The sequence below is a fragment of the Bombus huntii genome, unplaced genomic scaffold (assembly GCF_024542735.1).
Source record: "Bombus huntii isolate Logan2020A unplaced genomic scaffold, iyBomHunt1.1 ctg00000060.1, whole genome shotgun sequence".
Taxonomy (NCBI): domain Eukaryota; kingdom Metazoa; phylum Arthropoda; class Insecta; order Hymenoptera; family Apidae; genus Bombus; species Bombus huntii.
In genome coordinates this window covers 432234-655312 of record NW_026099321.1, presented here as the reverse complement: position 1 = coordinate 655312, position 223079 = coordinate 432234, and the positions used below count along the sequence as shown (strand labels likewise).

At 36.8% G+C, this 223079-nt stretch overlaps 7 protein-coding genes, 1 long non-coding RNA gene and 2 pseudogenes across 43 annotated transcripts; 7 read left to right on the top strand and 3 right to left on the bottom strand.

Moving 5' to 3' along the window:
• Window positions 1-11362: 11362 nt before the first annotated feature.
• LOC126875920 (carcinine transporter-like) lies at window positions 11363-23916 on the top strand. Of its 5 annotated transcripts, none has more exons than XM_050638823.1 (7): window positions 11424-12812; window positions 17427-17687; window positions 19805-19910; window positions 20643-20746; window positions 20812-21026; window positions 21422-21597; window positions 22056-23916. In XM_050638823.1, the coding sequence occupies exons 1-7, from the start codon at window positions 12757-12759 to the stop codon at window positions 22272-22274; spliced, it is 1137 nt and encodes a 378-aa protein (XP_050494780.1). In that variant the 5' UTR covers window positions 11424-12756; the 3' UTR covers window positions 22275-23916. The 5 variants fall into 5 exon arrangements, with proteins under 5 accessions (XP_050494784.1, XP_050494780.1, XP_050494783.1 ...); XM_050638826.1 differs by lacking the exon at window positions 11424-12812 and adding an exon at window positions 13636-14672; XM_050638824.1 differs by lacking the exon at window positions 11424-12812 and adding an exon at window positions 17020-17226.
• LOC126875944 (organic cation transporter protein-like) lies at window positions 22113-81716 on the bottom strand (annotated as a pseudogene).
• On the top strand, window positions 79453-117038 carry LOC126875925 (uncharacterized). 3 transcript variants are annotated; one of them, XM_050638843.1, is made up of 2 exons: window positions 79453-79987; window positions 115722-117038. In XM_050638843.1, exon 2 carries the CDS (start codon window positions 115913-115915, stop codon window positions 116681-116683), a length of 771 nt encoding a protein of 256 aa, XP_050494800.1. In that variant the 5' UTR covers window positions 79453-79987; window positions 115722-115912; the 3' UTR covers window positions 116684-117038. The 3 variants fall into 3 exon arrangements, with proteins under 3 accessions (XP_050494800.1, XP_050494799.1, XP_050494801.1); XM_050638842.1 differs by lacking the exon at window positions 79453-79987 and adding an exon at window positions 90490-91224; XM_050638844.1 differs by lacking the exon at window positions 79453-79987 and adding an exon at window positions 94645-95061 and having other exon boundaries at window positions 115793-117038.
• On the top strand, window positions 95057-100326 carry LOC126875912 (hematopoietic prostaglandin D synthase-like). Its single transcript, XM_050638794.1, has 4 exons — window positions 95057-95810; window positions 96768-96941; window positions 98880-99022; window positions 100008-100326. The coding sequence occupies exons 1-4, from the start codon at window positions 95669-95671 to the stop codon at window positions 100206-100208; spliced, it is 660 nt and encodes a 219-aa protein (XP_050494751.1). The 5' UTR covers window positions 95057-95668; the 3' UTR covers window positions 100209-100326.
• Window positions 97804-100024, bottom strand: LOC126875950 (uncharacterized). Its single transcript, XR_007693803.1, has 4 exons — window positions 99427-100024; window positions 98614-98909; window positions 98327-98531; window positions 97804-98209 (listed from the first exon to the last, which is right to left on the bottom strand). It is a non-coding gene; the product is annotated as an uncharacterized LOC126875950 (long non-coding RNA).
• On the top strand, window positions 111225-112526 carry LOC126875932 (glutathione S-transferase-like; annotated as a pseudogene).
• Window positions 117039-123908: 6870 nt separating the features above from the next.
• LOC126875915 (myosin-2 heavy chain-like) lies at window positions 123909-173360 on the top strand. Of its 20 annotated transcripts, none has more exons than XM_050638800.1 (9): window positions 156570-157572; window positions 157821-158162; window positions 158448-158530; window positions 158801-159075; window positions 159876-159998; window positions 160489-160577; window positions 160681-160902; window positions 167468-167868; window positions 167988-173360. In XM_050638800.1, exon 9 carries the CDS (start codon window positions 169427-169429, stop codon window positions 172415-172417), a length of 2991 nt encoding a protein of 996 aa, XP_050494757.1. In that variant the 5' UTR covers window positions 156570-157572; window positions 157821-158162; window positions 158448-158530; window positions 158801-159075; window positions 159876-159998; window positions 160489-160577; window positions 160681-160902; window positions 167468-167868; window positions 167988-169426; the 3' UTR covers window positions 172418-173360. The 20 variants fall into 20 exon arrangements, 18 of the variants coding, with proteins under 18 accessions (XP_050494768.1, XP_050494767.1, XP_050494757.1 ...); XM_050638805.1 differs by having other exon boundaries at window positions 157821-158209; XM_050638803.1 differs by lacking the exon at window positions 156570-157572 and adding an exon at window positions 157573-157620.
• LOC126875924 (venom serine protease Bi-VSP-like) lies at window positions 139905-199664 on the top strand. Of its 8 annotated transcripts, XM_050638837.1 has the most exons (10): window positions 193326-193728; window positions 193787-193971; window positions 194356-194407; window positions 194479-194676; window positions 194959-195054; window positions 195126-195280; window positions 197318-197413; window positions 197490-197768; window positions 197844-198112; window positions 198196-199664. In XM_050638837.1, exons 2-8 carry the CDS (start codon window positions 193951-193953, stop codon window positions 197619-197621), a joined length of 750 nt encoding a protein of 249 aa, XP_050494794.1. In that variant the 5' UTR covers window positions 193326-193728; window positions 193787-193950; the 3' UTR covers window positions 197622-197768; window positions 197844-198112; window positions 198196-199664. The 8 variants fall into 8 exon arrangements, with proteins under 8 accessions (XP_050494792.1, XP_050494797.1, XP_050494795.1 ...); XM_050638835.1 differs by lacking the exons at window positions 193326-193728; window positions 193787-193971; window positions 194356-194407 and adding an exon at window positions 139905-140009; XM_050638840.1 differs by lacking the exons at window positions 193326-193728; window positions 193787-193971; window positions 194356-194407; window positions 197844-198112; window positions 198196-199664 and adding exons at window positions 192026-193058; window positions 195609-195663; window positions 196361-197054 and having other exon boundaries at window positions 197490-197523.
• Window positions 174671-182272, bottom strand: LOC126875928 (venom serine protease Bi-VSP-like). Of its 4 annotated transcripts, XM_050638850.1 has the most exons (10): window positions 181239-182272; window positions 179621-179818; window positions 179281-179376; window positions 179055-179209; window positions 178672-178726; window positions 177230-177974; window positions 176922-177017; window positions 176567-176845; window positions 176223-176491; window positions 174671-176139 (listed from the first exon to the last, which is right to left on the bottom strand). In XM_050638850.1, the coding sequence occupies exons 1-6, from the start codon at window positions 181339-181341 to the stop codon at window positions 177946-177948; spliced, it is 636 nt and encodes a 211-aa protein (XP_050494807.1). In that variant the 5' UTR covers window positions 181342-182272; the 3' UTR covers window positions 174671-176139; window positions 176223-176491; window positions 176567-176845; window positions 176922-177017; window positions 177230-177945. The 4 variants fall into 4 exon arrangements, with proteins under 4 accessions (XP_050494807.1, XP_050494808.1, XP_050494805.1 ...); XM_050638851.1 differs by lacking the exon at window positions 177230-177974 and having other exon boundaries at window positions 181239-182269; XM_050638848.1 differs by lacking the exon at window positions 177230-177974 and having other exon boundaries at window positions 178385-178726; window positions 181239-182257.
• LOC126875911 (uncharacterized) lies at window positions 177954-216090 on the top strand. The gene is made up of 5 exons (XM_050638793.1): window positions 177954-177976; window positions 182714-182898; window positions 183293-183461; window positions 183736-184349; window positions 214122-216090. The coding sequence occupies exon 5, from the start codon at window positions 214855-214857 to the stop codon at window positions 216088-216090; it is 1236 nt and encodes a 411-aa protein (XP_050494750.1). The 5' UTR covers window positions 177954-177976; window positions 182714-182898; window positions 183293-183461; window positions 183736-184349; window positions 214122-214854.
• Window positions 216091-223079: the final 6989 nt, after the last annotated feature.

The following is a 223079-nucleotide window of genomic DNA, read 5'->3' as shown; positions in this document are numbered from 1 at the left end:
CTCACTTTGGCAAAAACAGTTGAATAAATATTGGGAAACAGCTCACAAAACACTTATTCAGAATAAGCAACGATACAAGCGAGACCAAGAAAGAAAGATTGTTAAAACTCAGACTGTGTTTAGGAAAGGAGACTTTGTTTTAATTCACAACGACCATAAAAGAGATAAGTTGGACATTGAATGGTTAGGACCCTACAGGATTAACGATGTGAAAACTCCTTATTACATTATTTCTATCGACAATGCTAAGAAAAAGATACATGGTAACCGATTGAAAGCGTACTTTTTTCAGGATAATGCTGACCCTAGCACTAGTAACAATACCCTTAATTAGTTGCCTTAAATTCACGGGATAGGAATTACGCTTTGTATACAAACCCAACCAATTCACGATCGAAAACTACAACATGATTACGCCTCTGAAATTATTAGCTTCTCGAACACTAACAAATATTGTAAAATTGCTATATTTAAGATTAACGAAATAACTTTTGTACCATCACATACAGAAAATCAATTCATAGCAATCCCTGAAAAAAAAGCGTAAACATATCCTTTGATCTACATTTAAATAATTCCATTCTACTACGATCTTAGAGGACCAAGATCAATCTAACCAGGGGGGTATGTCACGACCGGCATACTTCAAATCCGACGGACTGACGATAGAGATAAAGATGTGGCGGCACTCGGCGACAATGTATATCGCTGAAGTGCCTAATGAACCATCAACATCCCAACGGTCCTTCCACCGAAGGTTCTAGAAGAAAGAGCACGTGGCAACGATCGCGGACGCCTAGCAAATGCATGGACGGTGGGGTTGTTGAGGGATGACAAAAGAAAGTAATCGGATCCGATCGAAAGTAAAATCATAAGAGTCAGTCTTAGAAAGTCACGCCTAGAGTTCGGAAGTAGATTGTAAAGTGTATTGATGTTAGAAAAAAAATAAAGTTTTCTTTTTTATTTTTACCTCAAATTCCTTTTTTTATTTTGTTATTTTACGTGACAAGAGCGTCGCTTCGCGGTGAACCTTTAAGGAGTAGCATGCTACGGAGATCGAGTATAAAATCGAGGAAAAGCGAAAACTCGATCACAGAGGTCGAAAGGCTGTAGCGAAACGTTCACCACGAAGTACAATATTTGTCGCGTTGATCTCGAGCAAAGAATCTTTAGTCTTCCAAAAACGTGCAATACATGTATTAGAGTAAGACAAGTTACTGAATCCAGGAATCTTAAATTCCACCGTCATTAATATTCATTATCACAAAACAGCGGATTTTTATGCAATTATGGGTGATTCGAAGATACGAAAATTTATAGAATGCGTATGACGCAAAATTTTGTAAAATATCCAAAAGTACAGCACTATCGATGATATTTAATGGATAGAAACATACTTTTGCCCAAGTCCTTTCGATTGTATCAAATCTTTCAATTGTATTATTGTATCCACGAAAATATGCATTTGCATAAAGATCCGCAATGCAATTATCATCGCAATTTTTCATCAACAATGATTGATTAAAAATTCAATCATTAGGCGAGCGAATAAAAATTAGAGTAAGAACGTAGGTTAAAATAATTGTCGTAAATTGTCGTGGGTAGTTAATGTTAAAAATTAGTACTTTCCTTTGTTATAAAAGTTCCTGAAATTGTTCGTACAAAAGCTCCATCTTATAGAATATAGTGCAATAATCGTTATACTAGTAAAATAATAACATCATAAATATACAAAATATATTAACGAGATGAAAATAATATGGACAACGTGGTGTATGGCCACGAGTTTTGTACATATGTACGTGTAAGTATTTGTAGATCGATTAGCAGTCGCAGAGACCTCGTGCGCATGTCACGCGACGAGATAGCGCGATTATTTTTATTATGATGTAAATCGTTCTTAGATGTTTTGTAATAAAACTTGCCAGTAAAACCTTCCCTGGATTCTGCTAATAGTTCTTCACCACTTGTTCCTTAGTCGATTGAATTAACGATACAAATAAGTATGAGATTATCTTAGGAAATCTCATTAATATTTTTGTCGACATCTGCGACGTAAAAGCGGGGTAATAATATTTTGAAGTTTTGACGACGCGTTGCTTACTATAGATATTGTCTGTACAGGATTCATCAATTTTTAGAGAGCCTAGTCTCGCCGAGATGGAGATAATCCTCTTTAAAGCTGAACGTTTTAACACGTAATCCCACTAGCAAGCCATTGCAAAAATGATATTTCGATTAATGATGGAAAATCGCTTTTGAAGACAGAAAAATCTTCTTCGAAGGAAAAATTTGACCTAAATCTTTCGAATAAAATTAACGTAAAATCTGTGTTACGCCACGAGGCTTACCACAGGCTGTATTTTCTAACCGTCGCTCGCGGCCCTACAGTGTCGCAGGCAGATCGCCCTATCTGCCCGTCGGATCATATACAATGTATCGACGAGAGCATAGTTGTTGCCAAGCAGCGAGCTCTAGAAACGTCGATTTTTGACCGTTACGTTTTTCACGCAAGAAGAGGCATACGTGATCATAGGCGCGAGCGGTGGCGTGACCCGAGCATAGTGGGGGTCATCTTCCAAATGAGACAAAGGAATAATCGAAGGGGATCAGTTCCTTCTGACGAGTCAAACGTGACACTTCGACAAATCTGACGAGCAAACGAATTTATCTAGAGATATCGTAAAGTCGAGTCAAATTTCTGTAACATATTCATCATATTATTGTAAAATATATCATTCTATGTTAACCTGTTAATACAGTGTTACATTCATTAAACCACCTCTGTTGTCTTAACCGAAACAGGGGAACGACTATTTCGCGGCGTCGATTAACATAGTCGTCGCGAGAATTTACGCCTCTCGCTGACGCGTCCTCGCGACCGCATCTCTCCGCGAACGGTCGTACCAACTGTAACAAAGCATTTATTGACAAATTTAATATCTTTCTCCATAATCTCCATAAATCTGCAATACCCTTCCTTTGTATTTGTGTGCGTTATTGAATTGAATAAGACACCGATATAACAAGTTATAAATCACAGTTTATTCCAACAACGTCTCTCCGCGAACGGTCGTAACAATCTGTATATAAAATCGATAATTTCAGCATTCAACATGCTGTATATTATAATGCCAAGTTCACGTTATGTTCATAAAGAGTACAGAGATAATCTTCCAAGAAATTTCTCCCTAGAAGTGCTTGAAATCTCTTCTTGAAGAATCTTAGAAATGCGCGAAGAATATTCCAATTTCAGAGTGTTTCGAGAAATATCGTCGAGCTGCAAATACCTGGAATTCGAATCGCAGCGAGTATTCGACGTATGCGTGGGAGTCGTTCGTGCTGTTACAGTGGAGAAACATGTTTTTGTTTTTACGGAGGTACAATTCAAGACTAATTGTAGATGTAACGCGATTTAAAGCTATAATAAGCGTGGAAAAACCATTCGCGATCGGCCAATTACTTTTTCCACTGTCAATTTATTAATTACGATTGCTTCTGAAAGTTTTCCTACGCGTAACTGCTAAACGAGAATTTTCCCATAGATCCCAGAAATTTCGTACACTTACTTTGCCATACCAGCTACCACAAGCAACCAAGAAAATATCGATGTCTTAATTTTCGCAACTTTCAGACATTCTTGAAATTTAGATAAATACAAATACAAATGCAAAACAATGCCGTTATAGATAAATACAAAAATTTCGAAGTTTTCCGCTTCTCAGAGAAATTTTGCTTGCATGTGTACGCAGTGCTCAGAAACTCGGCAGATTTAAGCCTAAAAGGATTAAAATTCGATGAAAAGATTACGAGATAATAAACTTCAAAGTCGATTACCACGGAAGTTTACATCGTGTGAAAGATTAAAAGGAATATTCTGACGAGCAGCTCTTAATAGTTTCAGCGTCTAATCCTCTAAAAACGTGACATTAATTGTTCGTGCCAAAGAGGCAGCTACGAATTGCAAAATATCGCGAGAATTCGATCTCGACGGGCGTAGAAAAGGCAGGGGCGGGAGAACAAAGGAGGATAACGTCTCAGATTTAAAAATGCGCTTGTCACATGATTTTTAAAACTTGTTTTTTTCGGTATCTAAAGCACACTTACAAACACGATTTTTTTTTTTAATTCGGTGAGCCGCGGAGAGCTGAATACGACTTTCGTATGGAAAGTCACGAAGGTACGATACGTTATATTTTTGCGAACTACTTACTTCATCTAGTCGGTTTTTTTCTTCTTTTTTCTTGAAGGAACGCATGGTTCTATATCGCTCTCTTTCTCTTCTTCTTCTTCAATGTAATTTTCACGTAGGAGACTTATCCGCCTCAAGTACGTATTATAATCTTTTATTGTAGACCATCGACGAAATGATTCTTCTCGATACCGTTTAGTAGCATCGTTATGGAAAATTCTTCTCTCTTCTCATTTTAATTCCCTTAACAGTCAATGGAATCCGATGCTATGCGCACAGCTACGTACGTGCAGTGCTATATCATCTCTACTCCATAAATATCGTTCACTGCCCCAATATTAAGGTTCAACATACGAGAGTTCGCGACCTTTATCGTAGTTTCTGTCGCTAATTAATATTAACGTGATGCAATCTGAAGCGACGAGTAATGAATATGCCCCTCTAGCGTGACGAGTTATCAATCATACATGTTACGAGACGATTGTACCATTATTCGGTGCCAACTAGTAAGGTTGCGGAGAAGCATGATGTCGACGACAGACGAGATTAATCTTACTGATTGCAGTCTTGACACAGACACGCACATATGTAAATGGGACACTTGTAAAGTTTCTATCACGATCATTGTATTCTTTTTTTGCTTACGTAAAATGTGAAAGGCATTGTGACTCGTTTGCGATCATTGATAGTTTGTTTGGTGAGTGTGCTGTTATGAGTGGGATTAGTAGATGAAAAGATGATTTAACGTGGCGATTTTTATGATTGTAAATATTGACATCTTTTGACGCCGATTTGTATGTTTTTTTAATACTAATGGAATATCGTGATATAATGTGTTTACAAAGAGTGGACAATAGAGATGTTAATCAGACAGAAAAAGACGATTGTTGTTCAACCTGAACTATTCACGCCAAACGCACAGAAAACAGCGTAATCCACACTCTCTCGGCAACGCCACTCGCAACCTCTGTCTCCGCTCAGCTCGCACTCGGCTCCTCGACTCGCACTCTGCTTTTCGACTAACGCTCTGGCCGTTGCCGCATTCTGTTGTCTTTTTCCTAGGCCCACCGCACACGTGTTCTGCAGGCGCTCGTGGCCAGGGTCACGTAGGTCTTTTCCACGAAACTATGCACTTGAAAAGACCGATGACACATTGATGGGTCCGACGACGCCTCGGCTCTCGCGACATTGTTCATAGTTCGCCCGATATTTCTTAGGCCTTTCGTCCACGATACTACACTCGGCCATCCTGCAATAACATCTGCCCTCAGATGTTGCGCTCGCTCTCGCTATCGTCTGATGCGTCATCTTCGGCGTTCAGGACCCAGGGTTTCATGAAATCTGCAGTCGTCGAGGTGTGCGCGGGCCCCTCATGCTCCCCTACATTCTCCACAGTGTAGCGGTCATTTCGCATGGCTCGCGCGACCCGGTACGGACCTAAAAATCTGCCCCCGAGTTTTAACCCTGCGCCGAACTGCGTTCTCTTTATGGCGACAAGGTCCCCCCTTCGATACTGCTTCGCGCTCTTTCTTCTTTTATTGTAACTTCGACGATTCTCCTCTTGAGTTGCGGCGATCTTCCTCTTCGCGTCCTCACGTAGCTCGCGACGTTGTTCTTCAAACCTCGAGGCCCACTCTTCGTCGATCAGCTTTCTAACCTTCGCCTCTTCCCTGACTTGCATTTCGACCCCGACCAGTAGCTGGAAAGGAGTCTTCCCTGTGCTTCTGTTTACGGTGGAATTTAGGTGTTTCTGAACCTGATCGACATGCTTATACCAGTCATCGGGTTTAGGGGCAGTCAGTTTAGTTAGTAATGGTATGAGGGTCCTGTTTATCCTCTCCACCTGCCCGTTCCCCCTCGGCGCCCCCGTCGTGATTAATGAATGCTTTATGTTTTCTCCTTCGCAATACTCTCGGAAAGCGTTGGACGTGAACGCTGTTCCCCGATCGGAGATGATTCGCCGTGAATTCCCAAAAATAGCCGCTTGCTTCTTCAGTCGGTCGACAACATCAGCGGTATTAGTAGACCTGGTGGGATAAAGCCACGTGAACTTCGTGAACGCATCCACCACTACAAAGATGTGCGCGTATCTCTTCTTTGTAGCTGTCATGGGGCCCACATGATCAATATGGTAAGTATCTAACGGCGTGTCGCCTTTGTCCAGCGGATTAAGATATCCCTCTTGCCTGCCTGACTTCCGTTCGGCTAGGATACAGTCGAGACAGTTGGATACCACGCGTTCGACCTTTTCGCGCAACCCCTTGAACCAGAAGTCCTTCTTGACCATAGCTTCGGTTTTGGTAACCCCGAAATGCCCACGCTCGTGCGCTTGCCTGACTACTTGCGTCTGCATCGCCTTCGGTACTACTATTAGCACATCGTCCTTACACTCCTTATACAAAATATCGTTTCTTATCACGTACCCATCGGCCTGACTGCACGTTGCGGCGTCCAAAATCCTACGGACTTCAATGTCCTCGTTCTGTGCCCTTCTCAACCGTGCAATCAGCCCGTCTTCACTCTCCGTTACATACATAGTGCTCGGCAGGGGGTTCCTACTCAGAGCATCTACATGCTGCATACTTTTTCCCGGCCGATGACATACTTGATACTTAAACTCGCCTAGCAACAAGGCCCATCTAGCCACACGCACACACAAGTCTTTCTTTCTCATCGTCATGGCGAACGCTCGACAATCCGTAACAATAGTAAACGGCACACCTAACAGATATACCCTGAACTTCTTCAACGCTTTTACTATTGCTAGCACCTCTAGTTCGTAGCTGGTGTACTTCGCTTCTGCGGGAGTTGTTTTTCCGCTGGCAAAGTAGACTGGATGGAATTTACCGTCGTTCAGATCCAGTTGCATTAATATTGCTCCGTAACCCTCTGCGGACGCGTCAGTATGCAACTCGGTCTCTGCGCCTATTCTATAGAGTGTTAAAACAGGCCCGCTGGTAAGCGCTGCTTTCAAAGTTTCGAAAGCTTCTGATTCCCGATCCCCGAACTTGAAGTCTATCCCCTTTTCCAACAGATCGGTTAAGGGTTTGGCAATCTTCGCGTAACCTCTGATGAATTTTCGGAAATATCCTGTAAGCCCCAAAAAACTCTGGACTTTTCTAACCGATGTTGGCTTGGGAAAGTTTGCAACGGCCTTAGTTTTATGAGCGGACGGCTTTATGGTGTTTCCCGAGACCATGTGTCCCAAATACTCGATTTCCCTCTGCATAAAACGACATTTTTTCCAATTTATGACTAGCCCATACTGCCCAGTTAATTTTACGACCATTTGCAGGCGCTCCCATGCCTTCTCTAAATTCTTCGCAAGGATAATGATATCGTCCATGTACACGATGACAATACCCTTATCCATCAGTTCTTTGTAGATCTTCGATATGTACTTTTGGAAGACAATAGGGGAAATTTTCAGACCAAACGGCAACTTCAGAAATTCGTATTGCCCCGTGGGCGTAACAAAAGAGGTGTACTTCTGGCTATCCTTGTCTAGACTTACGTGGAAAAACCCATTTTTTAGATCTATTGTTGTAAAAAGCTGGGCGCCCTGCAACGCGTCTAAAACGTCTTCAATTAACGGCAACGGAAAATGCGGACACTCAATGAGTTCGTTAAGCTCACGAAAATCGACGCAAACCCTGATGGAGCCATCTTTCTTTCGGACTACCGCTATCGGGCTCGCATACTCCGAGTCTGACGGTTTGATGACACCCTCGTTTGTCCACGCTTCCATCAGATCATCTACTTCCTTTCTTTCCGACGGCGCCAGTCTTCGCGGTCTTCGCGCTACCGGTTTGTCGCTTTTCAGAACTATTTTCGCGGTTATCCCGACGTCTCTCTTCTTCTCCGGCCTATACCCTTTAATAATATCTCGAATCGCTTCACGATAATGCGGTTCTCGTACATGCGACAAGTCGATCTCGTCGGATTGTTCTATCGCGTTTATCCTCAGTACATCCGGCGCGTCCTCGTGACCGTCGGTCTGATCGTCGAGTCGTAAAAATGTCACCTCGCCCCGTTTGACTCGCAACTCTACCTGGTCTAAAAAATCGGTACCTAAGAGTAGACTGTGTCTTGTCATTACCTTATTCGAGACAACATGCAGGGTGACAGTAAAGTCGTACCCGTCGACCGTCATTACCCTTGTAAACTCGCCCCAGGTACTATTGCCAGCGGAACCAAAACCATCGAACCTAAGTTTGCAGTTTCCTAACCTCGCATACTCATCCGCTCGTATGAACGTAAGGTCACTACCTGTATCCACTAACGAGACAAACCTGCAGCCATCTATCGACACGTCCTTCACGTACTTCTTCCTCCCCGGTCTTGAGATTACGTAAGTCTTTACTTGTCGCGCTGTACAATTCGCCGCCACATGTCCAAACTCGTTGCATTTGAAACACTTCATACCTTTTCCTTTCTCCGGGCACTTAACCCTTAGATGATCCTCACTACCGCAAATGGAGCATCTTCTTTTCTTCATTGCGTCTACAAATTGACTGGGCTTCCCGTTCTTCTGGGTTTTAGCCGGCTTCACAATCGACTTTGCTCTGCGATTCTTCTGCTCTTCGTACATCACTAACCTCTTCCTCAACTCTTTGATTGACGTAGCGCCGTACAATACAGCCTTATTGTTCTCGCCGTCTATTATTCCATCCACTATGTATTCCACCTTTGCTTCCTCCTCCATGTCCACATGGCTGGCTATTTCGAGCATGCGGTACATGTAAGCCAAACATGCTTCATCACTCTCCTTTTTCGTTTCTTCAAGTTTCTGATGAACTTGCCTACTGTTGACTTTCCTCGAAAATTCTTTCACTAGCCCCCTCTTCAACTCATGCCAAGTCCTGGCATGACACTCGAAGCTCGCGAATATTTTCGCTGATCCCTTCAGCAGCTTCCTGGCGTAGACTGCCTTCTGCCCATCCGACCACATGCACGTATCAGCGACTTCCTCGAACGACTCGAACCATCGTTCGACATTTTCACCTCTGTTGCCACTAAACGACTCTAATGCATCTTCGACGTCTCTAAAACTCAGTGTCGAACCAACACATGCCCTTCGACAACATTCGTCACGGTCCTGATGCACCCTTCGCGTATCTCTCTTGTATCCTCTTGCGTTTTTCTTGTCATCTTCATCCTCACTTTCGTCGTCGCTTTCTTCTTCCGACGATATGTCGTTACCATCCATAGCCGCTTGTAGCCGTGCGCGTAATTCTACTTTTCTTCCCGTCGTTTTTAAACCCAAACTAGCGAGGCGCTCCTTCGACTCCTTCGTATTCATTTTCTCAACATCTTCATCTTCGTTACAATCACGCTCAGCTCTCTGTACATTTTCTAAATCTCGTTGACCGGTTAGCTCTTCACCGCCCGTCGATCCCTTACGATACGATTGTCCAGCCCTACACGCCCGATTCAGCCTTGCAATCAGCACTGACCTCGCACCCGATATAGGGAGGTCCATTCGCGCGAGCTTACTCCTCAGCTCCTCCAGCGTCGAACCCTCTTCACCCGACAATCGCTCGTCCCCGACGTTTGCCATTTTTCACACTACACAAACTTAAACCGTCAACGATATCGTCTTTTACCGCACCGGTAAATTCACAACTAGCTCGAATAGCTCTGTTAAATCGTTTCGTTTTGTCTGTCTTGTCCAATCCCGGCTGCGCCCCCAAAAATATGTAATATCGTGATATAATGTGTTTACAAAGAGTGGACAATAGAGACGTTAATCAGACAGAAAAAGACGATTGTTGTTCAACCTGAACTATTCACGCCAAACGCACAGAAAACAGCGCAATCCACACTCTCTCGGCAACGCCACTCGCAACCTCTGTCTCCGCTCAGCTCGCACTCGGCTCCTCGACTCGCACTCTGCTTTTCGACTAACGCTCTGGCCGTTGCCGCATTCTGTTGTCTTTTTCCTAGGCCCACCGCACACGTGTTCTGCAGGCGCACGTGGCCAGGGTCACGTAGGTCTTTTCCACGAAACTATGCACTTGAAAAGACCGATGACACATTGATGGGTCCGACGACGCCTCGGCTCTCGCGACATTGTTCATAGTTCGCCCGATATTTCTTAGGCCTTTCGTCCACGATACTACATTAATATAGAGTGGAATAGATACACCATTGAGGATTAAATGTTTTTAATCTTTCGTTTCTAAGCTTTAATTAATTACGTTTCAGAGTTACTCGAATGAACTATATCTTAAAGAATAAAATTCGAGTTTGATTATGTGTTCGTAAAAATTGGATTAAATTTGAGTTATTGCCACTTCAAGACACTTCGTTACAATAATCATTGTAAATAAAATTAAGAAGTTAAGTAAAACTAGGAACATTATATTTGTCTACGATTTTTTACATTTCTGCGAGACGCACATGTTTCATTGCTAACGAAATAATTAAGTTTATTATAAAATATGAAGGTAAATACGCTTCGTATTAGCAAGTTAATTTTCGAAAGCTAAATGTAGATATTATTATTTGAATGTCATAAATACCCGATACAACAAGTACATACATGAAGTGACACACACTTGTGTATTCATGAGTTTTTAATTGCCTTCTACGAGTTTACGAATTATAAAATTTTATAATTACAAATTACACACTCGAATGATAGATTATTTAAATATTTAAATACGTGTAATAAAATTTCGATTTATTCGATAAATATTATGTTCAGATAAACTCTCCGTTTTGTCTACTTTTCATATCTTTTGGAATCTTGTTAAAAAATAATGAAAAATGGGGTTCGTTATAAATTCATGATTTAGTTAACGATGTTCAAGGACGTTTAATCTGAAGGATCAGAAGGAAAATCACGATCGTTACGAGACAACGTGAGAAAATTTAATGCCGCAGATTGTCTGAAATCAGCCATAATCGCATTGTTACTTACTGAGCGATTCTTAGATCCTTTAGTTCTGTTTGTTTTGCCGACGAAACACGTATAACATAATCTGTTACCGATACTAGGTGATAAATGAACAATAAGGAAGTGAAACTGGTAAATTCCATGAAGGAATACATTATCAGTTTGGAAAAGATAGATGATCAAGATAGATCACGATCATTATGTATTAGTATGGCAAAATGAAGACTGAAATATTTGCACGATATTACAGTAAATAATTAATAACAGATTTCGTGTTAATAAAATGATAAAAAATATTAAATTTAGGTTTAATATTTTAAGCATTTAAGAAAGATGGAACAGAAAACTGTGATAGGCTTTGATCTTTGAGTATTAGATGGTACGATAAGTATCGTTTTCGAAAAAAGAGTATTAATAAATGTAAAGCATTTTAAAAATGAAAATTTTCCATTAGCAAATTTCTCGTCTCTTCTAGTCAGAAATTAAAATTGAATGAACTGTTTTTGGGTAATATTATGGAATTCTCTTTAGTTACGTGTTTATAATACATAACAGAAATGTATCTATTATTCAAGATCCATCGTTCTACTGTTATGGAAACCAGAAGCGAACACAGATTTCCCTCAGTCCGACCTCTACACAGTCAGTGAAAGCATTTTCATACAACAAAGTAAAGATAAAAAATTTTCCTTCGACGACGCAATGCGATTCCAGTCACGTTGCTTAATGATCTATCAAGGTAGACAGGATTCTTGAGGAACCAATGTAATTACGTGACTACGATCATAATTTTTCTAAGGTCTCTGTACCCATAAACAATATTGTGATCCCGTTTGTTATTTAATATAATTACTTATATCTAGTTATATTTAGTTATTAAATATTAGCATGATTTACTATATGTAATTCAGTAAATCGGTACAAGATCTAAAGAAAATATTTCTTACGTATGATTTTGACGAACTTTGTGTAAAAATCTATAAAACTAGAAGTTGCTTAGTTTATATACAGATAAAGAAAAGCATCGTTTATATCGTCGAGATATCACATTTATATCATTTTAAAAATAAAAATTCTTTATCAAAGCGAAGAACATTTTCATAAAAAATTACGAACAGAATATCTCGATTCTGCAATCTACTGTAAACAAGATAAGTATCGATAATGAATAAATCTTGACATTGAATTTTATTCAAAAAGTTACAGTGATATCAAATAATCCGTAATGACATTTATTACTCCAATCATATCAGTCAACTACTACCTACCGCGTAATACGCGATCGATTTTCAAACGCACCCCCCTCCCTCCCCCCACCAAATAGAGTTTCCAGTGTAATTCTGTTATTCTTGAATCTTCGGCTTGTTTTTCATTTTTTAGCTCACTTTAAAATTTCTTCTGGCTTCAATTGTGCTACGATTTAAAGTTTTCCGTGTATACGTTTAGGACGTTACTGCGTGCGGAAATAGTACAGAAGGCCTCTAATTATACCGTCTACAATATTATTTATAGACTTTGAACCATATAGTACGTAAGTATGTAATTGTATATCTGTCGTGGTTCATTTTATCCTTCTCTGTTGCGTGAACCAGCGGTTAGGAGCGACACTAAATCAAGTGGGAATGAAACTCGTTGAAACAACGCTAAACATGGTAACGGATCCATGACTGTGCTTCTGTTATTATCAACGCCAGTAACGGTTAAACCTATTGCATGTGTGTAAGTTGGAAGTTACGTACATAACTTATGCACACCCGTTGTGTGTTTCGCGATCCCATATTTCTTTTAATTTGAATTTTATGAAACTTTTTGTTCGATAATTGATGTGCCATATTACATCCGTCACATTCAATGTTATATGGTGTAATTTCTTCAGTTGTGGTGTTATGTAAGTTACGAGGTCATTCCTGTGTTTGGACATGTGTTTGGAATGTAGTGTGTATCTTTCTCTTCGTATGTACATAGTGAGTAGAGACTGTCTGTCTTTCGCTAGAAGAATATTCTGCATATAGTTATTTACTGTTCTTGATATTTGATTTTGGAAATTTAATTTTCGCTTTGCTTGTATCTTCGAGCGTAAGGTGAAATTTGTACAGACATATCTAGTAATTTGTTAATCGTACTGTTCGAAATTATTGTGTGTGTGAATATTTCGGTGAATATAAACTACGAAAACCTGTCCTTGATTTTTTATGGTAACAAAGCAGTCTTTTCAGAAGAAACAATATTCATAAATCAGTCCCTTCGCAAAAAGCTAATTCTACGAATCTTGTTAGAAGAAACCGGTTGACGAAACTACGTGTCCCTTCAGGAGAGGTCTAATTTATAGAGGTAGCTTGCAAGAAAAAACCAATCTCACAAAAAGCTTGAGCATTCTTAATTAATCCTCTTTAGAATTCAATTACATTTATGCCTTTTGTAAATATTAATTCTAAAATAACGATGCTAACATTTCTAACCTACGGAGTATCAACAAATAACATAACGCAATTCCCCATTTCAATTAAATATGAAAAATATACTAAAGTCGATCAAAGATCAAACCCGGCAAAACAAACGACAAATTTACCTGAAAAATCCACTGAATTCGTTTCAATACATCCGTTATTTAAATTGCAAAAATCAGTTGTGTTTCAACGTCAATTTTTAACACCGTCCATATATCGCAATTTTAGTACGCGACAAGACGACAATACAATTCATTTCAACACCATTGAAAAGTATGGCTGGCTTCGGACAACCGGTTTCCGGCGTGGCGCCACTATGCTTTGGAGAAACAAGGAAATACATATGTATGCACCTTGCTTTTTGTGAGACAGAAGAACTCTGTGTCTCTGTTCTACCAACGTCGCTGTTGCGACGATTTGCCGCAAACCTAAATGGAGTTCGATCAATGGCAACGCGAGCACGTGGTCCTCGATGTTCGCGATCGGAAAATCGTGTTTTCCAAACTATTTCTAGTTTCGCCGGTTCCACTGTCAATCAACGTTTCTTCCTTTGGTTCCGTTTCTCTTCGATTCTCTCCTTTTTTATTGGCAAACACGTGTCACCGAGTATCGTGTTCGTCTTCGCTAAGCAAGCTTCTATATCAGCGATACGCGAGCCGGTTTCCCCTTCATATTTGTACAAGACTTCGTGAACATCGGACATTTTTCTCCTCTCTTTTCGAATAAGAAAATCCTATCGTTGTTTAACTAACAATTGCATTTCTTTAAATGGAAATGTGGTCGTGTCTCCTTTATATTTTCAATTAGCCAGGGAATTTAGGTTTATTGCCGTGGAAACTTGATCGGTCGTTTACGTAAGGATCTGCGACTCTGCTTCATCTTCGAGGAAAATTTCATCGAATACAATCGTTTCACTCAATGATTGGATCAGTCGAAAGGGAGATTCCGTGACTGCCTGTATAAATATTGATCATAGTGTCTCTTGAAGGGAAGCTGTACCAATCTTGTTGATTTAACTACTGATCCTACTTTATCCTCGAGAAAAATTACTTACTTTGATTGTTTGACCATTAATTTTAGCGTTTCTTCGAGGGAAACAGTGTTGATCGCTCGAGTCTGCTTCTTTCTCAAGGTAAATTGTATTTACTATTTACTCGATCAGCTATTTTATTTTCTTTTCCCGGAGAAACCTTGTTTCTCGCCTGTTTGACCATCCGCGCTATTTCTTCTTTGAGATAAACTGCAGCGATTATTCGTGTAATCAACAAATCTACTTTTTCTTTCTTTACGAAGGAAATCGTGTGTTTAACGAAATCTCGCTTGTTTAGTCATTGATTCCGCTAACTTTTCCAAATAAATCGTCAATCATTCGCTCGATTGCCAATTCTAATTTTGCTTCGAAGCAAACTGCGTTGATTATTCGTATAACCTTTTTAATAGAAACTGTTTTTCGCCTATTTTATCGCCAATTTCCTTTTCAAAATAACATGTATTAATTATTCGTTTAATCGCAGATTTTATTTTATTTTATTTCTATTTCTATTTCGTTTTATCATCGATTTTCCGCCGTCTTCAAAGAAACCCACGTGAATTACTTTAATTGCTTTTTCAAACTAATTTTATTTCTTTACTTTTAAATTAAGAAGCAGCAACGAAAATGCTACAATAACGGAAAAATTCTTCGGTTATCTCCAGAAAGAACACGAAGGTATCGAACTTAGTGTATTGAGACATTTTGTTCGTTGGAAGTTAGTCGACGACATTTGGAACGGAAAGATACATTTGACATGATTTAGTGTGACGTTGAGAGAGAAAAATGGTTTGATCGAGGGTGCCCTTAATTACTAATTTCATAACTTGCTGTTAATCGATCTGACAGTGATATTAGTGGATGTGGTTGGTAGTGCCTGATTAATCGTGATCGATATTTTGAACAAAGAGCAACGAGAAACGATCAGTTTGGAGTTTCACTTTGACGTCGTGAGACTATCGTTAATTAGACATAGAAGAATCATTCGGTGACAGGTAAGGGTTTCAACTTCTGTATTCATTTTCTTCTATAGACTGAATTTAATTTTTCGCTTTGATAATCGTTTATGAAAGAGAAGCGATAATTATTAGTTCTACCTAAGAATGTTACTAATAAATTAGGAAAAAGAAATTTTGATTGGATTCTTGATAACGAGTGAAAATTAATTTAAAAGATTGTATTTGGAATTTTGAGAATCGATCGAGTCCTCAGTTTCAGTGCAATGTAACGTTATCAGTCGCGTGAGTTTGGCTCATATGTAATTTATGTGCAAGCTAAATGTTTCCAACAAATTGTAGCATATTGATTTCTCAAAGTACTGTATCAAATGTCTTGTAATTATAAGCAATTGTTTCGTTTGGACGATCAAGGGTAATATACTCTATTTTTTATTTTAAAAATGCCGCCATTTGTGTAGACGTACACACGCAAGTATTTATTATGTAGACACGATGGCTCGTAGACACGAACGTTTCTCGTTGTCGTATTTTCCAAACAGGTCAGTTATTTCGAGCACTCGACCACTTTCTCGCTCCTGACAATGACATTAGTGATTCTAATCGATGTCTCGAAATCGATGGTTCTTCTGTCAGCTATTTCGTTTCCGTGTTTATTCCATATGATAATATTGTTTCACGTATTCGCTTAAATTTAATTGGCAAATGATTAATTTCCCTGAATCCATTTTCAAGTAAACATATCAGTTTAACCTTTTGCTCTATCTGATACGAAAATGAACAATTTGATATAAAAATTTTGCGAAAGATCGATATATTATTTTACTTTTAACTTGGAAATCGTTCTCTTAATTTTTCAATATCTAATTAACCACCTCAGTCCCTAAGACCGTCTGTTTTAACGAATGGTAAATAATCAAATAATTGCGTTGATACATCAGAAGTACCATCTTCTTATATCCCTGATATTAGTGTTAAAACAGGTTTGAAAAACCTTCAATTATTTCATTTATTCTTAGCCTTCGATGGCTTAAAATTTTCTCGGTTATTTTCCAATAGAGTTCAATATATTGATCGAAAACTTAGTTTAGCTAAGCACTGTAACCGGAAGTCACCCTTAAGTCGCCGGGTAAGAGGATTACGAGTAATAAACAAACAATATTAATCAGAAAATTATTCCATTCAATTTTTCTCCTGCATTTAATTAAATATGACAGAGTCGACAAACTTTCCTTCGGTTCTTCTATCTCATTTGCAAATCTATAATATCGATATCCAAACGATAACTCGAACACCATTAACCAGCACTCGAGGCTATTTCTTTCGTCGAAACTTTCCTCAGATATGTAGATATCACGTTGACATCGCCGCGTATACCGAATCAGCCCTTTTTAAAGATGATCTCGCGAGCGTGGTTCGTATGCAATTCAATTTGAACGAGTCGCGTGTCACGATTCACTTGACTCCCGGCACAGTAATTGACCGGCACTCGAGCAAACACTTACGCTTAATTTAACGTTTAACCGAATCGAAAACAAAGCGAACAGTTGCCGGACTTCGCTCGTTCTTTCAGTTCATTTCCGAACGTCTTTCGATCAGCATATCGGGTCTCCTCTTTCATCTCCGTTGCCTTTCAAAATCTAAAATCATAATTGAGACTTTGCTGCTCGAACTATGGAAGGGGAAAACGTGAATGACGGGTAAGATTGTTCCTGCGTTCTGTCAGAAAATAATTTCCTGTTTGTGGGAGAGGAAAGGAGCATTGTAATTGGAATTACAGAATGTGAAACATCAAAGGAACTGCCGAATGACATTTATTTCAAAGACTAGAAGACTGAAAACTTTGTTATACGACTTTTATACTGCTACGCCTGGAAATCAAGGATGGATTCTGTTTCAGCGAAATGAAGGACGAGAAGAGTAACTCTATATTGCCCACTGAAGCGACTCGATTGAGACCAAGATTGGAAAGTTTCGATGATGTTCTGCCGTATGTCGGTGACTACGGGAGATATCAATGGCTGTTGTTATTGTCGTTACTACCTTATGGCGCGACGTACGCGTTTCTGTATTTCTCGCAATTTTTCATTACGATTATTCCCACGGAACACTGGTGCAGGATAGACGAATTAGTAAACTCGAATTTCACCGAAGAAGAGAGGTAAGTATGTATAATGAAGGAAAGAAAGAAAAGGAGATATACGTAGCAACGAAAGCTCCTTTAAACTTTGAACGATATTTTTGATTGTTCGTAGAAAGTGACTTTAAAATATTGTGAAAAATATGCGAGATATCGCGATTTCTGGAATTTCTCGAATTTTCGAACATTTCGAAAATTATTAGAAAATATTGTAGAAAAATTTCACGATAAGATACAAGATATTTTTGGATTACTCTGTCTGGACTTTGGTTCTTATTTTAATAATTAAAATGATCAATCATCTATCGTATGGGATGTTTAGGATTAAGATAGCGATTCCAGTGACGAACGTTTATCCTTATTACGAACAATGTCAACGGAAGGACGTAAACTTCACAGAGCTGTTGAAGAGCGATAAGAGCCTGAGCTCATCGGGCTTCCAAACAAACAAAACGATAAAATGTACTCAATGGGAGTATAATTTTACGCAGATTCCATATCCTAGTATAGGAACTGAGGTGAAGTATTCACATCGTTGTCTGAATCGCATGCTTCGAAATTCTTACACTTCTGCTGCGTTCTTTGGGTCATTTCCGATCTAATCTAACCTTGTTATAGTAAATTTCATAAGTTTAAAGAAAGTATAAGACGATAATTGTTAGTACGGATAATTCCTCGTTCCGATTTTACGCGAACGTTTTTTTCAGAGCATAAAGAACTCTTTCATTCATCGAACTGCGAGCAGAATCGAGATATAAAAATTCGAAGACCGCAGCAGGATTAAAATTATATTCTGAAAAATATGAATCTGGTTTTTCGCTGACTAACTCTTAACCTTGGTGATTAGCTAGAATGGGTATGCGACCGAGAATACCTCGTATCAACGGCGCAGGCCATCTTCTTCTGCGGATCCATCATCGGTGGTTTCCTAGTCGGTTGGATCGCCGATCACAAGGGTCGTACCCCAGCTTTAATGTTCTGCAATGGTATCGCCCTTTTTGCCTCCATTTTCACTGCCAGCGCAAATAGTTTTTGGTCATTCGCCGTCTGTAGGTTTCTCACTGGACTGGCGTTCGATAACTGTATCAACATTCCTCTGATTATCGGTAAGCCTTCTACGAAGTAGAAAGTGCGAGAGGTTCGACCGATAAGCCAATGTTTCAGTCACGCGAGAGATAACGTTAGTATGAAGTCAATGTTTCTATTACGTGAAAGATGATGTTGCGTGAGAAATTTTTGATGAATTGTTCCTCGAAGATAATTTTGACGTTGCTGTACTCGATTGAACTATACGGTTCGAGTTCTTGATTCAAGAGCTTTTGCCACCACCAGAGATGAATATATTGATTTTGTTATTGTTAAAGATCGTTTCATCGATTTTCATGTCGTCGAGGATAGTTATATCTTGATATTCTTAAATCGAGTTATACAAGGTGGTTGGTAATTGGTGGTACAAGCGGAAAGAAGTCGAAAATATAGAATACAAATTTTTTTTTTTAATTCTTCCATCGAGACAACGATCTACAGTGAGATCCGTTATAACGAGACGCGATAAAGTGCACGCGTATCGAGCGAAAATTCAAAGTCGATTTTCTCGAAAACAAAGCCTCGAACGAAAAACGTTTATTCTATATTTTCGACTTCTTTTTTCGCGTAGAATCACCCCCTTTCCGCTTGTACCATCAGTTACCAACCACTCTGTATATTCGTTCGAAATGAAAATTATCACAAAATTTTCAACACGTAATTCGTTTAAATACGTTAGAAGCAAAACACGTGTATTATGTAGCGCTTTTTGTTATACGGACCAGCTCAAACTCGGAAAATTCACGTTTGCAGAGTAAACGGATTAATTTAAAATCGGAATTATATTTATAATCTTACAATTATCCTACAACTACATCGCAGTGGCCAGTACAATTTTACCATGGATAGCCTATTATATCGCGAACCGGAGATATTTTACTTACGTTACTGCCATACCGCTGTTATCTGTCGCTATCACACCGTGGATTCTTCCCGAGAACGCCCGGTAAGTAAACTCCTAATCGTTCGATTATTCGAATTCTCAACTTGCGCTTTGAGATTTATGCAAATTTACTTATCGATCCATATCACTCGTATTTGCTCTGTTCAAGCTGGTACGTTTCCAACGGGATGATGGACAAGGTTGTTGAGAAACTACGGAGAATAGCTAGGATCAATCGTAGAAATCCAGACTCGCGTATTTACGATATATTAGTTGTAAGTTCGATCAAATAGAATTCTAGAAAGCTTACGCGAAATCATACGGTACAGTAATTGAATCTGTGCTGACAGATATATTTGATTCACGTCGAAAACACACAGACTCGCGAATGTATTTTAACATGCATAGACAGGTTTTAAAAATGAAACGCGATGAAAAATGAAATATGAAATGAAACTTGACTGTCGCGATTCCATTGTGGTATTATATCGATCTCGTACAAAATTTGAAGTAAATCTGGGAATTTATATAGAAATTATAAAATATTTACAATTTACAAGTACAATCGGGGATAAAAATAAGCTGCTATAGTTAATGGAAATAGATGTGAAGAAAGTATAATCAAATTAGTATCAGCCTCATATACTTGAGTTTTATTTATTATATTTCCTTCTAATAATATGCAGATAGTTCAGCAAATGATTGAAATGAATTTTTACATTTTCTCCACTAATCCACTTAGTTTTGTTCCCGACTGTATTTCGGATCAGAAAAGTATTTAATCAACCAACCACCCATTATATTAATAAATCTCGATATCAAAAGCCATGCCGACTAATTCCATAAAACAGAATGCAAAGTGCCACTGTTCGTGCTATCTATTAATGACGAATACAATGAAAATAAAATTTCTTTTCAGTGTGTTATGAATTTTGAACTGTGTAAGGGCTAAAGGCACGACTCGTATTATATCTTTCGTTAATTATTCTCGAAATAAATTCTTGCAGAGTAACATGGAGGCACCGGACAAAATTCAAGAATCAGCGACGCTGCTCGATCTGTTCAAAACGCCACGGTTGGCGAGAAACACTATTCTTCTAGTTGCATTCTGGCAAGTATAAGATACGAGTTCATGTTGCGATAAAACCTTCATAAATAACCGATACAATCTTGTAGGTGTTTTACCCTGATCTCGTTCGACGATCACGTGTATTCATTAAAACTTATCCAGAGCTCGGTGTTCGTGTCGTTCTCGATCGCCTGTGCCACAGAACTTCCAGCTGGGTTATTACTCGCCCTGTTGCTCGACCGATGGGGTCGTAGACTCTGCGGATTTCTCACGATGGCAATGACCTGTGTACTCAGTATCGCTGAACTTATGCTGCATTCCAGTAAATATATCGATCTGTTTATTAAAGTAAAATTAAAACGATTATAATGACGTATTATTGAGAAAAATCTGAAATTAAGTTGATGATGAATGTAAAAGAATTTTGGCAACTTCGAAGGTATTAATCTTGGAAAATAATTATTTTGATGGAACTAGAATTTAGGAATTATTAGGAATTAATTTAGTGGCGAAATTGAAAGAGGTGTGCACATTTTAGAAGCAATAATTTTCTATATGTTGGTTTTCTAGAATTTGGAGATTTATAGAAGTTTAAAGTTTGTGTGAAATTTTAATTTGATTTTGATTAAGCTTCGATCGGACTATATTTTTAATTAAACTTACAATCAAGTATTGTGTATCCAGGATTAATTTTGTATTTTTTAATTTATTCCCCAGTGCTCGCGAAATTAGTAATGTCAATATTGTCGCGATTCTGTCTGAACATGGCAGCCAATGTTGGTCTTCAGTATGCAGCAGAACTTCTGCCCACGCCAGTCAGATCGCAGGGCGTATCTTTCATTCATATTTTCGGAATAGTTGCACACTCTTTGGCGCCATATATCACTGACTCGGTAAATAAATATTTATACTACTATTGTTGTTACAACATTTTTGAAACACCGCTAAGCACATCCACGTTCAACTTCTCTTTAATTTATTCCAAAAGATACAATAAGCGCTATTAGAAATTATGAAAAAGCTCTCATGTAAATTTTCTCATGATAATGTAAAATAGTTTTTTTCTTACCTTAAAACAAGTTGTTTCCTGAAGAAGTTAAATATTATAAAAATCTGATCAAAATATTTCTCACTTTCTAGAAAGCCCGTTTTGGAAGTTGCAACCAACGCTTTTCTTTAACTGATCTTTAATCAAAAAATTGAAATTTAAAATAAAAAATGATGGAATAACTTAAGATATGAAACTATATTGGTTGAAACTTTCTAATGAAACTTTTTAAATGAGAAATACTTTGACCAGATTTTCATGGTATTTAACCTTTGCTCATATAAATTAATATTTGTTCATTAGGCTGCAATTTGGGAGGGATTTCCAATGCTCATTATCAGCACGGTGTCCTTTTTTGGCGCTGCACTGGTTTTGTTCTTGCCGGAAACTGTCGGCCAGAATCTTCCTCAGACTATCAAGCAAGGCGAAGAATTCGGAAGGGACCAACATTTCTGGTCGTTGCCTTGCTACCATAAGACACACTTCAATGGACATCAACACTATCACTCCTGTGAACGATAATTATCTGATTTTTAATAATAATTCAATTAAAAAACACGAAGGAGGATTCGTGTTTTTTTAGAAGTAACAATATTACAAGCGGATCAGTCTGACGATTTTTGTACGAGAAAAAATCGGAACATATTATTTTTCTATTCTCCTACATTAATTTTTATTTTTATCGTTTACGTTTAAGAATTTGTAAGCCTTAATTCTAAAAAGAGCGAGCTTAGAAATCGTGTTCCTATATAATTTTTATTATTATCTTTTAAGAGCTTTTATAATTTTAATGCTAATTTTCACTTGCGTTACGCACGTTCGAATCGTTCAGCGGTTGGTGCTAATTTGATATTCAAAGATATTACGTAGAATAATATCGAAAATGTTACGTAAATTAATAATTACGTAATTTATTAATTACGTAAATAATAAATTAGGGAGATTTAAATTTTTGATTCCTTTAATGTTTTTAACATTTTTTACTGGAATATATTGGACAAAATCTTATTTAAAAAAATAGTACGTTTAGATAATTTTTCTCTGTGAAAAGAAACAGTTTTATATCTTTTGAACGATTATCCACGTATTTTTAACGATTATTTATCTATTCGTTATATTTTTTGTACGATTTTAAATAACGTACAATATTAATAAAATCCAAGCTTGAAGACTTTTTAAATTATTGTTATAATTTCTTCAGCACCAACTGCTGGACTTTTATCTATCTAAAACGAGTTGTACGTACATTTAAAAAAAATAACTCTAATTGACTGTTTCTATGGTTTAGGAAGAAGAAAAAAAGAAAGGAAAGAATATTGTAAGCAAATCGTGCCATCGTATGACGATCAGTGTTCGTCGTTGTGCCAATAACAACGCAATCAATCTGAAGAAACCTATTCATAGTATTCATAATCATCACTCACGTATATATTCGCGTATACACTCACGTCCATAAGATTGATTCACCGAATAAAACTTCCATAAACCTTAATATAAGAAACAATTCTACTTTTTATTTGCACACACATCGACGAATCCCCCGAACAAAAATAAACTGCTAAATATCTCTATAATTAAATACATTAATGCTCGATGATCCTCGTTCATCGTTATACGTCTAATCTAACTCCATCCTATAATTAGGAGATAACGATCACTTATGTTACAATGTATTAACCCTTAACAGCCGAACTTAATTATAATTAATTATAGAAAATGAAATGCTTCATTATACGGATATTTGAAGTAATATTCTGTATTATACAGGGTGTCTGGTAATTGATACTGTGATAACCAGTGGTTAGTTAATATGGTTAATAACCAGTGGTACAGAATAATACTATGTGAAAGGATCTGTTGAAAATATAGAACGAGAGATTTTCGTACGACGTTCGAGAGAATGAAATTCTGAAGCTTTGTCAACTCGTGTTCACACGACATTCACGAAACATATTCAAAATTTATTTTCTCGCAAATACGAAGAATCATCAGTTACGAAACACTCTGTACTATATCACATTATTATATCACTATCGTATTGATAAGAAATGTCGATATTATAACTCCTTAAGACTCCCTTAATATTTATTTGCGATTCAGCTTAATATGTATTGGCCCTGTGTAATTTCAAGATTAAAAATATAAAAGAATTCATTCCTGATTACGATATCGTACATGATTTACAAAATCATCGACCGTCAAGGATTAAATGAGAATTCTTTCGTCCAGAATTATTTTCCAGACGATCGAATTATTATCCATTGCATCACGAGGATCGAACTAACTTGTAGCCTTGAACAATTATGTACAGTTGAATCTCTAGCGTAGGAATATTTCAAAGAATCTCAGGTTTTGAGGAACGATAGCTGATATTTGCAACGAACAATAGTATGTCTTTTTAATCGGTAACTGAAAGCAGGGGCTAGTCTCATAAGTACGCGAATGATTCTAACGATCGAATGATTCTAGTTGCTAGAATCATTGTTTAAAGGTGGTATAACGGAGATTGTGCGCTTAAGACGAACAGGTCGGAGGATCGAAAGGAACGAGATTGGAAATATTCGCGTCTCTTCGCGAATCAGAATTTTACTATTTCTAATTGAACACGTGACGGAGTTTCGATCTGTTTCAAGTAACATTTAAACCTGAATGTTACGCCGGGCGACTCTCTGCCTGGCCCAGGTCACACACCGCGGGCCAGACGGACACCAGATGTCCGCTCTTCCGTACGGCGTACCCTCAATAGCCTTAAGCATCCGTCATAAACCCGAGTCACTTGCCTGCTAAGGTCCTTCAAACAAACATCTGTTTCCGAGGAATTTCTCGAGACTATTGTCTACCACGGCTTAACTAAGGAAAGTTGGTTTTTCGCACGTACGCCGCAACTGTCCTCCCACTAACCACTTTCTCTCGAGGGCGGTTGAGACCCTTCGTTTAACCAATTAGAAACAAAGCCTATTCCCTCACTCTCCTAAATAACATCGGCACCAACAAATCCGATGGTCCCGTGCGCTAGACACACCCACCCTTAGCTTTCCTCCGAGACAGCATCGTCTCCCAAGACGGTACTGATTTTACATCCTTCGAGCGGGTAGACACACCCGCAGATCAGTCACTCATTCATCTGGTACATACGCACCAGTGTAACTGCCTTCGTTATAAGTTGTGGAATAAACGGTGAAATATAACTTACTATACTGTGTCATATTCATTCAACCACCTTTGTTATCTTAACCGAAACAGAGGAACGACTACTTCGCGGCGTCGATTCACCGAATCGTAGCGAGAATTTACGCCTCTCGCTGACGCGTTTTCCTCGCGACCGCGTCTCTCCGCGAACGGTCGTAACACTGAGCATTTTCAAAATTAACTCATTATCTATCAATTTTTCTTCTAAAATTTGTATATAATTCTATAAATTATTTACTGCTTTTTCCATTGGATTTAAACAGAACAATTTCGGAAGAATGTCGAACATTATGTTAATATCCTTTGTATTAAAAAAAATTCCTGCTTAAAAAGATCCTACAACTTTCATTTTTTAATCTCAATTGGGTATGATGGTAGCTAATGAACGCTTAGCAATTAATTGTTTTAATGCATTCCATTTTATGAATGATCAGTAATTACGGATTCAAGGATACTTATTAGAAGTAATATTCTTATTATATCTAAATATATCAAATAGAGATATTTCTCGTATTAATACTGAAAGATCATAAAAAAGAAAATATCATAAAAGAATTTCAATTTTGATGTTTCATTAGAATAATATATATATATATGTATGTATATATTTAAATTAAATAACAGAGATCTCAGAGTTTTCAAAACATTCAACGTGTTGATGCATAAATGGATGATGAAAAAAAGCCACGTTGATCGAGCGAACGCAAAATACACTTCGGTTTAAAAGTCGATCGAAACTCTCATTTCAAGTGTCGGCGATTTATGAATCACCTATATTGATACAAAGGCGATTCGTAATAAAGCAGACAAGTTGAAAGCTTGACAATGCGCGAAGACAGCTCTCTTTTTGTGTTTCGAGTCTCGTGGCAATCCTTTGTTATTCACGGTATTTCATAGTTAAATCAATTCAACTAGAGTATTCCTTCAACGAGAAAAGAAAAAAAAGAGCAAGAAGAAAAAGATATAGATCTTTCTTTTCGATTTTTAAAGCGAAAGATGCATAAATACTATGGTATATTATTTCCTTATATATCGTTTCCTTTAATACGTATATCCAATACTGAATTTAATTGTACATTTACATAAGATACTTCAATCGTTTCTCATTTCCAACACTTTACCGACGTTATAGTACGCGAAATAATTACATCGCAATATGTGAACGCAACGTACTTTAAATGCCGCGTTCTTAATTCTTTAAATTTCTTCACATTTTTATACAGTCATTCCAATTAAAAAAAGATACACTTTATCTTGTGTGCAACAAAGCTACTTCGTCGATGAAGCGTCAATTAATTGCTTAAACGTATACCTTGTGTAATTTGACGATTCTTGTCTCTTTCACTGCAATAATCGATACTTCCTCCTAGTTTCTTTCAATAGCTCTCCAATCTCAATACGTTCGTAATATCTTAACATCTAACATCACACGCATATGTTTAATAACTATATTTACAAAGAATTTGGCAAGTTTCGCGCCACTGGCAAGTTTCGCGCCACTGGCAAGTTTCGCGCCACTGGCAAGTTTCGCGCCGTCGCCAAATCTAACCGCTATAACCTAGTACAATCCATTTTTTGAACACTGCCAGTAAACGCTGGATTTGAAAGGCCTTTCTTCTTTCTATAAGATTTTTTCAGCATTTTGCTCCTGTCAAATTGAAATAAACGATTATTAGTAAATTTATATTGACATAAGACGGAGGAAGAATATTATAGAATCTATACTTACGAGGATATACACGGAACCCACCAGAAACTTTGTTCCTTGCCGAAGTCGTTACCCTCCTGTAGGGTTTCTGGTAATTCCTGGTTCAACGTTTCTGGCTAGCCAAGGGTCAGGAAGGCGTGTCCAAAAGACAGCAAACCGAGGGCAACCAGCAGTAAAGATGGATCAATGTCAGCCTAAATTAAATGAAAAATATTCTCCCTTTTATACGCTTCTCTTTATACCTCTTTTAGAAGTAATAGCGATTAATTCCGCTTTCCGCTAATTCCTTAATTTCCCTTCGATTTTCGGGAAATAAATGAATACTTCCATAAGTTCATTTTCGGTAATAACATTACACAAATAATAGTATACTTTGAGGTAAATTTATAATTCAAAATAGAATAACTTACACAATAATCGAGAGTGTCCTCGCAAATATTCCTCTTCGTATTTTCTGTATACTTAATATTCTTTTAAATATTAATAAAGAATATTGGTTGAAGACAGAATTTGAAGAAGTTGTCAGTATACAAAGGATCATTGGTGTTACCTGTATAACGAGATTTTGTAAACATTCGTTTCATTTAGAAACGAAGCTATAGTGTAGTATCGCAAACCTGTAAATAATTACAGACAATAGAAAAGTTACATTTCCTTCGCAAAAAAACGAAACGGAGGAAAATATATCGAAAATCTATCTTGTTTCCGTGATTCGTAAGATCACAAGAAGAATCCATGGCCGACAAGGAACATAATTTTTCTACAAATTAAACCAACTTAAAAAAACGTATTTCAATAACAGATAATATTAGTCGTAAATTAAAAAAGAGGTTGAGTAATTTTCGGATCGTAGAAATACGATGTCGTTAACAGAAATTTCGATTCACTTATCAGATAAATAATGTAAGGTCCCAAAATGTGGGCGATATAACCGATGATATGGATCAAAGACACGCCCTGAGCTCTCACCACAGTCGGCGGCATTTCCGCTGCATATTGGAAACCAATATTCGCGGCGATATTCACCCCAAGACGCGCTATAATCGCCATGGCAACCATTGTCGAACCTTGAATAAGTTGAGAAATATGTAAATGCCACGATCGCCGCATTCCACGCACGATACATACACCCGATGCGCGCATGGTCCAATTAAAAATTAAATGTCATTCCTGTCGAGTATGTGACGTTGAGAAATAAATGTCAATCGTTAATGGAATAGGATTTAAAGGCGAAAAAGAAAAAGAAAAGAAGAGAAGAAGAATATTTGTATAAAAAAATTTTATAAGATTCGATTATTATTAATACTAAGTAAAATGACCGGATTGTATAATTGTAAATTCTCTATAATACGATTTTACATAATACGGGTCTATATTATTATGTCGTTCAAGTCTGTTGTCTATAAACGATAAAAGAGAATTCGAAGGAAAGTTTTGTTGCAAGATGAGGAAATAAAAATAGTAAATTGTTTTATAACTACAACGTTCTATTCTAAATACGGATTAAAAAATGTCTATTTTCCACTCCTTAATGTCCTTGAAAACACGGATATCCCCTAACGCTATCGCTTATCTCCTTACTATCTAACAAAAACATTATTCTTGCATCAAGCACGAGCTTTCATTTCTCAATCTCCCAAAGCTTTCACTGGAGAAGCTTCAGAAAAGCGCTTTTTAAAACGACCGTCGATCGATAAAACCGGATTTTTTCTATAAAATTCACCCCCGCTTTCTCACTGCTATTCACACGTTCCTGCTATTTTATTGAATAATATCGATTGACAAGTCATTTATCAAGAAATAAAAAAAAAAAAAAGAAAAAATGTTACCAGAAGGGATAGCGATGGCAACGAAGGAGAAAATGCCACAGAGGAACACCGATGCGAAACCCATCCATCGTCTGCCCCATCTGTCAAGGAAAAGGGCGAGTAGAACAGCGGCCGGAAGTTCCGTGAGGGACGCTAAAGAGAACGACGTGAAAACGTCGGGGTCCAGAAGTTTCATGTTCCAAACGTGGCCGTCGAACACCCACACCATCAGCAACCTAGAAAAAAATCAGCCGAGTCATACATAAATCACGCTGGACTTCAAGATCGTTTATTAATCCTTCGCATACTCGTTCCCTCGCGTTTGACGTTTATCGATGCTAATTATATACTTAAGCAGATTCTTAATGACCCACATAAAATGCCCCATATACTCTCTTAATGTTCATTCGAGTAGTTTGTATCTAGTTTATGGTAATTTGTGTCTATTTTAATACTGGTTTTATAAAGACAGGGAAGTAGCGTCGAGGCTGATTGGTAACTTGGTTGAATTAACGGTATAATATAATTGGAATATCGTGAGGCTGAGAGTTAAGAACATATTCTTAGTTAATTTTATTTTAGGAAATGCAGGAAGATTCAGAATTATCATAGTATTAAAAACAAAGAAAATATAAGAAACGTAAAGGAAGTATAAAATTGAATACCTTTCCTATCTACAGGGTGGTTGGTAACTGGTGATACAAGCGGAAAGCGGGTGTCGTACGCGAAAAAAGAAGTCGAAAATATATGTCGGGTTATGGTTAGAATTTTGTAACAACTCTTCACGTGAATTAGCCATTGTTTCACAAAGCCGAGATTATATTTACACGTATATACAGGACTATCACAAAGCTTAACAAATAATAAGTCTAATGAATAATAAGTTTAACGAATGATAAAATTAGTGAATAATAAATTGTATGAATAATAAGTTTAATGAACACTATTTGTTACGACCGTTCGCGGAGAGACGCGGTCGCGAGGAAAACGCGTCAGCGAGAGGCGTAAATTCTCGCTACGATTCGGTGAATCGACGCCGCGAAGTAGTCGTTCCCCTGTTTCGTTTAGGATAACAGAGGTGGTTGATATGAATATGACACAGTAGTAAGTTATATTTCACCGTTTATTCCACAACTTATAACGAGGATAGTTACACTGGTGCGTATGTACGAGATGAGCGAGTGACTGAGTGATCTGCGGGTGTGTATACCCGCTCGAAGGATGTTGACCGTTCGAAGGATGCAAAAACAGTACTCTTGGAAAACGATGCTGTCTCGGAGGAGAGCTAAGGATGAGTGTGTCTAGCGCACGGGACCATCGGATTGGTTGGTGCCGATGTTATTTAGGAGAGTGAGGGAATAGGCTTCGTTTTTAATTGGTTAAACGAAGGGTCTTAACCGCCCTGGAGAGAAAGTGGTTAGTGGGAGGAAAGTTGCAGCGTGCGTGACAAAAACTGACTTTCCCTTGTTAAGCCGTGGTAGACAATAGTCTCTAGAAATTCCTCCGAACCAGATGTTTGTTTCGTTTGAAGGACCTTTTCTAGGAAATCTATGTGATTTATGGAAGGTCCTTGACATCATGGAAGATACGCTGCGAGTATCCGAAGACATCTGGTTGCCATATTGCCTGCGGTGTGTGGCCTCGGCTAGGTAGAGTGTTACGCGACGTAACACTATTAACAATGTCTTTGGGTTCAAACGAATCCACAGTCAACGGGATAACTCTTCACTAAACGTAAACTAATCTTAGGCGCAAAATACGATTGTTGAAAATGCTCGATGTATCACTCTCCAAAGCAATCACACGAATGCCAGCCTCGTGGAATTTTTCTCGCTGTACGATTGCATTTGTTTTCTATACCCGTTTGGAAGCATCGAGAAGGTTCCAAACGCCGTTGCTAGGCAGTTTCTGCCTGAAGTTTGATTATTAATACAACGTATGTCCTATTGTATCGACACCTCCGAGGCAACATCACACGTGGCTAGGCCCGACATATAGAATAGAATTTTTTTTTAATTTTTCCGAGCGAAAATTCAAAGTCGATTTTCTCGAAAACAAAACCTCAAACGAAAAATTTTTATTCTATATCTTCGACTTCTTTTTTCGCGTAGAATCACCCCCTTTCCGCTTGTACCATCAGTTACCAACCACCCTGTATATCTTTTCGTATATGATTGTAAATTTCTCTGGTGTCTTAGTTTTTTCTAAAATAATATTGTAATCATTGCTGAGAATTTACAAGTAAAAAGTTCTAGCTGTGTAGTTTGTTCGATTGATGTTGGAAAGGTTAACTTACCAATAAATGATGAGCATGATAGTGATACGACCAAGTCGTGGCAGCTTGAAGAGATGTAGGACAGTGTATTGATTATGCGATTGATCCTTCTCATTCATCGCCTTGCAACTTTTCTCAAATTCGTCGAATATTTCTTGCTTCACCTCTTTACCGTTCACTTTAGCGAAGTTTTTCAGCATCTCGATCGCTTTGTCCACCCTGCCACTGGTTATGTACCAACTACGGAAGTATATGAAATACGCAAACGTTATAAAAGCCTGTAAGAAATTTTCAAAATTATCACTTTCACCAACCTTTTGTATCGACAAACTTTTTGTGCAAATTTGAATAGAGCTGTCTAGTTACGCATCAATCATTTATTTTGCACAGCTAAAAATGTGATGGCTTATCGAGAGAAAGATGTTGACCTTGAGATGTTTTATTTACGAGACAGAGGAATCGATGTAATAACCGATCCCAAGATAGTATGTATTGTTGGATAAAATATTACCCAATTTAATTCAGCTATAATTTTGGAATTTTTATGGTCCGGTCTCAAAGGACTTTTGATGTTTTAAGAGAAACTTTAACGTAAAAGAAATTTCTTATATTTCTTTGAGGATTATTTTTAAAGAATTTTCCGATGATACGAAGATACAAAAATAATCCAAAGGACGAGGTAAGATTAAATGTCTACTATACTATCGTATACTAATTTACTTACGAAATTTCTTTGTATTATATTTTTATAATGAAAAAGAAATTGGAATTAAACTACCGTGCACTTTCAGGAACAATCCATGGTCCTACAAACGCAACCACCATAGGACACGCGGTGACCATGCTGAGAATCCTCCAATTTGAGATCCAATATGCGATCCAAGGCAGAAGACTCGAGGCTGCCGCGAAATAAAGTCCAAACGACATGTTCGCTACCAGAGTTCGATATTTCGGACCGACATATTCGATCACTGAAAGAATAATTCGTGATATCGTTATTGTATTACATCGTTATAGAAATCTTCCCAAATGTTTCGTCAATTTCGTTTCTTCATTTGATATAATAATATTGTTTCCTTATTTCCTTTAGGTTTGTCCTTTCTTCGTTTTTTACCAATCTAATTTCAAATATTCAGACTTATTTGTAGATTTTATAAATCATTAACATCGACAATGTAAGATCGTTTTGAATTAAAAAGAATTTTAAAAGGAACACTGCTTTCATCTCAATATCGAACGGAGAGTGCCTCAGTAATCGTGGTATAACCGAAGATTATTCTCCATAGGGAAATAGGTCACTCGAAAGATACAATTTCATACCAGAAAAGTATACAGAATTAAGTATCCTGTCGTTTAAAATAAAATATCTTAAAGTATCCCTAGACACATGTAATTTTAATACCAAACTAGATATACAATTACACAACAAATTTCAAATTACGAGATATAATTCCAAAATATAAAGTTTCAGTAAAATCATTTACCATTAAATATCTTAAAATTGATATCGTAAAATTCGAATAAAAATTTGACTTAAGAAAAAACAAACCGACATAGGGCAATAAACATTTATTCAAACACGTCATAAATAGTTAATCGTTACGTAAAACGGGACCGATACCGGTGCCTCATTATTAGGTCATAAATTATAGTTTTCCTATTCTCAACAGCTTTTTCTCTCTTATAATTTTCTCGATGACTCACCGATAATGAAAAGCACGTTGAAGCAGTTATCGAACGAGGTACCGACGACTAATCTCGCCAGACAGAAGCTCCAGAAGCTGTTGCAAAACGCAGTGCCGACAGACGTGATGAAACCAACCGCGTTACACGCAACCAACGCCGGAATTCTGCCACAATGGTCGGCTATGTAACCGAATATTAAGCCTCCAAGAATGCTGCCGACGAAGAAGGCCGATTGTGCTGCTGAGCCGAGGAATGCGTGGTCGCATACCCATTCCAGCTGAAACAGAAAAGGGGGATGCTTTATGATTGCGGCTAGTTATGAAAAAACACCGCGTGGTTGGAAAATCGATAGAAGGTGAAGAGAATAAGGAAGACGACGAAAGGACGAGTAATAAATTCCGTAGTTTTTTAATATCATCAGAATTGAGAACCTGAGTCGTAGGTTAGTTAATTGTAGTCTTTTGGTAATATTTTTAGTAATAAAATAGTAGAGGTTGTTTGCATAATTCTTGGATATGATTAGAGAATTTGTCATAGTGGAAGGAATATAAATTTGTTAAGTAGAAGATAGTATCTCCCGATTTAAGCAGGACTTTTTAGTAATAAAATAGCAGAAATAGAAATTAGAAATAATAATAATAACAATAAATATTCGATAAAAATTTCTTGAGTCGTAAGAAGTTACCAAATGCGTATTTATACGTTCAATTCGAAATATCTGTCTATTGTACAGTTGTAACTTTCACTTTCCGATTTATGCGATATTATATAAACGGATTCATGTTCGTGATTTCATACGCCGAGACGTACAAATAATTAAGGATGACAAGGTTAATTTTATGTTCCGCTATAAACGAGCTCTGTTAAGATGCAAACAGCATAACAAGTAATTACACCTACGTCTAAGTTCGTGCAACCAACAAGGACTTCTTTTATAATGACTGCATTATATGCTATCGTCAGCAGCTTTACGAAAGACCGTAAATATTTATAGAACGACGGCATGGTTTTATTGGCCAGGATGGGTCTGCCTCTCTGATACCACTCTCCAATATGTCGGTATAGTTCACATTGTACATGTTACATCGCGAAAACGAAGTCGCACCTTCCGCCAGCAATTCCTCACTCGACGCTGGAGGGATCGATAGTGCAATCCTACATAAAACAAGAATACGTTACATTAACGGTGATGAAATTTGCAAGAAGTATTTTTAAGAATACTAATTTTCGTTTGATTTTCTTATCTTTTTTTAAATAACCAAGGAAAAATGACAGCAAATGGTAGAGAGAGGGAGAGAAATGGGAAAAATAAGATGAAAATTCTACTCAAAAGTGCATAGTTTTTAATCCTAATCTTAAATTAGTCCAATTCCTTGAAACTTAATTCGAATCCTGTTTAAATAAAAAAAGTGACAAAAGTAATATACATAACAATATAAAAATCTATAATAATTTCTCTAATAAAGAATAACGACGATATCAGTAACAGTAATAACACATTATCTTTAATAGTGTTTACATTTCTGCATTTTAAAATTTTCTGTAAAAGTAAAATTCGCATAAAAATCCGCGGCCTACTTATTATTTATAAATCTGCTGCTTCAAAAAAAAAAAAAAAAAAAAAAATCAAAAATGGGAAAAGTGAAAGAATAAAGTAACAGGAAAACAAAAGCACAAAATACAAAAGAGGAAAAGAGACAATGACCGTACAAATAGGAACAAAGGCAAGAGCTGGAAGGACGATCGTCCCGTATCTATTGCACTCCGAGGCATTCGAATTGTGTTGGGATTTAATTACCGATCGCTGCACGTATCGGTGAGTCTATTTCCAGACAAATAAACGGTACGCGGGGAGATTCGAAAAATTGTGCGAAACGAACGATTTTCCTCGTTGACGGATCGTAGAAAACCAGATCTCGCATGCGTCGTCAAGAATGGTAACACGATTCGTTGGAATCGTGCCATCCAGACATCCTATCCTTTCGCCGGTAATTCCTTACGTTCTTGAAATAGAACACGTGAAAAAGACGTTGATAATAGTATAACTATGGAATCGCGATTTCCAACTATTTTTATCTCGTCGCAAACTGGTTACAGGTATTGTTACGTCGCGTAACATTCTACCTAGCCGAGGCCACACACCGCAGGCAATATGGCAACCAGATGTCTTCGGATACTCGCAGCGTATCCTCCATAGTTTCAAGGACCTTCCATAAATTTCATAGATTTCCTAGAAAAGGTCCTTCAAACGAAACAATCATCTGTTTCCGAGGAATTTCTAGAGACTATTGTCTACCACGGCTTAACAAGGGAAAGTTAGTTTTTCTCACGTACGCTGCAACTTTCCTCCCACTAACCACTTTCTCTCGAGGGCGGTTAAGACCCTTCGTCTAACCAATTAACGACGAAGCCTACTCCCTCACTCTCCTAACTCAAATCGTCACGAACAAATCCGATGGTCCCGTGCGCTAGACACACCCATCCTTAGCGTTCCTCCGACACATCATCGTCTCCCAAGACAGTACTGATTTTACATCCTTCGAACGGTCAACACCCGCAGATCAGTCACTCACTCATCTCGTACACACTCACCAGCGTAACTGCCTTTGTTATAAGTTATTGGAATAAACGGTGAAATATAACTTACTACTGTGTCATATTCATTCAAACACCTCTGTTATCCTAACCGAAACAGGGGAACGACTACTTCGAAGCGTCGATTCACCGAATCGTAGCGAGAATTTACGCCTCTCGCTGACGCGTTTTCCTCGCGACCGCGTCTCTCCGCGAACGGTCGTAACAGGTATCTCCCCCACTCCCGTACGACACGATATTTACATATGCATTTACATATACAACGCAATACCTGGGTTTTCCTGATTCAATAAACACAGTTGTTTCGTGCAAGTTATCAGATATTATATTGTGGTTTTAAAGAAACAAATTGTCGCAATGCGATACGTTATCACAGCTGAGAAAATGGAAATCTCCGTGCAAGTGGAAGATTCTGTCGTCGAGAATATTTATTGCGACCTGCATGGAAAACAAACAGGCTTTCGAGAAGCCTGGTTTAAACTACGTGCACGTGACTTGAACAGATATGTACATGTTGGAATACAACGATATCAGTCGCATGCGGATAGAGTGTTTGATCGTACAGATTCTTCCATTCGTTGCCAGCGCCATCCCCACCAGCGTGCGTTCGTGAGATGCACCACGGCAGTTGGCACGTGCATGCTTTTTCAAAAAGACGCCGGAAGAAGCGTGAGGATATGAATGGAACATTCTAGACGGGCACGTCGAGAAGCTACTAGAAGGTTCTGTGCCACATGTGACGCCACACAGACACCCACACAGGTCACACTCATTACTGCATAGAGAGTGGGGCTCTAAACCTTTTCAAGGGCCATGGGTCACTAAGCCAGTCTGTGAATAACTAGCCAACTGTCTACATTCCAGAACGCACATTTATAACTCTCGAAATAATTGTTTAATAAATATCACATTGTATTATTTCAACATAAACATTGTGTCTTCCACAGAATATTAATCCTAATTCCAAGATTAAATTCTAACAGGTTATGGGCCCAGACCCAATGTGCTAGTGTTGAAATAAGTTAATATTGAACAATTAACATAAAGTATTACAGTGAGATATAAGTGTATAAGTGTATAAGTGCGGACTAAAGCAAAATAACAATGGCAGGTAGTGCACGTTTCGAGATTCAAAGACTTAACGGCAGCAATTACGAGACGTGGAGAGATAAACTCGAATTGTTATTAATTAAAGATAAAGTTTGGACAGTGATCAGAGATCCAACTCCAGCGCCCGACAAGATGGATCAAAATTGGCTAGATAAAGACGATCAGGCTCGTGCGACAATAGGGTTACTTGTCGAGGATAGTCAGCTTATTCACATTCGGGGCGCAAGATCGGCGAAGCAAGCATGGGAGGCCCTGAAGAACTATCATCAGAAAGCATCATTATCGAATAAAGTATTTCTGCTCAAGGATATATGTCGAATGAACTTAGCTGAAGGCGGAAATTTGGAAGAACACTTAACAGAAATGTTGAACATGTTCGATCGGCTAACAGCATTAGGAAAACCCTTGGATGAGGAGATATCGGTAGCAATGATTCTACGTAGTCTACCAGAGTCATACAGTCCCCTAATTAGCAGCCTGGAAAGTAGACCGGAATCAGATCTCACTATGGAATTCATCAAAGGAAAGCTCATCGACGAATATAAGCGGCGCAGAGGTTCAGGATGGACAACAGACCAAAATGAAACAGTAATGAAAGCAAGTGATGGTAGAAATAATAATACGAAATGTTTCTTTTGTAAAAAACCCGGGCACATGAAGAAGGATTGCCGTAAATACGCCACATGGAAAACAAAGAAGGATAAAGTGAATAAGGTAATGGAATATAGATCCGATGAAGAACAGCAAGCTTTCGTGAGTACAGAACATAGAGCATCTGAGAAAATTTCCCAAGAACTTTGCCTCGGAATGAGTGATAAAGATACAAGACGTACGCATGTATGGATTATTGACTCAGGGGCCACGAGCCACATGACGGCAGACAGAAACTTTTTCAGCAGCTTCAATCCATATGAAAAGGGTTTTGTACTACTAGCAGACGAAGTCAAGGCAGTCCAAATAAAGGGCAAAGGATCAGGTATCATAAAGCACCCAAGTAACGGTAAGATAACAAACATGCATGTTGACAATGTGTTGCACATACCTGAGCTAAGCTCAAACCTACTCTCGGTGAAAAAACTAACGAGTGACGGCTATAAAGTAAGCTTCGAGAATGACGGTTGTCGTATTGTAAAAGATGGAGTAGTAGAAATATTCGCTAAAGCCTCAAGCAATTCATACCTACTGCCGACCATCGAAAGCGCATGTACAACGAAAGAAAAGCAACACAACGAAAGCTGTCAACATACCTGGCACAAGCGTTTCGGGCATAGAAATATAAACGCGATAAAGCAATTAGAAAACGGCCTTGCGACCGGGATAAAGATAAAGGACTGCGGAATAAGGGAAATTTGCGAGTACTGTATAAAAGGGAAAATGACGAAAAAACCTTTCCCTAAAGAATCAACGACAAGGACGAGTAGCATTCTGGATCTCATACATACAGATGTTTGTGGCCCAATGCAGACTGAAACTCCAGGTAAGAAACGGTATGCTTTAACCATAATTGATGATTTCAGTAGATTCACAAAAATATATCTGATGGAAACAAAACATGAAACCACGAAATATATTAAAGAATTTGTGCAATCAATGAAAAATCAATTAAATAAGGTACCTAAAGCAATAAGATCAGATCGAGGAAGGGAATACGTCAACAACAACCTGAGGAATTACTTGCATAATGAAGGTATAAAGATTCAATATACAGCAGGATACTCACCGCAGCAAAATGGAGTCGCTGAAAGGAAGAATCGCTCTCTAATAGAAATGGCTAAATGTATGCTTATTGACGCCGACATGGACAAGAAGTACTGGGGTGAGGCAATACACACAGCCAACTACCTGCAAAATGTCCTACCCACAAAACACACAGGTAAGACGCCGTATGAATTATGGTATTCTAAACTACCTGACGTCAAAAATCTTCGTCCTTTTGGTACTATGGCATATGCACATATACCTCAAGAGTGTCGAAGAAAATTAGACGAGAAAGCAGAAAAATTAAGGTTTGCCGGATATCCGGAAGAATCAAAGGCATACAGACTACTCGATACAGCTACAGATAGAGTAAAGATAAGCCGTAATGTGATCTTTCTTGAAACTCATAAGGAACCCGGGACAGAAGAAATTATTTTTGAAGAACAGACCGTTACTGAAGGTACAGCAAATAAAACAGGAGATAACAATAAGGAAATTATTGAAGAAAAAGGACCCAAAGATGAATCCGAAGATATTCAAGGTTCAGAGCCAAGGCGATCAAAAAGACTAAATAAAGGAATTCCTCCTGATAGGTACATGGGAGCACTAAACATGACAGTTAGCCTAGAAGAGCCAAAGGATCGAAAGGAGGCACTATCAAGGCCAGATGCAGAACTGTGGATAAAGGCGATGGATGAGGAAATGGATTCTCTGAAGAATAACAAGACTTGGGACCTCATGATTCCACCTAAAGAGCGAAAGGTTTAAGTGCAACTAAATTGAATTTTCTGTTACAGAAGTGCAATTTGCAGAATCAATGATCAAGCGACTAATATCGTTGAGGAAGGGTGTTGGAATACAACGATATCAGTCGCATGCGGATGGAGTGTTTGATCGTACAGATTCTTCCATTCGTTGCCAGCGCCATCCCCACCAGCGTGCGTTCGTGAGATGCACCACGGCAGTTAGCACGTGCATGCTTTTTCAAAAAGACGCTGGAAGAAGCGTGAGGATATGAATGGAACATTCTGGACGGGCACGTCGAGAAGCTACTAGAAGGTTCTGTGCCACATGTGACGCCACACAGACACCCACACAGGTCACACTCATTACTGCATAGAGAGTGGGGCTCTAAACCTTTTCAAGGGCCATGGGTCACTAAGCCAGTCTGTGAATAACTAGCCAACTGTCTACATTCCAGAACGCACATTTATAACTCTCGAAATAATTGTTTAATAAATATCACATTGTATTATTTCAACATAAACATTGTGTCTTCCACAGAATATTAATCCTAATTCCAAGATTAAATTCTAACAGTACATATGCATATAAATTGTCTCCTATAGAAGGTGGTTAATTCTAGACATCGAAAGGAACGTCTTTAATGAAAACATGTATTGATTTGTTATACGATCAACATGATTATTGACCATTTCGATCTGCCGGAGCTGAAAATGTCTATCGCGTAACAGGGTAAATTCGAACATAAAGAAACTATGTAGGATCGTTCGTTACGTATAACTCAATAATTCAAATAAGACAAATTGCACATAAAGTGTCACTTACTTTTGTTTGTCTGTGAGGTTCCATCGTTCGAGTTCCGGAACGGTATACCAGTGTTCAGCTGGCAATAGCGTGATGAAGAACTGCGTGAAGTAGAGGAACGCGTAGACGAAGGTGAAGGAGCATGATGAAAAGGAACCATTGGTAGCGGCTGGCCTCGCCAACGTACGGTAGTATGTCGTCGAAGGTTTCGATCTTCGGACGTTCGCCCTCCTCGGCTTTTACGGACTCCGTCATGACTGTCATTATCTCGATATCTGCGAATCAATGATCCTCGATCACCTACTTAACTCGAATTACACGTTACGAGGAAACTAAGTTCAAGGTGAATGGGGTATTATTAGGTCGTCGAATAAATTCGTGTTGCAATGCGTTCATACCTTTTTATGTGTTTTACGAATACAGATCGATAAACGATCAAGGTGATCGATCTTATGATATACAGTGGCTCACGGAAGTACTCGAACACTTTCATATCACGAAACGTTCTATAATTTCGTTAGCACTCTAACGAGATACGATTATCGAGATTATAATCGTAAAATTTGGAATCAATCTGAGATTGTATATTGAAGATATATATACATGAGACAATGTATATATATTTCGCAAATATATATGTTAAATGAAAAATTAATATGTATATAACACATGATGATGATTTTACTACGTACATCGTGGCTTATTATTCTTATTAATTTAGCGAATAATTGACTGCTCAAATACTCTGGTAATTTTTATATATAAAATAACAATAATATATGTTTCCAATAAATATATGAAATTTCTATATACACGTTTAGATCTGTTTCAAATTTTCTCAATGTAATTACGACGATCGTGTCTCACTTCAGTGTCAATGAAATCTCAAAGTGTCTCGTATAAAAATCACCAAAGGTTTGTTTAAGTGCCCGAGTACTTTCACGTGAGCGACTGTTGTTTTAGTAGCAAGTTCTCTTATGTCTATCTCTTCGTTACATTTAGCCGGATAATTTCTCATGTTTATCAACGTGTTATGATCTTTCTCTTATTAAGCGGAGGAATCTCTTCTTCGCTAAATTTTCTTAAACGGGTTCAAGGTGAGGTGAACCACATTGTTGAAATCAAGATGAAGAAGATGAAATCTAAAGTCGAGATGAAAGGAAGTAGATGTTTGTATTGTCTAGATATATTGCCATGCTACTTTTTGACACGATATAATCTTAGGTAAAGGCTAATTCAAGGTGATACAGAGTGTACTGGAAAAAGTGATTTGAATTTGCTAGAGAGGAAGAGAAAAGGAAAGATCCTTGAACATTTTTGCAAGGTTATTGCAAAATGGAGGATACTATCGAAGGCTTATTGCTGTCACTTGTACGTTCTAACTGGAGTGTCCTTTAAATAATTTGCTTCTTATTAGATCCTTTTTGCAAATAGGAAGATAATATTTTTGGGACGTGAGGATTGTTAAATAAAAATGTAATGTAATCAGATGTAAATTGTCATTGGAATAGAAGAGTTTGTTTAGAAGAAATGATCATGAAATACACAAAATGTATCGTGCGTAATGTGTAAATAATAATTAATTCTAAAGACAATTAATAAAAATTTTAAATAATAGAGCACCATACCTCCGGTTCCTGCTTATTTTGACACTGTGCAGAATGTCACACGATTGTTGCCTTTTTTTTTTTAAAGATTATTCAGTTAAGAAACAAGCACCAATAAAAAAGCAATTATAGTTAATTATTAAAAAATCCAAGTAGGTATTACATAAATAAAATTATCAAGGAAGATATTTATCGTAAAGATTGTGTGCTTATGAAAGAAGTAAACGAAATTATTGTAGCGCCATAGTAATTTGTATGAATCTTTGAATCTTGTTTAAATAAAATTTTCGATAAAAATTTGATTCTATCAGTGAACGATTACTACAGTTAATTACTGGATAATTAAAACAAGTAAGTAAAATTATTGTTACAATAATCCCGACAAATTCGTGATATTATTCAACTAGAATCGTTAAGAAAAAATTCGACACCGTTAGCGAACGCCATTTTACTTTTACTTCACGAAGGCCAACGTTATAAACGTTGAATCAAGAGCAATCATTTTCAATATAAAATATACGCGCGAAAGCTTTTGCTCCCTTTGATAATTGAATCCTTAATTTGCCGCCAATTAAACTCTTTCCCAACCACCTTCGTCTTCTAAGAAACCTTTTATACCCCAAAGAGAAATCCCCTTTTGCACAAACTCGCTTTTTTTCAACCATCGTACAACACGATATGATATTTACACCGTGCAATTTACACGATTCAGATCTCAATCTTGCAAATCATTTCGAAAATAGATCGATGATTAAATCGATTATAAAATCGTCCCTGCAAGTTTTAATTGATTAATTATTTCTTTATTTGATGAAATATTATTTATTATTTAAATATCGTTAATTTACTGGCGTTCAATGAAATTTCTCGTAGAATTAAGTTCGTTTAAAATATTATTAATTTAATGACATTTTTTGTAAGATAATTGCGGTTAGATTTGATCTTTCACGAAATCTACGAGATGATCGCGTTCGATTAATCACCGATGTAGCGCATATGTAAAACATTTAAAACAGTCCATACATAGATGTTTCATAAGTGTAGATGATTATTTATTACGGTTCTGTGTAATTAATGTTCGTTGCGATTACCACGAACTTAGATAAAAAAAAGAGTATTAATGATGAGAGAACCGGAAGTGACCAGTCCGTGACATAACTGTTATTTTCTAGGGGCTTGGTAACATTTGCATAAATTATTTCGCGTATACTGTAACGCACTTTACGTTACAACGGTATGCCGATGGACACGAGAAAAGAATTTTTCTGCCACAAATTGAATGGCATTTTTGGCGATAATGATTGTGTGGAATGATGAATGCTTTAATTGAGATTCTAATCGAGATTCAAGTGATATATGAAGTTTGTACTTTCCAATAGGATACATTGAGAAAAATGTCTTCGAAAGAGAATATGCTATTTTTTAATAAGTCTAACAAATTCTGGATCTTTTAATTCACAAGGTTGCAAATCTCCAAATTCTTCAGTCTGAATTTTCGAATCTTCTAATCTCACGATCTTCGAATTTTCTAATCTTCGAATCATTAAAAATTCTAATTTTCATAGAATTTTCAAGGAAGCTATAAAATAAAAATATAAAATATAAAATAAGAAAATTTGAAAAAGATACATAATGCGTTCGATCCAACACCATTTGCTCATAGTAAAAAAAAAAAAAAGATAAAAGAAATTGTATGCAAAATAGGTAAACGTATTATAGTAAGTATTAGTCAATTATAGCAGATTGCTATCATTAATCAGTAATTATCCGAGTCGTAGCTGCATCTGTATATACATGAAGTATACAACACTAAAAATACATTTTCCTTAACAAAAATACTGAATAAACACATTCCTACGTAGCAACTAGTCAGCTGTGATAAATTGTTCGCTTTGAACAACGATCGACTAAGTTAGCATTGATTTCCGGATTGTGCGTAAAGCGTGCAATAAAACGAACACGTGTTTATCCCTAACGTTAAGCCAGGACCACCTAAATTAATACGAATTTTCCCATCAGGTACCGTCCTTATTCTGACAAAAAAATGCAAGCGATATTTGTGCATGTAAATAATTTGTCTGTGTGTATATATAATAACTTATATGAAACAAGTATTGCGATATTTCTCGTACATTGCTAGATATAATGATTTTAAATAATTCTGGCTCAAAAATTCGATTAAGAATTACATTGCAATTTCTAGAAAATTGTTACAACATTAAAAAAGCGAGATCCCTTAGAATATGGTATATCAAAAAAATCTTACAACCAATAATTTTACGATTAAAAAATGTAAGAAACCTCCCCAAAGTAATCGATCCGTGAAATTAATGAGAAACGTATGCTCCAGCAAAAGCTACGCGCGAATATTGAACACAGCTTCAAAACCGACCTTTTCCGATTGAAAACGCATAGCAGAGTAGCAATAACTCGTCCACCGACGCACCAATGAAAATGGAGGCTCGTAACGATCGTCATAACTCGAGTGACTTAACGATCTCAGGACGATCGTTATCGACCGATCGCTTCCGTTCCGGCCTGGACGTTTAACAACGAGGACAAGCGTGTGTCAAACGTTCTCGGTAACCGGTTATACAAAAGTGCGCACCTTGAACAACTATTACATCCCAGAACTAATTAATAAGAGCGATCATGGCTAGCATGGATACATATAGTTTGCATACGTGATTTTTCCCTGCGGGGCCAGTTTTCTCGCCTTCGAATCGATCAGGGAAGGCGATCGTGATCGCGATCGAGCCATTGAAATTCATTCGATGCACACGAGATACAGCATAGCGTTTTGATCTCGCGGAACTCGCACAAACTACAAAGTCAAACTTACAGACTCGTAACAATACAAAGTGGAACGATCGTTTGGTTTCACTTCCAACCGTAAGTCTTCCTATTGATTGGTGTTCTTCTTGGTCGTAAGGGAAAACGAAGAAAAGAAAGGAAAGAAATCTGTTATTAATATTGGAATACCATCGTTTTCGAGGAATTATCGTTCTATTTATTTATTTATAATGGCGTTATCGAGTTAATTGTTTCTTAATATGATACATTAAAACACTTATTGTAGTCGATAGAAACAGAAATTTTATTTAAGATTGCAATCCCAATTATCTGATTTTCCTGACGGACAATTTATATGGATCGATTGGAATTCATATAACAAGAGTTCACCAATTTTCTTCGCTACTCATCATTTTTCGTTCGCGTGATACGAGCTCACGTTCAAGTGAGTGCTTCAAATCGGTAAAAGTTCGATTAATTAATCGAGTTCTACCATATTTAACGCGAATAAGCTTTTGCATAATAAGCAACGAATGAAATAAAAATTTGTTGTAATACACAATGAGTAAGTTAGATTAATTATCGCTTTATATGATAAAAGTCCATGGTCCAGCGACAACATTGGAATTATTTTTTTCTTATTCATCTTGGAATTTATGATTGTTTACGGCGTTCTTTTTTGCGACAAATTGAGCTTATGGAAGTAATTTCTCTTCTAGAAAAATTGAACGCTAACGCCGTGTGCCAAGATAATGTGCAAGAACTAGTGTACAAAGAGTTAATCATTTTGGCTTCTGAAAGACTATATGAGTCACGGTTGTCCTATTCTTGTTGCTTAATTGCAGTGTTTGACCACCTGTTCTAGAATAGTGAGTTTACCTCTCACTGATCGGCATCGATTGGTATTTTGTAGTACAGTGCTTTGTTAGTCGATCGTGGCATTTAAACATACCAAGTTCATGGAGAAGAAGGCAGTTTTCTAAGTTTACGTTCTTTAGAAAAACATAATTTTATCATTAAAACGTCCGACCTTTTGATACCCATCTAAATATGTTATACATAGTCTCGATAAATATCACGATAATGGATAAGTATATATAGTCGCGTTTCTGTTCCAATAAAAGTGAACACTGATGCTATCGAAAACACTTGTATATTTTTAGAAATTCCAAAAACAACAAATCCGATGTCAGTGATTTTGTCTGATTTGCTAGTTTCTAGCGTTAAGATTGAATACACAGCTGGCAAATTTTCTATTTCAAAGATCTATTTAACTTTGTGATTAAACAGCTTTCTACAAAGTTTTGCGGATTTGTTAGTTATCTTCGAAAGAATAAGCAAGCTTTAAAGGACTTTGATCTAGTAAGTTTATTCCTCTTCAACCTTATACTTAATCATAAAGTAACGCTATAATTAGAAAATCAACATAAATGGATTTCTTCTGTCTAACCTTCTTTAAAATAATTAGCTGTTAAATGAGCCAGAGTTCTAGGAAATCTCTGATGCTGTTGATCTTCAACGAGATACAGATATCTGACAGATACTATCAAAATTCTATAGACGTCTATCCTTCAACTCTCAGCATACCAATGTTTATGCCATCATCGACGTTTCTTCACAAAGGGTCCTTAAAGAACTTTATGATTCTGTTACTCCTAAGTTACTTTGTACTGTTATTTTTTTGTCATAATAGTGCCTACTAGAAATGTTTACCTAGTATATAAGTTTCACTATTATTACCATTCTATCGTATGTTGTACTCGGAGTTAGTCACAGTTTCTCACAAACGTCTAACTTACTCTTAGTTATTCTGGCACAGACGCTGTGTTTCACTTACTGAAAAAATAAACAAAAAAAGCAAAATGATGTACGTAATATACTAAAACATTCTAAGATACCGTGGTAATTTTTCTATTTCTTGTGTAAATCATTTCAACTTGTTTTTTTAATGTTTTTATTCCTAATTGGTACACCGAAATGGATGTAGCAAATGTATATCACGGTATTATCCAAATAGCCTAATATCCGAACGTTCTATTATCCAAACACAATATTTCTTCGTAACGAATGCCCTTTTTCGTTTCAAATATGTACATACGTATGTCGTCAGTGTTCATACACAATGTACTCTTTCCTTGATTTGATTCATTGAATTGTGATTATACGAATTTGGTATGAAACTAGGAAGCGGTCTAACTATCGCAGGAAAATACGATGTAAACGAGAAAACTGGAAAGTGATGTAAGCGCAACAAAATTAGCAAAAATACACGATATTGGAGAAGCCAGAGTCACAGACATTAAAGGAAGAAAAACATAATTGAAAATTCTTCAAAGCACGTAGATTCCTCGAATGTTGGCAACGGTAGAAAGCCGCAAGTATTCTGATGTAATGAAATGTTTCACGTAGACGATAATAATGGCGATTTTATATAAATGAAAACAGCAGACGAAAACTCTAATAAAAAGATATCTTCTCATGCCGAAGCACTCGTGGCACTCGTAGAAGAACTCCGATAATTCGAAGTACGATAAAGAACGTAACTCTGTGTAGTTATTTACGTTGAAAAAATTATCTGATTATGGATTCATAAATATTTAAAGAATCTGTCGATTACTCTTAAACTGTATTTGGATAAATGAAATTTCGTCTTCCTATTATTTCAGAAAAGAGAGGCTCTACTACATTGTCTGCAGTATGTTTCTAATAATTAGTAAAATATCTGAACTAAATAAATGTAGACGTGAAAGTCACTGCACATCAGTATATTAAAGGTCAACACAAATACACTGACTGTCACATCACGAAGACATTTTAAAGAACTAATAAGGACAAAATTGTTTATTTAACAAGTCAAAATCTCGATCAATTAACGGACCACCATTATATCGTGATATTTAACGAAACTTCCAATCTTAAGAGCCATATATTATTATATTATAGCAGTGTTATAACAGTCATTGGCTCGGATTTTAATTAAATTGGTCGTGAAAGTGAGAAGAAGTAAAGAGACCGAGTAATCACGAAGAAAAGGTATGTATGTAACTTGATCGAAGCAAATACCAAACTTTTAGTTGTTATCTTCAACGATGGAAATTTGGTCATCTAAGTAGGTTATCGACGCAAGTGTTAATGAGAGATAAAACACGATTGGAGCAATGAAAGAACTTCATTTTCTTCCTTCTTCGCAAAATAGCAAATATACAGTAGCTCACATGAAAATATCTGAATATTTGTGCAAACATTTTGTAAATATATCATGTGTATTATGTTCGCGATCAATGAATATCGCAGTAGCTCCTATATGAGTTTTCAGATTGACTAAAAATTTGACTGACCTACAATAGTCATGTCTCATTCCGATACTAAAAAAATTTTTAAATATTTTATGTAACGCATACAATAAAGATACGTAAGTTATCTATGCTAAATGCTGAAATACTTATAGAAGTCCTTTATGGATATAGTAGATATTATAATATGTGTGTTAGGCGAAACATTTTGAAGTTTAATTATCACCGTAATGAGACACGGCTAAGATAACACAGGTACGGTTATATCGAACAAGTTTTTCCCGATATACTTCATAATGTTCCGTGTAACAGATAACATACATTATACACCAAAGCCTTTTACGACCAGCGTTCAAATACTTTCACGACGAACCACTGTACCAAAATTCAAGTCTCACGCGACACATCGATACGAATGATCGGTGCAAACAAACGTTTACCTTTTCCACGATCGTCCGAGAGCAACGCGAAACTTCACTAGGCGTATCACAAATCTCGTCGTGGTTTTGTTTCTAAAACGAGAAACTCTCTGCAGAAGTCACAGAAATAAAATGAAATCTAGCTTCTTCACTTTTGTCCGACTCGATAAGTCGATTTCGAACAAACTTTACTCTTTTCTTCTTCTTCTTCTTCCGGATGTCTTTTCACTGTTTCAACAGGATAAAACGGAAATGGGAAAAATAACAAAAGAAATCGCGGATCGCAACGACTCTCGTGATCCTGTGATCCAAGTCCAGGACACGTGCTCGATCTCGATCGTCACAATGATCTTGGGTGCACGGATCCTCGATTTTTCGGACGCCGCGCTACATCGTCGTTTAAAAGGGGGCACGCACCGACTGTTCGCCGCGTGGACAATTAGCGGGGCTTTATAGCGCGTGCAAACGAAAGCGGAGCCCCACCAGCGTCGTGTGTGCGGCTATTGGACGATGACTTTGGTCCCCGTGGATCGTCCTGTCGACAGCAACGCCGAAGTCGAAGACGTCACTGGAGAACTGCGGGGATTTTACGATTCCAAAGAGCCGCTTCTCCTGTTGCACCGCGACCGTTGGGTTTTCTCGTGACTCGTTTGCACGCTTTTTTCCCTTCTCGCTCTTCTCACTACCACCGCAATCTTCTTTCTCTCTCGTCGCTTTGTCGCGACACGTATACGCGACCGGAAAGCGAGAAACATAAACTGGTGACGCGCAGGTGAGTGTACCTTCCGAGAACGTTGCGACGTTGTTGCATGGTTTGATATGTTTCCTCAAACTGTGTTTGGTTAACTAACTTAATTCGCCTGTTGGTGACTCATGGAAATTTGAGTGATATTACGAGGTGAAGTTGCGGAGTATTTGGAGTGAGAATTTGTGAATTTCCTGTGTTTCACCATGTTACGTATGGTAATTTACAGTGTTGTTTGTATAGTATAGTACAGATTGGAAGAGATACAATAATAAGCAGACAGCTAGGCTGGTTAATTGATCAGGAATATTAATTGAGTATGAATTGTTTAGCAAGAAAGAGAAAAAGGTATAATTCTAAGTTGCTTTGCTGCGTACATTGGGATTTATGATATACGAAAGATCGATTTCTTTCAGGTAGGAAAGAATGATTATAAAATAGAAATTATTACGTAATTTTTAGTATCGCAGGTTTACCGTGGTATTGAATTCGGCTAATGATATGTGAACTGGAAAAACAATGATCATGTGAATCAAACGTTGATTATCCATCCGTCGAAGCGTTAGTCAGATATCGTGTAACTGATAGTTCCTTGAGTGGTTTCAAAGTCGAACGATGAAACAATTTGAAATAATCGTTCCATTATCGACGAAATGAACGAATTTATCTAATGGGGCTCGTTAATTTATTCGACTTTTAATATTAATTACTAATTGTTATAGAAATTGATTTAACAAATTTGATATAAATTGATTTACCATTAATTAATCGATGGTAGAAAAGAAACGTTGGAAAATGAGTAATATGTAGCTTTAGTTTTACAGATTTTACAAAATCAATGTTACTATTTAAGAAAAAATGAATTTGATGGGGTAAAAGCTATATGGAAATATACTAACGACTTAACGAATTTAAATTTAAAGGACTTTAGAAACAAAGAAACAGAGACAAACTTTAGTTCTCGATGATACTTGACACGTGAATTGATTAACAGCTTGTCTTGCGTGATTAAATTTAATAGGATTAATTGAAAAGTATATCGTATACCGTGTGTGAATCATGATAAAGTTGGTTTCATCGTAATTCACACGGTACTCGCAATGATCATTCAATCGGCAATTTTATTGTTCCAACATCACATCATTTACTTATCTTCGACTTGTACAATTCTCTGTGTTTTACGCAATTCTCTTTTTTATCCATCATTTTCTCGCATAGCACTCGAGTAAAAGCGAATCAACCGTTCAGTGAACCATACTTTGTTTCACTATGTTTCTTCACATGGTAAATGTTTTTTGATATCTTTTTCAAATTAAAATTCTACGGTTCTTCGGTTTGTTACATTGTGAACGAAAAAATCAACAGATATATAGAAAAATATCGAGGTTAATCGCATCGACATTTTCAAATTTTTTAACACTCAATTTTAACTTTCTAATAATAACTTTCAAATTTTCAAATTGTCGAACTTCTAAATTTCCGAATTTCCAAATATTCCAGTTTCGATGCGCTCGAAGTTCTAAATATCCTAATTTTGAAATATTTTCAAATCGTCCAAGTTCCAAATTTCCAAACTTCGATATCGCCGGAGTTCTAATTTTTTGACCTTCTATGTTTACCCGAGAGATAAAAAAATTATGATCGGATAGTGTCGATTATGCCAATCGAGGATTACAAATTTTCTATTCGTGCGACCTTCGACACCGAAAATAAATGAGCGCGATATTTTCCGTTTTTATCTTCCTCGAGCCGCAGTTAATTAAATCAATTGTCACGAAAGAACACGGTAGTTTTTCTGATTCCCGAAACAAAATAGCCCGATTGATAGCTTCAGGAAAATTCGCTGAGTAATGAAATCTACTCGCGAAACACGGAGACGCAGGGACTTAACCGTCAAAGATATTTGCTTCAGAAACCCGATACCCTTGAAAAAGAAAAAAAAGAAGAGAATTACATGTTATATACGCGAGATGCAAGATCGCTCTTACGATCTTTCTTACGCAACGGAACAGTTTGAAAACGAAGTTTGAATTTCGCGCGTATTCCAGTAAAGGGTTCCTCCTTGAAAATTCGCCAATAGAAATCGAACGTGAAAGATTTCGTGAACGCGAAAAGCTATTCGAATTATTCGTCGTTTTAATTCTCGAAATTCGTTGATAAATATTAATTATATTTTATCGCAGTGGAGGATAGATTTCGTAATAGACGCGTGAAGAAAGACGTTTTATCGATATTTATAAGAATTATAAGTCATCGTCTTGCGTTGATCTAAGAGGAAATCTAAAACAGAGGTATTTTCCTGCGAGCGGTTTGAACAACGTTCATAAAACGTTCTTTTTCGTTGGTTACAACGATCTTCTGCAAATTCGAAGATTGTCTCGGTTGCTGCAGTATATGTTGTTTCTAAGATTTGTCGATAAAAGCGCTAAATCATCGGGATTACTTATAAGTAATATACCTGTATCATTCCGTTTGATAGGTCTGTTCAACGTGTGTCGCGAGATGTTATTATTACCATAAACAGATAACGATTTTTGCTGATATTTTTTCAAAATTACGTCATCTTGTAGAGCATAGAAGATTGGAACAATCGGTATATCACGCTGATTGATCTTGTCATTTTTGTTCGTCTGTATCATAAATTAACGTTAGAAGGCATATAGTATCTTTTTTCTTTCGCCTTTTTTTTTCTTTTTCTTTTTTTTTTAGGAAGGAGGTTTCTCTTTTCTGTTGCAGGATAGTGCATAATTAATACTTTTAATAAATCCATTTTTATGCATACAATAGCTTTTGCCTGACTTTATAAAGACGTTATGAAAGTATGCACTGTGATTTTCACAGAAGACAATAACGTTCCTTTAATTACTCGATCGACAAGGTGATTATTAGCATGTTGTTATTCAGGGTCGTCAATTCTACGTTGCGAATATATAGGTATTTCTGATATCAATTACTCGTTATACTCGTTATGATTTGTATCCAATTTTCGTTTCATTATTTCCTCGTTATGTACAGTTTGTTTATAATTACTATGCATATCTACAGATTATCTTCTGTAATTGCTTGATATTGATTTCAAATTTTTATCGAAGTACAGTCATTCTTTATTTAATTTTGTAAATATTTATTATTTTGTAAATAAATAATTATTTTGTAAATATTTTAATCCAACTCGGAAGAAAAATATTCTGTTCTGATGCTGCACGATGAATAAATTATTTCAGCAACTCTAGTGCGTTTTGTTATTTAACAAAATCCAAAAGGTGCATCACGGAAAGATACATCGTCGTTGATCGTTCTTATAAAATTTGCGTGCATGATAGCACCGATAACGTTGCGACATGACAACGCAACATGCCCGGGGATTCGTCTACATGTCGTATGTCCACACATAGGACGACAACATTTGCATTCGTAATCGCAGCTATAAACGGTGCTTCACACATATCGCAAACTTCCTTATCAGCTCCTCTGAATAAAATCGAAAAGAAGATTTGATGATTCACGATAAATATAAAGTTTAAGTCGGAAGCTTGTCGTTGAAGAATTGAAACACGTAAAATACTGCTGTTTAATTTCGATATCATTTCTTTTTAATTATTGCTGCCTCGACTATTTGGACAAGCTACAGATCATTAAGAAATAGACTTATACCGCTTTCAAAATTATTATGATTACGCGATTATGCTATTCCATTTATTAACGATGTTTCGATTGATTCAAACGAACGAAATATAAGAGTGAAATTATAATTCGTTTATAAATAAAAGTTTTACGTTAAAGTACACGTAAGTCTCTCGTTTTATCAATTTTTGTCGAAAAATATACTTACATCACTTTTAAAATAAACGCTTCAGTTAAAAGTGGAAAGAATTCTGTTAAATACGAAGATACGTGTAACTGAGGAAATTTTGTCGAAGTAAAATGTGCATATCTGTTAAAATGAATAATACTTTGATATTTTTGAAGTTACAATAATATACGAAAAGATTCCTAAAATCAAATAAAACAACAACTTTGGTGTGATGTTATTAAATCGAACACCGCGGGTAGAAAGATAAGATTAGTTTTATGGATTTTATATAATATAAGCGTATTAATATTTTCAAAATATCCAAAAGTATGGCAAGAACACATATTCAATTCCAAAATCAAATAATTTCTATCGTGTATAATGAAAAAAAAAAGAAAAAAAAAACAAAAATTGTGACTTATTACAGTCTTACTGTACAGTATTCAATTTTAAAATTGCTCCGTAAAAAATATAAAACGTAATTTATCCTGCTTTTTCCCTATAATTTTCATAGGTAATATTCGTGGAAATCAGAAACTGGTTAGACATCGCGATGATGCATAAATTAACGATCCATGATATGAAAGATTGATTTTAGATAGAGAAGTTATTAAGAGAACATGTTGCTTGCCAGCTAGGAGGAGCACCTCGAGGAAAAGCGATAATATTTAAAATTAGATTAGATTCAATTAATGTTTAATGATCTTCGAGTAAATAAAATATAGTTCAGGCGAATTTTCCGACGTTAAAATGTATGTTTGATGTTGATTGCGGAAGATAAAGTTTTATTGTCTAATAGCTGTTTGGAAAGCAATTATGCCTGCAAAACACGAAATTACTATTTCGTGTAGACGATTGCACAATTTGCCATTCCTGCAAATTATTTCATCATGTGTATTAATTTCTATTTCGGGATCTCTTTCTTCGAAGATTTTTATAAATGCAAGAGCGAAGCTCGATGATTTTTAAGAAAGAAAAAAAAACAGCTTATATCAACGTTATCAACAGTATAATCTAATATTAATAATTTTCATAATTCAATATTCAATATTTAATATTGTTCTCTCTCTGTCAGCTCTTAGATACATTTCCAGATACGTCACAAACATTAGCGATATAATTTAATGAAATTTCAAAATATCTTCAATAGTACAAATAATATATTCGTAAAAAAAATTCGAATACTTTTTTGTAAGTCTGTTTTTGTGTGTAGGCCTATTCGTTTATAATTTAGATTAAAATTTCAAATTAATTATAATTCTCTATGTGTGATATATTTTATTGTAGTTTCGTCTCTAACGTGTTGGAGATCATTTCTCAAATATCAATATCGATCAAAGCAAAGACGAATACGAAGACGAGATTGAATTGCAAAACACAAATTTGGGATAGCAATATCATTGAGATTAATGAGAGAATAATGTGTGGCAACAGCTTAAGCGCTATACAATAAAGGACTACGATGAAGCTACAGCAGCATGCGTCTGTGGAAAAAGAGCGAAAGATAGCACGTGCACATAAGTTTTGCAATTTTGAATCGATTTCTTCTGAAACGCGGCGGCCTTCGGCCGCGTGAATTAATTTATGAATAAAGGAAGCAAGATATCTGGAAGTGCGTAAAGCGTTACTACATTCCCACGGATGAATGCAACATGCTTGTAACACGTGTTTGTATTCCGTATGTTTAAATACCATTCGGCGTTCGTTTTTAAAGAGTAGAAAATCAAACAATCGTATAATGGAAAAGGCGATTTTATTTGTAATTCTTAAATCAAATTCTTCAAATTTATATTCTTTACTATTTCTAGGCTCTAGTAAACATCGTTTATCCTTGCATAGTCGTATTTTGGAAATTTGTATTTTATTGATATCGTTGCATTTTGAAAATTATTGCTCTATTAGCATCGTTATATTTTATCTATAGATTAGAAGTTGTTAATTGTCCATTTTCACGAGTAATTAGAAAGATAATAACTTTGTAAAATGTTTTATATTTTTACGAATTCCTTGTGTTTGAGAACTCGATTTTACTTTGCGTGTCTCATTTTATGAGTTTAGTTTATTTACGAAAATATCTATTTTTCTCTTGTCCAATAAGTGTCAATTACAATGATCGATGTTACGCGGAACTTCCTAAACCTTGCACCACTATCAAACCAATGTTTCAAAGTCCAACTTTCGTCCCAAGTTGTGGCAGAATTTTTATTTACCAAGGCCCATTAATGTCGAAATGAGTAGAAAGGTTGGATCTATTGTGGAGTTCAATTCGGAGGACCTTGAGATTTTTAAGGCACCTGCGTTTAATAAAAGCGAATCGTTTTATTTGACATCTGAGTTAGCGAATTTAGGTGTTAACGTTTTATGAGAGCAACCATATAGCGTCGAGGGTTCGATAATCAACACGGTAAATACGAAAAATGAAATTTTGACTATTAGTTGAATCAGAATTTTAAAAGGAAATAGCTATCATTTTACATATCAATTATAAAATTATTTAAATATTTAGAACTCTCAGATTAATTTTTTACAATTACCACGAATTACCGATAGCTATGAAGCTATGCTTTCTCATTGCGTGATATGAGACATTATTTTATTGGAAAAGCAGAATCGACTTGACTTTAGGTTTAAAAAGCAACATTAAATTAACATTCGTTCGTGTATAAATTAAAGGTGTTCTCAATAATTCGATGTTTCAACTTGAACACACAGAACTTACTCATTGTCAGTTTTAGGTATGTTCAGTTTTCAGCGATTTTTCTGGCAACACCATTATCTATCCATTTTCTTTATGTCTTCAGGCAACACTGTTATTTATCTATCTTTTATGTCTACAAAAATTGCAGTCTCTTTACATTTTCGATATACTTCATCTCTTTTTTTATCGCATTTCCGTTATTTCTGAACATAAATCCTTCTTTTCGTCGTCGTGTTACGCGACACGCTGTAATATCGCACGATAATATCGCCGACCAATTTTTGTTGCAGATTATTAGAAAGTCCTAATATAAACGATATCCTGACAAATTCCTTGATTTGTTTTTTTTTGTAGATAATAATACATTCTAGATAAAGCTTACTAAAAAAAATTATTTAAAATTATTTAATTTCATAAAACATTACTCACGTGTAAAAATCTGCGACAAATTTTCGAAACATGGACATCATTCGGTAATCTTCCGTGGATAGATGTTTCCATAGATCAGAATCTTAATGCAGACATCATGCAAAGAAATAAACACACATGTGTAAACTACATACATAAACATGTGTAAACTACAAGAGAGTTCTGGCTAATGACAAGGAAAATTGAACTTTCTAGGAAAAATAAGATATTTGCTTTACGTATGTAAGCGTAAAGTATGTTATTAATAAATTATAGCCTAAATAGCGACCATTCTTTCCCAGTTGACTTTAGAGGAAAATAATGTTATTACCTGCCATTTACACTCTTCTATAAACGGATAAATGGTATGGATAATGTTTTCTACTTAAAATTCCAATTTTTTGTTACGCCTTGGAATAACCCAACGAAAATACGTAAGACCTTTTCCGTTACATTTCTCGGCAATTAAGGAATTTTAGATAAGTCAGCTATAAGAACTGAAATGTTATTTCTGGAGTAATTTGAAACAGCGCGTAAATAGAATTGACTGTAATTTGAAAAAAACAAAATTTCAACCGGTTAACGCCTAAAAATAGAAAAATTAGTGGCTATGAACATGGCTGAAAGAACAATGTTGAGAAAGTTAAACGCGAATAACTAACTATATAGTTATACGAATAATATGACCAACTAACGAAGAATTAATAGATGCAGCATCAACGAAGAGGATGAGACTATACAGACATCTATTAAAAAAAGGGTAATTTCATGCTTGAAGATTAACGAGAGAACAATGTTGGAGAAATTAAAAACGAACGACGTGTAAAATCAGAAGAATTAAAAGATCAATGAGAAGTAGAATGCATCGGAGAAGATCAAACGATACAGCGTTAATATTATCCCGAAGCACGAATAAAAGAACGGTATTAAAATTGTCTGGAGTTCCAATTTCAAACAAGATCTCGGATTATCTGCAGGAAATCAAGCACAATGCAATTACTTTGCTTATCGGTTGAGAAATTTCTGTATCGCGTCATTCGCCCTTCTCTTGTGACGCAAATCGTGGTATTACGCATGATTGCTAATAAAATAAAAATCAGAAAGAAAGACAGCAAGCAAAAATGTAACGATGACGGTGATTATCAGCGCGATAGATCATTCGTTCTACTTCCTGATGTCCTTCTCTACACGATGATAGGCTCGATTTCTATATTTAAAGAAACGCATAGACGTAAGCAGAAGAATACCATATTAGTAAACTGGAAGCTGTAGCAGCCTTTAGAATGGCCAGAAAAGAAGGAAATATACGAGGGACACCGTTCAGTTCCTATGTTGCGGTTTCGTAATCTGTCGTTAATGTTAGAGATAATGTTTATGCTGGTCGTTATCGAATTGTTCGCTTTTGAAACAGACATGACCGTCACTACGAAACAGATATTCCGATTGGCTTGCATAATATGTGTCAGCTCTTACAGCTGCGCGTAATATTTGCCTCTCAGCGTGTCCTTCTTCCTTCGAGTTTCGTATCCATCTGATTTCTCCTGCCGCTTCTATATTTTCTCCTGTTTTTTGGTCATTCGTTCTTCATTTACACGTAGTATTATTCGATCGGTTCTACGACATCTTTCCATTCTTTTCAATCTTCCTTGTTCGTAGTATTTTACGATATCGAGTTTGCTTATTTGGGAAATATAAAATATCTTGACTTTCGTAAATCGATAATTTACAATTTCTCTTTGGTTCGCGAGCTCACGCTAAAAACTGTGACTTGAGAGAAATTGTAAATTAATAGAAAAATGGTAACTTTCCCTCTTTCGAAGTAACTTTATAATTTTCTTCTCTTTGTTCGTCTTTCTGAATTGTTAAATTTCAAGATATTAGCGATTTCCTTGACTCGAAAAGTATTGACAAATTTTCATAGAATTATTTCAACGTCGTGTTCTCCAGGATGGAGCGAAGAAACGTGCAATTTCGAAGGTTTAGATGCGAGACGGTTAACTGTATATCAAGGTAAGAGCCGAAAAGCAATTTGTACGATCGTTTCTTTATATAAAGACGAGAGAAGTGACTCCCATGAATGGATGAAACTACCGCAAGCAAGGCCATCCTGGCTGCCTGGTTCCATTCGCTTTTTACGAATACACATTTAAGTTCAAGTTCACCGGCGTAAACGATCTTGAACGAGTTCGACGAAAAGACACGGTTAAATGTTATCTAATCGTCCTTCAATTTCGCTTCGGTCCTACTTGGCAGGTATATCATTTTCTTAAGTAACTTCCTTACTTAACTCTTACTTAACTAGCTGATTAAACAATTTTTTCAACAGACTTTTTCCATTTCGAGATGTGTAATAAACCTTAGGTTGTTTTACTTATCTCGCGCTCTGTATCTTTTGCTTTTTAACGGCCACTTTCATTTAACGCCATTTTGCTAGCTATGCTTCCTTTAATTACACTTTAGTTATATTGTTTAGTAACTATACAGTATTGCGTGTATAGCTTATGGTTAAATAGTTCAATCATCTAAATAGGGAACAATCGGAATGTTTTTTTTTCTATTATTTATTTATTTATATCTTACAATTTGTCCAGTAGGACATTTGGTAAAATATTATAGTTTAGTGATATAGCAATATAGCATGTGGATGGCTACCACCAGTGGGATACCATCTTCGAATTTGATTGATTTATTTCTTTAGGGTGGTGAGTGTTTGTATGTTAGGTTACGTCCTTTGTGAAATCTGTTTGGTGTTTCCTTTTTAATCTTCTTTTTATGTTTGATGCGCCGACCGTGGAATGTTTTTAGAAAAAAGAAAAAAATCGTGTAAGGCAAAAGGTCGAAACAAGTTAATTATATTGGAAGTTTTAATTTTTTAAATATAAATTACGTGTAAGTTGGTAATTATAATGGCTTTAAAGAACTTTGTTTCAATTTCTAACAATTTTAACAATTTTAATAATTATTTGACTGGAGAATACACTTGCCACTTATGTATATTTATATATTCATTATGACCTTTTCATTAATAGAATTTTTCAAAAAACTTTTTAGTTTATCCGTATCGGCTTTGTTTTCAAGGGGATTTATCGTTTCTTTGAAGCACGCTTTCATCCATTTTCTTTCCTCTCACATGCACGCGTGTCCTTTCGTTTATCGTTACATTTATTGCGATAAAAATATTCTCTCCCTTTGTTTCTAGATTCTCATTTCAATCGAATATTAATACACCGTTAAGAGCAAACAGAGCTCAGAACTCCCTTTTCAAGTCATTGCAGCGTGCACGTTAAAAATGATAAATATTGTCCATTTACGAAGCAATGCGCAGAATCGTTCGACTTGGAATATTTTAATTAAGGACATCTCTCTACGTCAGAGAAATAATAGGAAGAGACAGAGTTCTTGAATCGATATATCCTTGATACTTCCGTTTTATCGTTTATAAATTATGCACCAAATTGACACAGTTTCCCTATCGATCGTTTCAATCCTGTAAAAAAGTACCAACAGTTTATAAAGGAAAATATTTGAAAATTGCAATTTTCTTTTAAACATGTCTCTTGTATTTTCTAGCAAGTACATTCCTTTTTTTTTCGATCGAGTTACAGTATATTTTTCTTCGATTTCCGACAAGGAACCGAGACCTTTTTTTCTATAATTCGACCTTCCATTTAGCTCCATGGCCACAGGGAGTCTAATGGGTTCGACGAAAGGGCTAGTGCGTGACGAAAAAATGATCTTGCGAGATTGTGCTTTACCGGAAACTGCCATCATGTTTTTGCCAACTTTTCCTTTGATGTTCACCACCTTTTCGTTGAAAGAACTTTGGTTAGTGGCTTCTTAATCAAATCGCTCGGAGGTATGTTGCTTCCCTTTGGGGAAAATATATCCTACTTTGATAAAATTTTAATACACTCTTGCATTAATTTTGATACTTCTCTACCCTAATTTTATTTGTAGTACTTTTCCTGGATCCGACTCTCTATTCTTTTTATTCCTTTCTATTTTATAATTCTGTTCTCGTTTATTTGGAGAATATAAAATGCCACACAGCTTTTATTCAATTATTCTAAATCTATATTATCTAATTTACCATTATTCTTTCATTCGTCGAGTAAAATCATACTTTGAAGAATGGCATTTTAACAAAGTGAAACTTTCCTCCCTTAAAGACAAGTTTCATAATCTCCTGTTGCTTTTCATGGCCTATGTTATACAAACTACAATTCTCTTATATTGTTCTTAAATCAATCGCAATATTTCCCATAATCTTGATTAGTCAGTATTACTAATTTATAAATAAAATCGACGGAAGGAACTACGTCTCTTAGAAAGATAATTCCGTTTCAGTTTCTAGGATATTATCATATAAACGATCAGTGTTCATAGCGTTATAAACATGAATTAAAGATATGAACGATAGAACACCAGAACATCGTTAGCAACACGTTAGAAATGTAGATACGATATATATTATAATACCATCAGTTGATTTGACCGATTCCTTCACCATGGCGTAAGAAATACTATTTTCGACCTCCATTTGCTGGATTTTTTATTCGAACGCGAACACCTGTCCGAGAAAATCAATCTTCTGGAAACTATAAAATGAAATACTCCACTCGAACAATAATTGTATTGTGTTCTCTCTTAACATATTATTCCCGGATTATTCTCGCGTTATCTGCCATTGATAAACATTTATCTTCGCGCTTTGCTAAATATTCCATATTCATAAAAATGTCCATAATTCTAGAATATACATTTGGTCTACCAGGTGACAATTTTATCACGAACGTTCTGTTTTTCCCACGCGATCATTGACATTTGTAAATAATTTGTGATATTGTTTTTCAATTATATTTATGAAGATATAAAAACAAATAAACTTCAGCAGTAAATATATATGTACTGACAAATTAACACGTTTCAGTGCGAAATCGATGCACGTATCAACATCATTTATTTACTTTTTTTTCAATACTTCTCAACAATAACGAATTAATATTTGTGAAATAAAAATCAAGCGAGAAAATTGTTTCCACCTTTTTCTTTTTTTCTCCTGAGCGGAAAGCAGGAATCGTAGAAATCCTCCCGACTTGAACATGTTAAACGAGAAAAAAATTCGCCATGTCATCGCAGTACGGCATTTGGGCGAGCACTCGCGACGAAGATAAAAGACGCATATAACGTGCAGTCTCTCTGCAGCTTGATATCAGGAGATCTGACGAGTAAAAGCCTGTTTATAAAATTTTTGTTGGTATCTCCCTGACTCGAAACATTTTGAATATTTGCTTTTTTGTTTATCACCACACATCAGTGTGAGAAGTGTTGCTTAAGTAAATAAATCCTACCACTTTATCGTGAGCGTCATGCAGAAATCATTTATCTTCCCTTCCGTGCCTTCAGATATTGCGCTGACATTCGGCGAAGAACAGACTTTTCGTGTAACTTTAATTTTAACTAAAGATCCAACTAAAAAAATAATGAACATCGAATGTAGCAGTTTGTAACGAAAGTTATATAGCATGTAACTTTGTGATACGATACCTTCTTGACACAGAACGATCAAAATTAATGTAAGGTGGTTTGAACGATATTTTTCAAATTGCTCTTTGAAGGGGGGAAGAAATTTTCTAATTAGAAATTAAAATTGCACGTATCTTTGCTCAAATTCTTCATATTTAAGTCGTAACAAACGCTATTTAACAAGAGCTAACAAACAAGAACGTACAGTGAACGAGCTAATTTTCAAGTGATTAGACTTTGATGTGCTAACGATTTTACTAATCCTCCCTTTTTACCAATCCTCCATTGCTTCCGCGGACGATTATTGTTTACAATTATAATATTACTTACTTACGCGCTGACGATATCATATCGGCGTAATGAGATCAAAACGACTATTTCTATTTTTGTCCATCGCACACCGTACTGCGATGGTAACTTGATAATTGCGAAACAAATTCAGGAAACGTTTGCTACGAAGTAAGAAGTAATAACAAGCAAGAGTAGTAATAATAAGCGAAGGTATCTTCGGTCCGTAATTGAGTTGTATCGATCATCTTCAATGCCAGTCAGACGAATCTCGTCGATAAACGCAAAGAAGCTCGTGTTCATGGTGATACATTTTTCTGTCGCATGGCTGAACGTTGCGTTACTGCGACGCTACGTTGATACTACACCGGCGTTCTCGATAAAAAATCCCCTCGAGCCAGCTTGGATTTTTCAAATGATTCGATCAGTTTTATGTAGTATGCGTATGAATCGTTTTCCTTTACTTCTTGTTCCTTTCTTTCTTCTTCTTTTTTTCTCGAAAATCTCGAGAAATCGTGCAATTAACGAACAAGGTAGAATCAGTAATTAGTTACCAGGATGACGGAAACGACGTTCTTACGCGTGTCCTTCTTATCCGTAGAATCTGGAATTTCTGATGGAATAATTTTTGTCCTGGCAAAGTCACGTGTCGAAGACAATTGCCAAGTCTCCGTGACGAGTAATTAAAGGATCGTTGATTGGTCCAATTTTAGAACGTTAGAACGCAACAATTACGTGAGTCGTCGGTAAAAAAGGGAAGACGTAGAAATGTACAGCTATGGCGTGCGCGTATGACCCTCTTTTCCGTATACGAAGGAATTCTTGATTGTATCGTTTCTTGTCCCGGCAAAGAGGGGTGTCGAAAACAATCGCGACGTTTTCACGGCGAGTAATTAAAATTTCATCGACGCTAAATACGATTTTAAAATGGATGGTTTGTTTGTAAAAGGAAATAATTTATTGTGGATGAAAGAGATTCGGAGAAGCCGTGCGCGCGAGGAGGACAGTGCAATTCCTCGCGTATGAAGCAATTCCTTGTATAGCAGCGTGCATGTGTGGTCGAAATGTCAACATTCTATAACTGCTTCAAATTGTTCTGAACAAGTTGCATTGTAATTAATCTGTCTTGAAGGCGAATAACAACTCATACGGTGTTAATTACTTGTATCTGCGGCATAAAAACAGGTGACTGTACCGTTGAACGGTACACGTGCATACATGTACGGTACTTACACGTACATACATGCATGCACATAAGCATATGTCTCTTTGTATGTATGTTTATATTCATGTTTCTTCGTACGCATATCGAATCGTCAAAATAAGGTGATTTAGAATGCAATAAAATTCGATGATCTTAATCTGTGACTAACTTTTAGTAGGACTAACTTTACCTTAAGCACATTTTTAGCTAGTAAAATTAAGTTTGCTTTTATTCGATCGAAATGTACGTTGATATCATGTTAAACGTGTATTAATCGCAATTTATTTACTTAATTATAGAACATTTGAATTTTTTATGAAATCTATATAAACAATGATTAAATGGTTAAAGCTTTTCTGTCAATTACGAAAAATATTTCCCCATATTGCCATCACATTTTTAACAGTTAGACGTTAATCATGACGTATGTAATTTTAATACATTGTATATGGACTGGATATATTGTACATTAATTATTTCCCCTTCGTCCATGATCAATTTTCAGGACATGCCCTGTCCCTTATTGTTGATCAAGCAAGCTTCGACTGATCACATTTCCGAAGTTTGTCGACCGTTCCTCGGTGGGTTCCACCGATGGACGTCAGATAGCTCTTCGGGCTTGTTTTCTACGATTTTCGATAACTGTAATTCCATTTATTCCCTACTGCTATGCGTTTTCAGCCAGGTATCCTTGGAAATATCGAGTTGGATACGCTCAGCTGGCTCATGGATTGATATTACACGAAAGAGGAAAAAAATCAGTTATTTGTAGTATCGACGATTTTTTCCAGGTACGTCGTGAAGAAAACGATCGCGCACGTGGAACAGGAGGAGAGACAGAGACGCGATTTTTCCTTTTCATGATCATGGGGAATTATTGCAATCGATATTGTAAACAAGTCCTGGCGGAAATATTTTAATTAACTTGCGAATGGTTAAATAGAGTCTATCAGGTTGAAGCAATTTTTTATCTCGTCGTAACTTAAAAGATATAATTACCATGAGCGATCGCGTGTATTAGTAATAACTATCGTGTATAATTTAATTAGCTTTTAAGTGAAATAATAATTGCAGGGCGGTTTGAGGAAAATCACGATTTTTAATATCTTTGGAATTATACAGCCCTCCTTAGCTCAAGTAATTTATATAACATTTGTTCATTTCTCGAATCATCGCACATGACACGACTTGAGACATCGATATATCTTCTTTCTGAGTTAACATTATTTTTTTCTTTTTTCATTCTTCTAAATAATGAAAGTCTAATAACAGGATGTATTGGTATCTCTCGTACAAGAATTCTATTGACATTACTTAACTTCCTTCTTATATTCATTAAGACAGGAAAAGATTCAATAACGAAGTTTAGAAAGAATAAAGAAAAAGTTACACACGAGTCAACATATAGCGAGGAATCGCTCTCACGAAAGTTCCAATGATGTAATGCGCGAGAGAAAGAAGAAGAAGGAAATAGCGTGCAAGTTCAGAAATCGCCAGCGATCGTATAAAATATTCTATATAACGTTCAACGATCTTAAAATAGAAAAATGTCTTTTGCGAAACTATTGAAATTATTCCAACCCTTGAAAAAATCATTAAAATAATCTTATCTGAAGAATTATTAAAATAATACCCAACTGAAGGATTATTCAAATAATTCCATACTTAAATTATTTCTTACGCCCACTAAAAGCGAAACAGATTCGCTAACAAGTTCAGCGAAGACCAAAGTCAAAGAAAAAGCAAACTCTTCCCCAAAATTAGCAGAGAATCGATCACGCGGCAGTTTTAGTGGCATTAACTGGCATAAAGAAGCAGAGAAAAATGAGATGCAGGTTCACGAATCGCACGAGGATGACGATAGGTCAGGCGATGATATCCTCTCGTCGATACTCGGAGATTTCTTCGCGATTTCGTGCCGTGCCATTCAAATGAATTCAAATGTCTCATCAATAATTCATGAGGCCGGTTATCAAGGCTACAAATCTTAGGCTCGGGTCCTGTGCATCGTCTGTAATGTTTCATGGCACTCGAAAAGATTCTCCATGAGACGTTACAAAATTATATCAATACTAGTAACAACGACAACAACGGCAACAACGGCAACAACGGCAACAACGGCAACAACGGCAACAACGGCAACAACGGCAACAACGACAACAACGACAACAACGACAACAACAACGACAACAATAATAATAATAACAACAATAATAATAATAACAACAACAATAATAATAACAACAATAATAATAATATTAATCGATTAAAAATTTTTCTGGAGACATCAACAAAGATGAACGATGAAGTGTTGTAATCAGGTGAGAGGCAAACGTTGCGTGCCGGAAATGTGAACGTGTCATCGTTAACGCGGCCGGAGGCCCGTCGTCACAATTTACCTTCCCACTAGGGAGAAACACTTTATCTTGAGTTTCCCTTCGCAGGCTAACCTTGCTGAATTGCTTCAAACAAATGATTTTTTTTTTTGCTTTTGTTTTCCAAGGGAATCTAAGGTGGATTTTGAAAGTTGACGAGTTTCGAATCGATTGGATTTTGTAAGGGAAGTAGTGATGCTGTTTCTATTAGTTCCTGGAGAAAATCGTGGAAACTACTTTTTGAGATTTGTACATGTATTTTAGACGTTGATTTTAAAAGACCGATACTTGTTTGGTACATTTATTTTTGAATTTTTATCGGTGGGAATTTACAGTGTTTTCACGATTCTGCTTTAATTTAATTTTTCACGCCGTTAACACGTTAGTTGCCACGGTGGTTATCGGTGACCAACTAGGTAAAATAAATTGAATCTTTTAAAATGGTTAAAACAGGAATTTCACGGATTAAAAAATTGTCAACAACATGAACCATTTAAATAACATCGTTGGAGAAAAATTGTACCTGTTGGGGTTATCTGTATTCTGTTAATGTGTAACAGAAATATATTCGAGTATAACGGTATAAGTTCAGTGTATGCTAATCCAGATCTGCACGCTGACAGCGTGACATTACAATAGAGCCCCGAAGCCATGGGCCTATGGTATTTATAATTCCAAAAATCCAGTTTGTTTACATCTCGCTGCACCATCTACACAAGGCATATTCCAGAAAAGGCTATTGGTCTGGAAGGCCCTTCAAATTAATTTAGTAATAGATAATGCTTAATAGGTTCGAAAATCAGGAAAACTAAACAGTAGAGCAGACGTAGAATTTTCCTGGAAGAGTGGAGTGTTTTCCTCCAACAGTGCCAATACAAAATAACACATTACAAAGAATAAACATTACCTCGTACATCTCAATCTATCTTTTAAAGCAAAATATATAAAAATTGAACGCGTTCAAGAAAATAAACATAACGATAGCTATACAGCATATGGCATATGTTAAATCAAATATAATATATTTTTTAACGTACCAGAATTTCAATAGAATTTTAGCAGAATTTTGCTGGATAATTAGTTTAGACGCGCGGTAGGTTGAACAAAAATTGAAAATCGCTGCATTATATCAATCCGTGTCTAAACAAGAATCACGTATTAGACGTGTAACGTCACGAACAACGATTACAAGTGACCTCAAATTCCCTAGAATTTCTGAAAATATCACGGAGCATTCAGGAGGCATTCTACGACCGGGTTAGCCAAGGACAGGAAGTGTTTCCTTAACGAGTACCGGCGATAAATGGAACAGTTCCAGGGAAATAGTTGCACGATACGGTAAACGTGGTTCGATGGAAGTAATTAGTCGCGTTTTACGTCAAAGTATATCCATCGAAACTGGGTCCATGGAAGTATCAACTAGACGACAGTGTTATACGATCTTTCAGTGAAACTCCATCTGCATCTATTACTTTATTTCATCGATCAATACTCGCTGATCCACTTCTAATAGGAGGAAAGAACAAAAAGAATTCTCGCAACGTGTTAACAAGTTTCTATTGGTCGCAGTTCCGTGACTTTTTCCATTATCCAGAATCAATATACCGATAGATGAATGTAAGATGAGGAAGAAAAAACTTCGCTTAAATCTAAGATCGAAATGGTTTGACGTAGCGCGTCATTATCGTAACACGATCGGCAAACGCGTTAGCTTTGGTTGGTGATTCGTTCTCAGCGATTATTAGCGACGTTTGTAGGTTCTTTTCGTGGAAACCTTGATATAACTTGCCTCTCGATCCGCTTTTTAAACGTTCAGACTATTTATTCGAATGGTTTTTCGTTTCAATCGAACGAGCAACCTTGGTTGATTTAGTGAACGTTTATTAGAGAACTCGAGTAATTATGCGAAAGGGAATTATGCTCGATCATCGTTAGTGTCCGGTTTTACGTTACAATAAATCATGTACCTACTCGAATTGATAATTCTATGAACATAATATCGTGTTTACAATGTTTCCATTCTGAATTACGATTTTGCTGCTTTCAAAAACGATGGAAGGAGAAGATTGAAATTTTCCAGTTTTCGCGTTTCACAGTTCGTTCCATTGTTTCATGGGATACATAATTTACGATAAAATTAATTATACAGTACTTTGTCTTAATTTCATTGGAAATAGCATGTAATGCTTAGTTAACGTCATCGAATCGCGAATGACTCATAAACGTTTCGTTTGGACTTATGTTATTATATTTTAGATAATTTTATTCTATTTCAATTTTTCACAGCATCTAACACCTAAACTGTAAAACTTGAGATATTTTATATCTGAAATTACTTTTCTGTCATGATGTTATTGTAAACGAGAATCACGCAGTTTTTCAAGGACTGATCGGAACCGCGTTCATTTTAGCATGTCACATGCCACGGGGGTCATCGGTCACCGACACTCAACTTGTCGGTGCCGCCATGAAGGTCACCGGTAACCGGAGTACCAAGATTGGTAAAAATAAAATCAAAAAATTTGAACAAATGTCGATTGTTCATTATCACCATCGTTACTACAACGGCGTGACGAAATTAATACAGTATAAAACATATAAAAATAAATTTATTTATACATGAAATATAGACCTATAATATTTCACCGTTACATTTATCGCATAATAAAAAAATTCATTATGGCGCCACGGGTAATCCCTGTAAAGCTAGCATTCAACGTGTTGAAAGCTTCTTTCAGTTCGATCAATAGTATTGGCATAAGAATGACGCAAAGGCTCATCGTTGTTGCGTTTATCGAATCAACGAGTTTATATTTATACGTTTTCCGTGATAAACATTTTTTGTTTTTTTCCTCGTCAACCACAGAATTAAAGATTTGTCCAGCTGTTATTACACGTAAGTTATGCAAGGCAGTTTATTTTACATTAGGCCTTCGTGTCTGGCCACAACAAATTTAAATATATTTATAAATTCATAATAATTTACATAAGTATAAATAGTTTTTATTTGAAAGAATTTTTAATTGATTTGCAAAGAAGAAGATTTAAACCGAAAGATGGTATCAGTAGAGACCGTCTATAACCAGATTTTATATACAAAACGACAAACTTTAAAATTCTCTACGGTCTTTAACGAGGTTATCTCATCCGTTTGAAATTCTTAACAATTAGTTAAAAATATGAAACATTTAGTAGGGGACCTGTTGCTCTCATCGCTTTAGAATCCGTAAAACTTTCGACCACAAAGTACTTCGTTTGAATAAAAAATCCTGCTCGGTACAGCACTTTACAATTCTACAAACCTCATTTTTTCTACTTCAAACCTATTTTACGCGTTTTTACGTTCTGTATTCGACTTATTTTCCAGGTACACAGTGTCCATGCTTAAAATTTCACACCGGCGCGATGGTAAAAAAATTATTTTATACTGAATCTCGTGTTTTGTTGTTAAAAACTATGGATATTGATAAAAATAAATTTCACGCGAAACTTTAATTTTTGGAATCAAAAATCATTTTAATCGATCAATGAAATTATGAAAATTGTCCAGAGATTCCAAAATTATTAAGATTAATCTTCTCTTAAAGATCCTAAAATTATTAAAAATCAGAGATTTTTAAATCATTAAAAATTGAAGATTCTAAAGTTACTTTATTTATTTATTTACATTTCATAATTCTGCCTTCCGCAGTAAAGCGGACTTCCAGTTACACTTCTCCTTGGGATTCTAACGTTATCAAAAATGATTAAAAGCCTAAAGGCCTAAAAAGTTCTCTGTTTGCTATTTCACTGTTGTATGCTTTCTCACCCTTCGTCCCTAATCGATGAACATCGCTCTAATTCTTTTCTCTCCCTTTACTTTCAATCGCACGAGAGAAGCGTCGAAAAACCCACGACCACGAGGGATGAAAGGATGGTTTCAGGGATGGAGATTCGTGAAAGCAGGCCGCGAGGGAAGAAGTGAACCGAGATTGGTCCGATGTTTGTTCAGCACACAACCGTTTCGTATGTAGAAAGCGTTCATAGAGAGGTGGTTGCGCTCCTTTATGCGCATGCCCAATAAAACAATCTCCAAATAATATTCTGTTCTTCGAATTTACTTTTTCAACGTTCCATGCTTACGGGCTATAATTTTCTTAAGACGCTTAAAACGATCTCTTGAGCTTTCGCCTTTTCGGTGAAAACAAGCATTTTTTTATCTCCACTTTAGACTCGAACGCCAACTTCTTGACGTATTAAAGAATTTTAGAAGTTTCTTACCATTTTACAGTACGTTCTTGTTGAATTTTTGCTGGATGAAAAAACGCTTATCCGATACTTTTAGTATTTGCCTCGAAGCTGTTTAACGGTATTATCCTTTTAATAAAATTTAATTATAACGCGCTTTTACGAAATGATAGCGTACACAGTGACTGTTAATAATTTCTGGTCAGCGCGTAATTTTATTTTGACGTACTTTTTACTTTAATAAAATCCTTCGAGTGAAATGTTTCGCGATATTGTATAATATTTTTCTAAAAAAGAATATATTAATGCTAATCGATGGAACTATTAAAAAGATCGTACAGTTTTTCGAGAATGTTAATAGCCTTCTTGATAAGAAGACATCTCTTGTCCTATCTTGGTATGCGTTAAGGGTTGATGGTATAATTTACTATATTTTGAAGATCAAAGTTACGATATTCATAACAAGTTTATAAAAGTTTTACCTAACGCCGCTTGATTTTATGTGATTATACTTGCAAAGTTCTTATCGCTTATTATACAGTTTTATTTTTATCAAAAGAAAAGAAAAATACCTCTCATAGGGGTAGTTTGCATATTTTGGTGGAGACTGGTGAGTATAAGTGTCGTTGTCGTTGAGTCGTTAACTTTCATTACAAGATCAAATTTAATTCCACTTGCCTCGATGGACGCAGGCTATCGTTAATTAAAATCCTCCCACCAATTTTTATAAATATACGAATATAATACGAAACCTTTCTAATGAGCTAAAAATAACACGAGATTTTTAGCAAATTTAAAAAAATAAAAGAATTAAGATTAAATTTAGACGTAGTCGAACCTTATTTCGTTAAGTAATTTCCGTGAGAAGTACAGGAAACATAACTGAACATAATGTGGCAGATCCATCATGATAGATTTCGTGATTTTAATGTTACGTGTTCAAAAACGTTATATTAAAAGAGCAATAGTACTAGGATAATTAATATTTCTGAAATGTGTAAGTGCAGTTATACTTTCATGCTATTAAAACTGGAATTGTATGAGCGTTTTTATCATCTTCTTGAATAACTGCACTTACACGTCTATTTTACTAAGGTCTTCAGTTGTGATTTATTAAATTGTTTATCATGTTCATTAATTAAACTGTTAAACTGTTCATTAATTTGTATAGTTACAATATCGTACATATTCAATATGAAATTTCATTAGTGTAATTTATGGATTGGTTTTACCTTACATTATTGTAACAATATACGTTTCATTATAATACGTTCCATATTGTAACAATATAGCTGCATAATTTGTGCAAATCAATGCAAACATTTGAGCAAAATATAATCCTTCGAAATATATCTCACAATGTCTTGACGCTTCGTAAAAATGTAAGTTAAATTTTTCAATTAAACATTCTGCTCGTTTCAAACCTCGTTATATATTATTCAAACCCAATACGAAAGAGTTTTCGTGTTAATAATTCGTATTTCATCGAAACGCGTAAATGTGGATCGCGATTCTAATCGATACCTATTCGATCTTGAATTAATTAAAAAAATTAGCAAAAGCTCGTTACGAGGAGTGCGCGCTTTCAAGGGAACTTTTTGCACGGCCGGGAATAACGTCGCACCGCGGAGGCAGCCGATTCTTTCATCCCGGAAGCGCACTGGAACTTGGAGATTTTATTACGAGCGTACAGTGATCCTGTTTAATTGCATCCGCTACAAGGCGACCCTCGAAAAGCAATTTCGAGTGTACCGGAGGCTGGATTTATCGCGACCGGTATTCACTGTAAACAGCCAACGACGTTCCTCTTAATTCTGCCGCCGGCTTCCGATTCTTTACCTTCGCTCTGTTGGCCGCGGTTTTTCTTTCGTTTTCGCGGCACCGCGAAACGAAGAAAAGGCGCTTCTATCGTCGAGTAGGTTTTACTAATAGTCGATGCTCTGTTCTTCCTTATTTATTTATTTCTTTATCGTTTTCATGATTTTTATGGTCCGGGATTAGGCAGCTACCGCGATTAATAAAATACGTAACAAAGAGCAAAGCGTAGAATGCAATGAGGCAAGTTAGAAACTCAAACAACGGTATCTATATTACGATACAGCGTATGTTAGAATTAAGCAGGTAGCTTACGATATCATAATTGCTGATACAGATTAATATCTTTGAGAAGATAAAGAAGATCTTCAATGCTTCTGATTTAGACATGCTGCATCTCGTTTGGCAGAGCGAATTTATTTCTTAATTTAATTTACTTTTCATGCATTAACGTTGCTACGATTAAGAAGATTATCATCTACAAATAGGATAAAGTTATGAGAGTGTGTCAGTTTAGTATGTCGAATTTTAAGTCTCATGAGAATGGCTTGCTTTCTCCGATCGGAAAGAAATACTGGACTTTTATCGATGTACGTACGGATGTTATGTATGTTGAATGGGGGTGATTCCTGTGGAATCCTATGGAAGGGACGTTTGTACTCTCTGGAGTTTTGTTTCTCATTCTACGTTTTTAATCGAATGGAAACCGAGAGTAAAGATCTGAAACACATTTAGCGCATGTCGAGATAAAGGGGTTTTTAAGCTACGCTGTGCCACAAGTTTCGAGCACCTAATGTGCTTCTTGTGTTTAATATTAAATCGCCTTTTGATTGCAATATCTGCAATAATTTACAAACATTGTAGAACCATATTTTACTTTTAACTCAAGTTTGACCAAAATGTGTGACCATTCAATTTTTGACTAGTATGCAACTTTTTATGCACTTATGGGAGACTTAAACGCGAAACATAAGCAAAAATATATGAATAAATTCGAACTATAGTACTCGTTATAATATCTATCGAAAAAATGATTATCCATCGAGGTCCCATTCCTTCAGTTATATTCGTAAAGATATGAATTTGCATAAAAATCCGTAATCTATCTTTGATGGAAACTAAATTGAAAAGATAAGCCGAATATTTTACGTTTTGGGTCTGCGTTGACAACATTTTTGTTTCGTGTGATTTTGTGACATTTATATTTCCGAGATATAAAATGTGAAATTAATATAAAACTTATCACGTGATATTTAGACTTCTATTAATGATACGAGAATTTATGACTCCCCATTTTCTCCCTTTCTCTTTCTACAGTTGAAAGTCAATCTGCTGAAATAGGAAACGTCACATAATGCTGTATATCATTCAGAAAGTAAAAACCACATCGATTAATAACGTCACCATCAAGGTGTTAGCTAATCCGTGGCCAGGGTCAACGTAATAAGGCACACCTGAGATTGATGACAGCTGTTGATGTATCACTACTCTGTTATTATGTATTTCTGTAAGAATTCTATTGTGTATTCCATTGTGTCTCGATTAAACCATTCAACAGATTTATCTTAATTTAGTCTATTAATAATTTCGACGTCTCTTTTTCTATCTTGATGAAAGATACATTGCCACATTTACGCATCTTGAAGTGACGTTTCCGGTTTATGCTGAATTTTATATATAAATCTTTCCTCTGTATTTTCGAGCTGACATTTTTCGGCATCTACATTCCCATACAAATGTTTTCGTAATAAAAAGGCTATTTATACTCGAGTAAAGTCTTATAAAATTTCAGCGTAGAGTTAACGTATTTGGTAACAAAACGATTAACATAACTGTTTTATTCTTGCGTAATAAAACAAAAAGTAACTACGATATAGAAATAAAACTGACCAATTCTATCGAGGTTAATTAATCGTTCCGTTTCTGCGAAATGAACCCTATCTACGTATTTTGATACGTAAAATTAAAAACTTTTGAAACATCGAAATCGATCAGTTCAGCTTGTCAGATTGACTCCTACATGCTTTATTTAAACAAAGAATGTCAATGTTTTCAAGACATGCGGATTACTTGGAAATGATTGTACATTTGTCATTTTCCCAGTGTCTGCTGGTATTTCTATTCTTTCTTCCAAGAGTAGAAGCTATCGTAACGATTTGTTATATTCGTTACATTAGCATGATCGATCGTGCGGAGCAAATGATCCACGTTTCGTGTACACACACCCTCGTTACGCCGTGTTTTTCCCTAGTGATCGAGTGGATTTCATCATCGGTAAAATGCACTATATCAGACGTCGCTGACATTAATATTCAAGGTATTTAACGTTTAAAGACGCGGGCGTGTCGAGTAGTGCCTCTCGGTAACAGGCAATTCGATTGGCAAGCAACGAGGGAAAAAGCTGTTACACAATAAAATAATAGCCATTATGACTAATCGCGCGAGTGGAACTCGCGAGTATCGCGACCCTGACTAATTGTAAGCGAGTACGCGAATTGCGGTTGAATGGAACGTGCTGTCGCGTCCCGGAAACTCGAAAAAGTCAAAGGGAAACGCAATTTCGCGATAATGAATGTGGAATGTATTAATGTACATGGTGTCTCATTTTGATCGTTCCACGCAAACATATATCCTAAACTATACGTAATTCGAGAAAGAGCGTACAATAAAATTGTACGGTTTCAATTGGCCCATCTTACGACGTTCAATTGGATTTGTCTAAGTGGAAGCGTTTACGAGATTCTAAGATAACCGTTGTTTCTTCCAATTGAATTATACGTTTTATCTTTCATACACCATCCGATGCACTTTTTAGTTCTCTACGGAAAAGTATCAAGGTAGTTGTATCTGAAAATTCTTAGCTTAAAAGATATCTCATTGTTAATTTCATTAAAATTGAGCGTGTGGAGGACAAGAAATATATAAACGTAAGTGCGCTGTGTTATCTTTCCTTGTCTTTCATGCGATAAGTTTTACAAGGTTGAAGCTGGAATACCTTTTGAACTAATTATTTTTCCATTGAAGTACCCTAATACTGGTTTGTAGGGAATTAAAAAATCCATCGAATAGCGTATGAAAAAAATGTATGTAGAAATCCATTTGAATAAACGAAGGTCACCTTGAGATCTCGAAGCTATTTATTTTTCGAAGAAACACTTTTTTCGAATAATATACGGTTTAAGAGATATTTGCCTGGCTCGATCAAGACGAGACACCTTGTATATACAGGCTGTTGCAAAAATATGATAGGTGCAAGGATTTTGTTAAAGGGAATAAGAAATAATTTCGAAATACACTTAGCATTGTAATTATTAATATATTTATTTAGTATAACATTGTATTTATTATATCATACTAGTTAATTAGGTCCAAGTGTATTAATTTCGGTATTTGGTAAAATTTTATATTAGGAAAATGAAATATAGAAACTCATTTAATTCTAAGAAATGGTTCTTTATTATTCATATTGCTCGATCATTTTTCAGCATGGGAGAACCATGATTATTCAGAAGCAAATCTGAATTTACTTGAAGTAGTTCTTATATTAATAATTTAAACTGTATTTTTCCTTATTCCCATGAGTATGCCATTCCGTTCTCTGATATAGTGTTGCCAGAATTTCGTACAGGTGTAGAATTATAAGATCGACCAGTACAGATTCCAAAATCAATGCTTCCAACGTAAAATCTAATTTTGTATTTCTATGTAGGGTGACTTAATTTACTAGTCTATAAACGATAATTCAGTTAACACATTAACAGTCGTCGATGTAATGTAATGTTTCGTAATTAAAGTACTTACTACTAGGTAAGACAATTATCAATGGCTCTGAGGGATTTCCTGGATTTATTTGAATTAATTCTAGGAAACGATTAAGGTTTAATATTCGTAGGATATCGTTCTGCAAAATTATTAAACGCGAGTATATTACATTGCAACGCGCTGTAGTTAAAGATCTATAATGTTTAAGAGGGAAAAAAAAGAAATAAAAAATATCGAGAGATTTTTGAAATCGATGTTCTTAATTTAAAATGTAATTTTGTCTCTTCTTATACTGACATTTAATGAGCTTAATTTACTCAACCCTAATGTAATTAAATTGCAACAACGAATATCTTCGTAATGTTATAATATTAATAATATATAAATATCGTAATATATATTTTATCACAGTTTTCAATGTCTACTACAAGATCTTCATGTTTGTGACACACGGCATACTATTTGCCGCGATACGAACCGCATCGTTTTTGATTTTCGATCGATTTGAAAAGTTGCTATGACATACAGTAACTTAGTTGTATATCAATCTAGTGATAATACGATTTTGATTTGCGCAGAGTACAAGCTATTTCAACAAGTTGATAAAATTTATTACCATGTAATATGATTTAATACCGTAACGTAATTTAAAAGTCGAAGGATCGAATCCTGAGATTCTAAGATGATTAATAATTAGTCTTGAAGATACGGTCTTATAATTTAAAGGTATAACGGCATAATGATACAATCTGTAATATAAATGAAGATTCAGTATATCTTAAACGTAAAACGCGGCTATAAAATGTTTCAAAATAGAAATATCCAATGTTTTAGAATCCTAAACCAGTTTGAATCTTCAACAAAACTCCGATTTTTTGAGAAACCTTGACAATACGCTAGCTTTTATAGAAGCTTTTTAAAGCTATGTTAAAGGAAAGAATCAACAAGTTTAACAATCATAATATTTAATACCATTCGCGTCACAACGTTTAAATTTATCAATACACATTATAAAAGTCCAAATAGTTGCATAAAGCCGCGTAAAAATCCTAAAGTATACGAGTTGAAAAAAACCGGCGAACTTCTGAAAAAACTTCGGACCTCGACGATACGCTATCTTTCACGGAAGCTTTCAAAGTTATCGCGAAGGCAAAAACCAACAATTTTAGCAATTACGCCATTTAGTATAGTTCGCGTCACGCCATTTAGATTTATCAATATACATTATGAACGTGCAAATAGTTGCACAATACAGTGTTTAACAATACTAAATCGCACAACTTGAACCTCTTAACGAACCATCGAACTCCTGAGAAATTCCTCTTGACAATAGGCTATCTTTTACAATTCTTTGCCAGTTATCTCAAAGACAAGAATCAACAATTTTAACAATTACAGAAGTGTCATCCGCGTCACGCCATTTAAAACAATCTAACACTTGCGCGTGACAAGCGCGAAACTGTCCTTGAAATATCCTTGATCAAATTTGATTCTCACGCGAATAGTATAACGATGTGTTGTCACGATAAGCATTTTTGTATTCGAGTAAAGTCTGATCGAAAAAGAGGACTGAAGAGGGTTATACGATGGAAGAGAGGCTTGCAGAGAAGCTGGGAAACAGTTTACAAGTCGGGCTAGGAAATGGAAGATTGAGTAGTTTAGTTGTATGTTGGAAAAGAGGTTATATGAGAGGGACTGGGAAATAGAATCGAAAAATTATGCGTTCAAGCTTATTGAAAAGAACTTTTTTTAAGAGTGTTCGTAATATATTCATCGTACATGTTTTAAGGAATTTATTTGATACATCTGAGATTTATGTAACTTTTGCTTGTGTAATTCTGCTCATTTCTTATAGATGCCTTTTCTTTGTCGCAATATAATGTTATTCATAACATGCAATGACATTTCCAATGGTGTTCCCTATCCTCGCATAATACGTATCGGTAATTCTGTCATAATACTTCATCTATGCACATATGCAGTCGACTACGTCAGCGATATGTGTAATACGTTTGTATCAGCTTTAAGATTAAACAATACTGCTATTGAGTTGGAAATTCATCCGATTGTTCGCATCGTACAGTGTGTAGTGTAATAGTGGATATTAAACAATAAATATTTGTTACGATATGTGTAACTAATTGCTTCAGATCGCAGTCAGAATTAGCTCAAACTCGCGCTATATCTAAAAAAATGTTCTTAAGTTACACAGACGGTTGTCTGTCATCTCGGAAGATGCAGTCATTGAAATCAGCGTTTGAATGTCATATTTTCTGGATGATATAATTTTCATCGGTAAAATTAGAACATATGAATTATCACAAACCAGGAATTAAGCCAAGTTTACGCAACGTGTTTATGCACCAGTTATAGTTTACATAAGAAATTCCAAATTATTTACATAATACGTCATACTAATACGTCAAAAAATTCATTTACTAAAATCCATGTCTCATCGAAATATGAAAAATACGAAAAAGAAAGCAGGAAACTATGGAGAACGATAGAATTCGATCGAAGAATCGGTCTCGTTCGGATAAAGAGGCTCTAGAACGCACGCAGGCCTAGTGGCCCCGATACTGGAAGAGGCCTCCATTGTGCGAAACCCACGAAGATGGAGATAACGTAATGAAACTAACTGGCTTGCTCTGACCAATTAACCAACCCAACTACGGCATAATATTTAACGTACACTCGCCGCCTTCCCCTGTTCACGTGGCCACGTTTACGCGATGGATATAGCGTTACATGAAAACGCGTTGCGAGGGAATCTCGCGTGATGATGAATTCGCTCACGCGCATCATCCCAGCGTGAGTTACAAGTACCTTCACGCGATTGACGGATCAAATATTCAAGGCAATTCGATTGGAATTATATTCGTGGGCCATAAAAATATTCACCTTCGCGATTTTATCGATCTATTCAAGACAGATTGGAAATCGATGTGTCGGAGATGAAAGAACACCTGTCGGAGATAAAAGAACACCGGAGCCTTTGGAACTTTGGATAACCCCGCAACATCGTAACCTAGAGTCTACTAAAACAGTAATTAAACAATTATAGTTATTCAATCCGATTGTAATTGTTCGAGATAGGTGATAGCGAGCTCTGGCTCGAGGCGACAGTCTGTCGCCCAACGTAGCCGCGGCCAACGGGATGACAAAAGAACGTACTCACAAAGTCTAAGTCTGGTTAAAACGTGAAATAACCACTGATCACGAAGATGTTAGTCTTTAGTCGATGAGATCGCGAGCGAGAATGACTTTCCCGTCCCGATGATACCACGGAGGAAAACTATATTGGGGCGTGTCTAAGGACACGAGATCGGATTCGTCGAGAAAAGCCTCCGTTCAGAAAGTAAGGGAAATTGTCGTTGCCGCTAATTGGTCAATCTCTATACCGGTGGTTAGAAAGAGATGCTGGCTGTTTTCGAGGGGAAGTTGCTAGTGGGAGACGCCGCTCGTTGAAAAATTGGTCTCCCCTATTTTCCCGTAGTGGGGACAAAGATTGTTTGTCTGTTTGATGGACTTTAGTTGACTAAATCTTAAGATTTATAACGAGCCCTCGAGCTAGCTGAACATGTACTGTGGAGACGCATCGACATCAGGCAATTATCTTACTCCAGGAATAGGGTCTGCGCGTGGCGAGCCACGGGACAAAAACCGTTGGAATATTTACTGTCACGTGTCGCCACGAATATTTCTTTTAAGCTATAGGATTTTAAGCTTTTGAGCTATAGGATTACTCCATACCTTCGTTAAACAAAGCGTTCATTCCTTGGCCGCGGCAACGTTGGGCGACAGACTGTCGCCTCGAGCCAGAGCTCACTATCACCAATCTCGAACAATTACAATCGGATTAAATAACTACAATTGTTTAATTACTGCTATAGTAGACTCTAGGTTACAATGTTGCGGGGTTATCCAAAGTTCCAAAGGCTCCGGTGTTCTTTCATCTCCGACAGATGAAATATTTTTATTCTCTGATTTATAATTTTGGAAGTGTAAGGATTTCGTCGAGTGAACGAAGAATATTCGTAACGGAGTACCACGTCTTTAAATCAGGAATTTTTGATAAATAAGTAACGTAAGGTTTTCTGAAGCAGATTACTGCAAAAAAAGAAATTCATCATAAATATTTATAATATTAGATAAATATTAAAAATGCCTTTTTATGCAAATGCGAGAGGTATATTACCATGAGACTGTGTTCGCATGATAACGATGATAATGGTCGCAGAAACTGTTTTTTGCCTAACGCTATTTTAACATAGACATCGTGTTTTTTGATGGTTACAAAAAAAAAAATTAAATTTTATAGATTATGTATAATCAATTAATTCAGTGATCAGAATTTTAAAGAAACTTTTTAATAGAATAAATGAGAACTCGAAAGGGCAAATACGTGGAATTGTAACGATGTGTTAAGGTGTAGGAAGATTTAAGATTAAGCTGTTACTGTTAATTTGTGTTTCCGCCTGTTTGCACGCGTCTGACCATAGACAGGCACGCTCTACTGCGGCTGCCAGGCATCCGCTGCACGTGAGCAATCGTATTTGAATATAACATCTGTTTGATTTGTTTTTACCAACTTTGTGTACCACTAATTACCAGTGGCGAAATTCAGAAATTATTCCTATTTCCTCGAAACAAAAAACATAGAATCTCGTCTTTTTAGATATATGATTTTACTTGGATATGTCTTACAGTTCGAACACCTAACCGATTTTCTGTACATTTAGTATTTATAATAATAATAGACTTTAGACTAGCTTCACGTACGAATATACAGGGTGGTTGGTAACTGGTGGTACAAGCGGAAAGGGGGTGATTCTACGCGAAAAAAGAAAATATAGAATAGAAATCTTTCGTTCGAGGCTTTGTTTTCGAGAAAATCAACTTTGAATCTTATCTCGTTATAACGGATCTCACTGTAGATCATTGTCTCGATGGAAAAATTAAGAAAAAAATTTTTATTCTATATTTTCGACTTCTTTCACCCCCTTTCCGCTTGTACCATCAGTTACCATCCACATCCATTCCATATACATCCTGTCCATAAAATTATGAAATACCTACATTTTTCAATTATGTTCAAAATTCTACAGACCTCCCCCTTCCCCTAAATCTCATTTTGCGCTTTCGTCAATCATAAAAGTTTATTTGCGAAAACAAGCAGCCCAAGAAGAACAATTTGCGTCAGTCTAAAATTACCATCACGCATCAAGGAACGTACCTGACGTCAACAAACCTGAAGTCCCTCCCATATTTAACTCTACTAAGCCAACCACGGGAGTTCCGCGTTCAAAATACCAATCGTTCGTTTATTTGCATGAGAAAAGATTTGTCGGTGGCTGGGGAGGAAACGAGCCGAAGCGCGGATAGGTGAATGTCGGAAGAGAAGGGGAAAACCTTCCGAGTCCTGAAACAATTTTCGTTTCGAACAGCTCGTCCTGCTGGTGGGGAGGGTTGCATAAATATTCGAGGTTGCGCATCGTGCTCGACATAGCTGGAAACTGCTGGCAAGCGAACAAGTGGTGGAGAAGGAGCACCAGGACCTTAGTTTCGCCACAGCTCAGTACCAGTTGCGCTCCATACGAGTGTTCATCCAACCTGCTCGAAAGGGTGGAATTCCAACGTGAAGACATTGAGTTCGGTGACATCGGTGAGTTTAAATCCACTATATCTTCTATGAAATCATCGTGACGCTAAATGTAGTTACAAGAAATCATTCTAATTTATTTCTGTGTGTAATTTCTTTTCTTCATTTCGCGTGGTTTCTTACTTGGTCAAAAAGGTGAGGAACTTTTATGCGAGGATACTGTTGATAAATTTGCACCGTCCATCCTTTATTGAATTTATACGCAAGACCATCGACGTTGAGTTTCGCTCGATCATTGTCTATCGAATAATTATAAAATTTATTCTGATTTTTGTGCGTCTTCGGTCCTTTCCTTAGCTTTGTCCGATTCTTTTTTATTTGATCTGATTGATTGTAGCAATTTAAATACGAGGAGACTGCTGGTCAGTTCGAATCGATTATTTTCTGTGCAGTAATCGTAGCAAAATGAATATATTCTAATTTATACGTGTCCTTTGTCCCACTTTATGCCCGCTCTTTTTCCCCTACTTTCTACTGTTTCGAGGCATGAATGAATCCTCTGAACTTGTTGCTCTGGCAGTGAATGAAAAGTGAAGTTTAGGATTGGAAAGTGAAATGAAAGTTTCAATTCCTCGCTTGTGTTTCACTTGTGGAAAGAATCTTCATCAGAAGTTTGACATTTTTGATAGACGCAAGTGTTTGTGCTTACATTTAGATTTTAGAAAGAATTTTGAATTGTATATGTCGATTACGTATATTGGTCATTTAAAAAAATCATAAACACTGTTCAAACTTCTAAGGTACAATGAGAAAAATACAATGTTCATCATTTTATCTTTCCCGTGCATTACTGTACTATTACTTAATGCTGGAAGTTATAAATACCTTTTGTCGTAACTTATCAAAATGTTCTGCTCAATGATATAGTCCCATTCATCCCCTGTCATTCCCACCCACCATTTACATCTCATAACATAATAATAAAACAGTACTTGACATGATTAATAACATATTAAAAGCATCACTTAGAAGAGATGAATTATTTCATAATATAAACTTTCATGTTTATTAATCCCTTAATGTTTTTGTATTCTAATACTTTTGTATATCGCTTATGCTGTAGGTTGAATATGCAAATTAATATTTTTATAGATATAATTTAAATAATACTCGATAATAGCACTGGATAATATTATATCGAGTACTATTTCTCGAATATTTTACACGTTTTTCCATATTACATAATGGAACATAATTTTTGTCTAAATTACGATGCTTCTAATTAAATTTAAATATAAACGAAAGATTGCTTTCCTTCAAAGTTATTGAAATTCGTAAGAAAAGCGAAAGACAAAACAGAATCGATGTATCGATTAATTCCTTAAAAATTTTTACTCGATAACTGGCCCTTAACATTTCACGAACTATACGCGTTTTAATATTCATGGTTACAAGAAAGTAAGAAGAAAGAAGCCGAAATAGGTCGACGCGTGTTAGCGGCATATTTTTTTATTCATGTACCCACTTCAAAGTCGTCTATACGTACCTCACCGACCTAATACGAACAGCTCTCTTTTCGGTCTCCTCCCTTTTATTTCTCTCGCATTTTTCTTCTTCCATTTCCTCCTGCCCCCCCCCCTCTCTCTCTCGTTCGTTCCTTTGGCCTGGATATTTTTCGCGTGGTTCGAGCAACGATGAATTTCCGTGCCGCGAAATTGATGACACGAGGGATAATGAAAATTTATCGAGTATAATAGCCGACGTTCTGATCAAAGACCAAGCCAATCCGTGCCTAAAAAAAAAAAAAATTTTTGGATACCGTCAATGAAGCTGTATTATATTTACATATAAACTATATTATATATGGGACGCAGGTGTTCTATATTAAACATAGCTAAATATAGGTAAATGCAATTAAATAGAGTTAAATATACCGTAATGAAATATATTTAGTTTATGAAACTTTTCCTAAATTAAATGAGAAAATTATTCGCATAGCTGGAAATTCGTATAGTATCTATAATAAAAATTTATAAAATAACAAGACAGCTCAGAGGACTTTTCAATATTTTTTATTTCGATATATATACTGCATTTCCATTAATCTTCGTTTCAGATATTTTTAAAAGGTATTTATTAATATCACTTCTAGTCATTTTTTAACATTATTCGATAAAGTTACATTAACAAAATCGTGTTTTTCAATTATACCATTTACTACTCTTTATCTTCACGATTATAATTGATTATACAAGTATCCCATATATCGTAATGAAGCAATTGTGTATAGTTGTAGCATTGTAAAGTTATGACTCTGAGACAACAAAATCGTAAAAATTCTTAAAAAAAATTGGCTGACAGAATATCCTACCAAGTATTATTTTCAGCGAAGCAACAGGTTTTGTCAAACGTATAACCTTTATAAATTTCTGACGTAAAGTATTTCAAATCTATCTTCTCCAAAAAGAAGAACGTCGTAGGATAAAATTGTACATTTTAAAATGTACATTGTAAAATTATACATTTTCGATTTATTTCTTCACGTAGAAAATTTTACCTTATCCTTTATAGTACGATTAATGAGACACACTAAATATTTGAATGCTACGAAACTCGTAAGAACCAGTTGTACTATACTTTAACCAGTTACACATACTAAACGGTATCAAGTAACTTATCGATCAGTATCGCTTTCCTTTAATATGAAAGAACGAAATAAACGTAGAACAGAATTTTTACGAACAGAGAAAGTATTAGGTTGTCCGGAAAGTGTCTTTCTTTCGCAAGCGTGTCTTTTACAACGATGCACCTTCGTACAAACGTAAAACCAAGTCTGTGAAATTTATCTCAACAGAACAAATTGGATCGTACGTAATTCGACAAAATAATATAAAACAAAAAAACGTTGTGGGTATATTATTTCCTCATAAAACGAAAGAAACTTCTTGGACAAGCTAATAGTTTTCGAAAGATTTACGACTTGTCTATGGAAGACGAGGGATTGAAAGAACGCCGAAGAATGAGGTTCAATGGATGAACCAGCAGGAAGTTCTCGAAGCAGCCGCGAATCGCGAGTATCCCCTCGAAAAGAGATGAAAGTGAATCGAAACTGTAAGACTGTTACGACTTTTCCTCTCCGATATTCGTGAATTGAATCACGGTCAACTCAGCTTGAAAGAGAAGTTCGATTAAAAACTTCTATTGTAAAATTCCTTAGTGACTCAGGCAGATCCATGCGATTAACTCTTAATTAGTATTCTTGATACAGCAATAGTTACTCAATTTTAGAGTTTCAATAATATACGTTGATTTGTATTTCGTACTTTACGTAATAAGTATCATTGATATTATTTACGGCATAACACTAAATAATAATTTAAATTTCAATATTGAAATTCTGTAATCATATATTAAAATATTGAAATTGTATACTGAAAGTATTTCATTCTGTTAGCTTAATTTGCTCAGGAGTCACGCTGATCACCTTCATAAATTCAAGCACAGAGAAAAATAACAGAAAACAATTACAAACGCTTTTGAAAATTTACCTTGGAGCCTGTGACTTTTTACAATTCTTTGCGATAGATAATTGCAAATTTGGAAAAATAGATCGTTCGTTTTTTAGCATGCTGAATATTAATTATATACTTAAATAATTAAATCGAGGAATTTTATATTAATTTTATATTTTTCACAAGGCTGATCAGTTTCTCGTGTGAAAATCTCAATGAAAAGAATTCATATGCTATTGTTAAATTAATCCTCGTCTTAAATCCTCGTTACTGATCTAATTTATACAAAATAAGGTTACACACTTGCAACAATAAAGAAGCTATAGAACGGCGAAGATATCCTCAAAGAAGGAGAGAAGAATCAATTATACGAGCCATTATTCGCCACTTACCTAATCTTAAATCTAACTGCAATTGTCCTTTGTTAATTTTATGATTTCCATTACGCGAATCGAGTTGAGTGTAAAAATTCTGTTTTACGACTAAACCATATTTACGACGAAACGAATCCTTACTCAACATATATATAAACATAAACATATATATAAACATTATAATGCAGAGATTGGAACACAATTCAATTTCGTGGACAGCATGTGTTCGTGATCAATCGACGCGTCAGATAATTTATTATTGAATAAACTGGCCGGTGGCGTCTGCGTTTCATGATTGGCAAGTCGATAACGATACAACCGATAGATAACCGAAATAAATGTTCTACATCTGCGAAGTAAACGTTGTTCTACTAAGCTTTCGACGAGTGAATATTTCTCTTCTTTCTTTCCATCGATAAATCGCGTATCTCTTAGTAACATTCAACTAAATTTTACAAATTTCACCATAGGCAGAGTAATTCTATAGCCGAAAGATAGAAAAAAAGAAAAAAATGGAACAGCGAAAGAACCAAGTCAATTTCCCTCTTTCATCCAGTTTCAGAGCGAAATACGACATATATGATATTTTCATGCTTCAATTTACGATCAAAGGATATTCAGAGTCGCAAATTTTTATCGAATCGAAACTCCCAAGCTGCATGTTTCACGCAGAGGAAATGGGAGAAAGAGTTACATAAACACTGATAAGTGAGCCAGTGAGAAGTTAAATTGATCGATTCCATTTTTAAACAAGTTTTTTCGTTCTAAGATCCGATCGACTAAATCGCTACACTCACTGCTGATATTTATTTAAATTTATGTTTTTATAGAGCGCGACGAAGGAGAAGAACCTAGACAGAAATTTATTTTACTTACTGAACTATTAATAGCTGCTAGACTTTGCATATTTGTACACTTTCGCGCGTATTTTTACATCTTTCAATTTACCGTAAAACCTTATTCACATTGAACTCTTCAGAAACCAAACGATTAATCTCAATAGAGTCAACCTTCTTTACAAACAAGGTATTTCTATATTGCAACTATTTTGAAACATATACATGTATGAAATATAAACATATTTTTCATCCTAATTCCGGACACTCTTTTCACATGGATTTCGTCAAAATTATGCGGCCTTGCGATTAAAAGAAATTTTCTCGAGAAGTGTCGCGATTAGGCAACTTATTGGTATTAACAGATTATTAACAGAAAGACAAAATAAACTCCGTTACACAAATCGGATGATCAAGTTTTCGGAGGAGAAAGAGAAAGAGACAGAGAGGGGGGGAGAGAGAGAGAGAGAGAGAGAGAAACAAGATTTATTGAAGGGAGGATGAGGGAACGGAAACACTTTGAGGAAACACTTTGAGCTCTATGCTTCGACCTGTCCAGCCGCCAATCGAATTAGCGTGCCATCCAGCATTGATTTTGCGTCCATATCGTGGAACCATGCCGTATTTATTGTTTACCAGGTTTCCTGTGTCCTATGAATTTCAGTTTTTCCGCAAGATGCCGCAAGATGCAGCTCGTTTTCCTTAGACTCCGATGTGAAATCGCGCGAAAAAGTAAGAATGAAGGCGTTTCCATTGGATCGCGATTGCACTTTATCGTATTAATTAACTCGACATTACAGCGTAGTCCTAGAAAATCGTATTAATCGAGGTAATCCGATGCAATTGATTCACGGCCAGCGTACTGCTGCGCATCACGCGAGTCGTTGTCTCAATTATTGAATTGCTCGTTGCGAAGTATTGTAGCGGAACCTCGGAAACGAAATTAACGATGTAATTGGGGACAGGATGCATTGTAACGATGGAAAATATTTTAGTTATAACAGCTAATTCGAAGGTTGAAAAATATCGATCGAACTGTTTGCTGGTGTTCGCCCAAGGATTCGAACATGTAGGGGTATAGTGGTTGAACAATTAGATCTGGTCATATCTGTTAATTTTTCTGTCGTTATTGTATAATTCATTGTATTCTTTGGTTTACTATATACACGTATCCCGTTTGATAAATTATATTTCTAATTTTCGTTAATAATATTAATACTTTGCATTCGAAGGTTTCATTTATTCATATTACCAGATACTCCAAGTAATTTCAGTAGAAAGAACGTGTTTTCGTATAATTGGTTAAATATATGCGTAGAATGAAGAGTCATAGCCGCATCACTCATCACCTACTCACTCACTCACTATCATCGCGCAGTGCGATACGATTTTGCTTGGTAGTGTAATATATCTTCGGCCAATACGTCGGTTTATTTTTCTGATTGTATCTTACCTGTTCGTTGCAAGAATACGTGAGATAATTATGATTTGACAGGTTAAGGACAAATTTTTAATTTATTGATTTATTAAATTTTTAATTTATTAATTATTTAATTTATTTGATATTATTAGCGGAGCCCTCGATTGCGAAGGGTTATAGTAGCGTCGAATAAAATTGAAATTGTTAATAGATCATTTTCTGATATTATATTTCAATGGATCTTCGTGGAAATTGGAATAATGTCTGATTCTATTATTTATCTTAGAAAACTTGAAAAACTAATTAATTATTCGTATCGAATTAGTAATATTCGTTTGTTTGTAAAATGTACTTGTCAAGATAGTATTATATAAAAATACTGAATCTCGACAGGTTAATTTCTCATGTGAGTTTTCACGAAGCTTGAAAAAATAGAATTTGTAATTAGTGTTATTTGCAACAGACATTTATTTTCCCTGAAACCTATGTAGGTCACAAATATTCCTAGTAGCAATGCGTGTGAACTACATTCGCTTCTCTATGTACGTACATATGTACTCTCAAAATTTCATTAAAATCGTTCTTACGTTATTTTAAAATCCATTCTAAAATCGATTCTATGGTGACAACCAACGGTGTAACTTTATAATTCGACGAAATTTTCCAATGCATTTCAAACAGACAAATTTTTACAATCCCAATATAGAGAAGGTATAAAAATAAAATAGTTATTTTTCTTGCTCGGTTCTAGATGAGAACAATAAAAGTTGCGTGGACAGTGATTAAATTGCTTTAAGGAAAAACCTCCTATTTTTTGTTTTATATATTGACTTTTTGTTGCAATATTTTCCAAGAGCTTCGACTGGCATCGAGTCGTATAAAATCGCAGAAAAAGGCGCTAGTATTCTTTATAGTTGCATAGCTTCCATCATCGCCTGGGTAATAGGCCTCGCTTCGTCTTTGACGCGACAATCTCGTTACCAAGACTTCGATCTTCGAGTTGCTTAATGCGATATCGACATCAGAACGATGCCTCGACGAGCAATTCATCAAAAAAGTTTTTTAAATTTTATTCGTGTAATCTCGAAAGTGACTCGATATTGACCGAGAATAATACGATGTTTCATTTATTTGTCGAAGCTTGGGTGAAAATTTTCCGCCGACAGATTTTTGATTGCAACCAACGACATTTGAAATTACTGACACGAAAAATAGAAATTTATTGTCATAACTAGCAACGTTGTAAATTGTTCGTATTTGCTTTGATACGAAGATGAATTGGAAATTATTAAAATTTAACAATTTAATAGCATTTACAATTATTCGTATTATCTCATTTAATTATATCATAATTGACAATACAGAAGTGTCACTGTTTCTGTATACCTAAATATATTATGTAGTATCGTTTGTTTTTTTACAATAACTGTGCAATTCCATCGTATTGATGCCTTTTCTACTGTAATTCTACTCCTAACTAATTACATTGAATCAACGTCAGTCATTCGCATAATAACAATTCTATTCCCTGATATTCCCAACCCGAAAGCAAATATCCTCTTCCAAATTGTTGCGTATGTATAACCATCCGATTTCTATAGTGATATATTAGCCGTACTGTATTATGTGGATTCTTCGTTGTACGAACGTAAGTAGTCAAGTGAAATTTGTGATGTTCCTTGATCTATGTACGTTACGATCAGTTTGCAACAGGCAGTTTTCCCGAGTCGTTGCACGTTCAGCAAGAAATTAATCAGCAGTGAAGAAAAATATAAAGTTCCCCTGTATTTCTAACTTTGTACTCTGTAATGTCACGGTTTCTAATCTTTCATCCATAGTTCACACTTTAAGAAAAATTAATCAATTACATTAATTACGTTGCTTAAAATCATCGAATTTATCTAGTCGGTTAAGCGTGTAAAATCGACGAACGGAAGATTATTCAATGAGAAAACTCGACATTACAAAAATGAACGTTTGCCCATGTTGAAGTAGCATTTAAAGGATGAACGCGATACTCAGCGTCGAGTCGAAAACGTTTCGAGTTCGAGTTTCTATTCGCCTCCATATGAACCCATTGAATAATCGATACGAGTTGCTCGTTACACGGTAATTCCTTGCTTTCAAATTTGAAAGCCACCCCCATAGGCCCTGTTAATCGGTCAGACTAGCGCAGAGACGCGTTTCATTTGCTATAATTCGATCATCGGACGGTTTAGTTATCGTCGAATTTTGACGCTGCTTACCAGCAGATTAATCTCTAGCAAACAATTGATAGGCGTCACAAACAGACCAGTTGCTTCGTAGTTAGCGAGTCTCTGGACGTTCAGAATATGAGGATCCAGCTGATCCACCATTACAATTAATCGGATTAATTCTCACTCCCTCTCGCCAAGGGATATATGTAATTGATTTTCTGAATCAGGGATGGCTATTCCGATAATATACAGTAAATATAAAATATAGCGAAAATACATAGTAAATCGAATTTTTCCTTTTCATTTCTTAACTTTATCTGTTCTCAAGATACATAGCTTTTGCAGTTTTCCGTAATGGGACAGAAAGCGGAACGTCTTTAGGCTACCATCTTTTTCTTTTTACAATTTAAATTCGTTTCTTCAATGTCCGTTAGAACATTTTCCAGCCAATATTTTCTAAAATTTCACACGTATCCTTCCTTCGCTATAAGACGCGAGATACACGTGTACTTCAGCATCGACGTGTCTTCAACTCATCGATGCCTCTTTCTCGGCGTTTCCCATAGTCCGTTTTCCATTCTGTCCGCGTTTCAACCCCCGACCACATTTTCTGTGCAACGTGTACACACATCCAAATATGGGTTGACTGCGACACGGGAAAACTCAGCGTTAGAAACGAACGAAGAAACGCCTAACCATCGTGAAAGCGATGTGAACGCGGAAATCGGACGAGGCGAAGTTAATTTCGACTATCAGCCAGCTTTGGGCAATGAATCTCGACGATTTCCGCGAGCATATTGGACTTATCTGCTCCAGCACGCCTTACAATCACGATAACACCTTCTGTTGCACGCACGTGAACACGCAACCCCCTCGTTACCCTCGAAACGAGCGGTCAGAGATCCGTGAACAAGATTGAAATTCGTTGCGGTTACGGAAGCCGTTTACGAGCCTATGGATTACGAGGGTCGTTTCGAAGAATGCAGTGAGCGATCCCATGGAGCGTAATTCTTAGCCCATTAACGGGCAACGTTGCGTTAGCGAATTTCATCTGTCACCTTTTCCCCAATGAATTTGCGTTATCGAATTCTATTTGTTAACATTATCACCACGACAAGCAATTCCAAGGATGAGCTTCGCGTTTACCTCGTCTCTACTTTTTCTATCTGGATTCTACAATTTCATGAGTTTCAAAGGATGTGGATAAAACGGCATTATGAGAAACTGTTGGTTGATTCTTCATGGGTTAACGTAGTTTTGAAGAAATTCTTCCAGGAACCGGGAAGAATATTAAACATTGAAATCGGATACAGTACCAATTCTGAGAACTTTGAAAATGACACGGTACCACAATGTCGCTATAGAGACCAATATAATGTTACTCTAGAGGCTTTCACTGCTCGAATTGTCACAATTATTTTTTATACTTCCGATCCTTGATCATGCCAAAGCGTTATTTTTAAAAAATAAAATATATAATAGAAGTGTGTATAGAACTGTTGAAAGGGTCCGTGTAACAGACTTTCGTCGATGATCTATACAACTAAAATTCTTAATATTAAATTCAATTCGTAGAATATTCAAATCTATCTATAGTTTGATCGAATCTTCGATTATAAATCGACGTAAAATTTTTGGATACTACAAGCGTAGCCATCGTTCAGTATCTCGTAAACGTCTGATGAAGAAGTACATGTTACAAGGCTTATACGTCAAATCTATAGAACACCTGAATATAACTGACTTCCCAATATTTCAATATTCCAGGTCCCATAGCTATATCGGATGTCGATTAATACGAAACATGAGAAGTCAATCAATCGATATGTTCAATGGCACGTAATCTTGATAAAAGCTGTACAAACTTGCAGTCCTTTCCTTGTTTATAACGGGAAATTGAATACTTTGTAATTAAATTGTAGAAACAGAAGCAATAAAATGTTGCGTGGCCTGTCGCAATAACGTAACGAATCGATATAATGGTTGCCACAGATTAATTAATTAATATCAATCCCGCGATCCTCCATCGCAGCTGTCTTTATTTCCGCGTAGTTTGTATCGAATTCGTCGCGTTTCATCGTGAGAAATCTTCAGCCGTTCCAAAAGTCTCGTAAAGATTAATCCTTCATAATTGAAGAGCGGAAGTAGATAAAGTTGCCAGTATCGAAACTAAAGTTTTCTGGGAAACGACTGTTTATGAGAAATTGTTTGTTTATGGAAATGTTATTTATTAGAAAAATATAACGATACTTATTTATTACGCATATTATAATACTTTATATAATTTTACGATATCTCTATTCTATCGTTTCAAAGATCTGTTAATTAACGATAAAAAAAATATCTTCTTTATATCTTAAGAGAAGATATGTAAGTCCATTATGTAGTTTGCTTAAGAAGGTCAGTAGAGATTTTCTTATCTGATGGGATAATTGAGGCAGATTTATCTACGCACATGTTCAAGCACGATGGAGGGAGTTTGCTGGCACATGGTGCACACAGTCTAATTTAGGGAACTAATCGTATAACATACATCATACACAACCTATATCACGTATGAAACGTTAAAAACTGTACGAATTATTATGATTACACTTCCCTTCATATTTAGTGATATTAACCTTCATACAAACAACCTCTTCAAGGAAAAACAAAATTCTTTTTCGAAAATGGCACTTCCAATTCTTCTTATTCTCACTATTTAATTGCTAGCCGTATCAAGTAACAACGAAAAAAATAATAATATCTAATCGTTAAGCAGGGCCATATTTTTGGGGATACAATTAAAAAAGTAAATCGTCGGTGGAATATTGTTTCACCTATCAAGAATTTTGGAAGATATAATTAGAAAGGTACAACCTGGGTAGAAAATTGTACTCCTTATCGAGCATTTTTGAAAATATAATTGAGAAAGTGGAATCTGGATAGAAAATTGTTTTACCTACGAAGCATTATAAAAAGTAAGTTTAATAAAACTATACCTTGGATAGTTCATATATTTTTTCATATTATACGCATTCGTTAAAATTTTACACTCCCAAACATCCTGCTATACTTGCACAAAAAAGCGCAGTCTAGTAATATCCCCCTTACTGCTCCTCGCATTTTCTTTCTAATCATCTCTCGTTCGCTTTTCCTGATATTATTCTCAGCGTAAGTTCAGAGTGGCGGTTTTTAAACTCAGGAACGCGCGGCTGTTCGTTAAATGAAATATCAAACGTAAGAATTGCCGCAGTCTTAACGCGAGATAATTCATTTCGTGGCAAAGAGCGCACGTCGTTGAATATTAATTCATATCTCATATAAGTTGCGAATAAAAAAAGCAGATAAAAGAGGACAAAAATCCGATAATTACCGCGAATCTTTACGCAATTTCAAGAAATACAAAAGAAATTTGTTTGTAAGCATGCTACTAAGTATTATTAGAAGTACTGTACTTTCGATATTTTACATACTCTTGCATATTTTCTACATTTTTCTGTATTTTTGTATCCTTAAACTTTCTGTAAACGCGTAAACGTCTGCGCTCTGACAATGACAAGGAAGATTCTACTGATAAAAATAAAGCATCGAATTTCACCGAACTCTTAGAAATGTAATTCTCAGATCACATAAATTAAAAAGATATATATACATACGTAGCCACAAATCAATTTGGATCACGACAGATAAAATAGGTAGCAATAATGTCTCCACGAACATTATCATAATTTATTGGAATTTACATAAAAGCCAAAGAATGCTATTGTTTCAATGACACGGCGTTTTGTCGAGTTAGATAAATATGAATTGTGTGTTTGAACAAGTGTTCGGTCGTGTTTCACGCGACGAAAAAGGAAATCACAAGACAAGGTGTCGCCTCGTTGGAAGCAACAAATCGCAATACGAGAGTGGAAATTGGGTGATACCGGGAGGATTACGAGGGATGAGAAATCTGTCGAGAGCGTGAAAGGCTCGCAGTCACCGGGTTTCTCCAGTTCTGTCGCTTTTAACGCCGAGTTCTTCCGCTTCGAGGATAGAAGCTGCGAAATATCGAGGCCATTGTCCAAAGATTTTCAAGAATATCCGATGCAACGTCTTGAAATTTACGAGAGCAAGTCTGATAAATTCTTATCTCTGGTCCATTCGTGGCCAATTTTTTAATATCCTCGTAACTTGTAACGACAAATAAAAATATTGGTACAGGCCAATTTTTTTTTTGGATAAAATCTTGTGTGAATTTACAAAAAATACGATTCTTCGTTTAAATTTTTTCCCTTATTGTCTTTACATATTTGGAGTTTAAACGCGTTATAAGTACGTTTTTTTTTTTTAACATGATTACGTAGAATTCTTATTCTGAATAAATTATTTGTTTCCGCTTCATAACTGTTTCTAAATTACAGTGCATTTAATCTTGAAATGCACAGTAACATTTTATACTTTTTACGTTCTAAGGAATGTTCAGGATCGGTTAAAAATTAAATTACAGTAATGGTAATACTCAATATTAATGTCAGACGTGGATACTTCACTGTTTTGTATAATAATTTGTTATCTTGACATCGATCAAGGTATTTAATATACAAAGCGTACAGATTAATAAGAATTTTAATTAATCCTTCTTCTATAGTATTCACCGTTCTTTTCGAGCTCGTACCATTTCAAATAGACTTTCGAATAGATTTCAAAGATTTGTCTGTTCAAATAAAACGCGATCTTTTTTATTTCCCTATCAGTCGTCCCGTTACTGTTCCGTAGTTTCCAACAGATTGCAGATTCGTTTAAAAAACATTTGTAACGAAAAACAAACCCACTCGCAGAAATGTTATTCAATATCGCATTTATAACTTTCATAGACATCCTCCTCTCATTGCTATCATTGTAAACAGATTGAAACTTCGTTTGCAAACACTCGCGATTAAAAAAAAAAAAAGAAGAATTAATCTTAAACAATTTTATCTTGTGTTCCATTTATAATTTTCATAATTGTCTTCCCGACGTTGTATCATTTTAAATGGCTTTTTTCTATCCATCTATGTTGCAGCGAGATCAACGGTCCTAATTACTAAATTGCACGATGTGTTCATACAAACTCACTTTTTTATGAACGCGATGAAACGAAATGAAACCTAAGTAGAGATTTGTTTTCTCATCAAGTATAACGAGTTTTATACTTTGGATAGATAGCCTCGTTGTGAGAAGGTCTTAATCGTTTATAATTGCGATTAAGTAATTGCAATAAGTCATATTTTTAAGAAACGTTCTCACATGCTGTCACACACTCTAATTAGAAAAGGATCATGAAACATTCGGTTTATGATATTATTTGTTTGTAAATCTTCCTGCTTCCGGAAACTTTTTTAAATATGAAAATATTTATATACAAAATGAAATATTTTTTTCAATATCAACACTTCTTGCGTTTATGTTGTCCTAGTCAGAATTATATTATTTCGTGTATCCTGTTGCTTTTTATATGATAGTCCTCCCGTTGGCCGCGGATTCGTTATCAAGCCTGAGGCCCTCGTCACTAGTATCACTATCGACAATAAAGGTACCTCACCCGCGACCGGACGATGGAGAACTCCAACACGGAATCGCAATCTCCCGCGAGCCCTGCCCGGGAGGGCGCCTCGAGCTCGGACTCGGAATGTGACTCGAGCTCGGCCTGCTCATGAGGGACACCCCCTGAAAAACAGCGCACTGTATTCTGCCCTAAACCGTGCCCTAGGGGGTCCGGCAGCGTATTGGCTTACGCAGATAATGAACGGCGACGAGCTCACCTGGCCAGATTTTAAGGAACAATTCGCCGCGCACTTCGGTGGCCAAGAAGTAGCAGCCGCGTCGCTAATCAAGGTAGCCGAGGAACTACCGCGGGACGGCGAAACACCAGGAGCGTACGGAAATCATATCATCACCCTCCTGGGTTCGAAGTGGCGAAATTCAACCAGGGAAGAGGTACTCGCCGCCACCGCCCTCCATCTGCTGGGCTCGCGCGATGAACGTTTTAAACGACTAGCGCTCACGAGTGACATCACGTCGGTGAAACAATTCCAAAGAGAAATGAAGCCCTTCCTATACACGGAGTGGCCAACGCCCCCGCCGTGGAGGTCATTAGCGAGCTCCGGAAACAAAAAAGGCAGGTCACCCGCCCCCTGGACCAGGTGTGGTCACTGCGGTATTTACGGACATCCGACATTCGAATGCCGCAAGAGGGCGAAATGGGAACCGAAGAAGGACCCCCGACTCCCGAAGGAAAGCCGACCGGCTGCACCACCAAAAGCGTTGTGCTTTCACTGCCACATGCCGGGACACATCGCGTCTCGCTGTCCATCGCGGCGAGAAGAAAAACATTGCCCCGAGGACAAGCGCCGGGTCGGTGCCTGCGTGGTGGAAGCCCCGACGGGTAGACTAAGCCAGCAGGCCACACACGAGGATGTGTAAGTGTCAGGATGGCCGAGTCGGAGACGAAAGGACGCCGGGGCCCCTCTGGAACTTCAGGACAACACCCTAACCTTGCAACCTAGACCCTAATATAGCCATAACGAAACAATCGCAAGTCCAAACCGATAGCAATCGTACGTCGATCGGAGGATCGTGTGTACTGAGACACTCGACCGGAGTCTTGTTTCGGTGGCGTCGTTGGGATGACGAGCAGTCTTGCTAGAGAGCTGATCGGTGAAGGAAGTCGAGTGCCTTACGAGCAGGGAGTGGTGCACGTGTGAGTTAGAGCAAGGGAACCTGTCCTCCCGTTGGTCACGGATTCGTTATCAAGCCTGAGGCCCTCGTCACTAGTGTAACTATCGACAATAAAGGTACCCCACGCGCGACCGGACGATGGAGAACTTCAACGCAGTACCGCTACCTCCCGCGAGCCCTCCCCGGGAGGGCGCCTCGAGCTCGGACTCGGAGATTCAGACTCGACATATATATTATTATATATATTATATATACTATTATATCTATATAATATATGTATTTATATCTATAAATATATGTATAAATATATCTATTTAAAAAAATAAAGTTGACCTTCATATATCGCCAATAATATCGCGTGCGTAAAAAAAAACTAATTACATTTAATTCTTTTTTTACATTTATTTATTTTTTATTATTATTTTTTTCACAACTAATTACATTTAATTATTACATTTACATACATTTAACTATTATTACATACATTTACATACATTTAATTATTATTTTTTTCATAATTATATCTCGTTTGAAATATTTTTCGACATAATTAATTGTTTCAAAAACATATATTCCAGCCTTCTAAATGATTTATTTTGCGTATTATACGAATTATTCCATTTATAAATAAATTGTTCTCTCTACACACAAACACGCACACAGTCTGTTAATTACACGAGTTAATTGTAACATTTTTCTCGATAAGTTGACAGAGCAAGGAAAATGAGCGACGAACATACCTACAAACTAATCTACTTCAATGCCCGTGGTCGTGCCGAACATATACGGTACATATTTGCATATACTGGCATCGAGTATACCGACGAGAGGATCCCCGAAGAACTCTGGCCTGAATACAAGGATTGTAAGCGTGAAGAATCGATTTTTACTTTCATCGTTCAACTCTCAGATATCTGCCATTTACTCAAACTTTTCTGTATATAAAACTTTCGTTTCACGTGCAGGCTAAACTTACTTAAAGTAAAATTTCATACGGAATAAAGTCGAACTTTTCATTAAGTTTTGCTTCCGTAATATCGTGTTTATCGAATACCAACTTAATTCACTTACGATTCTCGAATTTTTGTGTTGCAATCTTTATTGTTTTCAATGAATCGAAGCATTTCGAATATTTTGAGAAAACCGTAAATAGGTGACTTAAAATAGGAATACAAAAATACTTCTACGTTTCTCGTTAATTTAAAAACTTTTTAGGACTTGTCGGAAAAAAAGGATAAAAAATTGAAATCAGTTCGGAAATGAACAAGAACATAGCTAAAAAGTCGAAAGAACAAAGCAGACATAAAATTCGATCTTCCGTTGCGACATTTCTATCGTAAATAGTATAATAAAAGTTTTACGCAGCATAGTCTTCGATATAATCTTATATGTCGCTTGCAGATAGGGAAACAAAAAATCAACGTAAGTCTGTAAATCAATCCTGTCGGTGTAAAACACAAAATTACGTTCGCAAGAGACATTCGATTTATATTCCTTGCATTTCAATTTTCATTACAAGAACCGTGTACATTTTCTAATATTTTTTCCGTGTCTGGTATTATCTTTTATCCTTGATTTTAAAAACTTTAGGTTCTTCCCAACAGTCAAAAACACGCGATACCCTGTCCATCGTAATCGTAAGAAAAGAAAAAAAGGAGAAAGAAGACATTTCTGTATTTCTTTACTAGGTCATGTTGATTAAAACCGAAATGATTTCGATTCATCTATTCACAAGAACGCAACGGCCTCGGAAGCTGTGTTGTGATTTCCTATCGATCGTTTCCCTCTACACAGTATTCATATGAGCCATGTTTGTTCTTAGCAATGCCTTATAAAAAGCTGCCTGTGCTGGAGATAGACGGGAAACCGGTAGCGCAGAGTAACGCTGTGGCGCGATACTTGGCGAGGAAGTACGATCTAATGGGAAAGGACGAATGGGATGCGATGATATGCGACGAGCTCGTCGATACTCTTGGAGATTTGAAGCAAGGTGAGTAACTGATGAGATGACTTTGCATTTGTCTCACCACAGAGACAGACGTTCAAGAATTCATTGTGAAAAGACGAGTACAAACAAGATACGTATGTCTTTCCGTTAAGCGAATGTTACAGTTTGTTTGCAAAAGTCAGTTTTTAGATTATAGAATCGTAGATAGAATTTAGAGGATAGAAACTTTTAGTAGTCACTTTTAGTTTAGTAAAGTCTTATCAACAATAAGACTACGTTATGATACAACGATTCCAACTGAAGATTTCTATCGACATCACGAATTCGATGGCTTCCAAATTTTCTTCTCTGCAATCTCAGACGCTCAACTCGAAAAAATCTTTTAGATCCCCCGACAAACACTCGACTCAGGTTATCTATTATCGTAATCTTCCTACGGGATTTTTTTTAACTGCGTTGCGTTAACGAATAACGGGATAACATCACGTTTCTTTCAACGCCTTTCAACGTTCTACAACTTTTATTCTTTGCAAATCCCTGTCTCTATATGATAAACGCTGGTTATCCGCGGAAGGAGCGAGGACAACGAAGTGTTACTCGATGATCAAAGACAGGAAGATCCTGGTACGCGATAACGTTACTAATTTCCAATTACGATATGTGTGATTACGTAACATCTGCTGTCTGCATAATGCGTTAACGATCCGCGCGTTGATCGCATAAATATAAATCGAAGGGAATGGAATCGCTCGAAACTCATGTAACTATCCGCAGGTGTTTAAAATCGTGTTTCTACACCGCCAACGTAACGTCACGCCAGTCGAATCGAAAAATTATTACTAGACAGAGAAGGTGAACAAAAAACGAGGTAAATAGGCTACCGATTGAATAATATCATAACGATCGTATCTCTGGTTTTTGCTCGTCTTTTATATTTGTTTCAAATGTATAAAATATAATCGTATCGATATCGTCCACGATTAAAGCCATCCATCCGCCATCGACGAGGAACGAACGATTATATTTTATCATTTATGCGAATCCTTCTCTTCTCTTCTTTCTCTATTTACGCCCCTCGCCTTGCTTCGTACCGCCGATGATTCACAATTCGATGCACCTGAACAGCTGGAACGTCGCAGATTTTTCCGTACGATAACAAACGTGTTTTTGATGGCCTGCTTTAAACCGTGACGATCGCCATGACGTGCATCAATTGTCGAATGATGTAGTGCGACGATACTCCTACGCAACTTTTTTTTACGCTGTTTTTTCCTCTATTTTTTCTTCCTGTGTGTTATCACATGATCATGAGATACCTGTATAGAAGATGCAAAGAGTCTGTGAAGAATTTACAGATATTTAAGATTATCATAATGATTAAGCAAAAGCTAAGACGCAAAATATTGCTCAAGATGTAATTATGTAATATTTACTCAATTTCTAGAAGACTGTTTATATCTTGTTGTTATTCTTGATATGGAGATAAATATAGTATACTTTATTAAGACCTAGATAAAAGACTTTTTTCTCGTTTCTCTTCTCTTACTTAATCACTAAGAGTTATATAACGTTTATTCGATAATTCTGCTTCTCCTGACCTTTCCACAAATGGTTGTTTATATCTCGACATTCTTGGTACTTTTAATCAAATTTTAATAACAGTACTTTACTCGTCAGAAGTAAATAAAAAAGCTCTACGTAGAAGCAAGGATTTACTTACATTTCCTTTCTCGAATCTCAGTTAGCAATGTTGTTCCTCTTGAAAGATTTTCCAAGTTTCCAAGACAATTTCCACGCTGGTAACATTGTATATATTTCAAATATCGTGAACCACAGGAACTTGTTGAGGCAATATTGAAGAAAGCAAAGAGAATGAAGAAATTGTAGGAACTATGAGAGGCTACTCCTTCTTTCACACCTTATTTTCTCTTCGTTTGGGGGGAAAAACACAAATGAACGTAACGGTTGGTTTCATATACGTTTCAGATATCTGCTACTATCGCATGGAGGAGAATCCTGAAAAGAAGGAAGCGAGGAAGAATCAACTTTTGAACGAAACAATACCATTTTACTTGACTAAATTCGACCAGATTATTGGCAAAAATAAAGGATATATCATTCCTTCTACCGTAAGATTTTTTATCCAAATTTAATGTTAAAATTTTTAGTCTTTGTGCAAACTGGGCCATGTTGTCCATAAAAAATTATTGAAACTTTGTTGCGACAAGACAGCTTTAATTGTTGAGAGCAGAGTGTATCTTTAAAATTCACTCCTGTTAGTTTATGTACAAATGAATTTGCCAAGATTTTCAGCTTTTAGATAATTATTCATGTATCTTCCTCATCAAGTTTGATAGAAATTATTACTATCGTAATCAAAGCAAAGATTAAGATATGTAAGATCATTTCTCTGGATATGACACTCTTGTTTAATGAGTGATAAATGATACCATTCGAAATATCATATTTATATAATATATAATGATACTTATAAGTGTAATCACTTAAGTACAGATATCTGAATTTTTCTCACTGTCACTGACATAGATACGTATTATCGTTCCTTAGATTACTTGACCAGTTTATTTCTTTCATCACTGTGTTATTATATAATAATAATAAATAGTCACATTAAATTAATTTAGTATGACTATGATGTTTAATAATACGTGTTTCATTGCAAAATATTTAGCGATTGAAGGGCTCATAGGAAACATGAAAGTGAAAGAATACTAGAATCTAGAGTTTACGATTTCAATTTCTTTAACGAGATATTTATCATATTACACAATTCCTGTAAATGTATTTGTAATTATATCGCCGAAGAATTGTATTTAATTAAGCTATGAAGTTGTGGAATCGTGAGAAGGATTATTTTTATAGAACTGTCTAATTTCCATTCGACATTGATTGATTACTCTTTTTTACATAATACCAGTTTTGTCATTTTTAATTAACAAATACCTCCAAAGGTTGAAGTTTCTAAAATTATCCATTAAATTCTGACAATAAAATAAAAATCCAAATTCTTCCTAAAAAGCTAGTGATCTGTAGTTAAGAGTTCGATTTTTCACATTTTTCGAGGTAAATTAAAAAAATTGTTTAATAGAGGAGGTACAAAATAAATGTATACAAACCTTTTTTCAGACGACATGGGCGGACTTCGTATTTGCAGCGGCCCTTGAAAATTACGAGTATATGTTTGGGGCACCAGCTTTGGATAAATATCCAGCTCTTCGAGCATTGAAGAAAAGGATTCATAGAATACCGGCCATTTCTGATTGGCTGATTAGGCGCCCATTCACAAACAGCTAAAAAGCTAAAAACGTGTGGAAAAAAGATGACCAGTACACCAGTATATATATATGTACGCTGGCATCGCTATGTTGGTAAATGTTCGATGTTATACGTGTCGTAAAATGTAACAGTTCTATTTAAAAAAAAAAATTTCGTTTCTATGAGTACGTTAAAAGTTTAACTATAAAAAGTCTCATCTGGGCTGTGCTCCTTTATGGAAGGTATTATTGTGTTTGAAAGAACACAATATATAATAAATGTATGTATGTTGTATAATAAATGTATGTTCTTTCGAAAAAAGTTCGAAATTTTTCTTTCTTTTATTCGTACTTAACTTTTTAATAAAATGCACGATTAATTCTTGTGTCTCGTTTAAACAGCTTTTGGTCTATCGTTATTTCGAATTATTTGAACATCGTGTGAATTTACTATTTAATTTTACAATATCACTTACTATATAATTTTACAATATCATTTACTATATAATTTTACAATTATAATTTTACAATATCAATAATTTACAATAAGTGAGGGAAAAATCATTGAATGTTATATCTAGATGTCTATATACTATTTTAAACAATACTTAACTCGAGATACTCGTTTCGTCTCTTCATGATACTTACTGGCAATACCGAGTACAAATATGATGTTCTTTGAAAATAAAAAATGGATTTGAAAACGTTAATGCACGTAAATTAAATTTGGTTTGGACATATATGACACAATTTGTATGGACAATGAAGAGTACGAATCTACGAATTTCGAGGTAAAAGTATTGATATATGTATCGATATTTCTGGTCGTTACAATATCTCTAATCAATACAAAGTTCTAACTGAATGTTAGAATGTTAAACGTTAAAACGTTTAAAACGTTAAAATGTGTATCGAATCGTTGTAATTCCAAAGATGTCAATTGATGTAATGTAATAATAAAGTATAAAGTATAATAAAGTATACAGTATAATAAAGTATAAAGTATAATAAAGTGTAAAGTATAATTTCGTCTGTGATATAATCTTTCTATTCCATTTTGTTACGTGGTCATACGCAGAAATACTGCAACCATACTTTCCGCTGCGTTAAATGCGCAGGCTCTCACTCCACTGACCAGTGCGCCAAATCACCGGAAACCCCAGCGAAATGCATCCACTGCCAAGGGGACCACCCTGCCAACTACAAAGGCTGCCCAGCATATAAAACACTATACACGAACAGGTACCCTAAGCTCAGAGCAAAAGAGGTATCCAACCAAACACCCAGCCCGCCGAAATTCACGACTACCCCAACCCCCTCAACCAACCAAGCACCCAGTCCTACCAAATTCATCTCCACCTCAACCTCCTATGCCCAAGCAGTACAAGGCATCCAAAATAACCCGAACAGCCAAAGGAACCTTCCCCAATACAGTGTCCCCAACCCACCAAACGCAGACAACTCCTCAAGGCTCGAAAAGCTAATAGAGAAACAATCGGAGCAAATAAATCACTTGCTATCGCTACTAACACTCATCGTGGAAAAATTAGCACGCCCCGACTCAAAATAAAACCAAGGCGCATAGCTCTCTGGAACGCCAACGGTCTAGCGCAACACAAACGTGAACTAGAACTCTTCTTAAAACACCAGCAAATCGACGTAATGTTCGTATCGGAAACCCACTTCACCGATAAGAGCTACCTGAAAATAAATGGTTACAAATTCTACCATACCCAACACCCCAGCGGAAAGGCCCACGGTGGCACCGGAATAATAATCAAAGCAAGTATTAAGCACTACGAACTCCCACCATTCCAGAAAGACTACCTCCAAGCAACAAACGTAGCAATAGAAGACTGTCATCGCTCAATCACCACCTCAGCAGTATACTGCCCTCCCAGACACTCCATCGCCAAAGAAGACTTTGATAACTTCCTGGACACCCTGGGCAACAGATTCATAGTTGGAGGAGACTATAACGCCAAGCACATCCAATGGGGCAGCAGACTGGTTACAGCAAGAGGCAAAAACCTCTTAAACAGCATAATAAACAACAACCTCAACTACCTCACCACATACGAACCCACATACTGGCCCACTGACACCAACAAAATACCCGACCTTCTCGACTTCTTCATAACTAAAAATATCCCATCAAGACACGTCCAGATCAACTCCTCGGCTGATCTCTCCTCTGATCATTCTCCCGTGATAGCAACAGTCAGTTCAACAATCATCGAGAGTACACCTAATGGCTCCATTCACAACCAACACACCAACTGGCAGCTCTTCAGAGAAGTCTTTACACACTCAACCTCAGCCTTCACCCCACTAAAAACAAAGGAAGATATCGAAGCAGCCACGGAATACTTAAACACGAGCATAATAAACGCAATCCGCCTCTCCACACCGACAAAGCCAACTAGCAGCAAACAAGAATATCCACAATACATACTAAAAAAAATAGGAGAAAAACGTAGACTAAGAAGAGTATGGCAGACCCACAGAACACCGGAGGACAAACGCAAACTTAACAACGCAACTAGAAAACTATCCAGAACCTTAACAAACTATAAAAACGACTGCTTCCATAAATACCTCGCCAGCTTATCCCCCACAGCCGACGCCAACTACTCACTATGGAAGGCCTCCAGGAAACTCACACGCCCCCCACAAATAATCCCACCTATCCGCCGTCCGCAAGGTGGATGGGCGCGAAGCCCTATAGGAAAAGCCGACCTGTTTGCAAAACACTTGTCAAAAGTATTCAAACCCCATTCCCCCCAAGCCGCCGCGGACGTTACTGAATACCTACACACCCCCTTCCAAATGTCCCCTCCTATCGAACCCTTCTCCTCTGCTGAGACTATAGAAACAATTAGTCGCCTAAACCCCAAGAAAGCAGCAGGACACGACCTAATAGGCAATAGAGCAATCAAGGAACTTCCCACAAAAGGGATAGCACTCATCACATCGATTTTTAATGCTATCCTTCGCCTGGAACACTATCCTAAGGCTTGGAAAATCTCATTGATTACCCTCATCCCTAAACCCGGTAAACCGATACACGAAACCTGCTCCTATCGCCCAATCAGTCTTTTACCTACCCTGTCCAAACTATTCGAGAAGATGCTCACGAACCGACTCCTTCCAATCCTAGAGAACTTGAAAACACTCCCAGATCACCAATTCGGCTTCCGAAAACATCATTCTACAGTAGAGCAAATCCACCGCTTAACTCATACGATCAGCCAAACACTCGAAAAGAAAAAATATTGCTCAGCGGTTTTCCTAGACATCCAACAGGCATTCGATAAAGTATGGCATGAAGGGCTACTATACAAACTTAAAAAGATCCTACCCCACCCCTACTTCTCCATCCTAAAATCATACCTAACCAATAGACAATTCATGGTTAAATACCTAGACGCCACTTCCGCAACATTCCCAATAGAAGCCGGCATACCCCAAGGTAGTGTCCTCGGACCCCTACTGTACTCCATCTACACTGCCGACCTACCTATATCAAACGATATAACAATAGCGACATTTGCAGACGACACAGCGCTATTAGCTTCCCACGCAGACCCGGTAATAGCCTCATCCACTCTCCAGCGAAGTCTCGACTCCATGGAAAAGTGGTTTCACAAATGGGGCTTCAAAGTCAACGAAAAGAAATCCTCACATGTAACCTTCACGCTCCGAAAACAAACCTGCCCCCAGGTCACCATCAACAATGCAACAGTTCCTAGCAGGGACACAGTCCGATACCTGGGCATGACCCTGGACAGGAGACTAACGTGGAAGACACACATCTCAGATAAAACGAAGCAACTAAAGGACAAACTAAAAAAACTCTATTGGCTCACGGGCCGACGCTCCAAACTAAATTTACAGAATAAAATTACCCTCTACAAGACCGTAATAAAACCTGTCTGGACCTACGGAATCCAACTATGGGGAACAGCAAGTAACTCCAACATCGAAATACTCCAACGCTTTCAATCGAAAACGCTAAGATCCCTAATTGACGCACCTTGGTGTGTAACCAATGAAACAATACACCGCGACCTCAAGATACCCACCGTCAAAGAGGAAATAGCAAAATATAGCAACAGATACAGCAAAAGAATCAACAAACACCGAAACCCCCTAATCACTGGACTACTCGATACGACGGACCAGATTCGCAGGCTGAAGAGGCACTACCCGCTAGACCTAAACGTTAGATTCATTTAATTATCCAAATTAAGCATATGCACTTACTTATAATACTTATAGATCATAAATTATATCTATCTATAATAAGTATTAACTTATTGTAAATAAACAGCCATGTCACTGCGCCACGCCAGAAAAATTACTGAAAATTCTCAACGCGAGAATTGATTGTAATTTCAACAAATAAATAAAAAAAAAAAAAAAAATTTTGTTACGTCGCACCGCGAGCAATATGGCAACCAGATGTCACCGTATACTCGCAGCGTATCCTCCATAGTTTCAAGTACCTTCCATAAATCTCATAGATTTCCTAGAAAAGGTCCTTCAAACCAAACAAACGTCTGTTTCCGAAGAATTTCTAAAGACTATTGTCTACCCCGACTGGACAAGGGAAAGTTAGTTTTTCTCACGTACGCTGCAACTTTCCTCCCACTAACCACTTTCTCTCGAGGGCGGTTAAGACCCTTCGTCTAACCAATTAACGACGAAGCCTACTCCCTCACTCTCCTAACTAAAATCGTCACCAACAAATCCGATGGTCCCGTGCGCTAGACACACCTATCATTAGCTTTCCTCCGAGACAGCATCGTCTCCCAAGACAGTTCTGATTTCACATCCTTCGAACGGTCAATACCCTTCCACCGGGTAGGACACACCCACAGATCAGCCACTCATTCATCTCGTACATATTCTCAACGCGAGAATTAATTGTAATTTCAACAAATAAATAAAAAAAAAAATCTCGTACATACGCACCAGCGTAACTGCCTTCGTTATAAGTTGTTGGAATAAACGGTGAAATATCACTTACTATACAGTGTCATATTCATTTAACCACCTCTTATCTTAACCGAAACAGGGGAACGACTACTTCGCGGCGTCGATTCACCGAATCGTAGCGAGAATTTACGCCTCTCGCTACTGCGACTGCGTCTCTCCGCGAACGGTCGTAACACATTGATCGACAGAAGTACTAAACTCTAATAACATAAATTTATATATTTTCTATTTCCCAGCCACCAGTTTTATAGATTTTTCTATCTTCTGTACTACTTTTATCCCTTTTATTTTTTCTTACATGAGATTATTGTAAATTTTTTTTTTTTTATTTATTTGTTGAAATTACAATCAATTCTCGCATTGAGAATTTTCAGTAATTTTTCTGGCGTGGCGCAGTGACATGGCCGTTTATTTACAATAAGTTAATACTTATTATAGATAGATATAATTTATGATCTATAAGTATTATAAGTAAGTGCATATGCTTAATTTGGATAATTAAATGAATCTAACGTTTAGGTCTAGCGGGTAGTGCCTCTTCAGCCTGCGAATCTGGTCCGTCGTATCGAGTAGTCCAGTGATTAGGGGGTTTCGGTGTTTGTTGATTCTTTTGCTGTATCTGTTGCTATATTTTGCTATTTCCTCTTTGACGGTGGGTATCTTGAGGTCGCGGTGTATTGTTTCATTGGTTACACACCAAGGTGCGTCAATTAGGGATCTTAGCGTTTTCGATTGAAAGCGTTGGAGTATTTCGATGTTGGAGTTACTTGCTGTTCCCCATAGTTGGATTCCGTAGGTCCAGACAGGTTTTATTACGGTCTTGTAGAGGGTAATTTTATTCTGTAAATTTAGTTTGGAGCGTCGGCCCGTGAGCCAATAGAGTTTTTTTAGTTTGTCCTTTAGTTGCTTCCTTTTATCTGAGATGTGTGTCTTCCACGTTAGTCTCCTGTCCAGGGTCATGCCCAGGTATCGGACTGTGTCCCTGCTAGGAACTGTTGCATTGTTGATGGTGACCTGGGGGCAGGTTTGTTTTCGAAGCGTGAAGGTTACATGTGAGGATTTCTTTTCGTTGACTTTGAAGCCCCATTTGTGAAACCACTTTTCCATGGAGTCGAGACTTCGCTGGAGAGTGGATGAGGCTATTACCGGGTCTGCGTGGGAAGCTAATAGCGCTGTGTCGTATGCAAATGTCGCTATTGTTATATCGTTTGATATAGGTAGGTCGGCAGTGTAGATGGAGTACAGTAGGGGTCCGAGGACACTACCTTGGGGTATGCCGGCTTCTATTGGGAATGTTGCGGAAGTGGCGTCTAGGTATTTAACCATGAATTGTCTATTGGTTAGGTAAGATTTTAGGATGGAGTAGTAGGGCTGGGGTAGGATCTTTTTAAGTTTGTAAAGTAGCCCTTCATGCCATACTTTATCGAATGCCTGTTGGATGTCTAGGAAAACCGCTGAGCAATATTTTTTCTTTTCGAGTGTTTGGCTGATCGTATGAGTTAAGCGGTGGATTTGCTCTACTGTAGAATGATGTTTTCGGAAGCCGAATTGGTGATCTGGGAGTGTTTTCAAGTTCTCTAGGATTGGAAGGAGTCGGTTCGTGAGCATCTTCTCGAATAGTTTGGACAGGGTAGGTAAAAGACTGATTGGGCGATAGGAGCAGGTTTCGTGTATCGGTTTACCGGGTTTAGGGATGAGGGTAATCAATGAGATTTTCCAAGCCTTAGGATAGTGTTCCAGGCGAAGGATAGCATTAAAAATCGATGTGATGAGTGCTATCCCTTTTGTGGGAAGTTCCTTGATTGCTCTATTGCCTATTAGGTCGTGTCCTGCTGCTTTCTTGGGGTTTAGGCGACTAATTGTTTCTATAGTCTCAGCAGAGGAGAAGGGTTCGATAGGAGGGGACATTTGGAAGGGGGTGTGTAGGTATTCAGTAACGTCCGCGGCGGCTTGGGGGGAATGGGGTTTGAATACTTTTGACAAGTGTTTTGCAAACAGGTCGGCTTTTCCTATAGGGCTTCGCGCCCATCCACCTTGCGGACGGCGGATAGGTGGGATTATTTGTGGGGGGCGTGTGAGTTTCCTGGAGGCCTTCCATAGTGAGTAGTTGGCGTCGGCTGTGGGGGATAAGCTGGCGAGGTATTTATGGAAGCAGTCGTTTTTATAGTTTGTTAAGGTTCTGGATAGTTTTCTAGTTGCGTTGTTAAGTTTGCGTTTGTCCTCCGGTGTTCTGTGGGTCTGCCATACTCTTCTTAGTCTACGTTTTTCTCCTATTTTTTTTAGTATGTATTGTGGATATTCTTGTTTGCTGCTAGTTGGCTTTGTCGGTGTGGAGAGGCGGATTGCGTTTATTATGCTCGTGTTTAAGTATTCCGTGGCTGCTTCGATATCTTCCTTTGTTTTTAGTGGGGTGAAGGCTGAGGTTGAGTGTGTAAAGACTTCTCTGAAGAGCTGCCAGTTGGTGTGTTGGTTGTGAATGGAGCCATTAGGTGTACTCTCGATGATTGTTGAACTGACTGTTGCTATCACGGGAGAATGATCAGAGGAGAGATCAGCCGAGGAGTTGATCTGGACGTGTCTTGATGGGATATTTTTAGTTATGAAGAAGTCGAGAAGGTCGGGTATTTTGTTGGTGTCAGTGGGCCAGTATGTGGGTTCGTATGTGGTGAGGTAGTTGAGGTTGTTGTTTATTATGCTGTTTAAGAGGTTTTTGCCTCTTGCTGTAACCAGTCTGCTGCCCCATTGGATGTGCTTGGCGTTATAGTCTCCTCCAACTATGAATCTGTTGCCCAGGGTGTCCAGGAAGTTATCAAAGTCTTCTTTGGCGATGGAGTGTCTGGGAGGGCAGTATACTGCTGAGGTGGTGATTGAGCGATGACAGTCTTCTATTGCTACGTTTGTTGCTTGGAGGTAGTCTTTCTGGAATAGTGGGAGTTCGTAGTGCTTAATACTTGCTTTGATTATTATTCCGGTGCCACCGTGGGCCTTTCCGCTGGGGTGTTGGGTATGGTAGAATTTGTAACCATTTATTTTCAGGTAGCTCTTATCGGTGAAGTGGGTTTCCGATACGAGCATTACGTCGATTTGCTGGTGTTTTAAGAAGAGTTCTAGTTCACGTTTGTGTTGCGCTAGACCGTTGGCGTTCCAGAGAGCTATACGCCTTGGTTTTATTTTGAGTCGGGGCGTGCTAATTTTTCCACGATGAGTGTTAGTAGCGATAGCAAGTGATTTATTTGCTCCGATTGTTTCTCTATTAGCTTTTCGAGCCTTGAGGAGTTGTCTGCGTTTGGTGGGTTGGGGACACTGTATTGGGGAAGGTTCCTTTGGCTGTTCGGGTTATTTTGGATGCCTTGTACTGCTTGGGCATAGGAGGTTGAGGTGGAGATGAATTTGGTAGGACTGGGTGCTTGGTTGGTTGAGGGGGTTGGGGTAGTCGTGAATTTCGGCGGGCTGGGTGTTTGGTTGGATACCTCTTTTGCTCTGAGCTTAGGGTACCTGTTCGTGTATAGTGTTTTATATGCTGGGCAGCCTTTGTAGTTGGCAGGGTGGTCCCCTTGGCAGTGGATGCATTTCGCTGGGGTTTCCGGTGATTTGGCGCACTGGTCAGTGGAGTGAGAGCCTGCGCATTTAACGCAGCGGAAAGTATGGTTGCAGTATTTCTGCGTATGACCGTACCTTTGGCACCTTTTGCACTGCACTATTTCTTTTTTCGCGAGCGGTGGTTCGATCTTTACTATCGCGTTCATTAGGCGACTGATGTTGTATATTTCCTTGTTATTCGGTTTTTGTTTAATGTCTAGGAAGAATAAGGATAACGGGTCTTTCGAGACTCTATGCCTTATATTACTTACGTTGATGACTTCGTGGCCAAGTTTTGAGAGTTCGTATTTTAGTTCGTCTATGTCTGCTGAGTGGTGTATGTTTCGTAGAACCACCCGGAAAGGCCTTTCCTGTTTGAGTTGGTAGGTGTGGAAGTTGGCGTTCAGGGTCCTGAGTGTCTTGGTGAGTTTTCTGTAAGCTTCTGGGTTCGTCGGTAGTATTTTCACCTTGTTGTTGCTTATCTTAAGGTTATATTCCTCCTTGCTGGTATCTCTCTCTAGGGACTTGGTCATTGTCTGTATGTCAATGACGTCGTCTACAAATATTGGTGGGGGAGGGGGGATTCTCTGTGAATGTTGGTTTGGTGGCGGTTCTACGATTTCCATGGCGTCGTTTGAGGATTCCAATACGGCGAACCTGTTGTGTGTGTTTATTTGCGTTGCTGGTTCTATTTTCCTTTTCTTTGTAGTGTTAGCGTCGTTAGTGCGGAGAGTTCTGCTGCACTTCTGCCACGGGGGGGGGGGGGGGGGGTAGCACGGGGTAGCTGCGAGTCTGCTCCGGAGAGCCTGGTCGCGGTTGCTGGGCCATCATCGAGCTAGTTAATTCGGAATGAACAACTAGTCGTGAGGCTGTGAGGCTAGTATTCGGGTTGGGGTTAGGTGCGTGGGATTTTCTTCTCCCTAGAGGGTAAGGGACACTTAGCTGCGTTCTCTTTCGACGGTTGGGCGACACGTGTTGTTTTCGAACTACGCTGGGCACTAGAGACACGTCTGCACGCTTCGGCACTCCACAGCGAACTGATTGTAAATTTAATATCATTTGTTCGCAATATTTGTTATTTATCTTTCCTTGAATTTGAAATTTCGCGCTTCAATGTTGTGTGTTGTTCGACGTTTTATCGAACGATGTTTATCGAACTAGTTTATGAATACATACATAATCATTAAAGAATCTATAAACCTTACTAGTTTGTTTTTACTAAGTTTTGTTACAGAAAACATGTTCTCATAAATTTTCAACTTTAATTTATGGAAATTTATTAACCTTAAACTATAAAATCATTCAATGAGTCTTTCCGGATGTTTTTATGTAGTCATAATTTCACATATCAGCACAGCTCCACCAATAGGATAAGAGTTACGTGGAAGCAACAGGGGGGAAGAAGAACATATAGAGATCTAAAGGTTATTTTTGTCTCATTCAAGTTTCTGTTAACCGGCTTGGAAATTTCCTGTGCTTGTTTCGACTTTGAAGTCTTAAAAAAAAATTGTAAGTAAATAGTATATATATAGTATATATATCCTGAATCAAAGTTTCTCTTTATAAATAATAAACCGTTTAAAAACTATATTTTGTATGTTTTTTCCTTATTCATAATTAAATAATAAATATGAAATACTTCTACAGAAAGCCGACATCCTTCAATTAACCGAACAGCAGATGATTTAAAAATTAGTAGTTGAAAGAAATAAATGTTATTACATGTTCATAATTGATCGATAAATTTAAGTATACAATTAGAAAATGTTTCTTCTTTATTGATAACTAAATAATACAGATAAGATACAAGATACTTGTACGAAAAGTCGGCGCGTCGTTCAATTAACGGAACAGCAGAGGATTTGAAAATTAGTAGTTGAAAGAAATAAATGTTATCATATGTTCATAATTGATCGATAAATTTAAGTATGCAATTAGAAAATGTTTCTTAAGTTTGGAAGAATATATAATCATGCTGAATGTTTTGTAGTTACGAAAGTTGTATACAAACATACATTGTACATACGACTAGTAATGGTACTAAATTACTGTTAGAGGGTCTTGGGTGTATAGAACCATATGGTTAAATTAATACTAGAGATAACGAATCGTGCGAATGTAATTAATATTTTGAAATGCGTTGTTTGCATTAATTGATAGTTTTCTTATAAACTTTTTTATAAACAATTTCATTGCTATAGAAAAAAGATAAATGCCGGTAATATGTCTATCCTACTTAAATAGAAAGTGCAATATTTTGTTATAATATTTGGCGCAAGTTTATACATTATTACATCCAAAAATAATATTCTTTTTATATCTAAGCTATATTAAAATATAAAGATACAAATAGCTATGCGAGTAGTTAGTAGTTGATGCTTTTTACTTAAATTGTCTTATACTTCATAATTTGTAATAATATAATTCTTGTCATCAATGATTCTTTGTTTTTACTTTGTATATATTATACTTCCAGGAAGATGCCGCTCTATAAATTGACTTACTTCCCAGTTACGGCATTGGCAGAACCAATCCGTTCTTCTTCAGCTATGCTAGTATTCCATTTGAAGATGAACGTATCAAAAAGGACGTCTGGCCAGAAATAAAGCCCTGTAAGCTTAAAATTTAAAGAAGTTCTGTTTCTTAAATCTCATCTTTCCTAATTTAACTAAAGTAGCTCAATAAAGTAGAACACAATTATGCAGAGTATAACAGAGATTATTGTTTACTCTCCATTGCTCTATAAGATATGTGGGAGAACAATAGGTATTGTTAAGGAGACAATGCCCTTTGCTTGCTGATAAATTATCAATAAATTAAATTATATCTTTCCAAAACAGATAACAGGAAGCTAGATATTTAAGAAGCATCATAATCTGTTTGTTCGATAGAATCTTTGATTCTATTAGTTGTATGTTTTTAGTGACTCCTTATGGCCTGCTTCCTATGCTCGTAGCTGATAGAAGGAAGGTTGCTCAGTCTACAGCTATTTGCCGTTACTTAGCCAAACAATATGACTTAGCTGGAAAGACTGACTGGGCAAATCTTCATATTGATGCCACTGTTGATACTATTCATGATATTCGTCATAGTGAGTATCCAGTGCTGTTTTGCATAAATCTTATGAGAATCTTGATAACAGATAGTACATATCTGTTCAGGTATTTATTAGTTGAAATCCGATTTAATATTTGATTTAATCGAACGATACACGTATGTCAACAATACAAGACAAAGGATTAAAAAGGATTGTAATTCTATCTTCAGTATCATTTAAATTTCGCACAACACTGTATTCAAATTAGTATAACATTAGCGAATAGTATTTAACTGAAAACAAATTTTCAGAAATTGCCGCCTTCCACTATGAGGAGGACGAGAAGGTCAAAGCTGCAAAACGCAAGGCTGCTGAAGAGACGCTGCCGTTCATTTTAGAACGTTTGGACCAGCAAGTGAAGGAAAATGACGGCTACTTCTACGATGGTACTCTCTCTTGGGCTGATTTAACATTCGTTGCTCTGCTCGATTATTTGAACTTTATGTACAAATCTGATCTGATCGAGAATTACGAGAATCTGAAGCTGCTGGAGAAAAAGGTCCTCCTTCTGCCCAAGATCAAAAACTGGATTGAGAGACGCCCAGTTAGCGAATTCTAAACTTCACGATTGCTTATGGTTTTATAAGCGTTTAAAGATTGCGGTCTTAGTGTGTTGAGAGAATGAAGAACGAATCGTGTTGATGGAAGTTTGTATGGAATATACTGATTGCTTTTAACATTCATTAGTTCCAGTTATTACCGATATTTTTGTCATTTAGTTAGGGTTTTCCCTTTAGATTACGTTATGATAGAGAACTATTATTTGTGTATTCCTACAGAAACATACGAACTATATAAACTGTTGACACGATGTTGTGCTTTTGTATTATAGAGATAATAATAAAACCATCAGACGATCATTAATTATGTTTTTTATTATATTCATTAAGAATTGAAGATTACCTCCTTGGTGATCTTGATAATATCGTATTTTACAAATGTTGAACAAAAAAGAATGTATGATTATTTTATTCAATACGTTATGAGGGTTGCTTTAAAAAAAATACGAGTTACATATTTCTTTGAAAAAAGCATGATTTTTATCGATACAATAATGTTCTTCTGTTATCGCTTTAAAGTTGAGTACTTCGTTGATTACACGAGAGAACTCGCCTGCAGCGAACAAGATACGACCGTGTGTAAAGTAATTAATCTGTTTGCTCGTTGCTAGCTACACATAAGGCTTGCGTAAAAAAAAATATGCATTTCAGTTCAGGCGGAGAATTATGTAGGAAGTCATTTTGTCGATCAATAACTTAGTTAATAAAAGATCAAATTTTCATGTACATAAATGTAAGTAACGTTCAAGTATTAATCATTACATACAATTTTTGTATAATTCGATATCTTGGTCACTTACATCTTACAAATGATATATAGATAATATTTATGAGATACATTGGAGCTATCTTTTAGTTAACGCCATTTTTTCTTGTTTTCTCTGTACTTTTACTATTCTTCCAAAAATATCAAAGGATCGATGACTTCAAATTAAACTAGAATTGCTTCGGTATATTGTCAATCAATGGCTATTTGTATTCACATCTATATCAAAGGAAAACCGATTGCAAAATTAATTATCCTTGCAACTCCGCAATCTGAAACTATGTGTGATCGACCTTGAAGATGACAAATCTCAATGTTTGAAGTAGTACAAAAAGATGATAATTTAATTTCGCTTTATCAAACTGTACAAAATTTGTATACACATACAGAAAAAAAACGGAGTTCAAACATTAATCAACATGAATTATCGGTTATTATTGCTGAGTAATTATTAGGATTAGAGTTTTGGAGTATCGATCGTATCGAGTTTTAACTATCGGTTTCCGCAATTTATTGTTTTTCTAAATTATGTCTAAATGGTATCAGTTTTTGAATATTTTATAGTTTACACTCCAACATACTGACGTAAGCTATCGAAAATAATTGTAAATTATGCAATATCATTTTTTTCATATTTTATAATCTAAATTTTAATCTATTTTTTGTATTTAACATCCCTTTTTTATTGTTCTTGTACGTTCTTCAAAAAATCTTAATTTTTTTTGGATAAAATCTTGTGTGAATTTACAAAAAATACGATTCTTCGTTTAATTTTTTTCCCTTATTGTCTTTACATATTTGGAGTTTAAACGCGTTATAAGTACGTTTTTTTTTAACATGATTACGTAGAATTCTTATTCTGAATAAATTATTTGTTTCCGCTTCATAACTGTTTCTAAATTACAGTGCATTTAATCTTGAAATGCACAGTAACATTTTATACTTTTTACGTTCTAAGGAATTTTCAGGATCGGTTAAAAATTAAATTACAGTAATGGTAATACTCAATATTAATGTCAGACGTGGATACTTCACTGTTTTGTATAATAATTTGTTATCTTGGCATCGATCAAGGTATTTAATATACAAAGCGTACAGATTAATAATGTAATATCGTAGAATAAATTTGAATTAGAGATCGGTTGAAAATAGAAAAAACCGTGTACGTCGTCCTTCTGTGGTTCGTTTACATTTAAGAGCGCCTATGTGACTAAAGTCACCTAGTTCTTACAGAGATATGAGAAAAACAATAAAGAACGCTAGAGCAGAAGGACGGTTTCGGGTTCAAGGAGCGATGACCGAGAGGTCAGAGTATGCGAGTCGAAAAGCGAGTGTGTTGCGAGAGTCAGAGCGAATTGAGTCGTTGAAGAGTAGAGTCGTTAGAGCTAATTGAGTCGTTGAAGAGTAGAGTCGTTAGACGTTTCGAGTCGTCGAAGAGTAGAGTCGTGAGAATTGATAGAGTTGTTAGAGAGAGAGAGTGTGTGTGTTAGATTCGTTGTGACGAGAGTGATCAAATAACTGTAAAGTTATTTGATATAGATACGAGTATTGCATTTAGTTTCCGTTAAATATCGTTCTCTGTCCAATTTATATCCGTATATTCAGTTTAATATTAATAAATTGTAAGTAATCGGGAAAAAATTTCTATCCTTATTTTCCGATATTACAATAAGAATTTTAATTAATCCTTCTTCTATAGTATTCACCGTTCTTTTCGAGCTCGTACCATTTCAAATAGACTTTCGAATAGATTTCAAAGATTTGTCTGTTCAAATAAAACGAGATCTTTTTTATTTCCCTATCAGTCGTCCCGTTACTGTTCCGTAGTTTCCAACAGATTGCAGATTCGTTTAAAAAACATTTGTAACGAAAAACAAACCCACTCGCAGAAATGTTATTCAATATCGCATATATAACTTTCATAGACATCCTCCTCTCATTGCTATCATTGTAAACAGATTGAAACTTCGTTTGCAAACACTCGCGATTAAAAAAAAAAAAGAAGAATTAATCTTAAACAATTTTATCTTGTGTTCCATTTATAATTTTCATAATTGTCTTCCCGACGTTGTATCATTTTAAATGGCTTTTTTCTATCCATCTATGTTGCAGCGAGATCAACGGTCCTAATTACTAAATTGCACGATGTGTTCATACAAATTCACTTTTTATGAACGCGATGAAACGGAATGAAACCTAAGTAAAGATTTGTTTTCTCATCAAGTGTAACGAGTTTTATACTTTGGATAGATTGCCTCGTTGTGAGAAGGTCTTAATCGTTTATAATTGCGATTAAGTAATTGCAATAAGTCATATTTTTAAGAAACGTTCTCACATGCTGTCACACACTCTAATTAGAAAAGGATCATGAAACATTCGGTTTATGATATTATTTGTTTGTAAATCTTCCTGCTTCCGGAAACTTTTTTAAATATGAAAATATTTATATACAAAATGAAATATTTTTTTCAATATCAACACTTCTTGCGTTTATGTTGTCCTAGTCAGAATTATATTATTTCGTGTATCCTGTTGCTTTTTATATGATAGTCCTCCCGTTGGCCGCGGATTCGTTATCAAGCCTGAGGCCCTCGTCACTAGTGTCACTATCGACAATAAAGGTACCCCACCCGCGACCGGACGATGGAGAACTCCAACACGGAATCGCAATCTCCCACGAGCCCTGCCCGGGAGGGCGCCTCGAGCTCGGACTCGGAATGTGACTCGAGCTCGGCCTGCTCATGAGGGACCACCCCCTGAAAAACAGCGCACTGTATTCTGCCCTAAACCGTGCCCTAGGGGGTCCGGCAGCGTATTGGCTTACGCAGATAATGAACGGCGACGAGCTCACCTGGCCAGATTTTAAGGAACAATTCGCCGCGCACTTCGGTGGCCAAGAAGTAGCAGCCGCGTCGCTAATCAAGGTAGCCGAGGAACTACCGCGGGACGGCGAAACACCAGGAGCGTACGGAAATCGTATCATCACCCTCCTGGGGTCGAAGTGGCGAAATTCAACTAGGGAAGAGGTACTCGCCGCCACCGCCCTCCATCTGCTGGGCTCGCGCGATGAACGTTTTAAACGACTAGCACTCACGAGTGACATCACGTCGGTGAAACAATTCCAAAGAGAAATGAAGCCCTTCCTATACACGGAGTGGCCAACGCCCCCGCCGTGGAGGTCATTAGCGAGCTCCGGAAACAAACGAGGCAGGTCACCCGCCCCCTGGACCAGGTGTGGCCACTGCGGTATTTACGGACATCCGACATTCGAATGCCGCAAGAGGGCGAAGTGGGAACCGAAGAAGGACCCCCGACGCCCGGAGGAAAGCCGACCGGTTGCACCACCAAAAGCATTGTGCTTTCACTGCCACATGCCGGGACACATCGCGTCTCGCTGTCCATCGCGGCGAGAAGAAAAACATTGCCCCGAGGACGAGCGCCGGGTCGATGCCTGCGTGGTGGAAGCCCCGACGGGTAGACTAAGCCAGCAGGCCACACACGAGGACGTGTAAGTGTCAGGATGGCCGAGTCGGAGACGAAAGGACGCCGGGGCCCCTCTGGAACTTCAGGACAACACCCTAACCTTGCAACCTAGACCCTAATATAGCCATAACGAAACAATCGCAAGTCCAAACCGATAGCAATCGTACGTCGATCGGAGGATCGTGTGTACTGAGACACTCGACCGGAGTCTTGTTTCGGTGGCGTCGTTGGGATGACGAGCAGTCTTGCTAGAGAGCTGATCGGTGAAGGAAGTCGAGTGCCTTACGAGCAGGGAGTGGTGCACGTGTGAGTTAGAGCAAGGGAACCTGTCCTCCCGTTGGTCACGGATTCGTTATCAAGCCTGAGGCCCTCGTCACTAGTACGCTCCCAATATTTTCTATTTGAGAAAACATACTTGTTGCTATTGCAACTACAAATATTTTTACAGTCGACGCTTTTGCCGTGAATCATTGGCTAACATGTAAAATCGAGAAAAAACATGGTTTATTGTGATGGAAATGTGGAAAACTGCAAAACCGATATAGAAGGGAAAATAAAGGAAAGGAAGGTAGGGATAAGTAGAAGCTTGGGCCCAAGTTTAATTCACTGAAACCGAGCTGCTTGTATTATCACAAAACAAAATTGCCAGTACGTCATTTCCGTACTCTCGTCCTCGCGAAAATGGTTTTGCTCGTTAAGAAAAAGCGAAGAGACAGGGAAGAGAGGAAAAAGCAAACGGAAAGCGCTTTTAAAAAGCTGGCGAACCGTGTGTTACCACGACGAGACACGCGGTGCTATTTGTTGCTTTAAATTGTGTCGCAACTCGTTTTTGAGATCTTTGCCAGGGACGCGTTAAAACACGCTGCAAATATATTTCTGGCTTTTCTGGGGTTTAACTGAAATATGACAAATAACGTTGTAAAACATATGTACTTATGACTTACAGAGTAATTGAGTGTACAAAATGTAATAGCCAGCGATTTAGGGCTTAAAAGATCAAAAGAAAAGAAAAGAAAAGAAAAGAAGAAAGATAATATGTTGCGGCAGTTTAAGTCGATCTAAGAAAATAGATAACGGGAGGGGGGAGGGCAAAGCTAGTTAATCTGGAAAGAATCCAAACGTCAATTTCAAGCATTTACAGAGAATCATGCGGGCTGGTTAAAGTCGTGAGTTGAGCAATTATCCCGCGTTAGGTTCAATCAGGTTAGTCCCACGCGAAATTGATCCAACCATGCGAAAACGAGTGTATTCTGATTTCTGTCGCAGATACTTCTGGCTAGTGCACTTCTTTTACGCTTCTCATCGCGACTTCTGACGACTAACGAAGATGTTCGGCATTTTGACACTCTACATGAAGATGATGATAATTGCGGTCTGTGTACCGCCTACCCTTCCTTCTATTCTTCCGTTAAAGACTGGTAAGTTGATACTGATTAATTATGCGATCGAAATCCTATATAATGGCTACAAAAAATATTTGCATCATTATTCTCGTTTCCTAATGAATCGCTGTTTTAATCAAGTTTTATATTGCATCAAATTTCTGTAGTTACACGAAAGTACTAAATTATAGAAAACTTGATATACACGGATTTAATTAATTGATAAATTAGTCAATATATAGGCATTATTATTTATTATATTATATATTATAGGCATTATATATTAGTAATGTATATATACACTTTTGAATTTTAGCTTTCTATTATTCTTATATCCTTTAAACGTCATTTCAAGCTACAAGCGACTTTAACTCAAATAGCTCGATTTCAAGTTCTAACGTATACTGTAAAGCACACTTGCGAAGTGAAACAGTAAACACGATATGAAAACTCTCTCCCCAGTAAGAAATCGAATATCCAATTTCAATCGTGCTTCATCGATGAAGCATCAATGCTACGTAGAAGCATCGTGGCAGCCGCAATGCGGATCCGTTACGGATCCGAACAAAAATTTCCTGGCACGATCGTTTTCGTAACGCTATTAACCGTTTCAGTATCAGGGATGTTTTAAAAATCCGTATCGGATTGTACCATGAAGCGCAATAGCGCTTCGTTTATTTATTTACGAGAAGTGCCGATCAACTCGATTGCACTGCTCTTTTTTTTGTCGAAACATACCGTTCAACGCGTTCACGCTTCACTTCATCAGCTATATCAGAAACGTTACACTAAAGAGTCAAAAGGTTGCCAAATATTCGTGCTTTACCTTTTGTTTGTGTGACGTTCTGTAATTGGTTTTCCAATTCAAGAGGTAATTTATACATTAGTTTTTTCTTTATTTGATTTACGATTATTTGAAAGAAAAGTAATTACGAGAGGAAACTCTGATAGACTAGCGGCAAGCTACGTTCGGAACCGAGCGCGTTGTGAGTTGACAGTCATAACCAAACATCGCGACACAGTTCACCACACTACGCGTACAGCATGATCACGCTGAGTGGCGTTGAAACGGTTAACGTAACTGCGCGTACGACCGTCGAATGGCAAAGATATTCAAGCTGAGAATCGTTTTCAGATGCTATAAACAACAGCTGTGCTGACTTTCAAGGAGAAACCATTCGACATAATCTTACGTTTGAGCCGGGACCTTCGGTTTGCAGTTTCTGCGTCTGCTATAATTCGAGGCTGAAGTGGTGCCAGTCGATCGTATGCGACCCGCCCGTAGTGAGTATATGCTCATTACTTAAACACTTAACACAACCAGAGAGAAACTAAAGCACACCGTTAACGCTTGCACGCTGGTCGTTAAAGCACATGCTACGCGAATAGGGTACACAGCGATTCATCTAACTTGCCTTGAATTACTTTTACAAAGAGAAACATGGACAGGAATAATTTTTTGTTACGAGTCGTTTAATTTATTCGTTCGTTAGAACGATTGGTCTGACAAATTCAAAGTCTTGTTCCGTATAAATATTTTTAAACAAGCACGTCATAAGCTTTGTATATTTTTTTTTATCGCAACGAAACTGTTCAGAGAAATGTTGAAATTATTAATTACAAAAGAAGACATTTACGTTGTAAAAATGTTAGCGAAAACATTTGTGAAAAAGTTACTTTGTTATAAATTCTACAAAAAGAAATATTGAAAATCACGCCCCATTTATTCAGTTGCACGTATGAAAAGTATTTTGCTTTCGCGCAAAAAAATCCCTTAAGGATACATATTTTATAATAATTGGAGTGTCAAAGTTATTACGCGGATTGGCGTACACGTGCCTTTTAATGAAACTAGGTTATTCATTTGTTATTCGTTCCTAACTTTCAACTTTATGATTTTTGCGGAATAAAATTTTATATTCCGGTTCAGTTTATAAATGATTCATTTTGAATTTAATAAAATTAGAGTTACAGCAGTGCAATTTAATAAAGAACAAATAATCATTTGTACTTTATTAAAATGTTCTTTTAGCGTCTCGTTTTAATATTTCTCTAATAATATTTTGTTAACCGTTATATTTAAATGAAGGTTTTCAAAGCAGAGACGTACTTTAACGTAGGAAATGGACGTACATTTATAATGAGAATTCAGAAGCAAAAATATTTCATACAAAAATAAATATTCCCCATGTGTAAATAGCTACGTTATGACTTTTATATGTATCTAACGTTTTTCCATGCAAGGTAACGTATATTTGCTTCTTCGCTTCTTCGCTTCTGAGTAATAAAACCTGGCATTCATGCGGCTGATAGGTAGTTACGCGCTGACAACGAAAAACATAAAATGAATAAAAAGCATGAGCCATCCTATAAAAAAAATAAAGCTGCTTTTATCTTTCATTACATATTCGTCAGAATATTGTTAATAAATATTTAAGTTCAGATTTCAGCTTAAATAAATGCATAGGATTGGACATTTATTTATATATGTATCTGTGAACGCTTTTTGACATAAAATTTTTATAACGACTAAAATGACATATTCCGATATTAAATTAATTTGATGAGAATAAAAACTGAATTTTTTAAACGAGATTTTGTATGAAGTTACATTTATTGGGAAAAATTCATTCTTTTATAATATGATAAAACGAGACTCATAGTCTGTATAAATCATTTCATGGAATATTATGTGTATGTACATGTGTTCTACGCTTTTATTATAAAAATGCTAAATGAACATAACGATCAAATGCATCGACAAATGCATTGAACATATCGATTGTTATTTTGAAAAATTGATTATCTTTTATTTGTTTCGAACTACAAATTGATTGAGACATTCGTGTTTGCTAAATTGCGAATTTAACGCAATGAAGTCGTCTGAATGCCTTGCGAGCATGTAAATATAGCGTCGAAATATAGGTCAATTACTTGAGGTTGGAACTGAAAGAAAGAGAAAGATGGAGGAGGTCTTGCCTTTGAATGCTGGACACTTCTAAAGCCCACAGTTCGCTGAAATTGCCAGAGAATTCAATTAAATGGCAAATTAAACCATTGAACTGAATCTGTTTCCAATCGTGAGCTTGGAGGTTCTACCCTTTGAATTTTTAAACCAGTCACCCTTCTTTTGTACGTATGGTAACGAATATAATTCATAAACTAATGAAGTGTGTAATTCAATTGAAAGCTCTTTTCACTGAATTCAGTTTAGACTAAGAAAAATGATATAATAACGAAATTATCAATTTACAATTTATAGAGCGTATACTTTATTCGAAAGTGAAGTTTATTACTGCAAATATTAGTTGGCTATTTATAGCCTGTTTGAAAAGGTGATTTAATTTCGATTGATTTTGAAGTTTTTGTTGGTTTACTCAGGTTAATTAATCTCCAATAAAATAGAAATACCAATCCGGTAGTATAATTGCTTTCTTGCTTATTACTTTTTTACTAATTAGCGATGCACGATTCCCCACCAGTAAATATTTTTCCATCGGGAGAAGTCAGGTCGAGAGATGCAAGATTTATACGCTCGTTCTGTCAGTTATCCTATTGTCAAGTTATAGAACATTATGGAAATTGCCAATTAAAGTCATAAAAAACAAAAAATAAGGAAGTTCGTTAAAATATGTGATTTTCCAATCAAGATATAGAATTTATTCGAGTAATATAGATTACGGTAGAGATGGTGACGGTAACAATGAGTGGACTGATTCTTCGTGCGAAAACAAATTGGAAGCGCAGAGCGATGTATTGTTTCAGCGAATATCGATTTTAAAGCACGGTTTTAAAGTACGTGTGCGTTTGACTAGGTGTGTTAATTAATATTGCTGTCTGATTTTCGGTATGTAAATACAATATCTACATATCTTTAAACTTATGATAATTGAACTAACAATTTTTTTAAATTTAAATTAAACATGATAATTGAACTAACAATTTTTTTAAATTTAAATTAATATTTATCCTTTTAAATGCAACAATTTTTTTTAATAATAACTTCACGCGTAAGTCAGCTGCGCACATATTTGATCGTTCTTTAAAGCTTGAATCTCTGCGAAGAGAAAAAATCTTTCAACCAACAAGAACTGGTTCTACGTTTTCTATCCATTTCCTTCCAGATAAATCTCTCTATCTAAAATCCTTATTTCCGTATTTCCTTGAAAAGGTTAAAGTCGTTTTGTATAAAATCCAACGTAGAGAAGAAGGAAGATCCGCAAAAGATTCTTTCAGCTTTCCCTATGTTTGAGCTCGAATCAAAGCAATCCTATTCCCAATAGGGTGACTATGCGTTTAACTTCTCATAGAATCTCTTTGATTCCGTGTGATACCTTCGGTGTTTTTGAAGTATGTAATTGATGTCGTAACGTCGACGCTTTGCAGTGCGAATTCAATTTTGAGTTGCAATTTCCCTGTTTGCGTGGCAAAAGCATAAAATCGATAGCGCACGTTTCGATAAACACGTTTTCTTTGCTGATGGCGCACTGTAAATATAAATATTTGAATAAATATCGCGAATTTCATGTTGCTAAAAGATTTATACTATTTATTCGTAAATAACTGTTGGATATGTTTAAGTTGAAACCACTGCATTAGGTCTTTTTTCTTGTTTAAAATTATTTGTATTGGTAAATTGAATGAAAGTTCTAACATGTAATTTGTTCTTCTTTTATAAATAGTTTACAGAGGATAAAGCGTGGGTAACTCACGACTGTCGCGATCATGACACTATACATACCTATGTATAGCACGTATACTAAGCTAACTAAAATAGCAAGTCAGAGAAATGGAAACTTAGGAAAATCTAAAGGAAGATAAAACGTTCGAGCCTTGCCAGGAATATAAGATGCTAAGTAATCTTCCTAAGTAATCTCCTCCAGCTTTTTCTAGTTTGATCAATAATTATTAGTACATGTTAGGAAAATAAATAGAATTTTTGTTCTCAAGCGAGGTATAATTTAAATTTTGTATGTACACAAAAATGTTAAATATCTGTAATAAACATGGTATAATCAATTTTTTTACATAAAATTATATTGTATAGGCTATTGTTATTTAAACATTTTAAATTGGATGAAGGTAAAAAATGACGCAAATAAAACGTAGGACATACCGCTACCTCTTCTATTAATTATGCTTCGTTAAACTATGATTACAGAGGATGGGTTTTTTGATAAAATGACATTCTGACAAATATATATAGATCGATATATATATAGATATAGATAGACAAATATATAGATTCTTACAACAGTAGTTATGAATGAACAGTAGTTATTGTATCAATTCCGTTCTTCAGAAGCTTCATTTGTGAAAAGACAATTCGCCAGAATATGGATTCACTGTAGTTATAGCTATAGGATTTCAATCTAGTTGACAGACTTGCTTTACGTAGAGAATATCTGTCTCTTGTTCTACCTTATCGCGATTCTCTCCTCATCTTATACGCTTTGTCGAGCAAAGTAATATTGGCATATATCTCGGCTCTGGTTACAATCATTAGTTTCCGCCTAAACGGTTAGAATCACATAGCTCGCGCTCTACTCTCGTTTATTCAACATTCAGGCCATATGGTCGCATGCGACGAGTTTTATGTTAATTCCGACCGATTACAATACCTTTCTTTCGTTTACAAGGAACGACGAGACTGGCAGTTGCGTGATTTCCAATGCAAAAGCCGCGATATCTGCACGATAACCTAACCTCAACCGATTTTGTTGTACTATTCTTATGTGGACTTCTTTTGTACCACTTTCGTAACAAAAATAGAATACGTAGAACACAGCATTCCGTTATGCGATATTGTCGATTCCTAACATCCGAAAAATTTTTTCCCTACAGTTGTACATTTGTGTGAAAAATTACGAACGTAAAGTTGTTTGGTGCATGCACAGTCCTCCCCTCCCCTGCATTTGCGTGGACATGCTAGAAAGATTCACTTTTCCACGGTGAAACTGTATGAAATGTATTATAATTTCATTTTTACAAAGGTCGAACATCCTACTATGCATAAATTTAATATTAATATAAGCAGGTTTCGTGTTAAGTATTACATCTGACGTATAAGCACACGTGTGTACGAGCCTTGGTTTTAAATGTCTTATAGTAGACACCGAAAAGATTATTCAGTTGGATATCTGACTCAACATCAATATTTTACTAGGAGATAACATGTTAAGAACACGCTGGTGGATGGCATGGGAGATGATGAATGAAGACATACTTCTGTGAGATACATAAAATAGTAGTCAGAACGTATTTTGGCGCTTGGGGACAGCAACAGCTGGTGATACTGTCATACACCTCCATTTATAAACTTTCGAAAATCGATGTGACCTTCAAACTTTAGTGTATTCTGTTTCACAGCACAAAATGTTTCCGAAACGTACGTTTATTGTTACAATGAACTTGACTAATGGCTCTGAAATACTATCCTTGAAAAAACAATGGGGGAATTGGAGCAAAAAAAAAGAAGGAAATAAACAAAGACCTTGTTGGTTCGTAAAAATAAAATATGCTACAGGAAAAACTTTTTCCAACGGATTGAGATGCGACAAGCTTTAAAAGCTATGACGCGAATCGAGCGTTTGTCTACAAGAGCGCATTTTCGGTGGATATATAGATATACATGTATATGTGACGAAATATACTAAAGCAATATTGACCCTTTGTCGCTGAAAGTATCAAACTACAAAACTTCCTTTCAAATTTTCAGAATAAGGAAATCAGGATCATGATAAATAATTGGAACATAATTAAAAATAATATATCTTCTCTATAAGATAATGAATACATTGGTTCATTTAATTTTTATGGATATTCAAACGCTTCTGTGAAATAAAACGTCAAGATTATAGAGTATAAAATTCATAGCTATGAAATAACTAAAACTCTGATGTATTATTAAAAATATACGTTAGGTTGTATGTAGTGATACATACAAAGATTACATGTACAAACCCATAATTAACACAATGCTACCGCAACCATTCTGCAATCTACCTTGCCCAAAACACTCTTCCAGTCACCTCCAAACTCTTCAATTCTCTCCACCTAATCACCCACAAACCATTCACAAACATGCAATTCTCGACAAAAGAAGAACTTATCGTCAGTTGTCCTTAACATCTCGTTCATTCATTTGGTCCCTATCCCCCTATTTCCTCCCACTGTGATGATCGCACTACATTTTTCCACATTTTCTACATTTTTCTCTATTCTATTCTCTGGATGACCTGAATTCTCGAGCAGTCGAGTGACGATTGATCTGTACAATTGATCGATTTCTTTTTACTACAGCCATGCAGAAAATTTCGTCTTGGAAAACGATGTTGTGATTTCGAATGCCTGGACCACGTAAAGAACATTACCGGAAGTGGTAAAATTTATGTCCTTGAGTATAAGAAATCCTCCAGCTCCTCGACTCAGCGACAAACGCTACTCTGGGTGATGAGCGTAATGGTGCTATTGCGGCTAGTTTAATTTTTCAACAAGGATCCAGATGGCGCCGTTGACGGAATTCTTTCGCTATAAACGTCAACGATCAACATCAGCCATCAGGCAATTTCATATTTGTGACTTATTTCTTCTGTGTTATTTCTTCTAATTTTATTGTTAGTTCTTCAATTTGTATTCCAAAAGATTGAACTCTTTTTACGCGTGTGTGTGTTTTTCTTTTTTTTTGTAACTCGTCGAATTGCAATTCTAATTTTTGCACTTCCTCCTTCATGTCCTCTATGTGTTTCTCGAACTCTTGTGTCGTCCTGTCTTTGTCGGAACATTCTACTTGAAGATCAGCGAGTTGATGCTCGGGATCGTAATTCAATTTTTGGTCGTTAGCAGTAATAAGCTCACGTAACTTCACTTTTGAACTTGATCTTGTTTGGTCTTGATTGTGTTTTCGTGGTGCTTGTGGTGTTCTAAAAGTAATCGTCACGTTACTTGCATTTTTAGTGCACATTGATACACTGCACTCTGCAGTTCTCCTATTTTCAAACTTGCTTCATTTAAGGTAACTTTATGAATTTCCGATTGATGCTTTAACATTTGATGTAAGTCTTCTATTGCTGTTTCACGTTCTTTCAACTGTTCATTAAATTCGTTGTTTAGCATATCCACTCGAGAAATTCCGAGTTCTTGAGCATCGTTTCTTCTTTTAGAAATTTGGCTTATTTTCTCTCGCCTGCTGCTACATGTTGCTGTCATTTTATCAACTTCTTTCTTCTTTTTTTTTCTTTTTTTTTTTGAACTTAAAATCTTGATTTAAGGTTTGTGTTTCACTATATGATTTATTATTATTAACTAGTTCAACATTATTTTCAGTAGATTTTTTTCGCGTGATTTTTATACTTATTTAAATAGTTTAACACGAGCAAATGCATCGTACGTCAGATATACCATTTTTAATAAATTGTCGCCTTTACAACTCGAGTTACCTCTGAACGAGTCGCATGATTGATCAATAAGCCATGAGTAATTATGCAAATTCAGTTTTTTTTTCATCTATCTATCTGAATATTATAACAAAGACTTTACATTGAATATTTTATTAAAATTGTAAGTTTTTCATAAACGCTTCAAAATCCACAGTCTATTGATCAACTCCTCTATCCTTTCTCTTTCTCCTCACTAAAATAGATAAATTCCTAATGTAGTTTGTGGATAATATTTTTTTCTTTTTCTAAAGCAAATCACATTTATCATCTGATATATTTTTTGAAATAATTTCTGTCTGTACATTTTCTTCTTTTCCCTTACTCCTCTTTCTCTTTCTAATGAATTCTTTTTATTCCGTAAAATAGTTTCAATTGTATATTCAATTTTGTTAAGTGCAATCCTTATTTCTGATAACTTACTTTTATTAGATAATTCTTGTGAATCTTCTACTACATCTTCCATATCATTTTGAGTGCGGCTTCTACCTTCAGTAAATTTAATATCTTGAACCGTATCATTAATTTCAATAGCTCTTTCGGTATCAAGTAAATCGCACTTATTATTTAATATACCTTTTGAATTGACTTCTGTCTCTGTAGTTTCTTCTTCTGTATCTTCTTCGAGTTTTCTTCGTTCTTCTAATCCACCCTTCTCATTTTCTAGGATCTTCCTTGTTGTTACGCCGCCTAAAACATCTGCACGCCAGCCCGCGCCAGCTCGCACCACCGGACAACAACCAGCCTGCGTAACGTCACTTCGACCCTCAATAAACCTAAGGACCCACCATAACTTTCACTTCCCTGTATTGTTTCGCCATGTGTCTTCAATCCGTTTGTCTAGAAGAATTTCTAAAGCTTAAAAATATTCTCGAAACACAGTCGGTTTTTAGAGAGGTCCTTGGGTTTATTAGACGTACTTAAAACACGGAGAAAGCGGGTATGCACCCATTAGGAAAATCCGAATAGCCCTCTAATAAAACAAGCTATGTTTTCCTCACGCACACAGTCATCTATCCACCACGATGGTAGGAGACTTCCTACTCATCCCTTCGAGCAGTAGTGCAGGTCATGACCAATCGACACCGCGGTTCGTTACCCTCACTTTTCCTAACGAAAGTGGGGACAACGAATCCGCGTTCTTTAGGCACAGGGGCACACCCACACCGAACTTTTCTTCTGTATTAGAAAAAGAGCGACAGTCAGTCTAAAAACTAACGCCTAACGCGGCAGTCTACACATAGCGCGAGAGTCGCATACTTCACGAAAATCTTTTGTCGGTTCTCGGTGTTGTCGAACATACATCTTCTCTCCTAAATATATTATAGTGCTAAGTACATTAATACATTAATTTCCATTATAAGATCCCTGCTCTAGCGTACATATCTATCACATCTTCGTGCGACAAGTTGTTAACTATTTATTTCTCTACGTCAGTGTAATCTAAGTGTTGGAAATATATAATTTATAATTCAGTGAATCACAGTGTTATACAAACTCAATCACCCCTATTATCTCAACGGAAATCAGGGGATCGATCAATTCGTGGTGTCGATTGATATAATCGTACGACCCCCGTTGACGTCTCTCCTCGCGGTTACGTCTCCCCGCAATTGATCGGAATTTACACTTGTATTTTCATCTTCTTTAACTTCGACTTTATCCGATCTCCTAGGTCTGCCTCTATGTTTCGCTTCATCAGTTGCTATTACACCCGTTACTGCATTATCATTTTCTACAGATTTATACCTATCGCTATCACTAGCTGTGTTCGTTAAAAGAACTTCCCTTCGTTGACGAACTTATCAGTTGTTTCGTTTTCACTATCTGAAATTGATTTTTGTTTAACACCTCTTTTTTCTTCTTTGGCAAATTTATTTTCTACATTTTCCGATGCCTTTTGTTTATTAATTATTTCAGACTTGTCTTCGATTAATTTCGTCTTTAAAGCGCTTCGCAAAATTTTATTTGTGTTTGATTGTCTGGTTTGATTATAAACAATTTCTTCAAATTTTGGCGAAGTGGCAGGCTTTGCAGCAACATTATAACGACTGCTCCGTTTACTACTATCTAACATAGATGGAGATGGATTCTTGTCATCTTTATTCTCTAAAGACTTCTCTTGTGTATTAGCATCTAAATTTCTCGACATAAGATCTGCTGAAGTTTTTGATTCTGTAGTGTCACACGCATTTTTCGCTGTCATCATTTGGTCTTCTTCTATAAGCAAATGTTCATTATTGTAAGCATTATCTTTTGCTTTTTGTATGGATTCTAATGATATATTTTGTTCAACGTTGTCTATTGATTTTGTATCATTTTCAGCAGTTGATTTACTAACTGCTTCTAATTCCTTCGTTTCAATTTGGTTTTCTTTATTTGTATCGCCGTCCAAAATATTTCTCATTGAAATATTATCCTTCTTGTTATGATCTTTTTCTGCTTCTCCTAAACTTTTACTTTTTTTGTCAAACCATTCTTGTAAATTTTGAGTATCTTGTGACGAAGATGGTGACAAATCATTATACAATACTGCAATATCTTCTTTCCTTCGTTTCACAGACTCTTTCTGGTATTCTGTTGAGCTATTGACATCAAACATTAAGTCTGTTTTAATGAAAATATAATCCTGTGAAGCGGTGTCAATTGATACTTTCTTTTCATAAGAATTTTCTACATTAGACTGCAATTCTTTTGAAAATTCTTTCAAAACCATTTCTTCATTTCCCACAGTAACGTGTTTTCTCCAAGCTTTTGTTCAAATTATTAGAAACTAAACTACCCTGATAACTCCGACTAGTCGCTGCTTTAATAGTCTCCTTTAACAGTTTTCTTAACTTGATTTCGTTCTGCTTCTGCATAGCGTCTAGTATGGCCCGAATACTTGGATCCACACTAGTAGCCATAGGGCTAACAAAAGATGTGTCTTCTGATTTTTTGCTCATAGTGGTTATTGTACTGTTGTTGGAGTCTGTACTAGCGAAGCTATTGCGACGAGTACGATAATATTTAAAAGAATCCAGTTCTTTACCTGAATATTCTTCTTTTCGTGACCAGTTTCAATTTTGGTGATGACCGTAGTCCGCTTTCCGTAGAAGTCGTTTTCACGCAAAGTGAGCTGATCTGCAGAGGTCCGCTGATCCCTCAATCTTCAATGATGCACGTATGCCGAAATGCGTAATTTCGTTTTCTTGAAGTTGATGGATCCTGGCACGGATCGCCAAAATGTCACGTAAAGTTGGTACTTGGGTGGTAGTAAGAAGGCTGAGTCGTAACCCAACTACTTATTTTCCTTTATAAAACTTTATTATAAACACAAAATAACACCGAACCGGAGAATAGGTGTTGTATGAGTACAGCAACTGGAAGAGGAACAAGAACTGTCCAAGCTGGGTGAAGTCTCGGTTTATATACGTTTTGGTTTTAGGATGTTGAGGGGCTAGGTGTAGGTTATGATGTAGAAAAGTGTCCGAAGGTCGGGGGTCCATATTCTATCTCTGATGTGGATTGAGGTGCGTCACAGCCTTGGTGTATGCTATGATGATAAGGTGGTGATGTGTCCAAAAGTGTCCGAAGGTCGGGTGTCGATGTATTATCACTGATGTAGGTTGAGATGTGATTGATGTCACAAGAGCTTGGTCGAATATTAACTTTCAACAACTCTTTTCAAGCTCACCAGTCACAAGCCACGGTTTACTGAATACATCTTTTTGGAAAATCCTTTTTAGATTTTCGTACAAGGAACATGGTTTGTTTGACAAGGGATTTTCTTTTGAAGCAATTTGGGGTGACAAAAAGGTCTTTTTGTTAGGTAGCTTATCAATAAAAATGTTTTATTAATGACGTAACTGGAACGAATACTAATGAATTTAAATAAAATCGACGACCAAATGGAATATATCTTCTTTTCAATTTTCATAAATCGAAAGCCCTATGGATACGTATAAATGTTTCTTTTACTCGTAGTAAATTATTATTATTCTATTATACGTGTGTATACTACAGAAGGACCATACTAATAGGCACCAACAGCTTTCATCTAACATAATATTTTCATGGAATCTTATAATCATTTTCGCCTCATTGTCTCCGAATAAGTCGTATTTAACAACATTTCGAATTTCGATTTGTTGAAAAAGCCGCTCAATTTGATGCACAAATTTGACTTCGCAAATCGCCTTTTTGTACTCCCCGTACTGGCGAGAACGAAGATAAATGTTCGGCACTGAGCTACTGCTCAGTTGCTACGAGTTAATCCTCGTTTTGCTTCAAGTAAATGAAACGCTCTAATCTGTAAGACGTCCATAAGATTCGGTTGACGGTGGCTGTTTCGTGTTAATCGGTGTCTCAATTTTCTAATTTAATTATTGTGCTCGATTTAATGACATGGCGATCTGGTCCAAAAAAAAAAAAAAAAAAAGTGACTCCTTTTTTTGCTTTGATATAAGATTTTTATTTTTACGTATGAAATATGGCGAAGAAGTAGTGACCTCTCTTTTATCGATGTAATCATATTAGGGGAACGCAGTAAATGGCTTCTGCAATATCATGGAACTATTCGTATCCCTCGATTAATCAAGTTCCCCTAGGTCAGTGGTTCTCAATTCTTGAAGCGTTTATCGATTAAAAAGTAGTTCTAAATCTTCTTCGATTTTCTCCAAAGAATTTTCAAATTGAATATTTAAGACAACATTTAATGAATTCAAATTGAAACGCCTTATTTTATCACGTAAACGATAATTGGGAAAGAGAAAGAATTCGTATTCTATATAGAATATATATTCCATGCAAAGTGTTCCAACAATTTTTAAACCTTTACAAATTTTCCATAACATACTAAAGGAATGTCAGTAATTTGTCATCTCAGTATGCCAATTTCCTTAAATTATGCCAATTGCCAATGTATGCCAATTTGTATAAAATTTAAATCCACCTTCTATTGGTAATCTAAAAATCATTACTTTCTTCAATAATATAGGAAATAATACCTTAAAAATTGCTCAAGAAATACGCAAAATGCGTCGAAGGTAACCGAGCCAAAAAGATAATAAATAAATAAATAAAAAAGAAATAAATGAATTTAATAGTAAACACGTGGGTACTTGTTGAAATTTGCACCATTTGACGCGAGCAAGCCGTTCGAAAGGAAAACACGTTCAGCCGCCAAAGCTGTGGAATTGAGATCACTTAATTCCGTTTGAATCCATCCATTCTCGTTTAATGGCCTATTTGTTTTCAATATCATATCATTTCCAAACATATCGTTCCTGAAAGGCGAAACAAAATGGCAAAACAAATGTACAAAGGTGTATATCAACGTAAGTGTACCTGTATGTCTATATTCGAGATTATTTATCTATTCAAGATAACAAATTAAAAATACTATATAGAGGATTTAATTAATGTGTGGATCAACGTATGTATCACTATATGTAACAATAATATTGACTGTATATGTACGTGTGTAATAAAAGATTTCCGGTTTACAATGTTTACGATACTGATATAAAAATACCATATAGAGGATTTAATTAACGTGCATATCTACGTATATATCATTATATGTAACAGTAACATTATGTGCATATACGTATAATATTGGTTAAATGTTAAATGTTAATATTGGTTAAATGCGTTAAAGTGAAATGTTATTTACCTATTCAAGATAGCAAAGTAAACATACCATATAGAGGATTTACTACTGTTAACACTCGGTATTATCGTATTCAAAGTATTTAACCAAATAATTTGGGAATCCAGCGGACGAGCTTGTATTTAATATGATTATATTTAATATAACAACTTTACTCAATATACGCGTAGGATTTTAAATGTCATGAGGGTTGCAGCGGACTCAATTTTAATGTACCTCGATATCTTAGCTTCTTATAATATCCTAATAAAATGTTATTTATCGATTACAATTGTCCTGTCGTATTTTATAGTGTTTGCTTTATAAATGTGAACTTTATTCAAAAAGAGTTCATCGATGATTATCCATTACAGGTTGTTAATAAACCTGAATTACGCACAAAGGAATTGCCGTTAATAACTTAAGATTCTCTGCCCGCCGTACAGGGTACATATAGTAATTATTCTCGACGATCGTAACGTTTAAGTCCAATTCGAGCTTATAGTCCCATGCGAGTTAAACAACGACAATAGTTTGAATTTCTATTTGTTCGTTTGTCGTCTGTTTATACCCGGAGCACCTGCTGTAAACCAATACAAAATTTATTAGATCTATAAATAACACATATAAAACTTATTAATTTATAATTAATATAAAATAGGAGAGCACGAAACTTCCTATTTGATGGATATGTTAAATCTTTGTAAAAAATACCATATCATTAGTATCATTTTAATCGTTCTAAAGGATTTAGCCGCATAAAGCTGTGACCCTTGGAAGAATCGATGTTCACGCGTGACAAATTGAAATTGTGCGAAGGTTCCGGTACGAACATCACAAGCCGAACATCGATACCAGGGGCACAGGCACATGTTCTAGGTTCATTATATATTTATAAAGGGCTGACGATTCAGTGGATGGTCCGGGTAAATTTAAATTGTAAATGAACGCATTGCTGGTTTCAAGTAAAAGCCTGGATAAGAGCGGATATGGTATGAGAGTCTGTCGTGGAAAGGGGAACAGGCCGCTTTTATTTGTAAAGTTTGAATCTCCTCGATATTGAAGATGTTGAAGCTGCAAGTATGTATTTCATTTTAATCCATTCGAGACCGAGATTTAATTGTAAGACGATACATAGGTGTCGGTACGATCTGAATGTTTAGTTGGAATGATTCTGTGTTTTACTCTCTCCAGGGTATCCTTTTCATACTTTGATTTTAAATCGATGACAATCTTAAATAGTATGCCTCATATTTTTAAAATATAAAATATAAAATATATGTAATATCGTGATATAATGTGTTTACAAAGAGTGGACAATAGAGATGTTAATCAGAAAGAAAAAGACGATTGTTGTTCAACCTGAACTATTCACGCCAAACGCACAGAAAACAGCGCAATCCACACTCTCTCGGCAACGCCACTCGCAACCTCTGTCTCCGCTCAGCTCGCACTCTGCTTCTCGACTCGCACTCTGTTTCTCGACTCACACTCTCTGCTTTTCGACTAACTCTCTGGTCATTGCCGCATTCTGTTGTCTTTTTCCTAGGCCCACCGCACACGTGTTCTGCAGACGCTCGTGGCCAGGGTCACGTAGGTCTTTTCCACGAAACTATACACTTGAAAAGACCGATGACACATTGATGGGCCCGACGGCGCCTCGGCTCTCGCGACATTGTTCATAGTTCGCCCGATATTTCTTAGGCCTTTCGTCCACGATACTACACATATATATATATATATATCTATACAGATACACAAGATATACAGATTATTATTTATAACGTTTTGGTTTTCTTAATTGAGTCATTCATTTAATACAAATTTTTTTTTTTATTTATTTGTTGAAATTACAATCAATTCTCGCGTTGAGAATTTTCAGTAATTTTTCTGGCGTGGCGCAGTGACATGGCTGTTTATTTACAATAAGTTAATACTTATTATAGATAGATATAATTTATAATCTATAAGTATTATAAGTAAGTGCATATGCTTGATTTGGATAATTAAATGAATCTAACGTTTAGGTCTAGCGGGTAGTGCCTCTTCAGCCTGCGAATCTGGTCCGTCGTATCGAGTAGTCCAGTGATTAGGGGGTTTCGGTGTTTGTTGATTCTTTTGCTGTATCTGTTGCTATATTTTGCTATTTCCTCTTTGACGGTGGGTATCTTGAGGTCGCGGTGTATTGTTTCATTGGTTACATACCAAGGTGCGTTAATTAGGGATCTTAGCGTTTTCGATTGAAAGCGTTGGAGTATTTCGATGTTGGAGTTACTTGCTGTTCCCCATAGTTGGATTCCGTAGGTCCAGACAAGTTTTATTACGGTCTTGTAGAGGGTAATTTTATTCTGTAAATTTAGATTGGAGCGTCGGCCCGTGAGCCAATAGAGTTTTTTTAGTTTGTCCTTTAGTTGCTTCCTTTTATCTGAGATGTGTGTCTTCCACGTTAGTCTCCTGTCCAGGGTCATGCCCAGGTATCGGACTGTGTCCCTGCTAGGAACTGTTGCATTGTTGATGGTGACCTGGGGGCAGGTTTGTTTTCGAAGCGTGAAGGTTACATGTGAGGATTTCTTTTCGTTGACTTTGAAGCCCCATTTGTGAAACCACTTTTCCATGGAGTCGAGACTTCGCTGGAGAGTGGATGAGGCTATTACCGGGTCTGCGTGGGTAGCTAATAGCACTGTGTCGTCTGCAAATATCGCTATTGTTATATCGTTTGATATAGGTAGGTCGGCAGTGTAGATGGAGTACAGTAGGGGTCCGAGGACACTACTTTGGGGTATGCCGGCTTCTATTGGGAATGTTGCGGAAGTGGCGTCTAGGCATTTAACCATGAATTGTCTATTGGTTAGGTAAGATTTTAGGATGGAGTAGTAGGGGTGAGGTAGGATCTTTTTAAGTTTGTATAGTAGCCCTTCATGCCATACTTTATCGAATGCCTGTTGGATGTCTAGGAAAATCGCTGAGCAATATTTTTTCTTTTCGAGTGTTTGGCTGATCGTATGAGTTAAGCGGTGGATTTGCTCTACTGTAGAATGATGTTTTCGGAAGCCGAATTGGTGATCTGGGAGTGTTTTCAAGTTCTCTAGGATTGGAAGGAGTCGGTTCGTGAGCATCTTCTCGAATAGTTTGGACAGGGTAGGTAAAAGACTGATTGGGCGATAGGAGCAGGTTTCGTGTATCGGTTTACCGGGTTTAGGGATGAGGGTAATCAATGAGATTTTCCAAGCCTTAGGATAGTGTTCCAGGCGAAGGATAGCATTAAAAATCGATGTGATGAGTGCTATCCCTTTTGTGGGAAGTTCCTTGATTGCTCTATTGCCTATTAGGTCGTGTCCTGCTGCTTTCTTGGGGTTTAGGCGACTGATTGTTTCTATAGTCTCAGCAGAGGAGAAGGGTTCGATAGGAGGGGACATTTGGAAGGGGGTGTGTAGGTATTCAGTAACGTCCGCGGCGGCTTGGGGGGAATGGGGTTTGAATACTTTTGACAAGTGTTTTGCAAACAGGTCGGCTTTTCCTATAGGGCTTCGCGCCCATCCACCTTGCGGACGGCGGATAGGTGGGATTATTTGTGGGGGGCGTGTGAGTTTCCTGGAGGCCTTCCATAGTGAGTAGTTGGCGTCGGCTGTGGGGGATAAGCTGGCGAGGTATTTATGGAAGCAGTCGTTTTTATAGTTTGTTAAGGTTCTGGATAGTTTTCTAGTTGCGTTGTTAAGTTTGCGTTTGTCCTCCGGTGTTCTGTGGGTCTGCCATACTCTTCTTAGTCTACGTTTTTCTGCTATTTTTTTTAGTATGTATTGTGGATATTCTTGTTTGCTGTTAGTTGGCTTTGTCGGTGTGGAGAGGCGGATTGCGTTTATTATGCTCGTGTTTAAGTATTCCGTGGCTGCTTCGATATCTTCCTTTGTTTTTAGTGGGGTGAAGGCTGAGGTTGAGTGTGTAAAGACTTCTCTGAAGAGCTGCCAGTTGGTGTGTTGGTTGTGAATGGAGCCATTAGGTGTACTCTCGATGATTGTTGAACTGACTGTTGCTATCACGGGAGAATGATCAGAGGAGAGATCAGCCGAGGAGTTGATCTGGACGTGTCTTGATGGGATATTTTTAGTTATGAAGAAGTCGAGAAGGTCGGGTATTTTGTTGGTGTCAGTGGGCCAGTATGTGGGTTCGTATGTGGTGAGGTAGTTGAGGTTGTTGTTTATTATGCTGTTTAAGAGGTTTTTGCCTCTTGCTGTAACCAGTCTGCTGCCCCATTGGATGTGCTTGGCGTTATAGTCTCCTCCAACTATGAATCTGTTGCCCAGGGTGTCCAGGAAGTTATCAAAGTCTTCTTTGGCGATGGAGTGTCTGGGAGGGCAGTATACTGCTGAGGTGGTGATTGAGCCATGACAGTCTTCTATTGCTACGTTTGTTGCTTGGAGGTAGTCTTTCTGGAATGGTGGGAGTTCGTAGTGTTTAATACTTGCTTTGATTATTATTCCGGTGCCACCGTGGGCCTTTCCGCTGGGGTGTTGGGTATGGTAGAATTTGTAACCATTTATTTTCAGGTAGCTCTTATCGGTGAAGTGGGTTTCCGATACGAGCATTATGTCGATTTGCTGGTGTTTTAAGAAGAGTTCTAGTTCACGTTTGTGTTGCGCTAGACCGTTGGCGTTCCAGAGAGCTATGCGCCTTGGTTTTATTTTGAGTCGGGGCATGCTAATTTTTCCACGATGAGTGTTAGTAGCGATAGCAAGTGATTTATTTGCTCCGATTGTTTCTCTATTAGCTTTTCGAGCCTTGAGGAGTTGTCTGCGTTTGGTGGGATGGGGACACCGTGGGCCTTTCCGCTGGGGTGTTATTTAGTACAAATGATAAGAAATTAGTAATAATTCACAAAAAAGGGATATTGTAGTAGAAATATTATAAAAAAACATTTTCTGTTTTAGTGTAGAGTTACTCCTTCTTACAGACAGTGTCGTACAAATCTGTACGTCTCTGAGAAAATGTAGGTATCTGAGCCCTTACTTCCTCAACAACTTTTAGATCTGATAGAAAAAAGAAACATACGAAGTAATAAGTAATGCTTACTAATAAATTCAACAAATACAGAGGAAGATGGCTAAATCGATAAATTAACGAGACTAAAAATTAATTACATCATGGATCTCTCGCTTTTAATTTTAAGCTGTAAATTACCGATATCGGTGATTGCCATATTCTCTTGAGTTTCCAAATCGTAAAGAATCTTTCCCCAGGGATTGGTCAACTGTGTATGCCCCCATGCGACGTAACTTGCTGAAGGAACACGAGCCGGTGATATGCAAGCAACGTATAATTGATTATCATTCGCTCTGGAACGCTGAAGTAATGACCAGTGCAGTGGTCCAGTGGTCATATTGAATGCCGCTGGATATATCAGCATTTGGCAACCTAACCCAGAGAAGCAGGAAATATGAAGCCACCGAATACCAATTAACTTCGTAGTTGCACGGTTCACATTCCATCATTTCTGAATATGCGAGGACAGTCCTCTTATTGTGCTTTTAATTCTTTTATTTGTTTCATTTTCAGCAAATATACTGGTTTTTTAAATTAAGCTTCTTTTTATACAGAGTTACCGATTATATTAATTTTATATAGAATATATTTAAGAAAGATATTTAATTTTTTGCTAGTTAAGTATTGATCGATTAAGTTACTGTACCTTTGTTCCGATAAATGCGTGCCATTTCCTCGAATCTAATATCATAGCAAATGCCAATACCTATTTTGCAGCCCTTCACATCGAACGTCGTTAGGGAGTTACCAGGACTGAGTGAATCACTCTCTCGAAAAGTAATCTTATTAGGAATGTCGATGTCGAATAGATGTACCTAATAACATAAAAATGTAGTCGCTAATTCTATTGCTGTAACTTTTGTAATTTAATATCAAAGTTACCAACTCCTAAACTTTAATTATTTTTTATTTAATAACTGACAGCGTTTTTATCACTTTCTTTTATTAAAAAATCTTATCATTTAATAATGTTTAAAAAGGAGAAAAAATAAGTATAATAATATTTTAAGTATGTGAAAAATTTATATTACACATTACAACAAAAATGGGCGTTTCCCGTATCATAACGTATTTTATAAACCGTAAATTATAGAATTGGTTATAGTATACGTATGTACATATGTATATTCCTAAATTATTCCTAGATAGAGTCACTTTCTTCACCCCAATATTTTCAAATCCAAAGCCATAAAGGAATATATTACTTACCTTTCGGTGTTTTGCTATCAAAGTTCCATCGGGACCCCAAATAGTACAGGTATTGTACAATTTATCGCCCTCTATTTCAGGCATCGTACCACCAACTACATAGATGTTGTTTTCTTTAGCTGCGTTCGATGAAGCAACGCTCGTTTCACCATCAGGAATACTCTCGGCGTATTTTCGAAAGTACTCTGCATTGCAATATTTCAATTAATGAAAAATAACTGTCTTTTGTTCCAACCATAAATTAAATTGAAATGTTTGTCAGTTTTTTATTTTTTAAATTATTAAAATAACTAAGTTTTATATTTCGACTTAATTAAATATGCAATTACTTAGCTAATAGTATATATAATAAATTGTTTCTACAGGTTCAAAATGAAAAATGAATATTTAGAAATATTTAATTACGACAATGCTATTTGTGTTAGCATCAGTGGCTTGTTACTCAACGACTTTGCTAGTACTTTTTCAAACATAAAGTTAGTTTTCAATTAACACTTATACTAGAGGCGGAATTATAAATGCAAAATAATTGATAATACTAATTTATAAGTACCTAATTATTAGTATCTTAAAAAATATATTTATACAAAAATCACGATAATCATGAAAATGGGGAAATCCTATATTCTCGAATCAATTCACAATTTATTTTGTATATTAATTAGATTCCGCGCTCATCAGTACGTACTCACTGGCGACATCGAGAAAATGTATCGGCAATTCCTCGTACGACCAGAGGATCGGAAATATCAAAGGATATTATGGCGCAGCGCGAGAGGAGAAACAGAAACATATGAGCTTAACACCGTAATACTCTTATCATAGTAATAGAAGCAGTCCTCAATTCCCGCCCGCTAACTCCTATCTCCACCGATCCAAATGATCTCCTAGCCCTCACTCCCGGACATTTCCTCATTGGCGATTCATTAATGTGCTTACGTGATCGAGATTTCAGAGACATTCCATCGAACCGACTCTCCAAATGGCAGCATATCCAACAGCTTAAACAACATTTTTGGAACCGCTGGCATAAGGAGTATTTGAACGAGCTAACCAACCGCAATAAATGGAGCAAGGGTGGACACAGCATCCAAAAGGGCACAATCGTCATCCTCAGAGAGGACAACGTTCCCTCCATGCATTGGCCTCTGGGCCGAGTTATCAAGGTTCATCCAGGCGCCGATGGTGTCATCCGGACAGCTACAGTTCAGACGGCAAAGAGCATTTTGGATCGGGGCGTCAAAAGGCTTGTCCCACTGCCAATTCAACCCGATCTCGAGAAACCCGAACAACTAGCCACCGAGACGAAATAAGATGGGAACTTCAACCACACCTCCCTAGTTTGATCGGTACCCTCTCAACGGGGGGAGAATGTTACGCCATGCGGCTTACCATAGGTCATATTCTTAACTATCGATCGCGGCACTATAATGTCGCAGACGGATCGTCGCGTCTGCCCGGCAAACAAACATTGTAGTGGCAAGCGCATGGTTCATTAAGCAGGGCGACTTCCAGAAACGTCGACTCGTGGCCCGTATTTTACCTCGCAGTAAAAGAATGTGGCGTGATCCGAACGTAGTGGGGGTCACCTTCCAGAAAAAACGAAAAAAATCGAAAGGCGTTCAGAACTTTTCCAGAAGTCGAACCGTCAACACATGTGGTATGTCGCGCATTACTTATCAACCAAAACGCAGTTACATTTTTTTTGTTCCATTTATATCTTTCTAGTTAATAAGTTGTTGAAATAAACATTAATTTATTTGTGTTAATTCTGTGGAATTTCATTGAACTACCCTTATTATCATAATCGAAATAAGGGGATCGATCAGTTCGTGGCGTCGATTATTTAATCGTAACGGGAACTTACAACTCTCGTTGACGTGCTATCTCGCGATCGCGTCTCTCCGCGAACGGTCGAAACGCCTATTTTTTAATGAACGACGTCTCCCACTAGAGACTTTCTCTCGAGAGCGGCTAGCATCCTTTTCTAACCACCGATATACAAATTGACCAATTAGCAGCAATGCCAATTTCCCTTACTTTCTGAACGAAGGTTGTCCTCGACGAATCCGATTTTTCCTCTGCAATATTTTTAAAGCTACACATTTCGAATTTTCCAATTATGCCGAAACAATTGCGTGAACCACTCTATATATTCCATACAATAAACTATTTTTTGCGTTTTAAAGTAGTTGAATATTTTATTAAAATACTCTGAGAAATTCTCAGGTTTCTGTGAAAATAAGATAACCCAAATGTAGTTGTGTTTCCTTCAGAATTATGCAGATTTTATTTGAAATATGTGAAGTGTAAGTGACCCCGACGTGATCGAGCTAATGAGATTTCAATTATCGTGATTCCGGGCGCGCCTACGATATGTCAAACAAGAATAAAACAGTTACGACCAGTGAAGAGTCCGCGTGCCTTTGACGATGCCCTAGAAGATAGTGCTATGGTTCTCCTTACTAGAGAGATAGCTCGCGGCGGCGAGCATCGCGGGCGATGAAGAAAACCTGAAGTACTCAGAAACCTGAGTACTTAGAGCGAATCGAGGACATAGCGTTGAATCCCCCGGCCACCACAATATGATAAAATCAAGGACGAAACACTTCTCTCTCCTTTTCCTTTATTTGTCGGCTCTACATCCATCCCCCTTGCTTACTCAAGTTGTTGTTTGTCTATATACGATTCAGCAGCTATGGAACCACATATGGGCAAGATGGATTGACAGAAAGGAAGCGGAGGATGTAATTGAAGGATGAGCGTTGTAATGAATTGGTTTTGGTTTGTAAATATATTTGTTATGTTCTTGCAGCACTTCTTCTTTGCATTCTCAAGTCCCTTGGACGGCCTTTAGGAGAGAACAAAGACACAAATGATAATTGTAGCTGCTGGCTGTAGATGTCGCTGCTAGGGTACTGCTGTATTTTCTTTTCATTTAAGAATCGTGGAAGAAAAATCGGACTACGGTCGCCGGGATTTAAGAACCCAGATCCCGAACGTTCGTAACTTGAGACGCTAACCACTGCGCTGCCGTTGTCTGGTATTAGTTAGTGTCGAGTTGTCGTATTTGTGCTGTCGAGTGCCGCCACATATGTATGCATTTATGAATTGAGTGGTTTACAAGTAATTACAATCGATATACATTACAAGTAATTACAATTTATTACAAATGACTCGCTGTGCATATTACTATAACAGTCAGTACTAATTCTATAGATCAGCAGCATTATAACCTTCCAATAAACAACCGAAAATCACGTCGTTGAATAATAAATGCATTCACTGTAGAACGAAATTATTATTACGAATATAAGAGAAACGATTTAAAAACCATGTATTTTTTCATTTAAATTATTTGCATTTGCAAAGGGAGATACAAAATTTTAACAACGTTGCAAATTATAAAGACACAAATTACAGTTTCGTGTTTAAGTTATTGTTCAGAGTTTGTTGGAATACAACGATATTAATCGCATACAGATGAGGTGATTGATCGAACGGATTCTTTCCTTCGTTGTTCAGCGATATCCTCATTAACGTGCGTTCGTGAGATGTACCACGGCGGCTAGCACGTGCATGCTCTTTCGAGAATTCGGCGGAAGAAGCGTAGGAATATGGATGGAACATTCCCGATGGGCACGTCGAGAAGCTACTAGAAGGTTCTGCGGCACATGTGACGCCACACAGACACCCACACAGGTCACACTCATTACTGCATAGGGAGTGGGGTTCAAAACCTTTTCAAGGGCCATGGGTCACTAAGCCAGTCAGTCTGTGTCTGTGTCTGTGCCAGTCAGTCAACTGTCTACATTCCAGAACACACACACTTATAATTCCTGTAATAATTGTTTAATAAATATCACATTATATTGTTTCAACACAAACATTGTGTCTTCCACAGATTATTAATCTTAATTCCAAGATTAAATTCTAACAGAGCTTCCTAATAATTATGGTACAATTGGTAAAATGATGATTTTACATGAAAAAAGTAAAAAATATATTAGATAATTGAAATAACGCGATATAAATATAATTGAAATAACATCAGTAAGAACGGATGTTTTAAGCTTTCGATTTTGAGAAAACAGGGTATGAATATGTTTAGTTAAAAAGCAATCCGTGTTTATTCGAGCATTCGCGGAGAGACGCGATCGCGAGAAAGCACGTCAACGGGAGTAGTAAATTCCCGTTGCAATTAGATAACCGACGCCACGAACTGATCGATCCCCTGATTTATTTATCCCGATAATAGGGGTGGTTCAATGAATTTAACACTTGTATTAACAGGTTAATATAGCTTGTATATTTAAAAATAATGAATGTAATAATAAAAACGTCACAAATTATTTAGCGATAAATACAGTTGATATGTTATAGGAATTCGACCCGACTTTGCGATATCTCTCAATGAATTCGTTAGACTAAGCAGTTTATAACGTTTGACTCTTCAGAAGGGACCGATTACTCTTCGATCCTTTTCGTTGTCTTCTCTGGAAGACGACCCCCACTACGCTCGGATCACGCCACCGTTCGCGCCTATGATCACGTATACCAGCTTCTTTATGCGGATAAAATAACGCACCGAAGGCGAATAGATGTTTCTGGAACTCGCTGCTTGACGACAACTATGCGTTTATCGCTACTTTGTGTATATCTCGACGGTCATGTAAGACGATCTGTTTGCGACGGTTAGGAACACGGCCTATAGTAAGCCTTGGGGCGTAATAAACGGAGAGAATAGAATAATCTACAGAATTATCAACGGTGAAGTATATAAATATACTAACGACTCAGAAAACATAATTGAAGTGAGTTGCTTAGATATGAAATTATTGTTAATAACTAAAAGAATAATAGTACAAGTTAGATTAGCAGAGAGACAAACGTGATTGTGCAGTGAGTCTAGGAAACAGGATAAAATATAAAACAAATAAAAATGGAATATGCAATACGTCCTATCCAAGAAGATTGGATACCAACTAATGCATAATAAAAGAATGTCCGCAATATTTGGAATTAAGAACAAAATTCTTAAAATAAACAACCACCATCTTTATGAACAGAGAAAATTGATTATTGAGACTAAAGAATTTTATTAAGAAACAACATGACGCTCAGAGCATAATAACTGAAGTTATAATAAGCTGAGCACAACTCAAAAACTTAGCTATGACCCTTTTGTAATAACTAACAAACAAACATTTCAAACTTAATTAATTATAAACAAGCTACAGATAATTTGAAGTTAGATATGAACAAGCTTAATAACAAAATTACATAAATAGAATTTTTCTTATTTAAATGCGACAGTTCGTAGTACAAAACAAATTTTGTTCAGGAATAAGGTTTTCTGAAAATTTCCAGCGAAAATTTTTGCAAAAATTTCCTAAAGGAATTATAATCTATGAGATAAATGAAATAAAAATACAAAAACCAACTGATATTAAAAGAAGAATGATTATTTTACAAGATCATATGAAACTGTGTAAGGGATTACATATGTAACATATTGTCCCGATGTACACATATTTGCGAAGCGACTTACTACCCTGTATATTCCAGAAACTTCTTAGTTTGCCCCAGCCTTAGCAATTTGAAACTATTTTATTAAAATTAAGAATTTTCCACATTAGATCGAACGCACTTCTAATAGGTACCAAACAGTATATATATATAGCAAGATTTCACATATCTCTAAATTATTCACAGAAAATTAATACGGCACATAAATTAGACTTCGGATTGTAAATATTAAGAATAAATAACCGATACAGTCTCACAAAAATAGAAGGATAAAGATAGAGATAAGGGATCAAAAACAACAGTTATTTTTCAAATTTGTATGAAAAGCCCTTAAGAAAATAAGTTCCTCCTTAAATTGAAAACAGTTATATGTATAGAAATCAAACTTGCGATAAAAGTAAAAAAGATAGAAAATAAGAAAATTGTATTTGTTTTTATGACTCACTTTTACATGTAGTATAATTTCCACCGCTATTTTAGCATAGAACGCTATTTTCAAACACGAACTGTTCCAACTCGATAGTCCCTTGCTTTATTGTAAACGGAAAATTCTTTCGTGTTCTCAACCAAATTTATCAAATTCCAGCAATGACACATGCTATGTGATTGTCAGTAGAACATGGAGAAATGTTTCCAGTAAAGTTTCGAGCGACTTATCGCCGATTTTCAGGAGACACTGCGACGATATCGCGTGTACAGTGCTTCTATCGGTGTTGATGCGCTTTAATACATGGTGCAAGAGAACACTAATAAGATTTCCCAGTGGGCCTGTAAATCCTTATAGATCACTCAAAAATATATCATATTGTTTGTTTCAACTACTAGCAATTTAAAACGTCGTCTACATATATTTAGAAAGTTAGCAAAGACATATATTTGTTCCTGAGCATGATTTCTATCAGTTGAGCGTTGTAGCAAAATGTCCGATACAATTTAATGTTGAATTTGTCTTTTTTTTAGGCTAGCTTGATTGGATTACAGGTAGATTTAAACGATCCGTGTGTTGCATCTCCAAGGCATTTTCGACTCATCGATACGCAGTGATACCCGGCAAACTTCTAGTGGACAAGCGACGTTGCTTGCAGGCAGTTTATATACATGTTTTGGCATGTGTTGTCGGCAGGCAATGTCTACAGACGCCTGTAGTCTGCCCGTACGCGCCTTAAGTTTCACTGACAGACATTGTCCGCCGATTACTACGACATCTGTCTGTGGACAATAGGCCGTCAGTGTGGAGTTATCTTTACCCGAATAATTTAAGAAATATAAAATAAACTTCAACGAAAAGTTGCTAGCTTCGATATCTTACTAATACAATGTTATCGAAATTGAATAAACCTCGTTACTGTATTTAAAAGGAAATTGCATTTATATTTCAAGTTTATAGAGACAACAACAACAACCAAACAAAGAATCGCAACGAAGAAATAAACGGATACAACAAACAGAACACTGGATCGAAGATAGAACAATAAACAAGATAGAACCAAGAAAACAACAGTAACGAAGAACCGGGGCGCAGAAAAAAGCACGAAGCGTGCGAGCTGGAGAGGAAACCTGTGACCGTCGGTGCAAGCGGTAAGCATACAAAATGGTTGTCGAGCAGGAATAATCGGCTGGAGAGCCAACCTGCTGGGACCGAGCTATATGGTGGCAGGTATCGCGTGGCGCCAGCTAAGCGAGCTGCCGCCCGAAAGGGTAGGTTTAACTTGTCCAATGATCCGCAAGGAGAGGGCAAGTCGCGCGCCGACCATCTATGCGCGCCATTCCCAAGTCGAACGCGAACATCTAAATGCGAAGCCAGTATGCGTTTTTACTGCAGGTATGGCGCGGTCGACCAAAAGGTCGGGCCCTCAAACGCACACATTACTTGTACAATTCGAGTGCTGCAGATACGGAAAAGCAATTTATAATTTATCGTAATTTATCGTAATGCGAATTTTGGCGCGTCGTCATAAATAGATTTTTATTTAAAACGAAATTGTTAAATATCCTTTTGTATCAATTCACATAACGTTAATAAATCAATATTAGACATATTACTCATAAATTGTACATATCTTTGTGCATATACGCATAGTTTTCGTGCATATATCAATATTTGTATATTTTATGTGTATAACTTTCATATGCTTTTCGCAAATTTTACATTCATAAACATCTGCAATCTACACGTTACGTTTTTCGTTGTATTTACAAGTACGGACATTAGATATTCTATTACATTCTTTTATTATAATCTTTTGATATATTTATAGTTGTTTAATTATTAGGTCATCCCATAAGTTCGTGCCGTTTTTCGAGAGGTTATATATGTTAAGATCGTTTACATACCTTTCAGTTTCATGAAAAAATGTAATCCCCCTCTCGTTGTACAACTTCTTCCCATTTTTCTGGTAGGTTCCGTCTGGATAAAAGTTCTCTTGTTTTTCTTTAAAATAATTTTCTATGCTATTTTTGAGAGTGTCAATATTTTCCAATTTTTTAGCTACTAAAAAGTGTTGTAATGCTCTGAACAGGTGGTAATCAGATGAGGCAAAGTCTGGGGAATATGGGGGATGTGGTAAAATTTTTCAATTAAATTCAGACAATTTTTTTGTAACGCTTTTCGCGACATGCTGTTTAGCATTGTCGTGATGGAAGATAACGTTGTTCCTATTCACTAAACCTGGCCGTTTTTCAGCTAGTGCTTCCCTTAATTTTTCCAACTGAGCGCAATATTTGTCTGAATTAATGGTATCACCACTAGATAAAAGTTCAAAATAGAGTATTCCTTTATAATCCCACCATACACACAAAAGAACTTTACGTGGATGTAACCCTGGTTTTGCACAGCGTTCAGGTGGCTGATTTCGTTGGGATCAGCTACGTTTCCGTTCAGGGTTTTCGAAAAGTATCCACTTTTCATCACCAGTTACCAGGGGCGTTTAAGGAATGGTTCACGTTTATTACGTGCAATTAATGACATGCACGCTGTCATTCGTTCAAGACGGTTCCGTTCCGTAAGTTCATGGGGCACCCAAACGTTCAACTTTGACACCATCCCCATTTTTTTTAAACACCTATGAATCGTTGTCTTAGGTATTTTCAGGACATTTGACATCTCTTGAACTGTCAAACTTGGTGATTTTTCAACAAGATCCCGAATTTTATCTCCGTCTGTCTGAGGAGGACGCCCGGAGCGTACCTCCTCTTCTAAACAGAAATTCCCAGCTCTAAAACGTTGGAACCACTTCCTACAGGTGCGAGATGAAAGCGCATTTTCTCCGTAAACAGCACATATGTTTTTCCTGGCAATTGTTACCGAACTTTCTTTCCGAAATTCATATAACATGAGATGTCGAAAATGGATACGCATTTCACTCGTGATTTTTTACTGTTAGAAGTCACTGTGTTCACTATATTACGATCTTATGCCCACGAAGATCTACTCTAGCCTGTTCTCGATCAGCTAAGCTCAAGTGCATTGGTCCCTTATCGCCGTATGTTTAGAAATCGACACATGAAATATATACACAAAAGTGTATAAATATATACACAAAAACTTATGGGATCACCTAATATGTAAACGATTTTGAACTATTTAATTTAATAAAGACCTTAGATCGACGGATTTTAATTGCTGTCACATAATCGTTAATTCATTACTTTTCCTCCAACTGTCACGAATTTTCACAAAGTGTGTATTTCGGATCGTTAATCTCATACGGATGTAAACATCATTTTCTTAATAATCTTGGTCAATCATGTATCACATTTTCTATAAAATCTATAAGATCAGCAAGTGCTCTAATACTTGTGAATAATCATATATCTTAATTCGTGCCTTTTGTATTAATACGGAAGCTTCATGCGAGAAAGAATTTTCGATATAAATGTTCTCAATGTTGTAAATCGAGTTCTGCCAGAGCAACCGAGCTAAACGGACGTGTAAAACAGTGCTTCAGAAAAAGTGCGGCAAGTGGGGAAGAGAAAGTTACGAACGGCAACGCCCATAGCTAAATGGTGGAAACTCGTGTCTTCTACTAAGAAGACTACAAGCAAAACTAAAATGAAAAAGCACATCCCACCGATAAAAATAATTAACAAAGACGAACAATACTACATAAATAAAACAACAAACATATCAAAACCAAGCCAACCAATAAACGAAGAACAGGAATGCTCAGCTACAAACGAAGTTGATATGAAAACAATACCAAACAATGAAGAGAATATTACCAATAACGAATTAACCCAACAGGATGAAAGCTGGAAGGTGGCAAGTTATAACAAGAAACGAAAAATAACAGGAAATTCAGATACAGAAAAGCAGCGATGGCTGCAAGAATTACCATTAAGAAACTCCTTCAGCTCACTTACGGAAGAAATAGACGACCCAACAACCAAAAACACAACTAAATCAACGCAAACTACAAAACCACCACCAATATTTGTCGACGCCCAGATAATAGACCCGCTTATTGATCGACTAAACGATATAGTTGGGAAGGAAAACTACACAATAAAACAAACAAAATTAGAACAAGTAAAAATTCAAATAAACACCCCAGAAAATTATAGGAAAGTGATAAAGGAATTAAAAGAAAAAACGCTGTGTACCACACATACCAGCTGAAAACGGAAAGGAGCTACGAAATAGTTATAAGAGGACTACATTCAAAAACTAACACAAAAAAAATTAAGTGACGAATTAGCAAAAATTGGTCACCAAACAAGAGCAATAAACAATATGACAAGATACGATACGAAGCATTTAACAACACACTGTCCATACGTAGGGAAAATAAATGAAGTAAATGTTAAGGAAATTCGAGGATTTGGAAATACAAATTATTGACTATATTTCCCACACAACAGTTATACATCTATATTACTCTCTGAAAACGTCTTGCACGCACGCTGGTCGCCAACCGACTATCCTAGATTCTTCTAACATCTGGCAACAGTCTTTTGTCTCCACTAAGACCTTGACGCCCTCTAACCCTTACACACACACTCTCATGTACAGTGTAAATGTATCACTTCCCTAACACGCCTCCTTACATTTATACTGTACACTTAATTTTATTTACATACTTGTCGAATTAACAAAATATTTAACATTTATCGCTTTATTTACATTTCTCTTATTTTACATTCATCCATGACCTAAACCTTTCAAATTTCTCTCTACACAGTGCCTTCGTAAAAATATCCGCAGTGTTTTCTTCTGTACTTACTTTTATTATGTTTATCTTATTTTCCTTTACGTACTCGTGAACGTAGTGGTAATGAACTTCGATGTGTTTAGAATTTTTTGTAAAAGTTCCGTATTTTGCTATACTCATTACTCCAGAGTTATCCTCATAGATTTTTACAGGGTTATCGTCTACATTTACATCGAAGATTTTCATTAGTTCTCTGATAGTCATTACTTCGCTCACCGCTTCCGATAGAGCAACATACTCTGCATACGTCGAGGCTTTTGTCACACACCTTTGTTTTTTAGACTTCCATCCAATTACATTTCCATACCATCTAATTACATACCCAGAAGTCGATTTCCTATCTATATGATCTCCTGCCCAATCAGCGTCCACATAACAATCTATCGTTTCGCACTTTTCATTTCTTTTATAATGTAGCCCTAAATCTCTAGTCCGGTACAAATATTTCAATATTCGCAAGGCATATTTAAAATGTGTCTCGTTACAACAATCTTGAAATCTGCTCAGATAATTCACACTATAACTTATATCGGGTCTGGTATTTACACTAATATACAGCAATGCGCCAATTAAATTCTTGTATCCAATGTCCTCTCTATTTATCTCAGCTTTTTCAATTTTTAAGTTGGTCTCCATAGGTGTACAGTACAATTTGCTGTTATGTAATTTATATTTGTTTGCTAATGATTCTATGTATTTCTTTTGGCTTAATCTCATTTCATTTTTTAAATAATCATACTCTACATTTATTCCAAGATATTCTTTTACTTCACCTAAATCTTTCATTTCAAATTTATCAGTTAATAATTTTTTTTACACTTTGTATCTTCCCTTTGTTTTTACTACAAATCAACAAATCGTCTACGTATATTAACAAATAAACAACATTTTCTCCCTCTTCATAAGTATATAGGCACAGCTCTATATTGTTCTTTTTAAAACCTAATCTCGTCACATACTTATCAAAACACTCATACCAGTCCCTCGGACTTTCTTTTAACCCATAAAGCGCTTTCGATAATTTACAAACTCTATTCGTTCCGTCCGCATATCCCTTTGGTTGATTTACATATACCTCCGAGCTTACTTCACCATTTAAAAAGGCAGTTTCTACATCCATTTGCTCAATTATTAATCCATTTTGACAACAATATGATAGCAATATCTTAAAGGTCTGATTACTCGCCACTCGAGAATATATGTCATCGGCTACGTTTCTTTGTTGAAATCCCCTTACCACTAATCTAGCCTTATACCTGTCCTCTGATTTTTTTCGTGTAAACCCATTTTACATCTAATACTTCTTTGCCTTTTACCCTTTCTACTAATTTCCAAGTTTTATTCTTATAGAGACATTCTATTTCCTTATCCATAGCCTGTTTCCAAACTTCATTATTTTCGCAACCAATCGCCTCCTCAAATGTACGAGGGATATCTACTTTACAATAATTTGCATGAATCTCGCAAATATTTTCCTTTTCTGGATACCTTACTGGAGTTTTCTTAATACGTGTAGATCTCCTAGGAGTGTTTGAGCTTTCAATACTACTATTATTTTCATCTTTCCTACCTTCTAACTCTTCCATATCCATACCATCCAATGAATAGTTATCTTCGCTATCATTTCTATCTGCCTCTAATGAATTTTCCTCAAAACCGATACATTTAGTGTCTGTCTCTATGACCTCTACATGTCTAGCTATTGTTATGTTCCCACCTAATAAGACTCTGTATCCTACTTCACTATATCCTAATAGAATTCCCATATCTGCCTTCTTGTCCCATTTGGAAACTCTTTTTTGTTCTGGCCTTCTTACAAAAACTTTACTTCCATATAGATGTAGATTTTTAACACTTGGTTTTTTCCCGAAGAATATTTCAAAAGGTGTCTTTCTTTCTATAGTATTCGCTAATATTCGATTTTTCAAGTATGCCGCTGTACAAACTATTTCCGGCCAGTACCTTTTATGTACTTTCGCTTCCGCTAACAAGCAACGCGCCATGTCCATCACTGTTCTATTATACCTTTCCGCTGTCCCGTTTAATTCATGTACGTATGTTGGGCAATTATTTATTCTTATACCTTTATCCCTAGCAAATTTATAAATTCGATTATTTAAATATTCTTTACCATTATCGAATCTTAATATTTTTAACCTCTTGCCCGTTAAATTTTCGGCTTCATTTACGAACTGTACGAAAGAATCAAAGACCTCATCTTTTGATTTTATACAATAGATCCTAGCTATTTTACTATAATCATCGATAAATGAAATGAAATATTTTTCTCCATTGAATCCGGTAGTCTTAAAGGGACCACATACGTCCGTATGAATAATTTCCATTATTTCCCTAGTCTTAGTTCGATTATTTTTGAAAGGTAAGTTATGCATTTTGCTTTCTATACACACCCTACATTTCAAAAGTTCCTTTTCAAATTCATTCGGTATGCCAGTCACTAGTTGCTCTTTACCCAAAATCTCTAAATATTTAAAATTTACGTGTCCTAGCATCCTATGCCATCTTTCCTTTTTACTCATACCACTACGTTCGGCGCTGTTTACTAAGTGCGCCGTTGCTGTCCATATGCCTGCTCTTGAGTTTCCATGCTCGCCCGTGCCGGTTCTTGATTGACGATGAAAGTTTCCACGTCCTCTGCTCGTATTGCCTTTGTTCCCTCTTCCTCTGTTTCGACCACGTGTTGGCCCATGCCAATAGCCGTTACTGCTTCCCGCTTGAACGCCATTTTGACACTCTCTCGCAAAGTGTCCTAATCTTCCACATCTGAAGCATCCTTCCTTTTTTGCAGAAAAGGCGTTGGTTTGCCTTTCTCCTCGATTGGATTTATTTTTCTTCTCTGCTATCTCTATTTTATTTTTTACATACGCTACCGTTTGATCCTCTTCTTTCAATGCGTCTATTATGTCCGCTATGTAGCTGTATTCTTCGGGTAACGTATTCAGCATGTAATTCAGCTTTTCCCTCTCACTTACTTGTGCGCCCGCACTTTTTAATTCATTGATTAATTTCTCAAAATCGTTAAAGAATGATGCTGAATCACTGTAGTTCTCCAGTCTTATGTTTTCCAATCTCCTTCTGCATACGATCTGCAGTGCCGTCGACTCTTTCAAGTACATTTCATCGAACCTTTTTATTATATCATACGCCGTTTTTCCTTCCCTAACATACTCCAATTGTCTGTTCGATATTGCACTATAAATTATATTAATCGCCTTCAAATCCTTTTTGTCCCAGTCTTCATCGTCTCTTTCGTTCTTCATTCTAGTTGTAACAACCTCGCATTCCTTATATTTGAGAAACATCGTGATTCTTTGCTTCCACATTCCATAATCCTCACCATCGAATATAGGTATCATGATTTCCGATCTCTCCATTTTAATTGATTCTTCTTTTTTTCTTTTCTTACTCAAGCGTTCCTACGTGCTCAAAGTATATTTTTTCCTCTGAAAGTTTTTTTTTCTTTACTGAAAACTCACTCGCAAGATCGTAACCACGCACTAAATATCTTGCAAAACTAGTAACCACGCTCTGCTACCATGTTAAGGAAATTCGAGGATTTGGGAATACAAATTATTGACTATATTTCCCACACAACAGTTATACATCTATATTACTCTCTGAAGAACGTCTTGCACGCACGCTTGTCGCCAACCGACTATCCTAGATTCTTCTAACATCTGGCAACAGTCTTTTGTCTCCACTAAGACCTTGACGCCCTCTGGCTCTTACACACACACTCTCATGTACAGTGTAAATGTATCACTTCCCTAACAGTAAAATGTTACAACTGTAATGGAAACCACCCAGCCAGCTATAAAGGATGCGAAATCAGAAAACAATCACAACGTAAACAGTTTCCACCACTTGGCAATAGATCAATCAATAACTACCAACCACAACAAAGTATAACGGATAATTAAGCAACATTGAAAGCACAAAATGAACCAAAAGCTATAAACGGAAACACCGATCCCCAAGGAAACCGCAGCTACGCGCAAGTAACCCAAAACATTAGACAAACAACGCCCACAAACAAACAGAATCAAAGCAACAACACCGAAGACGATACAGAAATCAAAGAAATGCTCAAACAATCCATTAAAGGTACAGAGATATTAAGAAAAATGGTAAGTGAGAAAAACACAATACTAAGGCAACAAGTACAACAAACAACAGTCATGTTACTACTCACAAACTTGCTAAGTAAAAAATAAAAATGGACATGCTTGAAATAGCAGCATGGAACTCTAACGGACTATAACAAAGGGCCCTAGAAACTAAAACATTCCTGTATAATAATAATATCGACATACTACTCGTATCGGAAACACACTTCACTATAAAAAGTTACATAAAAATACCGTACTACACAATATATGATACCAAGCATCCCTCAGGAAAATCACACGGAGGGACCGCAGTAATAATAAGAAACGACATTAAACACCACTAACACAGCCAAGCTAGTAAGGAATATATACAAGCAACCACCGTTACTGTACAAACTAGCAGCAACCATTTACAGTTGTCAGCAGTATATGTACCACCGCGACACAAAATGACATCACAAACGTGGGAAGAGTACTTTCAACACTTAGGTGACAAGTATATCGCAACGGGAGACTACAATGTAAACCACACGCTATGGGGATCAAGAATTACCACACCTCGAGGTAGAACCCTGGAAAAATACATTAACAACAACCTCAATATATTATCCACAGGAAGACATACTGGCCGACAGACCTGAGCAAAATACCTGGCCTACTCGATTTTGCAGTTACAAAGGGACTAAACGCAAATAAACTAAAAATAACACCCAGCCTCATTGCATACAGCCCAATTGCTTACAGAAACAAATTAATACTTTATAGCAATCCAGGGACACTATGCAACAGAACAACCAAATGGCAAATTTTTAAAGAAATAATCGAGAGCAAAACCAGTTGCAGCATCCCATTGGAAACACCCGAACACGTCGAACAGGCAGTAACACCATTGACAGAAACTATCCAAGAAGCATCATGGAAAACCACTATACCTGAACCAACCAACAGACAAACAAAAATAATTCCATCAGACATACTTGAAAAAATTAGAGAAAAAAGAAAAGCGAAAGCAAAATGGCAAAAACATAGAACATGAGAAAACAAAAAACACCTAAACAAACTTGCAAAGGAAATAAAAAACAAAATAAAAGTGCACAACAATAACGAATTCACAAAATTCATAGAGTCACTCTCTGCTCACGAGAACTCCAACTACTCCCTATGGAAAGCCACGAAAAAAGAAGAAACCAATAAAACTAGTCACAGCAATCAGGACGGCAGACAACACATGGGCAAGAAGCAACGAAGAGCAAGCTGAAGAATTTTCCAACCACCTTTGAAACATATTTATACCACATAATATCAACAACAGCAACCCCAAATGTCATACGGACGAGGATGCGTTTACCACTAGTACCTCAACTGACAACCACTATACCATACCTAAAACAACAGCACAAGAAATTAGAAACATAATCGAGAAAACAAAAAACAATAAAACACCACGAATCGACCTAATCAATGGTAAAATCTTGAAAAACCTTCCGCCAAAAGCGATAACACTAATGACAATAATATTCAATGCAATACTAAGAATCCAATACTTTCCTAAACTGTGGAAACTAGCACAGGACATAATGTTACCTAAACCAGGCAAAGAACCACACCAAACTGCATCTTACAGACCAATATCACTACTTCCTGTGTCTTCCAAAATACTAGAGGAAATAATATGCAACCGCATAAAACCAATAATATAGAAGGAAAAATTAATACCAGATCACCAATTTCGATTCAGAAACATACACTCCACTATAGAGCACATGCACAGGCTCATTAAAGAAATAATACTAGCATTAGAAAACAAACAATACTGTACAGCCCTCTCTATGGACATAGATAAAGCATTTGACAAAATAAACCACGAAAGCCTACTACAAACAATCAGAAAACAATTTCCGGAGCAAATATACCAATTAATAAAATCTTACTTAAGCAGCAGAACCTTCGTAATAAAAATCAAGGACACATACTCTGAAGTTAAAGACGTCAAGGCAGGGGTTCCGCGAGGAAGCGTCTTAGGATCAATACTATACACAAAACATACCAACAACTACCAATAGCAAAATACTGACACTCACGGACGACACAGCTGTACTAGTCAGGCACACTAACCCAGAAATAGCAGTCAAATTACTACAAGAACATATCACAAAAATAGAAAAGTGGCTGCAAGATAAACAAATAAAAGCAAACCCCGATAAATGCAACCATATTACACTCACACTGCGAAAACAGACACCATCAAACATCCTACTGAACGGCACGCACATACCGCAAACAAGGCAAGTCAAATACCTAGGACTAGACCACCTAGAAACACAACTCACATGGAAACAGCATACTAAATCAATAATAGACAAAATACAGACAACAAGGAGACAAATGCATTGGCTAACAAGTCGAAAATCCAAATTAAGCATAGAAAATAAATTAAAAATATACAAAACGATCATAAATCCAATCTGGACGTACGGAATACCACTATGGGGGGTAGCGGCAATGAGCCATATAAACAAAATAGAGACAGTACAAGCTAAAATTCTTAGAACAATAGTAAACGCCCCATGGTACGTTAGAAACGAAGGCATACGGAAGGACCTGGGAATACCAATGGTCAAAGAGAAAATTAGCAGACACGCAGAAAAATACAAAGAAAGAATAGGAACACAGCCAAACTGGCTAGCTGCGGAAACGATCAACACCTCAAACATGGATAGAAGGCTGAAAGGGAAATACCTAGCAGACCTCACAAAGGACACAACCAAACAAACACGAAGATGGTATCCCACTGGGGGTAGCTACCCACATAATAATCTAACAGCTAAAAAATTCTACCAAATGTCCAAACTGGACAAATTGTGAATCTAATCTATAAAATAAAAAAAAACCTGTGATCTGAGTTTAGATCTCAGTTTAGAGTGATACATCTCCTAAAAGGATTAAGAGATTTTTTAACAAATTCCCAAAATAACAGTGAATTTTAGAACAAAGATAATGGAAATACATAAACATCTTGTTAATAACGACGTGGGTATACTGATAGGAACTAATATCTGCAGAATATATGAATGTCTTAAACATAACATAATGCTAAAAAACGTTCTCTTTGTCCAACGACCTCTTGATTCCTATACAACCTCTCCTGGTTATCTTGCGCACGCGTAACATTCACGTACCGTTACATGCATTGCCATTCCATACTTTTCGTATCCTTTTTATACTGTTACTTGAATATAGAATTATATAAAAAATACAAGAGCACAAAGATATAGAAAATATAAAAATAAAAGATTACAAAACTGTCAAAATTACAGAAAATCAGATTAAACATTAGTACCTATATTCGTCCCAAGTGTTGCGTTGTGTGTTCTATTTCTTTTGTAGATTATTAGTAGTGGTTTAGTTTAGAATATAGATTATTTATATATTTATGTAGAGACATGCATGTTTCGTAATGTAGTTCTTATTTTATAACACTTTACCGGAATGTAGGCTAGTTTTAAGTATGTATCTTAGATTACTAATTTGATTTAATAATGTAGAATGCGCACACATATATATATGTTTCTGACAATGTAACTTTTATTTCTTTAATAATACAATATTGTATGTTTTATGTATTCGTTAGACTATTAGTTTTTGACTTCATATATACTTATATTTCATAAATTGATAATATTGTATTTGTTGCATAGTATTGGAAGTACTGTCTCTAATATTTACTAGTTTATTACATGTCTGGCATATATGTTTATACTTATATGTAACTCTCCAAGTTGATTGATTAAAATATATTTATATATACATGTATTCCTGGCGTTTCAATTATTTCCCCTTTTGTAGTTATTCTTATTTCCTGGTTTATTTGTTTGGTTCGTAACTCGTTCAATCCATTAACTGGTTCTATTTATTTTATTTTATACTGGTTGGATTTATATTATATTGAACCACAAGTTTTCAAATTGCAAGTCGGTTATTGGTAGGTTTATTTAGAGTTGTGTGTATATGTGTTTTGTTTATTGGTTGGATCTATTAGTCGCCCTCGTTTTGTTAATCCTTCCTTTAGTTTCGTAGCGCCGTGTGTTCGTTTGTGCATTCAAATCCTTATTCGCGCGTTTTGTATAGAATGGTTTTCTTGTTCTTGTTACGGCGCGTGCGGAGCGCCTGACGTGACACCCCCGCCCTTGGAGTTCAAATTTCCAAAGGAAATTTGACTGGTGGTGTCTCTGAGTTCGCTCAAGGCGGACGTAGATGTCGTTGGTTGTTGAGTGACTACCGGTGTTATCGATATCCCTTGAGGTTGTGATGTTTGATCATCGATATTTCGTCTTCCTTTGAGGTATAGGAGCAGGTGGGTGACTGATCCGCATATTGCTCCTAATAGGGCGATTCCACATCCGTAAGTTTCACGTAACTGGTATCCGTATATGGCTATATCTATTATCGTCTTGATTAATTTAAACATTACGAGTATTCCAAATATTGCTGCACTGACAGTTCCAAATTCCATGAAATCAGTCCATAAGCTTGATACGGTATTTTTCGCTATTGTCGTTAATGTGTTTTCGTCCATCATTCCCAGGATGTTTACTGTTCCAGGGACGATTGTTTTTCCTGTCGCTCCTCTGGCCAATGTGTTCAAGACTGCAGATTTTTCTGCCGGGAACATGACGTGGTCCCGTAGTGCGTCGAGGTCTTTTTGGGTATATATTCCGCTCGTGGCCAACGACGATGGTGCTGAATATCGCCACGTTTGGCGCACGTCCGGGCGGAGTTCCTGTGGTGTGATTCCCTTGCCAAACGGATAGCTCCGAGTAGCATTCTGTTGTATGTCGTACCTTTACTTGTACCGGAATGCATTCGACTATATGGACCGCTTCTCCTGTGATCAGAGCCATGTGTCCTGGGTTTTGGTTATGGTGTATGCAAATTCGTCGGGCGGTAAGTTTGCCAATCTTAAAGCGTTCTCTATTAGTTTCTTCTGTGTGGTGCGTCTTTGTGTCGGTATATCATGGTATAATGTTGTCATTTGTCATTTTACTTTCGAGTTTATTAGAAATAAGAATAACCTTTTATTATTATTAATATATATATATATATATATATATATATATATATATATATATATATATATATATATATATATAGAAAAAGAAAATTTTTATATTTATATGTATTTTTTTCTCTTTTTTTTTTCTTATTGTTAAAACCTTTGTTTTATTTTAGGTTTTACGTACATGTTATCAGTGAAAATAAATATTATGAATGCTACTTGGGTTATAATTATATACATATATGCATACGTATTGGTAAGTAGTATAGATGAGATTTGTTTTATTGTTATGAATATATAAGTATATATTATCAATAGGAATAGATATTACAAATATAGCTTGTCTTTGAATATATATATATGTGCGTGTAATGGTAAATATGACGGCTTATTTTTATGAGTCACTTGCATTATCAATGGAAGTGAGTGTTATAAATATCGCCTATTTTACAACATGCGTGTATATATATATTGGTAGATATAAGTGAGAATTATATGTATAGTTATAAATGTTGTTTGTTTACAGGTGGATAGCAAAAGTATTTGGTTTCGTGGGTGGCGTACAGGTGCCTTACAGTTCTACGGTGCGGATTGCTATTCCTTGGACTAAAAAAATTTCTTTCGAGATGAGTCAGATTATTGTAACGATCATGCATGGGAGGATTTTCTGCAGAGATTCAAAATGCTCTCTGGATTCCTCGTGAAACGTCTGGACAACACCTACATGTACTTCCTCCGTCGTTCAGAGAATGGTTGATGAATTCGCCATCCGTTCTGCACACACATACAAAAATAGTTAATGTATATATATATTATTTATTTTTATTTTTTTTTTTTTTATAAGTTTCGTTCGGACCTGTTCCTTTGTACGAAGACTGTATCCCTGTATATAATATAATATATATAATATGTTATGATTATGTTAGTTGTTATTTATTATATATATATTTTCCTTATCTCTCTCTTTTTTTGTTTGTTTTTTTTTTATTAGTACCTAACATTGCTATTATGATGCTGTATTACATTGCATTGGCTATTATTTCTTTGTGCGACGAATTTTTCAACATGGCCGCTCGCGTGTCTCTTTGGTATGGCGTTGGTTTAATGTCAACAGTAACGTGTTGTTGAAATAGCTAATTAATTGTTAATCATTATAATTTTATTTAGTAGTGTTTTTGTAATATTGTTTTGTATTTCATGATATTGTCTGTGTCAATACCGTGTGCTACTTTAATGTGATAGCATGGATTGTATTGTTACCGAATTTCAATAGTCATTGTTTTGATTATACGTGACTTGCATTTATGTAAGTCTTGTTTAATTTAGTTAATGTTTTGTGTATTGTGTTACCAGTTATTTTCGTGTAGCATAACTTTATTCCTTTGCACCGAGTTCAGTCATGTCTTGTTGTTAATATTTAGTTAGTCTATCTTGATTAATTTCTAACCTATTTCTGTGTTTATTGACTTTTCTTATTTTCCCTATTAATTTATTATTGCTTGTACTTGCTATTTGTTATTATTTTATGCATGATATGAATTAGTTCCCTTATTAATGATTAAAATTTATTTGTTAGATTAACATTGTCTGTAATTCTTTAGATTCTGCTCTTTCGATGCTGCGTCACTTACCTGGATCGTTCCCACAACATCATCCGATTCTTTGATATGCCTTGGATACTTACTACGGCTGCCTTCAATCGTCTTATATCTGTGGTCATAAAGGTGGTGTTTAATTTATTTAATTCAATATGTGTATAATGCATTGTATGTGCGACCGCTATTGGGCATTACAAAATAACATAACAATACTACGTAGATTAATGCATAACAAAATATCCTTTTACTCCGGTTATATTTATTACTAACTCTCAATTAATCTATCTTGATTATTTTCTAACCGCTTTCTATACTTTATCAGCTATTTTATTTCTTCTTATTAACCTGCGAAATTCATGCATGTACACTTCCTTGTATAGTGATTAATTGTTCACGAGGTAGGTTGCACTTTCACTGTTTTAGTTATTCGTTGAACTAACACGTTTTACGTTCAAACAGTAATTGGAGCACTCGTAATAAACCTTTTCTTTTCAAGTTTCCGCTATCTGTGTTATTCAACGAACAGTGCCATGTTTCTACAGTATTGTTATAACATTTAGTACTGTTGTATTTTGCATTAAGGCAATTGAAGTTAATTTGTTCATTTATTTTTCAGCTGGCTGTTGTACATGGTGTTCCGTAAACAGGGAGCCATAACCTATTTTGCACGTAAACCTTCTCGTATGATGATTACTTGTTCACAAGGTAACTTTCACTTTCACTCTTTTAATTATTTATTGAATCAACACGTTTTATATTCAAACAATGATTGGAGTACACATGATAATTTTCTTTTTTTTCTTTTTAGGTGTTCGCTATCTGTATTATTCGACGAACAGTGTCACACCTCCTTTTGATTTATCCACAATATAGTTATAACATTTAGTAACCTTGTATTTTGCACTGAGACGATTGAAACTAATTTATTCACTTATTTTAGGTAGCTGTCGTACATTATGTACCACGAACAACGATCCATAACCTATACTTACACGTACACTTTCTTGTATGTTGATCACTTGTTCACAAGGTAACTTTCACTTTTACTAGTTAATTATTCATTGAGTTAACACGTTTTATATTTAAACAATAATTGAAGCACATATAATAATTTTCCTTTTCTTTTCTTTTATGTTTTCGCTATCTGTGTCATTCGACGAACAGCACTACAACATACACTACTGCACTACGTTGCCCACTGAAATCACTTTATTCATTGTTTATTTCGATTATGCGCTAGTTTTAACTTGTTTAAGTGCACCGTTCGCGGAATCCCTTTTTTACTTCAATCTTGACGTTTTGGTTCTGCAAGATTTCTAGCACTTTGTGTGGTCCAGTATATTGATCGGAGAATTTTCCTTTACTAGGTTCTTTTAGTAAATATATCGAATCTCCTATTTTAAAATCTTGAGGGTTGATTCGTCGATCGTAATATTCCTTTGATCTTAGTTTGGATTTTATCAAATTTTCTCTTGCCATTCGTTGTACGGTGTAAATTTTATTGAACAGATCTTCGAGATATTCTGAGTATGTTGGTTCCATGTTCTCTTCGATTATTACTTCACCAGTAGGTTCTCTGGCTAGATGTCCAAAACTAATTCGTGCGGGGAGAATTTCGTTCCTTTCCTTCATTTTAGTTTTTATTTTGCGCCAAGACGCAAGTTTACTCACATCGATCCAATTATCCAATTGCTTGCTAATAGCATTCAAAATACAAATTTTTGAAAGTGTCGCAGCCATATTAACCCAAAAATATTTTGTATATAGTATAGTGTGATACCATCTATATTTTCCTGGGGGAATCATAAGATCAGCACTACCTACTATGTTACCTACGTCAAATATTAGATGTAGTAACCAATAAAGTATTTTTAATCCAATTATAATCCAATGGCTAGCGTATTCAAGTTTTTATATATATCTTCAACTGGTGATTCCCTATTTTCTCCCTTTTGATTTCTTTGGGCTCGTTGAATTTGCGTTTCTTCAGCTTGAAAATGTTTAGAATCCTTTTCCTTAGTTACCCTTTTTCCTTCTTTATTTACTTTATTCACAACACCTTTATTTTTCTCTACCTTTTCAGGATGAATAGTTTCATTGGAAGTGCTTATTATAATTAAATTATTATTTATTTGTATGGAACGTTTAGGAATATTTTTGGTAGATTTGGAATTATTCTTTGAATTTTTATTACAAACCTTTTTGCTTATAGATTCTGTTTTGGATTTAGGGATAGCTATATTTTTATTTTCTATAGTGTGATCTTCCTTGCAATTTAATGATTTGGCTTTGAGTTCGATAAAGTTTCCTTCTGATGGTTTTATAGAAGTTTTTGAGTGAGATACACTCGCTATCTCTTTTCCTATTATGGTTGAGACATTCACGAAATTCGTGGAGTCTTGCTTTTGTATCTTTGCCAAGTCGAACGTGGAGAGGCAATTCGCACTTCCCAGCGGGTCCAATATCTCTGTGATATTATGCAGTGGATAAGCATTGCCTGTCGTCTCGTCGTTCAATTTCCTAGTTTCTGCTTCGTCTGAAAGTTCTTTGGCACTAATATTATTTATCTTGTTTGGTAACTCAGGAAATTTCTCACTCATGATCCTGTCTATGGCACCGTGCGTCCTCTTATTATTTAACGTGACATTATCCCTTATCACAGCAACGGAATGGTGTTTGCATTGAAAAGTTGATTGGTTGAAATGATCAGCATCTCTCTTTTGATTTAGATCTCTATCGAGGTATTTATTTATGCATTTTTCTTCCCAAATTATTGCTCTTGCTTCTTTTCTAACATTTTCTTCTATTCCCGGGTTGTTTAGATGTTTCCGCGACGGCGGAACGTCCAAGGATTGGTATCCTGCTATCTTTACTCGTAAATACACCTCGTTTGGAAGCCCCTTAACGAAAGCTTCCCTCGTGTCTCGATCTATCCTATCTTGAAATACGGTGCCGTACTCGTACCTTTCCCCGTTCGTTATCGCCAGTCTGAGATCTTTGACGCGTCCTATGTAGTCCAAAATATCTTCTCCTGGTCGTTGAAATATTGTAGCTAATTCCCCTTTATATTCGTTAACCGTTTTTCCCGGACCGAACATATCTTTTAATTTATTCCCGAAATCGTTTAAACTTATTACTTCTGTGTCTTCTATGGCGAGAAATGCGTGTCCGCGAAGCTTATTCGTTAATAATTTTACTAACTGAAATTCTTGATGCCTAGGAACCATGTTTCGTGCGCGCTCGCATGCTCTTAAAAATCGAAATACCGAGGGTCGATGTCCGTCGAACACTGGTACTGTCTCTATTGCATCTTTTAACTTAATTGGTTGGGGATTAACTTCTATCGGTATTGTCGCTTGGGAAATTATCGGCGATGATACGGGTGTCTTGATTTCTTTTTTTGCTTTAAGTTTTTCCGACAACATCAAGATCATGTCTTTGTCCAACGATTCTAATTTAGTCGACATTATTTCTTAGGTATATATTTTATCGATAATCGTAACAACTTTAATTTTTTGTGGAGCGAATCGAACCGTTTAAACCAACTTTAATCCTCCGTGAAGCGGATCCCACCGCTGCCACCAAAAATTTAAATCTCTAATGTTACGTATCAATTTGTTTGTTTAAATCGATCAAATCTTAAGTTTAAATTTTACTGAAAAATTTTTTTTTTTCGTTTGAGTTTGAATTTAATCTTAAGGGAAATAAATTGAATTGATATTATTGTGTATGTAATACTGATTTAGATTTCTAATTAATACGGTAGTTGCTGCCACCAGAAATAGTCTAAGGACTATTTCAAAATATTTTATTTTTTATTATCTTTTTTCGTTTAATGGGTAGCGTTAACTGACGCTTAATGCAACTGGTAAACGATTTCCACTTTTCGGCTAACCTGCTATGTGCAGGGATATTGGCACGGGAGAGGATTAAAGCTGGGAACAATAAATATTTGTCCTCGTTAAACGGATTTTTATTTGAATGTAGAATTGCTTAGATTATTACCTTTATATATATTTTATTAGCCGGATATATATATTTTAGCGTTGCTGGATTGGATAGGAATGTGAGATTTTTCGTTGTTTTATATAAATTTATTTTTACGTTTGACTTCTTCTTCTCTTTTAATTTCGCTGTAGTAGTTTGCCGTTAGAACCGAAACTCAATTCATTTACTACGATGGATTCTGTTACCATGATTTTCTTGCCTTTTGAGTTTAATAATCGAGGATGATTCTAACGATCCTCTCTGTGTGGGACTCGTGTGATTTCGCAAGCCTTGCCCAAAGACGGGTAATATTTTACCAACAGTGGGAGGAGGAATGCGAAGATCGATGGGTGTTTTCGATAATCGAAAACACCGTTTGCACAAGCCAACACAGCGAACGATCCTTTGGTTAAATTTTCGAAGGGAAATTGTTCTGCTATTTCTCTCTTACAATCGCATGCAATGATGGCAAGAATATCGGTTAATAGCAATGCCGGTATTGCTCTTAATTTTCGATTGACCCCGACGATGTATTTAATGGTCCTCTCTGTGCGGGACTTGTGTGATTTCGCAAGCCTTGCCCAAAGACGGACAATATTTTGCCAACAATGGAAGGAGGAATGCGAAGATCAGTGGGTGTTTCAGTAGCTGAAAATACCGTTCGCACAAGCCGACACAGCGGACAACTCCTTTGTTTAAAGTTTAAACAATGATTCTATCTTCAAAACCGTTCACGAAAATAAAACGAGATCGATGATAGGAAGTTCTAATTCGATTCTCGAGGGCAACGAGATTATCAGAGAAGAAGGAAATTTTCAAAATTAATTTTCTTACCTTGAGGAGTAGGTGCTGTCTGGTGCCATTACCTCAGCTGCTCCGGTGGTCGTCGAAGTTTTTGTTGGGTTTATTACTTGAACTCGAATATAGTTTACTATCAACTTTTACTTTATTTATCTATTTCGATACAGACTGAACAATTTACTAACTGGATTAATACCGCAATTACAATGCGCGTTTCTGTCTAAGCGATGAAATGAGGACTTCAAAGATAAAATCTTTCTTTTACTTAGTCGCGGTTCTCTTTTCTTGACCGAAAAACTAAAGACCCCGAAACGCAAAATACTATACAAAATTTCTAAACGCAATGATGAGCGCAATAACGAACGTAGTAACAATGAACACAAAATATAATGAGCACAAGAATAATGAACGGTAATAACAATGATCACTATAATAATGAACGCAAGGATAATAAACGTAATACGAATGATCCGTAATAACAATGAACACAAAATATAATGAGCGTAATAAGAATGTTCACCAGAATAATAATGAGCGCTGCTCTATGTTGCTTCGCTTATTTATAATGCCATCCCCCACGGGGTGGTGGTCCACTGGGGGTACGCTTCCGTGGGAATCGGGATGTTGCAGTTTGGGTTTCTTGGAATCGTACGTGACAAAATGTAAATTCCGTATTTCGACTTAGTTTTTATCGGTCCTGTGCTTCTGCTGAGCTAGCGTCTAGGAGGCTTGAAGCATTCCATGCTGATCTAGTCTTTTCCGCGAGAAACTTCTATGTTTTGTACCGTGGGAATTACCCGTGTTTCTTCGGCGCGTGCAAGGGCCGGCGGCTGCAGCATAATTATCACCTCGATGTTTGCTCGGGCAACACGCGCAATTCCGCTGCTCTCCCACAACAAGGACCTCCTTCTTCGAGTTATTTTTCGTAAATTTGGATATTCGCATATTATGGTTGTTTTTGCGATTTTAATGTTTTTTCCTTTTTTGTTGTTTCCCTAGGCTTCGGTGATCGTCGTTCGGACAATGTTTGCGGAGGCATTTCCATCAGAGGTTCCTTATTATTATTATTTTTTAGATGTATTTTGTTTTATATACTATATATATATATATATATATATATATATATATATATATATATATATATATATATATATATATGTCGGAACGAACATTAGAATTAGGGTTAGGGGCGTGAAACGAATCTTCGTTTGGGTTACACGTTGTCGTTATGCAATAGAGAAGACATTGACTAGTGTAAATACGATTATTATAGAACCGGACAAGTAACCGCGGTAGTTAGGTACTCGAGAAACTAATGACAATGATCCTAGGTTCAATAACGAATCCGCGGTCGACGGGATGATAGATGAACGTACTCACAAAATCTAAGTCGGACGCGTAATATTCACTGATCGTAAAGAGTTACTCCTTTTATCAGTGAGATCACGAGCGAGAATGCCTTTCCCGTCCCGATGATGCCACAGAGGAAAACTATAATGGGGTGTGTCTAAGGACACGAGATCATCGGATTCGTCGAGAAAAGCCTTCGTTCAGAAAGTAAGGGAAATTGGCGTTGCTGCTAATTGGTCAATTTCCATATCGGTGGTTAGAAAAAGATGCTAGCCGCCCTCGAGGGAAAGTTGCTAGTGGGAGACGCCGCTCGTTGAAAAATATGTTTCCCCTATCTTCCCGTAGTTGGGACAAAGACTGTTTGTCTGTTTGAAGGACTTTAGTTAACTAAACCTTAAGATTTATAACGGGCCCTCGGGCTAGCCGAACATGTACTGCGGAGACGCATCGACATCTGGCAATCATCTTACTCGAAGAATAGGGTCTGCGTGTGGCGAGCCACGGGACAGAAACCGTTGGAATGTTTATTGTCGCGTGTCGCCACGAATATTTCTTTTAAGGAGAGCTATAGAATTACTCGATACCTGTTGTTAGGCAAAGCGTTCATCCCTTGACCGCGGCTACGTTGGGCGACAGACTGTCACCTCGAGCCAAAGCTCACCGTCACTAATCTCGAACAATTACAATCGGATTGAATAACTACAATAGTTTAGTTACAGTTATAGTAGACTTTAGATTGCAATGTTGCGGGGCTATCCAAAGGTTCCGGTGTCCTTTCATCTCCGACATATAGATATACATGTATATGTGACGAAATATACTAAAGCAATATTGACCCTTTGTCGCTGAAAGTATCAAACTACAAAACTTCCTTTCAAATTTTCAGAATAAGGAAATCAGGATCATGATAAATAATTGGAACATAATTAAAAATAATATATCTTCTCTATAAGATAATGAATACATTGGTTCATTTAATTTTTATGGATATTCAAACGCTTCTGTGAAATAAAACGTCAAGATTATAGAGTATAAAATTCATAGCTATGAAATAACTAAAACTCTGATGTATTATTAAAAATATACGTTAGGTTGTATGTAGTGATACATACAAAGATTACATGTACAAACCCATAATTAACACAATGCTACCGCAACCATTCTGCAATCTACCTTGCCCAAAACACTCCTCCAGTCACCTCCAAACTCTTCAATTCTCTCCACCTAACCACCCACAAACCATTCACAAACATGCAATTCTCGACAAAAGAAGAACTTATCGTCAGTTGTCCTTAACATCTCGTTCATTCATTTGGTCCCTATCCCCCTATTTCCTCCCACTGCGATGATCGCACTACATTTTTCCACGTCTCTATTCTATTCTCTGGATGATCTGAATTCTCGAGCAGTCGAGTGACGATTGATCTGTACAATTGATCGATTTCTTTTTACTACAGACATGCAAGAAATTCCGTGTTGGAGAGCGATGTTGCGAGTTCGAGTGCCTGGACCACCTGAAGACCGGAACTGTCTATAGTTTATGTCGTTGATGATAATAATTCCTCCACGACTCAACAACAAGAGCTACTCTGGGTGATGAGCTTAATGGTGCTGTTGCGGCTATTTTAATTTTTCAACAAGGATCCAAATGGCGCCGTTGACGAAATTCTTTCATTATAAACGTCAACGATCAACATCAGCCATCAGGGAACGAAGAAGGTACGCTGTAACGTGTCTGAGTAATTATACCTCGAGGAGTACATACAGTTATGTAATGAAGATTCGTATGTGAGTGTTTGTTTTCTTATTTCTTTTCCCTTTGTTTCATTTGAATGGATTTTTGTACTCAAAGAGCGAGGTAAGATTACGTCAGATACGTTTTTACATATGCTAAAAAAATGGAAAATGATGATGATGAATCAATGACACGTAGAAAATTATAATCTATTGTATTGCTGTTATCTAATGGTGTTGTAGTTGACTGTATGGTGGATGTATCTAATGGTGTTGTAGTTGACTGTATGTTGTTCAATATTGCTATGAAACTCTTCTGATTCATTGTCACTTATACGAAGGATGGAAGTATACGAAATTGATAAAATTATTAATAATATTTACGAAGAGAAAGTAAACTGTTGGATATATGACAAAATAATTCTATTTTAAATAAGAGACTGGTCAGAGTGGTTATTTTGTTTACAAAATCAAACGAATTTAATGAATGTAATGGTAAGGAAGTAACTATAAGTGGCTGTTAAACTATTTTTATGCTTGAAAAGTAATTCGCAAAGTAATGTAAAGCAGTACTACTGAGTTGTACATAACCTCTTTCAGAATTTGTTCTTAACCTCTTGCTTCATAACTTCCTTAATTATACTCTTCAAACTTATTGACTACTTCGATGTTGTTACGAACAGAAACTGATAAAATATTAATCTTAAATAATATATATATATATATATATATATGTACTACTTACTCAAACTATGGATCACATAACCTATACAAAAAAAAAAAAAAAAATTATTGTACACTATAAAGCAAGAGGTTAAATCTTTAATCTGTTAAGAATTAAATTTTTTATTGTAACTGCGAAAATTATAAAAGTACCAAGCGAAGCAAGTACGGAATATATGCGGAATATGAATCGCTCAACGAACCAAAGAGCGGCTCAGTGACAAAATTAGTAAAGTAAAGACCACAAATATAACAACATTATATTCTACCACAAAATAATTCTCTATACAAAAAAGGTACACAACGAATCGATTTTTCACAACGATAAGAGTCAACAGAACCAATCAAGACCAGGCGAGACTCTCATAAGACAACGATATCAGAGGAATCAAATCAGCGACTTCAATCTATATTACAGAGTATAGTTATCAAGAAAAATTGCTCTTTTCATGAAAAGTATGGTAATGATACTCTTATAATACATTGTATATCTGGCAGTCGGGTGTGCCCGTGGCCATCGGAAATGTAAAGACGACGCTTTTAGAAAGTGATAGCGCCATCGCGTTTTAAAAACGCGTTAGAAGAAGGACGGTTTCGCTATCCAAGGCGAATCGAAAAGTGTGCGTGTTGCGAGAATCAGAGTTGATCGAGACGTCGAAGCATAGAATCGTTAGAATTGAGTTGCGAGTGTTGTCGAGTGTTAGAGTTGCTAGTGAGAGAGAGAGAGAGAGAGAGAGTTACCAAATAGTTGTCAAGTTATTTGTTGTAAATACGAGCGTTGCATTTAGTTTTCCTGTTAATCAAACATCGTTTCCCTGTCTAACTAATATCTGTATTTTCAATCCATTATTAATATATTCCGATATTACAAGTGGGGGCTCGTCCGGGATTGAATAAGACAGAGAAACGATACGATTTAACGGAGCTATTTCTGCGGGAGTAGAAAAGAATAGAATAAAATGGCAAACGTTGAAGACGAACGATTGTCGGATGAAGAGGATTTGACGCTGGAGGAGCTGAGGAGTAAGCTCGCACAGATGAATCTGCCTATATCCGGTGCGAGATCAGTGCTGGTTGCCAAGTTGAACAGAGCGTGCAAACCTGGTCGATCTACTCCTAAGGATTCGAAGCGTGGCGAAGAACCAACAAACCAGCGAAATCTAAGAAGCAAGCAGAGAGCCGAACGCAGTCAAGAGGGAGAGGAAGACCTCGAGAAGCTGAGGACGAAAGAGCTGAGAGCGCGTCTCGTTAGCTTGGGGTTGAAGGTAACGGGAAGAAAATCCGAACTACGCGCGCGGCTACAGGCGGCCCTAGAAGGAGACGATGTATCGTCGGAAGAAGAGAGCTCCGACGAAAGTGAAGGCGAGGACGATAAACAAGGCGCGCGAGAATACAGGAGAGGCACGCGAGCGGTGTATCAGGACCGCGATGAGTATCAGCAGAAGGTATGCGTCGGTTCGATGTTGAGTCTTAAAGACGTGGAAGACTCATTAGAGAAATTCAGCGGGGATGATCTGCTGAGTGTAAATCAATGGGTGGAAGACTTCGAGGAAATGGCAGAAGTGTGGGGTTGGTCAGACGCCCACATGGTGGCCTATGCTAAGAAATTACTCGCAGGCTCCGCTCAGGCCTTCGTACGACAAGAGCGATGCGCGAAGTTCTGGGCAAAGCTAAAAAAGGCGTTGAGGAATGAGTTTGAAAATGTAGTAAGAGACCAACAGATACATGGCGAGTTATCCCATAGAAAGAAGAAAGCAGATGAGAGTCTGCAACAATATATGTATCACATGTGCGGGATTGCAAAACAAGGAAGGATTGATACGCAATCCTTGATAGACTACATTATTCAAGGCATTCCCGACGAGGTCGCGAACAAGACTGTGCTATACGGAGCCAGGAATATCGAGCAATTAAAAGAGCGTTTCAGGCGCTACGAAGCGATAAGAAGAGATATGGAGATGAGGACGAAATTTGAGGAGCCGAAGAGTAGCAGGGTAAAGCCGGTGGCGAAGCTGTCCGAAACCGAGAGGAACAAGGAACCCGGTCGATCTGGAGATGCGAGGAAGGCGCGATGCTACAATTGCGGTGATGCGGAGCACGTGTGTGCGGAGTGTCCGAGCAAGTCGAGAGGACCTAAATGCTTCAAATGTAGGGAGTACGGACACATCGCATCAAGTTGCGACAATTTGGGTGAGCCCTCAAAAAAAGTTTACAGCGTGTTTCGGTCGTTACAAACAAGGCGTGGTAAGGATGTTAAGATGGAAAATTTCGAATTGAGCGCGTTGATAGACACCGGTAGTGAGCTGACTCTAATGCGAGCAGATCAGCATGTGAAAATCGGAGCGCCCAGATTAAGTCGGGAAATCGTTGGATTTCGCGGTGTCGGTTCCGGAAGGAATTTTACGCTCGGGAAATTTTCGACGAACATTATTATAGACAATGAGTCGTACTGTATAACCATACACGTAGTTCCAGACACAGTGATGCAACATTCGCTTATTATTGGCGCAGACTTTTTGGACACTGTTGAAATAAGTATAAAAGGGGGAGAATCTTTTATTAGTAGAATAAAGGACGAAAATCCCGATGAGTGTCCGGAAGTCCTCAAGATAGATGTAGAGACACAGGCGAGTGAGATAGATTTGTCGCACGTTAAGGACATGCAACATAGGCTAAAAAGAGATTTGAAGAGAACCAAAGCATTGCTAAGAGACGCTCAAACGATGCTGGAGAGATCGAAAGGTGACTCGACGGGTAAAGCAGCTTTACGACAGCTGAAGAACCAGTTAGAAGATGCAGAATGCGCTAGAGCAGTTGCAGTTAAAGCGAAACAGGCACTGGAGCAAGAACTGAATGAGACGCAGGCTTCGTTGCAGGAAGTACTGCGGCAACGTTCCGAAGCAGAAGATCGTGTTAATGTAGCTAGTCGCGAACGAACTGAGTTACTGTCGCAATTGGAAGAAAATAAAGAAGAGTTAGCAGAAGTTTTGAAGAAGTATCGGGCAGCTGTGCAGCAAGTGTCGGAGGAACGGAGAATAGTGGCAAGACACGTGGTGATTGGTAAAGTGGACTACGAGATGGTGTCCTCGTCGGATTCTTGCGGCCAGCAGGAGGACTTAGCGAACATCACGAGGAGGAAGAATCTGGCTAAACAACAGCAACAGGATGTTGTTGATGATATTTGCGAATTTACTGAGAAGGATAGCGTTGCGGGTGTGAGGGTTGTTTCAAGTTTTCGGATAGACTCGAAGAGAGTGAATGCAAGGCGAACGAAAAGACAAGGGAAGTCGCACGTGCGGAATCCCTCCAATAATATCGATACGAAGATTCGATATACAGAGGATGTGGATGACGAGGACGACGATGGGATTGTCGAGGACACGATGAACGTGAAGACCTTCGAAAAAGAAGAGATCATAGTCTCGGTAGATGGTAAGTTGTTAACGTCTTCCATGTACGAACCGAGCCTACGAAAATGTCACGATGCTGCCACGACGATCAAAGACCCTGACAAGAGTGAAATGGGTAAACAAACAACGGAGAGGAAGATAGAGGAAGAGCGAAAGAGGAGCAGTAGCATCGAAGACGACCAGGCCGCGGTGTTCCAAGAGGAACGAGATCAGCTGCGTGCGGACGCAAAGAGACGGATTGAGGAGATCCAAATCCGAAACAAGCGGGCGTATAACAGGAGACGCAAGAAGGCGACAGCATACAGGACGGGAGATCTAGTGGCAATCGAGAGGATGCAGAGGGGTCCCGGGCTAAAGCTGCATCCGAAGTTTCTTGGACCGTATCGGGTGATAAAAGTCCTGCGAAATGACCGATGCATAGTGCAGCGAGAGGGGGAGCACGAAGGGCCACGTACAACTTCCACGGCAGCCGATCACATGAAATGGTGGAATGCTGACGATAGTGATGTAAGTGCGAGCGGCGATGATGAGCACATCTGAGGGCAGATGTGATTGTCAGGAAAGGCCGATTGTAATATCGTAGAATAGCTTTGATTGGAGATCGGCTGAAAATAGAAAACCCGTGTACGTCATGTTTCTGTGGTTCGTCTACATTTAAGAGTGCCTACGTGACTAAAGGCACGTAGTTGGTAGTTCTTACATAGCTATGAGGGAAACAATAGACAACGTTAGAAGAAGGACGGTTTCGCTATCCAAGGCGAATCGAAAAGTGTGCGTGTTGCGAGAATCAGAGTTGATCGAGACGTCGAAGCATAGAGTCGTTAGAATTGAGTTGCGAGTGTTGTCGAGTGTTAGAGTTGCTAGTGAGGGAGAGAGAGAGAGAGAGAGAGAGAGAGAGAGTTACCAAATAGTTGTCAAGTTATTTGTTGTAAATACGAGCGTTGCATTTAGTTTTCCTGTTAATCAAACATCGTTTCTCTGTCTAACTAATATCTGTATTTTCAATCCATTATTAATAAATTATAATTAATCGAACAAAATTACACCTTTAATATATTCCGATATTACATTACCGTGATGTAATATTTATCATGCTTATTTTGTACGTAAAACGAATCGTTGGAATATTCCCGAAGCTAACGAAGCATTTCCCAAAAGTTAAACCGAAGAAATTAACGCGAATAGTTAAGTGAAATTTTTCCATTAACTTGCTGACCAACCGGCAAATAAAAAATCATAAAAATTGTTTCAATGTGTTGAGGTCACGCATAACTTCTTTTTTCATTGACGATTACCAAACAGGTAAAATTTCGAAATTGTACGAAGGCCACGTGACCAGATCGTATTGGAATTTGAAGTGCATGGAAAAAGACAACTCGAAGTACAAACCTTGAGCTGTACTACTCGAAGTACAAACGTGAACTAATGGATGCAGAAAAGCAATTAACGCCAAACATCCGAACAGCATCTTGGAGCCCGTCATTGTTCTGAAATAAAAGAAGTGACGAAATAAAAAGACGCAGGACTAATAATAATAAAGGAAACTTAGTTCGTATTATAAATTGAATTTACATCAGAAAAGAAGCACGATCAAGCGAAACAGATCGTAGAAATGACAAATATCATCGATATACGTTTCAGTGTAATTTCACTTTTGAAAATTATTTAGTTTAATACGATCGTATTCATCGCTCTGAAACTTTCATTGTGCTGCAATTTGTGCTGCGTCTTTTTAATTTCTCTATCTTTCTGTGTTTTCGGAAAAATTACTTGAAAGATTAAGAATTGCTTGCCTTATTTTATTTTCGATTAGTTAGGATTTGATTATTCCAGGTAAGGTTTATTATTTATAACAGGTTTTATCACTTGTTTATTATTTAGGAGTTTGTTATTTTAGGATTAGTACCTTTTAGGATTTCTTATCCTTCGAGTTTCTGTTTCAGATATCTAGGTCTATTTCAAGATGTTTTATTACATTAGGATTATTTATTCGATTAAGATAATTTAAGAGTTTCACAATGTACAAAGAAATAATCGCGTGAAATTTAGATTTATGCTTTAAACGTATTAAACACGCGGTAATTTCAATGTCTGTAGCCTCGAACGTGTTCTGATTAGTTGTGTCATTGTCTGTGACATTGAAATCACAAAAATCCATTGCAAGTGTGCTGTCATGCAATGTGGATGTAATTGGGTTTTTTGGGGTTAGGTTGGGGTTAGGTTGTATCATCTGATTTGTACAATACTATTTTAACGCAAGGACAGGAAAGTTATTATATATTTCCCGTCCATTATTTGAATCGTTGTGAAGTGTAACGAATTATATTCGATTCGAGGAGATGTTAATGAATTACCCATTTCATATGTAATTACATGGAAATAAAAATCATTGCAAAAATAATTGATCTAATGACAACGGAATTTCCAATATTTTTTTGTTTCGTCACGTCTTTTTCATAATATATCTTTTATAGGTACGTGATTTATTAATCGTTCGAATGGAAATAATTATTCGTATAATATTCAAACGATTCTAGCCATAAAATAAATTAAAACGATACCTGTAATGCAATCTGCGTATGACGTCAACCTCGATCTATGCTTATACAAGAAATTTTATCAATCAATGACTAGATATACAATAATCAAGTATTATAAAATTTCCTGAAAACCTTTAGGTGTTAATATTAAGGTGTTAATATCTTTAATATTTGCAAGTTATTGTTTAGCGCTAATTAGTTAGAATGTAACAAGTGGTGTACCAGAATTGAGATAATTAAGCCACACGAACAATCTTATTTAGATCTTTTTAATTTTTTAATTCTCTTTTGCTCTAATACTTCGTAAAATTAATCTTCATTAGCTACTACACTTCATAGAATAACAAGAGATAATTTTTCTTATATAACGTTTCATTCATAAAATCTATCATTAAAGTATATCTTCATAAAAATATCATTCCATACTAACGGTATATTTGGTGTCATACGAGATAACAGTTACCAGTGATGACATATGTAACTTTATAAAGATATCTCGTTTTATTATATATTAAAAGAATGTACTCATTGCTGCTATATTTCAGATGAAAAAAAGGAGGCAACGATTTTACAGTAAAATCGTTCGTTTACAACTGATTCATTTACATTTCATGATAATACTGTGCATTCTGAATATGCTATGATTTGGTTTAAAATAATAAATAGTCCATTCTTGCATACTATTACTCCAGCTTTACTTGTATTTTCGATATTGGTATAAATAGAAAGACAATTAATGTCGTTCGAGTCTATTTTCGGATCATTTATATTACGTTTAATCCATATAGTTATTATATGAGACATAGTATCGTAAAATTTGGAAGAATAAAACGTTCGTACAGGAAGTACATTTTATAAGAACTCCAACAAATCTGCGTGTGCACCTAAGATACAAACTGATAGTGATTGTTCATAAGTTTATATACATTATCTAATGTCAATCGAAGGTATCAATTCTTTTTCTCCATAAGAGTACTTTTTCATTTATATGTGTTCAAAAATACATGTGTTCAACCGTGAAGCATATGTCACCTACAACGAAAAAGAGTTTTCCTATACTTAATATTTCCTTTATATACCTATGAAAAGTCTATTCTTCGCGTAGTATGAAATTATGAATAAATCTGGAATATTGTTCAATCTGAAAAGAAAAATAACTTATTGACATCATTCATTGATACGAGATTCAGAATGTTTGTTTTGTCTTGCAGAAAAAGAAGGCAGCCCTCCCTTTCTTTTAATGTGAAATAGAAAGCGAAAATTTGAAAACAGATTTTTTGGAAATTTACTTGCAAATATCGTTTTCAATATCGTGATTTTCTTCCCAATGGTACTGTACTTTCAAATTTTCATTATGGATTTCTTTATAATCATGTAAATAAGAAATTCCGGAAATTTTTTCCTCAAGAATTTAATTCTTGTGTTTTGATTGATAATTATTACACTGCATACTAACTTTTCGCATACTGTTCGCGTCTAACAATTTCCTAATAATAACTACTTCAAAATTACATATGTTCTTGCACGAATTCAAAAGTACGTATGATACAATTATTATTTATCAAAAAATTCCAAGTTAGTAACTTTCTTTTCAAATGGCAAATAACATATACTTTGACTTACCTGTAAGTTTTTGTTCCTAATCATCATTTCCTCTTATAGAACACATCATTATTGTTCTCATAATTACTACCAGTGTCATAGATATTGTAGTGGCTACAACTGAATTAATAGAAAATGATAAATAACTGTGTATAACACTAATACATAACTGTGTATAACAATGACACATAACTTTTACTTACATATCAGTCGATACGGGATTACTGTGATATCCTGTTGATGTTTCTTAAGGCACTTGATTAGGTGCGATACGGTATCATTCCTTATGGTATACTGTAGATAAGTATTTTAGAAAATAACAAGAATAAATCTAAATTATTCAGAGGTTCCAGTTTCGGCTTAGACATAAATACAGGACCATTTGCAAAGAAGAAAGGGTGCGTTTCTACAGCCTCGTTATAGTAACCATGAATACCAATCTCTGAATTACTGGTTACTAAACATAAATATCCTATAAAATTTAATATATTTCTTTAATTTTTAATACATACATGAGTTAGTAGTTCTAAATTATGAATCATCCTACCTGTGATATTACACTTTTCCTTATAATATCATCACTCAAGTGAACAACATTAAGATCATGTAAACCATGTCATCCTATCTTACTGTGAAGATACTTAGTTATGTTATCTAACATTATAAAAATATCATCAAATTCAAGTCCTTTTATTCACATCACATGGCCACGACGATCTGGTTCTTCGTTATATAATATTCTAAAATTTGTCGTATATATAGGATGTACAAACCGTGATATCAAGGTATCAGTTCTTCCTTCCCAAGGGACAGTTTCATTAAAATTCTGATAGAATTAAAAATTAATTATTAATATTCTAACAATCATATATGTTAAATACATTATAGTCAACGATATATACCTGAGCGAATGTAGGGGTGATTCCTTGATAATTATAAATGTCATCAGCCCACATCATTGTGCCACTTCTTTGTACTCCAGCCTCTAGATTAACAGCCTAAACAAACATACGAAATTTTATAGAAGCTGTACAAAATATAGTATATATGCGCAATATTGAAGCGTTCAAGGGGATATAAAGGTAATGTACATCACATACACGTGTACTCTCATGCAACAAAATACAATTAGATTTAATAGTATAAGCTCTTTTATTCATCATAATAGATTGGAAATTTAAGTGTCTTACGAGGGTGAGTAAAAAGTTACCCGCTCTGTCGGTGTAGAATTTGTTTTAAGCAATTGTCAAAAAAGACATACATCATTTTTTGACATAATCACTCGATTTCTGTATACACTTTGTCCATTTGCCGAAGGACCTTCGTATTTTCTCATTAAAAAATGTTTTGGGCTGAGCTGCGAACCACGAATGCATCGTCGTCTTCACCTTTTCATCAGCTTTTTCGGCATCCATCTCGCACAAACTTTTTAAAACCCAAATCTGTCGTGCACTATTGCATAAGCAGAGCCGTGGCTGATTTGCAAATGATTTGCCACATTATCCAGTGTCACTCGTCTATTCCATAGAGCATAAGTTCATGAACACGTTCAATGTTGTCATCGTGGATGTGGACGAGCGTCCACCTGTTTTTTCATAACACTTGTGCGATCTTCTTTGAACCTTTGTGCCCATTCAAACACACTTCGTGACAAAACACTTTCTCCATAATGTGCATTAAATCTTTGATAAATATAGGCATCAAACATAACCTCCGACCACAAGAAACGAATCACAGCATCCTGCACTGTTTTCCTGCAAATCACCATTGCAAAGCGCCATTACTCGCGCAACGGTCACAAACGAATTGACGTAACACAAAGAAACCTGCGCAGCAGCACTGAACAGATATTGACGTCATACGAAGAGTGCAGATGGATCAATACGGTCGACAGAAGTTTTAACTATCTGGAGTGCGGATAAATTTTTACTGAGAGTCGTATAGGAATCTATAATCTGTAAGTACACCTTTGGCTGAATGGAAATTTCTCTTACATATAGTCAAAAATGCAGAAACTGTGTATTGAATTGGAAAGTGATAAAAAATAAGTGAAGTTTCGAGGTTGCATGTGATTGCATGAGTACACAGGACGTTTTTAGCGAATAAAAAGTAATTTTGAAAGACACGAGACTTATCGTGTATTTTATGCACTCTCTGTGTCCGAATTTCCAGAAGCTCTCTATCTTATGAAGCGTTTTAGATTAGCCGGAAAATTTTGTACGTACATACAAAAAGTATACGATCTAAGTGGAATATTCCATTATTCTCTTGATACAACAGAAACGAAATTTACAGAACTTCTCAGAAAGTTGGTTTATTATTACCAAATTAATAGAATTAATATACGTTTATCATCTTTACATACCTAAGTCGTGGAGGTTTATCGTGCGTAAAAAATTAGTGTCGTTTCAAAGTTACATTTCGTACATTTTAAGCCTATAATTTGTAACGTACAAAACAATGTAAATTTGAGCTGTTTCTTATCTCCACAATAAGAAAATCCAACTTTACGTTTTTTACACAATGATATTTATGGAACAGTAATATCATATTATTGCATCGCTTGGAGAATGAAGTCAAGGTACGATGTGACCCTAGTGTAAACGCTGGGATACCCAGCTGTGCCGCACTTATAAGCATAAGACACAATACCTATTAAATACGAGGTTAATTCATGTTGTATCAGCAGTGGTCCGCCGCGGTCAGCCTGAAAGGATCGTTAAATTTTTAATCAAAGATACTGAAATATATCGATCGAATTGTATTGAAATTATACTTATATACAGTAATAATCTTCTATTGATTTGTGTATTGAAATACTCCAATTTATAACGTACATGTTATATGTATTTTGAGCAAAACTAAGATTAGGAGGAAATTAGATTAAATACCATAACGAGGTGTGAGAAGTGGGCAAAACTATTAAATTGTGTTTATCTATTATTTTTAATGTTTAAGACGTCGATTTGATGTTAATTCGAATTGACGTGTCTTCAGATACCGTATAGTTTGTAGTAACTCTGTAACTTAATTACCGTACAAGAATCCTTTCCACCCTGAGCACGTTCGGCGCATATTATACCATCAGTGACATCAGGTGCATTAGGAAATTTGGAATAAGCTATTTTGCATTCGGCGTTCTTAATCACTGGCATTTGTACTTCCATTAATGCATTACGTCGTGGTCGTCCTACGAAGAAAATAAGAAAGATATTTAAGACTGGAACTGTTTAATTTTATTATAAAATTGATATCACTTACTATATCTTAATGCTCCCCATCCAGCAACAAGGGGGTTATAGCCGACGAAGTTGCTCTTTCGCAGGAGCTCTTTCGTACAAATGGGATATACGTACCCTGAAAAATAAAAAAATAAATGAAAATGCAGGAAACAAATGACCAAAAGTATGAGAAAGAATTGTACACGCTTTATGACGCAATATATGTGTACAGTAAGAAATTTCAGGATATGATACTTCAGTAATACTCAATAGCATATATATATATATATATATATATATATATATATATATATATATATATATATATATATATATATATATATATATATATATATATATATATATATTTGAGGACTTACTCGAAAATGGCACCTCCTCCACCAATCTAAGAATGGCAATATTATGATTGTGTATGTTTTCTATTCCATCCATATGTGCACAATGTGCTGCGGTCAAAACATGCCTAGCCGATATCAGGGAACCTCCGCACTTCCATAGTGGTTTGTCTGGGTTTCGGGGATTACGAAAACCTAATGCAACGATCCATGGCCAAGCGCCTAAAATGCAATAGTCATAGTTGTGAATATACATAATTTTTTCTCACATAACGAGTAACAACGATTATTACCTATTCGATATTCGATCATACAGCAGACGATAAGTACATACGTACAAATACTCTGAAATAGAGATTTGATAAAGACAGAAATTAAATTTTTATTCCAGTGGAATACAAATTATTAAATAATTCTATATAATTTCTATTTGAACTATACTGAACTATAAAGTTCAAACGTGTAATTTCTGCCCTAACAGTTTTTGATCTCTATCCATATTATTACTCCTATATCAATTTTTTATTTCGAGCAAAAAGATACTCTTCCTAACATGAAGTAAAAGAAAGAAATAATTCAAGTTAATAAGTAAAGTTACTACCGATAAAATCATAGCATTATTATTTAGTCTAATTGAAATGTACATTGATGTGCTGTTTAATGCCTTTAAAGTTCATTCTTTGCAGTAAATGGCTTATTATTAATCGGAAAGAAAGACATAAAACGTACCAAGTTCAGCTGGTTTACCATCGACCACCACCCTGGTATGAGAGACGTTGCTAAAACCACAGTATGGTGGTCGCAAAGCCTTATACTTATACACAGTTTTTATTAAAATTTCTCTCTTCTCTTTGTTTGGATCGTTCGGACAGCAAACGATCGTAACATTGCCCTGGTATCTGCACACTGATCGTCTATAAAAATCGGTGGCTGTACGGTACTGTATCTGCCATATTTCTTGCAGAGGTTTACATTTTCTGTAGTCAAGGCACCTGCCTTCTTGATTGTCCGGTGTGGTACATTCTGGATCAAACAATTTTAAAACATTTATACAGTTCAAAGATGCGTAAGAAAGCGACACCGATTACTCAACTTTCGAAGTAAAAAGCCGATCAAGTCCACCGGATTGCCCTACAGACACGTATTAATCCGTAAGAGTTAGTCATCATGTTGATAATAATTATCTAAAGAAACTTTTCACGTGAAAATATAAAATTTTAATTGATTAGATATTGTGTTAGCCATACTTAAGAAAGAAAATGAAAATGAATGAAATGAAAGAAAAGGACTACCTTCAACCTCATTTTTTAAATAAACACTTTGTCAGTTTTGCGGTAAATAAATTCTTAGGAATTCAGGACAGTTTTTAGTGAATCATTTTGTTTCGACCGTTCGCGGAGAGACGCGATCGCGAGATAGCACGTCAACGAGAGTTGTAAGTTCCCGTTACGATTAAATAATCGACGCCACGAACTGATCGATCCCCTTATTTCGATTATGATAATAAGGGTAGTTCAATGAAATTCCACAGAATTAACACAAATAAATTAATGTTTATTTCAACAACTTATTAACTAGAAAGATATAAATGGAACAAAAAAAATGTAACTGCGTTTTGGTTGATAAGTAATGCGCGACATACCACATGTGTTGACGGTTCGACTTCTGGAAAAGTTCTGAACGCCTTTCGATTTTTTTCGTTTTTTCTGGAAGGTGACCCCCACTACGTTCGGATCACGCCACATTCTTTTACTGCGAGGTAAAATACGGGCCACGAGTCGACGTTTCTGGAAGTCGCCCTGCTTAATGAACCATGCGCTTGCCACTACAATGTTTGTTTGCCGGGCAGACGCGACGATCCGTCTGCGACATTATAGTGCCGCGATCGATAGTTAAGAATATGACCTATGGTAAGCCGCATGGCGTAACATTCTCCCCCCGTTGAGAGGGTACCGATCAAACTAGGGAGGTGTGGTTGAAGTTCCCATCTTATTTCGTCTCGGTGGCTAGTTGTTCGGGTTTCTCGAGATCGGGTTGAATTGGCAGTGGGACAAGCCTTTTGACGCCCCGATCCAAAATGCTCTTTGCCGTCTGAACTGTAGCTGTCCGGATGACACCATCGGCGCCTGGATGAACCTTGATAACTCGGCCCAGAGGCCAATGCATGGAGGGAACGTTGTCCTCTCTGAGGATGACGATTGTGCCCTTTTGGATGCTGTGTCCACCCTTGCTCCATTTATTGCGGTTGGTTAGCTCGTTCAAATACTCCTTATGCCAGCGGTTCCAAAAATGTTGTTTAAGCTGTTGGATATGCTGCCATTTGGAGAGTCGGTTCGATGGAATGTCTCTGAAATCTCGATCACGTAAGCACATTAATGAATCGCCAATGAGGAAATGTCCGGGAGTGAGGGCTAGGAGATCATTTGGATCGGTGGAGATAGGAGTTAGCGGGCGGGAATTGAGGACTGCTTCTATTTCTATGATAAGAGTATTACGGTGTTAAGCTCATATGTTTCTGTTTCTCCTCTCGCGCTGCGCCATAATATCCTTTGATATTTCCGATCCTCTGGTCGTACGAGGAATTGCCGATACATTTTCTCGATGTCGCCAGTGAGTACGTACTGATGAGCGCGGAATCTAATTAATATACAAAATAAATTGTGAATTGATTCGAGAATATAGGATTTCCCCATTTTCATGATTATCGTGATTTTTGTATAAATATATTTTTTAAGATACTAATAATTAGGTACTTATAAATTAGTATTATCAATTATTTTGCATTTATAATTCCGCCTCTAGTATAAGTGTTAATTGAAAACTAACTTTATGTTTGAAAAAGTACTAGCAAAGTCGTTGAGTAACAAGCCACTGATGCTAACACAAATAGCATTGTCGTAATTAAATATTTCTAAATATTCATTTTTCATTTTGAACCTGTAGAAACAATTTATTATATATACTATTAGCTAAGTAATTGCATATTTAATTAAGTCGAAATATAAAACTTAGTTATTTTAATAATTTAAAAAATAAAAAACTGACAAACATTTCAATTTAATTTATGGTTGGAACAAAAGACAGTTATTTTTCATTAATTGAAATATTGCAATGCAGAGTACTTTCGAAAATACGCCGAGAGTATTCCTGATGGTGAAACGAGCGTTGCTTCATCGAACGCAGCTAAAGAAAACAACATCTATGTAGTTGGTGGTACGATGCCTGAAATAGAGGGCGATAAATTGTACAATACCTGTACTATTTGGGGTCCCGATGGAACTTTGATAGCAAAACACCGAAAGGTAAGTAATATATTCCTTTATGGCTTTGGATTTGAAAATATTGGGGTGAAGAAAGTGACTCTATCTAGGAATAATTTAGGAATATACATATGTACATACGTATACTATAACCAATTCTATAATTTACGGTTTATAAAATACGTTATGATACGGGAAACGCCCATTTTTGTTGTAATGTGTAATATAAATTTTTCACATACTTAAAATATTATTATACTTATTTTTTCTCCTTTTTAAACATTATTAAATGATAAGATTTTTTAATAAAAGAAAGTGATAAAAACGCTGTCAGTTATTAAATAAAAAATAATTAAAGTTTAGGAGTTGGTAACTTTGATATTAAATTACAAAAGTTGCAGCAATAGAATTAGCGACTACATTTTTATGTTATTAGGTACATCTATTCGACATCGACATTCCTAATAAGATTACTTTTCGAGAGAGTGATTCACTCAGTCCTGGTAACTCCCTAACGACGTTCGACGTGAAGGGCTGCAAAATAGGTATTGGCATTTGCTATGATATTAGATTCGAGGAAATGGCACGCATTTATCGTAACAAAGGTACAGTAACTTAATCGATCAATACTTAACTAGCAAAAAATTAAATATCTTTCTTAAATATATTCTATATAAAATTAATATAATCTGTAACTCTGTATAAAAAGAAGCTTAATTTAAAAAACCAGTATATTTGCTGAAAATGAAACAAATAAAAGAATTAAAAGCACAATAAGAGGACTGTCCTCGCATATTCAGAAATGATGGAATGTGAACCGTGCAACTACGAAGTTAATTGGTATTCGGTGGCTTCATATTTCCTGCTTCTCTGGGTTAGGTTGCCAAATGCTGATATATCCAGCGGCATTCAATATGACCACTGGACCACTGCACTGGTCATTACTTCAGCGTTCCAGAGCGAATGATAATCAATTATACGTTGCCTGCATATCACCGGCTCGTGTTCCTTCAGCAAGTTACGTCGCATGGGGGCATACACAGTTGACCAATCCCTGGGGAAAGATTCTTTACGATTTGGAAACTCAAGAGAATATGGCAGTCACCGATATCAAAAAAAAAAAAAAAAAAAAAAAAAAATATGAGGCATACTATATAAGATTGTCATCGATTTAAAATCAAAGTATGAAAAGGATACCCTGGAGAGAGTAAAACACAGAATCATTCCAACTAAACATTCAGATCGTACCGACACCTAGGTATCGTCTTACAATTAAATCTCGGTCTCGAATGGATTAAAATGAAATACATACTTGCAGCTTCAACATCTTCAATATCGAGGAGATTCAAACTTTACAAATAAATGTAAATTGCGATGTAAAACAAAGCGATGTAAAAAGGGAAAAAGGAGGAAAGAAGGAACAGGGAAGTAAAGAGAAGAAACAAATTTTTCATTTTCTCGAAACTGGATCAAGTTTCAGGAAGACCATCCAAGTAATTGATGTCCTCTGTAATTATTTGTTAATCATGCGCGGAATCAGAACGATTCGACCTCGTTCCAAAGCAAATCGTTACTAGAGTAGAGACGGGAATTAATAATTCGTGTCAATTGTTCGATCGTGTTCACAAATTCAAATGCGGTTGAGTGGCGGAAACCATTTATAACACGTCCCATACAGCGTAGATCGCATACACGTCTTAGGATGTATTTTTGGTACTTATATATACTCTATATATATATTCTTACTCTATATATACTTATATGTACTCTATATATATTCTCTATCTTAGATATACCATAAAATATTTCGTGAAATCGCGTATTCGTGTCTAATGTCAGGGATTCTCTTTCCACAAGTCTGCGTTTTCTATATTATCTTTCTTCCTTACCAGTAGGCATTCTCACAATTTGTGATTAATACTGCTCGTACAGGAATATTAGGTTTTTGACGTTGTAAAATTTCACGTGAAATAATAATGCCTATATATTGACTAATTTATCAATTAATTAAATCCGTGTATATCAAGTTTTCTATAATTTAGTACTTTCGTGTAACTACAGAAATTTGATGCAATATAAAACTTGATTAAAACAGCGATTCATTAGGAAACGAGAATAATGATGCAAATATTTTTTGTAGCCATTATATAGGATTTCGATCGCATAATTAATCAGTATCAACTTACCAGTCTGTAATGGAAGGATGAAAAGAAATGCTGGCGGTATACAGACCGCAATCATCATCATTCTCATGTAAAGTTTCAAACTGCAATACATGTTCCTAGTCGTAAGACGTAAGTCGTAAGAGTCGTAAGTAGCGACGAAAAGCGAAAAGAAATGCACAAGCCAGAAGTATCTGCAACAGAAATCAGAATACACTCGTTTTCGCATGGTTGGATCAATTTCGCGTGGGACTAACCTGATTGAACCTAACGCGGGATAATTGCTCAACTCACGACCTTAACCAGCCCGCTTGATTCTCTGTAAATGCTTGAAATTGACGCTTGGATTCTTTCCAGATTAACTAGCGTTGCCCCTCCCTCCCTTTATCTATTTTCTTAGATCGACTTAGAATGGATCGAACAAAGGCACAAAAGAATTCGAAGAAAACAACAACTTATTATCCAAATTGTTCATCAAGGGTAATCAATGCTGTATACTTCCTAGAATTAGGATGAATAGGGATTTGGAGAAACCCACCGGCCATGTCCAGAATAATAAAATATCTCGCTTTTGCAATCTCGCGACTCGATCCGCAATGAGGGGTAAAGGATACCGATCCGCGACCGTATATTTATTTAGTTCTCGAAAATCTGCCTATCATCTATCTGAACCATTATTCGTCTTCACGAGTAACACGGGATATAGAAGGGAAAATAAAGGAAAGGAAGGTAGGGATAAGTAGAAGCTTGGGCCCAAGTTTAATTCACTGAAACCAAGCTGCTTGTATTATCACAAAACAAAATTGCCAGTACGTCATTTCCGTACTCTCGTCCTCGCGAAAATGGTTTTGTTCGTTAAGAAAAAACGAAGAGACAGGGAAGAGAGGAAAAAGCAAACGGAGAGCGCTTTTAAAAAGCTGGCGAACCGTGTGTTACCACAACGAGATACGCGGTGCTATTTGTCGCTTTAAATTGTGTCGCAACTCGTTTTTCAGATCTTTGCCAGGGACGCGTTAAAACACGCTGCAAATATATTTCTGGCTTTTCTGGGGTTTAACTGAAATATGACAAATAACGTTGTAAAACATATGTACTTATGACTTACAGAGTAATTGAGTGTACAAAATATATAGTATACAAAATAGCCAGCGATTTAGGGCTTTAAAAGATCAAAAGAAAAGAAAAGAAGAAAGATAATATGTTGTGGCAGTCTAAGTCGATCTAAGAAAATAGATAAAGGGAGGGAGGGTCAAAGCTAGTTAATCTGGAAAGAATCCAAGCGTCAATTTCAAGCATTTACAGAGAATCACTATTGAAAGTTCAAAGGCCGACTAGTGAGCTTCATACTATCTCATTTTTTAATCAGGCGATGGATCGACGAATCGTATTGATTTCGAGGATTATTATAGTTCTGTGGGAATTTTAAAGCGTGGTTTGTCTAATCTTGTCTCGTTAGCTACAGACTCTTTGGCGAGCAGCCTGAAACTTGATCCAGTTTCGAGAAAATGAAAAATTCGTTTTTCCTCTTTGCTTCCCTGTTCCTTCTTTCCTCCTTTTTCCCTTTTTACATCGCGTTAAGACCCGTTAAATAATATTGACTGCCGTGGACGCTGGCTGAGAAGTGCACTTTATAACTAGCTTTAAAATCACTGACGTCGATGAGGACAAAGGTAAGTTAGAGGGTCATTTATCCGAGCTGGTGTTATTCCGCTGTACAAACTATTTCCGGCCAGTACCTTTTATGTACTTTCGCTTCCGCTAACAAGCAACGCGCCATGTCCATCACTGTTCTATTATACCTTTCCGCTGTCCCGTTTAATTCATGTACGTATGTTGGGCAATTATTTATTCTTATACCTTTATCCCTAGCAAATTTATAAATTCGATTATTTAAATATTCTTTACCATTATCGCATCTTAATATTTTTAACCTCTTGCCCGTTAAATTTTCGGCTTCATTTACGAACTGTACGAAAGAATCAAAGACCTCATCTTTTGATTTTATACAATAGATCCTAGCTATTTTACTATAATCATCGATAAATGAAATGAAATATTTTTCTCCATTGAATCCGGTAGTCTTAAAGGGACCACATACGTCCATATGAATAATTTCCATTATTTCCCTAGTCTTAGTTCGATTATTTTTGAAAGGTAAGTTATGCATTTTGCTTTCTATACACACCCTACATTTCAAAAGTTCCTTTTCAAATTCATTCGGTATGCCAGTCACTAGCTGCTCTTTACCCAAAATCTCTAAATATTTAAAATTTACGTGTCCTAGCATCCTATGCCATCTTTCCTTTTTACTCATACCACTACGTTCGGCGCTGTTTACTAAGTGCTTCTTCCCTTTCAATATACTTTTTATTCTATATGTCCCATTCTCTTTGAACGCTACAGCTGTAAGTATATTATCCTCATCTATTACTTTCGCAATATTTTCTTTGGAAATAACCGTATTCTTATTGTCTGTTAGTTTACCTAAACTAATCAAATTTGCGGACATTTCTTTCGCGTAAAATACTTTCCTCATATTTATTTTATTTTGTTTTCCGAATGCTTCAAAATAACTTATAACATTCCCAACTTTTGTCGCTTTTATCGATCTATCATCGCCTAAATATATATTTACCGGTTCTTTTAGGTCGATAGATTTATCGAAATAATTTATATTATTAATTATGTGATCGGTACAACCGCTATCTAATAGCCACACTATTTCGTTCTTACTTATTTCATTCGTCTCACTGCTGTTTGCTGCGTGCGCCGTTGCTGTCCATATGCCTGCTCTTGAGTTTCCATGCTCGCCCGTGCCGGTTCTTCATTGACGATGAAAGCTTCCACGTCCTCTGCTCGTATTGCCTTTGTTCTCTCTTCCTCTGTTTCGACCACGTGTTGGCCCATGCCAATAGCCGTTACTGCTTCCCGCTTGGACGCCATTTTGACACTCTCTCGCAAAGTGTCCTAATCTTCCACATCTGAAGCATCCTTCCTTTTTTGCAGAAAAGGCGTTGGTTTGCCTTTCTCCTCGATTGGATTTATTTTTCTTCTCTGCTATTTCTATTTTATTTTTCACATACGCTACCGTTTGATTCTCTTCTTTCAATGCGTCTATTATGTCCGCTATGTAGCTGTATTCTTCGGGTAACGTATTCAGCATGTAATTCAGCTTTTCCCTCTCACTTACTTGTGCGCCCGCACTTTTTAATTCATTTATTAATTTTTCGAAATCGTTAAAGAATGATGCTGAATCACTGTAGTTCTCCAGTCTTATGTTTTCCAATCTTCTTCTGCATACGATCTGCAGTGCCGTCGACTCTTTCAAGTACATTTCATCGAACCTTTTTATTATATCATACGCCGTTTTTCCTTCCCTAACATACTCCAATTGTCTGTTCGATATTGCACTATAAATTATATTTATCGCCTTCAAATCCTTTTTGTCCCAGTCTTCATCGTCTCTTTCGTTCTTCATTCTAGTTGTAACAATCTTGCATTCCTTATATTTGAGAAACATCGTGATTCTTTGCTTCCACATTCCATAATCCTCACCATCGAATATAGGTATCATGATTTCCGATCTCTCCATTTTAATTGATTCTTCTTTTTTTTTCTTTCCTTACTCAAGCGTTCCTACGTGCTCAAAGTATATTTTGTTCCTTTGAAAGTTTTTCTTTTTTTACTGAAAACTCACTCGCAAGATCATAACCACGCACTAAATATCTTGCAAAACTAGTAACCACGCCCTGCTACCATGTTAAGGAAATTCGAGGATTTGGGAATACAAATAATTGACTATATTTCCCACGCAACAGTTATACATCTATATTACACTCTGAAGAACGTCTTGCACGCACGCTTGTCGCCAACCGACTATCCTAGATTCCTCTAACATCTGGCAACAGTCTTTTGTCTCCACTAAGACCTTGACGCCCTCTGGCCCTTACACACACACTCTCATGTACAGTGTAAATGTATCACTTCCCTAACACAATTATCCCGCGTTAGGTTCAATCAGGTTAGTCCCACGCGAAATTGATCCAACCATGCGAAAACGAGTGTATTCTGATTTCTGTCGCAGATACTTCTGGCTAGTGCACTTCTTTTACGCTTCTCATCGCGACTTCTGACGACTAACGAAGATGTTCGGCATTTTGACACTCTACATGAAGATGATGATAATTGCGGTCTGTGTACCGCCTACCCTTCCTTCTATTCTTCCGTTAAAGACTGGTAAGTTGATACTGATTAATTATGCGATCGAAATCCTATATAATGGCTACAAAAAATATTTGCATCATTATTCTCGTTTCCTAATGAATCGCTGTTTTAATCAAGTTTTATATTGCATCAAATTTCTGTAGTTACACGAAAGTACTAAATTATAGAAAACTTGATATACACGGATTTAATTAATTGATAAATTAGTCAATATATAGGCATTATTATTTCACGTGAAATTTTACAACGTCAAAAACCTAATATTCCTGTACGAGCAGTATTAATCACAAATTGTGAGAATGCCTACTGGTAAGGAAGAAAGATAATATAGAAAACGCAGACTTGTGGAAAGAGAATCCCTGACATTAGACACGAATACGCGATTTCACGAAATATTTTATGGTATATCTAAGATAGAGAATATATATAGAGTACATATAAGTATATATAGAGTAAGAATATATATATAGAGTATATATAAGTACCAAAAATACATCCTAAGACGTGTATGCGATCTACGCTGTATGGGACGTGTTATAAATGGTTTCCGCCACTCAACCGCATTTGAATTTGTGAACACGATCGAACAATTGACACGAATTATTAATTCCCGTCTCTACTCTAGTAACGATTTGCTTTGGAACGAGGTCGAATCGTTCTGATTCCGCGCATGATTAACAAATAATTACAGAGGACATCAATTACTTGGATGGTCTTCCTGAAACTTGATCCAGTTTCGAGAAAATGAAAAATTTGTTTCTTCTCTTTACTTCCCTGTTCCTTCTTTCCTCCTTTTTCCCTTTTTACATCGCTTTGTTTTACATCGCAATTTACATTTATTTGTAAAGTTTGAATCTCCTCGATATTGAAGATGTTGAAGCTGCAAGTATGTATTTCATTTTAATCCATTCGAGACCGAGATTTAATTGTAAGACGATACCTAGGTGTCGGTACGATCTGAATGTTTAGTTGGAATGATTCTGTGTTTTACTCTCTCCAGGGTATCCTTTTCATACTTTGATTTTAAATCGATGACAATCTTATATAGTATGCCTCATATTTTTTTTTTTTTTTTTTTTTTTTTTTGATATCGGTGACTGCCATATTCTCTTGAGTTTCCAAATCGTAAAGAATCTTTCCCCAGGGATTGGTCAACTGTGTATGCCCCCATGCGACGTAACTTGCTGAAGGAACACGAGCCGGTGATATGCAGGCAACGTATAATTGATTATCATTCGCTCTGGAACGCTGAAGTAATGACCAGTGCAGTGGTCCAGTGGTCATATTGAATGCCGCTGGATATATCAGCATTTGGCAACCTAACCCAGAGAAGCAGGAAATATGAAGCCACCGAATACCAATTAACTTCGTAGTTGCACGGTTCACATTCCATCATTTCTGAATATGCGAGGACAGTCCTCTTATTGTGCTTTTAATTCTTTTATTTGTTTCATTTTCAGCAAATATACTGGTTTTTTAAATTAAGCTTCTTTTTATACAGAGTTACAGATTATATTAATTTTATATAGAATATATTTAAGAAAGATATTTAATTTTTTGCTAGTTAAGTATTGATCGATTAAGTTACTGTACCTTTGTTACGATAAATGCGTGCCATTTCCTCGAATCTAATATCATAGCAAATGCCAATACCTATTTTGCAGCCCTTCACGTCGAACGTCGTTAGGGAGTTACCAGGACTGAGTGAATCACTCTCTCGAAAAGTAATCTTATTAGGAATGTCGATGTCGAATAGATGTACCTAATAACATAAAAATGTAGTCGCTAATTCTATTGCTGCAACTTTTGTAATTTAATATCAAAGTTACCAACTCCTAAACTTTAATTATTTTTTATTTAATAACTGACAGCGTTTTTATCACTTTCTTTTATTAAAAAATCTTATCATTTAATAATGTTTAAAAAGGAGAAAAAATAAGTATAATAATATTTTAAGTATGTGAAAAATTTATATTACACATTACAACAAAAATGGGCGTTTCCCGTATCATAACGTATTTTATAAACCGTAAATTATAGAATTGGTTATAGTATACGTATGTACATATGTATATTCCTAAATTATTCCTAGATAGAGTCACTTTCTTCACCCCAATATTTTCAAATCCAAAGCCATAAAGGAATATATTACTTACCTTTCGGTGTTTTGCTATCAAAGTTCCATCGGGACCCCAAATAGTACAGGTATTGTACAATTTATCGCCCTCTATTTCAGGCATCGTACCACCAACTACATAGATGTTGTTTTCTTTAGCTGCGTTCGATGAAGCAACGCTCGTTTCACCATCAGGAATACTCTCGGCGTATTTTCGAAAGTACTCTGCATTGCAATATTTCAATTAATGAAAAATAACTGTCTTTTGTTCCAACCATAAATTAAATTGAAATGTTTGTCAGTTTTTTATTTTTTAAATTATTAAAATAACTAAGTTTTATATTTCGACTTAATTAAATATGCAATTACTTAGCTAATAGTATATATAATAAATTGTTTCTACAGGTTCAAAATGAAAAATGAATATTTAGAAATATTTAATTACGACAATGCTATTTGTGTTAGCATCAGTGGCTTGTTACTCAACGACTTTGCTAGTACTTTTTCAAACATAAAGTTAGTTTTCAATTAACACTTATACTAGAGGCGGAATTATAAATGCAAAATAATTGATAATACTAATTTATAAGTACCTAATTATTAGTATCTTAAAAAATATATTTATACAAAAATCACGATAATCATGAAAATGGGGAAATCCTATATTCTCGAATCAATTCACAATTTATTTTGTATATTAATTAGATTCCGCGCTCATCAGTACGTACTCACTGGCGACATCGAGAAAATGTATCGGCAATTCCTCGTACGACCAGAGGATCGGAAATATCAAAGGATATTATGGCGCAGCGCGAGAGGAGAAACAGAAACATATGAGCTTAACACCGTAATACTCTTATCATAGAAATAGAAGCAGTCCTCAATTCCCGCCCGCTAACTCCTATCTCCACCGATCCAAATGATCTCCTAGCCCTCACTCCCGGACATTTCCTCATTGGCGATTCATTAATGTGCTTACGTGATCGAGATTTCAGAGACATTCCATCGAACCGACTCTCCAAATGGCAGCATATCCAACAGCTTAAACAACATTTTTGGAACCGCTGGCATAAGGAGTATTTGAACGAGCTAACCAACCGCAATAAATGGAGCAAGGGTGGACACAGCATCCAAAAGGGCACAATCGTCATCCTCAGAGAGGACAACGTTCCCTCCATGCATTGGCCTCTGGGCCGAGTTATCAAGGTTCATCCAGGCGCCGATGGTGTCATCCGGACAGCTACAGTTCAGACGGCAAAGAGCATTTTGGATCGGGGCGTCAAAAGGCTTGTCCCACTGCCAATTCAACCCGATCTCGAGAAACCCGAACAACTAGCCACCGAGACGAAATAAGATGGGAACTTCAACCACACCTCCCTAGTTTGATCGGTACCCTCTCAACGGGGGGAGAATGTTACGCCATGCGGCTTACCATAGGTCATATTCTTAACTATCGATCGCGGCACTATAATGTCGCAGACGGATCGTCGCGTCTGCCCGGCAAACAAACATTGTAGTGGCAAGCGCATGGTTCATTAAGCAGGGCGACTTCCAGAAACGTCGACTCGTGGCCCGTATTTTACCTCGCAGTAAAAGAATGTGGCGTGATCCGAACGTAGTGGGGGTCACCTTCCAGAAAAAACGAAAAAAATCGAAAGGCGTTCAGAACTTTTCCAGAAGTCGAACCGTCAACACATGTGGTATGTCGCGCATTACTTATCAACCAAAACGCAGTTACATTTTTTTTGTTCCATTTATATCTTTCTAGTTAATAAGTTGTTGAAATAAACATTAATTTATTTGTGTTAATTCTGTGGAATTTCATTGAACTACCCTTATTATCATAATCGAAATAAGGGGATCGATCAGTTCGTGGCGTCGATTATTTAATCGTAACGGGAACTTACAACTCTCGTTGACGTGCTATCTCGCGATCGCGTCTCTCCGCGAACGGTCGAAACAAAATGATTCACTAAAAACTGTCCTGAATTCCTAAGAATTTATTTACCGCAAAACTGACAAAGTGTTTATTTAAAAAATGAGGTTGAAGGTAGTCCTTTTCTTTCATTTCATTCATTTTCATTTTCTTTCTTAAGTATGGCTAACACAATATCTAATCAATTAAAATTTTATATTTTCACGTGAAAAGTTTCTTTAGATAATTATTATCAACATGATGACTAACTCTTACGGATTAATACGTGTCTGTAGGGCAATCCGGTGGACTTGATCGGCTTTTTACTTCGAAAGTTGAGTAATCGGTGTCGCTTTCTTACGCATCTTTGAACTGTATAAATGTTTTAAAATTGTTTGATCCAGAATGTACCACACCGGACAATCAAGAAGGCAGGTGCCTTGACTACAGAAAATGTAAACCTCTGCAAGAAATATGGCAGATACAGTACCGTACAGCCACCGATTTTTATAGACGATCAGTGTGCAGATACCAGGGCAATGTTACGATCGTTTGCTGTCCGAACGATCCAAACAAAGAGAAGAGAGAAATTTTAATAAAAACTGTGTATAAGTATAAGGCTTTGCGACCACCATACTGTGGTTTTAGCAACGTCTCTCATACCAGGGTGGTGGTCGATGGTAAACCAGCTGAACTTGGTACGTTTTATGTCTTTCTTTCCGATTAATAATAAGCCATTTACTGCAAAGAATGAACTTTAAAGGCATTAAACAGCACATCAATGTACATTTCAATTAGACTAAATAATAATGCTATGATTTTATCGGTAGTAACTTTACTTATTAACTTGAATTATTTCTTTCTTTTACTTCATGTTAGGAAGAGTATCTTTTTGCTCGAAATAAAAAATTGATATAGGAGTAATAATATGGATAGAGATCAAAAACTGTTAGGGCAGAAATTACACGTTTGAACTTTATAGTTCAGTATAGTTCAAATAGAAATTATATAGAATTATTTAATAATTTGTATTCCACTGGAATAAAAATTTAATTTCTGTCTTTATCAAATCTCTATTTCAGAGTATTTGTACGTATGTACTTATCGTCTGCTGTATGATCGAATATCGAATAGGTAATAATCGTTGTTACTCGTTATGTGAGAAAAAATTATGTATATTCACAACTATGACTATTGCATTTTAGGCGCTTGGCCATGGATCGTTGCATTAGGTTTTCGTAATCCCCGAAACCCAGACAAACCACTATGGAAGTGCGGAGGTTCCCTGATATCGGCTAGGCATGTTTTGACCGCAGCACATTGTGCACATATGGATGGAATAGAAAACATACACAATCATAATATTGCCATTCTTAGATTGGTGGAGGAGGTGCCATTTTCGAGTAAGTCCTCAAATATATATATATATATATATATATATATATATATATATATATATATATATATATATATATATATATATATATATATATATATATATATATATATATATATATATATATATATATATATATATATATATATATGCTATTGAGTATTACTGAAGTATCATATCCTGAAATTTCTTACTGTACACATATATTGCGTCATAAAGCGTGTACAATTCTTTCTCATACTTTTGGTCATTTGTTTCCTGCATTTTCATTTATTTTTTTATTTTTCAGGGTACGTATATCCCATTTGTACGAAAGAGCTCCTGCGAAAGAGCAACTTCGTCGGCTATAACCCCCTTGTTGCTGGATGGGGAGCATTAAGATATAGTAAGTGATATCAATTTTATAATAAAATTAAACAGTTCCAGTCTTAAATATCTTTCTTATTTTCTTCGTAGGACGACCACGACGTAATGCATTAATGGAAGTACAAATGCCAGTGATTAAGAACGCCGAATGCAAAATAGCTTATTCCAAATTTCCTAATGCACCTGATGTCACTGATGGTATAATATGCGCCGAACGTGCTCAGGGTGGAAAGGATTCTTGTACGGTAATTAAGTTACAGAGTTACTACAAACTATACGGTATCTGAAGACACGTCAATTCGAATTAACATCAAATCGACGTCTTAAACATTAAAAATAATAGATAAACACAATTTAATAGTTTTGCCCACTTCTCACACCTCGTTATGGTATTTAATCTAATTTCCTCCTAATCTTAGTTTTGCTCAAAATACATATAACATGTACGTTATAAATTGGAGTATTTCAATACACAAATCAATAGAAGATTATTACTGTATATAAGTATAATTTCAATACAATTCGATCGATATATTTCAGTATCTTTGATTAAAAATTTAACGATCCTTTCAGGCTGACCGCGGCGGACCACTGCTGATACAACATGAATTAACCTCGTATTTAATAGGTATTGTGTCTTATGCTTATAAGTGCGGCACAGCTGGGTATCCCAGCGTTTACACTAGGGTCACATCGTACCTTGACTTCATTCTCCAAGCGATGCAATAATATGATATTACTGTTCCATAAATATCATTGTGTAAAAAACGTAAAGTTGGATTTTCTTATTGTGGAGATAAGAAACAGCTCAAATTTACATTGTTTTGTACGTTACAAATTATAGGCTTAAAATGTACGAAATGTAACTTTGAAACGACACTAATTTTTTACGCACGATAAACCTCCACGACTTAGGTATGTAAAGATGATAAACGTATATTAATTCTATTAATTTGGTAATAATAAACCAACTTTCTGAGAAGTTCTGTAAATTTCGTTTCTGTTGTATCAAGAGAATAATGGAATATTCCACTTAGATCGTATACTTTTTGTATGTACGTACAAAATTTTCCGGCTAATCTAAAACGCTTCATAAGATAGAGAGCTTCTGGAAATTCGGACACAGAGAGTGCATAAAATACACGATAAGTCTCGTGTCTTTCAAAATTACTTTTTATTCGCTAAAAACGTCCTGTGTACTCATGCAATCACATGCAACCTCGAAACTTCACTTATTTTTTATCACTTTCCAATTCAATACACAGTTTCTGCATTTTTGACTATATGTAAGAGAAATTTCCATTCAGCCAAAGGTGTACTTACAGATTATAGATTCCTATACGACTCTCAGTAAAAATTTATCCGCACTCCAGATAGTTAAAACTTCTGTCGACCGTATTGATCCATCTGCACTCTTCGTATGACGTCAATATCTGTTCAGTGCTGCTGCGCAGGTTTCTTTGTGTTACGTCAATTCGTTTGTGACCGTTGCGCGAGTAATGGCGCTTTGCAATGGTGATTTGCAGGAAAACAGTGCAGGATGCTGTGATTCGTTTCTTGTGGTCGGAGGTTATGTTTGATGCCTATATTTATCAAAGATTTAATGCACATTATGGAGAAAGTGTTTTGTCACGAAGTGTGTTTGAATGGGCACAAAGGTTCAAAGAAGATCGCACAAGTGTTATGAAAAAACAGGTGGACGCTCGTCCACATCCACGATGACAACATTGAACGTGTTCATGAACTTATGCTCTATGGAATAGACGAGTGACACTGGATAATGTGGCAAATCATTTGCAAATCAGCCACGGCTCTGCTTATGCAATAGTGCACGACAGATTTGGGTTTTAAAAAGTTTGTGCGAGATGGATGCCGAAAAAGCTGATGAAAAGGTGAAGACGACGATGCATTCGTGGTTCGCAGCTCAGCCCAAAACATTTTTTAATGAGAAAATACGAAGGTCCTTCGGCAAATGGACAAAGTGTATACAGAAATCGAGTGATTATGTCAAAAAATGATGTATGTCTTTTTTGACAATTGCTTAAAACAAATTCTACACCGACAGAGCGGGTAACTTTTTACTCACCCTCGTAAGACACTTAAATTTCCAATCTATTATGATGAATAAAAGAGCTTATACTATTAAATCTAATTGTATTTTGTTGCATGAGAGTACACGTGTATGTGATGTACATTACCTTTATATCCCCTTGAACGCTTCAATATTGCGCATATATACTATATTTTGTACAGCTTCTATAAAATTTCGTATGTTTGTTTAGGCTGTTAATCTAGAGGCTGGAGTACAAAGAAGTGGCACAATGATGTGGGCTGATGACATTTATAATTATCAAGGAATCACCCCTACATTCGCTCAGGTATATATCGTTGACTATAATGTATTTAACATATATGATTGTTAGAATATTAATAATTAATTTTTAATTCTATCAGAATTTTAATGAAACTGTCCCTTGGGAAGGAAGAACTGATACCTTGATATCACGGTTTGTACATCCTATATATACGACAAATTTTAGAATATTATATAACGAAGAACCAGATCGTCGTGGCCATGTGATGTGAATAAAAGGACTTGAATTTGATGATATTTTTATAATGTTAGATAACATAACTAAGTATCTTCACAGTAAGATAGGATGACATGGTTTACATGATCTTAATGTTGTTCACTTGAGTGATGATATTATAAGGAAAAGTGTAATATCACAGGTAGGATGATTCATAATTTAGAACTACTAACTCATGTATGTATTAAAAATTAAAGAAATATATTAAATTTTATAGGATATTTATGTTTAGTAACCAGTAATTCAGAGATTGGTATTCATGGTTACTATAACGAGGCTGTAGAAACGCACCCTTTCTTCTTTGCAAATGGTCCTGTATTTATGTCTAAGCCGAAACTGGAACCTCTGAATAATTTAGATTTATTCTTGTTATTTTCTAAAATACTTATCTACAGTATACCATAAGGAATGATACCGTATCGCACCTAATCAAGTGCCTTAAGAAACATCAACAGGATATCACAGTAATCCCGTATCGACTGATATGTAAGTAAAAGTTATGTGTCATTGTTATACACAGTTATGTATTAGTGTTATACACAGTTATTTATCATTTTCTATTAATTCAGTTGTAGCCACTACAATATCTATGACACTGGTAGTAATTATGAGAACAATAATGATGTGTTCTATAAGAGGAAATGATGATTAGGAACAAAAACTTACAGGTAAGTCAAAGTATATGTTATTTGCCATTTGAAAAGAAAGTTACTAACTTGGAATTTTTTGATAAATAATAATTGTATCATACGTACTTTTGAATTCGTGCAAGAACATATGTAATTTTGAAGTAGTTATTATTAGGAAATTGTTAGACGCGAACAGTATGCGAAAAGTTAGTATGCAGTGTAATAATTATCAATCAAAACACAAGAATTAAATTCTTGAGGAAAAAATTTCCGGAATTTCTTATTTACATGATTATAAAGAAATCCATAATGAAAATTTGAAAGTACAGTACCATTGGGAAGAAAATCACGATATTGAAAACGATATTTGCAAGTAAATTTCCAAAAAATCTGTTTTCAAATTTTCGCTTTCTATTTCACATTAAAAGAAAGGGAGGGCTGCCTTCTTTTTCTGCAAGACAAAACAAACATTCTGAATCTCGTATCAATGAATGATGTCAATAAGTTATTTTTCTTTTCAGATTGAACAATATTCCAGATTTATTCATAATTTCATACTACGCGAAGAATAGACTTTTCATAGGTATATAAAGGAAATATTAAGTATAGGAAAACTCTTTTTCGTTGTAGGTGACATATGCTTCACGGTTGAACACATGTATTTTTGAACACATATAAATGAAAAAGTACTCTTATGGAGAAAAAGAATTGATACCTTCGATTGACATTAGATAATGTATATAAACTTATGAACAATCACTATCAGTTTGTATCTTAGGTGCACACGCAGATTTGTTGGAGTTCTTATAAAATGTACTTCCTGTACGAACGTTTTATTCTTCCAAATTTTACGATACTATGTCTCATATAATAACTATATGGATTAAACGTAATATAAATGATCCGAAAATAGACTCGAACGACATTAATTGTCTTTCTATTTATACCAATATCGAAAATACAAGTAAAGCTGGAGTAATAGTATGCAAGAATGGACTATTTATTATTTTAAACCAAATCATAGCATATTCAGAATGCACAGTATTATCATGAAATGTAAATGAATCAGTTGTAAACGAACGATTTTACTGTAAAATCGTTGCCTCCTTTTTTTCATCTGAAATATAGCAGCAATGAGTACATTCTTTTAATATATAATAAAACGAGATATCTTTATAAAGTTACATATGTCATCACTGGTAACTGTTATCTCGTATGACACCAAATATACCGTTAGTATGGAATGATATTTTTATGAAGATATACTTTAATGATAGATTTTATGAATGAAACGTTATATAAGAAAAATTATCTCTTGTTATTCTATGAAGTGTAGTAGCTAATGAAGATTAATTTTACGAAGTATTAGAGCAAAAGAGAATTAAAAAATTAAAAAGATCTAAATAAGATTGTTCGTGTGGCTTAATTATCTCAATTCTGGTACACCACTTGTTACATTCTAACTAATTAGCGCTAAACAATAACTTGCAAATATTAAAGATATTAACACCTTAATATTAACACCTAAAGGTTTTCAGGAAATTTTATAATACTTGATTATTGTATATCTAGTCATTGATTGATAAAATTTCTTGTATAAGCATAGATCGAGGTTGACGTCATACGCAGATTGCATTACAGGTATCGTTTTAATTTATTTTATGGCTAGAATCGTTTGAATATTATACGAATAATTATTTCCATTCGAACGATTAATAAATCACGTACCTATAAAAGATATATTATGAAAAAGACGTGACGAAACAAAAAAATATTGGAAATTCCGTTGTCATTAGATCAATTATTTTTGCAATGATTTTTATTTCCATGTAATTACATATGAAATGGGTAATTCATTAACATCTCCTCGAATCGAATATAATTCGTTACACTTCACAACGATTCAAATAATGGACGGGAAATATATAATAACTTTCCTGTCCTTGCGTTAAAATAGTATTGTACAAATCAGATGATACAACCTAACCCCAACCTAACCCCAAAAAACCCAATTACATCCACATTGCATGACAGCACACTTGCAATGGATTTTTGTGATTTCAATGTCACAGACAATGACACAACTAATCAGAACACGTTCGAGGCTACAGACATTGAAATTACCGCGTGTTTAATACGTTTAAAGCATAAATCTAAATTTCACGCGATTATTTCTTTGTACATTGTGAAACTCTTAAATTATCTTAATCGAATAAATAATCCTAATGTAATAAAACATCTTGAAATAGACCTAGATATCTGAAACAGAAACTCGAAGGATAAGAAATCCTAAAAGGTACTAATCCTAAAATAACAAACTCCTAAATAATAAACAAGTGATAAAACCTGTTATAAATAATAAACCTTACCTGGAATAATCAAATCCTAACTAATCGAAAATAAAATAAGGCAAGCAATTCTTAATCTTTCAAGTAATTTTTCCGAAAACACAGAAAGATAGAGAAATTAAAAAGACGCAGCACAAATTGCAGCACAATGAAAGTTTCAGAGCGATGAATACGATCGTATTAAACTAAATAATTTTCAAAAGTGAAATTACACTGAAACGTATATCGATGATATTTGTCATTTCTACGATCTGTTTCGCTTGATCGTGCTTCTTTTCTGATGTAAATTCAATTTATAATACGAACTAAGTTTCCTTTATTATTATTAGTCCTGCGTCTTTTTATTTCGTCACTTCTTTTATTTCAGAACAATGACGGGCTCCAAGATGCTGTTCGGATGTTTGGCGTTAATTGCTTTTCTGCATCCATTAGTTCACGTTTGTACTTCGAGTAGTACAGCTCAAGGTTTGTACTTCGAGTTGTCTTTTTCCATGCACTTCAAATTCCAATACGATCTGGTCACGTGGCCTTCGTACAATTTCGAAATTTTACCTGTTTGGTAATCGTCAATGAAAAAAGAAGTTATGCGTGACCTCAACACATTGAAACAATTTTTATGATTTTTTATTTGCCGGTTGGTCAGCAAGTTAATGGAAAAATTTCACTTAACTATTCGCGTTAATTTCTTCGGTTTAACTTTTGGGAAATGCTTCGTTAGCTTCGGGAATATTCCAACGATTCGTTTTACGTACAAAATAAGCATGATAAATATTACATCACGGTAATGTAATATCGGAATATATTAAAGGTGTAATTTTGTTCGATTAATTATAATTTATTAATAATGGATTGAAAATACAGATATTAGTTAGACAGAGAAACGATGTTTGATTAACAGGAAAACTAAATGCAACGCTCGTATTTACAACAAATAACTTGACAACTATTTGGTAACTCTCTCTCTCTCTCTCTCTCTCTCTCTCCCTCACTAGCAACTCTAACACTCGACAACACTCGCAACTCAATTCTAACGACTCTATGCTTCGACGTCTCGATCAACTCTGATTCTCGCAACACGCACACTTTTCGATTCGCCTTGGATAGCGAAACCGTCCTTCTTCTAACGTTGTCTATTGTTTCCCTCATAGCTATGTAAGAACTACCAACTACGTGCCTTTAGTCACGTAGGCACTCTTAAATGTAGACGAACCACAGAAACATGACGTACACGGGTTTTCTATTTTCAGCCGATCTCCAATCAAAGCTATTCTACGATATTACAATCGGCCTTTCCTGACAATCACATCTGCCCTCAGATGTGCTCATCATCGCCGCTCGCACTTACATCACTATCGTCAGCATTCCACCATTTCATGTGATCGGCTGCCGTGGAAGTTGTACGTGGCCCTTCGTGCTCCCCCTCTCGCTGCACTATGCATCGGTCATTTCGCAGGACTTTTATCACCCGATACGGTCCAAGAAACTTCGGATGCAGCTTTAGCCCGGGACCCCTCTGCATCCTCTCGATTGCCACTAGATCTCCCGTCCTGTATGCTGTCGCCTTCTTGCGTCTCCTGTTATACGCCCGCTTGTTTCGGATTTGGATCTCCTCAATCCGTCTCTTTGCGTCCGCACGCAGCTGATCTCGTTCCTCTTGGAACACCGCGGCCTGGTCGTCTTCGATGCTACTGCTCCTCTTTCGCTCTTCCTCTATCTTCCTCTCCGTTGTTTGTTTACCCATTTCACTCTTGTCAGGGTCTTTGATCGTCGTGGCAGCATCGTGACATTTTCGTAGGCTCGGTTCGTACATGGAAGACGTTAACAACTTACCATCTACCGAGACTATGATCTCTTCTTTTTCGAAGGTCTTCACGTTCATCGTGTCCTCGACAATCCCATCGTCGTCCTCGTCATCCACATCCTCTGTATATCGAATCTTCGTATCGATATTATTGGAGGGATTCCGCACGTGCGACTTCCCTTGTCTTTTCGTTCGCCTTGCATTCACTCTCTTCGAGTCTATCCGAAAACTTGAAACAACCCTCACACCCGCAACGCTATCCTTCTCAGTAAATTCGCAAATATCATCAACAACATCCTGTTGCTGTTGTTTAGCCAGATTCTTCCTCCTCGTGATGTTCGCTAAGTCCTCCTGCTGGCCGCAAGAATCCGACGAGGACACCATCTCGTAGTCCACTTTACCAATCACCACGTGTCTTGCCACTATTCTCCGTTCCTCCGACACTTGCTGCACAGCTGCCCGATACTTCTTCAAAACTTCTGCTAACTCTTCTTTATTTTCTTCCAATTGCGACAGTAACTCAGTTCGTTCGCGACTAGCTACATTAACACGATCTTCTGCTTCGGAACGTTGCCGCAGTACTTCCTGCAACGAAGCCTGCGTCTCATTCAGTTCTTGCTCCAGTGCCTGTTTCGCTTTAACTGCAACTGCTCTAGCGCATTCTGCATCTTCTAACTGGTTCTTCAGCTGTCGTAAAGCTGCTTTACCCGTCGAGTCACCTTTCGATCTCTCCAGCATCGTTTGAGCGTCTCTTAGCAATGCTTTGGTTCTCTTCAAATCTCTTTTTAGCCTATGTTGCATGTCCTTAACGTGCGACAAATCTATCTCACTCGCCTGTGTCTCTACATCTATCTTGAGGACTTCCGGACACTCATCGGGATTTTCGTCCTTTATTCTACTAATAAAAGATTCTCCCCCTTTTATACTTATTTCAACAGTGTCCAAAAAGTCTGCGCCAATAATAAGCGAATGTTGCATCACTGTGTCTGGAACTACGTGTATGGTTATACAGTACGACTCATTGTCTATAATAATGTTCGTCGAAAATTTCCCGAGCGTAAAATTCCTTCCGGAACCGACACCGCGAAATCCAACGATTTCCCGACTTAATCTGGGCGCTCCGATTTTCACATGCTGATCTGCTCGCATTAGAGTCAGCTCACTACCGGTGTCTATCAACGCGCTCAATTCGAAATTTTCCATCTTAACATCCTTACCACGCCTTGTTTGTAACGACCGAAACACGCTGTAAACTTTTTTTGAGGGCTCACCCAAATTGTCGCAACTTGATGCGATGTGTCCGTACTCCCTACATTTGAAGCATTTAGGTCCTCTCGACTTGCTCGGACACTCCGCACACACGTGCTCCGCATCACCGCAATTGTAGCATCGCGCCTTCCTCGCATCTCCAGATCGACCGGGTTCCTTGTTCCTCTCGGTTTCGGACAGCTTCGCCACCGGCTTTACCCTGCTACTCTTCGGCTCCTCAAATTTCGTCCTCATCTCCATATCTCTTCTTATCGCTTCGTAGCGCCTGAAACGCTCTTTTAATTGCTCGATATTCCTGGCTCCGTATAGCACAGTCTTGTTCGCGACCTCGTCGGGAATGCCTTGAATAATGTAGTCTATCAAGGATTGCGTATCAATCCTTCCTTGTTTTGCAATCCCGCACATGTGATACATATATTGTTGCAGACTCTCATCTGCTTTCTTCTTTCTATGGGATAACTCGCCATGTATCTGTTGGTCTCTTACTACATTTTCAAACTCATTCCTCAACGCCTTTTTTAGCTTTGCCCAGAACTTCGCGCATCGCTCTTGTCGTACGAAGGCCTGAGCGGAGCCTGCGAGTAATTTCTTAGCATAGGCCACCATGTGGGCGTCTGACCAACCCCACACTTCTGCCATTTCCTCGAAGTCTTCCACCCATTGATTTACACTCAGCAGATCATCCCCGCTGAATTTCTCTAATGAGTCTTCCACGTCTTTAAGACTCAACATCGAACCGACGCATACCTTCTGCTGATACTCATCGCGGTCCTGATACACCGCTCGCGTGCCTCTCCTGTATTCTCGCGCGCCTTGTTTATCGTCCTCGCCTTCACTTTCGTCGGAGCTCTCTTCTTCCGACGATACATCGTCTCCTTCTAGGGCCGCCTGTAGCCGCGCGCGTAGTTCGGATTTTCTTCCCGTTACCTTCAACCCCAAGCTAACGAGACGCGCTCTCAGCTCTTTCGTCCTCAGCTTCTCGAGGTCTTCCTCTCCCTCTTGACTGCGTTCGGCTCTCTGCTTGCTTCTTAGATTTCGCTGGTTTGTTGGTTCTTCGCCACGCTTCGAATCCTTAGGAGTAGATCGACCAGGTTTGCACGCTCTGTTCAACTTGGCAACCAGCACTGATCTCGCACCGGATATAGGCAGATTCATCTGTGCGAGCTTACTCCTCAGCTCCTCCAGCGTCAAATCCTCTTCATCCGACAATCGTTCGTCTTCAACGTTTGCCATTTTATTCTATTCTTTTCTACTCCCGCAGAAATAGCTCCGTTAAATCGTATCGTTTCTCTGTCTTATTCAATCCCGGACGAGCCCCCACTTGTAATATCGGAATATATTAATAATGGATTGAAAATACAGATATTAGTTAGACAGGGAAACGATGTTTGATTAACAGGAAAACTAAATGCAACGCTCGTATTTACAACAAATAACTTGACAACTATTTGGTAACTCTCTCTCTCTCTCTCTCTCTCACTAGCAACTCTAACACTCGACAACACTCGCAACTCAATTCTAACGATTCTATGCTTCGACGTCTCGATCAACTCTGATTCTCGCAACACGCACACTTTTCGATTCGCCTTGGATAGCGAAACCGTCCTTCTTCTAACGCGTTTTTAAAACGCGATGGCGCTATCACTTTCTAAAAGCGTCGTCTTTACATTTCCGATGGCCACGGGCACACCCGACTGCCAGATATACAATGTATTATAAGAGTATCATTACCATACTTTTCATGAAAAGAGCAATTTTTCTTGATAACTATACTCTGTAATATAGATTGAAGTCGCTGATTTGATTCCTCTGATATCGTTGTCTTATGAGAGTCTCGCCTGGTCTTGATTGGTTCTGTTGACTCTTATCGTTGTGAAAAATCGATTCGTTGTGTACCTTTTTTGTATAGAGAATTATTTTGTGGTAGAATATAATGTTGTTATATTTGTGGTCTTTACTTTACTAATTTTGTCACTGAGCCGCTCTTTGGTTCGTTGAGCGATTCATATTCCGCATATATTCCGTACTTGCTTCGCTTGGTACTTTTATAATTTTCGCAGTTACAATAAAAAATTTAATTCTTAACAGATTAAAGATTTAACCTCTTGCTTTATAGTGTACAATAATTTTTTTTTTTTTTTTTTGTATAGGTTATGTGATCCATAGTTTGAGTAAGTAGTACATATATATATATATATATATATATATATATATATATATATATATATATATATATATATATATATATATATATTTACCTGACAAGCTTTAATTTCAATCTATATTTAAGATTAATATTTTATCAGTTTCTGTTCGTAACAACATCGAAGTAGTCAATAAGTTTGAAGAGTATAATTAAGGAAGTTATGAAGCAAGAGGTTAAGAACAAATTCTGAAAGAGGTTATGTACAACTCAGTAGTACTGCTTTACATTACTTTGCGAATTACTTTTCAAACATAAAAATAGTTTAACAGCCACTTATAGTTACTTCCTTACCATTACATTCATTAAATTCGTTTGATTTTGTAAACAAAATAACCACGCTGACCAGTCTCTTATTTAAAATAGAATTATTTTGTCATATATCCAACAGTTTACTTTCTCTTCGTAAATATTATTAATAATTTTATCAATTTCGTATACTTCCATCCTTCGTATAAGTGACAATGAATCAGAAGAGTTTCATAGCAATATTGAACAACATACAGTCAACTACAACACCATTAGATACATCCACCATACAGTCAACTACAACACCATTAGATAACAGCAATACAATAGATTATAATTTTCTACGTGTCATTGATTCATCATCATCATTTTCCATTTTTTTAGCATATGTAAAAACGTATCTGACGTAATCTTACCTCGCTCTTTGAGTACAAAAATCCATTCAAATGAAACAAAGGGAAAAGAAATAAGAAAACAAACACTCACATACGAATCTTCATTACATAACTGTATGTACTCCTCGAGGTATAATTACTCAGACACGTTACAGCGTACCTTCTTCGTTCCCTGATGGCTGATGTTGATCGTTGACGTTTATAATGAAAGAATTTCGTCAACGGCGCCATTTGGATCCTTGTTGAAAAATTAAAATAGCCGCAACAGCACCATTAAGCTCATCACCCAGAGTAGCTCTTGTTGCTGAGTCGTGGAGGAATTATTATCATCAACGACATAAACTATACCAGTTCCGGTCTTCAGATGGTCCAGGCACTCGAACTCGCAACATCGCTCTCCAACACGGAATTTCTTGCATGTCTGTAGTAAAAAGAAATCGATCAATTGTACAGATCAATCGTCACTCGACTGCTCGAGAATTCAGATCATCCAGAGAATAGAATAGAGACGTGGAAAAATGTAGTGCGATCATCGCAGTGGGAGGAAATAGGGGGATAGGGACCAAATGAATGAACGAGATGTTAAGGACAACTGACGATAAGTTCTTCTTTTGTCGAGAATTGCATGTTTGTGAATGATTTGTGGGTGGTTAGGTGGAGAGAATTGAAGAGTTTGGAGGTTTTGTTTTTTATTTATTTGTTGAAATTACAATCAATTCTCGCGTTGAGAATTTTCAGTAATTTTTCTGGCGTGGCGCAGTGACATGGCTGTTTATTTACAATAAGTTAATACTTATTATAGATAGGTATAATTTATAAGTATTATAAGTAAGTGCATATGCTTAATTTGGATAATTAAATGAATCTAACGTTTAGGTCTAGCGGGTAGTGCCTCTTCAGCCTGCGAATCTGGTCCATCGTATCGAGTAGTCCAGTGATTAGGGGGTTTCGGTGTTTCTTGACTCTTTTGCTATATCTGTCGCTATATTTTACTATTTCCTCTTTGACTGTAGGTATCTTGAGGTCGCGATGGATGGTTTCGTTGGTAACATACCAAGGTGCGTCTATTAAGGCTCTTAGCGTTTTCGATTGGAATCGTCGTAGTATTTCGATGTTGGAGTTACTTGCTGTTCCCTATAGTTGGATTCCGTAGGTCCAGACAGGTTTTATTACGGTCTTGTAGAGGGTAATTTTATTCTGTATGTTTAGTTTGGAGCGTCGGCCCGTGAGCCAATAGAGTTTTTTTAGTTTGTCCTTTAGTTGCTTCGTTTTATCTGAGATGTGTGTCTTCCACGTTAGTCTCCTGTCCAGGGTCATGCCCAGGTATCGGACTGTGTCCCTGCTAGGAACTGTTGCATTGTTGATGGTGACCTGGGGGCAGGTTTGTTTTCGAAGCGTGAAGGTTACATGTGAGGATTTCTTTTCGTTGACTTTGAAGCCCCATTTGTGAAACCACTTTTCCATGGAGTCGAGACTTCGCTGGAGAGTGGATGAGGCTATTACCGGGTCTGCGTGGGTAGCTAATAGCGCTGTGTCGTCTGCAAATATCGCTATTGTTATATCGTTTGATATAGGTAGGTCGGCAGTGTAGATGGAGTACAGTAGGGGTCCGAGGACACTACTTTGGGGTATGCCGGCTTCTATTGGGAATGTTGCGGAAGTGGCGTCTAGGCATTTAACCATGAATTGTCTATTGGTTAGATAAGATTTTAGGATGGAGTAGTAGGGGTGAGGTAGGATCTTTTTAAGCTTGTATAGTAGCCCTTCATGCCATACTTTGTCGAATGCCTGTTGGATGTCTAGGAAAACCGCTGAGCAATATTTTTTCTTTTCGAGTGTTTGGCTGATCGTATGAGTTAAGCGGTGGATTTGCTCTACTGTAGAATGATGTTTTCGGAAGCCGAATTGGTGATCTGGGAGTGTTTTCAAGTTCTCTAGGATTGGAAGGAGTCGGTTCGTGAGCATCTTCTCGAATAGTTTGGACAGGGTAGGTAAAAGACTGATTGGGCGATAGGAGCTGGTTTCGTATATCGGATTACCGGGTTTAGGGATGAGGGTAATCAATGAGATTTTCCAGGCTTTAGGATAGTGTTTCAGGCGAAGGATAGCATTAAAAATCGATGTGATGAGTGCTATCCCTTTTGTGGGAAGTTCCTTGATTGCTTTATTGCCTATTAGGTCGTGTCCTGCTGCTTTCTTGGGGTTTAGGCGACTGATTGTTTGTATAGTCTCTGCAGAGGAGAAGGGTTCGATAGGAGGGGACATTTGGAAGGGGGTGTGCAGGTATTCAGTAACGTCCGCGGCGGCTTTGGGGGAATGGGGTTTGAATACTTTTGACAAGTGTTTAGCAAACAGGTCGGCTTTTTCTGTAGGGCTTCGCGCCCATCCACCTTGCGGACGGCGGATAGGTGGGATTATTTGTGGGGGGCGTGTGAGTTTCCCGGAGGCCTTCCATAGTGAGTAGTTGGAGTCGGCTGTGGGGGATAAGCTGGCGAGGTATTTATGGAAACAGTCGTTTTTATAGTTTTTTTTAGGTTCTAGATAGCTTTCTAGTTGCGTTGTTTAGTTTGCGTTTGTCATCCGGTGTTCTATGGGTCTGCCATACTCTTCTTAGTCTACGTTTTTCTGCTATTTTTTTAGTATGTATTGGGGATATTCTTGTTTGTTGTTAGATGGCTTTGTCGGTGTGGGGAGGCGGATTGCGTTTATTATGCTCGTGTTTAAGTATTCCGTGGCTGCTTCGATTTCTTCCTTTGTTTTTAGTGGGGTGAAGGTTGAGGTTGAGTGTGTAAAGACTTCTCTGAAGAGCTGCCAGTTGGTGTGTTGGTTGTGAATGGAGCCATTAGGTGTATTCTCGATGACTGTTGAACTGACTGTTGCTATCACGGGAGAATGATCAGAGGAGAGATCAGCCGAGGAGTTGATCTGGACGTGTCTTGATGGGATATTTTTAGTTATGAAGAAGTCGAGAAGGTCGGGTATTTTGTTGGTGTCAGTGGGCCAGTATGTGGGTTCGTATGTGGTGAAGTATTTGAGGTTGTTGTTTATTATGCTGTTTAAGAGGTTTTTGCCTCTTGCTGTAACCAGTCTGCAGCCCCATTGGATGTGCTTGGCGTTATAGTCTCCTCCAACTATGAATCTATTGCCCAGGGTGTCCAGGAAGTTATCAAAGTCTTCTTTGGCGATGGAGTGTCTGGGAGGGCAGTATACTGCTGAGGTGGTGATTGAGCCATGACAGTCTTCTATTGCTACGTTTGTTGCTTGGAGGTAGTCTTTCTGGAATGATGGAAGTTCGTAGTGCTTAATACTTGCTTTGATTATTATTCCGGTGCCACCGTGGGCCTTTCCGCTGGGGTGTTGGGTATGGTAGAATTTGTAACCATTTATTTTCAGGTAGCTCTTGTCGGTGAAGTGGGTTTCCGATACGAGCATTACGTCGATTTGCTGGTGTTTTAAGAAGAGTTCTAGTTCAAGTTTGTGTTGCGCTAGACCGTTGGCGTTCCAGAGTGCTATGCGCCTTGGTTTTATTTTGAGTCGGGGCGTGCTAATTTTTCCACGATGAGTGTTAGTAGCGATAGCAAGTGATTTATTTGCTCCGATTGTTTCTCTATTAGCTTTTCAAGCCTTGGGGAGTTGACTGTGTTAGGTGGGTTGGGGACACTGTTTTGGGGAAGATTCCTTTGGCTGTTCGGGTTATTTTGGATGCCTTGTACTGCTTGGGCATAGGAGGTTGAGGTGGAGATGAATTTGGTAGGACTGGGTGTTTGGTTGGTTGAGGGGGTTGGGGTAGTTGTGAATTTCGGCGGGCTGGGTGTTTGGTTGGATACCTCTTTTGCTCTGAGCTTAGGGTACCTGTTCGTGTATAGTGTTTTATATGCTGGGCAGCCTTTGTAGTTGGCAGGATGGTCCCCTTGGCAGTGGATGCATTTCGCTGGGGTTTCCGGTGATTTGGCGCATTGGTCAATGGAGTGAGTGCCTGCGCATTTAACGCAGCGGAAAGTATGGTTGCAGTATTTCTGCGTATGACCGTACCTTTGGCACCTTTCGCACTGCACTATTTCTTTTTTCGCGAGCGGTGGTTCGATCTTTACTATCGCGTTCATTAGGCGACTGATGTTGTAGATTTCTTTATTGTTCGGCTTTTGTTTAATGTCTAGGAAGAATAAGGATAACGGGTCTTTCGAGACTCTATGCCTTATATTACTTACGTCGATGACTTCGTGGCCGAGTTTTGAGAGTTCGTATTTGAGTTCGTCTATGTCTGCTGAGTGGTGTATGTTTCGTAGGACCACCCGGAAAGGCCTTTCCTGTTTGAGTTGGTAGGTGTGGAAGTTGGCGTTCAGGGTCCTGAGTGTCTTGGTGAGTTTTCTGTAAGCTTCTGGGTTCGTCGGCAGTATTTTTACTTTATTGTTACTTATCTTAAGGTTATATTCCTCCTTGCAGATATCTCTCTCTAGGGACTTGATCATTGTCTGTATGTCGATGACGTCGTCCACAAATATTGGTGGGGGAGGGGGGATTCTCTGTGAGTGTTGGTTTGGTGGCGGTTCTACGATTTCCATGGCGTCGTTTGAGGATTCCAATACGGCGAACCTGTTGTGAGTGTTTATTTGCGTTGTTGTTTCTATTTTCCTTTTCTTTGTAGTATTAGCGTCGTTAGTGCGGAGAGTTCTGCTACACTTCTGCCACGGGGGAGGTAGCGCGGGGTAGCTGCGAGTCTGCTCCGGAGAGCCTGGTCGCGATTGCTGGGCCATCATCGAGCTAGTTAATTCGGAATGAACAACTAGTCGTGAGGCTATGAGGCTAGTATTCGGGTTGGGGTTAGGTGCGTGGGATTTTCTTCTCCCTAAAGGGTAAGGGACACTTGGCTGTGTTCTCTTTCGACGGTTGGGCGACACGTGTTGTTTTCGGACTACGCTGGGCACTAGAGACACGTCTGCACGCTTCGGCACTCCACAGCGAACTGAGTTTGGAGGTGACTGGAAGAGTGTTTTGGGCAAGGTAGATTGCAGAATGGTTGCGGTAGCATTGTGTTAATTATGGGTTTGTACATGTAATCTTTGTATGTATCACTACATACAACCAAACGTATATTGTTAATAATACATCAGAGTTTTAGTCATTTCATAGCTATAAATTTTATACTCTATAATCTTGACGTTTTATTTCACAGAAGCGTTTGAATATCCATAAAAATTAAATGAACCAATGTATTCATTATCTTATAGAGAAGATATATTATTTTTAATTATGTTCCAATTATTTATCATGATCCTGATTTCCTTATTCTGAAAATTTGAAAGGAAGTTTTGTAGTTTGATACTTTCAGCGACAAAGGGTCAATATTGCTTTAGTATATTTCGTCACATATACATGTATATCTATATGTCGGAGATGAAAGGACACCGGAACCTTTGGATAGCCCCGCAACATTGCAATCTAAAGTCTACTATAACTGTAACTAAACTATTGTAGTTATTCAATCCGATTGTAATTGTTCGAGATTAGTGACGGTGAGCTTTGGCTCGAGGTGACAGTCTGTCGTCCAACGTAGCCGCGGACAAGGGATGAACGCTTTGCCTAACAAAGGTATGGAGTAATTCTATAGCTCTCCTTAAAAGAAATATTCGTGGCAACACGCGACAGTAAACATTCCAACGGTTTTTCTCCCGTGGCTCGCCACACGCAGACCCTATTCTTCGAGTAAGATGATTGCCGGATGTCGATGCGTCTCCGCAGTACATGTTCGGCTAGCCCGAGGGCTCGTTATAAATCTTAAGGTTTAGTTAACTAAAGTCCTTCAAACAGACAAACAGTCTTTGTCCCAACTACAGGAAGATAGGGGAGACATATTTTTCAACGAGCGGCGTCTCCCACTAGCAACTTTCCCTCGAGGGCGGCTAGCATCTTTTTCTAACCACCGATATGGAGATTGACCAATTAGCAGCAACGCCAATTTCCCTTACTTTCTGAACGAAGGCTTTTCTCGACGAATCCGATGATCTCGTGTCCTTAGACACACCCCATTATAGTTTTCCTCTGTGGCATCATCGGGACGGGAAAGGCATTCTCGCTCGTGATCTCACTGATGAAAGGAGTAACTCTTTACGATCAGTGAATATTACGCGTCCGACTTAGATTTTGTGAGTACGTTCATCTATCATCCCGTCGACCGCGGATTCGTTATTGAACCTAGGATCATTGTCATTAGTTTCTCGAGTACCTAACTACCGCGGTTACTTGTCCGGTTCTATAATAATCGTATTTGCACTAGTCAATGTCTTCTCTATTGCATAACGACAACGTGTAACCCAAACGCAGATTCGTTTCAAGCCCCTAACCCTAATTCTAATGTAAACCCTACATATATGATATGTAATTTATAAACAGAATTCATTGTAATGATATAGATAGATTTCTTAGATAGTTAAAGAAGGTAGTTGTTCGCAATCATGCACTTGACAACATATTCAAAAGTCATTGAAATCGGAAAAGACGTTACGGTTCTATAGTTTCACCCAATCAATATTTATTAATCATAAACGAAGTAGCTATAAATCTTGACAATTCCCAGTTAAACTTAAAATAATTATTGCATTTTTAAAAATAATGAAAATTTATTATTTGCATAAGCGATCTAATGATCATTCTTGCGTTCTTCATTGTAAATTAAAATAAATAAATTATACACTTTACTTTGTACCGCTTAGGACTGAATTATAACTTTACCGAAACAGTGCAAAGCATTCTTTAAAATTCTCTAAAATTCATTTGCATTCATCTCATTTATATACATATATTTATACATATGTTGAGTTGATAGTAAAAAGTACTTCAATGGAAATTATTTAATAATAATAATTATCTACTGTGCCCTGTTCTTTAAGGATTAAGTATGTAGTAGTTCCTGTGCTCACAGTTAGAAAATAAATTATCTATCTTGTCTTGTGCGTTCGGTTCCTCATTGTGTCTTTTGATGCCGTTGATGACACATATCACTTCATAGTGAAAAAAGCAACATTCAATCACGGACCAGCAACATACTCGAAATCTTATAAGGAAATTCAAGAAATTCAAAATAAAATAGAGTCGAACTCAATCCTAAAATCAAATGGAGTTATTACTACTCGACCGAACTATTTTCAATCAACTCTCATTGAGAATTATAAGTAAATTCTTTTGGCGTGGTACTGTAACAAGCAAAATTTAACATAATTTTGAGACGAAACGCGAAAGTAAATCGATAAAAAGGAGGGAGGGTTATATTTCCCCTTTCCTTCTTGAAAATAGGCCGAAATCACATTGAAGCGGATCAAATAGTACATATATACAATTACATAGTCAAATAAATACTAACAAAAGGGAAGCCAGCACCAATACCTTGGGCCTTGATATATGTTGACAAGGACACACTTCTGATTAACTTCCAGAAGATTTTAGCCATCACTCGTTAGTCCTTAAAAATTTATGAACAGAAGCATATTGCTACTACTATGTACAGCGTGTTAAAAAATTTATTTGTCAAAAAAGTGGAACGCCAAATTTCCTGAATGTTGAAATGGTTACCACTTCTAAGAAAATTCTACATCTGGTCTTTTTAGTTTTCTCAAGCACTGAAGCCATTGACAGCGCGTAGACAAAAGACTGCGACGAAGTCAGGCCATAAACAGTAGACAGGCGACGTTGGCTTCGGGGTTTTCAGTTATTGGGTAATGTCACGACCGGCATACTTCAAATCCGACGGACTGACGATAGAGATAAAGATGTGGCGGCACTCGGCGACAATGTATATCGCTGAAGTGCCTAATGAACCATCAACATCCCAACGGTCCTTCCACCGAAGGTTCTAGAAGAAAGAGCACGTGGCAACGATCGCGGACGCCTAGCAAATGCATGGACGGTGGGGTTGTTGAGGGATGACAAGAGAAAGTAATCGGATCCGATCGAAAGTAAAATCATAAGAGTCAGTCTTAGAAAGTCACGCCTAGAGTTCGGAAGTAGATTGTAAAGTGTATTGATGTTAGAAAAAAAATAAAGTTTTCTTTTTTATTTTTACCTCAAATTCCTTTTTTTATTTTGTTATTTTACGTGACATTTTGGCGATCCTGCCAGGATAGTGAAAAGTGTTTGTTCGGAAACCAAAAGACATTCATCATCTACGGAAGATCGAATTATTTGGGACTACGGTCATCCGCAACAACAAAGTAACTATCACGAACCAAGTGAAGTAACAATAAAAGGTAAACTGAATTCCTTTGTACGTTACCGTGAAAGAAAATTTAGCTTCAGTAGCCAAGACTCGTCTTCGTCTGAAAATTATAAATCAGCGCAATAATGTCTAAGGCAAACGAATCTCAAACTTCAACCTCAACTGACCCAATGTTGCGAGCAATATGGGACAGTATTCAAAAACAGAACGAGAACATTGCCCTTTTACGAGAGGAAATGTTACGTTTGTCTATGCAAAATGACGAAGAGAACAGACACAGGGCAGCAGAAATCGAGAATCTCGGGAAAACCGTCGCAGCGCTACGGACTGGGTTCGGATCCCCTGCGACCGATGAATTTGCTTCCATTATCACCGAAGACATTGAAAGTGCGTCGACAGCAATCAATCGCACCGTGAATATGGCAAAAGCACGCAAACTGTCAGGGTTAGCAGCTCCAGACACCCCACCTGTCCACCTCGACATCGAACAACCCGAGGTGGAAGAAAGAGGCTATTTTCCGCCCGCTCCTCCCTCTCTACGAGCTAAGGATGCAATACGCTACATCCCAACGCTCAACGGAGATGATGATGTAGGAGTTGAAGACTTCATCAAAGAAGTGAGAAGTATGAAGGATCGCTGTATGGAGCAAGATCTATTGCTAAAAGCAATAAAAGTGGAAAAAATCGTGGGGAAAGCAGCCCAAAGTATTCGCAACATTCCTATTGAGTGTTACGGTGATCTGTACGACGCACTGAGAAATAACTTAGCAGCACAAGTGACTTCGGATGAGTACCAAGAACAATTACGAGAGTTGAGACAGGGACGCGAGGAATCAGTGCAAAGTTTTAATATTCGGTTTAGAAGAATACTCAACCGTTTGCTGTACGCAGTAACCAATGAGTACCCACAACCACTAACACGTAAAATTATGACTGAAGAAATCACGAAGAAGACTGTTCGTGTGTACCTAAAGGGACTCAGACGCGACATAGGGCGAATACTATTAAGCAATGAACCCTTGAATCTTCCGGAAGCTGAAAAAAAGGCAGCCGATGTAGAACGCTACTTGCGAGAAGAACGACAACCTAATTGGTCATGTAATCGCTTACCTTCGGTTAGTAATCGCCCCGACAACCAGCATATGCAGGTAAGACGATCTAATGTACCATCAAGATCGCCTAACACGCCAATAGCTCAGAAACCTGCTACATTTAACCAAGTAGAAAATAGATCACCTGCTGAACGCGCGCAGATGAAGTGCTTCAAGTGCGGAAAGCTGGGACACATTGCCAACAAGTGTCAAAATTTTCTACCACCGAGCCAGCGCGATCGACCACCCGCAAGGATTCAGGCAGTCTAGGAATGGGACGAAATACAAGAAACAACATCGAACCAGGAGATGGACGAACCGTACGAGACATACGAGTCAACATCGCCACGGGAAGATTACTCGCAATACCTTTGTCAACCCGAACCGAAGAGCGAGTATTTCTGGTCGACACAGGAGCAGGGATAAACCTGGTGAAACGTAACAAAACTGTCAACGCGATACAAATAGGGCCTAAACAAAAATTTTCTATGGGACGAGACAAATACGAAACTAACGAATACGTAACGAAACGAATTTTTGGACAAAATCACATTTTTCACATAGTACCGAACAATTTCCCTATTATCGAAGACGGAATCATTGGGCTACCATGTTTAGAGAAGTATAACTATTCAATATCCAATGACAAAATCCGATTAAACGACAAAACCATTTTATTTCAGAAACCAATACATTTGACTCCTGGAGAAAACAGAGTTCAAACAATCTATTTGGAAGGCAAACCAACTAAAGTATGTTTTATCAACAATGGTGAGCAAAACGTTGAAATTTCTAGCAATATTCAAAATTCTCATGACTTTTCCAACGTATCAAAACTAAAAAGCCTAGTGAGAACAGATCACATTGAAAAACCAATCCGTGAATCCATCGAAAAGATTATCCTTCATTATATTGACATCTTTAATTTAGAAACCGATCTTTTACCCTGTACTAATTTAACTCAGCACACAATTTCGTTAACCAAAGACAAAATTATTAACACACGATCGTATAGACCACCGGAATGTCACCGTGACGAGATTTCGCGACAAATAGGAGACATGTTGAAGAAAAATATTATAGAAGAATCCGAATCCCCTTATAACTCTCCGGTATGGGTAGTTCCGAAAAAATTAGACGCCTCAGGAAAACAGAAATGGAGGATAGTTATCGATTTCAGGAAACTAAATGAACTCACAGAACAAGACGCTTACCCTTTACCTGATATAGACGACATTTTAACACAACTAGGAAACGCAAAATTCTTTTCGGCGCTTGATTTATCCTCAGGATTCCATCAAATTCCAATGAACGAGAAATCTAAAAAATATACCGCTTTTTCGACACCGCAAGGGCATTTTCATTTCAATCGAATGCCATTCGGACTTAAAAACGCACCCGCTACCTTTCAAAGATTAATGGACAGAGCCTTAGCTGGACTTGTAGGAAAATACTGCTTTGTTTATTTGGATGACATAGTGATATTCGGAAAAACGATTCAAGAACATAACGAAAACCTCGCGATAGTATTTCAGAGACTCAGAGAATTAGGACTTAAATTGCAACCGGACAAATGTGAATTCGTAAAACCGGAATTAGAATACTTAGGCCATGTAGTTTCATCCGAAGGAGTCAAACCAAACCCCAAAAAATTAGACGCTGTAAAAAACTTTCGATTACCCCGCAATGCCACGGACGTGAAATCATTCTTAGGTTTAGCAGGTTATTATCGCAAATTTATTCGAAACTTTTCCAAAATCGCGAAAAGCCTTACAGACTTAACAAAAAAGGACACACCATTCCATTGGACTGACAAACACCAGATTAGCTTTGATACTTTAAAAGACAAACTCTGTAATTTCCCAATATTAGCTTATCCAGACTTTAACAAAACCTTTACCTTAACTACCGACGCAAGTAACGAAGGACTAGGAGCAATACTGTCGCAAGACGGTCATCCTTGTTGTTACATTTCAAGAACACTGAATCCACCCGAACGAAACTATACCACGACAGAAAAGGAACTCTTAGCCATCGTATGGGCCGTGAAAAGATTAAGACAATATTTGTTAGGACGACGCTTCATTATTCGAACCGACCACCAAGCTCTTAAGTGGCTACACAATTGCAAAGACCCTTCTAGCAGACTGATTCGTTGGAGACTTAGACTCGAAGAATATGACTATGAAATCGAATATACAAAGGGTAAAGATAACACAGCTGCAGACGCTTTATCTAGAGTTCACGCAGTAACTCGCGACGAAGTAGTTAACCTCGACCTAGTAATTGATCACACTAATTCATTCAACGCATGGAAAGACAACAACGAGAATCCGAAACTCTTAGAAATTAAACCAAATGACCAAACATTTTACCAATTAACTCGAAACGACTTAGGAGAATACGACGAGACACTTTGGATCAGAAGACTTTACAAAATTCTTAAAGATACAACAAAAATCGGCATAGGAAATAACGACTTCACTGAATTAGAGAAAACACAGATTAAACTCATGCTAATATATTTTAACGACACGTACAAGAAAATTACTTATGCACCTAATCCCATCTTAAAACTAGACGAAAACGAAATAATACAAGCAATAAAGGAAAACCATAACGACACCGTAGGACATTTAGGGATACAGAAAACGTATCAACGGATCAAGGATAAATTCAAAATTTCCGGACTTTTAGAAAGAGTAGAAAACTTTGTGAAAACATGCGACACGTGTCGAAAGGAGAAACTAACACGTATCAGACCCAAAGAATCCCCACAAATCTCAGACACGCCACTTAACCCTAACGACAAAATCGCTATGGACATCATAGGACCGATGACGAAAACCAAACGCGGAAACCAATACATACTTTCAATACACGGTGAACTTACGAAATATCTGATACTAGTTCCCCTTAAAACGCAACGAACTGAATCCATAATTAACGCGCTCATTGAACACTATATTTACACATTTTCGGCACCAAAAACGATCCTAACAGATCAGGGACAAAATTTTGTTAGTGATTTAATGACGAAATTTGAAGAAGCTTTTAAAATCAAACACATCAAAACAACTTCATTTCACCCACAAAGTAACGGATCCCTCGATAGAACGCATGCCTCAGTTAAAGATTTAATTCGTACTGCATTACACGACAATGACAAAGAATGGGATGAAGTACTTAATTTCATTTGTTTAGGGTACAACACCGCGAAACATGAAGGGACAGGATTCTCTCCCTTTGAATTGACCTTTGGGCGAAAAGCTAATTTACCTTCCGCAATATCCAAATTTCCCACACTTACCTATGATGATATGTACTCACTTTGGCAAAAACAGTTGAATAAATATTGGGAAACAGCTCACAAAACACTTATTCAGAATAAGCAACGATACAAGCGAGACCAAGAAAGAAAGATTGTTAAAACTCAGACTGTGTTTAGGAAAGGAGACTTTGTTTTAATTCACAACGACCATAAAAGAGATAAGTTGGACATTGAATGGTTAGGACCCTACAGGATTAACGATGTGAAAACTCCTTATTACATTATTTCTATCGACAATGCTAAGAAAAAGATACATGGTAACCGATTGAAAGCGTACTTTTTTCAGGATAATGCTGACCCTAGCACTAGTAACAATACCCTTAATTAGTTGCCTTAAATTCACGGGATAGGAATTACGCTTTGTATACAAACCCAACCAATTCACGATCGAAAACTACAACATGATTACGCCTCTGAAATTATTAGCTTCTCGAACACTAACAAATATTGTAAAATTGCTATATTTAAGATTAACGAAATAACTTTTGTACCATCACATACAGAAAATCAATTCATAGCAATCCCTGAAAAAAAAGCGTAAACATATCCTTTGATCTACATTTAAATAATTCCATTCTACTACGATCTTAGAGGACCAAGATCAATCTAACCAGGGGGGTATGTCACGACCGGCATACTTCAAATCCGACGGACTGACGATAGAGATAAAGATGTGGCGGCACTCGGCGACAATGTATATCGCTGAAGTGCCTAATGAACCATCAACATCCCAACGGTCCTTCCACCGAAGGTTCTAGAAGAAAGAGCACGTGGCAACGATCGCGGACGCCTAGCAAATGCATGGACGGTGGGGTTGTTGAGGGATGACAAAAGAAAGTAATCGGATCCGATCGAAAGTAAAATCATAAGAGTCAGTCTTAGAAAGTCACGCCTAGAGTTCGGAAGTAGATTGTAAAGTGTATTGATGTTAGAAAAAAAATAAAGTTTTCTTTTTTATTTTTACCTCAAATTCCTTTTTTTATTTTGTTATTTTACGTGACAAGAGCGTCGCTTCGCGGTGAACCTTTAAGGAGTAGCATGCTACGGAGATCGAGTATAAAATCGAGGAAAAGCGAAAACTCGATCACAGAGGTCGAAAAGCTGTAGCGAAACGTTCACCACGAAGTACAATATTTGTCGCGTTGATCTCGAGCAAAGAATCTTTAGTCTTCCAAAAACGTGCAATACATGTATTAGAGTAAGACAAGTTACTGAATCCAGGAATCTTAAATTCCACCGTCATTAATATTCATTATCACAAAACAGCGGATTTTTACGCAATTATGGGTGATTCGAAGATACGAAAATTTATAGAATGCGTATGACGCAAAATTTTGTAAAATATCCAAAAGTACAGCACTATCGATGATATTTAATGGATAGAAACATACTTTTGCCCAAGTCCTTTCGATTGTATCAAATCTTTCAATTGTATTATTGTATCCACGAAAATATGCATTTGCATAAAGATCCGCAATGCAATTATCATCGCAATTTTTCATCAACAATGATTGATTAAAAATTCAATCATTAGGCGAGCGAATAAAAATTAGAGTAAGAACGTAGGTTAAAATAATTGTCGTAAATTGTCGTGGGTAGTTAATGTTAAAAATTAGTACTTTCCTTTGTTATAAAAGTTCCTGAAATTGTTCGTACAAAAGCTCCATCTTATAGAATATAGTGCAATAATCGTTATACTAGTAAAATAATAACATCATAAATATACAAAATATATTAACGAGATGAAAATAATATGGACAACGTGGTGTATGGCCACGAGTTTTGTACATATGTACGTGTAAGTATTTGTAGATCGATTAGCAATCGCAGAGACCTCGTGCGCATGTCACGCGACGAGATAGCGCGATTATTTTTATTATGATGTAAATCGTTCTTAGATGTTTTGTAATAAAACTTGCCAGTAAAACCTTCCCTGGATTCTGCTAATAGTTCTTCACCACTTGTTCCTTAGTCGATTGAATTAACGATACAAATAAGTATGAGATTATCTTAGGAAATCTCATTAATATTTTTGTCGACATCTGCGACGTAAAAGCGGGGTAATAATATTTTGAAGTTTTGACGACGCGTTGCTTACTATAGATATTGTCTGTACAGGATTCATCAATTTTTAGAGAGCCTAGTCTCGCCGAGATGGAGATAATCCTCTTTAAAGCTGAACGTTTTAACACGTAATCCCACTAGCAAGCCATTGCAAAAATGATATTTCGATTAATGATGGAAAATCGCTTTTGAAGACAGAAAAATCTTCTTCGAAGGAAAAATTTGACCTAAATCTTTCGAATAAAATTAACGTAAAATCTGTGTTACGCCACGAGGCTTACCACAGGCTGTATTTTCTAACCGTCGCTCGCGGCCCTACAGTGTCGCAGGCAGATCGCCCTATCTGCCCGTCGGATCATATACAATGTATCGACGAGAGCATAGTTGTTGCCAAGCAGCGAGCTCTAGAAACGTCGATTTTTGACCGTTACGTTTTTCACGCAAGAAGAGGCATACGTGATCATAGGCGCGAGCGGTGGCGTGACCCGAGCATAGTGGGGGTCATCTTCCAAATGAGACAAAGGAATAATCGAAGGGGATCAGTTCCTTCTGACGAGTCAAACGTGACACTTCGACAAATCTGACGAGCAAACGAATTTATCTAGAGATATCGTAAAGTCGAGTCAAATTTCTGTAACATATTCATCATATTATTGTAAAATATATCATTCTATGTTAACCTGTTAATACAGTGTTACATTCATTAAACCACCTCTGTTGTCTTAACCGAAACAGGGGAACGACTATTTCGCGGCGTCGATTAACATAGTCGTCGCGAGAATTTACGCCCCTCGCTGACGCGTCCTCGCGACCGCATCTCTCCGCGAACGGTCGTACCAACTGTAACAAAGCATTTATTGACAAATTTAATATCTTTCTCCATAATCTCCATAAATCTGCAATACCCTTCCTTTGTATTTGTGTGCGTTATTGAATTGAATAAGACACCGATATAACAAGTTATAAATCACAGTTTATTCCAACAACGTCTCTCCGCGAACGGTCGTAACAATCTGTATATAAAATCGATAATTTCAGCATTCAACATGCTGTATATTATAATGCCAAGTTCACGTTATGTTCATAAAGAGTACAGAGATAATCTTCCAAGAAATTTCTCCCTAGAAGTGCTTGAAATCTCTTCTTGAAGAATCTTAGAAATGCGCGAAGAATATTCCAATTTCAGAGTGTTTCGAGAAATATCGTCGAGCTGCAAATACCTGGAATTCGAATCGCAGCGAGTATTCGACGTATGCGTGGGAGTCGTTCGTGCTGTTACAGTGGAGAAACATGTTTTTGTTTTTACGGAGGTACAATTCAAGACTAATTGTAGATGTAACGCGATTTAAAGCTATAATAAGCGTGGAAAAACCATTCGCGATCGGCCAATTACTTTTTCCACTGTCAATTTATTAATTACGATTGCTTCTGAAAGTTTTCCTACGCGTAACTGCTAAACGAGAATTTTCCCATAGATCCCAGAAATTTCGTACACTTACTTTGCCATACCAGCTACCACAAGCAACCAAGAAAATATCGATGTCTTAATTTTCGCAACTTTCAGACATTCTTGAAATTTAGATAAATACAAATACAAATGCAAAACAATGCCGTTATAGATAAATACAAAAATTTCGAAGTTTTCCGCTTCTCAGAGAAATTTTGCTTGCATGTGTACGCAGTGCTCAGAAACTCGGCAGATTTAAGCCTAAAAGGATTAAAATTCGATGAAAAGATTACGAGATAATAAACTTCAAAGTCGATTACCACGGAAGTTTACATCGTGTGAAAGATTAAAAGGAATATTCTGACGAGCAGCTCTTAATAGTTTCAGCGTCTAATCCTCTAAAAACGTGACATTAAT

Coding starts and splice junctions, on each gene's coding strand:
- LOC126875920 (XM_050638823.1), top strand. CDS start 12,757: ATGACTGTGCTTCTGTTATTATCAACGCCAGTAACGGTTAAACCTATT. Junction 17,688..19,804: donor AATTTCACCGAAGAAGAGAG/GTAAGTATGTAT, acceptor GCTCTGTTCAAG/CTGGTACGTTTCCAACGGGA. Junction 19,911..20,642: donor GTATTTACGATATATTAGTT/GTAAGTTCGATC, acceptor AAATTCTTGCAG/AGTAACATGGAGGCACCGGA.
- LOC126875912 (XM_050638794.1), top strand. CDS start 95,669: ATGAGCGACGAACATACCTACAAACTAATCTACTTCAATGCCCGTGGT. Junction 96,942..98,879: donor AGATTTGAAGCAAGGTGAGT/AACTGATGAGAT, acceptor TATACGTTTCAG/ATATCTGCTACTATCGCATG. Junction 99,023..100,007: donor GATATATCATTCCTTCTACC/GTAAGATTTTTT, acceptor TTAATAGAGGAG/GTACAAAATAAATGTATACA.
- LOC126875925 (XM_050638843.1), top strand. CDS start 115,913: ATGAGGGACCACCCCCTGAAAAACAGCGCACTGTATTCTGCCCTAAAC.
- LOC126875924 (XM_050638835.1), top strand. CDS start 139,907: ATGTGGCGTGATCCGAACGTAGTGGGGGTCACCTTCCAGAAAAAACGA. Junction 194,677..194,958: donor GGAGGAGGTGCCATTTTCGA/GTAAGTCCTCAA, acceptor TTTATTTTTCAG/GGTACGTATATCCCATTTGT. Junction 195,281..197,317: donor GTGGAAAGGATTCTTGTACG/GTAATTAAGTTA, acceptor ATGTTTGTTTAG/GCTGTTAATCTAGAGGCTGG.
- LOC126875915 (XM_050638811.1), top strand. CDS start 169,427: ATGGCAAACGTTGAAGACGAACGATTGTCGGATGAAGAGGATTTGACG.
- LOC126875928 (XM_050638848.1), bottom strand. CDS start 181,341: ATGTGGCGTGATCCGAACGTAGTGGGGGTCACCTTCCAGAAAAAACGA. Junction 179,819..181,238: donor TCGAACCGTCAACACATGTG/GTATGTCGCGCA, acceptor ATTGCATTTTAG/GCGCTTGGCCATGGATCGTT. Junction 179,377..179,620: donor GGAGGAGGTGCCATTTTCGA/GTAAGTCCTCAA, acceptor TTTATTTTTCAG/GGTACGTATATCCCATTTGT.
- LOC126875911 (XM_050638793.1), top strand. CDS start 214,855: ATGTCTAAGGCAAACGAATCTCAAACTTCAACCTCAACTGACCCAATG.